We start from the raw sequence: 282,850 nt of genomic DNA, 5'->3' as shown, positions 1-282,850 counted from the left end.
CATACACATTCTCGATCTTCTCTGGAGCGATGTACTCCCCCTGAGCCAGCTTGAAGATGTTCTTTTTACGGTCAATAATCTTCAAGACTCCACTCTGTCGCAAAACCCACAAGGCAAAAGTATTATAATTTAGAGAGTTTCATAACAATTTTACAAACAAGATAAGAGGGTCTAGTTCTTTGAAAGTTTGGGGATACAGGACAATCAAAAACAACAAAAAAAACCTTTAACGTTCCAAGTGGATTTATCATACGTAAATTAGGAATCAATGTCAAAGGAAAAACTATATTTATGATACATGTGTGTATCAGTGGTGATATAAATGCGAGTTATTTTTTAACCATGATGCCTGGTGTATATCACCACTATTACACACATGCATCACATGGTTATGCATGTATGAAATAGTTTTTTTTCTTTGTGTATTAACCCAAGTAAATTGGGATTCCGTGTATACATGTGCTTTTTCACATTTGAATATTTGTATGAACCACATGTGAATTTTACATGTGGTGCAAGAATTTCACATATGATTTTTCTGTAAGGATTGTGTTGAGGTGACTGTTCAAATTTGGTTCACACATGATTGCACATTGTAACACTTTCACCTGCATCCTACACTCATGCACACACCTACATGACTGATTTCACACTTCATATTAGAAACTTACTTTAAATCATAATTTATGTTGAACAAACTTATTTTCTAAAAACCTTTTATAGGATGTCTTTTTTTGTTGTGGCCTTTGAGCCAGGCCATAACAGCCATGCGCATTTTTCTTTCCATACGATTACGCTTCATTTTTTGTTGGTCCATCACATAAAATGTCACTATAATACACAAAAGTTTGTGATTTTAAGAGGACAGTATTTGGAAAGCCGCATTCAGTTTGTGGGGAACGTCAAGCCAATTATATCCATTTTTTTCACAATGCAGGGAAACGAGTGAAAAGAATGAGTGAATCTTACCGGAAGCCATTTACCAATATCACCAGTGTGAAGCCAGCCATCCTTGTCCAAGACCTCCTCAGTCTTTTCTGGGTCTTTCAAGTAGCCCTTAAATACATTTGTGCCCTTAATGCACACCTGTAAAAAAATAAAATAAAAATCACAAGAAAAATAAAATGCTGGTAATGTTTAAGCAATTTGCTGCGTTTTTACATTTTGAATTCAAGACTGTCACCATCACTAAAACATAAGCCTTTAGGTAATACTAATTTTCCATTAGTCTTGTGTGAACCAGATTTTTATTTTTTATTTTTTCCTTTTGGGCATGTTTGAACAGAAAGGAACACATCAGGCCTCAAAGTGGCAGCTGATTATATTAAAGTGAAACTGTGAGAGTTACAACTTTCATTTTTGGTCCAAAGAACTGTTCTGACTCCTACACAAGAATCTCTCCAAACTGATTTAATTCAGACTCCTTCTGGTGCAAGACTTTAATATCCCCAGATATAAACATTTTAACCAACCTCTCCTTCACCGTTTGAAGCAAAGTAGTTCATCTCTTCCACATCAACCAACTTCACAAAATTGCAAGGCAGAGGCACACCGACATGACCTGAAGTTAATAAATAAATTGTGAATAGGCTTGTTTTTCCTTTTGGATCCCACTTCACATTTCTCCCCCTGATCAAATGTGTAGCATTTGTTAACTTTACAAGTAAAATGTTTTATGCTTAAACAAATCTTTGCTGAAGATTTTCTTAAACCCAAAGAGGTGGTGGTGCTGCTGTTGTTACAGTTTGCTTAGCTACGTACCAGCAGTGGCATCTCCTGGTAAGGTGAAGGTGCAGGCAGCTGCACACTCTGTCTGACCGTATCCTTCAAAGATCTGAGGGAACCAGAGAGCAGCATAAACATGTCAACAGGAGCCGGCATCAGTGTTGTGCAATTGTTCCTCCTAAACACCAACATTACTGCATCTGTGTCCATTTACGGCAAGCTCCTTTGAGATTAGAAAACTTCAAACCCTCAGTATTTATTTACAAATGTTTTAAAGTGAATCTACAGAGGAGCCAACTCCGAGAGGGTGGCATATTTTGATGTAAAATGTTTGATTTTCTGTAACATTGTTTATTTATGCTTCTATAGTAAATTCATGCAGCATGTTGACAGTCAATTCAAATGTAAAAGAAACTTGCATGTGTATCGTAAACACGTCGTGAGACCAAACAAATATGACTGATTTGTTGCAGATCTCTTTTCTCATACATTTAGTAAAACAAACTTTGTGGTTATTGGTCACAAAAAAGTGTGGTTCCTTAAGAGGACCAACAAAATAACAGAATGTTTCAGAGTAGTCCAAAAAGAAAAGGAGCAGTCTCATTTAACAGAGAATGAGACATTTACATTTGCAGGGAAAACCTAAATCTAATCAAGATTCTGTTTACAGAGGATTAAAGGTTTATTACCTGGCAGCCTAGAGCAGCCCTGAGGAAGCTGAGAACAGATGGTGATATGGGTGCAGCGCCAGTCACCATCATCCTCACACGGCCCCCCAGAGACTCCTGGGTTAGGGATGAGAACATTTAGAACCACCATAAAATGTATTTTTAAAAGCACATAAAAAACTGCTAGTAAGCAAATCTTCTTACATAAAAGGATGATGCAAAATTAAAATAGGAAAAAATATATTAAGTGAATAACCAATCAACTGTTTGTCAGTATTGACAGTTTAACATCTAAAAAGTATTTTCTGTACTTTTATAGAGTACAGAAAGTTGCAGAAAAACTGACAGGTACACCAGGCACAGCTCTATAGTGCCCAATTATTTCAGGTAAAGTTATAGGATTATACTGCAAAATGTATAACTTGTGACAAAGTTCAACAATGGAGAAACGTAGCTGTCACAACATTTTGAACTAACTGAAGCCATCAAGAAAAAAAAGTTTGGTCAATGCCAACATAAAAACAAAAAAGAGATTTACAATAATCCAGTTGGGATAGAATAAATGCTTTGATACCTCTTTAAAAATCTCTGGTAGAGAAAAGTTTTAGATAAAAGCCTCAACAGAAAAAACAGTATAAGGACTCCCCTCATGAATTTAGCACAATGCTGATGGATCGGGGCCTCAACTGATGTAATGCAGCCAATATTACAAAATTTTATGGTCAAGAAAGGAGCAAAAACAAAGCCTAAAACACAAGAACAAGATTTTGGAAAAGCAGTTGATGTACAGTAAAGCTACTGTTCTTCTACATCAGAAGTAGTAAGTCACTTAAAGTGGTTTGGCTCAGGATGCCTCCTGGACCCCTTCCTTTAATAGTTTTCCAAGCAAGTCCCACTGGGTGAGACCCCAGAGCAGATCCTTGCAAACCAAGATTCAGTTGATTCAAGCAAATACACAGTAAAAAAAATAAAATGAAAAAAAAAAACAAACAAAAAAAAAAAAAAAAACAGGTGTGCAAAACACTCCAGGTGTTACTGCCATTTCCAAGTGTCAGACCCGATACCCTTAACTTCCTGCAGAAAATGTTCTTTATTACATCAGAACTACAAAAGGTTACAAATGATTAGGCAAAAACGAAGTACCTGGACTTTGTGGAAAATGAGTTTGTCCCATATGCTGTTTTTCCTGACGATGCCATCCTTCACCTCAGCGTACTTGCTCTCTGCTGCAAATTTCAGCAGCCATTTCTTAAAGGGAGATGTGGCTCCACTCTGAATCTGGTTATAAAAAGATTTTAAAAATTAAAAAAAATACCAAACTACTGTAGCAAAAGTTTAATATCTTTAAGAAAAAAAAATCTAATTTGCCCACTTTGTCATAGAGTCGATTGAGGAGTCTAGGCACCACCGGGAAAACTGTGGGCTGCAGAGTTTTCATGTCGTCCGGCAGCAGCCGAATGTCCCCCTGGAAGAACCCCACCCTGGCCCCAGCACCGTATATCACCGTCTGAAACGTTTCAGAAAACAGATGCAAGACACCCTCAGATGTTCTGAGCAAACAGTGGATCTCAGTAAGACCTTTTTTCTTACCTGTACAATCCTCTCAAACATGTGTGCTAAGGGAAGAAAGGAAATGCTGACATCCTCCGGAGTTGGAACTAAGGAAGACTGAATAAAATGTATGCTTTACTGGATGAAAAAGGCATTAAAACAAAATTTTTTTAGTAAAGGTCCAGTTTTATTCTCATGTACCTCAAAGGTTTTGAGGACAGCTGCAGCATCAGCAACCACATTCTCATGCGTCAACATAGCCCCTTTTGGGTTTCCTTTTGAAAGGAAAAAATAATAATTTAGCACTGCAACAGTTATATTTTAAATAAGTCTTAACATGGAAATCAGGCCAGAGTAACTGCCATGTGTCCTGCTAATCTGACTATCCTGAAAACCACAGATGATCACCTGTAGTGCCGCTGGTGAAGCAGACAATGCTGAGGTCCTCTGGCTTCGGCAGCTGTTGGAACATAAAATCAGCACCTCAGGATCAGCAGCTTATTATTGCATTAAAAAAAATAAATCTAGAAGCATTCATAACTTACTACTGGCTTTTGAAGGTTATTTTTTCCCAGTGTCTGGAGTTGCCAGAAAACAAAAAATTTTTACTTACTGATTTTTTTTTTTTAAAGTTTACATTTAACTTGGTTCGGTGTTTAGAGAGCATTATTACCTCCATGTCCTCCATGGATACGATGTCCACCCCACACTTCTTTCCTCGCTCGATCAACTCAGGGCTGAATGAGTCCATGAGCGCAACAGTTTTGAGAACTGGAGTTTGGCCTTTTTCGTGGTTCAGAAGCAGAGTTTCCGCTTTCTTCTGGTTGTCACAGAGCACTGTAGAGATCCCAGCTTATAGGAAATAAAAAAAATCCATGTATATCTTTTTAGAAATGGGTTGTATGATCCACTTTTTTTTTAAAACTCCAAGGCAGAATATACTCAATTTGCCCTTATAATCAAACTTTCCATCAGCAAATTTACACAAACTCATTGAAAAAAAGTAGATGAGATTAAAAGTCACTTGACAGACTCCTATGGGAACAGAGTTACTGGATGTCTTGTTGTTTCTACAATTAGCAGCATTAGCGAGAGAAGTAAAGCTCCAATTACCTTGGTTGATAATGAAGACGAGAGCCTCAGGACCCAGAGTGTCGTACAGGGGAACTGCTACCATGGAGTACGTGTAACACGCCATCTCACCAATAATCCACTGCAAGTTGATTTAATGAAGAGACAGCAGAAGTTAATAGATACTCACACAAAAGAACAACAACAACAAAAAAAATCTGTTAAGACTCCATTTACCTCAGGTCTGTTCTGAGCAAAGATGCCGATGAATGTTTCAGAATTGGGCTTCAAACCTTTGTGAAGGAGTCCTGACCCCAGATACTGTGCCCTGTCAGACACCTTCAGAGAAAAGGGGAAGTCAGGTTGGAGAGGTTGGAGAGAAAACAATATCACTATCAATTTTTCAAATACTTGTTAAAAACAATTCTGAGGAAAACGGCATTGAAAAGAATCAGATGCTTTTTTACCCAGAAAGGTCCAGAATAGTGATTTCGCACGATATTAGCCGTACCATTTAACCATAATGTTTCTAAATCATTGCCACTCTGTGCTGTACCTGTTTGTACTTCAGCCACTGGTAAGGCTTCCCAGGCTTTCTGTAGCCCAAACACGGTCCGTTACCTAGAAAATAAAATGGTTCTGATGTCATGTCCTGCACAGTGGTTTGACTGAACTTTAACTATACAGCAGCTTTTGTTTTTGCCAGATCATTTGACGACAAGAGGCATCATTTGGTTTGTCTTTATTAGTTCCAGTTTAAACTAGCACCATGCAACATAACTTTTCTAGCTGCTAAGGTTCACAGTCACCTCAAGTGTATTTGAAATTCAGTCTGATTTTTAAACAAGCAAGTGTACTCATTTTAAAACTCATTTTGGCTTATGATACAAAATCTAAGCTAATTTTACATAGTTTTAAACAATTTAAATACCTGAAACTCTAAGGCCCCTTTGAAAGACCTCATATAGGGTTTTTGCATCATTGTAGCGATATGACATCAGGTTGTTGTTGTCTTCCAACAAGGCTGTTTTTCTTGCACCGTCCTGGAAAAAAAAGTTAACAAAAAAAAAGACTACAGTTACCTAAGGGAAGTGTCAGGTCATTACCATGCCTCCCCAGACTATTAATTTATCAAACTTGAGCAACATTTCTGCAGCTCTCACCTTGACCCCCAGAGTCTGGCGGTTGAGGTCGGGTAGGCTGCGGACCGGACTGGGCCGAGCGTTGAGGTAAAACAGTGTCGCAACACCGACCGCGATCAGGGAGATAACCACTGGGGTCGGAAGAGGTGAGAACAGCAACTGGAAGATGACGTCCATGATGCTGGGTCAGCTGGGATGGGAAATCAGAACAAATGGTGAGTTTATCAAAATGTCAAGACTTGGATGTGTGAGATCAGAAACAACATATCTAACCTGGGAACGCAAAATATATACATTGCAAGTACATTGCCAGGTTTTCTTTTTAATCCCAAACACCGTTTCTGAAAAATTAATAGCTACCTGATGGCATAGGTATAATCACTCTTCCCCTTAATTACTTTATTGATTTAATGATCAAATTTTTATGCCTCCCAAATCTCAACTTCTCCATTGTGCCTCGCCTAAGTTCTTCAAATCAGATGCAAAACATCTGTTGTCCACAAACCTCTTCAGGTGAGCCCACAAGATTTACTGTCAGATTCAGCTCTAAATTGCAAAACTCTAATATTCTTCTACTGTATTGTTTTTGGATGCATGCTTGCACATACACATATCTAGTCCCCAATTCACAGCCGCTGACACTGTACCATGATATAAAGAACCTAGCAAGAGAATTTTATTTCACTGTAAAAATCCGTCTCACAAAAAGTGATTGAAAGAATTAGGGGGGAAAAAAAGCCCCACCAACAGAAATGATCAAGTTTTTTTCTTGAATTCCAACTATTCAGCCGAATTTCTAAGGATTCATGTCACACTATACCAAGGAGAAGTATTGAAATTAACAGGGGCATATATACTTTTTGAACCAACCATCCACCAAAGATAGTTTCTGCAATTTACTGTTGGCATAGTTTCTTCAATAACTCCAGGTCGAAGTTAGCATAAATTGTGCAACAATTTTTCTTAAACCCTTAGACTCTAAGGGTTTGAGATAAGATGCACCGTACATTACGGTGCATGTAGGATAGTTTGACTAGGCATGGTTTGCCTGCATTTCTAATGAGGAAAGGAAATAGGAAAATTTATAAAGGCTAATGTCAATTGTTGGATGAGGCTTTTACTTTGCACGTTTGGTGACACTTCCTGACTGTTGTTTTGTGTCCATTTGATCAAAGTTATTCTCTCCCTTTACTGTTCTTGAGTTGGAGAAACAGCGTTTCCAATGTGTTTATACTATACTCCATCAGTGCATTTAGTAATTAATTCTATTCTAAAGGCATAATGTTCCAAACTCAGCATTTTCTTGTGATCCGATAGATCAGAGTGACTGTGCCCTAGTCACGCGACAGTCGGTTTTATACTGAACAAATTAAATAAACATAAAACAAAACACACACAAAAACGTTTGACAAATGCAATGAGCTCAGACATATGGAAAAATAAAACAATCTTAGACATAATGCCTACCTGCTGCTAGCTGTCTCAGGCGTGTGGCGAGTGTACAGATCCTGTTCCTGTGCTCTAGGAAGGAAACACATCAAGGAGAAGAGCTGATAAAACAGTTGATGGACCGACTAAGAATCTTTGAACTTTGGCCAGCATATTACTTGCACTGATAAAAGACAACACAGCCATCAAAATATTCTTGGTTTGTAGGTCACAGTATTAAAGTTGTGCAAAAGATTAAGATACTTCAAAGGGTTCTTGCCACCCAACTCTTCTGATTTTAATCCAGAAAGATAAAACATGTTATCAGTGGCAATGACAGAGAGGGGAAAAAAAGATCAAGATGTTGCACCTGATGAAAGGTCAGTGTACTTATCTGCAAGTTAGCATGTTCAAAGAACAAATATTTAAAATACTCAAAAGACAAAATAAAATATTTAGGAACAAATCCATGTCATTTATGATTCACAAACATGAGGGAACATGCAACCACATTTACTGAAATGCATAGCTTTATAATGACTCCTATTAATGTTCGAGCTCACTTAAGCAAACCATTCTCTGCAGATATCAATCAGACGATTATCTGAAAGGTGAAAGAGCACATCTGCAGTTAGACTAGAGCAGCAGAGTCCAAAGTTAAGCCTCAAGGTCCGATATCCTGCACAGTTTAGTTTTGTCCCTGGTTCAACACACCTGAATCAAATGATGGTTCATTACCCACCTGCAGATGAGGTAGTTGTACCTTTGAGTAAGTTGTGTTGAAGCAGAGACACCAGTTGAAGACTATAACTGGACAGCCATGAGTTAAAGTTAAAATAAATACCATCCAAAATTTACTGGACTGAAGCCACATAGCAAACATGGGGTAAAAAAATCTGAGGAAGTTCAAATTAGTCAGTACTAAAATTCAATATTATAACAGCAAAAAAAGCTAGGGGATAAATTAATAAACATCTGACCTGTGTACTAATTTAGCAAAACAGGTGCACAGTGCTGATCCTCTGTGTGTATGTGTGTGTGTGTTTTTTTTAAGTTGGTTTCTCTTGAGAGTCAGATGACACGAGAATCTTGATTAAGGGACATTACCTGGTGGAATAAGCATTAGCAACAGCAGGTTGGGATCAGGCTGAGCAGGGATCTCCTGAGGAACAAACAGCCAAAGACAGCAACACCACAGATGTACAGTCTGCTTGCCTGAAGTCATTAGCGCCTCAAACTGCACACAGGTGTGACACTCCTCAGCACCGGTCAAGGCTCAACCTGCCACATCTGCTCTCTGCAGATAACATACCCAGGAGACCTGCAACAACTCTCACCTTGTTTGCTGTATTTACTTATTAGGAGGGGGGGTTGTTGTTGTTTTTTTTTAATCTATTCACAGTCCTTCATAAATATGTCCCTTTTAGCTTTTATTCATTTTTGTGTATCTTTTAGCTTTTAATTGAAGTTTGTCCCTTAAGACAATCATGGCCTCTCCAATTTGATTTATGGGAGTCAGGGATAGCTAAAGATAAAATCCCAGCACCTTTCCAGTGACCTCCGGTTGTTAAGCCATAATCTGAACATTTACTCATTTAAATGTCTGTCAGTGATATCTGAAGAAGTAAAGTTAAATCATCCTGTAACAAAACTGATTTTGGATGCTAGGAATGAGGCAGGGTAACTAATAAAAATGGGACAATCTGTGCAAAGATAAAAATGAAAATGACATTCAAAGAAAAAAGACATGGTTTCAAATAAACCTACAGTACGTCATACACTCAATTTGCATAACGAAAGACGAAAGGTTTCCATTAAAGAAACACCACTCTTACTTTAGGGATGCAGGGATGACTATTTCCACTATGTAGTCCTTCTTTGTATAAAATATAACAGACAATTTGCCTAAGTTCATAGGGCATGCATGTTAGTTGTTTAGTAGAAAGTGTGCAAAAACAATACTTCTAAGGACATCTCTATTTTCTGACTCATTTAAGTAATGTTTTCTGTGTAGAAGACTATTAACATTATAAAAAGCTGCAAAGTACAGCAGCTGTTTATGGATTTCCAAATGGATTTTATGTGGAGTTTCCCTGATCTCCCACTGCATGCATGGATTTCCCCTCTGTACTCCATCAGTCCAGAAACAGAAACGTTAGACTAATTGCTCTTGCTAAACATGGGGAAGAACAGGATTTGTTTGAGTCACGCTAACATCCAACTTAATCCTTCTGCACCTCCTGGTTCTATTTATCTCAAGAGTTTCTGTCTTTATCACATTTCTTCTTTCAAATATAATTCCTTTCGATGCAAATGTGTGGCTCAGTAAAAGACTATTATTCAAAAGTGAAATAATCTCAGAAAAGTTGGTTTAAAAAGTGAAACTCAGACATCACCTAGATTCTTTGCACACAGAATAATATATTTCATGTCTATTTTTGTACATTGTCACAATTATGGCTTACAGCAACTGAAAACCTAAAATTCAGAAAATCATAAAATTATGTACAATAAATAAAGAAGAAAGGACCAAAGGTTATTACTGCTGCTAAAGTGCATTTTTAAAAATGCACTGCTAAAGTGCATTTAGCAGTGCACTGCTAAATGCACTGCTAAAAATGCTAAAGTGCATTTTTAAAAATGCACTTTATCCTTCCACTTGACTTTCCATTAATACACTATTCTGCAAGGAATACTGGGCCATCCCTTTAAATCAAAGGTCAAAGGTTAAAATAACATTTTAGATGGAGTTACTGAAATGATTTAATTTAAAATTATATTCTAATTTACTGAGATGCTGTATTTACTGTATTTCATCCATCTCCTCATTGCTCCTTTCAGATTTTCACACATTTCCATCTCCGTACTGTATCCATCAAACCTTTCTACAGCAACCTCTCTTTCTGACCAATCAGCGCAAGTCTTTTTCTCAACAAAAAATACTGTCCTGGGTTCTGTACCTCCTACTCTCCTCCACCTATTTACATTTTCTCCTCCCTACCCAACTGTCCAGCATCAGCAAGGTAGTTGAGTATTTAAGCCTTGTTCATCCAGAAACTGACAGGATGAGAGCAGGTACTCGTTTTCTCCAGCATGAGCCACGTATTGTTGCTCCACCTCACACTTTGTACAACCGCTGCCGCCATGATCATCCATAACAGCAGCAGCAATGGTACTCCAAATCACAAGCTGCTCATTGCCTTCCAGGCTCCCTGGAACGTGTCCTTCCCCTTCAGTGCTCTCCGGCTGGGCTCGGCCATACAGATAGCCGTGGAGAAGGTGAACAACAACCCCTCCTTCCTGGGCAACTACAGTCTGGATTTTGTGTACAAGGACACCGACTGCAATCCCAAAGAGTCTCTGGGAGAATTCATCCACCAAGTGTGGAGAGAAAACGTGACGGCTCTGTTTGGTCCAGCGTGTCCTGAGGAAGCAGAGGTACGGTTCGGATCACATTTACGCTCATTTTCTTTGTAGGTTGACAAGGAATTGATTCATGTTAGGTTTGTAGTGTGAAATATTTTCTGAAAAGTGGATGAAATATGTTTAAGTTGTTTAAACATATTTAGGTCTCAAAAACAATGTTTTGCATTCTGTTTTTAGATTGCAGATTAATCTAAAAACAAAGCTTCTGTTTATTGATTTCAGCTTATTTTTAGATATTTTCTTTAATATTTTTTCACGCATTCTTGTTAAGTTAGATAGGAAGAAAAACAAACTATATGTGGGTCATTCTGCAGGTGTGACCTTATTTTTTTCCCCCTAATGTTACCTATAAAATCAAACCCCGGTAGATGTTTCTAAAAATATATTTTTATATGCTAAGGTGTTTATTGGGTTAAGGAAATTGCACAGGAATGATAATGATGTCTTATTATTTCTATTTTATCAATTTGAATGGATATAAAACTTGCTAAATCTAGTAATGTGATTTGCACCAATAAATACAGGATGTTTAAATGTAAAATATCCATAATAATACTCTAAAATACCAATTATTAATTGCATTATCCTCAAACGACCAAAAAAATCCATATAGTAAAAAAAATCTTTAATTGATCAATTGTTTGAATCCTATTTATTGGTGGGATCACTTTTTCCTGGACTGGCGACCTGTCCAGAGTGTTCCCTGCCTCTTGCCCGTTGACAGCTGGAGATAGGCACCAGCACCCCTCTGGACCCCAATGGGATAAAGGTGTAAGAAAATGAATGGATGGTTGGTTGGATTCCTTTTTCCTGTTAAGGAACGATTAGCTTTGTCCATAAAATATTAAGAAATATTAATTGAAAAATGCAAATCATCTTCCAGCCAATGCTTGGACACAGAGAGGAACAGAGATACTGTAAGTGAGAATAAAAATAAAAAATGGCTTCTCTGTTTACTCAGTCAGGTTATATATCAAATGCAACAACATTAATACTGGACTTCAAAAAAGGTCATGTAAGAAATAATTGGATACAATTTTTATTTTGATTGACATCCTTCAACCTAAGGAAAGATTTAGCACAAAAATAGAAAATAATTAATCATAATTGTATATTAATTGGATAATTTCTTGACTTGCTGCGATAAATTAATTAAACTTTGAACGTTTCAGGTCACCGGTCTCATAGCATCAACGTGGCACATCCCCATGTTCGGCTACGTGGGCCAGTCTTCCAAACTGGAAGATGGTGAAATGTATGATTCGTATATAAAAATCATGCCTCCTTTGAAACGGACCTCAGAGGTTCTGGTGAAGACCCTGGAGTTCTTCGGGTGGAGTCACGTGGCGATGATTGGAGGGGGGTTGAAGACGAACACCTGGGACAAAGTGGACGCTTTGTGGAAAACGGTGGAGAATCCTCTCAGAACACATTTCAAATTGACTGCAGAACTGAAGTTTGACACCAGTAATCCTGATCTCCTTTATCAGAACATCAAGTACATCTCGACAGTCGCCAGAGGTAAGGGATGTGTTCACTGAAACATGCACAACCATAATCGCATGTGGATTTTCACAGACTTAAACTGACACACAGGGCATACAACCATGCATGCACACACTTTTCACTAAAGGCAATTTAATCAACCTATTAATTATGTTTTTGGACCGTGGAAGGAAACCAAAGTACCCGAAGAAAGTCCATTCATGCATTTAGAGAACATGCAAACTCTATGCAGAAAGATGTACTTTGGATCCCAGGCCGGGATTCAAACCCAGGTCCTTCTTGCTGCAAGGCCACAGTGCTGCCAAATGTGCCACCATGAGCCCTCTCAATTGCCTAGAAACTAGTTTCTCTCTGAACAGTGATCCTCCAGCAGTTTCCAGTTAATGGCAAACCTGACTCCATGCTTAAAAGCCGGCAGGAAACCAACCACCTAAATCAACTCTGCCATTTCTGATAGGAAGACGAAACCAAAACTCTTCCAGAAGTTTGCTTATGGCAACCATTAAATATACATCTGCTAGAGACATTTGTCCAAATACAAACATGGTTGTATTAACATACTTGAGCCTGCATGAATAATTGCTAGTGTTTCAGTTAGAAAAAAAAAATAGACAACATATTCAAACTTGTGCTCCTACATTCATTGACATGAACACCTGGGACATACAGTATGTTGGATAATTAATCCACCATGGAAAATGACAAATTCAAATTAACCTAAAATGATCACACCAGTGATGAGTGGATATAAACTTCCCACCATCATGTCGATTACATTTTAGTTTTACCCTTATTTTTTTGTTTCTTTTAAATACAGCTCTACATTTCTTGTTGGTCCTTTACAATAAAACTGTTCAAAATCTGTTCTCTAGTTATTGTGGTGCTAACAAACAGAGAGGACGCCATGGCTCTGCTGCTGGAGGCTGAGCGCCAGGGTCTGATGAATGGTGACTACGTGTTCTTCTTGATGCAGCATTTTGAGGTCAGTGAAGGAAAACAAATCAACAGTTGGCCATATATTCAACCGTACAGACAGCAGAGAAGGTTGCATAGCAAAGAGAGGCAGACTTCCCTGACCTTGTTTGAAAATATCACCGGGTAAAAGAGAAACGGTGGGAGGAATTTCTTTACCATCATACCCAGCATGCCCGTAGCATAAATTCAGAGGAGAGCTCTCCTTTAACAGGAAGAAACCTCCAGCAGAACCTGGCTCAGTGAGAGCAGCTCAGACTTAACATGTTGTCCACATTTTTTCCGAAGTTATGAAGTATTTTATTGGCACTAATAAATATTGGTGTAGTATTAATAAAAGTAAATGAGATCCCCAGTCCAACTCATGTTCTGTTTCTTACTGTTTTCTCCTGAACAGGATAACTGGTGGAAAACTGCCCTGAGCAGTAGAGTAAACCAGGATGGAATAAAAGCTTTTGACATGACATTTGTTATTGGCCAGAAGTCCTACGAAGGATATGAGTACTATGATTTCTTCGGACAGGTTTTTCAAAGACTGAAAGGACATCCTTTTTGGAGTAACCTGACATCTGAAAGTGAGGTACGCTGTAAACCGAGTTAGCAAAAATCCTAAAGGACAATGTGACCAATCAAATGTGACAATATTTTTTTTTCTTTTTTTCTTTTTAATGAATCTCAGGTTAGCCCCTACTCAGCCTATCTCCATGATGCAGTACTTCTGTATGTGATAGGACTGAAGGAAGTTCTAAAAGAAGGAAAAGATCCTCATGACGGCCGACAGCTTCTGGAGAAACTGAAAATCAGAGATAAAATTCGATTTCACGGTAACAATAAATTCTGCTCACAATCACAAACCCAGTATTTCCTTGCGCTGTCTTACCAAAGGTTTTGTTTCACAACTATTCAGCCAGCTTCTTTTGCAATAGCCTTTAGTGGATTTCCCCTCCCCATGTGGTAATAACTGTCTGCTGGATGTCTGCAGTCTTTCATAGGATTTTAATGGTCGCAAAACTCTTCAACTCTTGGGAGCAAATACTCACAATCTGTGGAAAGAAAGCAGAATAAGTAGTAGTAACATAATCTAACACAAATACCGTGGGATGTCTTTTTAATTTGCAGGAGCCTCTGGACTGGTTCACTTTGATGAAGAGGGGGAGAGATGTATGGACTATTCTATTTATGACTTGCAGATTGTAGAAGGAGGCAACATGTTTGTACCCATCCTGAATTTTGAAAGTCAAACCAAAAGTGTCAGGTAAAATAAACAAATTTAAATTATTAACACGATCTAAAGAAAACACATTGACATTAGGGGTTGTGACATGATGAAAAGTGAAAACTCTAAGGTGTTGATACATTTACGAAGTGAGAATAATCAATATAATTTCAGTCTCTGTAATAGAATCATTTCATCTCATGCAGACCGACATCTATGTTTGCTTCTGTTATTTGGCCAAAAGGAAAGCCACCATCCGACATCCCTGAATGTGGTTTTAATGACGAGCTCTGCGAGTGGCTGGCCAATGGTAAAGTGCAATTTAGAATTGAGACATATAAAAGAATAATAAATAAGTACATACAAATTTTTCAGTACACATTATTTACTGTGATCATTTTCCTGAGACACAGAAATTGCCCTGCTGGCTGTCCTGGTGACCTTCCCCCTCATCGGTGTAGTGGCAGTTTTGTGGATTGGGGTCCTCATGCTTCAAAAGTTTCAGCTCCAGACGAGGCTGGATGACTCCAACTGGTGGATAATCAACTACGGCGACATCACCATCATCAGGGAGCCCTCAGTGCGAGCGCTCAAATAGTTAAAGAATCAAAAAAGATGGAATGTCTCCTTGATTCTTGTTCAGTTTCCAGTTTGTTTGCTTTTCTACTTTTGCCCAGTTTCTGTTATTATCTCCCCCAGGGAAACCAGGGTGTATCTCAGAGCTCTACAGGTAGTCACAGCGGGAGCAGCAGCTGTCAGAGCACATTCTCCAGCCACAGTTATGACCTGAGGGACAAAACTGGCAGAGAACACATCTACACAACCATAGGCCTCTACCAGGTGAAACTTTCTTCTGTCAGAAAAATAAATGCGCATTGGAAAGTACATAATTATTTGACTACGATGAGCAAAAATCATCCACTTAAGTTGAGTAATTCCTGAACAAACTGGCTTAGCGATTGCTTCTTACAAACAAAATGACTGGAAATTTTATGAGACTTTTCTAAATTACTTAATCTCACAAAAAGGGAATATGTGTCTTTCTATTGATATAACTTCTTCATTTTAACACAGGGAAATCAAGTAGCCATCAAGTACATCAAGAACCCTATAAACTGTAATTTCCAGAAGCCTTCAGTGATTGCAGAATTCAATCTGGTAAAGTTCCTCATGTTCTTTTGGATTTTTTTAATATATTGTTCTGTGCATTAAGACTAAATAGGTGAATTGATTTGAAATAAACTAATAAACTGAGAAATTTGTAGTAAGCAATTCTTTACATATGTCACAATGTTACATTTACAAACAGGAAAGTAGTTAAGTTTACCTATCTGTCTTCTTTCAAAAATATATATGTTAGAAAACTACAAAATTACAGCTGCTGTGTGCCTAACCATCTTAAATATTTTAAGATAGATGAAGGAAATGAAACATGAAAACCTGGTCCAGTTCTTTGGCGTGTGCATTGAGCCACCAAACATCTGTCTGGTAATTCAGTACTGCAAGAAAGGCAGCCTCAAGGTAAGTAGAAAATCTCAATTTCTTCATGTCACACTAAGCTTAGAAGCAAAATAAAGAAAATCCTCCAACATTATTTTATTCTGTTTCTAAAGGATATTTTTGGGTCTTCAGATGTTGATTTGGAATGGATGTTTAAGCTTTCGTTTGCATATGACATTGTCAATGTAAGTATGTTTATTATTGAAGGTTCTAAAGTGCTGCAAGCTTTGTATTATATTGCTAATACCGAGCGGTATTTACATCTTTTTCATAAAAAAAAATCTATTTTGTTATTCAGTTATATTGTCTTTGGCTATTATTATTTTATTCCATTTTTGTTTTTACTATTGAAATGTGTTTGTAATTCAGGGAATGGACTTCATTCACAACAGCACCCTTAAATCTCATGGAAATCTGAAGCCCAGTACATGTCTGGTGGACAGCAGACTACAAATCAAGCTCTCTGGTTTTGGATTATGGGAGTTTAAATATGGAGGAAAAAACAAGCTCGGTCCAATGGAAAATCCTGCTTATGAAGGTAAAGCTGACCTGAAATCAAATTTATGATATGATGAAGGAGCATGATATTGTACCTGAGGTTATATGAGTTTGTCTCAGATCTGTACTGGACAGCCCCTGAGCTCCTGAGACAAATCGGACTTCCATGTAATGGGACACCCAAAGGAGACGTCTACAGCTTTGCAATCATTATGTGGGAGCTCATGTATAACTCTAAAGGAGGTCCATACCAAGACATTAACCTGGATCCAAAAGGTTAGTTTCTTTTTGGGTTTTTTTGTTTTGTTTTTTTACGCAATATAGCTGACACATTAAGCATCAAACATTAAAAATATACAATACATAGCAATACATAACAGAACTTACAGCTTCTTTTTACAACTTAGAGATTACTTTGCACAGCTAACTAGTTACTGTATGAAGTAACTGGTTCAGACTCAATACTGAATCAATTGACTCAGAATCAACTGAGTATTTTGAAGAACTTAAATGTTTTACTGGGTACTTTATTAGAACTGAATTTTCACAGAACGTAGTAGTTACTTCCCCACAAATTTCATAACAGACAGAGTGCCATTTAGAAGATACAGGTAACATTTTAGGGTTTACAGCCTTCTTTTCAAAACTTACAGATTTATTTTAAGATTTAATAGATAACTTTTCTAGAAATAAACTTTGTTTACACAATAAAATAAGAGTTCTGTTTTGAAACCTAGATGGTACTTTCTTGCAACACACAAGTTACTTCTAAGAACAGACTGACATGTTGAAACAAACAGGTTACAAGTGCAAAATTACAAGGCACTTTCCCATGCCAAATAAGGCTGTTTTTTTTAAGCTTACAGGTAAATCTCTTGTAATTTATAGGCCATATTTTAGAAAACACAGGTAACCTTCTGAAACATTTTGACTATTAGATCTTTAACATTTTTTTTCCATTAACTTTCAGTTACACTGATTGTCATTTGGTGAGGGTTTCTACTGTTAAGGAGCTGCCACCATTTTAAATGTAACTGTGTCTACAGTGTCCCATTGACTTGCTCAGTTAATGGGAGAGATGCTTTTAGAGAACCTTTTTTTTTCACATGTCACAATGATACTGTGAAATCAATTATAAAACATCCAAATTACAAAATGTTTCAAATATTTAAAGACATCTCATAAATAAAAGCCAAAAAAATGAGTCAAAAAAAAGTCAACTAATTTAACACGTTTACCATTCGTCCTGTCTCTGTCTAAACGTTTCTGGTAAATAAACAACAGGAACTTTATTGGGGAAAATGTTTATCCTTGTAACCCTTTGCATTTGTAAATGAAGTGGAAAGCCAAGGTAATGATGATGGCCCAAGAAAATTAAACATTTTACTGGGAAATCGTCCTGTTGTGGAAAAGCAATTCAAAGGTGAGGCATTATGAAAAATCCACTTTTCTGAGCTTATGTTATGGTGTAATTTTATTCACCTGTTTGTCCTTCAGTGAGCCCACTTTTATCATCAAATTTTGCACCTTATTTAGAAATTACTGAGATAATAAACTTGTATTTTGTAGGATATTGAAAGGTAATCTGAAACTACAAAAAAAGTGAATTATTCTTGTTTTTTTTTGTTGTTATTATTTCTTTAAATAAACGCGTTGTAAACTTGCATGTTCCAAGAAATTATAATGCAGTTGCGGACGCCTTTCCAAGGGGAACCTCTCAGACCAGTGCTATGCGAGCAGCTGTGTGATGAGAAGGTCAATGCCTTGCTCAAAGTCTGTTGGAGCGAAAACCCTGACCACCGGCCACCTTTTGGGTCTATACGCAGGAGACTGAAGGACATAAGTCCGGAGAGGTATGTTGCCACATTTTGTTTTTCAGCAAAATCCATAGTACAGTTTTGATAATAACTGATACAAACAGAGGATATAGAAAGTCTACACATCTCTGATTAAATAGCAGGTGTTTGTCATGTAAAAAAGTAATTTCAGAACTTTTTTGACATTTATGGTGACATGTTGGCTGTATAATTCAATTTGGAAATAAACAAATCTGTATAAGGAAAGAATATTTGAAAAATTTTTAAAAGGTGCTTTAACGTGGTTGCACAAGTATGACCCCTTTCAGTATCTGTTCTATTATTTATCCGTTTCCAGGATAAATAGTGTTTATCCCTTTTCAGGATAAATAGTAAAATAGGTTTTAAAGTTGAAAATCTGTTTGCCATCATAAGGATTCAAATCAACCATATGTAAATACAGAACTTGACGGAAAAAGAAAACATCATTATCTGACTAAAACCTCCTAAACATTGTAAAAGAATGCACACCATTTGGACACCATTCACAAAGAATACATAGCAGCATCATACTCGGGAGTTAGATTTCTGATTGAATTACTTTAAGTTATTAAAGTACTAAATACCAGTCAGTTTTGATGCAAACCCTTTAAAATGCTAGAGATGCATTTAAACTTTTAGCATCTTCATGTCTAAATATAGGCAAGAGCCACATTAACATAAGAATTACCTTCCAAAAAAAAACCAAAAAACGTTTTGTAATGAGAAAGCAGATCATCATCATTTTATCTTTTGTAGTCATGTGAATATCCTCGATAACATGGTGGACAAGTTGGAGAAATATGCAAATCACCTTGAGGAAGTAGTGGAGGAGCGGACCAACCAACTAACAGCAGAGAAAGCCAGAGCAGACAAGCTTCTCTCCAGCATGTTACCAAAGTATCACATACACACACATCTAATCCTTTTATATTAACTTTTTTTCTAATCAGGACTCTTAGCCTTACCATGTCTCTTTGCCTTTAGATACATTGCAGACCAGCTGATGGCAGGGAAGTCAGTGGAGCCACAAAGCTACGATATGGTGACCATCTTCTTCTCAGATATTGTGGGCTTCACCTCCATGTGTTCCTCCAGCTCGGCAATGGAGGTGGTGACTTTCCTCAACGAGCTCTACAGCCTGTTTGATGGCATCATCAAGATGTACGATGTCTACAAAGTAAGAACCATTCGCTATCCGACGAAAGAGCTGAATAGTTGCTTAGCATAGCATCCAGTTTCTAGACCATGAAACTAGTAAGTTTTTGCTGGTTCTGCTTTGCTGGTAGCATTCACTTAGCTTAAGTTCGTGCTACATATTTGATGACATAATATGTACTGTAAAACTACAAAACAGGATTTCATTTCCAGTAATAAAACTGATTGGGTATTGGTTGATATTGATGTTAGGTTTAGTATAACAGAAATCAAGGGTATAATAAAACAAACAAACAAACAAAATGATGGAGAGTTGACATCTGTAATGGGTGGAAGAAATGAAAGGTGGTTTATAAAATCCAAAGGAAAATTGGAGAATGAGAAGAACAGAAAGGAGCAGGAGAGAAGAGACAATTATTTCATGACTCAGAATTGGGCACATTAAACTGAATATCACATTATTTTTAATAGGGAAACATCAGACAGGGAAATGTGAATGTGGAAAAGGTGAGGCAATCTGAGCTGTTATTTTGCATTGCAGGAATTACCAGATTCAGACAAACAAGTTAGTTAAGAATCATAATAACATAGCTATATTAAGATATTTTTTAAGCAGCGTAATTTGCATAATATAATCAAATTAATTAATTTATTTATTCATTTATTTATGTGGTCCACACACCTTAGCGGTTGGTGGGGGTAGTCAGTTGTTTTCCAACTGCCAATAAAAATCAAGAAGAAGAAGAAGTAAATTTGGAACAAACATTTAGCTTAGCTAAGCATGTGTTTCAGAATCTTTGTTGCAACAACTATCATCTGTGCGATTTTATCAGGTGGAAACCATTGGCGATGCTTACATGGTCGCAAGTGGCCTTCCTATCAGCAACGACACCAAGCATGCTTTGGAGATATCCATGATGGCTCTGCACTTCCTGGGTGCCATTCAGGTCTTCAGAATCCCTCACAAGCCAGATGAGATCCTTGCAATTCGGATTGGCATACACTCTGGTAACAGACTGCATCAACAGAAACACCTCCATTTAGCTTTTGTGTTTTTTTAGTTTTGTCACTTGTCAAATCATTTTTATGTTACCATCACAAACTGCAACATGTTTTATGTGAAAATGACACATAGTTTTTAACAATATTTGCAAATAAAAATATATGTGTGTTGTGCATTTACATTCAGCCTGATTAATACTCTACTTGCCCGATTAATGAGTTTAGTAGGTCAGAAGTTGTGCTATACTCTTTCAGGACAATGTATTGAACAATGGTCTCTACAATAACAAAAGCTTTGCGTGTTATATAACCCTGCTTTGAGCTTCCCCACAACTAATGATCTCTAACAAATCTCAGAGGCCTTCACTAAACATTTTGACTCGCACTCGGATTAAATTAAATACAGCTGGACACTGTTTACTTATTAAATGACTTCTGAAGAAATCTGGTTGCTCTGGATCTTAATTAGGGGTATCAGACCAAATGAGAGAGATACATGTAAGCAATCCTTACATTCTGATCTTTATTTGTAAAAACTCATAAAAAGAAAATGAGACTTTTTGCAATACATCTATTAGGGTTTGTATGCATTGTTAAATGACAGTGCAGCAACTGTTGCAACTGTTTGACATCTGTAAATGTAAACTGAATATTTAGGAAGAATCCCAACACAAAAAAAAAATGACTGGTTTGAGTTCATTATTGCAAATGTTTGACTAAGGTTTTGAACTACTGGGAAATAACATGAGTAATTTCCGCACAAACATTTGTTGAACTGTCCAGCTGTACTTGTCTGGTTCATGTAGGTCCAGTGGTTGCTGGAGTGGTGGGAACCACTATGCCTCGCTACTGCCTCTTTGGTGATACAGTAAACACAGCCTCACGCATGGAGAGTAACAGCCTGCGTAAGTTAAGTCTTCTGCAAAGGTTACACACAATCCTTTTCCACAGATGAGGGAACTGTAAATTATTGTAATACTTTTTGTAATGGAGATGCTCTAGCAGTCTCTGAGAGGGAGCGAAATCAAACCTGACAAAAATGGAAGAATTTGAGTTAGCTGCAATTTGGTACATGTGCTAACAAACTGTCTATGTAAATTTCATTTACAAGATGGTTATTTAAAAGAAAGGGAAATGTTTCCCCTAAGGTGGCAAAAAAAACCACTAGTAAAACTCTTAAACCACCAGATAAAATGCTTTAACCACACAGATAATTTTAGGACTGACATTGCATTGTTTAAAGAGAAGTCATCCAATGTCAACCAGGGTCCTTATTTTACATTACCCAACTCAAACTAAAATACTGCCAATGGTTTGTGTTTTATTTTGTGCAAACATAATGTTGTAATTTTCAAAATATTAAGGGCATCCAAAGGTTGCAGTAACCCCTGACGGTCAGAAACACAAGCTCACTTTATTTTTCCTTTTTATCCTTTATTATACCTAAAATAATGGTGGTACAGATGGAAAAGGCAGAACAAAGACAGCTGTGGATTGATCACCTTTTTTTTGACAGAGCCTGCTTGTGCCGCCTTATCTTTAAAATAATCGAACAGTATAAACAAAAATGTTAGTGCACAAATGTTTGACAGCAGATTTGTTGGATTTTAAGAATGTACGAAAAGTAAGGTCTTTAGTGTCTACATAGTAAACTTCATAATATCTTCTAGGCTTATCAGCTTAAATCCTTATAGAAATTCATTTATTGTATTTTCCAGACTATGAGCCGCACCCACAAAGTAAAAAACAAACAAACTGGAAACGTCCATATATAAGCCGCACCGGGTTATAAGCCGCTGGTATCTCCACCGCTCATAGGGCTGCATCCTAAATTTGCTATTAAGGACGTAGCCCTGCGTCTCTAACGCCGAACCAAGGATTCGTTCACGCTGAGTTTATGTGCAGCGGCTATCGATCTGTACTGCCAGATCGATAGCCTTCAATTTAAAAGCTGCATCATATGAACTTTTTGTGTGGTTTCCATGATGAGGGGGTATGAGTTTGAAAACATTTCTACCATGTGCTTGTTCGAAATAAAAATCAGCATTTTCTTCTTTGATTTCCAACTTTGACTTCCAATGATTCACTTCCTGCTAAAGAGCCCCCTGGTGGTTGAAGAAAAAAATCACAGAAAATCCCCACCTGGCTACAAGCTGCATGGTTCAAAACGTGGGAAAAAAGTAGCGGCTGATGGTCCGAAAAATACGGTACTCTATTTTGTCTGAGAGGTTGATCTCTTTCCATTTGCTTGCTCTATAATCTTCCAAGCACATAGATGCTGAATAGACTTTTAATAAGCTAACATTTACATCTCGGTTACCAGACAATAATAAAATTCAAAGGACCTGATGAAACTAGACAAAAAGTTATTGATTTGATATTACAGATATTTATTCTTTAATGTGTATAAATTCTAATTTGATGACATTCAGATGCATTCCTGTTACTATTTCATTGAGTGATGGTTTAGTAACCCAAGCCATTTTTTTATTGCATACAGCACTAAGGATTCACATATCTCAGTCCACAGCTGACATTCTTGTTCAAGCTGGATCCTTTGAGTTGAAAGAAAGAGGGGACATTGAAATGAAGGTGACTTGTCAACATTTTTGTGTGTGTGTTTTTTAAGGCATGCATTGCTTGCTTTATGAACAGAATACAATTTTCTGTCAGGGTAAGGGAGTCCAGAAGACCTACTGGCTGCTGAACAAAGCTGGATTTAATCCTACTCTGAATTCCCTCAGCTCACTACAGAGTGACAGTCTCAAGGTGCAAATGGAGGTAGGTTGAAAGAAAAATGTTGAGTATTAATCAGTTCCTTATTTAAAAAAAGAAAATTATTCAATTTACAACACATATTCAACTTAAATTGTTAAAAACAGTGTTTAAATAGAATCAGCGTTTACAGCACTTTTTAATCATCCACTTCTTGTGCTGTAGGATCTATCACTTGCTGCACTACTTTTAAATGCCGACACATTTTAACAGCAATTGGTCAAAATAAGAGCTTATTTTCTAACTTATTCCCACCTCTAACATGCAAAGACATGAGGACATATCCACAACTCTGCACAATTCCAAACAATCCTTTTTATGTAAAAAGGAAAACTTATTCCAAGCATTTTATGCAATAGTATTACAGACAAGTTAAGAGGGAAAATGCAACATCAGAACATTATAACAATATTATAATGTTTCTAAATGTATTTTAAATAATAAAAGAGACTTGATAATGATTTTGCAATTTATTTCTATTCTATTCCATCAGATCCATTTTAGTCACAATTTTCTATTCCACATTCAGAGTTAAGGAATTGTCTTTGGAAACTGTTCAGTTAAAAAAAAGGTTTTGAATTATTTTTTCTCATTTGTCTCAAAATGTTTCCTTAATATTGTATGAAAGTCTGTCAGTGGTGCCATGCACAAGTTTTCACACTCTTGACCACTTCCACGTATTATCATATTGCAACCAGAAACTTCAACGTATTTTCTGGGATTTTATGTGATAAGCAAACATAAATTATCACATAACCGTAAAGTGGAAAGAAAGAATAGACAGTTTAATTTATTTATTTTTTTTTATAAAATAAAAATCTGCAAGGGGTTTTGTGCGTTTGTATTCAACCCACTTTAGTTTGATACCCTTGAGAAGTTACTGTTTTAGAAAATAGAGTCGACATGTGGGTAATGTAGTCGTAGCATAAATCCAGCTGTTCTGTGAAGGCCTCAGACGTCTGTTAGAAAACAATATATAATCAGCATCACAAAGACCAGCGAACACAGCAGACAGGTAAGAGATAAGGTTGTGGAGAAATTTAACACAGAGATAGCTTAAAAAGTGCTTTACAAATATGCATTGCACATGTCTGGTTTATCTCATGAGATCCTAGAGCATGTCAGAGTACAATCACAAATTTCAGTGTATTTCCATAAGCACTGAAATCTGTGGCGGTACTCCGAAATTTTTCAATTTCCTGAGGGAGTCTTCCCAAAGGATCAATAAAGTACAAGTCTAAGTCTAAATACTGGAAAAAGTTGAACTGGAAAAAAATCTTTTGCATGGCAACATCTGCCCAGTATGCATAGTCTCCTGAATGCTTTGCTCTTTTGTCTTTTTGTTATTTCTCCCTTCCAAAGAAACAAGAAGTGATGAGATCTGCAGTTGCAAGGTCCCAATTAATCCAGCCCAAATCATCGATGACCACAGTGCACGTTTAGGTGTTGTAAGAAGAAGCAGGATGGTGTTCTCTGTCTCACACGCTATTTCACGAAGTGATTTTATTCCATGTATTTGTTGCAAGCATAACGATATAGTTGATGACATCTTCAACAGTAGAAAGAGACGAGGCTCTTGTCGACAGATATTTACTTTTTCTTTTACAGGGGAAGCACAATGTATCACCAACAACATAGCTATAGGTGCTGATGTAAGACATTTCTTTTTTACATATTGGTCTGATAAGTAAAAGTATTCCTATCTTGTTGCTGTTTCAGTTTTGGGAGGGGATTAGCCAGCTGGTATTTTTTGGACATGTGGCATTAATAGTGATGCAGTGCAGGATTGTGGGATTTTAACTAAAACTAAGAAGTATCATCCAAGGTCTGGTCATTTATCATAATTTCGACAGGCTAGTGAAATTAAGTAACTATTGTAAATTGGCCGTAGCAGCAACCGGATATCGATACAGACTCAAATTGTCATATGGGTATATACCTAATTTTAACTCATATGATATTGATTCTTATAATTCTATAAGAAACAGGCAGATATTTTTGAGTCGACAGCAAAAATCAACTCTTAAAATTAACGCTCACTGTGACAAAAAGAAAGCCTCTCTCTATTCTCAACTAAAAGTACAGATAATGAAGCGATCGTCTCATAAATGACAGAAAATTCTGTCCTGACCTGAACATTTGTGAAGTTTTGACAGTTTGGTTTCATGTTGCAGAAATAAAAAGCAAGAAAACATACCTCAGAAAGATATAATATTGTGAAATACATGCGTAATAAAACATTTATCTCCTCTAGATTAAAACTTTTTATGACTAAAATGAATTATGTTTATTTTGTTTTTCTCTAATGCGTCAGCACTTCTGTTTATCTACCTCATTTATGTTCTTGATTTGGTTGTATGCTGGTGCCTGAAATGCAATTATTTACCTGTAACAAGGAAATACCAACAATAAAGTTTTTTGCCTTCAAGAAAACAGAACAACATTTTCAATTATCTTTATTGGAAATAAAAGTACACTTATGTTTTTTTAAGCCTTTCTAGATATACTAAATGCAAATCAGTCCTTTAACTGGGGAATGTATTCATACGCTCCCTGAGTCTTGGGGTGACACTTCGCTTTGTGATTGAACATATGTTGGTGGTTTGTATACTCAACAGATATTTATTGTTTTATATTTTCGATGCATTTACTAAATCGAAGAAAATGTTCACCGTGACCATAAGTGGGATGAGAAAAGAGGTCCCTGAAGAGACAAAAAGAAAACTATTATAGACAAAGTAAGAAACGATGAACAGTTTTCACAACATGTTTGCCAGTACATTTCTTCCCCTTTCAACAAAGTTTTATAATAAAATATTTAAACATAATGCAGAACAGAAAAATAAAATACATCAATTAATCTTTGTTGAAATTCAAAGGTTTCACTCTAAAAAAAAAAGAAAAAAAGAGGGAAAAAATAGACCAGAATGTCACTGTTCAAACACATTTCAGTAAGGTATTGTTACTCCTGTGTTTACCTGTTGTGTGCCCATTATTAGAAGACTCGCTGGCTGTTAAGAAATCAAGACAGTAGTGTGTAAAATATTAGCTATTTTATTTTATTTCAGTTTTATTTCAGTTTTAGTTTGGTTATTCTATTATATAGATATATAATAGAATAACCCAACTTACTGAAATATCAGATAAAAAGATAAAATGATTTACAGTACCTTTAACCTGAAACTCAGTGGTGAGGATCCCTCCACTCGGTTCTATTTCTGATGACAGGGACCTCTTAGAGCATGGACTCTTCAGAGAAAAGCAACAATATTAACTTTTGACAATGTTAACAATGAGTTCCATTTAATCTACACGGTGACTAAAAACCCACCTGGTTACAGTTTCTTTTATACCATAATAAATCAAACACTAACTTGAAAAAAATGCAATATTTCAATTGTTGAATTCTGTGTTTTTATGATGTAGATCACTTTGATCGGCCTTGTTGCTGAAATGTGCTATGCAAATAAACTTGCTAATTAAGAAATGTTTGTATTCTGACTATAAAAGGGGAAGAAGATTATTAAAGTCCTTTTATGTTTGTGATTACATATTTCTAATGTACTCACAGGCTGACAGACCAGCCTCTCTGCATCACAGATGTGGACCTCACAGTGAAGCCACACAGTGGACACCTTCTCCAGTCGCTGGAAGCGGAAAGAGTTGAACTTAAACGTGGAGCGGCTGTCTTTGGCATTATCGAAAATGGTCACCGTGTAGTCAGCAGGACAGCTGGTAGAAAACAAAAATGTAGAGGTTATTACACAAACAAATATCTTCAAGGAATGTATCCTTATCAAGAGACACTAAATGTGGAGGCACCTGTTGATAATAAGACTCCACCTCTTTCTGTCTGTTGAGTAAGGAGTTGGAGTCGCCCAGCAGTTGTTGATAACAACTTTGAACCTGATGGTTTAAATACAATTGGATTCAGCATTTGGCATTGCGGATATGTATTATTTCAAGTTTAATCATTAAAGAAAATGCTTGTATACCTATTACTTAGACCTTTTGCTTCAATACCGATAAAAACTTCAGAGCCAATCTCAGAGGTGTCAATCACGTAGGGAGCATCCTTAGCATACAGGAACTTAGAGTTCTATGAAATACAGGATTTTTGGTGTCCTTTTCATCATGCAGTCATTTTAAATGAAAGAAAATAAAAACCCATGCCCACAAAAAAGGTGTTTCTAGAAAGAAATTTTTGCATTGAATTTCAGAAGTGTCGTCCAGGAGAGAAACTGAAGCTATAATGCAGCAACTCACCGTGAACACGTTCATAGACAACTGTGATCTAAACGTTCCTAAACTCCCATTGTTGACATAAACTGTAGCAACTCTAAAAAAAGCAGAGGGTTTAGTAAAAACACTACAAGTCATTGTGTCAGCATGCACAGATGCTTCAGAGAGTACTTTTGGTTGAATGGTGTCTTGAGCTGGTGCTTACCTCTGACTGAAGACTGCATTATTTACCAGGTAGGCTGCTCGGTACACACAGCTGAAGGTGTAGTTGACTGGCTGGTTTCTGACTGTCAGCGAAGTATCGTTGGATACGATGGAGTTGTAGAAGACGTACTTGGCATCTTTGCCTGGCATATACTGAATTAAAAGAACACCAGGAAAAGTGTGGAATGAGCTTATCATCAGCATTGCTTTTCTTCTTCTGCGTGTGCCTTACCTCAGATTGTGTGCCACAGTACGAATGGTTTCTCGGTGTTAGATCTGGTATAATGAAGCGGTAGTACCCTGGGCTGTGTATTCCAGTGTAACACACTCCACCCAGGGACAGCTGGTCTATCTCCCAGCCATAAGGACACTCTGGCACATTGGCGATGATGGCGTTAGGAAAACAGGAGACTACAACATAGTCTGGAATACAAATCAGACAGACTTAAAATGCACCAGGTATTTGGTAACAACTTTTGTAACGGCCTAATTTTCCACTTAAAAATGCATCTATCAAAACATAACTTTTTTTTTTTTAAAACATGGCTTTTTCTCAGTTTCTTGACAAGAGTTTTATTTCTTTAATTTACTTTAGGCTGACTTCAACACTAAGCTACAAAAGAAAGACAAAAAAAAATATGTTCTCACTTTTAAAATCAAGCCTGAATTATTTCATATTTTGGATTGAAATGACATAACATGCAAAAAAAAATATCAGAATCATTTTCAATTTTAGGAATTTGCAGCAGTTCTAGATGAGTCTCAGAAGAACGTGAAAGCATATTTTAGCCTCTTGACAAATCTGTTCTTTACCTGCTTTTTGTGGCGCGCATGTCAGTGCAACAGGTAAACTCAGTAACAGTGCAACAAATGAAGCCATGGTGAGATGCTGCAAAAGAAAATTGAGAAGTTGTTAAGAAAAAGAAACATATTTTGGGATAAGATAAAATCTGTAAAAAAGAAATTGTGTCTCACCTTACGAAGCTAACACCTTTAGCCCGCCGAATGTCAGAGGATCACCATATCTCTTTTGCAGGTTGTCTGTAAACTAGTTCTGAGTCAACTCAAGGAGGCATTTTATACCGTGGTAGATAAGGGTAAATGGCTTTCAATCATTCTCCTGTCTCCAATTTTCCCACTGGCATGACTGGTTTAAGAGGTCCATTGTGAAGCTTTTCACAAAAGCCCTCTGTGCTCCTTAGACTGAAGACTCTTAAATGACCATTAGTGTTCTATTCTGCAGATTGGTGAAAAGAAACGTCCAAGGTTTATAGAGTGGTTACTGAAAGGTTTTGAATTAAAGGACGACAATAAAGGATGGGATGAAAAAGACTCAAAGTGTGACATTTTAGAAGGGAAGTCACACATTTTGTAAAAACTTAATATTATATCAATATTCACACTACAAAAAAGATAAACTTTTATTAACGGGATAAAAGTTATTTCAACATCTGTAGCTTTCCTAATGCTTTAGCGGTTTATTTTCAATGTTTTATAAAAAATTCTCTTTTTTATACAACTTCTTTTTTAACACACAACTTTACATGCAAACTTCACATTTTGGTGTTTTATAGGTCATTGCATAAGGCACAACTGTCTTATCTGTATATTACAGAGAACTGAAAATGGTTTTGCCCCCTAAATTTATTCTGTTTTTACTTCGTTGTTACAAATGATGTTTCCTGTCAAACAATTTCAATATCAGACAATGTTAACCCATGTAAAAACAAAAGAGTGGTTTAGTTTATAACAGAAAATTAGCCCCGCGTAAATCTATTAACTGGCTGTGCCACCATGTCAAATTGATAAATTGTCGAAAATGGAACTTTTCTGATAACAAGACAAGATCTCAAAAAGCAGCACATCATAGCCTAGCCTAAAGAAACTGAAAGACAGGAAATATTGACATCTATCAGTTTCGGGAGTCTTGGGAAGCCATCTCTTAGTGTCGGAATGCCATCAAGCAGTGATAGCCAACATCCACAGATGAAGTTAACATGAAACTCAAGCAAAATTTTGCAGGAGTAACTAGCCTACCCAAACAACCCCAAGAGCAAATTCAGGAATAATCCACAAAAGAATAACATCTAAAGCCCTGCAGGTAATGATAGTGTGGGCCTGTTTTGCTGCTTCAGGACCTGGACAACTGCATCATAATTGATGGAACCATTAATTTTGAGGGAGAATATCCAGTCTTCAATTCATGACTTCAAACTTAAACTAACTTGGGATACACAGCAAAATAATAATAAAGATCCAAAGTACAGCAGCAGGTCATTGGAGGGGCTCAAAAACAGAAATACAGTATAAAAAAGTTTTAAATTATAACCTGGAATCAGCACTTTGCATGTGCTTAAACTAGTTTTGTCTGCCATTTATTTCGATGAAACATGGAAGAAACTAGAAAAATAGTCAAATAAATCTGTTTTCATGACCTGTATGTGTCCAAACAGAACTAGTGCTTAATCAAGGACGATACCATTCAATTCTAAATACACAGTGATTTTTTTTTTTTACTACACACTTAAACCCTTAACAGTCTATTTAATTTCACCAGTACCTCTTTATGAGATTGTTAAAAAGAGAAACATGCAGAGAGGGTTCTACATCTGGGTCCTTTTGGCCTCCATCACATGAGAACCCTTAAAGTTGCAAATTGAATAGTGTAGTCTCTTATTAATCCCACAGTGGATCAAACAGACATGTAAAGATACTCTAAAATGTGATGGTAGCTCAGATACGATGAGGCATACACAGAGAGTGGTGTTTTAAAGTTCAGGTGATAGGCCTCTGGTTTTGTAGCACTGACTAATATCAGGTTCCTCACAGTCTTGTGCTATTAGATATCACTTTTGTTTGACCTGGCTTTCTTGGGCGTGTGATATCTGTTTCCTTGTTGGCTTGTTTTTAAGCTACGGTATATACTAGCTGTCTTATGGTTTTCTTGTCGGTCATTCCAGCTAGTAATTTGTAATATTGGCTCATGTCTTAGAATGGATCTGTTGCATTGTTTCTCAATTATATTTGTTAAGACAGTAGATATCTGCTATTTGCACCAGACTTTCACTTCTAAGCTTTAGTGCATTTTCTTGCCTCAATATCAAAACCTACAATATCATTTTTTTATAAACTCTGAACAATGAGAAGAAAAGACACTAGACACTAAGGTTGTTCACAGAAAAACTGCACTCAGTAACCTTTTATCTGAAAGAGTCGAGCTACAGTCAATTAGCATCTAAATGGAGCAACTGGGGGAATGGTAAAGGTTTGAGTGAAGAAGATACGGATCTATGAGAGCATAATGTTTCAAGCTAGTGTTTCAAGCACCTGATGATGCTAACAATTGAGAGTTGCTGGATTCCTCCGGGTTATGCAACTGAACCATGGGATCCAAAAACGTGCTTCAAGAAATGTGCTTAGAAAGGAGACACAGTAACTGTTCATATCTTTTCTTGCAGAGAACAGTGGGCAACATTTTGAGTCTGTAGATGTGTCAGGCTGGTAGAGACAGACCCAAATAACAGTTGTATCTGTCATGAAAAGTGTTTCCACAAAATATTTAATCAGGGGTCTGATTACAAATACATACCACACTTTTATTTTTCAATGAAAACATCACTAAATACACAAAGAAGGTATTTTATGAGACAGAAGCCTTGTCCAGCTACGTGGAGCAGAGTAGTGCTTTTGTAAATATTCACTACATTAATCTAACAGAATCGTTCAAAACAGCATATGGAAATACAAACACTTATTCTGTACATGATATTTACATAATAAATAGATTTAATCTTGAGGTCTTATGTTAAGGTTTGGACCCTTGGCAGGTCCATCTTGTCCGTTCTGGTTGGTAAGTAAAGTCCCTCCTGAAAGATGAGGAATAATACGTTATGTTTTGATTACCCAATATTTTTCCTCCAAAATAAATTAAATAAAATCTAAAGAACATAGTAAGAAGAGTAAAGACAGTACTTTTTACAACATAAACATTTCTCAATAAATTGCAAAGTATGTTAACCAGAGGTGCTGCTTCTAAAATTATCCAACTGAAAAAGAAAAAATTATTTCTGTCATTTTAGACATATATTTTGTGTTATTGTATCAAATGAAAACTTAGCAAATATGTCTGCTAATGTTTAAGTGGATTTTTAAATATGGATAAATAAAACCTTAAGCTTTGGGAAAAATTTTTTTATTTTATGGCTTTTCATATGATTCATTGTCTGTTGAGGGAACCACTTCAGTTTAAATGGGCTACTCACTCTCTGCGGTTCTGCCTGCTGTTTTCCCGACACAGAAGACCTTCCTCGCATGGGCAGATCTGGTTGATGCTGAATGCCAGGCCACCATCAGGAACATAACAACTCTCATCGCGAGCCAGGCGCTTTTTGCACACCATCTCGCCATGATGTCGAGCGCAACACATCAAAGGCCCACAGTCTCTGTCAGCTTTACACCTGGAGCCTGAATCAGAAAACAAAAGGAATTAGACAGCAGGTTAACTAAGCTTTTGTCAAAATGTTTTGAGATTAAATTTTGCAGGGTTTATAGGACTTTATGTTCTTTTCCAAATTTAAAATACCAAAGTTCACTATGAAAATACATAGACATTTCTACTGCTTTAAATATGAAGCTTGACTGAAAAAACTTCAAAGAAGGGAGCATGTAAAGAAGATAAGAAAAAAGGACATACAGAAGGAAAGAAATATAGAAGGAAATGTGGAAAATATAGAAGAAAGGAAGGAAGGAAGGAAAGGAGAAAATGCTGCATGGAAGGAAAAGAGGAAACAAAGAATGAAAGAAAAAGGACGCAATGAAGGAAAGAACAAAGAAAAAGAGTGATGGAAAGACATAAGGAAAGGGAAAAGGAAGACAGAAGAAGACACAAATCTACTTATCCAGACCTGGAAAATATTGAAATCAAACCCCATACTTTCCTTGAAAAGGTTTTAAGATTTGATTTTATGTTCATATCCTTACCCTCTTGTCCATTGGGAATGCTGCGATGACACATCCCAAACATGCAGAGGAGTCCACGGACACACTGAGTATCCCTCCTACAGTACTGACCCTCTCCACGTAAAGGCACGCAAAGACCAAAGTGACGATCACATGAGAAACCGCGTCCACAAGTTCTGTCGCTGTCGCACGCAGTCTGCAGACAAAATAAAATAAACTTTTTAAAAATTCCTGTTCAAAATGTGTAACCGAGTACTTTTTCACTATAACGCATTAAAATAAAGGTTAGAAATTCTTACTGTGAGTGCTTTGGCCACAGGAGAGTTCTCTCCGAGAGGTTTAGCTCCGTCTTTGGGAGGGCCGTGAGGCATGTTGAGCATCCAGGCCCAAATACGAGCGTCAGTACCGGAGAAACACACAAACAGGAGAACCAGATTCATTTCCCCCAACATCCCAAAGATGCAAAAAGATAAGTTATACAGACTGCCTCAGAATTAGGAAAAGAGAAACTTCAAGAAGGCCCCAGTTTTTTTTCTCAGAAACAACTGAGGAGATCCATGCAGTGACACTTGCCAGCTCCTCTACCCGTACGACCTTTATAGGCCAACTAAGCTCAACTTCCCCCTCACTACCCTGTTTGTCCAAGCAACAGGGTAGGAGGAGACAATTAGTTTTTAATAGATTAACTTATTGCCTGAGCTACCCCCTGCAGGCAGAAAATACTGGCCAAATGACAAGTGGCAAAGCAGCAAATGAGGGGAGATGGGGCATTGACAAGAGTTTTGACAATGCTGCCAAGACAAGCACCACCTCTGTGTGGTTATCTCAGTTAGACAAACAAACAAGGAGGACAAAAGAAGACAAATGCATGACATGTTTCACTGCTCACTGAGTGACAAGTGCTGCCACTAAAGGTCCTGGCCCCGAAACGCTAAGCAAACAGCTCTGGGCCCCTACCTTTGCCCCCCAACCCTATCCTGCTTCAGACCCCTCGCTGGGAGCAATTTGGAGAAACACACCCAGCAGACAACCCCGTGATCTCATTAAGAGTAATTACCATCAGCCATTAGTTCTCACAGGCAGGAAAGCTGTGAGTGCTAATGAAAACCAATATTTATTCCTACACATTTTTCTCCAAGAAGAGCAGAGCCACAGACACAAACTGTAATCTTTCAGGAAACACTCAATGTCAATACGAGTAATGATCACTGCAAAAGACAAGTGAAAACCTTTCTCCAATCCCACTTTGCAGAAAGTCTCTGACAAAATAGCTTTTTTTAACAGATGATTTTGTGTTACAAAATATCATCCACATATTTTTTTTTTATTTCTCCCCCAATTTTCTAAAACATTAACAGTTAAGTCCACTCAGTTAACCTCAGCAACAGTAACATCAAATATTTTCTGGTGTTGAATTTTGTGCCTGTTTGGAGATCTTGATAAATAAGAACCTAGGTCTTAAATATGGACGTAGATGAACCCATTTCTAACAGCTGCACGACAATGTAAATTGAATGTTACTATTTTCATTTCACATGTAAATTCTGCTACAGCAGAACAGGCTTCATTTGGAGTTTGTCCCATTTGGCATCTGAAAGGACAGCCCTTTAAAATTGGGGTGAGCAAAATGGAAGTTCCAAGCATTTTATGCATTTCTTTTTAGAGAATCCCTTCAATCCCTGTGCTGTTTTAACACACAGGGCCCCTGGCTTATCATCAAACTGTGATTTCATAACTTTACATAATATTTACAATTGATTCTGGGCCTACCATCAACAGCTAGCATGTCATTGTAAATCCAGAGCTGCAAACAATGGCGGCAGGGTCTGTTCAGCCAACATAATCCTTTACTCTGCATGGGGTTAACGCTTTACAAAAGGATCTGAAAATGAAAAAAATAAATAAATAATCACCAAAAGCTTTTATATTCCTAAAACCCTGACTATGAGTCAGAGCAACAGTGGATAATATTTTATTTCATCGAGCCCATTTTGGACCAGTTACAGAAATTTTAAGACCTGCTTATTGAATTGACCATGGAGACAGTATACCACATCCATCATGCATAATAAATAATCTTCCAAGTACAATCAGTCAAAGAAATACTTGCTCTCTTTATATTTTTGTTGCAGTATCACAATTTGTTGAGAGCTTTGTATGTAATATTCTATGTTGGACGACATAGGATGTTACATGTTTTACTTCCTATACCACTGATGACAAGTTTACTCTGCCATCAGTGGTTCGTTTCCAGCATACGTGTGAAAGTAAATATATGTTTGCTGTTGCTAAAAAACTGCATTTTTATTGTCTTTCATATAGATTCAGCAGGGTGAAAGAAACATTGGTCTAAAACTTTTCTCCATACTGAAATGACAGCGTCACATATTTGCTGCAGATTTATCTTATTTACATCCATAATACAAATTTCACATTTCACTACATGTCAAAAGTGCGCACCTGATTGAGATGGTGAATGTGGAGGATTTGGAGTGCACTAAACTCATTGTGAGGTTCAACAAACCAGTTTGAGTTTTTTTGAGCATTATCTTGCTGTAAGTAGCCATTAGAATATGCTTCTGTGCTGTTTACTGCAACTTCTGACCATCTGAATGGTGCAGTTGAAACTGAGACTTGTATGACCAGGCAGCAATTTTCCATACGGTCACTGCTAAATGTTTGACACCGTGTGAATTTTAGACTTAGTTTTCTGTTCTCACTAGACAAGAGTCGCGACCGGTGTGGTCTTCTTGCTGCTGTAGACCATCAGCTTCAAGATTAGACATGTGTTAAGAGATGATATTCTGTGCCAATATGGAACTTGTTTATTGTAGTTTTTGTGTATTTCAATCAAGTGTGAGTCATAGGAACAAGACTGGTTATAATTTAACTAATTCTCTAACTAAATAATTAGTATTCAATGTTTTCATCCATTGTAGTTTTGAATTTACATGGTCTGAGTGTCAGACGGGACATAGAAACATTTCGTATCTCACCTTCGGTTCTTAAACTAATGCCTCAGCTGGCTGCCCATTCTTTTATTATGTGTACAACAGCAATGATTGCTGTATGCAAATCTGTGTGGGGCAAGATAACACACTTATCTAAAGTACATTGTTGTATTTACTTAAATTGTAAAGAAAGTGGGAGTATAAGCCCAATGTTTTGCTGGATAAGAACCACAATGTAATTAACATTATCTATACTTATGTTCTTACAAACTTACAATGTTGTTGAAAGTCACTAATTACAAGAAGAAATCCAGTTTTATTACTGGATTCCAAGAACGGATAAGGGTCTCCAATCAGTGGTCAATATTTCCTCCCAGTGTTAATGACTCTGCTAATGACGCTTGTAATGAATGTAAAAACTGTCGGAATCAACATTGCTGTCAGTGTCGCATTTAGGACTAAAAGAAACAATGGCTAAGCTGACGTCTCTTCATTGTAATGGACCTTTGCCCCCTGTGGACAGCTCTCAACAACTTACAATTACCATTAAGAGGCTATGAGACTGGGAAAGAAATGAGGCCCAGTGTCATTCCATTTTACTCTTAACCTTAACAAATACCTCACAAATGTTTTGTCCACTCCAATTTTCTTCACATAAACTGCATTTTATAAGTAGCAAAACTCCAAAAAGGAAGACTAAAACCAGACAAACCAATGGACCTTATAACTGTTTTCCCTCGGGACATACACATTAGCTGTAACTTGTATGTTTGTGAAAAGGAGCTCCAACTGGATAACATTATACCACCCTAGTTATAATATTTTTATGTCCTCAGGGGGGGAAAATGACACATTTCCTCTGAATAATCTTCTGTGAACATTCATCTCAACATGACATTTTTATATTCAGTTCTCTGATTTTTTTTTTTTTTAAATGATTTTCACTTCCCACATATTCCTTGTTTCCCGTTTGTAGTGCGTTTCTTTAGCCAGCCAGTGGGAAACCAAAGAAGGCAGACGGCATTTATGACATCACACTGCTATGGGTCTGTTGCTGCTACTAGAAGAAAAAAGAAAGTGTACTACATCCTGGTAATGTAGTATACTCTGGCAGAGTGGTCATTTATGTTAAGTATTGCGACAAAGAGTTGATTCAAAGACTTTTAAAGCCCGTGCATAATCCACAAGAACAGAGAAATTAGTTCTTTTGCTCAAGGCTGCAAGAACAACAACAAAGGAAATTTCACTCTAAACAAGCACCAAAATGCAGACTTCCCAGGAAATCTTTACGGGTTTCTCACACTGCAGCACACCCACTTACTTTCTCAGACACCACACAAGAAAAATGCTCTGCCCAGAATATGAATCAATAACAAGCTACAAGAACTCCCAAACCATGGCTGCAAGAAATGACGCAAATTTCTTGTTACCCTGGAGAAGAGAACACATTTCTCTGTTGCTATGAAGTATATGCTGGGATTTAGTCACTTTGCCACGTCGTGCTTCAGAATATTCCCCCCAGACAGAAGCTTCTGGGACTCGCCAACAGCAGCAGCTGAAGCAGAAGATGACATTGTTCATGTTTAATCTTTGCGAACTTAAAGAAAAGGGTGACTCTCTCGTAGTATACAGAAAAAAAAAAAAACACAGAAAGTAAAGACGTGTTTGTTATCCTTTAAAATGTCCTCAATATTTTGGCACTTAAATAGATTATTCTCATAAAACAGTTGGCTTTTATAGTTTGCTAATGCATCAATTTTAGCTCCAGGAAGAGCTCAACACAATGCTACATTAAAGAGCTGCAAAACACTCCAAAATTAGACAAATAATTTGCTCAGTAAAAATACTTAAGAGACAAAACCACCCTAAAATAAATTAGGGTTCCATATTATTTTGGTGTCAGCTGTTTAAAATGAGTTTCTTGTAAAGCTTAAATCATCTTTTCTAACCTGTTTCAAAATGGAGAATCACTGAAAAGTTGGAGTTCATCAATAATGAGAAACAGATCTGTTTCTTGACGGGTCGAACAAAGAAGAAGCTATTAGCTGAACTGGAGTCAAGGGTCCCGGGGAATGAGTCATCAAATCTATCACTGTAACTGTTTCCCCAAGAACTTTCCTGTAAGCTCTGCTGACTTCAAAAACAGCATGAGTTTAGAATTAGAGGGGATTCTTTCCTAAGACTCAAAGTAGCCAGGGAATCCCAACATTAATGTTCAATCAACTCTTATGATCACATTTTTTATAATCATCATTAAATCCCAGTGCCAGATTCCACACACTGATGGCAAATTTGTTGTTTTTCCCCAACGATCAAGTGAAATTCTCTGAGCTCTTGCCTTCCTTTGAGCGGTGCTATCATCTCAATCCAAATAAGTGCAAAACAACAGTGTTTTTTTTGCCGTTATGAAGTGTATGTTATATTTTCCAAATAAATTTACACTTCAAACCAATTCCGCAAGGGTTGATTTCCAAATTTGGATTGAACAAACAGATCCGTGGTATAAACACACCTTAGGGCCAATTTTCCATGATGTAAACATGTTTCCCAAACACACTTTGCTTAAAATGTAGTAAGTCGATTTAGCAAAATGTGTTTAAATAAATCTCTCAGGGTTTATAATAATGGGGGTGGAGGGAACAACACCTTGTCATTCAACAGCTTGTAGAACAGCTCATCTCGGAGTTTACGATCCTGTTTATAAGCCCTGTTTACATGGAGCCGCTCTTCATTAAAACCACAACATTTTTGCTGCGATCCACATGTCCAGAAAGCTTTACAAGTCTCCAGGGATCGGAGTGTCTCACATCGGAACATTTGAAAGAAAGACTCAGAGTGAAACGTTTCAGGAACAGAATACTTCACACCCCCACAGAGGTGTGAAGTATTCTGCCGGTGTGAATGCACACATGTGCTGAACACACAGCTGCAGGGTTTCGTCTATGCATGCACAGCAGATAACAAGGCAGAGCTTTGGATAAGTACGCAGTGCATTGTACGAGCAAGCACTTACTCTTCCCCCCGAATGGCTGCCACAGGAGATTTATGAAATCCTCAAGCATGCGTGAAAGAATCAAAGCAACACTACAAGTATGTTTTTGAGAGAATACCATAATAACATGAAATGATCAATTTTACATATTATCCCCCAATTACAGTGATTTTCTACATTATGCTCATTGTCCTCTATAGGGGAATGAGGATATATGATTCCAGTAGATAATACCTTGCAGCATTAGGTCAATTAAGAGGTTAAATTGGATTAGGGGTTCTAATTAGTCCTATTTTATACAAACCAAATGGAAAAATAAGTTTTAATGCAGTACAAAACTTAAACCTCCAGAGCAAAATATATCAAAGTATAACCCCCCAGGGAACAAACGCTCTAACTGTCTGGATCATGAATTGGTGGTCTCAGCCCAAATGTTACAGCCACAGAACCAATGCTGAAACTCAATCAGATGGGTGCCATTTTTAAAAAATTCAAAATAAAGAATAAACTGCTAATTATTTGGGCATGTGTAAAAATCTGTCATTTTGCACAGGTAAAAAAATGGAAGTAGAAAATAGCTAAATGGCAATGCAAGCATATGGAAAAGTGGGTATTAAATTGGCAGATGGCTTAATTAAGCTGGAGTTCCCTGAATAATAAATGAAAAAAAAATAATTTAAACTGCTTCTTGCAACAAAAACACATACATTTATGTAAACCCAATTAGGCATGTAACAAAAACACCTAAATTGAGAAACCAAGGTTTTTAACAAGACGACTGCATTCAAATAAAAACACACCGTAGATTTTTTTTGTGTGCGTTTTATAGGGTCACATCCAGCAACGTTTCTCTGTTCTGACATGCTGTCAGGACCAAGATTATTGACTAATGTTGGACACAATTGTGCATTTACTTCATGTCTTAAGTTTCATGTAAAAAAAAAAAAAAAAAAAAAAAATCCACTAGATTAACCGATTTCAACTTGGAAAGTCAGATGTTTCTTGCTAATCCTGTGGTGAGTTGCAGGAATAAATCTTTTTTTTTTTTTTGCACTTTTGTCAGTTACACATGGCTCTGATATACCTTGCATCTTGGAAACTGTGTGCAAACACAGCTGAAATACTGGTCATTAAATTCAAAGCCAAGGTCAAAGTTTATGGAACAGACAGAACCTTTCCTGCATATTGTGTCATTAAATTCAAAGCACAGTGCAAAGTTTACGGAACAGACAGAACCTTTCCCAAATATTTTATCTCAATTAACTGGAACCACATTGAAATGTTTTGAGCAAAGTTACCAATGAGTCATATTAAAACAGAGCAAACATTAATCTAGCATTTCAACAACATTATTTTGGTAAAAATAGTAAAGCGTCAGCAAGTGCAAGGCTCAAGACAAATTCAGCCTGTTTAGAAACAAATGTTGAATCTAGATGAACTTGTCTTAATTGATTTGAAAAACTGTTTGTCCCTTTCCTATGCTTCAAATGTTTGGCAGTCACACTTTAGTGATTTAGAAAAACAAACCAATTTAAATATTAGTTTAAAAAAAACACCACAAGTATTCAGAGAAAAAAAAAAATAAAAAATCAAACCTACATTGCACCTGTGTAAAAAATAAATAACTCATCCAAAACAAACCAGCAATCTACTTCTAACTGGCTGAAGAAGAACAAAATGAAGACTTTGGCGTGGCCCTGACCATAGTCTTATTGAGATGCTGTAGCATGACCCTAAAAAGGTCGTTCATGCTCAAAAATCCCAAAATATTTTTTTTTTACAGCTGCAAAAAATTCATTGCAAATTATTACAAATGCTTGATTGCAGTTGTCAATGCTACGAGTGGCCCAACATTAGGTTTAGGGGACAATTACTTTTTCACACATTGTAGGTTTGGATTTTATTTCTTCCTTAATAAAAACATATTCATTTAAAACCTGTATTCTGTGTTTACTAATATTTAAATAGGTTTGATGTTCTGAAACACTTAAATGTGACAAATATGCAAAAAAAAAAAAAGAAATTAAAGCTGCAAGCAGCCTCGGGCGGCCCTCGCAGCAAGCGCCGCTCCGGCCTATTGGCCACCGCGGGGGTTCCGGCCACCGCAGAAGGTCTCGCACAATTTCCAGAGCCGCAGCCAACTCCCCACCGCAGAAGCTCCGCCGCAGTTTTCAGCACCGCCGCCCGCCAGCCACCGCAGAAGCTGTCGCGCATTTTCCCCGCCCGTCCACCAGGCGACACGCGTGAATGCGTTCGGCAGCGCTCCCCGACGACTGTCAAAAAATCTGGCGCAGATCGGTCGATGCGTCGAGGAGATACAACCCATGTATTAACTTAGGGGGCGCAGTGGAGCCAAATTACATTTCAAACCCGTTGGGCTCTTTAGAGGTGAACAAAGGTCATACAGATCCAGTTTGGCGCCAATCGGATGATCTATGCCTGAATAAGAGCCAAACGTATGCATATGGCGAGGGAATGATATTCGCCATTTGGCCACGCCCACACGGTTCAGCCAGCAGCGAGCATTGACAGAGTTTATCATCCGAATCATCTTGATTAGGTCAAGAGAGCCATAAACGGAGCTTTCCAAGTAAACAAACGGCACTTCCTGTTCTGAGGGGGCGGGGCTTATATGACGTCATAATATGATGACATAGGGTCGTCAAGGATCCCACCAGGGTCACTCGTGCAAAGTTTGGTGCAGAAGCTATCGACCGTTCACAGTAAAATACAAGACTTCCTGTTGTCAGAGGGCGTGGCCTACGTGATGTCATCATTTGACCATTGGATATTATTGGACACAAGATAATGATCAATAACTCAAACTTTGGTGTCTCTGTGAGTTTTTGTGTTAGAATTACAAATTATTTAATTTTTTCCTTTTCAATTCAACATTGAACTGTCATTCCGTAGGGCAATGCTGCCCTCTGGTGTCGAATTACTGAAATTACTGAAATAGTTTCATTATTTCAGTAATTCGACACCAGAGGGCAGCATTGCCTTACACATGACAAAATAATCCCCTTTGTAATTGACTGTGTAACATATTACACAGTCAATCACAGGGGATCTTTGAGCCCTGCTAATCCCCCTTCAACATGCTCCAAAACTCACCAATTTGATAACTTTAAATCAAACATGCCTTATGATCAGACTGACCGAGTTTGAAGCCGATCAATCGAAATCCCTAGGAGGAGTTCGATCAAATACGAAGGCTGTAAACGTCAAAATCGAGGTCAAATGAACTTCAATCTAAAATGGCCGACTTCCTGTTGGGTTTAGAGCATGGCTCTAAGAGACTTTTTTGTACGTCCCGACAAGATACACATGTGTACCAAGTTTCGTAATTCTAGGTTTCAGCATGGCTTGGGGCTGTTCATTTAAAATACTCTAGGGGTCGCTATAGAGAAATTAGGCCACGCCCACCAAATTTTGTTATGAATTCCTGTCGGTGGGTGGATAATGATCCATCCTAGTGAGTTTGGAGCAGCTGGGCCCGAAATTGTGGAATTCAGAGCCAAACGTATGGCAACGGCATCACAGGTCACTTCGCCACGCCGCCACACCCACCTGCTATGTCAAAGCCGGTCAGGGCTTGAATCCACAACACACCAACATGTCTTCTGTCTCTGGACACAGTTTCATGTTGATTAGGTCAAAGGGCTAAGATAGTGACCGTTCACAGTAAAACATGACACTTCCTGTTCTCAGGGGGCGTGGCCTACTTAAAAAAATAATTTCACCACAGGGTATTTTAGAACACCTGATGACAATCAATCCCTGAACATTTGGTCCCTCTATGTGTTTTTATATAGGAAATATAAGAGTTTCGTGTTTCATGGCGAGTAGGTGAACTTTGACCCCTGCTAACCCCCCTTCAATATACTCCAAAACTCACCAATTTGATAACTTTAAATCAAACATGCCTTATGATCAGACTGACCAAGTTTGAAGCCGATCAATCGAAATCCCTAGGAGGAGTTCGATCAAATACGAAGGCTGTAAACGTCAAACTCGAGGTCCAAAATGGACCTTCAAGACAAAATGGCCGACTTCCTGTTGGGTTTCGACCATGGCTCTAAGAGACTTTTTTGTACGTCCTGACAAGATACACATGTGTACCAAGTTTCGTAATTCTAGGTTAAAGCATGGCTTAGGGCTGTTCATTTAAAATACTCTAGGGGTCGCTATAGAGAAATTAGGCCACGCCCACCAAATTTTGTTATGAATTCCTGTCGGTGGGTGGATAAGGATCCATCCTAGTGAGTTTGGAGCAGCTGGGCCCGAAATTGTGGAATTCAGAGCCAAACGTATGGCAACGGCGTTACAGGTCACTTCGCCACGCCGCCACGCCCACCTGCTATGTCAAAGCCGGTCGGGGTTGGAATCCACAACACACCAACATGTCTTCTGTCTCTGGACACAGTTTCATGTTGATTAGGTCAAAGGGCTAAGATAGCGACCGTTCACAGTAAAACATGACACTTCCTGTTCTCAGGGGGCGTGGCCTAAGTGATATCATCATTTCACCACAGGGTATTTTAGGACACCCGATGACGATCAATCACTGAAAGTTTGATACCTCTATGTGTTTTTGTATAGGAAATATAAGAGTTTCGTGTTTCATGGCGAGTAGGTGAACTTTGACCCCTGCTAACCCCCCTTCAACATGCTCCAAAACTCACCAATTTGATAACTTTAAATCAAACATGCCTTATGATCAGACTGACCGAGTTTGAAGTCGATCAATCGAAATCCCTAGGAGGAGTTCGATCAAATACGAAGGCTGTAAACGTCAAAATCGAGGTAAAAAATGGAGGTTCAATACAAAATGGCCGACTTCCTGTGATAGTTGGCTTATAACATTAAATGTAAGTTCTGAGTCTTTTGGTGAGCTCTACAAGTGTACCAAATTTCATGTCTCTACGATGAAGTACGTTCATACCATTGTGTCAACAGAAAATTGCTAGTTGCCGCCGTTCAGCAATTTTTTTTGCGATTTTTGCGACAACCTTAAAATTCAAAATTTTTAAATTTTCTAGTCACCACCGCCAAGTTTGGTGAGTTTTTGAATATGATAAAGCCCCCAAAAAGGCTCCTCTTTAGGGGGGCAGAATCGTAATAATAAGAAACAGTACAGATACAATAGGCCTTCGCAGCGCTTTGCTGCTCGGGCCTAATTAGCAAAGGGCCCAACACATAATTGTTAATCAGCCAGACACAAAAATCCATCAGGCCAAGAAAGAAATTTATTTTTTTGTGTTTGTTACCAGTGGTGGTTGACCTGATCTTAACACTGAATTACATTTGGTTCTCAAACTTGTAATCACAAAAATGCCTTATATTTAATGCTGCATATAACTTTATTGTTATTAAACATATCTTAATAACAATTACAGATGTTCTAAAATCCATCCATCATTTATACCTGCATTTTGTGCAGGGCTGCAGGGGGAAAGATTTCTCTCTCCAGTGGTCATTGGGCTGCATCCTGGACTGGTTGCCAGACCACCAAAGGGCAATACAGAAACACCATGCACATGCAGTCATGCCAAAGTGCAGTTAAAATCGGACTAAATGCTCTGACTGTGGGAGAAAGCCGGCGTGCCCAGAGAGAACCCACACATGTGGAGGGAAAAAATGCCAAGATCTCAGTCAGGGATTCAAACACAGAACCTTTGCTGCAAGGCAACAGTGCTAACCACTGGCTGTGCAGCCCACACACATCAGAACAGTGTAGACATGTTGCAGAACTGTTAATATTTCCTGTTATTTTCATCTGTATACATTTCATTGATGATTTCTGCCAAATGTCAAAGATTTCTCCATTTCAGGGGTGAAGGGCAGTGAAGTCATCTCATTCTTTGTACCATTGTTAAAGGAGACATGTTTATAGACTTGCCACATCATTACTGACTCAGCAGGGCATTTTAAACTTTGGCGAGACTGTTAACAGATAAATTCAGCAAATATGTTTTTAATTTACTTTTTACAGTAAAGGACATAGGCTAAGTATTCAGCTGGAATAAATTTATTTGGTTTCTTAGCCAGTAAAATCTCCTATGTGTTTGTGTTGAAAGAAAGAAAAATCATCATGCAGGAAAACAAGACAAAAGTATTTTAGAGAATCAATAAATGTTACGTGTGGGGGTGTGTTCGACTGTGATCAGCTAGCTGAATAAACATCCCACAATTTATCCCAGTCACTATTCTTAAACTCGGTAAATACAATTTAAATTTGCTTTATTTGACTTTTCATCAACTTTCATTTACCTTTTCTGTAGAACCTTGGCATTATAATGTCAATTCCTGACTGAGCTCCAGGGAACATAGAGGGCAAACAAACTCAAGCATACTGAGGGATAGTACTGTAGTACATAGGGATAGTACATCTAATAGTCACAGTAAAAACCCATAACAACCTTGACATTAAGGAGACCATACTCCAAACATCCAAACACTGGTTGCACTTGTTCAAAGCCCATCTGTTCATGTGCAAATACAAGCTTCAGTTGTTGCCAGACATAAAAAAAAACTATATAGAGTAGTACACTACAAATTATTTGTAAACAGTAATGTTTACCTTGTTTAAAAATATATTTTCATCAAAACTGGATCCACCTACATTCCAGCCCACAGAATAATTCATAACAGAGAGCGAGAGAGATGGTGCTGCTGGGGTTTTAAAAAGAAAAACAGGAAATCCTTTGAAAAGACCAACAAAAACAATGGAATTACATTAGCAAGTTGGCAGAGAAGGGACATTTCTATTCTATGAGCAACAGAGCAGTAGTGCTAAAAATTTAAGTAAAGCAATGATTAAAATTAGAAGATGAGTCACACTGTTGCAATGAGAGACATGCTGAATTATCACAAACACACTGAAGTTCCCTGTGCTTAATTTTCTTGCTCTAATTCTCACCACCAGGTGTGAAATAATCTGTACTTGGAAATAGTTCACAAGAAATCCTAATTATCTTAGTACTACAGTGAAATAAAACACTTTCACCACCATTGCAAACATAAAGTGACTAAGCAGTTTTTAAAAATGCCATAATTAAGGGTTATATCTCTTACACATTATGTTGAAGACCAATCCAAGTAGGTAGGTGAATTGCAAAAACAAAACTTTCAAGACTTAAAAAAAATGTGAAAATATGGAGTCTGACAACAGTGCATGAAGTCAGAGAAACACAGAAACAATGCATGCCTAAAATAAAGAAATTCATAGCAGGAGTTTAAATATTGCGGAGGGTGATGCATGAATGGGGAACAGCTGGGCCAATTAACTGATGAAATACAGCTGTGAGAGCAACAAGAGACTGGCAGAACAGTCATTCATCTGTCATCATGTCCATCCATCCATCCACTTGGCCAATTTTGTGAATGTTTGCACTCATTTTTTAAATATTGGACAAATAAATCAATGGAGAACTCCTTAGATTTGATCCCGTACAAATGTCCAACATATTGGAATTAAAATGTGTAGAAAGACACAATTTAACCTTAGTATAGACTTTATTTTCCGTCTATAGTGACGAAAGCATAAATAAAATGTTCTTAAGAATTTGTCTAACCATTAAAAAACTTTTTTTTAAACCCACAGGGGAAGTACTTTTCAAGACGTGAGCTACGGTTTCAGCGTGTAACGGTTTCAGCATGCTTCCACGTGGGGGAGACATGCACCTTCCACCTAACACTCTTTAAATTAGAGCAAAATAAAACTGAATAAATGTCTGAATATGTCCTTATTAGAAAAGTGTTGCTCAAATCTGGAACACTTTCTCTGAAATGGTCAGGAATTCAAGCAGAGCGAGAAAAAACGACAGCCTTAAGAGAGAGTGGGAGTGGAGAGAAGAGTAGAGGAGAGGAGAGACTTCACACTGAAGCTTCCAGCTGTTTATCATCTCCTTTGCAACCATGGATTCATCACCACAAGATTTGCTCTGAGGGCCTGAAGAGGACGCAGGCTAGAGAAGGGAGATAGACAGAGGAGGGAGAAAAGCAGGAACCCCTGGGTGAAGTAAGGAGAAAGCAGCTGTGAGAAGGAGGAGAACAAACAGCAAGGAAAGGTAGGGGACAGCAGGAGCGAGGCGTCCGTTTTTCCACGCAACGCAGGAAGACAAACAGAAAAAGAAGGAGAGGGGCGATAAAAGTAAGGGACGGAGGGAGAAGAGCTGTCCTGACATGGGGCTTTGTGCTGTTCTTCTCATCTGTCTATCCCAGGCTGAGCTCGGGAGAGTCTGGGCCCAAGAGTGGAAAGGTAAGCCAAATAACTTAATATTTTAACTGACTTCCTGTGAAAACAGACAGTCCGCTGCTGCAGAGGACAGCTTTAAAAATCTCTGGAAGCAGAAATAATAAAAAAAAACAAGTACCTGATTTCAAACTGCCACAACTTCGGAAATCAGGGCTATTTTAAAACATCCTTTGGGACTTTTTGTTGATTTGCATATATATTGCATATAGAATTTGCCAAGTGTTAACAGGTCCCATATATTTCCTTCAAATTGCCAAGATAAGCTGTTTGTAAGGCTATGCTTAACGTCAAGATTTTGCTCCAGAAACAGAAAAAAAGTGTTGTGTTGTGTGAAATATTCTCTGAGGTTAACAAGTAATTTTAGGAATTGAGGCTCACTGCAAAGGAAGGGAACTTTGAAGGAGCAGCAGCCGAGCTGATCATTATTATATCTGCAGAGTTTGTTACTGTTTTGTTTTGCTGAATTTCATAATAAAATTCTCACCTGTTCTGTGCATTATGCTTTATACTCCTCTCTCATCCTGTCAGCGAGTGTCAGTAAGTGTGTACATGTGCATGCATGTATTTCTGTTCTCCTTAGAGGTACATTATTTTTAGCCAGCCCCCGTTCCTCTGCTGCTGTTCCTACGCTGACAATCAGCGGTGCTCCAGTTTTTCTGGCCTCTCCTGTGGTCCCAGTTTCTCTGATCCAGGGCCCAGCTCTGCAGAGGACGACCCAATGCACAGAGACCACAGAGACAACCCCTCCATATATACAGAACCTCGGAAAAGTTTATAACTCTTAAACTAGCTCACTGGGATTTGATGTGGTGGGACAACACAAAGAAGTGTGCAATTCTGATAAAGAAAGATGACACATAGTTTTCAACATATTTTACAACTAAAAATTTCAGTGCATCATGCATTGTTTGTTGATACTTTGTAGAACAACCTTTTGCTGGAGTTCCAGGTGGAAGTCATTTGAGGTATGTCTCTGCCAGGTATGCATATTTTGAGACTAAAATTTGTGCCCATTCTTTTTTACTTAACCGAAGTCAAATTGGATGATGTGCATCTTTGAAGAGCAGCTTTCAAGTATAATCAGAAGTTTCAAACTAGATATAGACCTGGACTTTGAATTGATAATTTTAACATTTGAACACACTTTGATTGTTATTTCTGGCTGCATGCTTAGAGTTGCTATTCTGCCTGAAGTCTCAAGTATTTTGCCACCTCCACCATAATTTCGCCCAGGATTTTTCTGTATTTAGCTCCATCCGTCTTTTCATCAGCTCTGACCAGCTCTCTGAAGCTGCTAAAGAAACGCATCCCATCAGCACAATATAATCACTCACCATGTTTCACTATGGGGATTGTGTGTTCAAGTTGATTCAGAGAGCTGTTGTTCACATCAGGTGTGGATGATGACTCTCAAATTTAGGAACTAGTATATAAAGATTAAATTGCACTTCCTATGGTTTTACATCAACACTGACTTTCTTCAGGAACTCCAGATTTGAGGATTGCACAACTATTGGGGAGTGCATGACTAATAACCAGTTAACAGATTTTCCCACCACAGTTGGGGATTTCTCCAGGTCCTCCAGAGTTACCATGTGCCTCTTGGCTGCTTTTCAGATAAATGTTCTTCTGGCCTTGGCAGATTTGCAGCGGTGCCATGTTGCTCCTGAATTTTGGATAATGGATTGAACAGTGCTCTGTGAGACGCTGAATCCTGCTTTAGACATCTCTTTCTTTAATCTTTAAACTTTAATCCTAACCTGTCTGCTGTGTTCCTTGGTCTTCTTGATGCCATTAGTTCACTTATGTTCTCTAGCAAACATTTGAGGCCTACATATAATGTTATTTAAGTCCCCAAAGGTCTGTATTATTATTATTATTGTTGTTGTTGTTGTTTGACAACAACAACATGAATGAGGTGTGCTCATTCTGAGATTAATTTATTAATTAATTTATATACTAGTTGCTCTTGATTTTTTTTTATGGGTATCAGAGCAAATGGCATTGAATACGTGAGCCTCACTTTTGAGATTTTGTATTTGTTACATTAAGAAAATCATACATATTTTGTTTCTGGTTCACAGTAATTCACTACTTTGTCACATGGAATCTTGAGAAAAATAAACTTAAGTTTGGTGTGACATGAAAACTTTAAGCCAGTATAAGTAATTTTAAAGACACAGTGAGACAAACTGAAATCTATTGTGCTTTCTAAACTAATGTTATTGCCAGCTAAATCTGTGTGGTTTTTACAAATGTTTGTCTCTTAGTTTGATAAATATATATATATATATCTATATATATATATCTATATATATATATATATATATATATATATATATATATATATATATATATATATATATATATATAGATATATAGATATATAGATATATATTTGTGTCTGCTACCGACATTGCTAATAATAGGTAATCAGCTGAAATCCCACTAGTCAGTAATTGATTTCTGACCCCTCACAAATGACTACAGTTTAAGGTAGATGTCTTTTACAAATCATTTAATTCTCCAGCTGGGTAACAGAAAAGCGATAGCAGAACTGGACTGAACCATTAAGACAGGCTGCACATCTGCAATCGATCAGCAGTAAAAAATGCAACAGTGAAAGGTTCACAAGAGGGCAATTCTCTATGCACCAGTTCAGGCAGATTGTCTCGTTTTACTGATACAGGTAGGCCTTCTGATCATTGTGATTCAGCTGAAACCATCTGATTCTGCTGTCATGCTTGGTTTTTCAAGAATGTTCCATCATGCCCACTAGTAAATTCCCTGTCTACACATGCAAGTCATGTGTGTTCAAACTGATATCCTACTTGTGAGTTAAAATTTGAACTTTATTTGAAAAAGCTGAGAATGGCAAGAAGATGGAAAATGTAGTGCTGCACTGCTTTCAGCTAACTGCTAACATGTGCACCGCAGTATGCAGTAGTAGTCTCATAGCAATAATAGTTTATTACAGTAAGCACATACTTTTAGCGTGTTGCTATTTGCACATCAGCAATAATCATTATGAACCTCCTGGGCTGCCAGGAGTGCCATCTGATCTGCAGACTTTTGGCCTCACACCAAAGTGTGAAACAAATCAGAGAAAAGAAACAAAGCAACAGGCTAAGGTTTTCCATCACTGGAGGTCTTTCTTTCCAAATTAGCCTAAATGTATCGCTCTCTATGGATAATCTGTTGGGACTTTTGGGTTAGAAAGACACTAAATATAAAAACACAAGTCTTGCCCTAAATTAAAGAGCAGTATTCAAGTAAATTGCTTCTTTCTACTGTTACACAAATGTGCAGCTGCCCACCTTGATTTATCTGCCAGTAATAGCATACTAGTTTTCCAACTTGTGTTTATGCAATCAAGACCTCAGTGGTTTGGCAGGTAGGATTGTTATTGCTTGCAGTGCCTTCCACCTTTATGGGCACTCCTGGTAAGGATGTGTAAAAAGAAAAAGCAAATTTACAAAAATCCAACTGTGAGTGCATTCATTCATTGTTAGGATTATTACAGTGTCACCTGTTATTTCATGGAAGGTATTAAACAACATTGATCAATGAGTTGTCGGGTAAAGGTGAACCTCTCCTTTGAGGTCAGATGTTTAGCCATTGCCTGCATAATTTGTGGGGTTTTTTTCACAAGTGACAACAATTTGAGATGAATAGATTGGTTGGGGCCTTGTTTGTCGTTAACATATTAACCACTAATGTGCAGCAACTGCTAAAGCAGTTAGCAGTCAGTATGTATCTTTTATAAGGAATGTTTTTTTTTTTACAGATTTGTTAAAACTGCCATCATGGTGTGACAGTATGTTATGAGACAGATGGTCTGAAAAGATCGTTCTCCTCCTTCAGCTTCTTCTTCTTTGTGATTTTTATTGGCGGGTGACATCTAACGTTAAGATGTATTATCGCCATCTACTGTGCTGGAGTGTGGACCAGAGCATCTCCCCCAATCTAAATTCTTACATATAATGCTGTTACCTTCAAAAATTTAATAACCGCTTTATTTATTTTATGTCCTCCTTCAGCTATTATCACTGTCTGAATAAATGCACCGCTTCCAATCAAAAACAACCAATCAGAGCCAGGAGGAGGGTTTTAGCGCTGTCACTTAACGTTAAACGTCACATACTCGCTGCTCGATGTGCTAATCGGTGTTAGGATCTGGGGAAGGCTGGTTGGGGGGTCTCTAGTTTCTCCACCAGGGGGCATCCTGGGACCTTCCGGAGGGCGTGAACCTGGAGCGGCACACCTGCTGCCACTTACCATTGTTTGGAGGGGTTTATCAGGATGGAGCCGCCGACACTCCAGTGCCAGAGTGTTAGCCTGTGATGGTACTATCATTGTTGCTCACCTCCGACCACCTATTCTCCAAGTAACCTCCTCTTGTGCTGCCTTTCCTAGATTGTTTCCGTGAAGCCCTGAGTATCTCCGAACTTCTACGAACCGGATCCCTTCCGGCACCTGTCAGAGATCTCCCTCCATCCACCTGTCCGCCCTCTAGAGAAACTCACGCCCTCGTTCCAGCTTGCAGCTCCGGATCCTAGCGGTTCACCTCTCCGTGCTCTGACGAGCTCACCGGCAAGTAGGTCTCTGGCTGGACTGCATTCCCACGATCTCTGAAACCCCTCTTACCTGTCTTATTTCCACCCAGAAATCCAGAACCACACAGACGAGCACCAGTTCCGGATCACCTTTGTACATTCCTGTTTGCACAGTATTTAATAAATCACCTTTACCGTTACCCGTCTCCAGAGTGTGTTCTGCGCATGTGGGTTCGAAAGATTGACCTCAACATGACAGAACACTCTGGCCAACAACAGACCCCAGCAGATGCACTCCGAAGAAGCTTAGCGGAACAACATTCCCTAATTCAAAGCCACGATGCTGCTTTACGAGAACTAAATAAACGCCAGATCGAGGCAAATAACCGTCTTGATGAAATCGCAGGTTTTTTACAGTCATCCCGTCAGCAGTCTCCAGAACCTGTACCAGTTCCCCCACCCAGTCCCAGTACCGCAGCAGCCGTAGTCCATTCCACGTCTTCAGAGTGTCGGCCACCTAACCCGGAAAGATTCTCAGGTGACGGGAGTAAGTTCAGAGGATTTCTTTTCCAGTGCACTATATTATTTAATCACTCCCCGCACTGTTTCTCCCATGACGGAGCCAAGATCTCATTCATAATTTCCCACTTATCAGGCCAGGCGTTAGACTGGGCAGAGTCGAGGTTTTCTTCATCCACAACTTATGATTGCACCTTTGAGGAGTTCTTGAAAGAATTTAAACAAGCGTTTAACCAAGACTCAGACAAGACTTTAAGTTCCCGAGATCTGCTAGAAATTAAACAGGGTCAGCGAACCGTAGCTGAGTTTGCCATTGACTTCCGCATTAAAGCGGCGGCGTCTGGGTGGAACCCTCCGGCACTTAAAAGTGCTTTCTACAACGCCCTCCAAGATAACATAAAGGACTTACTAGCAACTTTAGACGAGCCCAAGACCCTGGAGGAGTTGATTAGTTTGGCTATCCGTTTGGATAACAGAACCCGCGCTCGGGCTAGAGGTAAAAGAAATCCATCTGTGAGAGTGGCTGTGGAGGGCTTGTCACCAAACCTTTCTACTGCAGTCGTTCCGCCGGCAGCAGAAGCAGAGCCCATGCAGATAGGGCACACTCGCCTCTCCCCCGAAGAAAGGCAGAGACGAATGAATGCCAAACTCTGTTTGTATTGCGGCGCAGCGGGCCATTTCATCGCTTCCTGTCCAACAAAGGTAAAAGCCAGGGTCCGCTGGTAGATGCGAGGAGGCTGGCGGACTATCAAATTAAAGAAAAATCTCCTCGTTTACTATTACCCATCACTCTTTCTGTTCACGATCAATCTATAACGCTTTCAGCCCTGGTTGATTCCGGTTGTGAGCGCAATTTAATGGATTCCAGCCTCGCGCAACAACTGTCCATTGAAACTGTTCCTTTAAAGGTCCCCTTGAAGGTTTCAGCTCTGGACGGCAGAGCACTCCATCAGATAACCCACCAAACTGTTCCGCTGAATCTTCTGATCTCTGGTAATCACCATGAAAAGATTTCATTTTTTATTTTTCCCGCAGCCAGTTCCGCTATCATCCTGGGCTTCGACTGGTTAGAATGTCATAATCCCCACATCGACTGGTCTGAACGACACATAATTTCCTGGTCCATTAACTGTCACTCGTCTTGTCTCCGCTCAGCCTTGCCGCCAGGTCCGTCACCGGAGGGCCAGCAGGAGGCAGACCCACCTGATCTCTCAGCTGTTCCGGTGGAGTATTACGATTTAGCCGCGGTTTTCAGCAAGGTAAAAGCACTGTCACTCCCTCCGCACCGGCCGTACGATTGTGTGATAGATCTGTTACCCGGAGCTCCCCTGCCTAACAGTCGCTTGTACAATATTTCCCGGACAGAGAGAGAAACCATGGAAAAATACATTAAGGAGTCCCTTGATGCAGGAATAATCCGCACCTCGTCTTCCCCGTTAGGGGCGGGGTTTTTCTTTGTTGAAAAGAAAGATGGGTCTCTCAGACCATGCATTGATTACCGAGGTCTCAATCAAATCACAGTTAAAAATAAATATCCATTACCCCTCCTCTCATCTGCGTTCGAGCCTGTTCAAGGAGCCACCATCTTTACTAAGCTGGATTTAAGAAATGCTTATCACCTCCTACGCATACGGGATGGGGATGAGTGGAAAACTGCATTTAAGACCCCATTAGGCCATTTCGAGTATTTAGTCATGCCTTTTGGTTTATCTAATGCCCCAGCCTGTTTTCAAGCCCTGATAAACGATGTCCTGAGGGATTTTCTGAACGTTTTCGTGTTTGTCTACCTTGACGACATTCTGATTTATTCTAAAAGTCTTCCAGAACACCAGAAACATGTCCGTCTTGTTCTCCAGCGGTTACTGGAGAACCGGCTGTTCGTCAAAGCTGAGAAATGTGAGTTTCATCAACCATCTGTTACATTTCTCGGTTATGTCTTAGAGGGTGGACAGGTCAGACCATCAGAGGACAAGATCAGAGCAGTTCTAGAGTGGCCGGTTCCGGAAACCAGGAAACAGCTCCAAAGGTTCCTCGGGTTTGCAAATTTCTATAGGCGGTTTATTAGAAATTACAGTCAAACCGCCCTGCCGTTAACTGCTCTAACTTCACTCAAGACCACCTTCTCCTGGACTCCCGAAGCAGACGCCGCCTTTTCGAAGCTAAAATCGTTATTTGCTAATGCACCCATACTCGTCCAACCTGATCCCACCAAACAGTTTGTCCTTGAGGTGGACGCCTCAGATTCTGGTGTAGGAGCCGTCCTTTCACAGTTTTCAGACTCTGACCATAAGACTCATCCCTGTGCCTTTTACTCCCGCAGATTGTCTCCAGCTGAAAGAAACTATGATGTGGGAGACCGTGAGCTGCTCGCCATCAAACTGGCTCTTGAAGAGTGGAGACATTGGCTGGAGGGCACAACGCACCCTGTACTGGTTTGGACCGATCACAAAAATCTTGCCTATTTGAAAACTGCTAGGCGCCTTAACCCCCGACAGTCACGATGGTCGTTATTTTTCTCCCGGTTTAACCTATCCATTTCTTATCGCCCTGGCTCTAGAAATACTAAACCAGACGTGCTTTCCCGGTTGTACTCCCCTGACGATTCTGACAGGTCTCCGGCCCCCATCCTGCCCCCCAATTGTTCCATCGCGTCAGTCACTTGGGAGGTTGAAGATCTGATAAAACAAGCCCAATTATCTGAACCCGATCCTGGTACCGGTCCTCCCAACAAGGTTTATGTACCCGCTTCTGTCAGACCGAGACTCATCAATTGGATGCACTCCACCAAGTTCTCTGCCCACCCAGGGGTCAGTAGAACCATTTCGCTCATATCCCGTCGATTCTGGTGGCCGTCGAGCTACAAGGACATTAAGGAGTATGTGTTAGCCTGCTCCGTCTGTGCTCGTAATAAACCGTCCCATCAACTTCCGGCTGGTCAGCTCCAACCGCTTCCTACCCCTAAACGACCCTGGTCTCACGTTGCTCTGGATTTTGTTACAGGACTACCCGTCTCGGGGGGTATGTCCACCATCCTCACAGTTATTGACCGGTTCTCCAAGGCTTGCCACCTGATCTCTTTAAAGAAACTCCCCTCTGCCTTTCAGACGGCTCAGCTCCTGGTCAGGCACGTTTTTCGACTACATGGCATCCCGCAGGAGATACTGTCTGACCGGGGACCTCAATTCGTAGCGCGGGTATGGAAACATTTTTGTGCAGCTTTGGGGGCTAAGGTTTCCTTGTCCTCTGGTTATCATCCACAGAGTAATGGCCAAACTAAACGCATGAACCAGGAGCTGGAAGCTATGCTCAGATGCCTCACATCGACCAACCCCACCGACTGGAACAAGTACCTTTCGTGGGTCGAGTATGCTCACAATTCTCACGTCTCCTCCGCTACTGGTCTCTCCCCTTTTGAAATCTCATTAGGTTACCAACCTCCGTTGTTTCCTTCAGATGAGAAGGTCATTGCTGTCACCTCAGTGCAACACCACATCCGCCGCTGCAGGGCCATCTGGAAGACTGCGGTGTCCGCCCTTAATCGCACCCTGGAACAGAACCGCCGGTTTGCTGACCGCAGACGGAAACCTGCACCTGTCTATACTCCCGGTCAACAGGTTTGGCTCTCGACCAAGGATATACCGCTAAAATCTATGTCTAAGAAGCTGTCCCCCCGCTTTATTGGGCCGTACAAAGTCGAATCGGTTATCAGTCCATCAGCGGTCCGTCTGCAGCTACCCTCTTCACTCAGAGTTCATCCTACCTTTCATGTTTCCCAAATCAAGCCCGTTGTTTCCAGTTCCTTGCACCCGCCACCAGAACCCCCTCCGCCTGCCCGAGAGTTTGAAGGGGGCCCCGTTTACTCTGTCCGCCAGATTGTCGATTCCCGTAGGCGGGGTAGGGGTTGGCAATATTTAGTGGACTGGGAGGGTTATGGCCCTGAGCACCGTCAATGGGTTCCCTCCTCTTATATTGTTGACCCGTCTCTGATTTCGGACTACCGTTCCTCTCTCCCTTCTGGGTCTGCTGGACCGCCGGGTGGCGGTCATTGAGGGGGGGGTACTGTTAGGATCTGGGGAAGGCTGGTTGGGGGGTCTCTAGTTTCTCCACCAGGGGGCATCCTGGGACCTTCCGGAGGGCGTGAACCTGGAGCGGCACACCTGCTGCCACTTACCATTGTTTGGAGGGGTTTATCAGGATGGAGCCGCCGACACTCCAGTGCCAGAGTGTTAGCCTGTGATGGTACTATCATTGTTGCTCACCTCCGACCACCTATTCTCCAAGTAACCTCCTCTTGTGCTGCCTTTCCTAGATTGTTTCCGTGAAGCCCTGAGTATCTCCGAACTTCTACGAACCGGATCCCTTCTGGCACCTGTCAGAGATCTCCCTCCATCCACCTGTCCGCCCTCTAGAGAAACTCACGCCCTCGTTCCAGCTTGCAGCTCCGGATCCTAGCGGTTCACCTCTCCGTGCTCTGACGAGCTCACCGGCAAGTAGGTCTCTGGCTGGACTGCATTCCCACGATCTCTGAAACCCCTCTTACCTGTCTTATTTCCACCCAGAAATCCAGAACCACACAGACGAGCACCAGTTCCGGATCACCTTTGTACATTCCTGTTTGCACAGTATTTAATAAATCACCTTTACCGTTACCCGTCTCCAGAGTGTGTTCTGCGCATGTGGGTTCGAAAGATTGACCTCAACATGACAATCGGGGAGAAACAACTTAGGCCTACCATTACAGGAAAATCATATATCCACCATCATCGGTGGCCATGCTGGCTAGCATGAGTATTCACAACAGGATCTGCTGACGGGACAAAGCTGTAGCAGAGAGCGAGGAGGAAAACGGGAAGAGGATGAGCGGCGCCACAAAAGACCCGCCTCCGGGCTCTGATAGGTTATTTCTAGCTAGAATTGGGAGCACTGGGAGAAGCCAGAGGAGCTTGATTGTTTTTCACAGAATATTTGTCTGACGGTATAGTGACAGTTTGAACAAAATGTATTTATTTTTTTATTAAAGTTACATATTGCAGCTTTAAGTCTCGTTGCACTCACATACATGCGCAATGAAGGCTTTTTGAAGTTGGAAATGTCGTGGCTAATCCTCTTGTCTATAAGCCTGACATGAGTGGAGTTTCATGCTGAAAAAATTACAAAGCTTTTCTGAAAGATTCTCTTGATTGATCCTACTGAAACATAATTCTGAAATTTCACAGGGAAAAAAGGACTTCAGTTCTGCTTTAAGGATTAAAACAGTTGCCAAATCTGAAAGTAAATAGCAGTTATCAAAATACCATTTATTTGATGATTTAACATCTGTGGTTTAAATTTATAGTTGTTTTAAACGGCACATTCTGATCTATTACTGCTGTGCACCCATTTGCATATTGGAATCCCATCCTTAGCATTAAAAAAATGATGATCATCTCCAAATCAGAATAGAAAACAGTTCAGGGTACTACAGTTCATCATTTAAATCAGATGGCTTCTAAACTCTGAGTGTGATTGATTTACACATTTGTGGACGTCATTTTTCCATCTTTTCATTTTGGTTCCTTATCATTCCAGCTGCTCGTGTTTGTGATAGTGTGTTGTGGATACTGCTGCTTCTGAGCACACAGTGCCAAATGGATTCCTCCTACACTATAAGCTCCAATCTGATTTCAACACTTATCATCATTTTGAAATCTAAACCAATACATATAATCACCCTTTTAGACACTAATTAAACAGGAGTACTGTGTTCTGCAATGTCAAACTTGTAGGTAACTGGTATATGATTCCTAAGAGTAAAAGTTACTGAAAGGAGATTACTGCCACAGGAATCCAGATTGTGTTTATATTTTCAGATTGGCTAATATCTCCACTTCAAAATGTGAACAGTGTGCAATGGCTTTTTGTCTCTAGAGCAAAAATACAGGCCCTTTTGTTTTCGTTTGATAGTTCTGCAGATAATTCCCATTTCCCTTCCAAGTGCATTCCTTTATTCCCTGTTTTCTCACTTAAATGTGTTGTGAATTTACTGATAAAAGATTACTTTCAGAAGGAATATGTTTGGATAAAGGATCTTGTCCAGTTGACCAGACTGAAAGGCCATCAGCTTTTGTGTTAGTTTAGGAACATAAAAATCCAGTTTTTGTTTAGTCTTCACCAGCTGGGGTCTGATTTTCACATATTGCTTTCAAGTTAAACTCACTAGCCAGTCTATTAGGTACATCTTGCACACACCAGATTGGGCACATTTACCTTCAAAATTGCCTTAATTCTTTGGATTCAATAAGGTGTCAGAAATATTTCTTCAGAGATTTTGCTCCACACTCACATGATAGCATCACAGTTTTGTAAGCTACACATCCATGATGTGTACCTCCTGTTTTATCACACTCTAAATGTGCTCCATTGGACTTAGATCAGATGTCTGTTGAGGTCATTGGAGTACAGTGAACTCATCCTCATTTTCAAGAAATCAATTTGAGATTATTTCTGATAGTTTCGCAGCATTGTGTTTTATCTCGCACCTATCATAAGATACTGTAGGTAAGCTGTAGTTAAAAAAGGATGGACATGTTCAGCAACCAAATTGGCACCAAGGGTCAATGTTTGCCAAGAAAATATTTCCTAGGCCTTTAATTAATGACCACTGGCCTGAATTGTTTATACAAGAATGGATACATGCTTTCATTTTTAACCAGATGCTGACCCTACCATCCAAATGAAATAAATCGTTTTTCTATTTTTCTATTTACTTAATGTCCATTTTAGTGATCCTGTATGAACTCTACCCTCAGTTTTCTGTTTTTAGTTGTCAGGAGTAGCACTTATTATGGTCTTTTACCATAATAAGTGGTAAAAGCTGTAGCTCAGCTGCTTCGAGGTTCGACGTGTTGTACATCCAGATATTCTGCAAACCCTGGTGTTAACAGCAGGTAATGTGAGCTGCTGTTATCTTCCTATCATCTAAAACTAGCCTCCCATTTTGTCATCTGACCACTGACATCAACAAGGCATTTTTGTCCACTTACTAGAATTCTTTTCTTTAGCCATCCAGTGCCACTGCCCTGCAGCATTTGGATGCATCCCTGCTCCAACACATCTAGATCGGTTTGCAAAACTTGCTGACATCCTTAATTATGTAATTTAGCTTTATGATTTAGGTGTGTTGGAGCAGGGATGCATCCAAAAGTTATAGGACAGTGGCATTGAAAGACAGAAGTTGCAGACCTGCGCTATAAACCCACAAGATGGCTGTGTGTCAAAGTCTTAGATGATTATTAGATTTTGAAATACTTCAGTTTTTTCTGGCACCAACAAACATGCCATGCTGAAAGTCACTTAAAACACCTTTCTTCCAATTCTAATGCTCAGATGGAACTTCAGCAAGTCATTTTGACCTCTTCTAGATTCCTAAATGCACTGAGTTGAGACCGTGGGACTGGCTCATTTGCCACTTAATAAAGTGGACAGTGATTGTCGGGCATGTAAAGTTGATTAGATGTTTATTAAATAAACAATCTGAAAAAGAAACATTAAACAGAGATTTTGAAAAAAGCCAGAGCATAAGGTCTGGAGTGAATAACCAGAATCTGTACATTTATAGCTGCTGTATATGGCTGAACATGCCGTGTCCCACTTTGATGCGAGTCCCAACACCCACTAGATTTGTAAGTCGGTTGCTGCATTGCAGACACATCTGAGGAGGCCGATAAAATGGACACCGCTGCCACGCAGGTGACTCAAAATAGCTAATGCACATTTGTAATGACACCATATAAGCCTGCAGGATTAGAGCTTTGATTCCCAGTTAGGTCAGCACTCCTGGCACACAGAGATATGTTGGAAATAAAAAAGGGGAAAATCCGGCATTGTGCTGCTGTAAAAGCATATATCTTAACCACATTGCCAGTTATGAGTGCTCTGAATTTAGAGAGAAAAAAAATCATGCATTTAGTAGCAGCAACAACACAGAGTGCATATTTACAGTGCAGATACAGTATTTGCAACTTACCAGCAGGATTGTTCCATCTGTCATTTGAATTATTAGGCTTCTGGGACTTGATTCCGCTGCACCAGGATGTTTTTATATTTTCAACAGTTTGCACATTCTTCATGCAGCGTCCATATGCACATGTGTCTGCCAGACCTCAAGCTACAAAAGTCTTATCAAGTCAAGTCAAAGCAGGGCTCGTTCTTGGTCTTTCCGTAGATGTGTTTTTGATAGAAGTTTCCCCAAGCAATAAGATGGATTTGGGTATATTTCAAAGCAAAAATGAAGTTCAGTCTCCACAAAGTTTAGAAAACCACTTAAAGAGACCGATTAAATGAAAGCATTACTATGTGAGGGGCATTAGAATATAGTCAAAAGGAGTCCTTTGAGAGAAAGTGGCATCTATCCTGTAAGAAGTAATTTATTGTGAATGATCTGCCACTTTTAGTGTCCGATCTTCTTAAAAGTCCACTTCATCTTTTTTCTGTGTTGTTTGACATCTTCAAAGTTCTTCAGTGACGGTGAAGTGTGTCAATCTGACCCAATTAGGAAACTTCATGCTCTGAAGCTGGGAAAAAAAAGCTTCCACTGTATCGTGATCATACAAGACTTTTCATTAAAGTCTTCTCCCCTGAGTCTATGACAGCCTCTCTACATTTCATTTTCTTGTCCCATTTTGTCTCTTGGAGAGCCCTCATTATACTAATTTACTGGTTTATTTTATTTTATTTTTGAGTGTCCCCTTGTTCCTTTTAAATGTGGAAATTAAGTGGCAGGAACACGGTGGAACAAAGAGTCATGCTGTAATATTATTTTCAGATAATAGTTTTTTTTCCTAACACTCCTTCCAAATAGGACATGCTTGTTCAATCTGTTTTCAATTGTCACTTGTGAATTATCTTTCATACTTTTGAATTTTTAACTTTAATCTGAATCTGATCTGAATCAAGTGCGACACATATATTTGTTATACATAGGACAGACACTATTTTCGTGAATGAAAAATACCTTCATTATATACCTTCTTCAGGCCCAAAATACCCCCCTCGCCTGGAATTGGGAGAATGCGACACCTTTCTGGATCAAGAAGAAGCGGGGTTTTGTCTTCAGGCCAGGAACTGTGTGAAAAGGCAACAAAATACCATCTTCACAACACCTGCAAGAAGAAGCGTAGAAGAAGAGAGATTGGATAGTGTGAGCCTAGTGGCAAGTGAGGGCACAATCCTAGGCATGCTGATTCTGAGCTTCATAATTCCATGTGTTTGGACAAAGTATCTGAATATGATGTAAAAAGGTAGTTCAGTCATTTGACTCAGGTGTATTGGAGCAAGGATGTATCTAAAGGTTGCAGGACAGTAGCTCTTGACGACTGGAGTTGGAGACCCTTTCTAGGTTGTTGGAAAGGAGGTGTTAACTGATTGTTGAACCTCAGATCCAGGAGAAGCAGTAAGGCTTTAATCCTGGTTGTTAAACCAGGCATTTGCCGATGTTCATAAGACGTAGATCATGACTGAAAGGACAATATTCTGGACACCAATGGCCAAAATAAGCTTCCTCCGTTGGATGGCTGGGTTAAGGTTTAGTGATATGGAGAGAATCTCCGTTATTCAAGGGGGAGCTCGTAATAGAGTCATTAATACTTTATATCGAAAGGTGTCAAATAAGATTGCTCCAGTAACTGATCAGTATGTCACCTGGGTGCTTCCTTCTGGGGGATTTCTGAGTACATATGTTGAACTAGTGAACACCCCAGGGCTGGTCTGGGGTGTCCACTGCACTATGCCTGCATACCAGGCATAGTGCACACTCTGCCTGGTCTGCAGGCACTATATTTCCCTTTAGAGCTGGAAATGATCTGAATGTATACTGGTTTTTAATTTTTTTTTCCTGCCCTCTGTCAGTACAAAATATCTGCAAATTACTTGAAGTTGATAACTGCTCTCTCAAAAGAAAGGATTCTCCAGCATATCTGGCTACAATGTTAGCGTCAGTTTATTTATTTATTTTTTCTCTCCTTGTTGGAATCAATCAAAGCAAAGAGTGTTTGACTGTAGCTGCAATTTGACTGTATATTTTGCATCGCCCTTCATTTACCATATGTGTAGCATTAGACTTAAGTGATAGTTTAGGGCTACACCTTATGTTGAGAAAAATCTCACTAAAGATAAACCTACAGAGTTTAAGTAAAGCAAGACACATCTTCTAAATTACGCTTTGGCAGACACTTTACTGTGGTGCAGTTAAACCCTCTCATCTTCTGATTATGCAGCCACCAAGTGACTGCTCTACAACATTTCTCCAGACTTCTTCTCCTCAATGAATAAAGCATCACATAAATCTTTTCTTTTTATTTCTCAATTTATGCCATGAAATTCAATAAAAACTTAAAAGAGTTACAAGCATGAGCATAACTGAGTGCCTTGAACTATTGAGTGCCGTCAACAATTTGTTGTATGTTCCAACCGGTAAAACCGCAAGAGTAAGGTTGATGTGGGAAAACGTTTCCTTTTGGAGAAAACCTTGTATATTTGCTTACATTAATATTATTCAAGAGACACAACAAAGCTGTGGCTTTTTACAAACATACAATCTTGTTAAGACTGGAAAGACCAAAGTCCAGAGTATCACCAAATAATATAGTAAGCACATTTTAAGTGGTATACACGGGCACCAACGGCTCTATTAGTGTAACTAACTTTGAGAGGCATCTCAGCTCCACCTCTACTAAACCAAATGGCTGGATTACTTTCACAGCATGTCATCTAGTTTTACAGAGGCTTGGTAATTATCAAATAATTAGCTTCAGGTGTGTTGGAAAAGCCATGTCTCTAAAAGTTTCAGGATAGATGCTCTCAGGGATCAGAGTTGGGTACCCTAACCAAAGGAGATTGAACTTTAGACTCAGTCTTGTCATAACCACCTCTCTCAAAATTCATTCAGCTAATTTATCAATAAACAAGCAGCACAAAAAAGTGAGTAAACTAAATGTAATCCCTAAGCCTTTCAGTGAACACTAAAGAGATATTCACCCAGTTGGACAAGTGGTTGAATCTACTAGTCTTGAACCATGAGTCATGGATCTGCTGGAAATAAATCTAAGCTTCCAGCTGCAATCTGTTGAGCAGATGTCGTGAAAACACAAACTACTGTTGGTGGTCAGCAAAAATTTAAATCCATACACTGACAAAATACTTTTTAGAATGTGTTTGGTGCATGAAAGCCTTGTTTCGACAAAACTAAACACAATAAATAACTGAGGCTTGAACGAAGTCAATACTACGTTGTTAGGTAAGATGTATTAGTTAAAAATGAATCATGACCCATTATGCTTGACAGATGGAAAAATATGTCACTGGGTTTTCTTTTTTTGTTTTTTCTTCTTTTGCTCCATTTGTGCAGTTTGTTGCTGGAAGATCTCTAAACGTCGATTTTATTTTTCCTGGGAAAGTTGGCCCATAAGTGATCCATATCATGGTAACTAATAAAGTGCAGATGTGAGCGCAGGATGTGAAAGCCAAACTTGTTTAACGTGAATCACTCTGTGTTGATACAGTTCAGTCACTGTAATTCACGTCTTCTTCTAGATGCATATAGAGGGACTGCTCTGAGGACGGATGGAGACACAGCCAGTTTTCTACGAACCAGGGGAGACCGGCAGAACCAACAAAAACACAGAGAAGCCCGCAATGCACAGGCTGAAGGAGGAGGAGGAGTTGATATCAGTCCCCTTCCAGACAACATGACCCGTATAGTGGTGAGATGCTCCTGGCCCTGCATTTTGAACATCCAATTTCTCATAAATTATCTAGGAATTGGGTGCATAATCTCTTTAGGTTTTTCATTATGGGGACATTCCTCAGAAGGCTGAGAAAAACACTGCGGAAAATTACTAAAAATACTGACCAGTGATCCACCAATCAGTTGGCCAGAGAAGTGAGAAGTTTTCTCAGGTCAGATAGGTCATTTGATCAGCAGCTCAAAAGCTGAAAAGTCAACAAATGCATCAAATAACATACATTAATTTCTGTCGTTAAATACGGTACATCAATAAACATCATATAAGTCAGATAAAGATCAGGTTACTTCGGAAATAAATTGGTCCATTTTCTGTTTAAGCTTAATCCTGTATAGAGTAAAATAAATCATTGTGCATCACAAAATCAAAACAAAAGAAAAACAAGATAATCTGTAAACAACATCTATTAATTTATTTAAAGAACACAATAGTAAAAGTGTGGTGTATTCACACAATTTTCTGTTATGATAGTGCATTAAATTCTACGACTATTGCAACAAATAAGACAGGGTGAATTTAGAATCCTACGTTAGCTCTGCTGCCAACTTATGGTTAAATATATAACTTTATGGAAACTTTACAAAAAAGATTCACATTTCAACAGCTTAAATTGAAAATGTAATCACAGGTGTCACCTTATGTGATGCCTAATTGAAGTATATCTGAATGGTAAATGGGGATTATACATATCAATCTTTGAAAATGTGATAGTGTGATGAAAAGTGAGGTGGCCCTCACTTTTCATCACTGATATTTATATGGTTTTTAAATATCAAAATCATTGATATTTAAAAAAAAACATTCTGCTATTAACAATAAAAGGTGGACAATATTGACAACTAAAAATTCAAGAAGGAAAGATTTTCTCTTAATTTGAAAAAATAACTAACTAACATTCTTTTCTAATTGACAAATTAAATGAAAAATGAATGGATAGATCTTAATTTTAATGGAGATACCAAAGATAAAAACGAGATGGTGTTAGGGATATCACACATTTCTTCAGTTATCAGCAGATAAGTACCCTCTTTACTTGGAAAGCTAAGACTTCAGTTAAGCTAATCTTGAAGCAGTTAATAAATGCCTGCTTCATTCAATCTGTGCAAACCTGATTTGGTTTAATTTGTGTCTGATGTGCTAAACTCATCTTTCATCCCAGTCGGCCTGAGTAAAATTCAATCCAAATGAAATACACTGTTCGTTCCTCCCTTTCTTTTCATTTCAAATTGAAAACAGACAAACTCCTCAACCTGCCAACTCGCACTGTTTATTTTATGCCTGGTCGTCCACGAGAATCTGTAGCCGTGCAAATGCGTGGTCGTAAATGGCTCACTTGGACAAGTTCACAAGAGCTCCTGCTGTTCTGTTGCTGTTTGTGGTTCTAGAGACATATTGGACCTTAATTACCTAGAACCACCATCAGGTGTGGGCCTCCATAAAAAAAAAAAATCTGATGTGATATTATGTTGTTAAAAATACAATAGTTTTTAAGTATTTATTGAAAAGCATAAATCAAAAAAAGTAAATAATTATTAAAGAACAAACAAATATATCTCCTACTGCTAACGTATTATTTAAGATATGCCAATTTAATCTAAAATAATACGTAAATGGGGCGTGCTGTGGTGGCGCAGGGGGTTAGCACGCCCCACGTTTGGAGGCCTGAGTCCCGACGACCTTTGCCGCATGTCTTCCCCCCTCTCCTCACCCTCTTTCCTGTCTGCCTACTATCTGCGCCGCAAAAACTCTTCGGAGAAAAATAAAAAAATAATACGTAAATTATTATTCTGAATACACAAACTTAGAAATTAAAAATCCAATACACATTTAATAACAGTAATTGGTTATTGCTCTTCTGTTTTGTAGTGTACTACAAGTATGACAAGCTTAAAATAGCTACCTAATTAATTGGGCTATCTAGTCAAGTTACCAGTTGGCCTCCAGCTACTTAACAGAGATGCCACTCATAGTTTCAGAAAGCATTACCTTAATAACAGTGAGCAGTGGTACCCATTTAGTTTTCACAACATAATGTATATTTCCAAGCAAACAAATTGCCTTCTTTCATCCAGCTGACTAGCAGTGTTTAGCAAAAGATGAGTGATGGTCAGTTATATTACTGCATTTTCCACTCAAAACTTCCAAGGACTTTCTCTGGAATTTCTTTAGAAGCGGTACAAACCCTAGAAACCGTCTGATGGGAAATTCTAGTGCTACTTCAAAAATGGAACTTTTTAAAACCAGGGTCCTGCTAACTGGCCCATACCACCACGAGTCCAAACCAGGGTTATTTAAGAAATCCGTCAGCTGTGTATATTATTCATTTCCCCACCTAGAAAACACAAACACCACCCAGAAAAAAGAAAAAAAAAAAACAGGCCGGTGTCAGGCAGTGAAGATGAAAGCTAAAAGTGGGTCGCTTGCTGTATGTGGAGCAGCCGGAGAGGTTGGGAGAGCTCTGCATTTAACTGCTCCACTTTCTGAGCCAAGACTAAACCCCAGAACCATTGCTCTCTGTCACCTTGAAGTGCACCATACATTAATAATGCCATCAGTGTGGAGACATGAGGTATGTTGACATAGCTATTTGTGTAAAGTGTACACAGCTCCCCCATGTGGAAACGTATGGGGGAGATTATGAATCAGAAGGCTAAGAGAGGTTTTTCAGAAATGTCTTGTAGCTCAAAATAGGTTTAATGTTCAAAATGTTTGTTATAAGTTTTCAATATTAAGTATCATATTCCATAAATATGAACAGAACCCCAGAGAAATGAGGACATACTTTTAAGCTAACAATAGGATCACTTGGCCAGATGATAAACTTTGACTTGCTTTGGCTTGTCCTCTTACTTTATAGGCTTAAACATAGCCTATAAAGCCTTAAACAACACCTGTTTTTCTGTCATGAATGTCTTGAAATTGTACAGTGATAATGAAAACATTGTATTATTTTTGAAAGGTCTACTGCTGTGCATAGAACAAATGTAGCCTTTAAGATAAAGTGGTAATAAGTATGTCTGTAAAAAAAAAAGGCACAAGAAGTCACATTTGCAATTTACAACAAGAAATTAAAATTTTTCCCAACATACAATGTTAGTGGAAAAAAACTAATATTGCACATTGTCCTGAATAGACCATCCCATGGTGGTAAAACACAGCGGTGGCAGCCTCACTCAGTGGGGTGCTTTTCTTAAGCAGGGACACGGAAGCTGGTCATCATTGCTGGGAAGATAATGAAGCTAAATAAATGGTAAGACTGGAAGAAAACCAGTAAGACTTTGCAAAAGATTTTAAACTTGGGTTCACCTTTCAGTAGAACAACAACACTAAACGTCCTGCCAGAGCTACAAAGGCATATGTATGTGTTGGAATATCTCAGTCAAAGTCCAGACCTAAATTCCCTAAAACATGTAGACTGACGTTCTCCATCAAATCTAATTGAGCTTAAACCATTTAGTAAAGAATAACAGGCACCAATGTCAGTTAGATGTCCAAAGCTAGTAGGGGCAGCCGGTTCTACAAAGTGTGGACACTGGGGGGACTCGAGACAAATTTCCACCTTACATTTTAGATCTTTATTAGTAGAAATTCTATAAAACAAGAGATCATCTTGTTGTGCACTAAATATTGTTGGTCTTTCACAGAAAACCCATCTAAGAAAAAGAACTTTGCTTTGCAAGAATTGCAAAATTCATAAGACAAACAACAATAAGTCATAATTAGTTTACAACAAAATTCATACAGAAGTTAATTTCCAAAAATAATTCAGCCTAAACCTGCTTTAAGTAACTTCAAAGAAAGCAACCTTTTCCCTTAACTTCAAATGTTAGTTTGTTGGTTTGTTTTCTTTCAGGAGGACTCTCAAAAATACTACATTTGGGAGAGTTTTGGTCCAACAGACAGAAAAACTGAACTGTTGTGGGTTGACCTGAACAATCTGCATCAAAGTCAAGTCAGAATCCACGGCATCCTGTCCAACACACACCGACAGGCTGCGGTGAGATGACCAGATCCTCATGTAAATAATTTACTCCCGTGAGTTCAACCGGAACTGAGATTTTTTTTTTTCCATTTTCACAGAGAGTGGCACTCTCCTTTGATTTCCCTTTCTATGGACACAACATCAGACAAATTATTGTAGCAACGGGGGGTAAGTATGATGTTGCTGTAACGCCAAATGTCAACAAATGCATGGTCATAACTGTGATAAATGTTTGTTTGGTGATTCATCCAACAACACTTAGTAGTAACACATTTCGGTGCTTAATGTGAGACTTGCTTCTTTCTATCTGTTCTCGTCATAAGGGTTCATCTTCATGGGCGAGATAACTCATCGGATGCTGACTGCAACACAGTACGTAGCACCCCTTATGGCCAACTTTGACCCCAGCTTCTCTAAAAACTCCACAGTGAGGTATATGGACAACGGTAGGTAGGAGTTTTTCAAGGAGACATATGATGCTCAAGAGCTTTTTCAGATCCTCTAATGGCTGGACTTGTTATTTGGATGTGGTCAGGTACTCTGTTTGTGGTGCAGTGGGACAAGGTGCGACTAAAGGACAGAGAAAATGAAGGACCCTTTACTTTTCAGGCAGCCCTCCACAGTAATGGGAGTATTATTTTCAACTACAGAGAGGTAACTTCAGGACTTCAACTCGTTAGATTTCATTTTCTTACTTAATGCTTATGCCAAGCTTCAGATATATTGAAGCTAAAACAAGCCATGGCTGTTTCTTTGAAGGTTCCTTTACCAGTGGAGAAGATTAATTCCACAGAGCATCCAGTTAAAGTCGGACTGTCTGATGCTTTCATGGCAATCCTCCCTGCTTCACAGCTCTCAGGTACTTTCCTAATCATGAGCATTCATAAGCTTACTGTTTTCACAAAAGCATATAGAGCAACTCTGCTTATCTTTTAAAGTTATTTTCTGGTACCAGGGTTTTTCAGGCAGACATCAAAACTGATTAAGAGGGTCACCAAACCAATAAAAGCAGCTACCTTAAACAAGCTCCAACATTAGCACCAGGGCTGCACAATATAAGAAAAGCAAGAAATTGTAATAATATTTTTAAATGTAGCTATTCACAAATGCTTTCCATCCAGTCTGACTGAGCTTGAGGTATTTTTGCAAATAAGAACAAGCAGAAACATCAGTCTTGAGATGTGCAAAGGTGACACCCTAGAAGACGTGAAGCTTTGATTGGAGAAAAATATGGATCAAGAAAGGATAACTATTTGACATGAGAATTGTTAACATTCATCTTGCAGATGCAAAGCAGCGTACCATCTATGAGTATCATCGTGTTGAGATTGACACCACAAAGATAGTCAGTGGGTCTGCCTTTGAATTCACCCCTCTGCCGAGTAAGAACCGTCTTAAATCTGACTCTGTGTAATGGCACAGCATCATTATTCTATGTTCTAACTGTGGACTCCTGTGTCTGATTCCCCTAGCTTGTCTACAGCACACATCCTGTGAACTCTGCCTAACATCCAACTTGACAACTGATTGTGGATGGTGCAACACACTCCAACGGTGAGTTAAAGCACAATTTATTGATATTTGTTGCCACAGAGATCCAATTTGTTCTAATTTGGTTGTTTCTGAATTTCAGATGTTCTGATGGCATTGACCGGCATAGACAAGAGTGGCTGGATTACAACTGCCCTGAGGAGGTGAGATTCCCAGAGTCATTACATCCCAGAGGTGAGTAGGGCGTCTATCGGTTTATTTCACTCCTGTGTGTGTTAATACAGTCTAAAGGTAAATGTGAAGACTACAACCCTATGCTGCCTGAGGCAACTATGAGCTCGTTCAATAACTTGTCCCCCGAACCAACAACTTCCTTAGCAGACCTCGAAGAGCAGCCAGTCACTAGAGGTGAGTATTTGCAAACGTTTTGCAAATTTTAAGTATATGGCATGAGGTGCAAAGTGTGGAGAAAGCTAAACCACTGCTCAAGACTGTTTTGATTTGCACCTCATCTTAGTCTGGTCAGTCCAAACTGACCACATGACGGCATTAGAAATCCGACAGAATGTGAAGGGTCTCCTAAAATACATCTGTAAGACTGCAAAAGAAAATACTTGTACTTAATGATGAGGAAGACAGTGGAAAGGGAGGAAGGGAAAAAAACACATTTAAACCCTATGAATATATTTAAAACCAATGAGAAGCACAACTGTTCAAAAACAACTCCATACTTCAGATCATTGTGGTGATGAGCTCATAGTGATTGGTTAAAAAATACATACCGAATTTTGTATGAGTGATTCCTTAACCGCACTCGCTAAGCTCTCAAAACACAGGGGCAGGTTAAAATTACTGCTTAGACTGGCCCACTTTACAGTGGAGAGGACTTTGTCCAGAAACCTTGCTACATTTAAAAGGGAAGTTTCTATAACATCAATGGCTGAGGGAGTCAGGAACTAAGTACTGGGTAGCTGAGTACTGGAATACAAGTCAGTAAATCAGAGGGTCATAAAAATTGACCCAGCTTAGTACTTCAGGTAAAAAAAAAAGTGAAACTCATATATAGCTTAATTACAAACAGAAATAAATTTCAATTATTTGCACCCATATGTACATATCAGTAATGTTTCTCTCAATCTAATTTATTCCACAGACATATTTTTAGAAAAAAAATGTTTTTTTTCCCCCCATATTCTCAGATATAGAGCCCAGTTCTCCTAACCATAGAGGGATAACAGAGAATACAGCCATCATAGCAGGGGTGGTGGCCGCATTAGTTTTGCTGGTAACGCTGACATTACTGGCAGTTTACTACATCAACACACACCCCACAGTTGCTCCACCATTCTACCTCATGCAGGTGAGAGGAAAAAAAATCCAACAGATTATTAAGAACAAAATTATTGTTTACTGACCATTAAGGCAATGGTCAGTAACCATTACAATTGTCTTTTTTTTTCTTTCTTTTTTTTTAGCGACGCACAAATAACTACTGGCCCTCCATGAAGTTTCGTAACCAGAGCTGTCACTCCACCTACGCCGAAGTCGAACTTGGCGTTCATGAGAAGGAAGGTTTCATCGAAGCAGAGCACTGCTGCTAAATGTCTGGAACTTTTAAAGGGAGCGTGCCATCTGGAGCATAGAAGTGGTACAAAATAAGGAATAAAAAAACAACAGACTTTCAGGCAGATTACTGACACGAGATGTCCTTACTCCAGTCGTTGTGGCTGGACAGTGTTTACTGTACCTGCTCTTGTAGCTCTTCCCAGCTTTCTTTATCTGTTTTTGCTGTCTTGCCATCACACAGCCATGTGATCCAATGGTTGGGAGGTTTAACAAGATGAAGATGATCTTCTAGACCTATTGATGGAAATGACCGTCAGGGAATGAATCGAACAAGCCTTTATACTGCAAACCAATGTACAGCTCATCTTAATCTATGTTTTTCATCATCCATTTTATGGAGTGTTTTTGTTTGATGAAACTTCTACGCAAGATTTGACTGGTTCATACTGATGCTATGTGGACTTCTCTATGACAGATATCTAGCTATTCAAGTGATAGTGAATTTATTGAACATCTGAGATTTTTCTTGACAACTATTGTATGAATGGATTTTAGAGTAACCAATGTATGAGAGTTTTCTCTAAAACTTTCTGTTTAAGTGTCTTCTAATAAACGCTGCGGGACAATGTGGATCCTGATTGCAGGTTTAATGAAAACAAGGTCAACACATTTATTATTCAGACATGCTGGAGCAATACCAACAGGTGAGTATTGAAGATAAATGTGTTTCAAGATAGACAAGCCTGTAGGATAAATGTGAGCCTTTATAAAATCTAAGCTTGGATAGCTAAAGGTTTAGTAATGCACATAATAAAATCATGTAGGCTAGTGTGAAATTCACACAACCTTCCCTCGGATATAATTTGACAGACATACTGTAAATTACAAATCGGTAAAATTACATCTACGTAATTGTTTGAATAACAGGGAATAACAATATAACATGATATAAAACACAAAAAAGCTGATTTTACATATTACCCCCCCTTTAATAGATTTTTAAATGCTTGGCTGTATTTTACTCAAAAACAAGACTGATTTGGCTCCATCTTGTTCCGCCACAAGATGGAGCCAAATAAGCACAATCTAAAAAAACCCAGAAACAATAATTGTAATGTATTTAACTAAAGAACAAATATATTCTTCATGATTACCGAGCAGTTTTTCATAGTCCTGCTTCTTTACTACAGCTCCTAAAAATTGGAAGCCATATTAAAAAAAAACTACACATTTTTTAATTTGTTTCCTTATACAAAAATGCAGCCTATCCTGTATTATTTGGATATCACAATAAGATATGAAACTACTTTAATGCTGCTTTCAGATGCGTTTAGAAAAGGCAAAAACGCATCTGATCTGAAAGCACACATTATTTGATTTTTATAACAGAAATACACCTGGCATAAATATTTATTGGTATAAAAAGTTAAAAAAAATTAATTGGATTCTTTGTAAAATGCTACAATAAATTAAATATGAGTTGTTTATGTACAAATAAGAACAAACACTGTAAGTGTATATTTAGTCAAGCATTTCCCGAAGAAGATTTAGAACTCATGTTTATTTATAAAAACAGGGGGCACCCGGATTTGAACCGGGGACCTCTTGATCTGCAGTCAAATGCTCTACCACTGAGCTATACCCCCGCGCTCCTAGCTTGTCAACCCACATGTTTAAGATGCTATGACAACAAATGGTAGTCATTCCTATAATGTGGTACGATACTTTCCATATATGTGTATTCCTTACGTAATTTTATATTTTACCTCGTGCTCAACATAGAAATCATTTTGACTACATTGCTGATAAGACACGTCGCGTCAGCGTTTCCTTCATATTGTGAGTGGCAACTTTGCCTCAGAAGACAACACTATATTATCGAACAATATGCACTCCAAATAAAGAAAAACATTGCATTTCACATTTAACTCATTTTGCTGATTACGTTTTACACACTATAATCATGCTAATTATAGCGTCTATAATTATTACCACTGAAACAAAAAAAGTAAATCTTTCTGCAAATCGAAATAAGTTTTGAACGATAACATGCTTAATTAACCTACCTTAATCGAGCTCTGTCAATGCATCAAACAATATATCTTTCATGTAATTAAATTATAATAGTCAATCCGTGTTTATGTTGCATGTTTCATCTTTTTGCCGCCGTTTCACCAAAACTGCCACTTACAATATGGCGCTAACATGGCGTGTTGGTGACGTTCGGTGTGAGAACAACATGGCGGACTCACTTGTTATTTTTGTTGTTTTCCAGCAGATGGAGCCATTTAGACATTATAGAGGATTAGCTTTTCAATGCTACGACCCAACCTATCTACCTTTCGAATACATATTTTAATATTACGTTCTAAGATGCTGTATCTGCATACAAAACTGTCTTTACTTACTGTAATAACTCAGTAATAGTTAGCTATGATAAATATCTCAAACACGTGATTGATTGAAATTCGTTTACAAAATAAATCGTTTCAATAACACTCTTAAAATTTATTTTTCTATCATTTCTAATCTAATATTTAGAATATTAGATTTTCCTACACTTAAGTATGTATATATTTTTTCATCTGGGATCTTATCGTCACATTGTGTTGTGTGACGCCAAGGCAGCTAGTTTTGTGTCATTTATGTGCATAAAATACGTACATAAAATATTCTTTAAAATACGATGTATGTATATTGGATATATATCATCCAGTACAAATTTGACTACTCTTTTAACTGCATCATGGAGATGATGTTGCATTCAGGTGCAGGGGGAAAAAACAATTCGAATTATTTGTTGTAATGGATCAATAAATTAGCACACAATAATCCACAATATGAGTAATTGAACATAATAAAATATAGACATTAAGTTCAAATCCAACCAGCGTTTGTATTTGATTATGAAAAATATAATAATTGAATAAAAAAAATCCTATTAATAAGAACTCTGAAACTAGTCCTGGTATTAAGTTATGCTTTTAATGGTCATGCAATTTTAATCATATCTTATAGTCCTCCTGCTTGTTTTATATTCTCATAAAATGCGGTAAAATTCCGTCTTACGAGGATAAGTGAACGCTCCAGGCAGATTTAACTCCTCCTTGACTTCGGGTGTAGTATATTACCAGAAATGTGTTCATACAAAACGCAGGAATAGTAACTGTTTTTGCTGCCCATCAATGACTCATTAAAAGGTTTTGCATTATTATTTTTTGATCAGAGATTTTGTTGTTTAAGTGTGAAGAATCGCTGTGCTGCCATGAATCCGCCGTGTGGGAGATGCAATAAGCCAGTTTATCCAACAGAAAAAATAAACTGCCTTGATAAGGTAAGATGGAAGTCTAACCTTATTCTCTTATCACTCTGTTGTTCAGAGCTGACATTTGTTGACCCAATCTTTGGTGATATTCTGAATTTGATACTTTTATGCCAATCTGTGCTTCTCCAACTAACTGCTTGAATAAATCAAATAACTCTAACATACAACTTTACTGTAGGGATCACGTCTTCCTTTAGCTGTTTTTGGGAACATTCAGTTTTGTTTGTTATTAAACATTTTAAATCCAGAGAAAAGTTCTTGCGGGATTTGAGTTTGATCCAGATGGCTCTCTATATTTGTCACAAACAAAGCACCCTGAGGGAGTACAGCAACCATCTCCCGTTTCTCAAAAGCCTCTAAAAATTAGTAAAGTGAAAGGGATCCTATAGCAGGTACAAGGAGGCAATATCATAATGAAAAAAAAGAACTTTATTGTAACTGAAGGAAGTGTTTTAATTTTCAATGTGATGATGATGATGATGTTGAACGTGTTGTTTTTCTAGAGTTTTGCAAACCTTTTTATTTTGCTTTGCTTCTCCTCCCAGTATTGGCACAAAGGTTGTTTCAGCTGTGAAGTCTGCAAGATGGCTCTGAGTATGAACAACTACAAAGGCTTTGAGAAGAAACCCTACTGTACTATGTGAGTATATTCATAGTGAACAATAAAAGTTGAAGACTATAAGCAATTAATTTAAGTTCTTGAATAATTTCACAATACCTAAAGGGAGCAGAGATTGAATACTCAAGAATTGAAAGCTTGAGTTGTCGTACTCGTTCTTAGACTTCACTCACGTTCTCTTTTATTTATAGTTTACCAGAGAGAAAACTGATATTTTAGTAAAAACTTGGCATATAAGTGAACATCGGTTGAAGGAGAATACATCTTTCAGGCCTTGTGTTGGTCTTTTATGGGATTTATTTTCCTTGTTACTAGTTGTTTTGAGAAAAACAAAAAACAGTCTCAATACAAAAAAATATTGTATACTTTTTCTTTGACTTTATAATTATGCACTAATTATTTGTTGGTCTATAACTTCCTTTGAACGTCTTTTTTAAAATGAAGCAGTTTCATATTTATAATAAAATTTATATGAAGGATGAATTATCCTAGTCAGAAAGCTAAGAAAACACAAACGTGAATAATGACACTTAGTATATCTACTGGAAATAAAATTTATTCACCAAAACATTCTACCTGCAATCACAGATAACATTTGTTACTAATCAAACTGCCTTCTATTTCCCAGTTATCTATATCTGCCCATATATCTGTTTAGTGCAAAATAACAAATATGAAGAAATCTAAAGAGAAATGTGTAAAGGCTTCAATTAACAATTCCAAGATTATTAACTAAGTTTATTTGATGAATAACATTTATTTACGTTTCTGGTCTCTCTCTTGAGTTTAAAGAAAGGGGCTGATAGATTCCGTTTCAGCTAACCTAACATTATTCAAGGATTTAAAAGTTTGGAAGAAGAAAATGAAATTTAAAGGAGGACAACCAGAAGTTCTGCAAATGTCAATGCAATTCCCATTTCTCAGCATGACAGCTGTTCTAATGGTTCTGCCCATTGGATGTTCATGTGATTTCTCACGTTGGATTCAGAACAAATTATTCAAACTGGAGTTATCTCCCCTTGGTTAAAGAAAAGCCATAGGGGAATATTGCACGAAGTACCAAAAGTCTTTAGAATCAAACTGATCAGGCTCAGTTGTGATTTTTCGGGCAGATGTTCTGAATCTTTTTTAGATTGCCGTCATTCACACACCTACAGTTATGACGCATCATGACTTAATATTGATAATTTTAGAAGATTTTTCAAAATTCTAAACAAGAACAATTGTGTAATTCCCTTCAATGTAGCATGTTGAAAGACTCTGTGGGACAACATATTAATTTGACTTATATTAAGTCATGGTGAAGGTGTTTTGAAAAGCCTTGGTGGTAGTAAGTGTGTGTGACAGGTCAGATATTATGTGTTTACTTGCACTTCATTATAGATAAACTAAATTGAATCTTCTAACCCCAAAAAACAAGGTTATGTATTTCTTCTGAACTTTTTCTGTGACTTTAAATTGATTTATACAGAAAATGTGTGTGAATTTACTTAATTTATTCAACACCTTTAATGTTTTGATTTTATGTACTCACTTATTAGGCATTATCCCAAAACCTCCTTCACCATTGTGACCGACACCCCTGAGAATCTACGTCTGAAACAACAGAGCCTGCTCAACAGCCAGGTGAGATCAGGCCTCTTTCTCTGCCTTCTCACTTTTCTCCTGCCGACAGAGAAGCTCTACATTTTCTCATCTCATTTCATTAGCGAGGCTTGCTGTAACTTTCTCTTTTTAATCGTCTCACTCGTTCAGCTCCATGTTTGCTCCAGCGGGTAAAAGCAGATCTTTCAGTTAATCTCTGTTATTGGATTATTTGCGGAATAGAAGCTTTAACTTGCCTTCTTTTACAGGCCAACTAAATCCTAGAGTTTTGTGTCTTAGCTGCTGCCAACATTGACAGATTTTCTTCCAAAAACCAGTGAACTGCTGTTTAAACGAGAGTCCCTCTGTACCTTCCCTGTTCTTAAGCTCTGATCTAATCACACTGTTCCTGCCAGCTAATTAACCTGAGCTCAGGGATAAGACCTTCAAGTCACGCAAATTCAAAGAGATTCCCTTGCAGCGTAACTTTGGAGACTGTCCTGTCTGCAACATGATTAAAAACGCTATATCCATGCAAGGTTGCAATTTCATAAGACTGAAAACCGCTTGTGCTTCTTAGTCACAGTCTTTAAGTTGACACAGAGGATAGTTGGATGAATACCCATACACTGATCAGGCAGTGTAACATTATGCCTAAAGATGTGTTGGTCCGCCCTTTACCTCCAAAATAGACCTGACCAAACCTTTCAAGTTGATCATAACACCGTAAAACTCACTTCCACCAACATAAAAGCCTAACATGAACTGATGCAGTGGTGGAAGAGGCTAATCTGAAGGTCATCTGAGGGTACTGTATTGACTGTCAAATGGATAAATGAGTTGGCAGTACAGGCACACAGCTGGTCCCAGTTCAGCATGGTGTGGCACTCCACTGGTCCTGAACACAAGGAGAGCCAAACAGCTGTCAGATCCTCTCCAGCAGCTGTCCGTCTGGCAATGCCTGTTGATGTCTGAGACGAAGCAGACTTAACGTGGGAAGGATAAGAGAAAACTTGAGTTTAACATTATGCATGTAGGGTAGAGAAGGTCTCTAACCATAAATCTCAGTTTGTTTTATTGGCATTTTGTGCCACCCTGTGATCAGGGTTATATGGAGTGTTTGTTTTTCCCCTCAAATAGTGTTTTTTTGTAGTCCTAAAAACTCTCCACCTGTTTGTTTTTGGCCCCTAAGTGCCTTTTTTGAAATGACTTGTTGCTGTCCTTCAACAATAGCTTCCTTCCTTCTACTCTTTCATTAAGGCCAACCAATAATTGTCCTGTCAACAGATTCTCCCACCAGAGACATCATCTTTCCTTTGTCAGATGATGGATTGAAGCTCTGTGCTCGGTGAGACTTTGAAAGCCATAGATTTTGCTTCGTAACCTAACTCTAAGATCAGATTACACACAAGTAAACACTGTTTACACATTAGGAGACTCTTGTAGTGAATTTTATTTGATGGTACCAGAGTAAAAGGGGCTGAAGACAAATGAACACCACAGGTTTCAGTTTTCTGTTGGTGAAACATTCTAAAAACCTTGCATCCTCGTCCTTTCACTAAAATGTGTTTCATTATGATTTTATGTGTTATTTGTCAAGTTGTAGCCTGAAAGAAAATGTATAAAAAAAAAAGCTCAAGGGGTGTGAACAATTTTCATTTTACCCAATTCCATCTCAGCTTTATTTTACCAGAAAACACTCTGCCAAGTTTTTAAAAGCTCTTTAACAAGAGGATCAAGGACCGAGCCACAGGAATGGCTTTAGATTAAATTGCAAACAGAGGCATAGAATAAACAGAGAACTGTGGCATCTAGTGTTTTAGAACTATACACATGATAAGTATTTCTGACCCACACTGAGGTTTACTCATGACTGCTTTTTGGGAAGAGCCGACAAACCACCAAAGCTTGTTCAAACGATTATTATTTTCACACCAGCTGCAACAACACGAAGAATCCCAGAAGGAGATCTATTTTGGTAACAGATGATTCCTAACAGCCAAGTAAAGTAATTGTTTTTATACTACAAAGCTGTAAAGATCAAATGTAAAGCCGAAGAGTTGTCCTTCTCTGTTTCTCTGGACGAAGCGGTTCGTGTCTTTGTTTATAACCATAAAAGTCTCTGCAGTTGAACTCACTCGCAGCGGCATATTCCTCATAGCAAGAACATGACTCATTTGTGTTTGTGCCTTTGCGGATGTGCGCGTGTGCAGAGTGCAGGGATCTCAGATTTAGTTTCAAATAAACATTTTGACTTTGTTTAATGTGAAATGTTCCCCACAGTGACCTGCAGCAAATTGGCATTTAAATCACAGCTCAACTGTGTTTTTTCTGCATTTATCATCTACTTCAATTATGAAATATTTGATTTAGTTATGCTTTTGTTGGCATTCCGATGAATATGTTCATTTTCACCACTAAAGGTTAAGCTTAGTTGTTTTAATAAACCCTTCTATGGAGTTACAGATCAAGTTTTGTAAATGACAGGTGAATTGCTTACAGTTCATTCTTTAAGGAGATAAACCATCATTGCTTTTTTTTTGCGTGTGCTTTTACTTATTCAGAAATATGTGAAAAAATAAATAAAATTTACATGACAATATATCTGGTGAGGAAGTCTGGAGAACTATTTCTTCAACAAATTCAGTTGAAAAGCTCCTTATGTCCCACACAATAACAATTTACATGAGCAAAAATGCTTGATTTTTAATCAATTTTTCAATCACTAAATGTCACAGTCAACCAAAGTTCTTTAAGAAATCAGAAAAACATACAGCAGACCAATGGTATCGTAGAGGTTAGTGACCACAGCTGCTGGCAATTAGCTGAAATCCATAAATACTTAAGAGCCCCTCTAAAAGTGCTTAATTGTCTATTTCAATGGTTCAAACACCAAATATGCATTAATATAGTTAGTGTAATATGCATGCACCATGGAAACAGCATTATCACTACTGGAGAAGTTAGCATAGTCTTTTTCCATTCTTGGGGCTACAGTCGATTCATGCCTGGGAAAATAAATGGTGCTCCTGGATTTATATACACCAGCCAATCATGTGTCAACATTGTGGCTATGTATTTTAGCTTCCCAAGTTCCATTTGCTTTCAAATATTTTCAGATATTTGTTATGAAAATAGGTGAATCTGCAAATGCTGAACTGCGAACCTAACCTGAACTTAAACCTAACTGCGGGTGTGCAGCCTGTGTATTCAGTATGTTAGACAATAACTGCTTGTATCTACTCCACACAACTTTGTGTCAAAGAAACCAACTGTCCTGCTTGATGTTAGCTGGAAATAAATTTCAACAAGATGAAAATAATACTTTAAATGTTCTAGTTTAAAGGAGAAAGTATTTTGTAGTAAAGGTAAATGTAATTTTATTTATATAGCACATTTTCAGCAACAAGGCAATACAAAGTGCGGATACTGAAGAGCTTTGTGACATTTGGCAACAAATAAAGCAGCTTTTGATCTGAAAGACGATTGGTGTTTGCAGGCCCTTTACAAGGAGGACTTTGAGAAGAACAAGGGGAAAGGCTTTAGCGTGGTGGTCGACACACCAGAGATGCAGAGACTGAAGAAGACTCAAGACCAGATTAGCAACGTGAGTGCAGTTTTTACTTTAACACCAGATTTTCTAATCCACAAACACATAGTCAAGCCAAATACCACCCAGCACGGTCGATTTAGGAAGCAGAGCTGAAAAATAAAGTAGAGTTTAAGTTTGACCTTCTTTCCAGGTCTAGCTATATGTACTTCCAGACTTTGTTTCTTGTCTTATTCTCTGGAATTGTGTCCTTCCGTCCATCAGTCCATTCATCACCTCCTTGCAGTATACGGTGTTAGTAGATTTAATTTTCATAGAGAGCTTTTGTGTTAAAACTTTAAAATGGCTCATACAGATCAGGGGCTTTGGAAATCTGTGCGTGGAAAAGTGGAACCTTGACATGTAAAAAGTGCAGGAACCCTGCAGATGGCAGCGAAAGGAAGTCAGAGTCCAATCCTGCAGAATCACAAAGGCACATTTCTGACATTTCTCCTTGTCCGCTGTGGAGCAGCTGCCCTATATGGTCAAAATCTCTCAGCGGTGGACAAAAACTAAACTGCTCTACACACACACACATGGACACACACACTTCCCTTTTCTCTCATGAGAGCATTTGTTACAGATAGGAATGATGGGTACTAAGCTGCATGTCAAAAGGCCGTAATCTTTTTTTCCTTCTTCTTCTCCTTTTTTCCCCACATTGTTCTGCACTTTCTCCTGCAGAACTTTACTATGGCATTAGCTCCCTCTTCCTAATTCTCCTTACGCTCTCTGCGGGCTGAAGTTGTCGCACCTGCGTTACAGTGCAAATATTTTTGCTCTTGTTGCCATTTCCTAAAATGGTGAACTGTTCACATTAAAGCAAAACCTGCCGAGAGGGAAACGGTTCAGTGTAAGCATTTACTGCCCTCTTGTGGATTAAATGTGCATTTGTTTTGTGCAGATTAAGTACCATGAAGAGTTTGAGAAAAGTAAGACTCGAAGTGATGCGCCTCCTCCTGAAAATAGACAAGGTGAGATGTTTCTGCGTTTGTTATGACTTCATTAGAAAAAAAAACAAACATGGTCATTTAATGTCTGTGTCTGTACAGAACAAGAATTGCAAGCATCAAACTCTGAAAGATTCAACCAGCCTGCTGGACAGATGCGCCCTGCTGTTGTGTCGCCACCTAGTGGAGGGGTAAGGCAATAACATCAGTGTGTGCTTAAATCAGAGTGGGAGGCTATCAGCTGATCTTAAGCAATCAAATAACAGGTTAGATTGTGAGAATGTTTTTGTACATTTGATAGTAGAAGTATTTATCCTACTATGAATCTCTCATTTCATCACAATGTTCAATATAATTTCTTTGTATTTTTGGGAGACGCCCCCAAAAAGTTGTGCATATGGTGTTAACAAAATGGTACGTGGTTTTCACTTTAGCAATAAAATCTGAAAGGTGTGGCATACAATTCACCTGCATCTGGCACAGCTTCAATATTATGCCATGGTTACTCAAAAAGGATTAAAAAGAGAAGGAGCCGTGGTAACTCTGGAGGAGCTGCAGAGATCCACAACTCTGGGAGAATTTGCTGATTGCCATTTGTAGCGCCTTTTAGAAATATGGCCTTTATGGAAGATTAGGAAGAAGAAAGCCACTGCTGAAACCAGGCCATAGGACTTCCACTTTGTAGTTTGCTGTAAGCCATGAAGGGGTTTAAGTAAATATCTGGAAGATGATCAAATGAGACGAGGGACATTTATGGGCCTATATGCAAAGCAATTATGTGGCAAAAATAAACATACACATCATTCTGAGCTCACCATCATCCACAGTAAAATATGACAGCACTGTGGCATGTGGATGCTTTTCTTCAGGATGGACAGGGAAGCTTGCCACGAGTTGGAAGGAAGAGCACACTTGGTAGAAAACCTTTTTGAGGACAAAACATTTAGAAATCCATCCCAGAAATGTCAAGCAAAACTGTCTTTGCTTATTTGAACATCTGTGGGTGTGCACACCTGAATGAACATTGTTGCACCAGTCTATTTTTCTCCGGTAGGGAAATCAAATGCAAATCAATCCATTTCAACTCAGGTTTGATGTTGCATATCATGTATATTCCTCCCAATCTCACTTCCTTCTCTCTTTCAGAAGCGTTACCAGGCCTTGTACAGCTATGTGGCAGCAGAGGCAGATGAAGTTTCTCTCCAGGAAGGTGATCTGGTCTCGGATGTCGAGCCAATTGACGAGGGCTGGATGTTCGGATGCAACCAGCGCACCGGGAAGAGGGGAATGCTGCCGGCCAATTATGTCCGACCTATTTGAGAAACGATTAATATACATGTAAACCAGGCAAAGCACACAGTAGGAGGACAAACTCCTGTAATGTGGATTTAGACTGACTGCTGTATGTTAAAGAGTTTGTTTTTTTAGGCAATTTGACTTTTGGTATTTTTCAGTAAAGTGGAACTGCCCTCTACCCACAATAAAAAAAAAAAGTAAATTTCAATATAAAATTCAATTTAACTACAGCTGCAGGCTATAGCTTCATGATGCATTAATTTCTGAAATATGTTTTTCTTTTTTGTTGCTGCTTAAAACTTCAATTTTGCTCATCTGCCAATCTGTGCTTTCTAAGGTTGGAAAAGAAAATATGAAATAAAAGCAGCTTTATTCAAAAAAATGTAACATGTTACAGTAAAATTTTACCCAAACATTTTAAAACAAAGACTTTTTTTTTTTACAAATCATGTTAAAGTTAAAAAAAACAACAAAACCAAAGCACCATCTTAAAGTCATCAAAAAATAAAATAAAAAATGTAGAATGGACAAAAATGATCGTCAGGGATGGAGGTAGTGTTGCTGTATAAACAGTCCTTCACGCTGTAGGCGTCAGCTTCGTGGCGGACAAACATGCAGCCCTTCTGCTGATTTTTTTATGTAGCTTTGACGGCAACAAGTCGAGCCTGAAGAGCTCAGAGTTTCCGCTGATGAAATCTTCACACAACCTGGAACAAAAGAAAGTCTGTCAATTAAATGCTACATATGCTCAGAATAGTCTACTTCGCTTAAGCTGCGAAACAAACGCCAATTGTGAGAAAAAGAAATTAAAAAGTTATTTTTAAAAAGCAACTTTTTTTAAAAAGAAATTTGAAGACAAAGGCAAACAAGAGCTCAATTCCTGGGGTATATAGCCTGACGATAAAGATTAATCTCAACTTAACATTCATTATAAACAATAAATATGTGAAGGAACTGATCTGCAAGCAAACATGTTTTAATATATTTTTCTTAGAAAATGCCATATATACTTGAACTGTTATAAACTAATTTCACTCAGATTTTATCCATTAAATGAGAAGTACTTTTCATTAAATAAATACCCATGTAACCTGAAAAGTTCTGAAAACTAAAGTTTTTGACAGCAACTTCAGAGACGAGGTCAGGTTCTCTCCGCTCATCTCTGGATTAAATGATTTCATGACACGTTGGCACAGGAAGCCTGAAATAAATTATGATTCTACATATAAAAGGACATAGAATTCCATTTTATGATGAATATTTTACATTTCCCTCTTTACAGAAAAAGAATGTTCCCTTCATTCGACTCGAGTTAATTATGCATTTCTTAAATTTACAAAATTAAAACATGAATGTATTCAGATTAGACTTGCATAAATTGTTTCAGATAGTTTTTAACCAAATGCCTTTTTTGGGATGTAAAGTTTTGACCAGATCGACTTCAGGCTTAAGAAAAACAGTCTTTATATAGGTTTTGATCAATTTATATTTCAGATATACTTTTTTTTTTGCCATTTTATATTTTACCTTTTGTTTAATGCATGCTGGTCAATTTTAGACATTCATTTGATTTATATTATGTAAACACTGACCACATGCTGGATAATTTCAACACTGACAGAAGTAACTTTCATCATTCAGGGCATAAAAAGTTTAAAAATAAATCTTTAATCTGACTTGCACACAAACGCAGCATAGCATGGTTCCATTATTAACCAACAATAAGCTCATTAGCTTTACTCCAACTCCTCAGGCGCAAATGGACCAACACAGGCTGAGGGTGAAAGCAGTAAAGACTCAGTTTCCCCTCAAATTTACTGTACACAACATGCAGGGGTGACAACATGCAGAGAATTACAGGACAGACTGGGATTTTATAACTGGGTTTTTAAGTATGGGTTTGCGATACCTGCAGAGAGAGTACGGCTGCGTCTGGAAGATTAAAACGTCCCTGCAGTGATGTTGCTTTGGAGCCCTCATAACAGACACCTGGAAAAGGTAGAAGCATTAACGCCTCATTAGACATTAAGCATTTAAAAACGTAAACTGTCTGAGCAGCAAGGGTTAAAAAAAAATAAATAAATAAAAATCACATCCTACATGTGAGGCACAACTCAAAAGAGAATGTATACAAAGCTCAGCAGATCAAACTATGGTTATGTTTTTCACTTTAGAACATGTATGTCGCTTAACTGAGACTGCCTAGTTTATTAAAAATGTAAAAATCAAACATGGTTCATAACCTGAAGCATTAAACCACTTAAAGTGAAATATGCAACTGCTTTGATCTCTGGCTCCTACATTGGCAGATATTAGGTTTAAAAGGTACATCAGCCATTTGCTGCGGCCTGTTGATGCTGTGTGCAAAGGGTAAGATATAGTTTTCATGTAAACATGTTGTGAAACAGGAGAAATAAGGTTGGGAGTTGGATTGATATCTTTTCACATACAGAGTCCACAAGGACGCAGAAGTCACTGTTTCCCCCAAAGACGACAACATCACCGTCACTTCCCAGGCAAGCAGAGTGACAAACCCTGAAAAAAGAAAGAAAAAACAGAATCTTTAGCTGAAAGTCTTTAGAAAAAGGTTGATATAAAGTGAAAGAACCTGACAACCAGTTTTTGGTAGATGAACTATTTTGTACCTTTTCAGCCATTAGCTCATTGGCAGTATCCCTAGTAATTTGTTTCTTATAGATTCAAACTGAAAGACTCGGAAAAATTGTGGACAGATATCTGGCAAAAGAAAATAAAAATTTAATTTAATGTTAGTTATAGCTCAGCTAAATTTTGGATTCTGGAATTTGGGAGCATTTTCCCTCCCAACTGATTAAGAGATCACAATCCCAAGTGATAATTCTACAGTTCACAACTGTCCAAGAAATCCTTCAGAGCAAACAGATCAGTTACCTGGGCTTATCTTTGTGTGGGTGCTTCACCTTTGTCCACTCTCTCTTCTGTGTGTTAAACAACCAGGCATCATCTGGAAGTGATCATATAAACAGTATTTTGCAGTTAACATGAAACCCAATCAGAAGGAAACAAACTTTACAGTCCTCAAGTTAGTCAGACTTACTCAGGGTTTTCCCATCTATGCCGAGGCCACCGTATACGAACAGAGTTTGGTCCGACACAGAGTTCATGGTGTGCATGAAGCGCCCCGGGGGTGAACCACAAGGCAAGTTGTCACTGAGTAAATCAGAACAAAAAAAGCAGTGAAATTATAAGCTGGGCATTTCATAAAGAGGTCAAATCCATATGAGCAAGAAGATATTTACAATCTACTCCAAGTCCAGGTATCAAGGTCCAAGCAGAAAATGTCCAACTCCCCCGTTTCCTGCAAACAAAATGACGGTACATCATTTTTGTGGGCCATTAAACACTTCCTTTTAGCATCGAGCAGAAATGATGCTCGATGCATCTTTTTTGTTCTGTTAGCAAAAAAGATACATTTTTTGTTAACCGGAACTTTAGTGGGGTCTAGCTTTGGTTAAAGGTGACTGAGTCAAGTTCTAATTTGTCTCAAAGTTTCTAGAGGTGACGGGGCAAGACATGGGCTCAAAGAAGAACCATTTATCACAGGATCTGCATTTGTGGATGGGGCCCACTGTCCCATCACAACAGGAAAGAACTACTGAAGCAGGAAAGGGCTTTACCCAAACTGTCACTACCAAGAGGGAAGTCTTATCCCATACAAAGCTATCTGGAACATCACAACATGTTGTAGCATGAAAGTTTTTCCTAGAAGGACTAGCTAAAGAATGTCTGCTGCAATGAGAAGATTGCTTCAATTGAGTTTTTCAGTTGCTTGAAAAACTCACCACGCCACCAGTGATGTAACCTTTGTGTCCTTGTATGGAGCTGGCATGGCAGCCTCTGGGAGAAGGAGCAGGACCCTGGATGAGATTTTTTTTTAAAAATAAAACAAATCTTCATGTTAACATTCAGACACCAGACAGGCAGAACATGTGCATAATTTTGTCAGACATTGACTGGCAGCAAAACCCTTGAAAGTACTGGAATCATGACAAATCAATATTCAGATAAAGCCATGTTGTTACAGCGTACACAGCCTGTTTGCCTTCTTTACATCTAACATGGAGACTTCCAGCTGTTCATGTTCAAAACAAAACAGTAAGACCTTTGTTGCAGCATTTCATCTGAATGGTTGTGTAGCTAATGAAAACACAAGATGTAATTTATCAAAAAAAATTGAGTATCACATTAGACACACCCTTCTTTCCTTTCCGCACAAAAATTAAAAATCTAACAAAACAAAAAAACATTATGACAGATTGTCTGTCCCCCGTTTGCAGTCGGCTAACACACAACCTAATCAGGGTGAATCGATTTTAAAGGTAGGGAATGGGTCATAAATTCAGTCAGCAGAGGGGAGAAGAAAATATTTTCAATAAGGGATCCACACAGAGTCCTTATCACTGAAGGGTAAAGTAAAAAAATCAGTTTTTATTTTAGCTTTTATCTCTTTATAAGTTTATTCTCCTCTGTTGACAGGACTGTGCAAAGTTCAAATTTGTTCCACAAAAAAAATAAATCCCAAGTTCTCCACAAAAAAAATGAACGTGATCCTCCATACACCACACACACATACAAACACAAAAGACGACTTTAAGAACCAGATTTAAATTTCATCTTCTGGTACGTCATTACTAAGAGCCTGATGCCGTCTTAGCAATACTTACAGACAAAATAAACATTTTTTAAACCATCCACCATATTCCACCTCACCCGAGTCGCGGGTGCGCTCCAGGTAGAGGACTGCGTGTCAAAGACGCAGACCTCATTGTTCCATCCCCAGCACCGAAACAAAGTGTTTCCGATCATTGCCTAGAAGAAAGAGAAATGGGAATCTTGTTTAAGAAAAATAATCCAAAGCAACACAATGTTGAACTTTGCCAGGCTCTGTGTTTACCCAGGACATCTCTTCTACAATGAAGCTTGATGATGATGTGTTCTGTGCCTCTGCTATGGTCTTACAGCCATATCCCCCAAAGTAGATCAGTCTGCAAGAACAATAAGCTGCAATCAATATGGAACACTGAAAGAAACCCAACTGAAAAACAGCCTTTAAGCAGTCCAATTCATCCCTTAATGGAATGTAAAAATAGTAAAAAATAAAAAAAAATAAATGGTGGAGTCTGAGGGACTGGTGGCGCTCATGTCACCAACGGCAGGTTCCCCTGAGTAAGTTGATATATAGAAAAATAGGATGGTTCAAAATGTGCACAGGTTCACTGCACACAAAGCAATACATTTTTTTAGATGTTATTTTTGAGGAGTATGGCTTATAGCTATTGAAGATCCAAAATTTTGCCTCAGAAAAAAAATAGAATACTGCATAAGACCGATGAAGGTTTTTAATACATCAGTTTTACACACACTTGTCCAGATGACATTTATTGACAACTCGGAAAGGTGAGTGGAAGGAAAAAAATTAATGAAAAACCTGAAAGTGCACAAGCAGAGATGACCTCAAATTTGAGGACTGAAGCCAATTCTCCAAATCAAGAGTAGAATCCACAAATTTGAGGAAATTAATAGTTAGTACTGCAAAATAAAATACAAAATTTATAATTAGTCATTTTGTGGAGACTTTGTCTTTTCACCACTCTCCATGAGGTCCAATATCTTAGCCAGCCAAAATATAAAAAATGCTTTTATTGTGGGCATTGAGAAAAGGTTAGAGTACATTTAAACAGCCCGGTTATATTATTCATATGCTGAGAAATACCAAAATACTGTAATTCATTGCAGTGAACATATCACCCACACTGAAATTGCTGTGACAGTTGAGATCTAACATAATGTCCAGCTTTAGTAAAGAGGCACAGAATTCAATTTATTTAGGCAGCCATATCATCTGCTGCATCTGAGGTCAAAAGTCAATGCAACTATCTAGCAGGAAATTTTTGTAGCACTTTATGCTTTCTTCTGGTGACGAGCTTTATGGAGGTGGAACCAGCCCACATTGCTTAGCATATAAACATATAAAAACCATATCACTATGTTGGAAGAATTGTAAAGAGAAACAGACGACAGTAGAGCAAACAAGCAGATGGGCTGATGGCAGCAACCTGGGCTTCCTGAACATTTCATCAGCAATACAAGCTGATCACTTCCATTCCACTCTGATGTAATTCATGGCCCCATTAAGTACCAAGTTCATTTACTATAAGGAGACGTTCATAGGTTGGGTGACATTTTCTTGCCTTTATTAGCTGCAAGCTGCCACAGGAGGAGGAGTTGCTACAGGCTGAACTGACCTGCCTCTGTGCGCCCAGCAGGAGTGATTGTCACGGGGTGAGGGCGTCACTCCCTTTGTGTCGGTGACTCTCGTCCAGGAGAAGCACGGCTGAGCAACGTCCACGCTGAACATCTGCAAACAGAAACGGCCCGCATTGCTCTCAGTCAAATATTTGGCACTAAATTTTACAACTACGGTAATTGAATCTTTTATTATCAGTTCAGTGCCTCAAGTCCATTTGAACAAAAGCTCTGGTCCCAGTCAGCGCTTAATCTCCACTGTCAGCACAGTCCAGTATGAGATTGAAATGACTGCATTTCTTAACCAAAGACAAAGAACTTGTAAAAACCCACAAGACAAACTTCATCCAAGAAAAACATCATTATGAAACTTTACCAACTGGAAATAGAAGCTACAGTTAGTCAGGCACCATTTCTAGCAATCAGAAACTTCTCTGGATTTCTGTGACTTCTATGGATTTTTTTTTTTTAACCTGCAAATAGGAGACATTCACAGTTAGATGTCCAAGCGCCTCACCTGGTTGGAGTATCCGTCAGAATCGCATCCTCCAAAGATGTAGAGAGTGCTGCTAATATTGGAGCCACAGAACCCAGATAAGCCTGTGGGACTCTCTCCAGTGATCTCCTTGCACTCCCTATTTCACCAGAAAGAAAAGGGTTAAAGTAGTCATTTCCAAGGGCTGGTTACAGTTTTAGCAAAACTGACTGCAGTTTTCTAAACTGCAAAGGCAACATTTTTACTGATTCTACACACAACGTTTTCAGTCTCTGAAGCCACCGTTTCTATCAAAATGAAACCTCCCAGTTTGCATTCCTAACTTTAAGGTCAAAACGACACAGCTTTAATGTTGGCTGCTGCATGGCCTTGAATCTCACCACTTCCCACTGTCCAGATCACAGAGGCATATCTCACTACTGGGCAACACAACATCCTGTCCAGCAACTACCTGCAAGGAAACAAAGCAAAGCCAGTCAGACAGACTCAATGTTTCTTTTATCTTCTGCGAAAGGTTACAAAGATGACACAAGACTTAAGACTTATATCAATGGTTCCGATATAGTTTTAAGGATATTTTGACACTATTAATAGTGTGCAAGATATGCATGATTCATCCAGTCTCACACTTTTCACTAGTTTCAGTCAATAAAGGATCACAAGTTCCATGTAAATTTCAGCTTTCAACTTACACTAGTTTCAACTATGATTTCTGTGTCATTTAGAGATACTTTTAATCTTCTTTCAGATCAACTCCTTTTCACATGCAAATCTTATGTCAAATATACTTTCTAATAGTCTCATGGACCACAATGTGAAATACTTACAAAACACGTGTAAATACTCAACATACGTACAAAAAAGAATTAAAATCTGCCAAGTTTTAGTTAAAGTATGCTTTTACTTTTACCATGACTCCAAAAGTGTTGTGTGAATGTTAAGCATTTTAAAACTCCTAATTTCTGACCTAAATGGTCACCTTAATGTGATTTCATTAATTTAATCTTCTGAAACTGTTGGACTCCAATAAATTTCAATAGTGCATAAAGTAACATAATATACTGCTACAAAATGTACAGTTAAAAGAGACCACCATAGACTAAAAGAAGATTCTGTACATCTGGGATGCTCAAGTCTAGACCTGCTATAGAGCAACTTTTAAACGCATCTCTACAGCACTGCTGAATCAAATGGTTGAATTTCCTCGGCAGCATTTCATTCAGCTCTTTAGGGGCCTGGTAACAAGTCAGTCATTTGATTCAGGTGTGTTGGAGAAGAGTTGCTTCTAGGAGTTGCAACATCCCTGCTCCATAAATACAGTAATATGTCATCAGCATATTGGAGAGTGTATATTTTGTAATGACGATTTATTCATATGCTGAGAAAAAGAGAATTTGTCCAAGGACAAAACCCTGGGGAACACACTTAAAAATAATATAAAACATCAAGTTGGGGCCAGGTGTGAAAACATACATTGGAAACGGGGAAGCATGAAGTCAAAAAATTGCATATCAATTAAAAAAAAAAAGTTAATCTGTTTCTTCCAGATCTATTCATCTCTCTTGACTGCGCTGGGGCAGCCTTGGTGTGGTGAACAGAGGGGACATAAAGGATGGGGGTCGGGAAGGTGTTCACAGCACAACTGCGCCTCTACTGATGCTATAATATTTATTCCACTGAAACTTATCATAGAGACAGGTGCGCAGCACAGATATGATACTACAGGACACTTCTTACTTAATCCCCCCAAAATATGCAACATTTAAATTCAAAGTATTCCCTAAACACCCGACGTTGCACACTCCTGAATACTCGGCAAAAAATAATACCGAGACACATTTATAGTTCCTTCTTCCTACCTGCACAGGTAACTAACATCCGCCTTTTCTCACCTGGTGACCTCCCCAAACATACAGCGTGTTGCTGTGTATGAACGCCGTGTGGCTGCTCCTCTCCAGCCGCGTCACAGAAGCCTCCCTCCGGGCTGAATCCATCCCCAGGCGCGGACTCGGCGCTGTTTCACCGCTCAATGCGCTCAGTTAAAAACAAGTAAAAACTGCCGTCAGTGGAGAGGATTTAAAGCTGAAATTAAAGGCTTAGAGAGACACCGACAGGCTGGTGGCCGCCTGCGGCTGAGAGAGAACAGCTGACCGTGTTAAAGAATTTGGCTAAACATGTTTTTCAGGCTTGCGCTCCTGTTTTATACTCCTCCCATTAGGGAGATATTTAATGCAAGCTCACCTCTGCAGGCGAAACCACGCTGCGCGCAGGGGGAGTAGAGCTGAACTAACTTAGAAAGAATCCCTTATTTCAATGCTCTTTATTGTATTGCTGAAGACTACCAGTTAGCTCTCAGGTTCATCTTCTTAAATAATAATAATGCTATCCGAAATTAGAAAAACTTTGCAAACAACAGTATGGATGTAAATACTTGTTGCGTTTGAGTTAATTACAAAGTTGCTGAGATCAAGGATAGGAGAATGTTAAATTAACTCTTCAATAATACATTTTGTGTAATTTTACAAAATGTAGTGGTGGAATTTATGTTTTCGTATATATATATATAAAAAAAAATGCATTTATGTAATTAAAAAAAAACAAAAAACATATTCCTAAAGAGATAAAACCGTATCAGTATGTATCTGTCTCTTGGCCACGCCCAGGGCCTGTAGAACATTAAAAAACTCATTTAATACGTCAGCTTTGCCAAGCAGAAAGCTTCAGTTAACCAAAGTCAGCTTTTATTTGACACCCAACAATTAACAATTTTATTCATGGTGCTTTCTAACATAGAAACAATTGCCTACATGATAAAGACAAAGTATTATATGCCTTTACCAAACGAGTTAAATTTTTAATTGCTTAATTTTATACATTTTCTAAATTAAGACATTTAGCAAATGTGGATACATTTGTTTGTTAATATTGATTATATTTAATTATGTAATAAATAATGTAATTTTGGCCCTTTGATGGACTGGTAATCTGTCCAGGGTGTAGCTCCTAGTGACAGCTGGAGATAGGCACCAGCCCCCCTGCAAGGACAAATGGGTATAGATAATGAATTAATAAAGGCAAAAATAAATACTGAAATTATTTTATTTTTGCAAATAAATAAAACTATTCACTGAGATTGCATTTAATTAGTTAATGCAAATTATTTTAGTATTTACCAATAATTTAAATCATCACATTTAAAATATTAACATTTAGTCAGCACCTTCAGATCTCCATAGCAATAGACACGCCATTGTTATACCGACTCAAATTAATGAGCACATAATGAACACAAGCTTTCCCAAATTCTCATTGCAATAGCCTTTTATTTCAGTATGGCCATTTATACATAACACATAAGATAAAATAAGTACAATCTGTCAAAAACAGTACTGCTGTATTTTCCATGCTCCTCTTAAATGCGATATGTTATGCATATATCAAAATTATGTTTTGTTCTTGGCAGTTTTGAGTCATTTACTGGTATTTCAGCACACTGAAGACATTGAAACAAAGTAGCAAAAATTGAGAATATATGAAAAATCTAAACAAAAAAAAGTCTGCACAGTAAGATATAACTAAAGATATTGCAGCTACATTCTGGAGGAATATCCAACTTTGATAAAGTGCAAGTATGCTAAATATCGTAAATCAAAATGTATGCAAATCAAGATCTTTTGTATATTTATTTACTTTTTTTAATCTAATCCGCAGTCCAAGAACCAAATCAAACAATTAATAAATTTAAGTAACGTATGATAAGGAAGAGTTCTGTGTCCTAAATTAAAGACATTTAGCTAAATGATATCATTGCAATAAATTTAATGCTTGCTGTTCAATATAAACAGCTTTGTTCTGCATTTTGGCCCTGGTATGGCTTTAAATCAACAGGAAATGATTGAGTCATTAGAGCGGCAAGCTTGAAAATAAACACAAGGCACAACTAAAATCATTAGATCATTTCAAGTCCTGCTTTTTAATGGTTTCGAATATTTCATCCTCACTACTGAGCATCATATAAGGACAAACACTGAATGGAGAGTAGCATGTTAAATAACAGTTAAGAAAAGTGAATTTGACTCAGTAACGGTGTACAAATGTGTTGGATATTCTTTGTGGCAGGTGCCATCACCTCTGTCCTAAATTTCTTTTGATGCCGTGGCTGAATCAGTGTTTGTAGAAGTAACAAATTCACTGGTCATTATTATTTGGTTGCATCCATTCTGTATGTTGGCCTCTAAATAGTGCAAAGTTTTAGTCACTGTAACATGGTGACCCCTTCATTTCATCTCTTGTCAGTGTTTAGTCTGTTGGAAAAGGCTCATTGTTCTCGTAATTGCACTTTAGGTTACTCCTTATAAAAGATCAACTTCTCTTTTCCGTTGGCAATTAAATAGTTCAATGGGAGTCCTGTAGATCTCTCTCCAGGTATTTCTTCATTCGCTCACAGCGAGGACAAGAGTTCTTTTCAGTCTTGCAGAAAAGGTGAAACACTGCTTTACAATCTTTACATCTGCATCAAAAAAACAAAAAGCATTGAAAACAATTTGAGTTAAAAAGGGCATTTACACTCCCTGAGGAAAACAGGTGAGCTTGATCTGAAAACCTGAAATCATGCAAGCTTCAATTTAACTCAGAGCACAGATAAGTTAAGGAGAATATACCTGGTGGTGCTGTTGAACTGGAAGGGGAAGAGGATGTCATTAGAGTGGCATATCTGACAAATGAAACCTCGCTGTGTGCACAGGTCGCAGTTCAGCACGTGATTAGAGGCCTGCTGCACCAGGGAGGTCAGGAAGTTTCCATACTGGCCATCTGCTATCTGAAACACAGAGCAAATACACGCCTTCAGGTCTGCTGGAGCTACAGATGGGTGGAGAAACATTAGAAGATAAAGAGATAAAATAAAACGATACCTGTCTTAAATCCAGAACACTGTACAGGTGCCTTGACTCCAACAGATAAGTTCGCTGTCCCATTCTGGAAACAAGACGAAGACAAAGTAAATATTAAAATAAAATGCAAAAAAATAATCATATGTCTGAATTAACCCCAAGTTACATTTTACTGGACTGAAAACCATTAAATAAATGCCAAAATCAGGTCAGAGTGAAAGTAGGCCCTGATCAATTCGCAAACACACCTGGCATGGAGTTTCTTGCAGGCTCCGCTGCGGCAGGTCAACAGGTAGTCGCCCAGCAGGCGCAGCCTCTCTCGCAGGCTGTGGGCCTGAGTCATGGATTCTGCATGGCTCATCAAATCAGGATTCAGCAGCTCCAGGTTCATCAGAGGCTCCTTCTCTATCTGAGCCAACAGACGCAGAGCTTTCTTTGACACCTGAACAGAGAAAAACCGTAAATAACACACTCTAAGGAAGGAACAGATTTTATACATCACGGCAGGCTATGCAGTAAAGCCCTCAAAGTATCAGAGGGAGCTTAGCACAAAAGGTTTTTGAAATTATTGACCTCTCCACTACAGAGACGTTTAAAATTCTGCCTGACTCTTAACTTTTCTAATTGACATTTAATTTAAAATTTTATTTTAACGTTTTCCATCTCTTCCTTTTCAACGCAGTTCAGGCTGATAGCTAACAATAGTTCTATTCAATAGAAATATGTATAAAAAAAAACAAAAGAAAAGCTCAATGCAGAAGTAGTTAGGAGAACTAACAAACCAGCACCCCACTCAAAAAAACGACCACAGTAGCCGACGACCACTTGACACAAAAATGTGTAAAAAAATTATTTAAAAAAAACACCCCCCCCCTCAAGTTAAGTCAGATAACGTGAGATAATTCATTGTTTTGTTTTGTTTTTTCTTTTTACAACTTATAAAATCTAACAGTACAATTTACAAACAAATGTTTAATTTAGTAAAAGTCAAATTGATCAGATTTATGATGGGACCATTCCTTGTATAAAAAGTGATCTGAATGACTTTCTTCTACCTCTCTTTGGGTGAGATCCCAGTTGTGCACCATGCGCGACGGGATGATGGTGGTGTCCCCCTTGTGGCAGGCCTCACAGTAGTACTGGCCTGAAAACTCACACAGCCGGGCTCTTCCTCGGGACGGGCCAATCTGCTGATGGCAGCCTGTGAAGGATGCAGTCACAACATGTTCAATTGATTACCATTGTCCAATCAAACACACAAAGGTTCATCAATAATGCTCAGTAGTTTACATTTGTTTTTGTTAAACACAGAGCCTAGTTCACATCACATTGGATCATGTCAAATCTTTTACTTTTTAGGAAAAAAACGTAAGATTTTTCCTTGTAGCCAGCTGAGAAACAATGCACAGCAACATGAGCAAAACATGCAAACGTAAAAACAAACCTGAGCATTTAAAGCTCTGAGCGTCCAGTCCCTTTTCTGATGGAACTGTGTAGAGGTGTCCCAGAAGCTGTCCATTTTCTTTCAGTCTATGTTGCACCAGTCTATGCAGATTACCATTCACTCCAGTGCTCCAGACTGGAGGAGGTTCCTCAGAAATTACATCATCTCCACTCTCCAAATACGAGTCCAAAGCTCCACGGATCAAAACCCTCCAAGACCGAGCTTCCTCAGGATTCTCTGCTCTGAATCTTAGCGTCTCTCTCACTGTCAGGACTTTAAAAAATGCTGGTCCTCCCAAGGAGACATCTGGAACAATATCCCTGATTTCAGCAATGGGGTTGTTTAGCCACAACACCTTCCTTTCCTCCTGTATGCGAAAGCCTTTCAGGGCCTCCAGAGAAAGGGAAACAACCAGAGGGGCCCAAGTCCTGGCTTCAGAATCTGTGGAGAGATACAGAACAGCTTCTTTGAGAGCATCCGTTTCCAAGTCAGTAGTTCGAGTCCAGTCAAACTCCTGGACAGGAGGAGCCGTCTCGCTCAAGTCAGAGGGTGACAAGCGTCGCTCGGGGCTTGAGAGAGCAGAGGAAGCAGATGAAACTGAACGCTCATCCACTCCATTTTCACCAGATCCCTGCAACACTTCCCAGTGCTCATCATCGTGCGGCGTTGGTCGGCATTTGTTTACAGCCTCAAATATACGGTCCACCCAATCCTCTGCTTCATCCTGATTGGCTGCTCGGAGGTAAAGCCGTTTCCCCGGAAAGGACAAATCGAATCGGCCCTCCGACGATGTGATACGAATGTCTTCGCATCGCAGAAGGGAGCAGTTGTCGAAACATTCACGATCTTCCGCATTCAGATACATCCGGAACTCAAAGGGTGAGAGTTCGCAGTAGTAGTCGCGCCATATTCCCATTCCGCCTCGTCGCTCCAAGTGGCCGAGCTTCAGCAGGCCTCGAAAGGGGTTGGAAAGCCCTACGACAAAAAACAGAAAGAAGAGAGGCTCAACACTTACTCCTGAAACCACTGTATAAAAAAATTAAAACATGTACCTTTTTTCTTGATGCTTGACATTAAATCAGACAATTTTTGTTCTTGTTTTAAAATTACTGTCCTTAAAGAATTCTGGAAAGCCTAAATGGTCTCATGGCTTTGTAAGTCTCCTATAGCTTCACATATGATTTTAAATAGTAGACAAACACACTGTTTCCACGTATGACAACATGAGAAAGTCCAAAGGTATCAACAACTCTTGGTCAACCTTGGATGCAATTTCCAGATTCCTGAAAGTCTCCGGTCCACCTGTTCAATCGCATGCAAACATAAACACCGTGGGAATGCCCAGCCATCTAAGCAGGTGGGTTCTGTTTCCCTGAGAGTTTTGAAGTGTGTGCATGAACACAAGTGCAAAAAACAAAAATCTTGAATACATGCTGGGTGAAGCAAATAAGAAGGGGTTGTCATCAGTAAACCAAATCCTGCACATGTCCTGTAATCTGATGAAAGCAAAACGGAACTTTTTCACCATAATAGTTGTTGGTATATTTGGAGGAAAAAGACAGAAGTACAGGGACGGTGGTACCATGTTGTTGGGGTGTTATGTTACAGAAGGGACTGGTAGACTTCACTAAAAAGATGACGGAGCAGTAAAAACATTTTGTGGAAACACAGCAGCAAAATTTCTAGACATCAGCCACCTCTGTTAACCTCACTGAGAATGACTAGAAAAGACTTGCAACTAATTCCTCGTATTTCATTTTTTCAACTGAATGTTCAGCCGACTCACACAGGTGACGTCTCGCAACAAAAACTCTCATCAAATTGTATTGTAATGTGTCCGTTCCCTGTAATTACGAAACGAAGGTTGATTTACGGCATAAGGCCAGAAGGAATTTACATGTTGGACTACCGGTATTTTAGTTCAGGGTTTGGCTGTAATGTCATTCCACAGATTCCATTGCTGTCGACTTTCTTCACCCTTTTGTTGGAGTGACAAAAAATAGAACAGCTCCATTCACATGTAGTAGTACAATTGGTAAAGATGTGTTAAAAATGTATCTCTCTTTTGTTATAATTAAGTAATTTCACACTGATTAAAAAAAATTTTTCTAAGCTTTAATATACTGTATGTACATTTATTTGGCTATTTGTCAGTGCCATAATTACAAACACCCCTAATAATTTCCAAAAGACAAAAGCAACTGAAGTTTGTTATGTAACAATAAATACTTTTGACGATGAAAAGATTTTTTAATCTTTTATTTATAGTTGATGACATCCCGTTTCTCTTAGCCACACTTAATTTGGAAAAGACATGAACATGGCATTTGAGTCAGGTAGGTGTGACTTAACACACAGGTAGGTGTGTGTTGATCAGAAAGTGGCCAAGATTAAACAGATCCTTACGTAAGCTTGTTAAACTGGACTTTTGTTTTTTAAATCTATAAGAATGCTGTACTACATTCCTGAGCCATACCAAAATTTTCAAGCTTGTTTCAGACATCTACATATGACCAGTGGTTTTTCAGGCTTATGGAAGCTATTTCGAAATGCTTTGTATTTTCATAGTTAGATTTTTCCCTTTAAGTAAAGTCCCACTGACTCCAAAACCTGTCACAACCTGCCACAAAAAATATAATAGTTTTAAGGAAACATTAACCAGTTTCTTTTGATAAATCTGGATGCCTATGTTTCACTTCTGACAAGAAAGTTAAAAAATACAGAAGTTCTGTAATTCAGGACCTGTATGTAGAATCCCTACCTGCTAGAATTTCTTATGCATATTTGTCAGTCCTGTCCTCAAATGTATGTTATCAAGGTACACAAATTGTTTTTATTGGGATTCTATGTAACAGACCAACAAAAAGTAGTTCTTAATTGGGAACTGAAAGGAACGTATGGTTTTAAAACTGTTTTATGAAATAAAACCAAGTAAAGTGTTGTCTGCATTTGTATTCTGCCCCCTGAGTAAATACTTTATAGATTGATCCATTTCACCACATTTAGAGCAGCAAGTATTTTGGGGTATGTCTCTACCAGATTGCAATCTAGACACCAACAGTTCACATCACCAGTTTTAGCAACATGTAACATGAAAATACATTTCAAAAGTTGAAGGTTTAGGAAGACTTCTTCAAGTCTTCCTATGTTCTGTAAGTCTATGTTTTCCAATGGGAAAAGTGGATGATACACAGTATATCTAGTAGCTTAGTAATCAATTGGTGTTTTGGTAAAAATGGGTCCTGAATGTAGATGTGCTGATATGTTTGTGACCTTTGGGGTTTCAGTTACTAAAACTGTGGAAAATACCTATTTGTCTACGATGGACGACACTGGGAGGAGACTGGGAAGCCTTCAGGTCAGCTGTGGGAGACACCTCCTCATTATCGGGCACCTCTACCAGGTCAGGCTTGTAGATGTCATCCTCAGAAATCCAAGAACGCGAATTCTGCAAAACAAAATATTTTTATTCTGAGTTATAAAACTGTATAAAACTGCAACGTCCCACAGCTATTTGAAAAACAATCATCCACTCAGGATCATGTGAAGAAAACATCAGGACTGACATCTGAGCAAACCGCTGTGAAATTTGTTCCTGTTAAATCATGTGTCTGAGGTTTGTGTATGAAACTTTGACAAAGTGCATGCATATTTGTCAGTCCTGACTTTGGCAGAACTGCCTAGGTGGAGCAACAAAAGCACAACTTCTCTGTTTCGTTACAAGCGTTACAACACGTCCTGCAGTCGTCTCTGTTTGGAAATCGCAAGTTAACATAAAATAAAGAGTTTAGACTTTTACAGCAGTTATTCTAGAGTGCAACAGAGTAAGTTTCTGTCCTGCCACAGAAGCAGTTTCATTTCTGATCAGCATGGCGATGGCACGCCGACTGAGACTTTCATGGTCTTATCAGCGACATTAGGGTTTTTTGGGGGATTTTTTTTTGTCTAACAGACTAAGACTAGTGAGACTATTCATAATCTTCTAGAGCCAGAACCAACATTTTCCATGTTTTTTCAGAAGCTATTTTGATTTTTGTCACCATGACACACTGACATTCCAGAAATTACAGTCAAACATCCTGTTTGACATTTCCTCATAAACCAACCGTGAGCAAACCTTATTTTCAATTAGTTTTAATTCATTAAAGCTGTGACACTTGGATATGGATCCATCTGAATTGATAGTTCGTAACATGAAACAACTCTTGGTAGAATTTCTAGCAAGACCAGCTAGAATTTCTTATATAGTCAAAATAAACAGTTGAATTTTTTTTGTTTTTAAAGTACTAAGAGTATTAATGTTAGCCTCTGAAAATAGCGGTGTGTGAGAAAACAGTTCTCACATTCTGAACTGTTTATTCATATTTCTGTTCATATAAAAACACCTGCAGCTATCAAGAATAAAACATGATTATTAAGCTTCATCGCTTTATTCCTTTAAAATAAAATAATCCATTATTAATCATAATAATGTCCAATGCTAAATATGTATGTCAAAATTATGTTTGTGGCACTGCTTTCATCTTGTGAAATAATTATGTTAAAATATGTTTATCGTGAAAAGCAACTCAAAATAACAATAAATGTATGTATGTGTAGATACAGTATATGCATTTATATAAAATACACATGATTTAGCTGGAACAAATGTTATGTGCATATTTTAAAGAGAGACTTGATGTTTGTAGCTTTACTTTATCTGTGATTCTCATCTGAGACTAATTTTTGCTTTTTTCAGTTACTTACTGAGAATGAATCTGTAGACAGTTTCCTGCTGATGATGCTTGTTGAGCGTTGTGAGCCTTTGCTTGTTTGTGACTCAGAGCTTCTCTTCTCTGAAGCACCCTTTAGCTTTATTTCCTGGACTGGCTCTGCGCTCTTCGGAACAACAGCCACATGTTCTTCCTCCACAGGCTTAGAAGGTTTGATAACAGAAGAGATCACAGCTGTGTCGGAGCATAATTCAGAAGAGGAACTACTGCACATTTCCTGTGCTGCTTGGACATCAAGTTGTTCATCACAGGATGGGATCTGGTCAGAGGGTGGAGGTGGCTCTGGGTCAGGATTTTGGAGTTGTTTTTCAGGGTCTTGTGCTGACATATCCTGACCCTGGTTCTCGCTGTCTGAGCCGCTGAATGTTGTGTTCTCCGAGAAAAGTTCGCCTCCTGTGCTGGAGACGAATGAGTCTTCACGCATCGAGTCCTGACTGCACTGTCCACTCTCTCGGAAATCAGACTGCACACTGAAAAAATATACAAGTCAGGGCAGATTCAGTTAACATTTAAGATATAATCATGTATGTACACTGTCACAAGTTTGAATATATTGAATGAAATTTAGAATGACTAGCCTGGGAATAGTGAATAAAAGTCAATCTGATACAATCAAGTAGGTGTGTCATTTTGATAGAAATTAGGACAGGCTCTGGCACTGGAAAATAGTATATTATATAGAACTTTTAACCAAAAATTAGTGTAGGTTTCAAAAATATTTTATTTCATACTTAAATAATATTTTTTATTTGTTTAGAATTTGAGTTTTCATGTATATAAAACTGCTGAATTATGTTGTGATATTTTGAATTGAAGTGCAATAAAGTTTTTCAGAAAATAACTGCAGTGTTGTAAGTCAACATGACTCTTTAAAGTTTATGAAGACAATCCAATCCAAACTTTCCCTATAACAGTGTATGTAAATGAATTTTTACATAGATTCAGTCCTCTATGTACTCAAACCAGGTTTTACAGAAAACTTTAAACATTTATTTGTAATACTGTGGTTGAACCGATTCAAATTTTTGTGGACAGACAAGATTGAAGTCATCAATGTCAATGTTTCCGTGCATTTTTTAGGGAACTTTTCATACATGTTGTATTAAATTCCAGTATTTATCATATTTCTTTATTTGATTGAGGAAGTTACATATAAAAATAATTATTGTCGAATATTCAGACAATCTAAAAAAAGAGGTTGGTTAAGTTCCACCACACCCGCAAGTTTTCCTCTAATCAGCTTCCACATCTCAATAAAGTTTCATAACATTTAGCTTGGTAGTTTTGTTGCTTAAAATATTACTTAAAAATTGCAACCACCAACCATGACAAAAAACAGAAGTATTAGTGTCTGCTCTAACATTTAACCTGATGTTTGAGTTGATGGCTTATTAAAGAAAATGTTTAGTACCTTTAAATATGTATATAAACAGGCTCTTTCATCTCCATTTTACATGTGATGGTTGGTTGATTTTCTTTGCTGCTATAACAGTGAGTCCAAGTCCAGTTGAGATTCTGAATTTGACAATATGTGGAGCTGACTGAAGGGATCTGTGATCAAGATCTTACAATTTTGCAACAGAGTGGTCCATAAATTGTCAACTACACATGTGGAGAGCTGGAACACTTCTAACAAAAAAAGAGAATGTAATGGAATCAAAAGATGTTTCAACAGAGTATTAATTTAATGTTGTGCCACTTTACACAATCAGGCTACTGCACTATTATTAATTTCACCCCTTTGAGTCTATTTGATCTTATCATATTAAAGGTGGGCTTTTTTTTAAAAATGGCCTCACATCTTTGCAGAAAAATATTTTTTTGTAAACAGAGGTGTGTAAACACTACAAATGTTTGATTGATTTAGATCATTGCTGCTCCTTTTGGTTTTGCCATTCCAAAAAATGTTATCAAAATAGGTAAAACTTCCACTCTTCCAGTTAAATGCCTCCCTAAACCTCATTCTTCCACATAACCAAAGAATAGCAAACCAAACATACTCTTTCTGGTGCCTTTTGGTGTAGTTTCTGACAATAATGGGGGCGTCCAGGTCACCTGAAGACCACTGCTCTCCATTCAGGCTGCGGGGGTCCTGTCCCTGCAGGTAACTGTCGGAGCTCAAGCTGGAGGAGAGCTGGGAGGACCCTGTGGTGTCCAGACTCAAATTAGATGAGTACAGCACCGCCTTTTCTCCTTGTAAAACCTCTCCGCCAGGAGGAGACATAGGGTAGACTCTCTGCACATCCATTGCATCTGATGAGCCTGATGACTGAGACGCAGTGTCCCACGATTCCTTGCGGGGGGGCTTCGAGGCAAGTTGGCTTGCACCATTGAGCGGGTCCGACTGGGACAGTGGGCAGAGACCCGCCAGAGCCAGAGGCGTGGTGGTCCATTCGTTAAGGACAGCGGACTTGTAGGACAGGTTGAATGTGAGTGAGGCCAGACCTTGGAGGTAGCTGAGCAGAACTTCTCGCTCCTCTGCATTCAGGAGCAAGGCACTGGGTTGATAGTGAGCATGCAGCTTGGAGCCCTCCCGAAACAGAGACGCGAGGTAGCACTCTAGAAGGCCGTGGTTCAGGGCCAGTCGCAGCCACGCTCTGCAGCGGCCCACGTCTGTGCCAAGGTAACTGATCTTCTCCAGCTCCGTGATCACGTCACTGCAATTTTTATTTTTTATTTTTACAAACAAGTTTTGAAAATCAAGTTTTGCTAACTTTTTTTCAATAAATGAATCTGTTTAGTATTTTCACATTCAGTTATGAATGATTTACTTCTCCATTTCTGCTTACCGGTGGGTGACCGTCTTGAGGAGGCTCCAGAAATAAGGCTGAGGGAGGACTCCCCGGTCACCCTTCCTATTTCGGCCTCCAGCTTCGGAGCGGATATACTTGCTCTTGATCCCATGAATGAAAATGGCCTCCAGAGCGGAGCAAAGGAGGTTAGCATTCTCGTCTTCGCTGGTGACCACGGCATCTGATGTCACGTATCGTTTCTGGAGGGCTTTAAGAGACTGGGCCAACTTGTCTTTGATCTGGGTGAGAACATAGAACAGACAAAAACATCAACTTTTTTTCCCCCCACAGATAAAATCAAAATAACAATGTTGATGAGAGGCAAGTTTCTTTACAACCTTTGCACAGAACTGTACTCTGGATTAGAGTTTGTCTACAAAGCTGTATTCTTATGAAACCCAGGCCACAGGTTATCTAACACCATATGTCTCAGCTGACATAGACGGAAGGAGATCATAACAATATAAAATTCAAAGCAATGTTGCGCAACACTTTGTGGAAAAAGCTGATTCTTTTAAACAACACTGAAATTGGTGACAGCTTTTCACTTTGAGCACTGCAGAGGCTTCCTGCTGCTCCTAAAAGAACACTTTATTTCTGTTTGTTATTTCAAAACATACATCTTGCAAAAGTATTCATACGGCTTAAACATTTTAGTCATTTAGCTGCAGGTATTTTATTGGATTTAATGTGGTAGACCATCAGAAAGTAGATCAAAATATTGAAAAAGAGAAAGAGAATACCTCTCTGATTAATGCTCCATTAGTTTAGTTGGATACTTTGAAGTCAGTGACTGTCACGTAGCAAAATGTGGAAAGTCATACCAATATAATACATTACTCTTTTTGTATGCTTCGTAAAGAAGTAAACAAAAAAACAGTACCCTATGCTATTTTGAAGAACCTAATAAAGAAAAATGAAAACTGATGCATCTGCACAACTGCATAAGACACTAATGGATTGAAGCTGCTTTAAAGATAATATCACAACTTTCTTCTTTAGCAGATCATTAACATGTTTTTAATCCAAAAAGTGAAATATCTGCATATATTCCACTGCTACATATGACATGTAGCAAGAGCAAAATTATAAAATTTTTACATTTATGTTGAAATAATATCATTGTACTGAAGCCGATTTACAGAAATACAATTGAGTTATTCCTGCATAAATAGCAAATGCTCATCACAATAAATTCTGCTGAACAACGTCTTTAATAAGTGAGAACTGTCACTTTTACTCAGTTCCCTTCTGACCTCTAAAATTAACCCATTTTCTTTCTCACAAGAGAAGATCACCGTGACCCTGTTGGACAATCAAAACTTCATGCCAGGAAAACATGGAATTGGGAAGTTCAACACGGATTGTACAGGTAAAGACAATAAATATTTCTGACAAAAATGTGGAGCATTACAAAAGCATTAATCCAAAAAAAGGTCAAATATTTACAAATCAATAAATATGCAGAAATTTGCCAAATACAAACATTTTAGAAAAATGCTGTTGAAGTGAATGTTTCATGAAGCACTGCGTAAACGACTACCGGTAAGTAGAAGAAATACTAAAAACCAGCTTAACCACACAGTTATGTATGCTTCCTGCTATCTCACACGAACGTCTCTTCTGATCTTCATAAAAAATAATTACCGACAGCATGCCAATTTAAGGTTCCTATAAAGTAACAGCAAATAAATGGCTTAACAAACTAACACAATCATAGATTTTACTTATGCTGGACAGCTTTGGAAAAAAAAAGAAAAGAAAACATTTTAGTTGGGTTTCATAAGTACAGAAACCTCTGTTCTAGGACCTGGAGGGTTTCACTGTATCAATACATATCAGAGACAAGCTCTGTAATTTGTGACTATTTTTGAGAAATCCTTATTTTACTTCACCATAATACCTGTAATGCAAAGACAGCTCATTCCTTCATTTATCACAAAAACAGCAAAAAATGTTACATTTTTGGTATTATATGTTCTTATAGAGAAATCAAGATAACCTAGCAGTTGTATTAGGAAGTCAAATCGATGCATTTCTGCTAAAACAAAATGCAAAGCGGCTCAGTTAGATAAGCAGTTCTGGGAAAGCTATAAGCAGGAAGCACATGGTGCTACTAGTGGATAAAAAGTGAACCATCTGTATGTTATAATGGTCATACACTGTAACGAGAATATGGGTTCATTCTAAGAATTATTGACTAATCAAAGTCTGTTCTTACATCTCTTATAATGTACTTTTGCAGCATTCATTAGTTATTAACTTTGCACCCAATAATGTTTGTTTAACAGTGTTTCTGCAAGTCTCAGATAACATTTAAATCTTTTAAAAATATTCCTAGGGCCATCATGATTTAAATTTAAGACCAACATGAATTCTCAAAAATAAGTCAATTGTATAACTTAATAACTTGTATTGTATACAGTAGGGATGCTTTGATCAGGTTTTTGCTGTCGATTCCTATACCGATCACCCATGAGGCCAATCTCTGCCGATCGGCTGGATTGACTGTTTATTTTTCACGTTAGTTATAAATGATACTGTGATCTGGCAAAATTAAAAAATGATCTGGTAATAAATTCACCTTATTAACGTAAACATGCAACATACTTGCAGGCACAATACAGCAGCTACTCAGTCAAAACAACTGAAAAACCTGAAACCAGTTAAACAACATTTAACAGTAAGGTTCTCTGTACCCTAAATTATATGAGTCAAACAAGTCTCACGACGCTGCCTATATCAAATAATGTCTAGTAAAAGAGGGAAACATCCATTCAAAGTCAAATGCAGGTTGCATCAAAATAAACAATCCTAAGTTACTGAATCAAAACTTCCTAAGAGCACGGCTAGCTGATTAATGCTGGTTCTGATTGGCTGTTTCTGACTGAGTGGAGTAATTCTGCAAAACACAGGAGGAGGGAGAGGAGATCAATTATTATTTATTTATTTTTTCACCTGTTATTTGGCCGCTCCAGATGTCATTTTTTCCTGTATTGAGCCTCGATCTAGCCAAACTCCGTCAAGTGCTTGTTTTTTAAGTGTCATATTAAATTCGTTGTGGTGATGCATTGTGACGTGCTTCACCTCCGAGGTAATTTTCTGTCGCAACACGCAAACTTCCCCATTCACTTTCAGAGTGTTATAGTTCCACACGACAGGATTTGTTGCTGCGCGTTTGCGCCATGTGAAGGAAAGAGGAGATCAGTTGCACACGCAGCCTGAGAAGTGAGATACAAGTGATCGTTTTGGTGATCGGCAACAAGAGACAGTGATCGGCGATCACCAATCATACACTTTTTCACGGAAATCGGCCAATTATGATTGGTGGCCGATGATCAGCACATCTCTAGTCAGGGATGAAAGTAGTTTTAAATTCTTGGGGTACTATGACAAAAGTGTCATAACTGCACAATTGCTTCTTTGTGTGCTTTGAAGTTTCTGTGCTGATGAATTTTTTTGCAAAGCAATAAAAGCTGGTAAATAAAAACTCTTGAATTGCTACAAAATGGAGCTGTATTTCCCTCAGCCCACTGGCTGCAATGTTGACATCGCAAGATGCCATGAGACCTAAAGTCTGAACATCATGGCATGGAGTGCATCCCAGTTTTCCATGTCTGGCATATAACCATTCATTTTAGCTTTAAAATTGGTAATATTGACCCTGTGTCCAGACAGAGGGATAATCAGTAGGCCAATAGAATCATGACCTGTTTGTTCTGAAGATCCTGCAGCTTCCACTTCGTCTTCCTAACATGGCACCTTCTCACCCTGACTTTCATACTGATAGGAGAAACCACAGCGCACTGTTAAGATAAAAACACATTTTCTGAAGTTGGGATATTTTTCCTCCAATAGGTTCCAGAGGAGTCACCTCAAACCAGATGTTGGACTGGATTTTATTTAAATATCATTTGTGAATGTTAGAACCTCATTTTCAACAGTGGAGCTATAAAGTATTGAAAAAGATTATAATTTTGGAGAAAGTCTCATCAACATCAATATTTCCACTAAATAAGAAACAAAAAAAATTGTTTGATAGAGAAAAAGCCTCTCAGAATCTGAGCTCAAAGCGAGATGCCCAAACAATGTTTTTTTTATATTAGACAATTAAATTTCACATAATTATCACGGTAGAAGCCATTTGTTTGTTAAATACTAAATAAACCATATTTACCTGTTTGTTGTGAATGACGTATACTCACACGAACGTGATAATTAGTCCAGGTTTGTCGTTTAATGAACGTTCAGAAACTACAGCGGTTGTAATGTGCCACAGCAAAGGTAAACAAAGGTAAAACAACCCGAACAAGTGATCAACTCAAAACCACTCCTACCTTTTTACTCTCTCTTTGTCATTTAAGCACACCTGTTGCCGTGGCAATCGCCTGCTCTCCGCAAGCCAAGCAGAGATTACGTTGAAAACATAACATTCAGTCCTTTACTATATTAGGTTTTCAGGCTTGATATTTATTTTGCGATTATTAATAAGCGCTCCCCTGAACACAGTGGTGGCTGATTAGTTCATTTTAAACTCCTGCTCTGCTAGTTATTTTGGTAATGGAACCGAAACATAAAAAATTGCGTAACCCCTTTTTGAAACAATAATTACCGAGATTATTATTATTTTTGTTGGGTCATTAACTTGAACATGTTTTGTTGAATTTTTTGTTGTTGTTGTTGTTCTTTAATAAAGTTACAAACGTTTTGATAAGTGAGTCAGAAGAGGACGTGCTGGTCTCAGCGTCCAGGCGGCATTCAGTTTGTCACCTACCGCCGAGATCAACTCAAAACCTTCCGCGATCGACCTATTGCATCCCTGCTCTAACAAAGCACGAACAGTTCAGAAACAATATGAAATGGGTGTTGGAGCTATTTATTCTTTATCCATTTGAATTTTGTTAGTTTATTGTTAAATTTCTATTTTTTTATTATTTACAGAGTTTATTTGCAGGTTAATAATTGTTGATTTTATTTCTTTTTTGTTTTATTATTTTTCTTATTTATTTTCTAAGTAAGACAAGAAGAAATGCGGGTCGCTCCACTTTCTATAAGTGTAGGGGCCTGGTAAAGGACCAGCATGCATTTGCGTTTGGGGCCTTTTTTACCAGAGCAAGAGAGGTAGCAGAAAGAATGTAATTGCTTGCTGAAATGGGAAAATAAATCATCCAGAACAATCAACAAGTTTGGACATTTAACCTTCTTTTGCCTTCATACAGAAACTTGCCCCCAGTACCTTAGTAGTGGCTTGATGGAACTTTTATTGGATGTTTGGCTTGGCAAACAATCACCACTACAATGGGACAAAATCTATTTATTAAGTGACTAAATCGTGTTTTAGATTGTTCTTGAAAAACTAATCAGTCATAACTGATTAATGGGTGCACTCACAGCTGCACAGTGCACCCATTGATTTTTTACAGCAGACAGCCGCTCCCCTCTCTTGCAGGAACTGCGTATCCCCGCTAAATCTTTTAGGGGTACGCAGTACCCAACCGTACCTGCCTACTTTCACCCCTGCCTCTAGTATACTGCTAGTTTTTGCAGACGATTTATTTAGTAGGTTTGTAAGAAAGGCTGAGGATCGGATGATAAATTCTTTCTGACAGGTTTGGTTGTTGCCCTGATTTAGGGGTGCACGATATCTTTGTCCTGAATCATTATAGTTTTATCAGAGCGTGAGAGCACCCATATTAATTCATCAGAGGAACGAACGTACTGAGCAAATGACTGTTGCAAGTACATTTCAAAAGCAAACAAAAAAAGAAAAAGCAAAGATATACCAACTTTAAACGTAACAGATCAGTTGAAATAGGAACTGAAAATCTGGACAGTTAAAGGTGTACAATTGAGAAGTTTAAATTTGAGACTTTGCAAGACATTCAAGACATTCCAATGATAACACAGCAAATAAGTCATACTGAGAGAGAAGTCCTCTTAAGGCTTCCCAAATGTTCTCCAGCATAATTAGAGCAACAAAATTTACAACAGGCTTTCCTGAGTGTCACAATCACTTCACAAGAAGCAGCTTTAAAAGAAGTGAGGGAACACTGACATTAACTTAAGACAAACCTTCAACTGCATAAGAAAATAATTAGATTTTTACCTGTTTGACATATTTGGCCTCTGGTAGAGTTTCTGGCATCTGGGTGGCAAGCATGGCACGTCAGGGGAAGGTTTATTCTCACATAGCACCTTAAAAACACACAAAAACTAAGTCTAAACACTCACTTACAGTAACTGTGGTTCTCAAACTGTCTCAAGTACATCTGATATCCAAATTTACTAAAGAAGAAGAGCCGGTTTCTTTTTTATATACATCACTTGTTCCTGGCAGAAGACTATATTTGTGTTTCCTTATCATGGGACTCTGCTCTCTTACATTGCTGCAGTTTCACGGTCTTTGTGAGTAACCGCTTTGTAACTGAGTCATGTGAGGCACTGATTAGCGATGCTGTCTGTCTGCAGGGAAGTAGCTACAGAAGCTTCAAAAATAACTTCCTCAATCAAATAATAAGCTTCGCGAAATAAAAATAATTAGATTTAATACAGCAAGCGAGTTAAATTTCCAGGCTGGATTAATCGTCTGACCTACACTGCAATCACAAAAAAGTGTAATTCAATTAAACTATTGTTTATTAATCCCAAAGGGCAACTAATGAGACAACAACAGAACAGGAAAGTGACCTAAAAGGTCTTGCATCGTTTTTCAAATAAATAATATAAAAGCTTGTTTACACTGGTACCACACATCAGTGTTCAGCTATGTGACTTTATGCATATCAACAAGACATATATAATCGCTTACTAAATCTAGAGAACACTAAAATACTCTGACTAGTCTGTGGCCAACATACTAAGGACGTTAGGCGATAAAAACTTTGTCCTTGCTGTAACCTACAAGCGACTTTATAGCTGCAAACCAACGTTAAATTAGCACATCGGTTGGCTAACTTACCGAAGCAGTTTGGCTAACCTCTCTCCAGACTCCCCAAAACACGTCGGTATTCTTCGGGAACTTGATGTAAACTCACTGAAAGTACATCATGTAACTAAACGAATCTCAGTCCGTACAGTTGTTTTCCACAGTTTTCTGTTAAAGCGCTGTAACGCAGAAAAACACACACCCGTAAACCTGAAACACAACCGACTCCTCCTCCTGTTGCAGTCTAACTGAAAACCGATGCATCATGGGAAGTCAAACGATCTGTGATGCCTTCAATGAACTTCCTTAAAGGAGTAAACCAGAGTGCTCAGAACGAGAGCAACATTTACATTTTAAAAACATTTTAAACGTGTCTGCTATCTTCTATGGTCAAATACACTAATATTTCTTTTACGGAATTCTGTGGTGGAAATAGAATTTTATGTCTTTATTATCACATTATTATATTTTTCTCAAATATCGGCTTCTCTGACTCCAGGAGGAGCAGGATGTTCTCTGCCTTGTTGCACTCCTTCAGCAGGTCTTTGAAAATGGCCTTGCCCTGTCGTGCAATCGTTTCTGGGCTCATTCTGAGGACTCTGAGTTCAGTTTCAATCCAGAGTTTCTCAAACAGACGATCAATGATGGCACTAAAATTTTCTGGAGGGTGACAGCTCTGTCCCGATTTCTCGATAATTATCTGGATCAGATCGCTGACTAGGCTTCTCATGCCCATTTTCCTGATCTTTGTCTCCTTAGTCTCGCTCTGGTTTTCTGATGGACTCAGGTTCCAATTCCTGCACCTGAGAATCTTTAGTTAACCGGATCTCTGGTGCACAGTTTTCCAGATCTGTGATGTCTGATGGATCTTCAGGAGGACTGAGGGGCTCAGCAGGTGAGACTTCGTCAACCTTTGGTTCTGGTTCTAATTCCTCCTCCTGCAGATCTCCAGTTAACAGAACCTCTGGAGGAATCAAACCCGCCATGGCCACAGTTTCCTTGGTGACTAAGGCGGGCTGAGCTACACATCCTTCTTCCTCACCTTCATATTTTCGCTCCAGTGTATTGCCAGTAGAACCTTCTCCTGCAGATTTTTTCCCATCTTCAACCTGGACGCTCAGCTTTGGCTTCTCTTTACTGTTCACTGGAGCAACCTTAGAAGAATGCTTGCCTCTTGATCGTCCCTGTCAGACCTTTGAGCTTCAATTTCGACTCAGCAGTTTTGTTCTGCATCTCTTTTTCACCATCTGCAAGCTCTTAAGAATGAACTGGGTTGTCGACATCTACTTTTTTGGATTCCTCATTGGATGCACGCAATCCAACCACGAGGTCCTTTATGATCAAGTTTGTTTCCTCAACCATATACCTGATTATTATGGATTTACAAGGTGACTGGTTGACATGATTTCTTGGAGGATCATCCGAGTCCAAGCTCAGATAAATTCTATCCAACAGATATTTCACAATGAGCTGGTTTAAATTCTCGGTGTGCTCGGTACGGTAGTCTCCGTCGACGTCCATTATTTCAGTGAAGGTTTCGGGAACTTTGTTGCCCACGGCCGCCTCAAAGGACTCAATAGTGAATTTTTGCTTGTGGAGATTTTCCAGAACGTTGGATGAAAATAGTTCCAAGATGTCTCCAAAAATCTCCCCCAGAGTGCAGGTGGTGCTGGCTTCACAACGTAATAGTCTGTCTAAAAGAAATCCTAACATAATGCTTTTAAGTTTGGCGTTGGAATACAAAAAATGTCACAAGATGTGTAAGAATTGAGTTTGGAAGTCACTGCACATTCCGAAAAAGTTTCATGGTAAATGAGGACTGAGGACACATTTCCTTGACTATGAGATCATTTTATTCTTTAAAATATGTTTTAAACAGTGTACTATGATTATTTTAATTGTTTTACAATGATTTGAAAACAAATGGAAATACATAAAATGCCAACATAGATAATAAATAAATAAATAAATAAATAAATGTTATTATGAAAGGTAATAATGCAAAGTAATCAAAAGATGGGAGAAATGAAATAAAAATAAAGAAACTGCACAAATAATGATAAATATCAGTGTCTTCACAGTCATAAAACACTGGATAATTGTGAAATAAATAAATAAATAAATAAATAATTTATGTGATATCTCAACCCATGTTCAATATTTTAGTTGGGGGGGAGCAGAGAGGAAACCAGGTGGTCTGCTTTCATTAGACAGTCTTTGACTTCCCTCCTGATCAGCTCCCAGGCGTCAGCACTGTGGCCCTGAAGACACAACAATGTTATTATTACATTATGCAGTTTTGAAACACGGCATGCATAGTAGCAGACAGAGAATGTAAACTGACCATTTTCGCCAGGATTTCATTGGATAATCTCTTGAAATACAAGTGCAGCTTGGTGTTCCTCTTCTTCATGTGGCTATGGCCTTTAATCTGAAACAATTAGAGAGAAAAGTCAGGTGTATAGATTATGTTTTGTACATTTATTGTGAGATGTGTTTAGATTAAACTGTTATGAAACGTATCCAGTCTGAATGGAGGTGAACTTACACAGGAGTGAAGTTCATCAGCCTGTTTGTTGACAACATTGAGAAAGTTCTCCACTGTGACCTCCTGCCATGATGAAGAGTTTTGATCTTCCTCAAACAGGGCAGAAACCTCCTGCAGGATGTGGACTGCGAAGGAAAGTTTACCTTCAGCCTGGAACAAGAGGAAGAAGAGGAAAACTATGAGATGACTGAAAGAATCGTTGCTGGCTCATCCACAATAGATCATAAGCAGCAGCTGTAGAGGACTTACTGATGCTTTGGATGCCTGGCTGTACAGATGATCAGGGAAGGCCACAGTGTTCTCTTCATCCTCAGTGCTGTTAGTAATGTTATTCGCCTGCAGCACAAACAGACGCACACGTCAGACCTTAAATACATTTTCATAGATTAGACGAACTTTAAAAAGTCTTCAAATCTGGTCTCTTACCATCATATCCAGCAGATTCAAAGCGTTTCCGCTGTACTGTCTGAATTTATGCTCCATCCACCTGCAGCTCAGCGCGGAGCCTGAGCAGAACAGACCGAGAAACACACAAGCGAAGAAAATCCTGTTCAGCATCTTGACTTTGTCCTTTAACTAAACAATAAAACTTCTTTGTACACGAACTCCGATGTCTCCTGGTGTTGTTGTGTGGAAGCAGAGCCGCAGCGGAGCATTTAAGCCAGAGCCTGCATTTCGCTTTCCAGACACACCTTGGGAAAAGCCAGCGGAGGAGAGAGCGGCTTTCATTCAGGTAGAAAACGAACCATTGTTTGGCTCGTGAGCCTGTAAATGTACACCATGTAAATCCGTGTGAACGAGTGAAATAATCATGAAAAATAGGCCGTGGACTGAAATAGTTGAGGCCACAAAAGCTGCAGTGAACGTTTCAAAACAAGATGAACGTGCTGACTTTAATTGAAATGCATTTATCCTCATGGGCCATCATGGGATGAGGCACGTTTATACGTCAATTAGCCTGATAATAAACCAAACTTTGTTCTTGAATTTACTCAATATCCACTAGAAACAACTATTTAGATACTAATTTCTAAGGTACGGAATGAGGTTACCTAAGATAAAAGTTAGCTGATCCAAACTCGGGGTCAGGTAAGAAACAGAGAAACAAAATTCACAGCCGTGGGAAGTAACGAGCTGGTACGTTTAGTTCGTTTCGAACCCGTATTTTGTTCAGGTGCTGCAGGACATTTCGTACCGTGTCAATTCCTTACCACCTCATTAGCACACGCAGTAAAAATGTCTGAACTTTCTTTGATTATGTCAGTAACGTTTTTTTTTTCAGTGGAAATATTTTTAAAAAAATAGTTGTTTTGTTTTCTTTGTTGTTGAGTCTTCTTTTTTACATCTAAAAGAAATCTTTATCTACCTCACCAGAATGGGCACGCTGGAGAAAATGAAGTTAGATAAGTAAATGTGTGAAAACACGATAAATGTCCATTTCAAACATAGAATAGAATAGAATATAATATAATAGAATAGAATAGAATAGAATTACTTTATTCATCCCAGCAGGGAAATTATTTCGCAGTTACAGCATAGAGACAAGACACACAACAACCACCACTGAGTAGCAATTGTAGACAAAATAAAAATAAAAATAAAAACGTGCTGTCAATATAAAAAGCAACTTGAAAAAAGAAAAGCAAACATGAACTGAATTAGTTTAAATCAAGGCTGAAAACCCATGATTAGAGCTGCCTTTGATTATTGGAATGTTGGTCAACATATTAGATTTGTATTTGCTTGATGATTTTGACGATGACATTTGAGAAAATGTGACGTACTGTATATTGCTCGTTGCCTAATTTGTTGCTGCGTTATGTTTTTATGATGCAACGCACTTTGAACTGCCTTGTTGCTGAAATGTGCTGTAGGCTACAAATAAACTTGACTTGAGTTAGATAACTGATTTCGAAATGAATGACAACACACCTGGAAGGTGTGTCGGAGTTGTTTGAATTGCATCAATTCATTGCGGTGGCCGCCATCAATGTGAATGAACTGACAGCAGCGAAACAGGGAAAGTTGGAGAGAAACTGAAAGCGGCTCTGACGCTCACTATGATATTTCATCTTTGTTTTAGCTGGAACACGCGGCTGCGGGCGTGTTATTCACAATTATTCATAATTAAATTTAAACTTGTCCATCTCGCACTAATACCATTATTTAGCATAAGCTCCTTAGTATAGTCAAACGGTTAAATCTGCTAACATTAACCAAGAAAACAAATAATAGACTTTACCCAACAGATATCATTCAACAAAAGCATGCTATAGGGCACACGACTTTGTAGGATCAAAAAACTAAAGACTTCGTTTGTTCATTGTTCAATTAGTACTTCCCCCTGTCTATTGTAGAATATATGTACATGCTGTGACTATTTATTCTAATTTCCTCTATGTGCGTCTGAAAGCGCGGTCGAGAAAAATTAAAAATATTTCATTCAATAATAATAATAATGATAACTATTATTATTATTATTATTATTATTATTATTATTATTATTATTATTATTATTATTTACATTCTTCAAACCTGAAATCGGCCAAATTGATCTGAAAACCGCAGGATGACGGTTTGATGAAACATTAGGAAAATGAAATTCTTCGCTCGGGCTTAAATGCTCCGCTGCGGCTCTGCGTCCACACAACAACACCAGGAGACATCAGCGTTCATACAGAAAATATTTACAATTCGTTTAAAAGACAAAGTCAAGATGCTGAACAGGATTTTCTTCGCTTGTGTGTTTCTCGGTCTGTTCTGCTCAGGCTCCGCGCTGAGCTGCAGGTGGATGGAGCATAAATTCAGACAGTACAGCGGAAACGCTTTGGATCTACTGGATATGATGGTAAGAGACCAGATTTGAAGACTTTTTAAAGTTCGTCTAATCTATGAAAATGTATTTAAGGTCTGACGTGTGCGTCTGTTTGTGCTGCAGGCGAATAACATTACTAACAGCACTGAGGATGAAGAGAACACTGTGGCCTTCCCTGATCATCTGTACAGCCAGGCATCCAAAGCATCAGTAAGTCCTCTACAGCTGCTGCTTATGATCTATTGTGGATGAGCCAGCAATGATTAATCAGTCATCTCATAGTTTTCCTCTTCTTCCTCTTGTTCCAGGCTGAAGGTAAACTTTCCTTCGCAGTCCACATCCTGCAGGAGGTTTCTGCCCTGTTTGAGGAAGATCAAAACTCTTCATCATGGCAGGAGGTCACAGTGGAGAACTTTCTCAATGTTGTCAACAAACAGGCTGATGAACTTCACTCCTGTGTAAGTTCACCTCCATTCAGACTGGATACGTTTCATAACAGTTTAATCTAAACACATCTCACAACAAATGTACAAAACATAATCTATACACCTGACTTTTCTCTCTAATTGTTTCAGATTAAAGGCCATAGCCACATGAAGAAGAGGAACACCAAGCTGCACTTGTATTTCAAGAGATTATCCAATGAAATCCTGGCGAAAATGGTCAGTTTACATTCTCTGTCTGCTACTATGCATGCCGTGTTTCAAAACTGCATAATGTAATAATAACATTGTTGTGTCTTCAGGGCCACAGTGCTGACGCCTGGGAGCTGATCAGGAGGGAAGTCAAAGACTGTCTAATGAAAGCAGACCACCTGGTTTCCTCTCTGCTCCCCCCCAACTAAAACTCATGAACATGGCCGAACCTTTAATTTATTATTTAAGTATTTATTTACCTATATATTCCTAATTTTAGTGCTTCTGCTGTTACCCAAACGTGTATTTCCTTCTGTTTCTTTTTGTGGAAATAAAGATGATTTAAAAAAATAAAACTACAAAAATGACTGAGTTTTATTCTATCATTTTACTTCAGTAGTATTGAAGCACCCGAACAAAATTGCAAAGAAATGTGCAACTAGAATATTTCATAAAAGAAAATTTGAATGCAACTGACTAAGTCACTCCAAAAGCTTAATTTGTTTATTGTTGACTGATTTAGAGGTGGAATTTCTGGTGTGCTGAGGATTACTGTCATACCTGGGGTTTGCTTGAGGTTGAAGTGATGGCATCAGGATTTTCTAGATGAATTTATGATTCCCACTTTCAGCAACTCATTCAAGTCCTGAAGCAGCAAACCACAATGTTTGAACGTCAATATGAAGTTCCACTTTTGCCTCAAGAGTCCACAGGATATTTTAATCAAAAGTCTATGGGCCTTTCTGTTCTTTTTAATCAACAGTGGTTTTGCCATTGCAACTGTCCCTTGGATGCCCTTTTTGCCCAGTCTTCTTGTTGAATCATATGCAGTCTGTAGTGCTTTAGATGTCACTATGGGTTCTTTTAAAGTCTCCTGGATAAGTTGTTGATCTGCCCTTGGAGAGATTTTGGTAGAGGTGACTCCTGGGAAGTTCCACCCCTGTTCCATAATCTCTCCATTTGTGCATAATGTGTGGCTTTTTGAGATCTTTCAGCCTAATTCACTTTTTGAGACAAGTTGTTTTTTTTAAAATAAGTAGATACGCTAAATTAGTCATAAAGCTTGGACTCATTTCCTGTTCTACCAAAATGATTAAATGTCCGTGTCCCTGTAAGACTCATGATGAATCCAACCCATTTGGATTTGTTTCTCAATCCAAATGGGTTGAGAAACAAAAACAAAGAAGTATATATATGTGGTTCTGAGATAAGCTAAAAAAATACTTTTTACCAAGTAAGTAAATGGTAAAAATACACTTTAATAGTGTTTATCTGTTTGCTTTGATCAGGAAATATAGTTTTTCAAATGTATATAATCTTTCACAGCTTAAGCAAATTACAACTGTATCCAGAGATTTGTTAATTAGGCCTAATGTAAATTATTAGGAATAGATTAAGAATTTTATTTTGTTTTACATTTTTCATTGATCAAAATCCGTTTATTAATTTTAAACTATGTTGTGAAAAAATACTGGTGCCTGACTTTCAAGTATTACGTCTTTGCTCTGTTTTCACAGCAGCTTGACACATCTTAAAATTTGGCTCATTTTTAATGTCAATGTTTCAAATTTCAAACTTTGTTAGTCTGGATGCGGTGTCGAATCAGTCCAATTACTGTTTTTCATCACCAGAGGGCGCATGAACAAATGTATTTTTTTTATTTGAAGCCCACTTAAAATGCTAGATTGATTTCTTTAAAAATATGCTCTCTTATATTTGCATTTCTACTGTAAAATGTGTTTTTAAATCATCTTTCATTTACATCTTCACACTTCGCACACACGGCAATAAAAGTAAAACAAACAAAAAGTTGTTCATAAATTGAATGAATGACGTTGAAATTAATGCGCCGAGTACGACAATGTCGTGTAATTTGGGTTAATATCAATAAACATATTATATTTATTCTAAAAAAAAACCCCAAAAAAACTTTTATAGAGTCTGATGACTTCATTTTAACTAACCAGAAACAAATGTAGTTCGCCAAATCTGGAATTCAAATGTAAGTAATATGGTCTCTAATCTGATCATGAAAGGTTGAGTGGTGAACTATTCGTCTGAAAGAATTATAGTTTTTTGTTTTCACACAGCGGGTTTCAGATGGGACAACGCGAAATATCGCTGAACGATTCCAAGGAAGGAGCGTCGACTCGCGTCACAGGCCGCAGACGCTTTCATTTCTCAGCAGGAACTTCCCGTTTATGGCACCTATGGGATTATAAACACACCTTGTTGCTTATGAGCCACACCATTTTTCCTAACTCTAAAAAAAAAGCTTTTTTTTGTTTTTCCTTTCACAAAACATTTTATTGACATGTTATGTTTACTCAGGTTGGCAGTTCCACATATAACATGAAATAAGACATTGCTTAAAAATATTAATCGTAATATTTTCCATACTTATAAGTGAAAAAAGTAAATAAAACACTTATTTATGAAGCTATTTATTTATTTTTCATGATGTCATAATTTGGACTCCAAGCCTCTTTGAGTGCGTGCTGTAGTTTCTTCTAGCCTATAAATATTCAAATTAATCATCAATTAATTTGATGACTAATTTTGCTAATTGAATGCGAAATGTTTTAGTGCTGAGGTGAGAAATTGACGTTCCGAGTAAAGCTGCACGTATTTCGAAAATGAAATCTGTGCGCCCAATTTAAAGGGGCCGCTGCAGGTCAGATCCACCAGAACAGCCGGAGACATCTGGAATTCATTCATATTGAAAGGAAATTTGTCTTTACATAAAAATAAATAGATACATAAATAAAAATAAAAAATCAAGATGCTGAGCAGAATTTTCTTCGCCTGTATTTTTCTCTGTGTGTTCTGCGCATGCTCTCCGCTGAGCTGCAGGTGGATGGAGCATAAATTCAGACAGTACAGCACGAACTCATTAACTCTGCTGGATTTGATGGTAAGAGACCAGATTCAATTTTTTTATATTTAATATTTGATAAGTTCAGAGTATTTGCTGATATTTATGTCTTATACGATGCAGGCTTACCATTACGTAAATCAGGACCCTGAGGTGAACATTGCGGCATTCCCTTATCCTCTCTACCACCAGGCTTCAGGAGCATCTGTAAGGCATCTACAAAATCAAAAATTAATATTTATTTTTGATTATTTGCATGTAACAACCTGTGAATGGTCTCCTCCTTGTTCCAGGCGGAGGCTAAACTTGCCTTCACTGTCCAGGTTCTGAAGGAGGTTTCTGCCCTGTTTGAGGAAGATGACAGCTCTTCATCATGGCAGGAGGTCACAATGGAGCACTTTCTGAATGTTGTCAACAAACAGGCTGATGAACTACAGCTCTGTGTAAGTACAATTCATTTGTAAACCTCTGATTTATCTTGCAGCAGTATTCACACCCGTTTTCGACTAACGTTTTGTCACGATATAACCACCTGATTGTACAATAATGTGGTTTACAAGATAGACAAAAACAAAATAGCACCTAATTGTCTCGTTGAAGGAAAAGGTTACAAAATGACAAATTAGCCAACAAGTTTTGATGCGGTTCCCTGACTACAATGTTTGCAGATCCATAGACTGAGATCTATTCCAATTACTTTTTATAAGACAACTTTAACTCAGTCAAATTAGATAGAGGGTCACTGCAAACAAGTTTAACATCTTGCATGCCTTATTTGAAAAATTAGAACATTACTGAAAAATGTATTTATTTCACTAACTCCATTCACAAAATAAAACAGTTTATATGGCTTACTTTCACACAAGCTGCCTTTTACAAGCATTTATTTCTGTTAATTATGATTTCTTACAATTACAGTTAATAAAAATACCACATTTAGCAAGCATATTCTAATTTTGTCATCCAAAGATCAAATATTCAGAGCAGGATGTGCATTGTTAGTTTTCTCACTCAAGTATCATTTATCCATATTTGGCTAGCGGTAAATTACAAATAAGACTTCTTATGGCTTCCTTCTTTCAGCAATGGCTTTCTTCTCACAACTCCTTATAAGCCCAGGTTTTTCAATGACACAACACATAGCTGTGAGGTTGTGTCAGTTGTGTTGTTCAAAGATTGTCCAATCTCAGCTGTGGATCTCTGCTGCTCCTCCAGAGTTACCACGGGTTTACTTTATTTGCTAAATCGTGGATTTCTGAAGGCGGTTGGTTGCACTGGATTTTACTTCAGAGTAGAGAGGCTCAATATAAATGCATAACACACTTCACACTTTCAGATCTTTATGTGTGGGAACATTTAAAAACCATATATCATTTCACTTTTCACTTCACATTTTAGTGCTCCTTTGTGTTGATCTATCACATAAAGGTCCAGTAAAAACGCACAGAAATTTGAGAATGTCATGAGGTAAAATACATATGAATACTGGAGCTGTTAACCCCACATAAACAGAAAGGTTAACCTTAAACCTTTTAACGAATAAATATTAATTTTATTATTTTCTTTTTTTTAAGGCTGGGAACCCAAAAAGGCCAAACAGGAGGCTGCACATATACTTTAAGAGACTCTCAAACAGCGTGTTTGGACAGATGGTGAGTCTCCCTTTCTAATTAGGTGGCTAAACTTGTGTTTTATTAATTTTTTTCTTTGAACATAATCAACAGTTTTGATGTATTACTTATTCCACAGGGCCACAGTGCTGAAGCCTGGGAGTTGATCAGGAGGGAAATCAAACTCCATCTAATCAGAGCGGACCATTTGGTTTCTTCTCTGTTCATCTCTAACTGAAACCTCAGCTTTTCCAACAACGATCTGTTTATTTATTTGCTTATTTATTATTTTTGTATTAAAGAAAATGGAATTGACTATCAAATATATTCTGAGACACGAATTTTTTTATATATATATATACAGTATTTTATTTAAAAACAATATTTGATTTAAAAACAATAAAAATCACCCTATGAAGCAACCTGAAATCTGTTTTTTCTTAAACACAGATGTTTTACATGAAGTCAGCCTCGCTAAATTCCTAATGGAGAGCAGTTCTATGCTGCTATCATGTGACAAAATGGTAACAAAATGAGATACAACAAAGTTGATCAAATAATTATATAAAGCACCCAAAAAAAATTTAAATAAAATCTGCAGAAATTTCAGATGTTAGAGCAAACAATTTCTTTCACAAACACTAAAACGTATAAAATTATCAATGCAAAAATCAGCCAAAAGCATGCTACCTGAGATTACAGTGTCATTAATTAAAAGACTGTATTACTGTTTTGTAAAGAATCATTTGGTCATTCCTAATCCAGAATCTAAAATGATAAGACGGATCAAACTTGAAGATAATGACTTTAAAAAAAGCCCCATAACATTTACAAACCCACCCTGAGACACAATTCATGGATTCATACAACTACCACCAATGAAGGTTCTTTGTTGTTGTTTGAATTGTGTTGATGTCCTTTAAATTTAGTTAGCAGTGATATTTCTGTCCTGCTGGGTCACAACTGTCAGCTGCTGTTATTTTGTTGGGCAAATGCTGGAAAATGTAGAAGTAAACTGTTTAAGCATATGACAAAAACTGCACCTTTCTCTGTAAAACACAGATATATTCACACCCGACAGGAGGCTTGTCTGTCTGCTACAACTGAAAATTATGAATATGTACTCCATATCAATGGGGCAGCAGGAAATGTCGGTTTCACTCCCATGGGGCCTCGGCTCCTTCAGCCCGAGCGTACGCCGTGAGATCTTCATACAGACCTCCTCCACATGCCTCAATGGCCAAGCCCTGAAATTGGGGATTAGATTAAATTAATCCACTTGCATATATGTGTCTGAATCCAATGTTTATTCAAAAGAGCCAACCAATATCTAAGAAAGATTTTTCTTTATCTTTCAGTACACTTTTATTTGCATGAATGACTCAGACACAAGAAATGCAGCTGCTAGATGTCAAAAAAAAAAAAAAAAAACGAAAAAAGAAATGCTGACATTAACAACAAATATTTGCATCAACTTTGATGACCTTTCTACAAAAGGTCATTGTGGGTAGTACCACTTTGTTTTTTCCAAGAAAGTAACAGAATGATAATAAAAAGTCTACTTGGGACTGACCTACCCTTCAGCAGATGTACAGTATATATTCCCAACATTAAACATTGTCAAAACATCGCAAAAGAAATAATAAATAAGTAAATAAATAAGTAAATAAATAAATAATACTGCTAACCAAAAACATTTTAAGACTAGTCTATAGTTTTGGACTAGAAATCCAGAATACAATACAATGTGATGCAATATTGTAGAATAAAATTAATAGAAAAAATGTATATATTCTTTACATTGACCAAATCTTACAAGTAAATAATCATTAGTAACAACAATAATAGAGTTAATTTAGAATTCACAGCAGTATTGAAGCAATGTGGATTATTACAGACTTAATTACTTTCACAGAAAAATTGCTGTATTCTCAGCAGTTCTGTGTCATAATGTTTTATCTTTATTTTAGCTTATGTTGCATCATATTTATGTTGCATTTTAAGAAAAATAGATAGGATAATGTAATTAACAACAGCAAAATTAATTAACCGGAGACAACAACCACTCAATCTTAAATTAAAATATTATTCTTGGCCTTAGTGGAATATTTCTGTGTTACAGTTACTGGTTCATATTTAAATGAGCAATGTGCAATAAATGTAACTAAATTTAACCATTTACAACAGAATTTTTTCTCAACAGTAAGTCTGTAGATCCCTAATGTTTTATAATTTTACTGTAAAGTCACATATATTAGATGCTTAATTGGATAACTATTGTCATTGACTTCTTTTTGCATCAACAAAAACCCGTTACAGTGTATTTCTTAATCTACAGATACTCATTTTAATGTTACTGTGAATCAATTCTGGCAACAGAGAAAGCTTAGTCCAGACAAGAAGCTGCCAGCAGCTCCAACAAAGGATGAAGAACAAACAGAGCAGTTGTGGTTAAAAGGTTAATGATGCAGGGAGACAGAGCTTCCTGTTGGCTGTCAAAATTACACTTGTACTTGTTATGTAAAAGAGACACATCTGTGAAGAGTTTTGAACGTGACATGGCTTTATTAAAAATAAATGAACAAAGGAAATGTACAACCAGATTAGACAAACCTCATAGATGTGGTCAGCTTCAGGCTCTTCATATAAGCTGTCGTTATCTTTCACCTATATGAAAGGGAAGAAAGAAACTCTGTTAGATATTTGGCATGACATTTATGACTACTTTAAATAGATATATCCATCCATGTATTTTCAAAAAAAGCTCTATTTTGTGTAATTATTATTATGAAGAAAAGAGAACCTCTGGAGCACAATCAAGGCCAGAATTCATAAACAAATGCTTATATATCCAATACTTTTTAAAATGTATTTTTATGTTACATTACAGGTGTATTTATATTATTTGCTTACTACCTTAGGTATTCATATGTTCTATCTTTTTATTTTATTTAGGATATTTAGAGACATTAATTACTCTGTTATCTTAACTCTCATACCTAGGCCCATCAAAAGTGCCACAATTTAACAAATAGTAAGTCTTTATATATTATTTAAATACATTATGAATTAATTAAAACAGAAAGCGCATGCATTTAATACATTAATTCAGTGGTTCCCAAAGATTTTCTGGGCTCCCTTATGGATTACAAAAATATCCCCCGCAAAAAAGAGAAAAAGACATCAATTGGGCACACACATCATTCAACTACACATAAACCTATACACATATTTCGTTTTTAAACTCCACCGAAGTTTATTTCACACATCAGGTTGCAACAAAACACACTACAAACCATTTTTACAGTGAAACACTTTTGTGTAACTGTTTGTTTTTTTTTTCATTCATTCATTCATACCGCTTCCTGCGCCCCCCCCTGCAATGGCACTGCGCCCCCTCTAGGGGGCGCGCCCCACACTTTGGGAACCACTGGATTAATTGGTGGACATATTCAGAGAGATTTGAATCCATCAGTAGTTGAACGCATACATAAATATTTTAATGTAATGTTTTAGAGTGGATCACTTCTGAACAGAGCTCCACTAGGTTTTATTCAGGGATATCAGAGTGAAGCGGATTGAGTAGAAATGTATGTAAACCCTGAGGCTTTTATTTTTCTTTCACAGTCTGGTGCTACTTTGTGTGCTCTATCACATGAAATTTCAGTCATATCCATCTAAGTTATAAGCCGATAAAATATGCATAAATACACAGCAGTGTGTCTATAAATGAGTCATATTTACTATATATATTTATTAAACAATTTTTAGATGAATACATGTTTGTTCATCTATGTTACAGTTTAAATAAATTTGGAAATGAAACCATAAATATTTAAATGCGCCAGTAAGCAAATAAAGTAAAATTAGAAGAGTGTGCTAAAACTATTTCAGTAGATTTTGTGCTACTGTAAAATTATTTAAACTATTACTGCGACTTGTCAAATACACCCCAGCATTTGCTTGGTTAACCTGCACATCAATTTATATTGACCACAACAACCCCATCGAGTGACCCTGACATTAGATTAAATAGTACCCCTAATTGTATCAATCTAATTTGTATTAATCTAGGTAGGGAGAAGTACCTGAGTGTTGTTGCTAAATACGTCTATCCCTTTATGACCAGATCTTCTGATGGCTACTGCCAGCAGGATAATATATAATGCCACAAAACTCAGATCATCTCTAGCTAGATTCCTGTCATAATAAAGAGTTCACTCTATGTGTGCCCTCCAAAGTCACTAGATTTCAATCTGTGATGTGTTCGGACACCAGATGATGGTTATATGAAACTGCCTAATTAAAAACAGTTTTTCTCTTTTTCTATCCTCTTTATGTCTGATTGTTGGGGGGAAAAAATCATAATTTCCCTTATAATGCATATGCTTTTGTTGAGTTAAGAACAATGTGATGAAAGCAATTCGTACCAGATTCTGTCTACGCAGCAGATAAGCGCCGATACAAACACCCAATAGCAGGCCCTGCAGGACAATAAGGCCATCCTTCATCTGGCTTCTGTACTGGGCTTTGACAGGGTCATAGGGCCCTATCATGGAGTGAAAAATGAGAAGTTAGAGGTGTGTTTTGACTGTGTATTATTTATATCTATCACACAGAGTCTTGTCCACTTACTGACTACTTGTACTTCAGTTCCAGGGCCAAAAGTGTCATTTACTGAGCAGTAATACACTCCTCTGTCCTCTACTTTGAGCTCCATGAAGTAAAGGAAAGCGTTTTGGATCATAAGTTGACTTTCAAACCGAATCCTTTCATTATGCACAATCTTATTCTTGTCTGCGCCATATTTGTCAGCTTTGTACCACTCCACTGTGCTTTTCAGATCTTTCGGTGAGACTTGGCAGTAAATAGGCACTTTCTTTTGAGGTCTTAATCCGTAGAACCTGGGTTTCTGGCTGATCTTCAGGGCGACTGAGCAGACAACAGAAAAAGTTACATGAAATTGAAAAAGATAGAGTTCGCCATTCCACTTAGCCTCAAGAGATAATAATACAGTTTACTTGGGCACAAGAAAATGATTTACTTGGGTAAATTTTGTATTTGGATATCTAATTCTTAGGACTAGTTATGGTCTGAAGTAATCCTAGGGTAAGCGCTATGAAAATGTAAAGTCCAACATTCAAAATTATTTGATTAATTCTGTTGATAAAATCCACATGAATCCTCTATCCAAGTATTGGGGGTAATTTTTTCAATTAATGTATATAAGCAAAAAATAACAAATTAATCCCATATGTATCCATGTTTTATTGTAAAATATTATCATTTCTGATATTTTAAACCTAAATATTTTACCAATGTTCAAATATTCAGTTAATAGAGCAGTTTACTATAGCAGCAAAACTTGTAAGCAACATCAATGTTCAATGCTTATTATTAAAATTATTCATTTTATTAAACAATTAAACAAACAAAAATCTTGCTGAAGTCCATTTTACCAAAATGTTAAAATCGATTAGCAAAAGCAAAAATACTAACATTTCTGAATAAAATGATTTGACTTCATAAATGATTAGTAGTTTAATGGGTTATAAAGCATGAGGACTTTCTTTTATTTGGATTTTTTGAATGGCAACTTGACACAGATATGCACGATGTCTAATGGTTCAAAGAAAATGATGTCAGTTTTATCCTGTATTTTATTTACAGAGTGAATCAAAGCTGAGAAAAACAACCACCAATTAAGTGACAATAAACACAACAGAGTTTGTAGAGAGAACAAAATGAGTTCATAGTTTCCCTTAAAGGATAAAAAATACTTTTAACAAAGTTCTTCAGTTACTGTAAAATAATTGTAAAGAAGCTCATCAACATGACAATAACATAACATTCTTTGTCTCAGACAAGAACTTCCTCTTTTCTCCTCCAGATGGCCAGGAAGTAAAGGTAAAAATAACATGCAAAATTCCTGTGTGCCTGGTAGCTGTGGTTAAACAGACCTAAAAAACTAATTATAGTTAGATTTTTAACTATAATTAGTTTAAAAAATGTGTTTTATATTGTAGCTATAAAAACACACAGCTATTACCGGAACAAGATTAAATTTGCCAACATTGATTACAGGTGCTGCAGAAAATTACAGGTCCTACATGTTTTTTTTCCGAGTTTGCTAACAAGTGAAATGAACCATGTGACAAAAGTTTATAATTACCTGATATACTTATCAACACAAATCCAAAGCATCCAGCTAGAGTCCAACGCATGATGACATGCAAAAGGAAGAACTGACTTAACAGTTGACACGGCGAGTGAGTGGAAGTCTCTCTGTAGTCTGAGAAAGAATTAAGCTGTTACTACAGTGGGTGTGGAGTCAGTCTGACAAGCTTCAGCCTCATGCAAATGAGGGAAGGAGAGCAACAAACCAAAATAACTTTGAACAATGCACTTTCAATACTACAGCCTGAAAAAATATAAGTTCCTTTAAAACTCAAAGCAAATTATTATAGCCTTCGAATCTGGGAAATCTAAAGAAAATAATATATGTTTTTGAGCCTTTTGGTGTAGATAGCAACTTAACTTTAAGTTGTTTTAACTGGCATTGAGTCGTTTACACCACTGTGGAGGGATTTTCAGCCACTCTTCTTTGCAGAATTGTTTTTAATCAGCCACACTGGAAGGCTTTCAAGCATGAGTGGCCTGTTTAAGGTCACAGCAGCTTAATCGCAATCAACGTTGGCCTCTGACTATTCGGTCTGAATGATAATTTATTTTAGCCATTTGGAGCTGGACATGCTGGCGTGCCTTGGATCATTGGCCTGCTACAAAGGTCAGGCATGAAGTAGTTTTTGTTTTTCCTTTTGACCTGTACAATCTATCACTGTTAAAGTATTCTTTAAAAAAATAACCACATTGCAACAAACATTTTGAGTTTCATAAATATTCACTAAATATTTTATGGTTTAAAGCTCACTATTCCAGTGAGAAAGTTGGTGCGGTTTGCCATTTATTGCAGTGGAACACGTTTAAGGAGGTAAGGTGTTCTGGTAAAGTCATTAGGGAACTACAGCAAGCAGCAGATGTTATCAGATGCAATAATTTTAAAAGCTATGTTGATGTAATTTAAATAATTAGTTCAATTTATTAAAGCTAAATAAGTAGTAATATGTAGAAACAACAGAAAAATACTAGGAGACTAACATTGTGGTCTTGAACAACATGATTCTATTCCTTTTGGCATCTAACTAAGCTTCGCCCTACAGAGGGCATTCCCCTGTGAACTCATTTCCTTCACATAACAGGTGAATGTGTATGTGTGTGCATGCAAGCATGCAAGCAGATAAAAGAGATAGAAGAAAGACACAGAATCATATATCCATATCAATATATATAGACTACTTATTATCTGCAATCATTTGCAGTTTATCCAAAGCAGAAAGACATGTTCTACCTAAATATTTAGTTGCTTATTGGAATTCATAGTCATATTCAACGGCATTCATCAACTTCACCTGCCATATATCACATTGCACATTTTATTGATATTGTGCGCTCCTGTTTTCTTTCAGCATTTCCTGACAGAGAGCAGATTCTGGTCAGCCAAATAATGATCTGAACCAGTTTAGCACAGTTCTGGACAATCCCACCCTCTTCTCTATCCGTTACCAGCAGCATGAGGTATCCAGGCACCACGTCCTCCATGGATACCTCCTCTTCTTCCTCCCCCAAAAAGTTTTTAAAATTAAAACAAAGTATTGTTGCCAGGGTCCTGAACAAGAACACCAACCCCTGACGTGCGGTCAGTCCAAATATCACATGTAAGCAATTGAGAATCCCATAATCATCAGAGAACTATTTACTAAGGAACTAAGCAAGGGAAGGCAGCATCTATTATTTATGCTTAAAAGTTGGGAGCTATTATCAGTTTTTTAAATCAGCTATTTTTGTGTTACATTATCATTTTACTGCTTCTTTCGAGCCATGCTTGGATTATTTGTATATAAGTTTGCCTTGTGTATGAATGCTAGCATAGAAACAGGCTTGCCTGAAAACTGGTAGGCTTGTTATGCAAGAGCCATAACCAGTCAAGAGTGAAGTTTTCAAATCAGTCAAGCTGATCACATTTCCCTAATTCTGTGCTCTGTGTAGCACCAGTCCAGTATTTATCCACTGCATTAGCTTTATCAGTTTTTACAATATGGCAACACCAGATAAATCAATTTAAATGCTGCACCCTCCTCAAAGATGGACTTGCATTTCAGCTTCACAGTAGCTTTACTAAATCTAATGTTGGTAAATGTAAATATGAAGTTTTACACTTATGTTTTTAGGGTGACTTTTTTGAAAAAGAGCCTTCTGTCTAATTGGGCATAAGAAATGTTAATATGCGTTGTCACTGTAAAAAACTAAATTCAAATTTCTACAAAGAAATTGGCTGCCAGCAGCTATGCTCCAGCTCATTAGACGAACGGCTGTTTGAGCAACAGATTTCTTTTAGGGGGGTATAAAATGGCTGAAACAGGAAAATGAACAATGCACCCTGATTGTAACCCAACTCTTCTGACATTACAAACTTTATCATTCTGTTTTTATCAAACTGTTTTGTGGGACTCTCCTGTATAACAGAAAACAAGGGATTATAATATTTGTTTTCCCCCTTTTTAATTCCATTAATCTTAATACATTAATTTCAATACATTATACTTTGAGGCAAAAATCTACTGTTTTCAGAGTGTCAGGGAGCCACATAGAGGCTCACTGCCTGTACCATGAGTAATAAAAAGGCACTGCTCATTTTGCTGTTTTGCCATTTCATTTGTACTCAATCAAACATCAGTTTGTTCAGTCCAGCTGGATGTTTCTGACCCACTTTAATAATTGCTAATTTGAAGCGATCATTTTATTGATCTAATGTCTGCTTTATGGAAGTTATTTTAGTGTTGTTTTGATTTGATCAGGGTTCAGAATTGAATTAACTGGCTCAAGCGTGGATTAGAAACAAATTAAATGGGTACAGAGTGAAATATAAATTTTCATATACAGTCCAGCGATTAGTTGAAAACAGAACTTTGCCCGTCTTTAAGTGCACCTTTAAACTTCCACTGCAGTTTAACAATTGACCTTTAAATGAAAACATTTCCTCTTATTCTATTATACTTAAAAAACAAACTAACTCAAAATCAGTAAGTCTGTGCCTTAACCTTAACAGCACTTCATGTAGTTGATTGATGTCTAAGCCATAATGAATAAGATCATTAATATAGCACCAAATAGAAACATTATATGAAATTATCGGATTAACTTTAATTTATCTTGAGTTCATATATATTTTTCAAGAGTTTTTCTCATATGTGTAATGCGTATATAGCCTAAATATCTATTCAAGTTGTCAAGCTTACAACCACTAGAGGGCAGCAAAGTATCGGATGGATTTCTCACAAAAAACTTAAAATAGTCCTGACAACACGAGCCCACAGCCTGGTTTAACCTAAAAGAAACTTTTTATTCTAACAGTGTAGTGACACTTTTTACAATAAGAAAATAAAAATATACAGAAGAAGAAAGAAAAGAAATTAGTAAACGCACTGATTGATTTTGGGTGTAGCTGTAAAATTTACCATGAGATTGTTTTTTATCTCTCGGTAGAAATGTAAACAGAGGCCACAGTGAATGACACCAAATCATCACGGAAGACTACGGGGTCAAGCTGCAGCAGAGTCTCAGCTTCAAAGAGCAAAGCTTGGGGTCACATTTCAAAGCTTAAATGTTGCAGATAGCGTATCACAGAAGGCCCGTCAAAGGAAAAACTATACCCTTTGCTTATTCTGATTTCCTACCAAGCCTTAATGTTAAACAAGCTAAACACTTAAACAAAATAAATAAATAAATACATAAAATAAAAATAAGAACATGTGGGGATTTGTGTGGTGTACTGTAGCAACAAAAGTTATAAACTCTGAAAGTGCATAGTTTAGTCATGTTTACACAACACTGGAGAACGTCTTAGGCACAACAGACAACTAGAGAAATAGCCACGTTTACAACACTTCGGGACATTTTGTAATATGTCTACATTTAAAAACACCTTTTACTGTTTTTTTGTTTACAATTGAATTTTTTTGTATTTTATGTGTTGAATAAAAATTATTTACAGCAGTACTTTACACACAGTGCCTAAGATTTCTACACAGAGACAAATGTTTGCAGTAAGACATTTGAAACTCAGTTAAGACTTACACAAGTGACATTTTCACATTAGGACAGACATGAGGACAGATCCTTTAAAGACACAGATAAGTACATAAAATTTTAGATTTGGGCTTAGTAAGCCAAAAAGGTCTGGAAAACTATTTATTGAGATCACTTTTTCAAAAATTATAAGAAAGTTTGTCCTTTTCATTTGAAGAAAAAACAAAGAACCAATAAAGGGAAGCTGAAGACCTTTGCTCAGATCTTAATTTTAGTGTTTCTAATATTTACATATATTTCTCCGTGGCTGTAATTTTTAACCAATGTATTCTTTTAATTTTAGAGTCAAAATTTGACTAAGCCAAACATTGACTGCATGTTTTGCATAAAAGGTTTCATAACTCTAAAAATATCAAGTTTTATAGACAAAGTCTGCAGCTGAGGGTATTTACAAATGTACAACAGATACTAAAGTATCTTCATAAAAGTATTGCTCATAAACACTGAATGGGTTTAAATGAATAGCAGTTTAAACACTGTGTAAACATAGCTAGCATCACAATTACAGACAGTTTCTAAACCTTTATCCTGCCATAAGTTCAATTGCTTTTTGGATAAGGACAGATCAAACAAAAGCAATACAGCATTTTATAAGACAGATGCATATGTCTGAAGAATTTAAGAAAACATTTTTCTTTTTAGTTTAAGACAACTGTAATAAGTTCAACATGTAAAGAATTTAAATAGTGCATAGCTTTTTTTCTTACATACTAATTTACAAATATACAAAAGAATTTGAGATTTTTTCTTGCAGATTTTGATGACCAGAAGCTTGTAAAATTAAAACTTCCAATCTGAAACAATGCAATAATCCCCTTTATTCTAAGCAGGAAAAATATGGATCTGTCAACTATTGGACATTAGCAGTTCTCACACTGAAGTTGTCTTGTGTTGTTTTAAGGCAAGAGTATGAACCTTAATAGTTGCTGAATAGAAACTTAGAAAGTCTAAGGTCTCTAAAAGTTGAAAGTGGTGGGAATAAACATTAAGATTTAGGGGACCTAACTATTTCTGGGTATGCAAGTATTGCAAAGAAGATAGCTAAAGAGGGACATAAAGAAAAGCAAAACAGCCTTAATAACGATTGAATCATTTCATCCATTCACGACGGCAGTTTTAAACTTTCTGTGAAAGCATAATTTTAACAATCTTAGAGTTAAATTTGATATGGAAAACAATTGAGACCACACCATGGTGCACAATCCTGGTCATTTAGACAACAGCTTTTTAAAATTTTAAATTATTTAGTATAATTAAATATGAGATTTATGGTCCAGACTGGTGTCACAGAGATAATTAAAAATATTTGAAGTCTAAAGGTAAAGATACATTTAATAAACTTGTTGATTTCCTTTAGAAGTTCAGAACTTAATTTTGAATGACTTTATTTTTCTCCTTCACTGATTATTGTCACAAGAAACTTCAGTTGTGTTTTTAACCTGAATAAGTCTTTAATAAACCGGAACCAGTATTTAAGTGCTAGGTAGCAGGAAGGTCTAAGCTGTTATAAGTATTTATAAAGTGGGAAATTTGTGAACATTTGTGTCAATATTGTTGCTTTGTTCATTGATATAAAATAGGGGGAAACACCTACTTCATCAGTTTGTCATACAAGCGGCTCTCTCAGATTTGCCTGTAAGGTTAAGGGATGTTGGTAGGAGGCAGAATGCAATAACTCCTCACTGGTTATTTCAGCAGGAACCACAATCATATTCTGCACAGGAGGCTCCTGAAGACAGTCTGTATTAAAAGGTTCTTGGCTTGTCAGAGTTTCTAAAGCCTCAAGCTCCATTTCATCAGCAAGGTCTATATTACTTTTATAGAGAACTCCTAGTCTTCGTGCAAGCAGCCCCTCTTTTTCAGGTGGATCATCATCGTTGTAATTTCTACCAATTCTTTTCAATCTGTGCATGAAAGCAGCATGGCGTATGCAGCGCTTCAGAAGATGATTACGATAAGCTCGTTGAAGGACCACAGCAGCTTGTTGCTCTTCCTTGTGGCGTACTGTTGTGGTAATTGGTGCAAAGGAGTCTTTTGTGGGGTTGCTAAGAATGAACTTAGCCTCAATGCTATCCCGCATTGCTGCCATCTCCACTGTGTCTCCCAGTACCATCTGTGTAACAGCCATCAAAACATCCAAGCAGTGGATCCTATCCCCAATAACTAGGGGCAGATCCATTCCAATCAGACGAAGCCGATTGGGTTTGGCGACCCTGAGAGGCTCCTGCAAAGTGTCACAAAAATCTGAAAGTCGACTGTACTCAATAAACATTGTTCCATCCAAGTCAAACTTCTCCCAAGTTTCGTTGAACATCTCAAAGTCTTCCTCGCAAAGTGGGTCACCGCTCTCTTCTTGAGCCACATTGAAGTTCTCCAGGATGATGGCAATGTACATGTTGACCACCACTAAGAACGAAACGATAATGTAGCTGCAGAAGAACATCATACCCATCCCCGGGTTTCCACAGTTACCCTTCACATCTGTGCCTGGATTCTCAAATTCAGGGTCACAGTCTGGAGGTTCCCTGTTCAGCATTGGAAGTAGAAGCCCATCCCAACCAGCAGAGGTTGTAATCTGAAACAAGCAGATAATGCTGCCACCAAAGGTCTCAAAGTTAAAAATGTCATCAATTCCAGCTTCTTTCTTGACATAGGCAAAATTTGACATGCCAAATATGGAAAAGATGAACATAATCAGGAAAAGCAGGAGACCAATGTTGAACAGGGCAGGAAGGGACATCATTAGGGCAAAGAGAAGTGTACGAATACCCTTCGCTCCTTTAATGAGGCGCAGAATCCTGCCAATCCTGGCTAGTCTGATCACTCTGAAGAGAGTTGGGGATACAAAGTACTTCTCAATTATGTCTGAGAGCATTGTACCTGAAATCAGAAAAAAACAAATATGTAATATACTAGTACAAGTTTTTTTTTTTTTTAGTAAAACAATTGTAAGACATTGTACCCACCAGCTATTGACAAGATGACCACAATGAAATCAAAAACATTCCATCCATTGGTGAAGAAGTACTGCCGCAACGCAAAGAGCTTCAATACACACTCTCCAGAGAAGACAACAATGAAGGCCACGTTTAATTTAAAGAGAAAATCCTCTTTCTCTGGGCTTTGGTCATCTGTTTCCACCATCATGGTCACCATATTGAGGCAGATTAGAACCATAATGAAGATGTCAAAAAACTGCTGGCTGATGAAATCGAACACAATGCCCTGGACCGGATTCTGTCAGAGAGATACGGAGAAGGTCAGTGAACTTTTCCAAACCATGTAATGAAAATGTTGTTCTTTGTATACTAAGCTCCTCTGTCATAAATTAAACTCAGGCAATCTTCAAGCTAAGCTTTTAATAATCTCTAATAGCGGTTTTTGAAATCACTTTTTACTCAGGAAATGAGATTTTAAGAATGCATCGTCCTGTGAGCTGCTGTTTCCTATTATAACACAGTGACACCTACTGGACCTATTAGGGTCTTACATATCCCTACAGAAAAAAAGCCCTTTCTTGATAAATGTATTAGAATTTATTTCAACAGTTGTTTCCTGCTGACCATTAAAAACGGGTGGAATTCTCTTATGTTTGTTAAGGGTCCATGATTTTCATAAACTGCAAAATTAGTAACTTACCGTTGGTCGTGGAATTGGCTTTTGTGGCTTCTTGGAACCAAGTTTCTTCATGGCCTCATAGTATTTTTTCTGTTCATCAGTCATAAAAATGTCTTGGTCTCCAAAGTGCACACATAAGACAAGATAAGAATTATTTGGTTGCTTAAAGTGCCAAATTGCTTTTTTTCTCAAGAAAACCATAATATAAATTTTTATTTTTACAAACTGTTTTCTTGAAAGTACTTATCTTTTTCTTTTGTTGATTGAAATTGTCAATAATGACACCAATGAAGAGGTTTAGGGTGAAGAAGGAACCAAAGATGATGAAGATCACAAAATATATGTACATGTAAAGATTGATTTCGTAGGATGGTTGCTCCTCAACCTAAATTGAAAAAACAGAAAATATTGGCCTGAAACACAAACACTTTTTAAATCTAAATTCTTTCATTTAGTCTCATAGTAATGCCTTATTAAATTACCATCAATCTCTGAAATAAATCTCAGTCTACTCTCATATTTATTGAAAATACTACTATAGGAGGAATTATTTGAATCAGCCAGTTAATCCTATTAATTTAAAGAGTGATTAAAATTGATAGATTTTTCAAAAATAATTTATTTTACATAAGACTGCACATAATCTAGTATTCTATGAGCTACTATTTCCACTAAAGTCTATAATATATTATCAAATGAAGATTTTTTTGGCCCTCTTCTGAAAACCAAAATTAAGGGGCAAAATGTTCAGGGTTAAACAAACATTTTATCCCTCTACTTATAGATACTTTTTATCATATTTGAAGGTGCCATTTTCAAAAGCTTACACTGGAAGCAACTGAAAAACATCAAAACCGAGGTGCACTTCCCATGTAAACAAAAGAAAAGGAGATAAATACCTCTCTTGAGTCCACGGCAGCATACATTATGTCCATCCAACCTTTAAAAGTTGCCTGTAATCATTAAGAATATTCTCAAAATATTGGCATCCAAAGAAAAAGACAATAAATAAATAAATAAATCAACTAAATATCTCAGCATACAATAAAAGGAATCCTCACCACTTGAAGCAGAGAGAGGTAGCCTGTCCCAACATTGTCGTAGTTGATTTTGACGTTAATCCAGCGAGCCTCCTGTGTGGCTTCTTCAAGTGCCAAGCACTCGGTTCGATTGTTGACCTCAGTCATGGGGAATAGCTCCTCTGTGGTGGTGTTGATGCAACGGTAGAACTTCCCCGCAAACAAATTGACTCCCATGATGCTGAAGATGAGCCAGAAAATCAGACACACCAGCAGGACATTGAAGATGGAGGGAATCGCTCCAACAAGAGCATTCACCACCACCTGCCCAAAAGAAAGAATCCTATTTCAATTACCTAAAAATATACTGTAGATTGCTAAGACAAAAAAAAAAAAACCAACATGTTTTGTTGATAAGGTCAAGAAAAAAAATCTTTTAAATTGTTTCAAACTGACTTAAAATTACTTACTTCTACAATAGCAGACAGCCATGTTGTGAGTATGGAATCAACAAGCGAAAAGGGGCAGCCAATCAGTGCAGTCAATATAAAGTTATTTTTAGACATGCAAATAACTAAAATAGTACTGTTCAAAGGAAATGTACGTACCCTCATGCCTTCAAATCTTGATAGCGCTCGAAGAGGCCTCAGTGCTCTGAGGGTTCTCAACGACTTTATCGGACCAAGGTCAGAATAGCCCATCCAATTTGCAACTAAGCTAATCAAGGAAACCTGCCAGAAAATAACAAAATTTCCTATTCAGGGGTTAGCATAGACTTTAGCTAATGTAAGACATGTCAATCTGTCTTTTTCTGTTGCATATTGTGCAGGCCAGCTTTGGAACTTGACAGCTACACTTACATCCACAATGAAAAAGTCCAACCAACACCAAGCGTTGGTGAAGTAGGTCTTGAAACCATATGCAACCCATTTCAGGAGCATCTCAATGACAAAAATGTAGGTGAAAATCTTGTCTGCAAACTCAAGAATTATTTTGATGGTTCGTCGCCTTTCTATGTATATATCTTCAAAGGCCTGCAAAAGAAAGAGGGAAAAAAAGTCAAATGTTTAAGAAACAATTCTGAATTAGTTGTAGTAATAACTGGCCTCACCAGAGCCCCACTGCTAAGGAGGATCATGAAAATGATGAAGGTTTCAAACCAGTCGTGTTCCACTATGGTGAAGCAAGTTTTTCTAAGATTCCACCATTTTTTGCCTTTGTCACTGGTGGTATCCACCGTCAAACATGGCCATTTGGTCACACAGTCTGCGAAAAAAGAGAAGGCACCCTTGGAATAATACACTTAGGCACTTTTAAGGTATTGCATAACAGTGAGGGATCATGTTAAATATATTTTCTGCATTTTTGTTAATACCATCAGTGAAGCAGGCCTCTGGTTCTTCAGGTTCCGGTTCCTCTTCTTCCTTCTTTTCTGGTTCAGGCTCAGGAGGATGATAATCAGCTGTGCTGCATACTGAAGAATCCCCGTCATCATACTCATTTGTAATAAAATGAAATATAACCATAAAATTAGTATCGGCTTTGGGCTTCTGCTGAAAACACCAGTGAAAAGTGCTACTCATAAAGACTTACTCACTTTTACTTTCTCTGGGATACTACTTTCATCTTCAAGGTTTTTCTGGAAAAGTTTTAAAAAGTAGTTTTATGCTTGTGTAAGGGGTAATTTATCAGTTAGTGAGACTGTAATGTGTTTGTAATTGCATCACCAGCACAATATCCAATGCTGGTGGACTGATGGCAGGTCGCCAGTTTATTTTTCTCTAAATCAAGCTTGCTAGCCAGCTTATTGAGTTACCTAACAAGTATTAGGTAGATATCTACTTAGCTAATTTCTTGTGACACAGATCTTCACTTTTTTTTTTTTACCGTATTTTGTTCATCATCTCTCCGCAGTGCACTCTTTGGAAGTTCATTATCTTCTTCATCATCATCCTGCTCCCCATCATCATCATCATCAACATTATCACTCAGATTATCATAATCTGATTCTCCTTCAGCGATTGGGACTTTCAGATTGAGCTCTCCATCCACCGTGAATCCAGAGGGTTGGCTTTGCACCGGGCCATCTGAAATCCCATCTGCTACTTTAAGAGTCAGACAGGCGTCCAAATGATTCATTTCCATTTCCTCGGTTTTAGGCTTTCCATCGTCCACCATGTCCTTATCCGGCTCTTCGGGCTTTTTACCAAGTATTTGCTGGATTCGCTGTATGAGAAATGCTTTTAACCAATCGATGCCTCGTGTGATTCTCCCAATAGCAATCTGCAGATTGTTCATGTCTCCATCGTCATCCCCTGCTGATAGGTTGTCTCCGCTGAATGAGCTGAGCAACAACGCCAAGAAGAGGTTCAATACCTGAGTAAAAAGATTGACGGAGGTAATGCTTTAAATTATACTTTAAATATTTTACAGATGTGAAAAGCACGAAAATGAATACAATTTGTAGCTAATTACCGTAATTAGTTTTTATAGTCCCTGCTGCTATGCAAGTCCCTTTGAAGGGACTGAAGCAAATAGGAAACATGTCACATTAATAAACATTATGTTGACAGCCTGCTATTGCAGATGCAGCTAAATTTAGATTCTTAAGTCTAGTGATCAATTTCTCACTTCCCGTTTGCCAGGTTTGGCGGGTTATCATGGTTACATCGACTAGTTGATCTATCTCATTCTGGAACAAGAGCTGTGAATCAGTAAAGACAGCTAGCAGATAAACATAGCTACACAAAGGCAGAACCAACAATAAAGGAGTAGAAAAGAACAGGCTATGATTAGAAGGACATACAAGTGAAGCACAAATTGATTTTCAAACTCACCACACTGTTTTAGATACAAACACAATAATCAGACAACCTCATGGCAACAACTTCAAGGGGGAAAAAAGGGAGGTGTGACTTTGGCCACGGCGTGGTTTAATAGTGTCAGACGGGTTGTCTGAGTATTTCAAATGTCGGATATGAATGGGCCGACTTGTTCCAGATGCCAGGAATGCAACAGAAATTCAAATAACCATTTGTTACAAGCGACATCTGAGGAATACCATCTCTTAACGCTGCTGATGGTGTAGCGCTGGTGTGAGGGACTTGTTTTTGGGCCCACTTTCAGCGTTGTTGAAACATCATAGCACTGTACACATCTTCTGATTGCTACTTCCAGCAGGATAATGCACCACGTTGCATCATCTCAAACCAGATTGTGTCAGCTTGGATCAAGTTGTTGTTGAGTCAATGCAATGAAAATAAGGCGGTTCTGAAGACCCAAGGGTAGTCAAAACCAGCAATAGCAGAGTGTAATAAAGTGACCAATGAGTAAGAAGTAAGAATTCCACAAGCTTGTAAGAAATACTACAGGAATATTATGAAATCATTCATGTATTATTTCAATCTGATCCACTAATTTGACTCTTTTAAAGACATCAACTTACGGTAGCTCTTTTTCCTGCTCATGGGGGAGCATAATTTATCTCTGCATCAGTTACTATCACCTCTCCTATCAAATGACTTTCACTGTGCACCCGGTAAGTCTCTTTGCTACCTGAGCTTTGCTTGCTCAGCTGTCTGTGTTTCTTCTCGAAACAGTAGCTAGCTTACTAGAATCAGATCTAAGCACGTGTAGAATCAAAACCTCTGTTTGCTGGTTTCACGTGATTGGATCCACATAGAAAACCTGTATTTACCAACATTATTTGCCTTAATTTCAATTCGCATTTTGTATTAAATCACCAGCTTTACGAGATTGTAGGATATAAGCAAACTACATTTAGCGCGACGTAGTTCACACAATATTTCAGTTAGGACTTAATGATGAGTCATTTCCCTTTTATTTCTATGAATAACCTGACAGGAAACCGTTTTGGCTCTTGCAATTAAATATGATCCTGAAATAATGTCTGTCAGTGATCCTTCATCAGGCCTTGTTCCCTAATGCAAATATAAAAGGTCATGGCTAGTATTTTTATGCTGTCAACATTCACAATACCTCTCAATGAATTACAAAGAACATCTTTTTTTTACATGAATTAAATTTGAGTTTGACTGGCTGTTAGCTTACATATTTTCAATATGTTAAAATATGCAACTTAAGAACTACTTAAGAATAAGGATTTTTGTGTACAAACTGTGTGTGTGTGTGTCCTGGCTGGCTGAGGGGTTAACTATACACCATAAAGACAAGCTGTTCACAAAATCTTGATCCTGACACCAATCAATTAGATAACTTTATTAGGAAATGGATTAAATAATTTGATTAACCATTGTCTTATCCAAAGAAAGAGTCAAATTGAAGGGTGAAACACACTTAAAATCTTGTAAAATATCTGATTGATATTTTGTTCAAATTCCCCATCACTGCAGCATAAAAAGTAATTATTCCACTTGCAAATCTGAATATTTTAAACTTAAAACAGAATTAGAATTAGAATCAAGGACTTTTAAACTCACCACTAGATTTCCAATGACCATGACCATCATGAAGACGATTAAGCACATCGCAGGTCCAGCCACCTCCATGCAGTCCCACATCGTCTCGATCCACTCGCCACACAGAATGCGGAAAACGATGAGGAAGGAATGGAAGAAGTCATTCATGTGCCACCGTGGCAGCTCACAGTCTGAGGAGATCTTGCATACGCAGTCCTTGTAGTTCTTTCCAAAGAGTTGCATGCCCACTACAGCAAAAATGAAGACGATGATGGCCAGCACCAAGGTCAGGTTCCCCAAAGCTCCCACTGAGTTACCAATAATCTTAATGAGCATGTTGAGTGTGGGCCAAGACTTTGCCAGTTTGAAGACACGAAGCTATCACCATCACAAAAGAGAGATAAAGACATGCCATGAAGAAAAACAGAGGAACTTTCAGGCAAGTAATTGTTTTTAATTTGAGGGGTGCTGAATAGTTATGAGCAGTTAACATTGTATCCACAGTAAACAGCAGTCAGCAACATCTCAGTTTGAACAATAAGAGAAACGTTATCAGCATTGATTTAAAATAACGTTAAGCCAAACATGGCCCATTCAGTTAAAACTTGAACTTAAACAACGCCGCTAGCTTCTAAAGGATGAACTAAGTCAATCATAATTATTTTCTCTCTCTTACCAACTACTTTTCCTTTATCTATTGTACAGATATCCTCTTCTCTCCTCAGCATAAACATGTTCCCTTAGGTTTTGTGAAACGAGTTGAAACTAATCTGGTTCCAAAAGAGTGAACAGCAGAGATGTTGACCAAAATTAAGATGCCTTTCACCATCTGAGAGCTGATTTGGTCTAACATTACAAGCTGTCAGATTGACCTGTTGGTTCTGAAACCATTGGCTTAACTCTTTTTTGCTTCTAGTTTTCCCTTCTTGGATTTAAATAGGTTATGAAAGTCCAAATTAGACTAATTTCATACATTTTCTCTCAACATCTGAGACTGCAACGGATTCTTAATAACAGTTCATCAAGAAATAGCATGTTGCTAAAAACCACCAATTGTTTGTCTCAAGGCTCTTATTTTTTGGCTGCCTGGTTTTTACTCAATCAGCAGCAAATAGACAATGATTGATTAGTACTAGATGTGATTTTCAGTACTAATGAAAGTATTCAACACAACTTTACTTGAAAAAAACATAGCAATAATTTTTGATCAACATTGTTTCTTACCAAACGGAATGACCTTAGGACTGATAGACCCTGGACATTTGCCAGACCCAACTCCACCAGGCTGAGAGTTACAATAATGCTGTCGAAAATGTTCCATCCAACTTGGAAATAGTAATAGGGATCCATGGCGATAAGCTTGAAAAACATTTCAGCTGCAAAGATCCCAGTGAAAACCTAGAAAACATAAATAAAACTCAAAAGGTCTGAGATCTTGGCACATTTCCCTGCTAGATTGAATGTAGTAAATACATACCAGATTTCCTACTGAGAGCATGTTGTCAAACTCTGGGGTCATGGGGTAGTGCTCCATTGCCATAAAAAGGGTGTTGAGCACAATGCATATGGTAATAGCGAGGTCAACAAAGGGATCCATGACCACAAAGTGCATCCACTTTTTAAAAACAATCCAGGTGGGGCAGCAATCCCACTTCAAAAACATGTCGGCAAATTTGTACCAGCAAGGTGGACAGGGTCTCTGAGCCTCCTCCAACTCTAGACAAAAACAAACAAGAGAAGAAGACATATTGTACTTCAACAATCTTTAACATGGTTATAATGCTAATCTTTGCATGTCTGTTGCAACATCCTTTGTGTGACAGATATGTTCATGTCATTGCTGTTTCACTTTGTTTACTAGGCTAAAATAGTCCAAGCTTAACACCACAAGGGCACGACATCAAATGTTGACAGGGATTTGCAAGGGATTCAGCATGATTAGCCTCACCACGGGAAGCCAAAGAGAATGGTAATGTTCTCTTTAAATAAAATACTGGTCACTAATTGTATCTGGTTACTAATAAGGTGAGTGTAGAGATCTTAGGATGTCAAGTTAAATGTAATTGTTACAGAGGTAAAAACAGTAGTTGTAATGGATGAAATTGTGAAACTTTTAAGGCTGTTTTAATAGTCATTAAGTCCTTGTTAGTAGACTTGATTGTTAATATGTTTCAGTCAGCATTGGTTATGATTCCAAATGTCTGGGACTGTTATTTTGTGGGTCAGCTCCAAGGTTAGAAATCTCTAACTTCAAATATTCCCACAGACTTACAACAAAGTCTGTGACTAATCTCACTCAAATTATTGACAGAAATTAAATATTATATTTAGGAATTGTGTGTGGCAGTTGTTAGTGCCTCTGTACCTTCCATGGCAACTGCAGACAGCACTGTCACAGCACTAGCAGATCTCTTTTTCAAGCCAGGTTCTTCCAGATGAAGTGTGCTGTGCATCGAGCCCAGTGACTTCTCTTTGACTTCATAATCTACAGCAGACTATGGGATACGTTTAGAAATTCTTTGAATGATGTGAAATAAACAATATTTTCGCAGACCACAATATGTCTTCTCCTTTTATGGGGTAAATGTAAGAGCAACCAACCTCCTGCATAGTGGGTGCTCGAATCATCAAGCGAGGAACAACTCTTCCATTGCAGTCATTCACAGCCTCACCCTGTTTGAGACCATGTCCATTATCTTCCGTCTCAGATAATGTGTGTTGACTCACAGACTTCTTACTGGTCAGGGTGGCTTGGCTTCCATGAAATTGTGCCTGCCAATTAAAACACTGCAATGTTGACTGAAAATATGCTGTTTAAATATGGGTATCCATCCTATTCATAATAAAAAGAACTATGGTTGTGTGAAGACAGAATTAAAACAAAGACCAGTCAGTATTTTTCTTGTCATGAGGTTTTGGACTTTGGTTTTGTGTTTTGCTTTATTTTGCTGTTTGTATTTGGCTCCTTTGTTCTCTGTGTTCTATCTAATCCATTTCCTAAGTTTAACATTATATCCTTGCCTTATACTTCTATGTCAACTTGTTGCTCACACCAACATTTCCCTGTGGTTCTCTTGTGAAGTATTTATTAAGATGGGTTACCAGTGGATCTTAGCTTTTTTTTCTAGGTTTTTATTTTAAAATTTTAAGGTAAAAGTGTTCATTTTGCCTGCCTGTCTTTGCAAGTTGAAAAAAACCAAGCTGGAAGACTTTAAATTAACTATTATTATCATCATTATTATTAATTATTATTATTATTATTAATCATCTTGTGACGTTTGTCTCATTAATCAAAAAAATTACGCCATGTTTGAAATCTTGAATGAGATCAAATAAAGTGTCCAAAAGAAATTTAGAAACAGTTTACTGGGAAAAAGACATGTAATTGTATTGATCTACTTTCAATTTCATAAGAAAAGTCTTTTTAACTAAGAGTTTATAATTTATGGATGAATATGACTTGCTGTAATTACCTGCTCTTGATTTTTTAGTTGTTCTAAAAGCCGCTGGAATTCTTCCTCTTTTTCGATGGCCTCCAGTTGAGTTGCTTGATTCTGTTCATAATAAGCCATGGCTACCACAGCCAGGATGAGGTTGATGAGGTAAAAGGAGCCCAGGAAGATGACCACCACGAAGAACAGCATGTATGTCCTCCCAGCTGCTCGCAGAGTCTTTATAAGAGAAAAGAAGCTGCAAGAACTTAGGACAATTTTCTCACTATAAATGTAATCACCGAAACAGACAAATCACAAAGAAACACAGAAGAAATTAAGTTCCAACCAGCTGGAAAAGATTCTCCCAGAAGTCCTGTGTCATGAGCCTGAACAGAGCAAGGAAGGCCCATCCAAAAGAGTCATAACTGGTGTAGCCAAAGTTAGGGTTCCTTCCAGCCTTCATACATGTGTATCCTTCTGGGCACTTTCTATCAGCAGGGGGAAAAAGTTAACTAACAACTATTGGCACCTTTCTTGAAGCACATCTGTCTTTAAATCACTTTAATCAAAGATTCAATTTATTCTACAAAATATGCTGTAATTTTCGAAACAAACGGCAAGCAGCTAAATTACATTAGGAATGATTTTTGGTAAAACATACCCAGCATCAGAGCTGTTGCCACAAATCAGAGCATCTTTGCTGCCTTCTGTAAAATACTGATTTTCTGTAAGCAAAGAAGATAATGATATTAACTCTCCTGTGAAGAAATGTTGCCATGAAATAATGACTAAAGCAAACCTGGAAACATACCTGGATTTTCAATATATTCAGTAAAATCAAAAGAACTGTTGGAGTACATAGACTCATTTACAGCCATGGTAGTGTTGAAAACGTCATTCATCAGAATGGGCCATTGCACACATTTGTGACGCAGGTTTCCCATGAAAAGCTGGAGGCCAACGAGTGCAAAGACTGCAAGGGCAAAAACGGTCAGGACCATGACGTCCCCCATTTTCTTCACCGACTGGATCAAAGCCCCCACTATGGTCTTCAGGCCTATGAAACAGTCACTGGACATTAACCAACTAGAATAAAGCAACTGAAAATAAGCCGTTGTTGTTACATAAAGAACATTTAAAGACAAGTTCAATATGAAGGCGGTTACCAGGAATTACGGTAATTGTTTTCAGTGCTCGAAGTACACGAAATGTCCTGAGAGCTGACACATTGCCAAGGTCAACAAACTCAGTAATGTAGCTAGGAAAGAATGAAAAGAATAAAAATTAAACACCCAAATAAAATTACAAAAAAGCATAACATCTAGTCATGCTTTTGTTATAATATCGCTACTATAAGAAGTCTGTGAAATACAACAGAAATTGATACAGTAGACATTTTGGTGTGATTGGTTTAAAAATGACAGTAAGTCACAAAGTATGCACTGAGTAAACTGTTTAAAAACTTTAAGACATTTCTCATTTCATTCGATTTTCTTTTGAGAGCATCAGAGCTTATAATCTCTAATATGGTCTGTGGATAATGTTCTCCAGATTTTCTCCATCACTCCATCCAAAAGTAGGCAGCTTTTCAAGCCCTTGTGTATAGTGGTTTTCATGTTAAAGATTTCTTCTGAACTTGCTTTTCTGTCATATTTTTCATCAGACTTTATTGTCAGACAAAGATGACTTGAGTAAATATAAAAAACAGTTGTCAAATTATGATTTTATATATACAGACAAAAAGCCTATCTATATCAACTCTGCAATATCTAAAAAGTACTTTCCTCTTAACCAAATAACAGATTATGGCACCCTTGATAGCTACGACTTCCGTCATGCATTTGCATGAATGGTCGTTGAGTTTTGTACATCAATATGTCTTCTTTGCAGACTTACTTGAATTCAGCCATATTGAAGGGTTTTCAAGCACAATCAGCCTGTTAACGATTCCAGTGTTCTATATGAATTGGATTTAAGTCTGAAATTTGACTAGACCACTATAACATCTTTCTTCCTTCTTTCTAGAGTCATTCAGAGGTGTACGTGTTCTTTTCTTAACCTGCTGCTTAGTCCAAGTGAGCATAAGATCATCAATGGATGGGTTGACATCAGAATCTTCTAGTAGAGAACAGACTCTCTTCTCATTTAGTAAAATAAAAAGCAAAAACAAAAGGAATATGCACGAGTGCATGTTCCTGACATAAACTGCTATTGCACATGCTTTCCTCTCAAAAACAAATATTGTTTAATGGATGACATTTTACGCCATTTTTCTTATTTTGGTATTCATACACTACACAGTAGGTTGTTATGGTCCGGCACAAGAACAGGAAATAAAAAGGCTTCAGAAAGCCATAAATACTTCTACTTAAGATCACTAGAGAAGACTCCAAGAATAAAACTACTTTCAGATACTTACGCCATGCTGATCACCATGAAATCCAGCCAGTTCCATGGATCTCGAAGGAATGTAAAAGAACCAATACAGAAACCTCTTGACAACACTTTGACTGTAGCCTCAAAGGTATAAATTCCTGTAAAAACATATCTGAAAAAGACAATCTGTCATAAACGAGAAAAAGCCCAGGCACCAAAATGACCAAAAAACAGTAAAATAAAACCACTTACTCCACAGTTTTACTCCATGCTGGTGGGTTGCTCATCGTCATGAACACACAGTTCGACAGAATGGTAATCATGATGAACATGCTAAATAATTTAAGTCAGGATTAAGGAAAGATGCTTAAGATGCATACAAATCTTTTGCTTTTATTCATCAAATTGAGTAAAAAAATAAAATGAAAATGTGGATGTTACATAGACAAAAGGATATGAATGTATGAGAATTTTGATGGATCCTCTCCTGATCACACTAAAGGGGCTGAGAATGTAACAAGCCGGCTCAGCGTTGAACCTGTAAATCGTGTTCCCTTTGCTGACCACGACAAATGTCTGAAAAACAAACAAATGTACTCTGAAAACTAATTCCCGTCTAAGCAACATTGCAGCAAATCTTTAGTAATGACAAACGATAACTATTATAAAAAAAGAAAAAAATTGGCAGTTTATGCATACAAAGAGAACTTAAATGTTGGATGAAGGATGCAGTTGTCATTGCAGACATGTAGGATGAGTAATACATGCTGTCACATTTTAACGTCCTGTGATGCAGTGACAAAGTTGAACCTAAGCACTACATGTGGACAATTGTTGTGTGGCTCTGCTCAAATGGATTCAGACTGACATTCTGGGCTTTGTAGAAGGGGTCCAGGTCCTCCAGCGGCGTGTTGAGCAACTCTGGAGGAGGGTCTCCATATATTAGGGGTAGGCTCTTTCCAGCTTCCAGATCAGGGTGTGGCCCCACTGGTTCTCCCTCGCCATGGCCTTCTGCTGATTTCCTCCTTTCCTCCGCAAGCCTCTTGATTTCCGCCAGTGATTCCTGGGTAAACGGGCGGAAGACCGCAATGCCTGGGGGAGGGAGCAGGTTCGCCATCTTTGCATCGCGAAGGGAGATAACCACACCGGGTACTCCCTAGATTGAGCTGAATGAAAAATAGAAAGTAAGAACAAAATGCATACCTGTCTGATGTGTCTCAAAAAGCATTTAGCCAATGTTCTTCAGTTAAACCCAGATTGAAATTGTATGCTTTTGTGAGCATCCTTCACCAAAATAATGTGACATTATATTATTGCTGTTTTAAAAAAAAAGAAGAAAACATGAAGATGTATTCATCCAATATGCTTGGCATAACTGGTTTAAAACATTTATAAATCAGGAGATTTGATCAGTATGAAGTTACATGCTGTCATGCACACATCACCAGCCACACTTATTGAAACCAATGTTGAAGGTGTATGAAAAACCTGAAAGTAAATGTATCTTCTCTGGTAACAGCAAAATTATTGTCATTATTCCCCCCCAAAAAACTTTTTTAACACCATTAATTCAGTTATACATATATATATATGCAAAGAAAAGTTTTTTTTTTTTTTTTGTTACTACCAAAATGTCATAACTCGGTGTCTAATTATTAGTAATATCTGCCTTGGCTCTGGGATACACCACACAGGAAAAAAAGATGTGTGTTGATTTTCATAAGGAATAAAACTAGTCATCTAAGCATGAATATTATTACAAACATTTTTTGATCCTCACAAAACAATAGTCAGACACTCTGCATCAAGATATTGTAGAGAGCAGCACTAATGGATCCATCAATTACAGTAAGTCATCCAGATCGTGAAACAGCAAATCAGTCACATTCTGGCACATCATGTTTGACAGTCTGTTTTTCTTTACCTGAAAGTCTCTGTCAGATGTAACAGGACGCTCACTGTTCAAAATGTTCAACTTTGTCTCATCAGTCCACCGAATATTTTCTTCTAAGTCTTGGGGATAATCAAGATATGTGTTTTGTTTTGAGTGTTGCTAGTGAAAATGGATAACTTTGTGAAGCTTTTTTCTGTTCTTAAGTTGATCCAATGATTAGGCTTTCTGCATTTTAACAAATTGTCTTTGCTCAACATTTAACTTTTCTCAAAGATTTAAAACAGTTCAGTGTGGCATAAAAAACAAAGGCCACTAAGTTGCCATAGCAACAATTTCTTCAAAGGCCTATCTATGAATCTTTATTAGAGGTCCCAATTATTGTGAAGGGTGTTGCAATTGTGTCAACATTTCTATTCAACAAATAGAACAAATACCCCTTTGTGTGCACTGTTCAGTCCGATGGCTAGGGGTAAAATGAAGGACTAACTGGAGATTTAATCATAACCTGTCAAAAAATGTTAAGAGAAAGTTACACTAATTGCTTTAGAGTATTCCAAATGCTGCATGTGGTTAAATCTTGTTTTCTTATAACAGCTTTTAAAAACACACTTACCTATTCAACATTTAAAATCAGATCAAGTCTCCCAGAAAATACATTATAGACAAGGCATAGATCACAAAAAGTGTGCAAACAAACTAATTACACACTTTACAAAAATCAGTGAAAAATGATAAGACAAACCCATGTTCGGCTGAGTGCAGACATGAATGCATTGAAACATTTCTTTGAATCGTGCCACTTGAACACAGAATCATGCATCCTGTGCAGAGACGCACACGCTCGCAGAGATACGGTGGCTGCACAGCTGCTCCAGGCAATCAGGACGGAGCATCGTGTTTCAGAAGCCCGATGAGTCTGCTCATTCCTCCCTCGCTCTGCGTCTCACATCCCTCTGATAAACAGGACAGCATGCCAGCTTAGCTTACTGACTCTTCTCTGCTTCCTTCTAGTTTACACGGGAACCTGAACACACCAAGCCTCTGTGCCTCTGTCTCAACCCTCACAGGTGACACTAAAGGCTATCTTTCAAGCAGAAAAATTATTTTAACCCGATCCCTACTGAAAGCTGCCTCTCTTACCCAGCACACACCTGACCCTGGCCCTAGAGTTCCCCTCTTTTTTTGTAGCCTGAAATAATCAGTTACAACAGAGATTAGGATGTCCAAAACCACCTTGCTACCTGTGCATTTTTATTCCTTTCCTGGGCCCTTCACATCACTGCTTTTCAAAACTCCCATTCTGGGAGCTGTGGGCCCCACTTCTCCCAACAGTGAGCCAACCTTAAAATACACATCATGAAAGTAGATGTGTTTCTCATTGGCCTAATGGGGAACATTTCCTGATTACATTACATCAAGATGTAACTGCTGAAGCCATCAAATGTCCACTTTTAAAGATCTCAAAACTGAAAGCCTGCCAATGTCAAAAAAAAAAAGTCCTATCATTAGACTGTTGCCTTGTCCTGTACAGGGGATGAAAATGAATGTTTTCTTCATAATCTGTACCAGCCACTCAAAAATCTTTGAAGCAAAGTCTATTTTTGCATAATCTGTTTTAGTTACAAAAGAAATCTGATCCAATCTAATTGCTATTTCTGCCAAAACTCTACTCTACTTTAATTATGTTTCTGTAGTCTAATGTTAGATTTATTTCCTAATCCCCAGTGTACTCTCCCTCACCCCCTGTGCCACTTTTTCTCTTCCTCCCCTCAATTTGCTTCCTGTTCTCCCCTTACATCTGCAATCTGTTTGTTCATCAGGCTAGGTCTTTTGTCTACTTATGTTTTCTTTCAAAGTCTGTTCCCAGTTGTCTACTTTCCCCGGATTTATGGTTTGTGTTTTCCTTGTGGTTTTTATAATAGTTTTTTGTTCTTCATTTTTATATTTAAATCTTCAACTACATTCGACAACTCTAGCCTGCTGCTTTTGGGTCCATCACAAAAAACACATCATGACAACACTGGGATTAAGAATCTCCTTTTGGCAGCGTCAGTGAACCATTAATGTGCATTTGCATAGAGAAGTCGAAATCCAGACCAAAATCCAACATTTAACTGAAAATCCATCACAAAACTTAAAAAATATTGTCAAATATTTTAGTCTACAGGTGGGCAAAATCGATATTCATATGCATGGGACATATTTCAGATTTTCTTACATAAATAGGAAAAAAATCTCAATTTTGCAGAATTATTTTATTGTACTCTCTGTGGCAAAAGGGGAAAAGGTTCAAAACATATTAATTGTTTTTCCATGATAATGTCCTCCATATCTATCTAAACTGTAAAAATGCAATAATTCTGTTTTAAAAATATTGCATTGGGGTACTACTTGTTTATAATTTAAGATATACTTGTGTTAATTTACTTTGGTATAACTTGACATAACCATTCTTTTGTCTCTCTTCAGTCTTTACTCCCTACACGCTTGGTTTATGCATCATTTTTCTTTTTGTGGAAAATACCTGCAACCTCTGAACTGGTTCATGCAGATGGTCACCCATCCTTTGCCTGGCTCTGCTGGTGTACTTTTTGTCACTTTACATGTCTGTAAACCAAATTAGGAATTGCTGGAAAATTGAGAAACCATTTTTCCAGCAATTTTTCCAGCATAGTCCTTTTTTCCCTCCAAGGACTATGGAGGAAAAAAAACGTGACTTCAGAAACCTTCCCTGGTAGTAATACATATGTATCATTTTGCACGTTAGCAAAGACCAATATGACCTGTGACATTCTGGCTGAGGATATAGACGGGGTAATGTAGACACTTCTCTGTCACACTAGCCAACCATGGAATGTGAATGCCAATATTCGCCTCCGGAAACAAGCCCAACTAGCTTTTTGGCTTTTATCACAAGCCAGTGTTGGTTTGTAGGGGTGAGATAAGGGTTTCTGGGTGTTAGAGTGGGCTTACCTGACTTACGGCTAACATCCAAAGAACATCTTGTGTGACTCTATTGCAGATCTTTGGACATTTACAAATCCAAGCAAGAATTTGTAGAAACACTGTCTAAATGATGTTAGTTAACTGATAGATTTGGACATTGAGGAAACAACATACCCACATTTTTTTTCACATTATTACCACAAACACAAAATATTTTTCGTAGGTTTACATTTCATTTCAATCCAGTGACATCTTTTAGTCTTTTTAAGTATGTCTGTGCCATCATTGCACATTTGCTCATTCACACATTCATATACAAAATAGCTCAAGCTTAGAGTACCTGTGAACACTGATTCCAAAGTCTTGCCAAAGATTCCCAACTGACTGTAGATCCAAGCTTTGACTGGGCCATTCTAACATATAAATATCCTTAACTTAAACCATTCAATTGTGGCTCTGGCTGTGTGATTAGAGTTGTTGTAAGATGAACCTTCATTCCAGTCTCAAGTCTTCTGTAGCCTCTAAAAGGTTTTCTTCAAGTACTGTTCTCTATTTGCTACCAGTTACAGTCTCAGTCTCTACTCTGACAAGCTTTAGCGTAACTGATAGTTTTCTAACACAAGAACCTTTGTGTTTGTAGACCAAATGTTTGCTCTATGAATACTTTTATTTTAGATATAAAATCCCTATACACAATTTCTCCTGTCTCAAACTGACCCATTTGGCCTTTGTACTGACTGGACAGACATTTGAGATTTGGAAGTGATATGGAGAATATCCCTTCCATCTCATGATGGACTGTGGGGAGCTATTAGCTCCAAAAAACACAGAAAACCAAAAGCAAGCTGCTTGTGTCTAAGTAATAGTAGTCAGATTTGAGTATGTAACTATATATGTAAAGAAATAGGTTTATTTATTAGGAGAGAGTTGCAGTTATGCTTAACCTTACTTCACCTTTTAAATACGGAGTCCCAGCCAAGTAGTCACATGGGCTCACTTGGTGAAAGAAACTCAAAACCAACACGTTCTGAGTCCAAGTACATGTGATGCAAGATGAACAAACACTCCCAGGCAGAAGGAGACAACGGAAATGTGCACATTTACATACAATACCTGGAATAAGTGCTTAGGAAAAGCAGAAAAAAAACCTAAGCTAAATATTTATGTCAAATCTCAGGAATCAATGCACATCAAGAGCCTAAAGATGTTCTCCATCTGGGGTGAAATTTGTATCAGCCCTACCGCTGGGCCTCCATGAGCCCATCCTGTAATATAAGAGTTTCAGGTTCTCTGTTGACAGGATCAAAAATGAACCCCAGCCTCTAAATCTCCACCATGTCCAAAGATCTGCTCTAACTGTGTGCCTGGAGGCAGGTTGCCTCCAGGCTCCAACATCACTGGTATGGGTAACATGGACTAACGGCAGAGAAATGGTTACTTATGAGCACCCACGGCATCAAGGGATATTGCCAATTTGCCATGAAGACACAGGCTAAAAATAACACTTTGCCTCTGTGGGATAAGGTATTAAAGGGGTGGGGGGAGGGGCACAGAAGATTTCAAAGTCTTCCAACATTGTATTTAAGGGAAGCTGATCATCCACCTGCCAGGTGACGACAAAAACCTGAGCATAACAACCTTTTTTCTACAATATTGTGCAATAAAATTATGATCTTCACTGACAACATGCACATAAAAGCACTCCTTTAAATATTCCTGTTAGACTAAACGTTGCAGGTGTTGGAATAAAAGCACTCATACTCACAGAAACGAGACAGATTTTTGTTTTGCTCAGCTTATTAAAATTAAAAGTGAAAGACACAATGTCCTTATAGCGCTCTGCTTCTAAATAAACTCTTTCAGACAGCAAAATATTATAAAATTTGTAGAAAACTGTAACTTAATGGAGTAAAAATAGCAGCCCAACCATAATTAGAACAAAAAAAGGATCCCCCTCAGCATTCTGTTTTCTTCAGAGAAAATTAAACTTGGTAATATGTGACCAGATTTCCCAAAATTCAACTGAATTTCCAAGTCAAGGACCGTAAATCTGCAGCCTGACAACCAGCGAGTTCATGTACTATACCAGCATGAGTGTTGAGTGTTTTACCTTGCACAAATATTCCACCAAATCCTCAATCCCTGTGTATCATAAAAGTATCTCCTTAAGCCGCTTTTGAACGTTATTTCCCCCGCCTGTGGCAGCCGTGGCGGGTTACGGGCCAGCTGTTCTGACGCACTCAGGATTCCCGCAGTGAAACCGGAGGAGCTGCTCCAGGTGGGGTCAGATCAGACCTTTGACAACGTCCCGTTCCCACACAGCTGGTCGCTCAGGAACATGTTTCCCAGAACGGCCGCAAACTCAGTTCAAAGGAGGAACGCAGATGTCTTGCAGAGTGGCTCCGTTCACCTGAATGAATGGCTACTTCTGATGATGCGCATGATACCCTCTGCTGCCTTCGCAGCCTGCAGGTGCACATAAGTAGACCTTAATTCACAAAGTGAAATTCATCAATGTTAATTTTTTGCACACGGTTAAAGCGATTATTCCCCAATAACCGTGATTAACTAGGACTTACAGCCAATACGTCCCCAACATTTAATTGGACTAAATAAATAAATAAATAAATAAATAAATAAATAAATAAATAAATAAATAAATAAATAAATAAAATAATTAAAGTACAATCGTAAGTATGGATTTAAAATGTAACCACTAGATGGCAGCAGAATGCTTATAAAGTTTCTGTGCATACTCACTATATACCATTATGTAATGTAAGAGTGCTAAAATCTAAGAAAAAAGTAGAAGTATTTTCAATTTTTATATTTTTTGCCTAAACTTTTTTGACCCATATTTTTTTCATTCATTATTTAACTATTTTATAGTGCTACTTTGATATTTAAATCGCCATTTTACTTATTTGCTGCATTTACCAAGCGTGTCAGTTAAACTACCTTCACGCAAAAAAAAAAAAAAAAAAAAACAGAGCAAAGAATTTAGCTGCAACAGAAAAGGCAAGTAAGAGGTCGGAACTGTTCGAGAAAGATTAAGGGGGAATCCAAAAAATGAGGCGCCGTTACTATGGAGACATAGCGCTACATTCGACGCGCAGCAACAAGGTTTTGTCTTCTGTTCCTGCTTAGTTGGAAACTAATATTGTAGTTGTTTCAGGTAGGTACAACTAAAATATTGTGAAACATTAAAGCTATTTTTTGGTATAACTATAAAAGCGTTACGTAGTTTAAAACCTACTATGTATTTCACAGTCGCTAACTGGACTTTTAATCACTTCTCTTATGTCCGTGTTGTTCATAGGATTATTTGTGTAATTATTCGTGTGGAGAGTGATAGTATGGACTCGGAGTACATAAAGAAACACCTGGGGGAGTGCCTGGCCGAGGGGCTAGCTGAAGTAGCCGAGCTTAGACCCGTTCACCCCATCCAGTATCTTGCTCACTGGCTTTACAAATACACGTCTAATGTTCAATTCGAGAAAGAGGTAAGCAGCAGTTTCTTTTATTGGCCAGCAGGAGACACCATACCACCCATGCCCTCCCCTAAAGTGTAGGTAAATGGTTTGCTATTAATATCTTTGTTTATGCAAGTGTTTGTGAAAACGTGTTGCAGTAAAAAAAATTAGTGCGCTATCTATGTGCTCCACTGCAAGTAAGGAAGTTATAACTTTGAGGTCCATTATTGTTTGCCATCTTAAATCTTTTCTTTAAATTACAATTTTGAAAATATGTAAGTATTCATACCTTTTTTTCCCCACATTATGTCATAATTGCAAATGTCAACACATTTTATTGTGTTTGGTCATGTGATAGACCAAACACAAATTAGTGGATGATTGTACTGGGAAAAGGATGAGTAGGTTTCAATTTTCCTTTGTTAATATAAGTATGCCTGCCCACTTATATCAACAGACACATATTGTTGACCATTCTTCTTTGCAAAAAAGCTCAAACTCATATTGAAAAAGATTGTACTGATTTATTTTATAGATTCTCTGTTGGATTTAAGTCCAAGCAGGGTGATTGGGCCGCCATGCTTGGATCTAAATCTTGGATCTTAATGCCTGACCACAAGCCACATAGCTTGATGCTACCACTATGTGCTCTGCGATGAGAATGGTATTTTGGCACAAAATATGTTGGCCATAAAGAAGCCATAAAGATCAAATTAAGTATTTTTACTATATATAATTATTGTCCTCAACTTTTAGAGCTGTTTAAATGTTTTAAATAAATTCTAAATGTATTTTTATGCTTTGCTTTAAAGCTTCCAGACTATATTTGGAAAAAAAATCTTATTAATACTTGTCCAGGCTTTCTGAAAGACTTCCCAAGTTTTTTCTTTGCAGTTTTGATGCTTTTTATATAGTGGAAATGTTAGGTAAACAACATAACCAAAACCCACCACAAGGTGATTGTTTTACTTCCAGTTCTGTGTCTCCCTCATCCTAAACCTCTACTATTGTTGCCATGTTAAAGATCTGATCTTTAAACGGGTTTGAAAGCTGTTCACGGATAACAGAGGCTTAGACAGTCTAAGCTCATCAGACTAAAAGATATGGCCGCCAAATCTCAACCACCTTTTACCTAGACATGAACAGGCCCACCAACAGACCCATGCAGAACAATGGTTTGGTTCTAAGAAATACGATTATTAGAAAATCTTCTAAAAAATAAAATTATAAATACTTAACATGCAATGACATAGTATAAACAAAGTCAGAAAAAGTTAAGATGTTAGTGTATCACATTATTTTTACAGAAAAAAGAGCAATTTGCTCTGTTGGAGGAAAAGATTGCTGAATATAACATACAGAAAGCGCTGAGAGAGGAGGAGGAGAGAGCTGCTAAGGCCCTGGAAGAACTTCTAAAAGTATGATGATCATTAATTTTGTCTTTACAGTGTGTTTAATCATTTACAAGTTGTTTTTTATTGCCAGAACTTACTTCCCAATTGTATCTGCTGGTTAAAATACTGTAATTACTTGAAGCACAACAGAAAAGGCTAATTGTCAACTTTTCAACAGGCGGCTGAGAAACCCATAGAGCCTGAAGTACCCATTGAAATCACTGCTGAAGTTGAGAAGCCTGCTGAAGATCAGAAACTGGTAAACATACAGTAACCCAGCTCATAGCTCAGGTGGAAAATATGTTTTCAGGACAGTTATTAGATATCCACTCCAGAAATCTGTTATTTCTGCATGACAAGAAGAAAGTTACTGTTGGAACGAAGGCATTAGAAGTGCAGTTTGTCACAAGCAATGAGGGGAAAAAAGTAAACACATGGAAGATGGTACCTTGGACAGAAAGGATCACAGTTTTTTTCCAATGCTCAACCTTCAAACCTTTCCATGTTTTGTCACATGACAGGGACATGAAAAGGTTTGAAGGTTGAGTTGCATATGTCACAAGATCTCACTGCAACATTGCAAAAAATATTGCTTTTATCTGTCCTACAGGTGACTGGTCAATCTGAGTCTGGCAAAAATGAGAAACCAGAGCAGACTGACCAAATACAATCAACTCCCAGACAAGATGGCAGTGATTTAAAATCCAACATTACAGAGAATCAGCACAACAAACCTGAAACCTTTGACTTTCCAAATGCAGAGAAGGTGATCCAGAAAGAATGCAGTTTGCATGCTGGTGATCATGGCTTGCTGCATGTATTCATATTGAGGAGAAGATCCAGTGCATGAAAAAAATGTGTGGCCAGGTGGACAGCGTGAGCTGAAGTATAGAACACAGATGAGGAAAGAGATTCTTCAGTCAGAACAAAGACAAGAATCAGGTTGAGATACAGGAGGATGACAAGAGTAGTTTTGTCACATTCAGTTCAACTTGCTTGTATCCTTTATTTCAAGGTGGATGAAGAAGAGAAGGATAAACCTGAAGACTCTGTCCATGTGGAGACAACCTCCACTTTGCAGAATGAGGAGTTCAAAATAGAGAAAACAGTCTCATTTGAAGAACAAGAAGAAGCCATGACAGACACCAAACAGGAGACTGAAGAGCCCAGTTCTGTTCCTCTTCAAAACCAGGTGGCTCATTGATCCTGTTTTTTACTCTTTTCTGCTGCTGCAGTGAGAAGTTCGAGAAAGATCAATTTGCTCAGAAATCAGAAACAGAAGAAAGAACAGAAGAGGGTTACTGAACTTTCCTCTCATGTCAGGAGGAAGTCAAGTCATGTGTGACACCACTGATTTGTTTTGGCTACAAGTCACATAGAGCAACAGTGAAGAGTCAGAGAATTGATTTAAGAAAGATTCCTCATAGAGTTGCATAAAAATAACTTACAAAATCATAAAAAAAACTCATTTATTTCACTGATTAGATCCAAAAAGTGAAACTCATAGTGTAATCTAGTTTTGCGTGTTGGATGTAGTGAATTGCTCCACAGATTCTGTATGAAATTTAGGCCAGGCCTGTTTCCTATAACATTTCTGTATAAGATTATTTTCATTGGTGTGATTGGTCTTATATACTAATCAGATTTTGTGAAAGTCCTCATGATAGACATTAAGACTTTCTTGAAATATATTGTTTTGTATGTGTTGAATCTGTACAAGTTTCGCCTTTTGAATTTGGATGATATTTTAAACCACTGAAATGCTGCCGTAGATGATCTACACTGAAAAAAAATATAAAACAGGTCTCAAAAAAGGAAGAGAGAACTTAAAGTAAGATGTCATGATAAAGCTTTGTCCTGCTTTTCATGAATAATCAAATAATAAATCGAAGGACGACGGTCTGTTCTACAGGTGATCGATCAGTCTGAGTCTGGCGGACATGAAGAACCAGAACAAACTGACCAACAGCAATCGACTCCCAGGCCAGATGACACTGATTTAATATCCAACATTACAGAGAACCTTCGCAGCAAACAAAATCCTGCTACCTTTGACTCTCAAAATGCAGAGAAGGTGATGCAGATAAAATGCTGTATTTATGTTGGGGAATGTGGTTCACATCATATAGACAGATTGAGGAGAAGCAGAGAAGATTCCTTGCATGAAAAATATTTGCCCAGGTGGACAGAGTGAGTTGAAGTAAAGGTTTAGAAGACTGACGAGGAAAAAGAGATCCTTAAAAGAGAACAAAGACAAGAATCAGGGTGTGTTCAACTTCTTTTCTCTCTAACTTAAAGGTTGATGGAGAGAATGATAAACTTGAAGACTCTCTCCAAGTGGAGGCGACATCCACTCCTCTACAGAGTGAGGAGCTCAAAACAGAGAAAACAGATCCAACTGAAGAAGAAGTCATGACAGACACCAAAGAGGAGACTCAAGAGCCCAGTTCTCTTCCTCTTCAGAACCAGGACAAGGTGGCTCACTAATGAACATGTCCTAATTTTATACTCTTTGCTGCAGTGAGAAAGTTGAGGAAGATGAATTTGCTCAGAAAGCAGAAACAGGAGAAAGAACAGAACAGAGTTACTAAACGCTTAAGCAGGACTTTCCTCGTATGTCAGGAGGCAGTCAAGAGTGCCACCATTGATGGTTTTGGCTACAAGTCACAGAGAGTAACAATAAAAAGTCAGAGACTGGAATTAAGGAACATTCCTCATACAGTTGCATAGAAGAGACGTGGGATGTCATCAAAAAGTGCAGATTGTCTGGCCAGGTGGACAGAGTGAGAGGAAGTTTAGAAGACGGATGAGGAAAGCGATGCTTCAAAAAGGACAAAAACAAGAATATGACTGAGGTGCAGGAGGATGACAGGAATATCACTTTTTAAATTAATCCAGCAAAAATATAACATTGATTACATAAATAACAACATATGTAGCTATTTTTTAGTTTTCTTTCCCATCCTTCCACCCCTTGCTGCCAAACAACAAAAAACACTGAAATGAAACAACTGTCATCCTGAATGATTATAAGCAATTTAAACTCATGAGATCAACACAGACGAGGAGAGTTGAAAAGGTCAGCACATTTTCAGTTCTGTGTGTTATTGATTTACCCTTCCCTGGGACTCCAAATATAACCATATCAGCACTGGGTTGGATATTTCTACGAAAAGATTCAGATACATCTAGAATATCATAGACCAGAGGTTGTACGATTTGCGATTTGTTACAGGATCAGAATATATGAGTTAAATTTGCTTTATAGCTATATACTGATGGTAGAATAGCTCACTGAGAGTCTGACTAGCCTATAATGTATTTGATGAAGAATCCTGAACTGAATTAGTCCAAGTCAATAACATGAGATTATACATTGTTTGTGTAATGCATTATCCCAGGTCTCATCGGAGATATTTATTCCAAGATGCTCTGATCCCATTGAGCATCAAAGGTAGCAAAGTTCTAATATGGCTGCCAGGAAAACATGGTTATCACATATGGGACTATGAAGTTTGTCAGATTGAAGTGTTGCCTAAATTATGATAACAGGAATATCACTTTAACATATTTAGTTTAGCTTCTTCTCTATCCTTCATTTCCAGGTTGATGAAGCAGAGAAAAAACCCGAGGACTCTGTTGAAGGGGATCTGCAGAGCAAGGATCTCAGCTCTCTTCAAGACCAGGACAAGGTGGCTCACTGATAAATATGTCTTGTTTTTAGCTCTTTGCGGCAGTGAGAGGTTTTAGAAGCTGCAAACTGTTCAGGAAAAAGCGACAGGGCCTGGTTATTCAATGCTCAACCAGAACTTTCCTCTTACGTCAGCTGGCTGACAGTCATACGAGTGATACCACTGATAGCTTTGGCTCCAGGTCACAGAGAGCAGCAGTGATAAGTCATGACATTTCTTACAACCCAACCAGGACAAAGCTGAGATCATATTCATCCCCGAAACACTGAAAGATTCAAATCTCTCTTGCTGTATGTTTTTCAACTGTTGTGTCTCTGATGTTTTTGTTTTCAGTGGGGTCGGTTTTAATCTTTTATAGCCTTTTGTGTAGCATTGAGTTGTACGAGAGTGGCTAAGCAAATAAAGTTTAAACGACTGATTGATTTGCTTAAAAACAAGACCGATAGCAAGAAGATGGGACACAATTGTACGCAGAGATTTCTTCTGTTTTTGCTTTTTTTTGTCACTTAGATGTTGCTGACTATGAGATGAGTTTTACTATTGGCCTAGGCTAACCTGAGTAAATGTAAAATACATTTCTCAAATGATATCATTTATTACAGTAAAGACGTTATCCAAACCAATCTGCTCGTATGTGTAAAAAAATGATTGAGCCCCAGGCCAGAACAAAACCCAACACCCAAAACTCTTGGGAATCACCAGGATGTTGCCTTTGGTAACCACTGCACAGCTTTTTAGTTCTGTTTGGTCAGCAGAGGTTTTCACTTTGGAACTTGGTTTTTGTCCAGTTTCTTTGTTATTGTTGACTCATGATTACTGACCTTAACAAAAGTGATGCCTGCAGGGCGTTAGTTGTTATTTCAGTTGTTTTCTGTCCTCCGTATGCAGATGATCCCCCTCACTGGTTTGCTAAAATCACAGTCACTAAATCCCGTTATAATGAAATCATCAACTAGAAGCATTTGTTTTACTCAAGCTATCTTTGACTGGTAGTAACATTTCTTTGATTATCTGAAACAGTTAAGGGTGGTAATACAGCAAACATGTAAGCAAATATGTAAGGGGGCAAATACCTTTTTCATCACACTACAGAGGTTTGTGTTGCTTCACAGGCAAGACAGGGAATATTACATTTCCATAATCTAACTTTGATCTGCATACATGCTTAGGGTGAAGATGATAATAAATCTGAAGAATTCGCCCAACAAGAGGCAGATTCACCTCTACGGAGTGAAGAACTTGAACAAGAGGAGACATTTACTGATCAAGAAAACATTGCTGATTCATGTTCCCCCACTCTTGAAGACCAGTCTGATTTACCTCAAAATGTAAATTGGTTATGCTTTTTATTCACCTGTGTTTGCAGATAAACAATTACAGTGTAAATGAGAAATGTTTGTAAGGTGTTTAATGTTTATTTGTGATGTTTTTCTATGTGCAATCTTAGGGGACAGAGGGACCGCTCGGGAGTGATGACTTGACTCCCGCTGAAAGTGAATCCTCACCAGAATGATCACTGTGACTCAGCCAAGGCAGCCTGATGAATCTGTCAAAGACCGAAAACAGAGGTCATATTTCTAGAGGCTGGCTCTTAAATGGTTTAAATCGTTCCAAACTAGTGATTTACACACACACACGCACGCACACACACACAAAAAAACAACAAAAAAACTGTTACCCAATAATAAACGTTACCTGGAGTAATACTATTCAATCTGTTTGTTTTCTTTAAGTGTTTGTAAAAAAAAAAATGCTACCTAGCATTGAGAAATAAATCAAGTCAGTCAAGATCATAAATTCGAATGGAAATATGCTAAAGGTTGTGGTTTAACATTACCTAACGAAAGGCACCAAGACGTATTAATTATTTTGCAAACCATTTGGGAATTTGGTTCTGGACTTATATTCCCATGTGGTGCCCGGTAAGTAATGTCAATCATCTAACAATAATGCGCACGCCTGGGTCTATTTTGTTTTATAATATCTCTTTTTTGTTTTATAATATCAAAGCAGAAATCTGCCAGATTTCACAGCAGATTTGTGAAATCTAGCGTTTCACAAGTGTGACTCTGCATTTTCTAACAACCTTTGAACTGGAGAAGGGTCAACTGCGTAACGATGACTGTTTCTTAATATCTATTTTTTTTTTTTCCTTCATCTTTTTTTTCCGGATGCGCAGTACTCCTGTGGATCGTTACATCGGAACGCAGCTGCAACTAATCTGACACTGATCGGTTTCTGGGTCCAACAGAAAGGGGGCTGGCTTTGGGCTGCAGTGTGGAGGATCAAATCGAGCTGTACTTTAAATGCGCTCCCAGTCGTGGTCCGTTTAAAGTGGAGTAAATGCAGTGAGGGGGAAACAGGAAAATGGCTATGGGACTTATTGGAGACACAGTGGCCACCGTGGGTGGCCTCGTCACGGGAGTCTTGAACTTTTTCACGGACTTCTTTCTCACTCCACCCCTGAAAGCCACTCTGATGTTCTTGCAGGAAGCTGAGCTTAAAACCCTGAACGGAGGTAGGTCTGAACTGCGTATTAAACGTAAACAAACTTAAAAAGTTTCATCTCTTAACTTTAATGAACTATTGAAAGAAACCATTGTGCTGCTGGACCGCATGACTTTTAATCTCTTGCTCAAGTCAAGCCCTTCAACCTCTTCTTTCCTCAGACATAAAGACGTTCAAGGCCAAAAAGCTTTGGGAAAAGTCGGGAGCGGTAGTCATGGCAGTGCGGCGACCCGGGTGATTTTTGTGCAGAGAGGTAATGTTACAATCTATCCAGGCAGCATCTATAATCCACAAACTGTTCACCCTGACACACAACGCCCATTTTTTTTTAACTATTCCTCCCTTCCTGCCTCCCCTTTTCTTTCTTTTCAACCACAAATTTTCTCGGTATGTGCAGTGTGTTTAGGTGACGCTGTTTTGTCATACACTGCAATAAGTTCTTGGCCAAGAAAGTTAAAATTTTATTCAGGGCATCCTTAAACATTGTTCCCATTGTTTGTTTTCCTCTTGTGGAAAAGGAGATTAATTCAATCCCTGATCCCCAAACTGAGCCAAGGGAAATTCTAGGCTGCTTTTGCAACCTATTCCAAACTATAATCAGAGTATTTAAGAACGTTTTATAAATGTTAATTTTCTTCAAACATTTTTGAAGATTTTAAAAAAATATATATTTAAAAGATCCTGGGACACTAACTGCTTTAAAGTATAACCACTTTTTAATTTTTAAAATTTTCTCTTCACTGTTCCAACAGGAGGCTGCAGAGCTGTCCTCTCTGAAACCCCAGCTGGACAAGCTGGGGGTCCCTCTGTATGCTGTGGTGAAGGAGGACGTGGGAACCGAGGTTCAGAACTTCAGACCATACTTCAAGGGGGAGATTTTCTTGGATGAAAAGGTTGAGGCTTTTTATTTTCTTTTTTTTTTTTAAATGAATAAACTGACGCATTGTTTGGCCAGCTTGCCTTGGAGAGAAAAATGATCAGTGGAACCCTCCTTCAGACCAGACTCTCTTACCAGTGTGTTCTATAAACACTGAGCTCATTGAGTTTGTAATAAATCTTAAGTTTGCATGACTGACTGACTGAATCCTATTTTGCTTGCAGAGGAGGTTTTATGGGCCCCGTGAGCGGAAGATGGGACTTCTGGCTTTCATGCGTTTAGGAGTCTGGTTGAGTGGAGTGCGGGCCTTCAGAAAGGGCTTCATTGGAAATGTTTTAGGGGAAGGCTTTGTCCTTGGTGGGGTGTTTGTCATTGGCCGAGGCCAGCAGGTAAATCTTAATTTGATCAAGAATTGACATAAAATTTGATATAGATTTGAAATGTCAAACTTTTTTTTTCTCCTGCAGGGAATATTACTGGAGCACCGAGAGAAGGAGTTTGGGGACAAAGTCAACATTTCAGATGTCCTCCAAGCAGTCAGAAAAATACAACAGTAAAACAAAGCACAATTTTATATATGCGAGTCAAGGTTTGCCTCTGGGACATGAGGGGATTCATTGTGTATGACTGCTCTTGAAACTTTGTGTGTTCATGATGGTCTGTTTTTAAACTCAACAGAGCAAGCAGACTTGATGTTTAACACCAAGTTCCGTGTATGTTGTACTGCAGAGCAACTCTGGGACCAGAGACTGACCTTTCAGAACAATAAAGCATCTTGTCATCCTCTGGTTTGGTTTTGTCTCAATTTGTGTAAAGGTGTTCAAATAAAAAGTCCCCCTGTTTTGAGGTTGCTACTATACCATAATTACTGTTGGTGTTGAAATCTCATAATTAGAAACATTGAATCTTCAGCACGTCTTACAGCAGAAGAACCTTTGGACTGGAATGTGCTTGACCTGATTGGGTGAAGTGTGAGAGTCTGAATCCTTTGCTCTGTTCTTTGTACGTTTTGTTTCCATCCCCAAAGGTAAAGCGTAATTTTAGGTTCTTTTTCTGGCTTAATTGTTTAAGCCTCGCATCACTTTCAAAAATAAGCTGTAATAAATGTGCGGGATGGGGCTTACCTTGTGCACATTAGCATTTTTGAAATCCTTTTTTAATTGGTATTTCAATGTAATGCAGACAAACTTGTAAGGAAGTGTCAATCGCAACGCCAGTCATCCAATCAGACATCTTTGTTTGCTAATAATCCAGCCAGTGACGGTCACTTCGATGTGGCGTTTCGTGAATTCGAGGTGAATAACGCGTTTCGCACAAAAAAGCGATAGTTTTGTTTTTCTCGACCACTGTGGGATGATTTAAAGGACGTTTTTATTAATCTAGCTTATCAAATTGGATGAATACAGAACGGGAGAGACTTTTCCTGTATCGGTTTCGTTCTGCACTCGAAACGCAAATGTTTGGTAAGTTATAGTCTTCGTCTCAGAACTTTGCATACTTACCGAGTAGTTTTTTTTTAGTCATGTAGTCTACACGATATCTAGGAGATGCTTTTAAAAAAAACATGAAAACGGAATATAACCTATTTTTACAATGATGGATTAAATTTCGTTGGCGCAGCCGCAGTTTGAAGTTGCGCTGTCCAGGGTCCCGGAGTCTCTCCAGAGCTCCAGGGAACCCCAAAGTGACGAAGTGTGGACAGACTCTTACGTTTAGTGACACATAACCATGGAGACAGCATGTGACTTCCTAGCTGTAGGGGATCAAGTCTGCCTTAGATCACCCGATGAAATCCTATTTCTGAGCTCACCTGCTGCAGTTAAAACCCTCTGAGACTCAGTTTTGTAATGGGCTGTGATCTGAGGAAGCTTGAGGACAGCAGGACTGATGGGGTGTGAGGTAAATGTGTTTGTTTTGTTGTTTGAAAATTCAGACAGGTGAGGGAGATGCAACATGGAGCGGAATGGACCGAAGTGTGACTCCAGGGGGACAAAGAGTCAAATATGTCAGAGAACAACCTACACGAGTGAGTGGAGATTGGGAAATATCACAGAAAAACCTGGACAGGCATCTCAGTAGACTGAAGTGTTAGTATAAAATTAAAGTTATTCAAAAAGTGAGGCTCGTATTGTATAGTTTAGGTACCCAGAGTTGACATTCTTGCCTGCTGTGATGATTGTAGTTTACATATAAAGAACAATAAGTCTAGCAGTAAGTAAAGTAGAATACCAATCTATTTTAAAAATAGATTTTAATACAGAAGTGTTATTGTAATTCATAAAATAGCAGCCTTTAAAATAGCAAAAAACTGCCATTAAGAATTTGGCTGTTCAAAACACTGTATTCAATCATGTTAACGGAAAGTTTAGAGCAAAAACAAAACTGTTATAAAATGAGCAAAATCACCAGTGATAGACACAGCTTTCACATTATTGGCAAATGGCAAAAAGTGTCACGTTATATATACAGTAAGTACAATATGTATATGTACAGACAAATTCAGAAATATCTTGCCTAAAGGGAAAAATACAGTAAATGGTCTACTGTTTATGGGTTCTAAGTCCTCTTTTCAGATGAATGGAAATGACAATGTTAGAGTTATTGTGCTTGATTGGCCAGTAAGCTGTCCTAACCTGAATCACATAAAGAATCTATAGAGCATTGCCAAGATGATTAGGGACGCTAGAACCAACAATGTGGATGAGTTAAGACAATTATTAAAGTAATTGTGTGTTAGTACCTCGGCAAAGTCACAGGGTGATTGTGCCTCTATTTATTTAGTAATTCATGAAAAAGTACACCCAACCAAGTATTAGCTTTCTATATTGTGAAGTATATCAACATACCTTGTTTGTCTTATCTAACATTTTACTGTTCTCAGAAACAGAATTTAATCAGCAAAATTAACAGAAGTGAATCAGTTTAGGGAATCTAGAGATGAGTCTCACTTTTTTAAATTGAATTACTCTAATTGATTCCCTTTAGACTCGTTCACCTGGAGCTGACTGGCTGGGGGAGTGTGTGTGTGAAAGGAGAACCATCCAGCCCCCATGGCTTCCTCATCAGATCCGTCCCGCAGGGAAAAGGGTCCAGCCACACAAGGTTCGCACACGGCAACACGCGACCTCTTACGGAAGAAGGAACAGCGTCGCCGTGGAATCCGAGCCTCCTCGCCTATGGGTCGGGTCATCCTCATCAACTCTCCTGTAGATGGTAGGAAACAGCTGCAAGTCACAGTGAGCCATAAACGCAGTGCTGCCTGATTCATAATGTGCTTTGGTATAACATCTACAATTGTTGTTAACCTTCAAACCTAAAATCCCCATATTTGTATATCGTATTAAAATGTTCATCAAAATGCTTTAAATATAAATTGAAAATTGATGACAAATATTTTCAAGTCCCAAGTCTCCATTTATTTAGTGCCCTGCAAACTTAATTATGCCCCTCTAACTTTTCTATTTCTCATTATAATCAAAAATTTGGACAGTTTTTTTCTAAAACCTGTTACATATAAAAAATTTTAAAATATATTTAGTTCTCTCAAATAAATAATTAAGTGTGTGTCTACATCAACTGTGGACACGTGAAGACTGAAATTTCTGCTCCTTTTTCTTTGCAGAGCATCAATTTTCAAGTCTTTCCTTAATCAGACTTAGGTCTACACTTTGGACCACTCTATCACAGAAATATTCTTCATTTCTTTTTGCAGTAATGGTGTTCTTTACATTTTGAGATGAATGATTATTCTTTAGGTATCCCTTGTAGGAAGTTCACATTAATTCAAGCGAAATCAGCTAAGATTACAGATTTTGCCTTTGTATCTCAGATTCCTCCTGATGTGTTTTAGGTGGAGATGATAGTGAAGACCTCCACACAGTCACAGTGGATAAGAGTGTGGACGGGAAGCTCGGCTTCAGTGTGCGTGGCGGCTCGGAGCACGGCCTCAGTATTTTCGTCAGTAAGGTGGAGGATGACAGCACGGCGCGTGAGTGGTGGTCTTATAAATACGGCCGCTGCTGTTGTGTTTTGTTATTGATGTGCCTTAATCTTCCGTTTTTGCTTGTAGAGGAGGCGGGCCTACAGGTCGGAGATAAGCTGGTGGAGGTGAATGGCGTCAGCCTGGAGAGCATTACCATGAGCAGCGCCGTGAAGGTGCTGACGGGCAACAACAGGTTAAGGATGGTGGTGAGGCGAGTGGGGAAAGTTCCCGGCATCCGCTATTCTAAGGAGAAGACAACCTGGTGAATTTTACTATTAAAGTGAGTTTATGCTTTTCTGTTTTTCCTACTTCTGTTTTTTAAATCATTTGGGTGCAATGCTCGTCTTCTAGGGTGGACCTGGTCCACAGGCGGATGGTGGTGGAGGAGAGCGGGCGGACACCTTCAGAAGCCAGTTCTGACAGCGCTCTGCAGAGGATCGTCCACCTTTATACCACCTCTGACGACTACTGTCTCGGCTTTAACATACGAGGGGGAAAGGAGTTTGGTCTCGGCATCTACGTCTCCAAGTAGGTTCAACATTTACTACATAGGAAGGATAAAGGCTCATACATCCCTCTTTATACACAAACCTATGATAGTACATCGTTTTATGCAACATGAAATTGCATCTCAATAAATCAGAATATCATTTAAAACATTGTAATCATTAAATTACATTTAATTTGCATATGTTAACATTTGTTAACATATGCAGATTAATTTCTGGGGGTTTGTTTAATTTGGGGATTATGGTTTTTAGTAGATGAAAATTCAATTTCAATTCCAAGTAAAATGTTATCAGAAAGTATGTCAATGCACCCTGACAGTTGAGACAAATATATATTTTTTTTTCATGTTTTTGGTTCTCACTATCATAATGTCTCAGACTGGATCCAGGCGGTTTGGCCGAGCAGAATGGGATTAAGATTGGAGACCAGATTCTGGCTGCCAATGGTGTGAGCTTTCAGGACATCAGCCACAGCAGTGCTGTGGAGGTGCTGAAGAGCCACACACACATCATGCTCACTATGAAGGTAATAATTTGTCTTTCTTTGAAGTTATTATTTCTACCTTACTTTAACCTGATGCTGAGATATATCTCGCTCATATATGCAATACTTTGTGTAGGTTTTTTACATGTATTCCCAATAGAACACTACAAATGTTGTAGTTGTATTGTGACAAAATGTGGAAACATCAAAAAGGGTAGTGATACCATAGTGGTCTGCATGAGCTATTATCTTTACAAAATACATGGCTTATAATTTTAAGATGACAGTAATTCTCAGGGCTGCTACTGGCCTTTATTCATTAGTAGTTTGAGAAGAACAGAGAGAGAAGGAGAGATCTTGCAATAAATGTTCACTATGCCATCACTGTCGAACAGTTCTCTACAGAAAGCTTAAATAGACTTAAAGGAAAGTTTACACAAATCATGTTCAGCCAATCATTGGTTGATCACATGAAAAATCCTCAGACCTTAACAAAACGAGCTAAACATTTGATATTAAAGAGGAACGATGTAAAGAAAAATACATGTACTCTTCAGGGACAATTGCTGTTAAGCTGAAGAGGTTGGATTGTATTCCACCCTGAGTCTTCATTATTGGAAAGCACCCTGGCTCTTTCGTTGCCTCCACGCCTAACTGACCTGTATGCATTAACTTTCTGACCTACTGCCTGCCTCTCCTCTTTAATTCGCACACGAACAAACATGCTTCGCCTCTCCAGTGTGGTCGTTCGGGCCTGTTTTGTGGGCCAAGGTTGACAGCTGGCATGCAGTCACAATATTCCTCCCTCACTTTGCTCGTTGGAGGTTGGGTTTCGCTCTGTGAACAAAAAAAAAGCCTGGCCCCGTGCATTATTCACCAAGCAGCCAGGATCAGGTGCTAATAAAAGCTTGGCCTGTGTTTTGTGTAACTTTTGTTGCTTTGGTCTGTGGAAGCTATCTCTGTGGAATTAGAGAGCAACCCAGCTATCAGAGATTACTAGAAAGCTAGGGGAAAAAAATATATTATTTTTGTGGTTTTGTCTGATTTTTTACATTGATATCTCCACAGGAAGCAGGGAGGTACCCTGCTTATAAAGAAATGGTGGCAGAATACAGGTGGTTGAATAAATGTAGGTATTTTTTATTTTTTTGTATTTTCTTTTTGTCTTGTCTAACATACATTTGTATACCTGTATTCAAAGTATTAGCACTCACTAAAACAATATCTCACTGTTTTGGTAGTTATTTTTCTACGTAGCAAATTATTCACCAGTAGGTTTAGTAGAGTAATAGAAAACCAGCAGACCCCGACAGCAACACATGCTGCAGATGTATTTGAATCAACAATTTAAATGGCAAAGCTTAAAATCAGACAAGCCCAACTCCTGAAATGTACATGAAGAAGTCATTGTAATGCAATTTCAACAAGTCACTGACCTCCAACACACCAGCAGATGAGCAATTTCAACCAACAAAATAAAGCAGGCGTAGTGGTCAGCCTGACGTCTGGGCTTTAGCTCAATGGGAAAGATTCCAGTTATTCAAAGAAAAGCAACATTTTCAAACGTTTATCATGTTACACAGTAAATGTTTATGGACAAATTCAGATTTCTGTCTTGTGCAGTGCAAAACCTTTACCTTTGTGTTGTGATTTGGAAAAGAATGTGTCCCCAGTGCATTTGAGTGTGTGGAAATAAAAGTTATTACAACAAGGATGTGGTATAATAATTAAATAATAACACATAAATAGTTTGAACAAAATTGTATGCTAAGTCACATAAATTGGATTTTTTTTCCTTCAGTGGCCAATGGTACTCAGCCATCTTCCTCCCAGGCTTCAGACTCCAACTCTTCAACCTCCTCTCTGTCATCTGGGACCCCGGTCAGCTCCCTGAGTGGCCTGTCTCAAGTCATGTTTCCGCACAGCTTGCCGTTCGGTTCAGATATGGTGGACGTTTGCATCTCTACAGAGGACTTGAGGTCAGACTTGCCTACTTTATTTTAATATGATAGCCAAACTTTTCTTTTAAAAATTGCAAACATTCCTCTTGCTCTTAGCTATTATCAACTTTGACATTTTACATAAAAATCTAAGATGTGTGGCCTGCATTTCACTCTGATAGCTCTACTTAAAAGTCACTCTTATCAACTCGCTTCAGGTTCATCACAATTAGAGAGTAAAGCATCGTTGGTCTTCTAGGGTTTTATATCACCTAGATAAGTTTGTTTAAAGTTCAATTAGCATACCAGTGGAGTTTTAATTTTCCTGAGCAGGAGCATGTAAACAAATAAAACTGGACTCAACACAGACCCTTGTGGAAGACCTTTATGGACTCTGGTGACAGTGGAGAACATTAATGAATGTCACCTGTCAGATATTATTTATTTCTACTGTCTTTAAGTGGCCAAAGGTTTTCACTGACAAAAATGGAAGTCGTTTTGATTTCGCATGACTTCTAAAGGCATAGAGCTTAATAAAATAAGAGATGCTAATGGATATGGCCCAGTTTGTATTAGTTTTGCTTTGAGAAACTAGTAGGGAGCTATACTCAACGAAAAGGAGGGTACATGTCATGTCCATAAATGTAATTAGCAATATTAGTAACTGAAAGTATTTAAAACAATTTGAGACAAAGAGTCTCAAATTGGTAGTAATTAGTATTAAACTGAGTCTTAGAGTGTTTTAAAATGTATTTGAAAATGTTTACTTGTTTCCTTTTAGGGAAGTTTGTTTCCACAGCAGCATTTATTTATAAAGTAATTTAAAGTAGTTTATAGACAAACTAAAATAAAAGAAAAAGGAAAAATTCTAAGAAAAGGAAAAGAAGGAAAATACTTTTATTTGTAGAGTCTACCAGGGAACAAGACAAAAATAACTGAACTATGTATTTCTTTATGCCTAGGTCTGAGTCTGAACTAACAGACTCCGCCATCCAGACAGATTTTTCCGCTCAGAGAATGGAAACGGACACCACCCGCAGCCTGGGACCAACCACACTGCTCAAAGACACGGCGATCCGTGGAGAGGAGAGCAGGAGGTGGAAGGAGTCTCCCAAAACAGCTGTGCTGCTGGCGCTCAGCAGACCAAGTCGACCAATCAGCAGGTCACAGAGCCAAGTCACTGTAGCAGGTCGGTCTGCATTAAAACAAAGGTTAAAAAGTTCCTACACAGATGTAGGACTTACAGAAATTTACAAAAAGTATTTGTAACCCTCAGGATTTGTCATCTTTTGTCACTTTACAACCATGAACTTTAATGTATCTCATTGGTATTTCATGCAGTCAGCCAACACAAAGTAGTGCATAGTTTTGGAATGGAATAAAAATGATGCAAGGTTTTTTACAATTGAAAATCTTAAGTGTGGTGTGTACAGTATTTCCACTCATTTCCACTGAGTCAACACTAGAACTATGACTATCATCAAAGACTACACTTTATAAAATTATCTGTCACATATTATTCTGAAATACACCAAAGTTTTGTGTATTTTAACTCGACAAATGTGGAAAGACTTTAAGGCACTGTAACAAAATTTCTGTTTGTGCTCCAATACAGAGATCAATCAGAAGAAAGACAAGAAGAAGCAGAAAGAGAAGCAAGCAGAGGAGAAAAGCACTCTGCAGCGCTCAAAGACCTTTGTTAACCTGCTGTTCAAAGGAGGGCGCAAGAGAGACGCCTCAGGTGGGCGCTCCAAATCACCATTCAGAGAAAACAAAGGTAGCTCATCTTCCATGTATTTATATCTTTTTATTTAAACAAGAAAACTTCACCTCTGGCTCTCCCTTGAAAGATGTTGCAAGGTCACACTCTATAACATAAATAATAATAATGCATGAAATCATTAAACTTTTGGGGCAGAATAAAATGCAGTACATAAAAGCATATAAATGTACCTCCCTGAATAGAGGGTGCCAAACATCCATTGACTGCATATTAATAAAAGCAATAAAAAACATATTTAATGCAGACAAACAAAGATAAGGAATATTTTATGTCTACCTTTTCTAATGTTGCTCTGGAGAGCTCTGGGAACTAGCCATGTGGCCCATATCAAAGACAGCATTGATCACAAATTTCATAGTCAGTCAGGAACTACATCATGTTGCACTTTATTTTTCTTTGTCATGGAAAAAAAAAACCCTGAATATTTTCTGTCTTATATTCTGCTAATGTCTCAAGTTAGGACTTAATGTCAAATTTTACTGTGCTGCATTTTAGAGGGACGAAATGTCAGTGTGATGCCAAACTCAGAGATGCTTGGCGTGGTGGAGGACATGGCGCGAAGGCTGCTGACGGAGGAGGAGGTGGCTGCTGTGATGACGGCATGCCGAATGGTGTGAGAGGCACTGAAACAGAAATATGGCATGAAGGCAATTAGCTGCTGTTGCAAGTAATGGTATAGCTAGTTAACATATCACTCTGCGTACAGCCTGCTTCTCTCTTTTGTAGTTTATCATCCCTGTCGAGGCCATAACACTGATGTAATATTCAAATTTTCAGAGGCTCTGTATTGGAGGGACTTCTTTGAAGTTTTGCCACAATCTTCAGAAATGCTTAAAATATATAAACCTGTTTGTTATAAATCTGAGTCTTTTTGAACTGAATAATAAATTTTATCCTTAAATACTACAGCTTATTGATGATAGTCTTACTTACCAATTCAAACTAAATACCTCACTGGTATTGCAAAAAAAAAAAAACTAAACTAAATGTCAGATTTCGTTCACCCAGTATACAACAGAGAGGTCAGTGGAGAACTTGATACGCCACCTGCTGGTTGTGCTGGACAGACCTGAAAAGCTGCTGCTTCTGAGGGAAGTCAGGTACGGAAGAGGAATTGAGGGCATTTTTAGCCCTGGCAGCCTTGTGATTATCACATACTTCAACCAATTTATTTCTAAGTATATGAGATTTATTTGCTCAGAAAACTCTGAAATAAAATATCAATGAAGATTTATTTATGCTTAAGTCTATAAACTTAAATTCTCCTATGATACAAGTGAATAAATCTGGCAAGAGAAATTATGTAAATTGGGGACTTTCTTGACAATCTTGATGTGTATCTTACACAAAATTTAAAGATGATGTAGCCCATTACAGGAAGTGACACATTGTTTTTCCCATTTTGGTGTTCAGACTTGTGCTTTCGCCATCTGATCTGAGTGTTTTCAACAACATGGTGACCGCTGTTGAAGCTGAAGCCTACGATCTCCTCAAATATCGGTCAGGTGTGTATTTTAAATTACCAAAAGTAATTGGTTCAGTTCAGTTCAGTTCTGCATCTGAACTGCAGAGCTGTTCAGATGTTTTAGTTCACTTCAGTTTCTTTTATACCAATATCTGTTTCAAAATGATCACAATCATGTAGTAACAAAATCCCATCCCATCCCATTTTTTTAGTTTCTTATAAGACTAATTTAAATAATGAATTAGTCCAAATACGGCCTTATTTTTTGAGGTATACAGTGTCTTGCAAAAGTATTCATATCCCTTGAATTTCCTCATATATACCAGTGTAAATCCTACCATTCTCTGAAAGAGTCAAATCCTTTTTAGAGAACATCAGTGAACAAACAACATTATAAAGACCAAATACCTCAGCAGACAGGCTAAGGGTGAAATTATTAAGATGTTTATAAAGAGTTGTATTGTACTTATAGCCACACAAAAATAAAATTGTGCTGATGAGAAGTGAAGAGAAGAAAAATAGAAAAAACGTGGGTTAATCACAATATTGTAATGACAATTTTTACCACTTTGAGTTCAAGTGTTTGTCAACAGTAACAAAATTATTATAAATTTGATCCAACTGGCAAATATGTTTGTATTATTGGAAATACAGATAATGCGATGACTATAGACTATGCTATGCAGTTCTAGTTCAAAAGCAATACCCCAATCTTGGACCATCTGTTCAATCCATCATCCAAAAGTAGATTATGGCAAAAACAAGCCTACCAAGTTATGGCCGTCCACCTAAACTGACTGGCTGGGTAAAAACTCCACTATTTGGAGAAGCAGCAAGGAAGTCCATGAATACTCTGGAAGAGCCAGAGATCCATAGGCTCAAGTGGGGGAGTGAGTCTGGTAACAGGACAACTGTTAGTCATGCATTCACAAATCTGGTGTTTATAAGGACTTGACTTCAGGAAAGTGATTATTGAAAGAAGGATGAGGTAAGTCCTGTTTCCAGCTTTCTAAAGGTCATGAAGGAGACATTTAAACTTGAAGAGGAAGGTTCTCCGGTCAGACGGGCCGTCGATTGAACTTTTTGACATACATGACTCAAAACACTGCCCGCCGCCCTGCCCACACCATCCTGACCATAAAACATGGTGATGGCAGCATAACTCTTTGGGGTTGCATCTGTTCAGCAGAGATGGGGAAAGCTAATCAAAATTGATTTATTTAGCTGAAATCAGGAAAACCCTGGAAGGAAGCTAGGAAATGCTGCAAATGATTTGAGACTACGTGTGACAATGACCCTAAACATATAGCCAGAGCTACAATAAGTCTGTTATTTTCATTATGAAGAAAGGCACGATCATGTATTTTTTATTTAGAATAGCCTTGATCAACAACTTTTCAAAGATCTCTTCTTTTCTCTGCATTGTAGTCCGAACTCCTCCTCTACGCTCCCCCATTTCTGGTCGAGCCCCCAAACGGCGCCTCATCACACCCATCCCAGGTCAGTACCTGTACCTTGATATTTGTTTGTCTCTTTCTTTGCTTCTTTCTTTTATGAATAAATAAATAAATAAATACATTGTTGCCAGTTGTGGTGTTCTCTAAGAAACATCTGGTTTCAATCTCTTGCTTTTTATTTACTCTCAAGAGGCCTTAAAGTCCTTCTGTTTCTTCCATGTTATTTTTTTAAAGCTACTTCATATTGAAATATTCATATGAAATAATTACATTTTGGGATGTTTGGTAAGTATTTGTACCTATTGCAACATTTTTCTACATACTTGAATATCAGATCTGTTGGGTTTTCAAGTCTTTACACGTTGTTTTTTTTCTCTTGTTTTTTTTAAGAAAACTCTTTTACGCACAGAAGTTTTATCTCACACACTCATCATTATCCAGTATCACCAGCAATACATGTTTTTCACTCTAAGATCCTAGGTTTAAAGATGCTAGCTTTTGACATGATGGCAGAAAAATGAACATATTAGAAATATGCACTCATGCTAATTCAGTATGATCAATTTTTGCTTGTTTGTATTGTACTTTGTCTCATTCATATTTTTTTTCTTGTTACAACTTAGTTGTTGCTCTTACTAATCTGTGAAACTAACATTTTCATGCTCTCTCCAGATTATAGGGGTGGCTTTGAGCTCCACAGTGCTGAGGAGGTGGAAAAAGAGAGCCACCTGCTGGAGGAGCTGGAGAAGCTCAGCCTGACTGGCTCTCAGGGATCCAGGGGGAGAACGAAGACCTCTAGTTCTTTCTCAGCTCTTCTGGACATACCTGTGGACGGATATAAGCCAGAGTCCAGAAACATCAGGTCCCGCTCTGCTGGTCCCTTGCTTCCCAACTGGCTGCTGGCCCACAGCAGTGACTCCCCACCTCCTCTCCGTACAGACATTGGCACCGTTCGCTCCGTCCACTTTGATGAGGCTTCTCTGCGCTCATCTTCAGATAAAGTGGAGACAAACTCTGAGAGGGGAAGGACTTTCTTCAGGAACAGCCACTCTCAAGGCAGGAGGGAGAGAAGTGCAGATAGGAGTAAGAACGGTGCGTTCACCGTGCAAAGTGCGAACCGTAGGAGCCGACCCTTGCTGTCGCAGGTGTTTGGTACGAGTCAGGAGCGACAGATGAACGGTCATCGGACTTCCTCAGAGAACAGGCTCAACGGTACTGAGCCTGAACAGGAGCATCGACTGAAGACAGTCAGCATCTCCAAGACCAAACAGTCTCTGGGTAAATAACTTTCATTCTGTCTCAGTCAAAGCTTTTATGGGAGTATTTTCTTCTCGTTCAGCTTTTTATAATTGCTATATTCCTACTAATGAGGAAACGTAAAAGTGTATCTCAATAACTTGGAATATTCCACAGTCATTCATTATTATGTTTCATATCTAATGAAAACCCAAAAAGTCAGTTTTTATTACATAAAACTAAAAAAAAAAATTATACAGCCAGCTAAAAATTATATCCATGCACTGAAATATTATTGAAAATGACTTTTGCATGAATTACTGCATTAACACAACATAGCATGGAGGTGATCAGCCTGTGGGTCAGCTGAGATGTTCAGAAAGCCCATGTAGTTTTAACAGCGGCCTTTGGCTCGTCTGCATTGTTGGTTTTATTGTGTTTTTATTTCAGCTTTCCATTAATAAGCTTTAGCAATATTTTGTGGAAAATGTAAGTGAGGTATGCATGAAAATTAAAATTTTCTTAGAAACTAAACTTGGGTTTTTAAATTAACTACGAGCCATAATTGTCGCATTTAAGAGCTTGCTCTGCATTTAGCAAATCTACATTATAGGTTTCATCTTTTGCATTTTAATTAATGAAATAAACTACCTTCTAATTTATCACACAATGTGTGCACCTGTGTACACACATTATGAAGCAACGCTATCATATGGTGTTTGCATGCCTGTCAGTGAGCTAAGCGTTGAGCTTTTGTTTTCCTATTTAAATCAGTTGCTGTAAAAACACATCACTACAGCCACTAACTCCTACAGGCATCAGCATTTCTGGTGGGATCGAGTCAAAGGTACAGCCAACCGTGAAGATCGAGAAGATCTTTCCTGGAGGAGCCGCCTCCATGTGCGAGGTGCTTAAGGTAAAGAGACAAGAATTTTAGGATCGTCAGATCCTGTCACGGGCTGCACAGTGGCGCAATTGGTAGCACTGTTGCCTTGCAACAAGAAGGTCCTGGGTTCGATTCCCGACCCGGGGTCTTTCTGCATGGAGTTTGCATGTTCTCCCTGTGCATGCGTGGGTTCTCTCCAGGTACTCCGGCTTCCTCCCACAGTCCAAAACCTTGACTGTCAAGTTAATTGGTTTCTCTAAATTCTCCCTAGGTGAGAGTGTATGTCTCTATGTTGCCCTGCAACAGACTGGCAACCTGTCCAGGGTGTACCCCGCCTCTCGCCCGGAACGTTAGCTGGAGATAGACACCAGCACCTCCTGACCACACTAGGGACAAGGGTGTTAGAAAATGAATGGATGGAGGTCCTGTCCCCTTGATCATATTGTTTATAGTTTCAGTACTTTGCGGCAGAATACAAACATAAGTACTGATGCACTCAAATTTTTTTTTTCTTCCCAAATCTGCTTTTGCCAGTTATCTCATGGCTTGTGAACGCTTCACTGGTTGCTAAGTTAATGAGTAGTCACCAAGTAGTCTTGTAATGAGGGATGCAAAATAAATCGAGCAGTTGATGCAGATGTGCCTGATCTCTTTTCATCACATTCTAAAAGTTATCTATTGGGTTGAGACATGAAGAAACCAGACTATTAGAGCTTTGTAATAAGGCGTTTTATCCTTATTACAACTATAAAGTTGACTATAAAGGGATGCACACAGTCAGCAATAATACCTGGATGTACCTCATTTATGCTGGGATGCTTACATGACAGTTGATTGGTACTGAGGGGCCCAAAGTGTTCTAAGAAAATATCCTCCACACCATTTTATCTTCACCAGCCTGAATGATTAATACAGGGTCAGATGGAGTCGTGCTTTGATGCGAGTTCTACCACATTCTGGCCCTACAATCTGATCAGACTAGGCAATGTTTTTTCAGTCTGTAAATTGTAGGCTCGGGTTCCTGTTCTCGACAGGAGCAGCATCTGTTGTGATCTACTGCTAGGTCACCTGCTTCATAACTTGACATTCTGTGCATCTAGAGATTACATTCCAAGCATTTTGAGTATAATTTGGCAAGGGTTGCCTTGCTATCATCTCATACCAGCCTGCTTATTCTCCTCTGATAACGAGGTACTTTTATCCAAACAACTGCTGCTCACTGGATTTTTTTTGACTATTTTCTATGAACCAGAGAGATTTGCATGTGAAAATCCTAGTAGATCAGCGGTTTCTAATAAACACTGAATGTGGCATATTTTTGGGGGGGTTTTTTGTGCCAGGCAGGTAGATCTCACTTACCCAAATACAGCATACCGTTTGCATGACTGACTGACCTGGAGAAACTCACTTTGTTCCAGGCTGGAATGGAGTTGGTGTCTGTGGATGGAGTTTCCCTCCAAGGAGTGACCCACCAGCATGCCGTTGACATCATCCGCAAAGCCTTCAGCAACAAGGCCAAAGACCCCATGGTGTTTGTGGTCAAAGTTCACAAAAACCTCTAAAAAGACAAGTTTGAGCTTAATTAGTGAGAATTAAAGAAACACTGACTTGCAGAGCTGTAGGAACAGAGGTCAGGTATGTCATTTCACCATTAATTTCAAAGAGAGCAACATGCTGCGTATGATAAAACAAACAACCTGGATGATCATAGGAATTAAGGATTATGAAAAAACCATTGTAAAAAGTTTTGTTCTGATTTTGCAGCTACATTCATCCATTCAAAGAGTCATTTTGAAAAGTGGTGAAGAACATATCTGTATTTGTACAGTAAAGTCATTTGAGTGCCTTTTAAACTTTTATGACAGTTTATGCCTTTTTCAACCTGCAGAGGGCAGATATGAGCCATTTAAACAAAATCAAATGTTACAGAAAAACTTTAAATGTCAACCAAAGTAGATCCTACACACCAGGCTGGAGATGGTTTCCCTGTCAAAACTTTTAAACATGCAGAATCTGAATAAAAAAACATTAAACACTGGAAACTTGATTTTAAATCACATTTTAATTAAAACCACATTGGTTTTGTTCAAGAAATGTACAGCATGAAAATATACATTTAATGTCTTCATACAAATATTGAAGGTTATAAAATTTGTAGTGAGGAAACGAACAAAAAAATTCACACACGGTTAAACCAAGCTTTGCATCTGTTGGAGGAAAATAGACATGTTGGACATTGCTTTGGTCTATTCACAGTGGTTATGTTTTTATTTATGGGGACAGGCAGATAGATGCCTGTGGGAGCAAAAAGACAATATATAAACCCTATTTGCAGAAGATCTGATAAAATAAAAAAAAACATTTGGGTTTCTGGTTTATTGGAACTAAAATGTTAAAGATCCGTGGAGGCAAGTAGTCCAAATACATTCTTCAGTGCAAGAACTCTCCGCTTCAGGGATGTAATAAACAAATCTAATACGTCACAGCAAAAAGAGGAAATGACAACTTTTTCCTGATTAAAAGCTGAGGCTATCACTAATGTGGCTTAGTGCTGTAACATGCTTCTCTTTACTCTTGCTAGAGAACAATGAACCCTTCGCATTGCCAAGCAGAAGATTTACTGAACTCTGCTTACATTTTATCCCGTGCTTTACTGAAGACTTGACACCTCTACAACTTTTTCACATTTTGTCACGTTTCAACCACAAACTTTTATCCATTTTATTAGGATTTTTGGTGGTAGACGAGCACAATGTTGTGCATAAGTGGAAGGCATATGACACATGGTTTTAAACATGTTTTACACAATTATTTACGGACAGCTTTACTCTGATACCCCTAAAAATAATCCAGCGCAACAAATTGCCTTCAGATATCGCCTTAGTTGATGAATGCTGTTCAATCTGAGTTTGGTCTACAAGCCAAGTGCCATTCATGGTGGAGCACAAATGCCACACATCACCCAGAATACACAATCTCAATACCTAAAACTAGCTGGGAGCCTATAGCAAGACTTTAAAATGGAAGCTCTCCAACCAATCTGACTATGCTTGGGTTACTTTATAAAAAAATAAAAAATAGGCAAAAGTTTAAGTCACTATGTGCAAAGGTAGTAAATAGACCCCAAAAGGATTTGCAGCTGCAACTAAAGGGAATTTTGAAATCTATGCATCCTTTTCCATCTTTATGTTCGTCATTCACACAAAATCCCAATGAAGTCCAATGATGTCTGTGGTGATGACATGGTAAAATATGGAAGAGTGAACACTTTTGCAAAGCACTGCATCTGATGATGTATGATGTCCACTATAATTTCTGCTTGACTCTTTATCTTAACTGGTATTCACTCATATTTTCTCATCAGGAAGCATTTTAGCTTAGCTTGCATATTGGCTCTAAAGATCAAAACAAGCCTGAACAGATTAAACTCACGCTGACAGCTGCATATCTCGAGGCCACAACGGTAAATAGGGAGATTAAACAGGAACATGCATTGAAACTTGCTGCCAGGCTCGTCTACTGTAAAGCAGAGGTCTTATTTAGAACAGTGTAATTTATGCTGCGAAAAAGCCAAAAGAACTTTTGACCATTACCCAGAGGTAACTGGGTAATCTGTGGTTGAGATTATTTTTAAGTTGGTATGTAAAGGTGGAAAAGGGAAGCCAGTGCGTCTTTAATGGAAGGTGTCAATATCACTTACTGTAGGTTTTGTTTCATAATATAGTTCAGAACCTCAATACTAATTTGTTGCTACAGGGATAGTATAGACTCTTTTAGGGGATTTATGGCTGTCCATGATGTAGTTTAAGTAAAAGCAAAAATGATCTGAACTCTGCCATCATCCAGTTTCTCAAAGACATTAACACCTAAATCTTACCATGACACAATGAATCTGTGGTTGACACATCGACTGTATCAGTGAAACTGTGGACAGAGTGGGAGTGTAACGATAAACCCAGCAGGGATACTGCGGTCAGAACCAGGACAGGAGGAGGATGGTGGTGAACGTTGACCAAAGTTACTCACAAACTCCTAAAGGTGTGAAATATCACCAGGACTCGGCCGACTCATCAGTGCAATGGCAGCTTCTATAGTAGGAGCAGAGAGTTAGTGTGGTTAATGACATTTAAGGGTCAACAACTCTCAAGAGCGACAGTAGTCACAGCTGAAGTGTGGAGACACTTGTCTGGTTGTTAGTCACATAAAGAACACAAGATATTGCTACAGGGGAAGGGAGGTGGGGCGTTAAATGTAGTGCAAATAAAATAAAAAAGGACATCCATGAGGATCAGATTTCTGTTGCAGCAATCTCATCAAAATTGATCTCGTTGCCGCTGCCCTCGTCCTCCTCTCTGCTCTCCAGTTCCAGGCTGAGCTCCTGCAGGAGCTGCTCCAGCTCTCTGTTCCTGCGATACATCTGCACATAGTTCTCCTGCAGCTGTTTTTGGTAGCGGATCACTTTGTCCTTCTCCTCCTGCCATATCCGCCTCTCCTCCTCAAAACCTCCTGCTTGCTGTTCGACCTTCTTGCGTTCGAAGGCCAAATCCGATTTCAACCCTTCCATCTGCGTCTTCATGCCCTGCAGCGCCTCAGCGCTGCTCTGCCGCTGGGCCTTCGCCTCGTCGCTTTCGTAGGCGAGCAGGTGCTCCTCGGCTTCCTGGAACACCTGACATTGTCTGTTTCCTGGCCCCTGATTGGCCAGGGTGTCCTTGAGGTGAGAAAGCTCTCCTTCCAAGCGCCCCACCTTTTCTCTGAGTAGTTCCGCCTCGCTCTTTCGACGTTGAAGCTCGTTCTCGCACACCTCCAGCTCCATGGTCCGTGTGCGCGTCGTGCCATGGGCCTCCTGAAGCAGCACCTGAGTGTTGGTGAGCTCGCCACGAGTCTCTCTGAGCTGACCTCGCAGAGAGACGATCTCGCCCACGCGCTGAGCCAACTCACTCTGCACCTCCTTCAGCTGCTGCTTCAGCAGGGAGATCTCCCCCGACTTCTGACATACCTGAGAGACGAAAATACAGTAATCTTGTGCAATCTTGTTTAAAGAAAACCTCAGTATCTCAGGAGTTAGAGATATTTTTCATTAAACGGTCAGATGAAAACTAACAATTTAGGGTGTTTTCACACCCAGCAGTCCAGTAGACTTCAATTGGGGACCAAAATTCCAACATTTGTTACATGGCAGTTAGCCAGTGCAGTTCGCTTTCACACTGCACTGGACAGTCTGACTAATTGAAAAACCTGTTTTGCCTTCCTCCCACCTGTGCTGGTGCTGCACCAAAGGAAGTGACACAAAAACCTCAGAGGAAGACATGGGCGCAACTTAATCATTCACAAATTGTAAACAAACATGGAGTGGCATCAAGTTATCGAGGTTGTAGGATTTCTTTTTTGTCTGTGGTAAAAGACCACAAGCCATTTCTCCCTTTAGTGCTCAAACATGTCAGTTTTTGTTGTATTTACCCAAAATGCCTAGAGTTACAGTCTGCTTCCCACTTTTGGAGCGGTATTTGATCTGCTTGGCAGTTTCAACCGAACAGAGACCGAGGTTTTTAGACAAGCTAGAGTTTTGCAAAGGTCAGCTGCACATTCACACCTCCCCAAACAAACCAGACTCTCTAAGCAAACAAACTAGAGTTTGATCAAACAGGCCTGGTGTGAAATGTGAAGACATTTTCAGCTTTAATACAATCAAAAGAAAACAAAAGTGATCATTGGTGCTTTGAATAAAAACAGCTTAGTTGCATTCATTTGATGGAAATGATTAGGGGTGTCAATAATTGTAGAATTAGTTACTTCTTTAATACGCAATTACTGATTTTTACCCTGCTCAATTAGCCTGCTATTTTTAACTTAGATGATGCTGCAGCTGCAATAACAAATTTATTTTCAGGTTTTCGATGCACCTTCACCCAGAATGGCAATAAATCTGAAGGGAGCGCCCTATAAAAGAGTGACGTGTGCCCGGAAATCCACTCTTCATCTCCATTTCTTCATCATGTTTATTGAGCTCACCATGCGGTTGCATACCGACATGCTTTAATGAGCCTCATCTGCTCACCTCCCACTTGGTCTCCTCCAGCCGAGGCCCCAGCTGGATCTTCTCGTGTTCATAGGAGGTGCAGCGCTCCTCCAGCTGCTCCCTCTCCTTTAAGAGTTGAGCAAAGTCCTCCTGCAGCTTCTTCTTCTCCTGCTGGAGCTGATAAACCTAAATAGCATAAAATACACTTTTGAGTTTATATTTTGGAAAGAAAGATACAATATTAAAGAGTTCGTTTAGGGGGATTTTAGTAGTTTAATCGTACAGTCTCCCACTTTTAAACCTCACCTTTGTCATCCTATTAGGATGCTAAAGTTTTACTTTTTATAGCTAACATCAATGTTTATAGTCAAAACATTTGTATTTATCTGTTTTGGTTTCTCAAAGTAGATACTCTGCACTGCAGACATTCAGTCCACATTCAATCCTTCCTGTACTTCTCCAGGGCTTCTTTTTAATACTGTGTTTTTATAGACAGAGACACTAACATTTGGGATGATTTGAAGTTTGGTGATGATAAATTGAGGGTTTCGATGCTCTGCAAGGTTTATTGGTTTAACTCTGAAGCACAGGTGTTTGTTCTAACCTGCAGTTGTAGCACCTGTTGAGCACGCTGGGCCTTCTGAGACGCCACCTGCATCCTGGTGGCACAGCTCTGTCTCAGCTCCTCCAGCTCCAACTCGAAGCGCTTCTGCTTCTCCTCATAAACCTAAAGCGCGACAAAGGATTGCACTGAAATCTGTTATCGGGACAAGGCCTCCTAGAAGAAGAGTTTTGATTCGAACAAACCTGACAAATAGCAGCTTCATTATCGTCCAGGTTGTCTTTGAGTTGCTGCAGCTCCAGATCCCTCTCCCTCAGTTTGTCCTCCAGGTCCCTCACCACGCCTTCGTAGCCCTCCACGGGGCCGGGGGAGCGTCCGCCGGACCCGCTGTCGGACTGATGCTGCCCCCGGCCACTTACGGAGCCAGAGCCCGTGCTCTTACTGGAGGATGAGCGGCCGCTGTCTGAGTTGGTGTGTCCGTGTGTGCCGACCGATGGGACGCTCCTTATGGGCTCCAGGTGACCTGCAGGGACCTCGGCTGAAGCAAGACTGTAGGTGGCACCGTTGAAAGGTGGCAGGCTAGAGAGGGAGTTGCGGCCCGAGTCGGACAACGAGCACGACTGGCTGCTGCCGCTGCTGGCGTTGCGTCCGCCGCTGTAGGAGCTGCGTTTCTCAGAGCAGGACGGGGACACCTCCCTGTGGGCGGGGCTGAGCAGGTTCAGGTTGTTTTGGCCTTCAGGGGCACTGGCACCGTGGCGAGGGGAGAGATACTGCATGGCGGAGCGGCTCTTGGGAATGACAGGTTTGAAGGCAGTGGGCCGCAACACTGTTTTCTCCATGTTCTGATAGAATACAAAACAGCAAAAAGTGAAGAATCAAAGAGTGACAATTTAATGAATTTAAATTTAAGTAACAGAGCAAACAATATTAGACATGATCCGGATATTTGTACTTTTGAAACAATACCCAGCAAAGTTTAAACAATACTGCCCCTGTTTCAGGGATCAAAAAAGTACATGATGGCTATGAAGTACATGAATGCATGTCACTTTAAATGACTTATCCTACCAAGTATTGCAGCAGTCAGTTGCCACAGAGACATTACACACTGATATTGCAATCACAAATGTAATTCGATATGTTGTGCAGTTCCAATCCAAGTCTTAATGCTGCAAAAAATATTTAAAAAAATCTACCATTAATTATTGTTTCAAGAATAACGCAGTCAAAAATATCTGTTAATGTATATTAGTGGTGTTCATGTGAACCTGCTTATCTAGCAAATTATTCAGAACAGTCTAAATGTTAACAGCACCTGCCTCATGGCAATAGGCTGAATCACCTTTAACACCTTGAGCACCTTGTGCAGAAACAACTACTGGGCTTCAGCTGATAGTTGACTGCTGACCACATGCCAGAGGTGTGGGATCTTTATTTTTTACTGCATGTCTCTTTACAGTGATGGGTGGCACTTCAGGCCAAAACTTGATTTTTCACAATTTTTCAGACAGCTAAATTAGCCTTTTTTTGTAAATGAGGTAAAAATCTTTCAGCCAGCTGACTGGCGGTGTCAGATGGGGAACTCTATATGTTAGAAACTTATCACTCAGAGGTTTAATGTTAGCATCTTGTTAGAGATCTTTAAATTTCTCATTACTACCTGTTACTTCCTGACTGTTGTGTTTCTACCAGTAAACTCTTACCTTTTCCAGTTTTCCTGACACTGGGATGAGCCTCGGAGGAGGTCCCCCCACATTCCCATTCAACCTGAGACCCTCTTTAGTCTCTTCCAGCTCGCTTTCCAGGCTCGGAGGTCTAATAAGGTTGTCGTTCCAGTCCCCCACATAGTCCTCATTTATATAAGTATAGTTCCCGTTCCGACACTCCTTCTCCAGTCCTCTGCCGGATGTTGTGGAGTTCTGTTTCTTCGGAGGTGGGACAGTTTGCAGCAGTGGGTCTCTGGGTGACTCGGAGCCTAAGCAGGAAGCCCCTGGCGTTGGCCGCCGACCTCTGCCCCCCAGCTCTGCAGCAGAGCGATGGTCCTGGTAGGGATTCTGACGTGTGGTGATGAGGCTACTGCCTGAGCCCATTGGATCCAGAGTGGGTGGTGGCAGGTTGATGGGGGGTGAAGGGCCAGACTGGTGTCGTCGGCGAGCTCCTCCACTGTGGATGGGGGCGTGGGGCTCAGCAGATATGGGCAGAGCCTGAACCAGGGCCATGGTGGCAGCTCGGAGGGGTCACTTGCACTAAGAGAAGAAAGAAAGTTGGAGATTGAGACAAAAAAAAACAACAACATAAGACCTATAGACTCTTGTAGCTTCAGCATCAGTATGTTTGTCCTACTTTTCCTGAAGTAATATTCTGAAGTAACTAACTGACCTCAGAAGACATGCTGTGGATTCTGGTACCAAAAGGTTAGCAGCCAATCCTTTAAGTCATGTACATTGTTAGGTGTGTCCATTGATTGGACCCGTTTGTCCAGCGTATCCCTCATGATTGGATTGAGATGTAGGGAATTTGGAAAACCACAGCCATTCCAGAACCATTTCTGTGCTTGTGTAAGGGTGCATTATCTAGTTCAGGGGTCTGCTAATGCTAATGACCTCATTATTTGACTCAGGTGTGTTGCAGGACACCAGTCCTCGAGGTGTGGATTTGAAGATCTAGTTGAAAGAGGTCATCAAGGAGTCGCTTTTGCATGTAAAGTAAATAGTCAGCAAGAATGCTTAGGTAGGTGCTACCTACCAAAACAATTCACAAAAATGGTAGGACTCAAGGTGTCCCAGTACAGCATTGTCTAAATCAACACACCGCCTTCATTTGGAAAATGTCTTGATATTTTCCAAATGTCCTACTTTTATCTAGGAAATAAAATTCATACACTTTCTGTTTCTCAGTCGTCAACACTGTTTTTAGTTTACTGCAAACATTATGTAGTAAAGTAGAGCCTTAAAAAAATCCACACACAGAGAACCAGGACGGGCCATTCAGTAAATTCAGCCAAGCAGCACAAACTTGGCTGCAGCCACAAGGCTTCTGACTCAACACAGGGAAGGGTTCGCCTGGTCCGAGATGTAAAACTTTGACCCACATGCTGGCAATTTTCGTTATAGCAGCAAACGCGACTGTCTCCAAACATCCAGTCAGTCGTGGTAGTAACTGAAAATTCACAGCTGTGGATTGTCCTCCAACGGTGCAGCACAGGAGAGAGGAGACAGGTTAAACCTGCCGGGATACTTTGACGGCCAAAATTCCTGAGCAAATCCATCTACATGCGCTTGCGGGAATAATGTGGGGGAAAAGTCAAACTCGCATGTTTATTCCTTCACCCTCACAAGGCTGAAGGTAAATACTGACATCATAAGGCTGACGACAGCAGATTTTTTTTTTTATGGGTGGCTGCTAAATTTTTGTTTGGAGAACAATGGTCAACGGGATACTTGGTAATGAAGTCATGCTGCGTTTAAAAACAATGATGGAGCCTGTTATGTTTAAAAACATAAACAAGGTGAGTCAGAATATGAGGATATCCGACATGCGGGTGTGTCTTGTTCTAACGTTTCAGAAAGATGATGGAATTACCTTTTTTTGTCATTTTACTTCCTCTGTAACGCTCTCATCCTGAGAAACCCTTTATGAATAAAGACCTGAAGTAATATTACAAACTAGCAAAGATGGTAAACAAGGTAGAAGAAAAGCTGACAGCTGGAATGCTGAACAGACGCATTTCTGGAGCAGAGCAGCAAAACAAGAGGCCAGACCAGGTACTTTTCCAATGTGCCAACTTTACAACACGCCTATAAGGCCACTTGTATGACTTGACTGATTAGCAAACGTTAATCAGCACCCTTTAAGCCTGGCTGATCCCTACTTCAACTCTGAAGTGACTGGGACAATTGTGGTTCCACAGTGTGTTATGATGCATGGAAAAAAACAGGATTAAATTATGTGATTGCATTCTTGGCTTGTTTTTCTGTTTTGATAAAATGATAAAGTAGTCTTAATCAATGGAAGTATTATTAGCTGGGACATGTGGAGCTGTTAAGAGTTTCAAACAAATGTGCTTCAGAGATTAACCTGTGAAGACCAGCTAAAGGCATGTGTTCAGTGGAGACAACAGGTTGAAAGAGGGGTTTTCAAAATGTCTCGGTGTCTCTTTAACCATTTGACATCTGGCCCTATTTTTCTATGCCTCCATAAGACCTTCAACATATATCCATATTTGATCTTGTTTTTCCAGCTCAACTTTCCCTACGTCTTATAAGTTGTCTTTTACTTTAACATGCTGAGCCCAAAAATACACAATTAAATTTATGGTACTGTAGGCTAGCAGTAGAGAAGGTGCTCCACAAAGCGTTCAGCTTGGAAGCGTTACTGTACATATTCCTCACTTTTCTTTATGCCCAGTTCCTGTTTAGACACCAGTGCTACACAGTCCCCAAAAAGCTTTAAAATCCAGCTTTCCAATAATATATTTGGGTGAACGTTTACTGTCCTTTACGCCCATACCCGATATAGATCTTAGTGACCCAGATCAGAAAGCTCGAGGAGTTTAACAAATACATCATTTTGCAGTTGTTTATTTTGGATCATTCTTTCTGATCAAGAAGAGTCCATTGCTGTTCAGAGAGAAATGAATGAGCTCTAATCCCTGAGGAAACTACGCAGGGCCCCTTATAAGCAAAGCAAAAGGGTCTCGACTGTTTTTAAAGCCTCAGCCATGATCATGGTTTCCCTTTTGTTGTCATAGAGACGAGGGCCTCAAACATTAACGGAGGGAAAGTAAAGGGAAGGGGGGAGCGGTCAGAGGGCTGACAGGGAGGCCAGGACCCTCCTTAGCATCTTAAAAACTTTAATCATTTTATGGCTCTCGCAGTCGTCCAAATGAGGCTTAATGGAAAATAAATGGGCATTTACAGCTAATGACTAAAAGATGGATGTTTGCTCTCTATTACAGAGAGGGCAAAACTCTAAACTTCAAGCAGAGCTCTAAGTTTACAATATGACAAAAAATATGGTTGTAAAATTAAGTAGGCAATTTATACCCATTGTTTTAAACAGTCAAAACCTACTGAAGCAATTACTGCAAATAGACCACATCTGACAGTAACAACAATAAACACGGTACAGCATGTAGGCGACATTTCAGCTACCCACATAAAGTCTACACTGTCAGCTGATTCTGACTGAGCAGACTGTTTTTGTCTGGGGAAAGCCTTTAAGGGGTTTTAATGCCTTTCAGTCACTCCTCTGACTGGAGGAATGTGTGCTGCTCCAGCTGAGGAGAGCAAACAATTAACCTGAAATGTTTTCTTGTAATTATCACAACTAAAAGAAATGCAAAGAACCTCTACTGAATTTGTTGTAAGATTGATTAATGTGAGCAGAACAAGGAACAACAACATGAACAGGAAGGAAAGACCATCCTGTTGACATCCAGTGGAACATTAACCATTATTAATGTCCTGCTAAGCCCGCTTCCCTGGTTAACTAGAACACTTCACAGGATGTCACACAAAATCCACTAGAGAAATAAATTTGAATAACACTGTTCCCTTTTAAAATGGACAGAGAAGGTCCAGATCCACTGGATGATGTGACTGGAAATATTCACAAACAGTTGAATTTGTAAGATCTTAAATGTAGTAGCCTTCTTTTAGCCAGCTGACCAGCAGTGTCACCAGCAACAGGAATTACAGCTAAAAAAAAAATTCTGGTTACAGATTCACTTTTTCAGGCTTCCAATTAAAAATGACTGAACTGTAACTTCAACTGTCTGTTGAAAAAATATTAGTGCTTCTTCACTTATGTTTAGTTTAACCTGACGCCAGTGACCAGGCTGTGCTTAGGTCTGAACATCTCTCATTTTTATCTAAAAGCAGATTTGAACTGGATTAGATAATTAGCAATTAGAAAAAAAAGAAAACATTCACAAGGTATATCTAACTCATCTTATTCCTCGTGTTGAAATGGTGCCTCAAAGCACAACATTGAGAAGTTTTTGCTGGGATTTCACTTAGCAAATTCATACATTCACACCTAAAAATGTGAAACAGTCTGCAGTCTGCTCTAAAATAACTACAGTGTCTTACTACAGTCTGCCAGCTAGGTAACACCAATCCACATACAGTAGGCCTTTATAAATGTATGCTATTTACTGGCAAGTAGAGTCACTTCCTGTCTGGCTACGGCTGAGACTGGTCATTACAGGCGTTACAAATATAAAAAATGGATTACAGGAGCAGTTTAAATGAGCACAGTGTATACCTCAACTCCAACATCACACAAACCTGCATTGACCCAAACTGAAGGAGCTTAAGCTAAATCCCTCTTTATTTGTGCCACACCATAAACACATATCCTCAGAAGCTAAAAATATACCTCACACCAGGTAAAATATTCAATGTGTCCTAATTGAAAATGTCAGCCCTCAACTAGAGCTTCACCTTTTGAGAGCCTCAAGAGGGACATTTTCTGGAAGAGTGAGCATCTTAAGTTTTCTGCAGGGAACGTCTGCATGCCTGGAGATCCCCTCCTCCACTCTCCTACCACTGAAACTTCTGAATCTCACTCTGTACCCCCCTCTCCCACCTCTTTATCCTTCTCCCTCTCTTCAGAAAGTGGAACAGAGGGCAAAAGTGTGACAATGCTATTTTGGTTCCAACGACAACCCAGCTTTCCGCAGCCAGACACCTCACAGACCTGACAAAAACTGCAGCCACAATGAAAAATGTAAATATTCCCAAGTACGGCTGCTAACGATGCTGATGTGAACGCTAATTAGCTGCTGACAGGATGTCAAAACCATGATTACTGCCATTTGTTGCATAATAATTATGCGGAAAGTTGCAACAGTTAATATATCATTTTATAGTTCTGTATCCAATAGAACTATCTTCTTTGTATTTTCAATGTCATTTATTTTTCAGGCATATTCACCACACTTAACATGAATAAATGTGAATTTTTTCTTGCATCACCTTAAATACTACAGGAATTGCCAGTAAAGTAGCTTTGCATGCAAGCTGAAGTCTCTGACTACTCAGATGGTATTTTTCTTGCACTTCTTCCCTCCATTGCTGATTGGAATGATGGTCATGGGTTTAGTGATAATGCAGGTGTATGCAGTGTTGGGATGACAGGCTTCTGTGGTCCATTTCTTTTCTCTCCAAAATCCAGGATTTTTTCTCACATGGACCTTAAATATTTTGCAGCAGCTGCACAAGAAATAACTAAACCATTGAAAGATGATCTTAAAAACGATGAATAAAGAAAAACAAGAAAACAGAAGTAAAAATGCTTCAAAAGAGTTCTGACCAGCTGCCTTACGTGATGTCAGATGTGCACGTGACAGTTTGGTTTTTCAGGAAGTTGAGAAAGTTTGTTAACTAAAAAAAAAAAAATAGTTCTTAGTTTTAGTATCAAAACGGTTTCCATATGAATGTGACATATAAAATAGATATTTTTGTTTCTAAGGAGCTGAAACTGAATTTTAAAAAGCTCATTTGTAAAAGTAGCTTGTATTTTACACCAATCAATACAAAATCTGAGCTTTTTTTTCTCCACAACTTTAAAAAGCCATTTTTAATGCAATAAACCAGAATGATTCCCAAGAACCAACTACACAAGTATAAAAATGAACCAGCCGTACAAACATCCTGTCTCTCTTGCTACAAAAGTAAATAAAGGCAACGTTCCATTTCTCCAACAGTCCAACCCTCAGAGTTTCTTACCCCAGTTTGTTCCTTGCATGGCTGCTTTGGTGTCAGACCAGCTCCTCCTGATAACCCAGCCTACACTACAACGTTTCTAAGACATAAGCTCGCTCCCTTGCTATGTTCTGTTTCTAAAACCCACCCTCCCTCAAAAAAAAAAAAAGAAAACTCCAAATCCCCCTCCAAAAAATAAAAGAAACAGCTCATTCTCAAGACAAATGCCACCAATGTGAATAAGAGCTCAGTCCCCTCCCCTTCCTCAGCTTTCATACGTTCCCTCCTCCTCTTCCTCACAAACAGCCCAGCCTCTCTCCGATACAGATACACCTCCTTCTCCCTGCTTCAGTCCTCTGCCATTTCCTCTAACCAAAGAAACATCAGCAAAGCCCTGAGCTCCCTTTGTTGGACAAGAGAATGAAGAGAAAGGAAAGAAATCAATAGCTGTGGAAAAAGCAGCTTTGAGTTAAAACCTATTTAGCTCTTTCCACTACTTTCAGTTCTTTAAAAAAACAACAAAAAAACATACAGGCACCAAGTATAAAGCCATCAAGCTGATGCAAGACAATTTCTCTTTCAGAACCAGATTATGAGAGTGTTCAAAATATTTCTTCCTAGGCTTTTTGTGTTGAGAGTGGTGAATGAAATATCTCTTTAAATACCCTTTTGCATCTCAGTGCTTTATTTGACTTTATTCTTACACACCTCACTGGAAATAGCTCATTTTCAGTCTTTTGATTTTATCAATCGTGGCTGAAACTTTATTGTAGTAACAGACTGTTTGGCTGGGAAGAACTGCAAGAATACTATCAATTAGAAACTGATAAAAATGTAAATTTTTTATGAACTTGAAAAACTGACAAAGTTTATTATTTGAACCATTTATTTCCTATTGGCTTTATGAGACATTCAGTAATTATCAATTTAAAATGACTAAATGGTTCATTAATTATAAATTCATGGGGCTCTGACTGTAAATACTGTCAGATGTACAGCCAGAAATACTTAATTGTAACTTTTGTTATTGTGACATCAATAAAAAAAATCGTTATAAAAGTTGAACTATCCATATTAAGAATTTCTTTTGAAAACTGCAGCAAATAATGCCCACAAATACAGTGGTATCTCACAAATGTAAACATTTTCAAATTCAGTTGCTAAAATCTGAACAGCTGTATGCCTTAAATATACACCACTCAAAATACTTTTATTTTGTAAGCCAGCATCTTCTCCAAATTTAGCAAAGAGATGGTGTAATCTGTGTAACTCTGATCAGCTCCAACAACAAGACTGGGGATAAAGTAGGGTAGAAGAAGTAGGCTAGGTCCTGCTACAGACTTGCACACAAATCTGTCCCTCATATCTGCTCCCTCTCCCTGCTCCTAGAAATGGGTCACATTGGAGGAACAAAGTTTGTCCTTGAGCCCTGTGCAGGAGATGGAGTTCACGGTCATTCTTGGCGGCGACGTCTCAATGGGAGGTCTGCGTAGAACTGAATGTGCCACAAGCAAAGCCCCCATGGAGCTGCAGCTAAAGCAATATAAACCAGAGTTCAATACAGAACAACAAACATCAATCAGCCAGCCCAAGGCCACCAGTGCTGGCACAAAGAGGCAGGCTAGAAATCACCTCTGTGAATGCTACCATTAACATCACTTCTTTTTAGGCCCGAGGGAGGGGTATATGTGAGGGGGAGGAGGGGTTAACGTGACTCAGCCCCCTTTGAGGGAGCGGATTTACATACCAGGGCAGAAAAGGAAAATAAATATTGCGTGGAAATGCAGAAAATCCACGTTAACGTTGCAATAACAGAACAAAAAAAAACACCGTAGGTTTACACTACAGTAATGTTTTTCTCTTTAGTGGCCTTAAGGTCACATAAAATTTCCAGTATTCAGGAAAAACAGAAATTTTGAGGATTTAGAAGAATGATGATAATAATACTATGGAAGAGCATTAGGGCTACTGAAAAAAATAAAGAAAAAATTATTCTGGATTTAATCAGAAATTCTGACTTTGAAAAGCAAATGGGCACCTCAGTGGAATCCTTTTGCTCTTTCATTAATGAAATGACAGTTTTGGGAACTCCTCGACTATGGAGAAACTGGCTTAAATCCAACATCTTCCTCCAGAAAGTTTGTTGTCCTCTTCCACAACTTGAACTTGGTCATTGAAGGTTCCTCTCAGGTGCCCATCTGACATAAAGTCAGAGTTCTGAGATTAAAGCCAGAATTCTTCTCCCCCCCCCCAGATGCCCTAATTCTCTTCTGTACAATATAAAGCAAACCAAAAAAAATTAAATATTTGAATCCACTTTCATACTGTACATATTAGTGTTTATAGTCAAAGTTTCACCACCATCTATCTAAACAAAAATCTCTGGTCTTATTAAGAAGTATAAGCCCTGTCTATGAGGCAAATGTCACCAAATTTTACTGTGTGTGGTGTTCCTTAAGAAATACTCCAGTTTGTTTTGTGACAACTGTTCATTTTGGAAATGTGGCCTAAATGTCTAAGCTTGGTTTTATCAAGACATCACACATTCTAAAACAAAGTTTGATGGGATCTTAACAGGTGATTTATATTTTGTTTTCACAAATAAAAAAAGGATTCCATCCTAAAACCCTACTCTACACACGGTGAATACAGAAGATTGCATATTTCACCTGTTGAAAAAATGAAACCTTGTAAGAAATCCCTGAGGCACCGTTAATGTATACCTGCATCTTGCTGGCCTTCTTCTCCAGCTTCAATCTATAACTTTTCATGTAATCTGTTACGGTATACTGTATATTGTAATGGATTTATTTTGAATCTTTTCCTGATACATTTGCACAATGATATACTTTTTATCTACTTTAACCTATTTTTAACCTGGATTATGTACAGATGTGGAAGAGCAAATGTCAGCAATTCATGTTAGATGTGAACTGAAGACTAAGTGAGGTAACTAAATCAAAAACTGATTAGACAGCGGGGGGGGTTTCACTCCAATCCAGTCAAATTGCGACGTCTTTTCTGTATTTTTCTTTTCATAATACATTACTTTATTTTTCTGATTCATACAGATTGTGCATGGTGTCAGGGATTTGCATACTTTTGAGTCAGGCACAATCCAAATGGATGCTGAGAGGGGCTAAATCTCTAAGAACGCAGGCCACAATTCTGCTTCATCTCCATCTCTTGTGGATGCAATGCAGGTGATCATCCATCACAGGAGCAGATGTCATCTCTCTGCGGCCCATCAGCCTGCTTCCATCCATATTTTCATAACAAGGGCTCCAACGTGGGACTAGAAACTGGCAGAAAGCTAGGCCATCCATCAGTGTCTGCCCTGTCTCGGCATGGGGACATCATTCCCATTGGATGCTGCAGCTAAAACTGGCGCCGACCGGCTATCTCTCTTGGACCGCTTGTTTCCATAATAACCCACCAAGGCCCAAAGCATTACATGGACACCTCAAGATTAAAACAAATGAAAAATCTGAGCCAGTGTCATGGAGTGGTTCATCAGACTCAGACCCAAATAAAGAGATTGAAATAAGCTCCCATAGTAAGTCCAGTCATAAATCCACACTGTAGCTGTTCCGAGTTGGCAGGCACTCGACTTAACCACAGTTCTGATTTACTGTATAATGTGCCAAAGAGATTAGATTTGCGCCTGGAGCTCTGGACTTACAGCAATACCCCATGCTTGATTAAGATCCGTTCTGCTGCACACTCACGCAGCAGAAATCTGTTAACGGTCACAAAGGATGAGCACTGCATGCCAAAACTATGCTAGTAAAATGTCCTGAAGTGCTGTTTTGGAATCAGCTGTTCAGAGCGAAGTCAGATTTTAACTAGAAGTCAGCGCTTACCTTTTAAAAACGACCTGTCTTCAGCTTCTGATGGCCTTAGACGGACACGTACACATCTGGTGAGCGTTGTGGTAACTCACACTGGTGAGAAACTTCATTTTTTATTCCCCCACTTTGCCTTGATGTTCTCTCAGACTGAGGGGAGACGAAAAAGAATAAGCATATTATTCAACAGAAGCAAAGCAGTGAGGTAAACAGCGCTGTGGAGTGCTGGAAAACCTGAAATGTGACAACTGTGTTTATAGAAGTCAGCAAGAAAGAGGAAAATCTGAGTCAGAGTTGTAAAAAAAAAAAAAATAAGACGCTTCATATGCAGGAAGGTTAAGACTGAGGGGGAAATTCCATGTCCGCACGAGTGAAGACCAACACTAACACTGTAAAACCCTGTTCGCAAAACAAATGCCTGTTGTGTAAAGTCTAAATGTTAACAGCTGGAGGCAGCTTTTCAGTGTTTCGACACCGCTTTGTCACACTTTTGAATACATTTTTTTATAGTTTCATTTCATTAAAAGAGATGAGGCCAATCGGTTCCAATATACATATGGCTTCTATTAAAAAGAGCCATGCCAAGATAGCACTGGTATAGATGATTACAAAAAACACACACACTACAGGCTCCCCACCCGCATTCAACATGTACAGATCTGTGTTGTGTTTCCCATATCAGAGTGGACCTTTTGACGGCTGGAGAAGTTAATTAGCCTCCCAAAGCTACTTAGCTACCAATATGATGATGTTTTAACTTTCAGGGGTTTGGCCTGATTTGGGGGTATTTTTCAGTCCTTCTAATTTTGCCTTTATAGAGTACACAAAAAACTTGATTGAAAAAAATTCAAACGCTTTCTCAGTTCGGGGGCATCTTGGTTCATATGCCAATTTGAGTCAATTTGCCCCTTTGCCTATTCCTATACTCGATTTGATACCTCGTTATAAAGTCATATTTTGAAAAAAAAAACAGTGTTTATTCTTTTTAACATATTTTTATTATCGTTTTCAATTTAAAAAAATATGTTCTTTAACTTTTTTTTGCAATGTTGTCATAAGTGCCATTATAAGAATTGCTTTCTTGACATACCTTGATATACTTCTGAGGCCATACGGTGCATCCAATTAATGAGAAAATTTGTTTCTGTTTGGGGTTTTTTTTTGTAAATGTGAGTAAGAAATTAAAATAAGTCTGACCAATACGTTGGCATATTTTGCCCCAACTCCAGGTTGATTAATCAAATTTTACAATTGAGATATCAGTAAAACTCATCAGATAAAAGCAGACAGCATAGTATAGTTTGCTATAAACCAAAAATAAAACCTTACATTGCTGTAATACCACTCAAAAAGCATAAATGTGTTTTAATCCCTATTCCGTTGTTTTGGATTAAAAAAGGAAACTGTTGTCAGAGGTGTGAAACAGAATGAGGAAGGTAGCATCTGGTCAGTGTGTATTCTGTTTATCAGCAGGATCAGGGGATGTTTGCTAAAACTAACGTTACCAACTGCCAACAGGGTTAGTGTAACTTAAGACCATCAGCTCCTCCATCTGTGGCTGACGCACTACAAATGTACGTTAAGAGGCAGATGGAAGTGCTGAGGACAGCGTGGCTGCCCACATGTAATGTGGTTCTACAGAAAGAAAGGCTTTAGGGCGTCTTTCTAAATGTTGCCTAAGAGGGCTGAGCGGCAGAATGAATTCGGCACCCTGAAAAGTAATGCCCTGAAGCGTTTGTTTTAAATGTTGACAAACTGCTTTACATAGGAGAAACAGGTGTTTCCTCTAAGAGGGTCACACCCCTCACCTGCTTTTCTGAACAGACTGGGATAATCCTTATTCAAATGAAAGGCCTAACAGCAGAGATAGAGGGACTTGTGGCAGAAAGTTTACTTGAAACGGGAGCTTTAAAAATTGTTTAACATCATAAACCTGAAGTTTTAATCAAAAAGGAGATTCAACTTTAGCTAGGAACATAATTTAAAAGTGAGGACATGCTGTACTTTAGTAGATAAACGCATCTCAACACTTCTCACTACATTGCCCTTCAATTTCATTGAGCACAGCTTCTAACTTCTGTTATGAACGGAGGCTCATCTTATTGAGAATCAGTGTCCTGCTCAAGTAAAAAAAAAAAAGTCAAGTTGCCACCAAATGAATGAAAAACAGCAGTTTACCACTGTGGCAAGAAGACTTTCAACAATTAAGCCCTAAATCAAAAGCTTGTAAGAGATCAGGATAAAGGACAGAATTTGGTCTAAAACCTGTCTCTGCTCATCCAAAGAGGGCAGACCGAGGGAAATGGGACACAGATTAGAACTTAATCTGGAGGCAAAAGGTTTACCAGTGCTCCAGCATGCGCACTCTACCAAAGAACTGTAAATGACAAAACAAAAAAGCAGAAAACATGAATACTAATTTCTGGCCTAAAAGTGTTGTAAAAATTATTTGCTCCAACAAACATTTCTGTTTTTTGCCTTTCTGGTTCATTTTGGTGTTGAACATAACCTGAATAAATACTTCATGCCTTTTTCAAGTAAGAATTTTCATTTATGAAACGTAAAAGTGATATCTCCAGATACTGTAGTGCAGATGGACCCTCGAGTGAAACACAATGGTTACGTGGCGAGAAGAAAGACTTTCAGCTGCTTCCATTCACTACTTAATGTTTCTAGATAAAGAGTGCTATTCTGGACATTTGGGAGAAACATGTGCCCATGCCCATCAGAGTAACAGCGTTGGAAAGAACAAAAGAAGCAAGTTGCATCATCTAACTCAATGCCGAGAGGATTTTATGTAAACTGCAATTTGTCACAAATTGTCATTTACCACTGTGGAGAATTACAAGCAGACTAGGCTGGTCACAGAACTCTTAAATCCCTGAATAGGGTGTTTGGCTTGCTAGGTCTCCAAGTCACTACTCAGACAATTTTTCTACCAACTTCCTTCTAATCACTGAGACTTTACAATCATGATTTTCATCTTGGGCAACAAGTGTAATATTTATCGATGCCAAAGTTCAGCTGTCTGCACAAAACAGCCTTGGTAAAATATTGTGAATAATGGTCTGAAAAAACAATGGGGGGGGGGGGGGGGAAAGAGGAAATAAAAAAGTTAAAAATGAGGACATATGCCCTCTGGAATAGGGCGATTTCTGACTTCATCTCCTATCCAAGCTTGGAGCACTAAAGTTTATTGCTCTTCTACAGTTCAACCAAGTGACAATGGTTCCAGTCAAGTTAGCAAACTCAGTGTGAATACATGGGACCATCACATCTGGATAGAGGCCAGGAAGGGGAAGTGGCGGAGCAAGAAGGACGGCATTGACAGCATGCTTGATATTTACATACTAGCTTGGGTTTAATAAGTGTAATAAGCACTCAGAAATCCTGCTACAACACAAATATTTATTTGAAAGAGGATAAACTGGGCAGAGGGTGGGAAGTCAGTCCACAGGGAAAACCAGCATGCCTGACAGCCCACATGGAAAACATTACATTCCATCTTAAACGGCTCAAAATCCTTGTATTTTCCGCAGACATCCTCATTTAGAATCACTCAAGCCAAACCTCAAACATCCTCCGACATCTCAGAAAACCAATGAGGGAAAACCGCTCCTATAGTTCAGGCTGACCATTAGGTGGTGCTTTTTTTTTCTCACCATACCTTTATAATAAGGTATAATAATACGGTAAAACGGAGATTAAATTTCCCATTCAGCTTTTTATTATACATAAAAAATGTAATCACTATTGCTAATCACTCTAACGCACCAACTACATTCTGGAAAACAGCCATCGAAGCAACTTTGATTAGCCTGCTAGGAACACATGGATGGACTGCTGACAGCTCGAACAATAACCATCTCTCATTCCACCAGTGCTCCCAGATAGGACCAACGGCTCCCCACGCTCATTACTTCAGATCCACATCCCCTCTGCCTACGTAGGTTCTTATATAACACCGTGACGCAGCTAACTGTGCTTCCCACCACCCACGTGGCTTATGATTCGCACCTCCAAACCACCCCTTCACCTTTCACTCGCTCATCCACCCACCTACTGGCCAGCCTCTCCATTCAAAAAAAAACAAATAAAATACATTCACTTACAGTACAGTGGAGGTGTGAATCTGTTGATATTTGCCGATATATTGTTATGTTTAATTTTCTTCCCCCTCCACCATGTTTTGAAGTAGCAGTACACGTGTTAAATGAAGTGGAGCTGGATGTTGTCATCATGTGTTCTCTCAGCTGGAGAATAATCAGGCCAGAAATCATAGTGACACGGAGGAGAAATGTATTTAAAAATATCCAAAACAACCAACCTCAGGGAGGACTCGTCCCACTTATATAATGAAAGTCCAGTTGAACACCCCGTTTCGCCCAGTTACTAGAAAACTACATTAACAAGATGTTGGTACATAACACATGAACAGAATTTTTGAAGCGTTTAATTTTTAAGCAACATAAAGCCAGCTGAAAAACACAGTGAAGATGGGTGATAGATTAAGAATACAACTTTGCTGAGTGTGAAAAAATTCAAACAAGTAGAAGTGAATCCCACAGAAATGACAATAAGCAAAGGCCGTATTACCAGTATCAAAATACATCAAGGTTTTAAAATGCTACTGAAATTGCTAATAATTCCTAGAAAACGAACAGTGAATGGTTAAAGGGAACAGAGCAGCGATCCTGCATGAAACAGCCTCCCTCCCACCTGTTGCTGCACTGCTGGCCAGCTGGCCTAAGGAAGGTTTCTTTTCCCTCACCAACAAGAAATTTGAGAGTTTGGGAAGATTTTTACTGAAGATCCTGGTGAGAATGTAAAAATCTAAATATAACCCTTTAATTAAAATAAAGGTGTTTAAAAAGTAAAAAATAGCCATTCTCTGTTAAGCAACTGAAGACAAGTTGTGTCCCAGCAGATTAATATTTTACACTAAGCAAATTGTCTTGAAATTTACTAATAAATTGACTAGATTTTGATATTTTTTGCTCAACTCTACATATATTAAACACTATAAACATTTAATATTTATACGTTTAGCAGCAACATATTTTTTTAATTAAAAGATTAATTTGCTCACGTTTAACTTTTTTGTGTTTAAATACCACTTTGTTGTAATTTTACCAGCCCACGTCAAGTCGAAAGAGACCCTGGAACCATAATGAAATGCACAACGGTTCTGTACTCAGTCAGGTTCTAGCAAAACAAGTAATATTTTTACAGTGATGAGCCAGAACATTAAACAATACTAACATTGTAATACAACTTGGGAATTAATTAGGTCTGCGAGTTGTGGAGTGGGCTTCCCACTGCAACAACAACAACAAAAAAAACCTGGAGATGAACTGATAGGATCTTTATTTTTATTTATTTTTTTGTCAACTCCAATATTAATTTGTTTTATTGGTATACATTTACTTCAATTTATGTAATGTTACAATAAAAATGATCACTATAAAAGAACTAAACGCAGTAAGAAAAACTAAAATTTCCTTTCATTTTTAAATTGGCGATTTGTTTTGTTTGCCAATTCTCATGTTCCTGGCCTTAATGAGAAACATTGTGGGCTTTGTTGTAGTCAGAGGTTACAGATGGATTACAGAAGGATGCCAAGCAGCTGACACATCTGAAGAGCAAATAAGCGATGACACTGACGGCAAGGATTGATGAGCAAAAATGTGAGAAAAAAAAAAAAAACAGGATAAACAACACAGAACTGGAAGTGAGATATTGTACCGCACAAGAGCACATATGGGCCTCTCCCTGCAGCAGCTGTGAAAGTCATGGTCACACTAACTACACCTCTAATCACAGCTGCTCCTGGGAAAAGGTCTTGTTGTTTATGCTTTTCTTTTTCCTTTCTTTTTTTTTCAGAGCACATAATCATCCACGATTAAAAACAGATGATGCAACAAACTGAGTGGAATATCTTCCTGACGATTCTAACAGATCGGTGTAATCTCAAATGCGGGCACAGTTCCAAGTGTAACAATACTGGGACTAAATCTTCTTACAAACCCCTTAGACTGAGCTAATTAAATTCAACCAACTGAAAAACCGGTTGGGCTTTAAGAAAATGAAAAAAAAATCAAATAAATAGACATCTACAGGAAGCAATGACACGAAAGCTAATGTCACTATGATAAAAACACAACTATTACAATAAAAATCTGTGAAACTAGAGTACGAGCCTACATCTGCTTGAAAAAAAAAATATTCATAACTCTTGAAATTCCCCAAATATTACACCATAATATTTGGTGTAGCAGGGAAATAATTTCCCTGCTGGGATGAATAAAGTAATTCTATTCTATTCTATTCTAATAAGAAACATCATTGTGATTTAAAGGTTTTTAGGATCGAACAGCACAAAACTGTACAAGTAAAAATCTAAAACTCACTGCAAGCAATTGTGTTCAGAGTCAGAGGTAATCTAATTAGTAAAGAGTGTCCCACAATTTTGCAGTTCGCAAAAAACAAACAAGAACAACAACAAAAAAAAAAGAAAAACAAACAAATATATGAACACCGTTTATTCCTTCCTACCACTTCAAAACTACTTTCCACTTTGCTTAGGTCTATAACAAAATCCCCCCCCAAAAATGTTGAAGTTTGTGGTTAAAATGAAAACGAGGGGGTTTGGATATTTTTCCAAAACACTATATATTATATTTTAAGTATGTAACTGAAACAGAAGCCACTGATCTAGGTTTAAGGTAAATGACAAGGTTATCTCGCGTATAAGATACATTTTTGACAACATTACATCAAAGTTAGCTTCCTCCAAGGACACTTTGTCCAAACTATAGCTGATTTCTGTCACGCTTACTTCGCTGTGACCACAGCAGCCGGGCGTCTCATCTGAGCTGTTTACAAAACTGTAATCTAATCATGACTGCAGCAGCTCTGTGAGACTCATTCACAAAGTGACTGCAGGAAAAGACGCACTGGGAGGAAGGGTCGAGTCAGAGGGAGAAGGGGAGGAAACATTTGGGAGTCATTAAGAAAATGAATGGGGCTATAGAGGTGGAGCAGTGATTGAGTATGGAGTGGCGGCACAGGTACACCCGCTTATAATTACTCTCAATGATCTATCTTTATAAGTATTTTTTCTTTTAAAGCCATAATATCGCACAGTATTTTTAAGGTTCTGGAGAAGTTTTCTATTATTTGAAATGATGACATGTTTGTGTAACATAAGTGAGTATTTCTATAGCTCAGCAGATTTTTTTTTTGCGTGCATGTGTGTGTAAGTTCGTTTATTTATTTAGCACCAAGTCACAAAGCTCATCCCAAGGGCACTTTACAAAAAAAAAAAAAAAACATGTCAGATTAATGACGTGTTGCAAGAAGGCCCAAACAGAACCAGCCTCAGTGATTTTGGGGGTGGGAGGGGTTGAGGTGAAAAACATGATGATTTCTTAATCTTGTTTAGAGTGAGAAATTATGAAAAACAAAAATAAAAAATTAAGCTGAAACTCAAAAGCGCCTGAATAAAATGGCTGAATTAACTCCACAGCAAGCACGTACAGTAAGTTTTAAAGTCTTAATAATATGTCATTATTTACGGTAATATTTCTGAAGCATAGCAGTACAATGCAATTGCAATTAAGGTGTTCTCCTTAAAAAAAAGCACTGGGAAAAGATGTGAAATATACAATGGTTTCTATGCTGGTCACCTGAAGCAAATGAAAATAAATTAAAACACGTGTTCCTTAACCTGTAGGGAAATTACTGAAGTACTCTGAAACCAAAACATGCAACTTGTTCCTAGACTCAGGATTTTAAGGCCATGAAATATTCTGTAACATGGCACAAACAGCTGTGCAGTCCAGCTGTGGATATATATATATAAAAAAAAAAAGAAATTCAGAGCCGGATAAGAATGCCAACCCAAATGTGGAGAGGTCACAACCTTTATGCCTCGATAAAGAGGAAAACCTTTTAAATCTTGACTGCCAATGGATGAAAGATATATTCTTAAACCTGAGTGAGCGGTCACTATAAATTGGCATCTTTTATCATTACAAGAATATTAAAATAGTTTTTTCTGAGGGCTAAAATTAACTGTTAAAGCTTTTATAAAACTTTACATACAAGTTAGCTAAAACGTCTGGGTATCAGAAACTGTGATACAAGACAAAAAGTTCAGAGTCTTAGATTTCACATAAATTCAGGGACATATCAGCTGGTAGGCTGAGCTACTTTCAAGATGTAAAGGTTCAGGTTCCCCTTTTCACTTTTTTAAAATCTCATAATCCATCATTACAAGACTTACATAAATGCAGAGACAAAGTTATGCAAACACCGACTCCAGTCTCTCGAACGGCTTTGATTCACTGTTGTGAGGGCGACAAGAAGTGTGGCATCATTCCAGCACACAAAGGGTGTTTGCCTGGATAAAACTGGAATGTCAAGAATACTGATTTCAGAGTGGTCCTTTATGTTTTATTAAACCTGCAATAGAATACAAGTTAAACATTCACAGTAAAGTTAATGTTTGTCTTACCAAGAAGGGAGCGTATTTAAACAGTACATAGTTACTGACACTATTCATAAAAAAAAAAAAAAAAAACTTTTATTTTCTCAAGATCAACTCAATGTTTCTCAGAAGGCTGATCTATGCGATTTATGTTTATGTTCTGAGCTTTCTACACTTGTAGTCAATTCAGATTTCTTTGTGGCTGAAATGGACTGACATGAGAAGAGGAACAATTTTTGCCCCTCTAATTACAGCCACATTTAAAAAGAAAGGCTTGCTGCCTTCCTGAAGTACTCTAGCATTACTCTAGATTACATACAGGAAAGAGAATTTTATTACTGACAATTTCAATAAATCATTGCTTCATTCATTCTTAAATCAGACTCTTAAGACAAATTAAAAACTAGAAGTAGCAGCATTTCAGCCACCTTGGTTGACTCGGTTAAGCTGACAGAGTGCAATGCGGATTTTATCAAAAAGTGCTTTCTTTTAATAAATGTCAAGGTTATGGACACAGTCAAAAAGTAAGATAGGGCCTACTTCCAGGATAAAACTAATGTAGAGCATCACGGTGACACAATTGTTGGGAGAAAAGAAATGAGAGGGCTGACACCTGGGAGAATCAGAGTGAAAATGCTGGTCAGAACCGGAGCAGAAACTTCTAACTTCCTACCAAGTATTAACAGAAATGTTCACGTTATGGCAGATCCCAGTGTTTGAAATCTTAGCTATCACTCCTTTGCAACTTCCTACTCTGCTCTTAGCTGCCTTGTGCTCAATCATTTTCTGCAATTTTTTTTCGATTTTGAACATGGAATAAATATGAGCAATCACAACCTCTGAACCTAAACACTGCTGTTAATGAGATGCAAGATGATGAAATACCCTTTAGGAATACAAAACATGTAAGCTTGAAACTTGTCCTACATTTTCTTATTTGGGAAAACCAAAATGAGTCAGTGTTGCAGTCGAAACTACCGTGGTGTGGGAAATCACCAATTACAGCTACCAGCCATCTACAGCAGAGTAATTTCCACACAATGAAGGACAGCCTAAACAAAGGAAGCCTGTAAATCCTCAAACAGCACTGCTCTTGATGTGATGGTCCCTCAGGAAAACTAAAACACAGCTTTCAAGTCGCCTGACAGCTCTCGCTGTGTTCCTATTGTTGACTTGTCTCCTGAAGTTTAGCTCTTTTTATTTGTTCAAGAGAAAAATTTGTGCAGCATAACATAAAGGACAGGGGAACTTGACCCTCAGTTTAAGTTTAAGTTTAAGTCAAGGACAAAATTCAGAGCAGCAGAACAGAAGAAGGAGACTCCATAACTTGAGGTGAAGTGTTTTAAACTTAAAAGAAAGAAACGACATAACTTGGATCTAAAATCAGTCAGCTGTTTTCAAAAAAAAAGAGGAGAAAGCCACGCAACAAGTCAAAATGTCTAACTTAAAAGAAAAGCTACAACAGATTAAAGTACAATTTTACAGCAAACAGAGAGCACATCTTGACTTGTATAGAGTTTTGAGACTGATATGCTAACTAAAACGACAGAAAGGGGGGAAGAGAAAAAAAGCAGAAAGAAATGATGAACGCATAAACACAAACATCCCACCTCCTTAAGGAAAACAGTTCACCTAAGGATCTGGCCTTGTTCTGTGCTTAAGGTGCAGAAATGGAAATCCAACATCCTACAGTGTAGGAGTGTCGAGCTCTCCTTGCTCACTTTGTTTGTTCGTCTTTCGGATGTTCTTATCTTGTTCCAACTATTTGGCAATAGTTTACAGATGAGGCAGCTGCTTACAAAAATAGCATAGATGCTTTTTTTAATCTCATTACTTACAGCAAATGAGCACCCCTGGGATTTTTTTCTCTTGTAAACACTCCACTAGTGCTGCTGTGCACTTGTGCATGACAAACGCTGTTATCAAGTTCAGATTTTGGAAAACCCAGAGCTGTGTTTGTGTTTCCTGGATTTCTCTCTCCAGGCTTGTCATAGTAATAATGCTGCTCATCTGTATCATGTAAGGAGTGGCTATACACTGCATTATTTTAGGAATTCTCAGGCTATTGTTGTACCTAGAGGGCAAGTTAGTCCGAATAAGCAAAATAGTATTGGGCAACCTCTGCTTTGATGTAATAGAGAGTGTTTTAAGTTTTCATACGGTCAATGCTTATCTTGGCAAAAGTTGTTTTTTTAAAAAGGATCTATGCAGCTAATAGCTGAAATTCTACAAAGTTGTTTACTCCTCTGAGGCTCTATGGATCTGGAGGTGGAGACATTTCAGGTGAGTCATATATACATTATGTTTGCAGATCTGGTAGAGAGGAGAGATTTTCCTCACTCAGATGGTTGAAACTCGTCACTCACTACACTACGTCAGATTTTCTGCCCTATGAAATATGGTCAATTTTGTCTAAATTAAGTTTCTCCACACTCTGCTTTTACTTTTCTGAAATTGACGCTTCGCAAAACACTATAAAATCAATGTATTATGTGTATTTCATGTGTGTTACATGACTTTAAACAAGGCTTACTTAGAAATCATGAATGGAGATATTAGTTAATTATCCAATGACAACAGTAGTGCCAATTCCACAATCTCCTCCTGATTGCTTTCTTGATAGTTTGTCCTACTTTTTTTAAGCTTTACTTCACATTTGCACTAAGATTTTATGTGAATCGAATAAAGTGGTATTTGCTATTCATGTATACTTAACGTATTTAAGGCTTTTTTGCAGTTTCAGGTAGTGGCTATAACAACAACCACAAAAATGGAAAAAGATGCTCAGGTCAAATGAAATCAAAATAAAATGTTCTGAATACAAATGCACTCTGCACTTCCAGATTTTTACATTTTGAGAACTATCCTGTTTTCCCCACAGGTACTAGTTCTACTTTGCAGTGATCCATCACATAAAATCTCAATAAAATGCACCAAAGAATGTTGTAATGTAACAAAATATTTTAAAAAAAAAACATTTAAAGGGTAAATATACTGCACAAGACACTGTATGTGCCTTCAATGCACAAACTAAATGCATTGTACAATCTAAGTTTTGTAGGCATCCACTAGAGTGTGACTCAGCAGAAACTGTCTAGGTCTATTTGTTTCTGAAGATATAAGATAAATAAAATTAGATTTATTGGAGATGATAAAGGTTACTGTTGGACGTTCCTGATAAGGATCATTGTTGAAGCAGAGTCCTGGACTGAAACTATAATCTGAGCAGGAAACTAGTGCGATTACTCGACAGGAGCTTCTTTGTTTTGTCTGCATCCACCCAACCTGTCATGCCTGATTCATACATAGATTTTTTTTTTTTTTTAAATACTAAAAAGCAAAAAGAACAACTATCTGTAACACGTCAGAAAAGTGGTGTTGGCTTTAAGCAGGACTTTAAAAACAATAAGTTCTTATTGGACTATTTCATGTCCGATTAATCAAACAAACTGCACCATGTGGAGCTAACCTTTACACCTGTCCACAGGTAATTAAAAACTACAGTGCAGTAAACCCCTCCGAACAACAATTCAGTCGTTTACAACTTACACAAACAAAGCTTTTACATATTTACAGCATAATCCTTTGCAAACAGTTAAAGATAAAATAAAATAAAACTCGATGAAAACATACCAACAGACAGTGTTTCCGATCGTCCAAAACTGTTTTGAGGAAAACCTGCATGCGACGTTGATTTTCTTCCTTTCTAAGCGCCTCATCCACAAACACGGAACAAAGTTAAGGCAAGTGTTGATCAAACAAAATGTTAAATGTCCTCCCTGCAGCTCGGAGGTGTCTCCTTCTTTCGCGTGAAGCGCGTTTGCTGGGTTGGACAGAAACCACACGAGTTTTAGACAGCGGGAGTAAGCTAGCTCGAAAAACTAGCAGCTACAGCCGGTTGAAACTTTCAAAATAAAAGTCCCTGTAAATTGTGTTCTGATTATTAAGTTACCACGTTGCAAGGATTTACAGCAAATTTTAATGTATTTCAGCATCATTTTACGTAATAGATCAATACAAATTAGTACGAGATCATTCTATGTGGTTTGAATTAATTCTGTCCAATAGGCCAATGATTACATGCAAATGAATGCCATAGTATATTGTTTGAAATGCAAATACAAAACAGAGTAAAAACTAAATTGATACGCTAATGTTGGTCTCGCCTGACCAAAGATCGTTCTTCAACAAGTTTGTTGTGTGTCCAACAAGTCTGTTTAGGCAAAGGGCTATGTCATATTACAAATGATCAGGAGGTGGATTTGACAGTACTCTTGGAGCTGTTTAAAGCTGCAGATACTGATCTAACCGGGATTTCAACTTCACCTAAAAATGTTGAAAGTATGTATTATTTTCCTATCATTTCAGTTATTCACTTGGTTTATTAGTACATATCACAATTGAATATTGAAATTTGCAGGATTAATGGCTTACGGCGTAAGAGTTCAATACGCTGATGTTGTATGAAAAAATTAGATGCACATTTCGTGTTCAACATTTTACGTACAGTTCAGCAATGAATCTTGGATAATTCAAACTATTTTCTAACCTTAAAGTCTAAACCTTTTTTGATCATCAATGCTGTCTGGAATATGATTGAAACTGATGCTCAGTTTTGAACATTTGGGCTGTTGTGATGCACATAAGGGTTTAAAGGGCCTTTATTTTTACTCTGATTATGCATATTAATTTCAAGGAATAGCTGGTCGAATAACATAAGGAAACGTTGTGAAATAAATATTGCCTTTCACAGTATTGGCAGAGAAAAATTGTACTTTCTAATCAAGCATATTATAGCTACATCTGTTTCAGTCTGTAGTCTAGAAACAAGAGAAATAAAATATGTGTGCTTTTGTTTTGAAGAGCAAATGACAGTTTCCGATGTTTACTTTCTGAGAAGAGTAGATTTATATGTCCCTCTTACACACGCAGGCATACCAGCACACGCACGCAGGCTGTTTTACTTTTCACATTACGCGTTGCCCCAAAGGCTAACCCCGTCCGAGCCGTTCCTTACACCAAATGGCCTTTTGGGTTTGAAGGAAAACATTTGTCCCCACAGGCACACAAACCTAAGGCTTTGTGTGGAATGAGTTCAAAATCCCATGATGCTTGCATAAAAGATGTCTAGCTGAATTGTTGTTGTGTTAAGTAAATAAATCAAACTGCAAAATGACCGAGAAAATGATGCCTATAAGGAAGGCCGATTTGTTACCAGAAAAAATGGTTTATGAAGAAGATACCGTAGATTTAAAGTCTGTTTCTGAATAACCTGTCCTTTGCTCTAAAAATGTAAAATGAGGCCATATCAAAGAAAGCTCAGAAAAGTTTCCACAGCAGAGCAAAACGTCACATTAAAAAGTATGAATTCTGGAGAGATAGTTTATGATTTCTAAATCCACCACCACAACTCTGCGTCATTTTGCACCCTGTCTAGACAACCCATGATTTCTTCTTATACTTTGAATGTTTTTTTTTTGTTTGTTTGTTTGTTTTTTTACCTAGACATACATTTTCAACTAATTCCTCTCTGTATTGGACTTTAGCCAACAATTCTTGAAAATGAAGTATCACTACTCTTACTTGTGCAAAATGTCTTGCTACTCTACCCACTGCAGTCTGTGAGTAGTTTTACAAAAGAACAATTTAACCAAAGTTCATCAGGCACAGAAACAAACTTACAGTTTATGTAAAAATGAGATCTCTTGTTTAGTAACAAGCATTGTTCATTGTTGTAGTTGTATCTGATGAGCCTGCTGTGATATTCAGTGGAGAAAAAATCTACAGTGAACTTTAATTTATATATTTTTTAAAAAGGCTGTGGAACACTGTGAGTTGTTCGAAGACATTCATTTGGATCTTTACCAAAAGCTTTGATTTAAATAGTGAACTGTCAAAGCAATTCTAATTTTCATACTACATGTTATTGCATGGAAAATCACGATTTCATTCAGTGCAAACCAAGCAAATATGTGCATTTTGAACATTCTCTCCTGAATGTCAGAGCCCTGCATTTCATTTAGTTTAATGTTTTATCCTCAGAGTTCTTTTCAGCTTCGGTCCCGTCACGCAGGAATGCAGATTCAGACTGTCCAGCTTTTCTCTGACCACGAGAGAAAGCAGTTACAGTAATGGATAATTGTGTGTGGGCTGAACGCTGCATGCCTGTCGACTCCCAAAATCAAAACTCTGAATCTGCTCTCTACCATGCAAGCATAAGGACTTTAGTTACTCCCTACTCCCAGCTGGGCCGGGTTGCATACATGCTGAGGATGCCTATCACCAAACAAATTACTCCCCTTCCTCCTGGTGGAACAGGAGGAAGTGGGGCCAGGAGGCCAGGAGGCCACTGCCAGTTAATTTCAATCAGACATGCGACGTAGACACCAGTTGTGAAGAGTAACTGATAAGTGACGCTGCAGCTCACGACGAGGCGCCCAGATCTCTGGTGTTTGAGAGCCGACTTCCTGAATGTGAAACAGCAGAACTTTCCATTGTGATGCATTAGGCACGTGCAAGAGGGGAAGTCTGGAAAAGACATTTCGTGTTCTCCCCAGGCACAGCATAAAAGCTTTTATGCACATTTATTATTCCCATTTGAGTTGTTTGGATTCGCTTTAGACAATGTGATATTTACAGTCGCGCACTTCTCTCATCATCGATAGTGCATGTTTGCATTTAAAAGATGGGAAGAAAAATAAAACATGGTTCGATCAGCTAAAGCAAAGAAAGAGTTGAAGCTAATGGATAAGTGTGACTCAAATCTCCAATAAGTAGTTGGATTCTAAGAGTCAAAACAGATACTCACCAAGGAGGACAGCAGTTAAAATTTACAGCTACTGGAATGATGACCTGTCACCCTGATTTATATTGATCTTGTTACAAGGTTGGGAGTACAAGTGAAGAACAATAAAAACCTTGTACAACAAGTTGTCGTCCTTGTTTTCATTTCTTTAATTGGCTGGTCAATCAGAAGATTTTTAATAGGGAGCGGCAGTTGTTAATTAGGAGAAAAATGGGAAAAAAGTTAAAGTAGATAATAACCAAAGACAGGCAGGCTTTTGTACTGAATGCATGCTCTCTATTCATGGGAATAAGATTAAAGGATAAACTGGGCAATACTAGGACTACAAAGACTATGAGGGGTGAGGAAATAGTCTTGATAATTTAAAGCACTTTAAGATGAACACCAGCACCAAAGCTTTAATGTTTAATCCCTCTTCATCTTTTTCTGTTTTATAATTCTCTTCTAAAAGTATCTGCAGCAAAGCTTTAAGGATAAGAAAAAGTCTACTTCTGTTGTACAACTCTGCACTTTGTATTGATTCACAAACTCACGTTTTAGTATAAAACCATAGACATTTTGTCACTTATAACATAAATACTTAATTGCAAAGTGTATTTGAGCAGTAAATAGAAAAGGAAAAAATAACAGTACAAAAAGATAAAAGCGGTGTATTTGCAGTTTGTGCTGTTTGTGTCATTCCTAAATAGAAATGCTTTCATACTCAACCTACAGATGGGGCCATGAGTTTATTTTCATTGTGATGAATTTCAAATCTCTTAACTTGGAAACAATAACATTAGAAGAAAGACATAGGAAAACTCTTGAACTCTTGTTCTGTATAAAAGAAAACAAAAAAAACAAGTGGAGTTTAAGAGATAAAATTAGTGGATTAAACTTCAGGGGACTGTCAGTTTTTACTGTGCTGTTGTGAGTCAGAAGCTGTAAAGTTGGTGAACCGCTAACTAAGACCATTTCTAAAGGACATTGGGCTTAACTATTAAGAGTGCACAACAAGATTTTCTTTATTCCTCTAAACTATGTAATTTAGAATCAGCAAATGAAAAAAAAACTGACATATATATTAATTAACTTTCCATGTTATGAACTGCAAAATTATTTTTTTTTGGTTTGGCAAGTCCAACTAATATTAAAGAAAACTTCTTTTGAAGTTGAAGTGAGGTCAGTTTTGATCATATCAAAAGTTAAATCCATTTGGATATTTCCATCCCAGATGTTCCGCATCTGTTTTAAAATTAGACTGATGTAATTGCTAAAAAGTTCAGTTTCTCGTCAGCAAGAGTATCCAGGAACTCTTCATGTTTAGATCCTCGCAAAAATATAAACGCTTCTCTGGGTTTTTTCTTACAAATGAAAATCTGAAAAGTGTAGAATCTATTTCTTAAAAATGGTGGCAGCATCAATATGTGTAAGGGATGTTTGTTGCAGCAGTGACAGGGAAGCCAGTCTGTGTTGGTGAAAAGATGGACGAAGCTAAATGCTTTACAATCCAAAGAGGAGAACATTTCAGAGGCTGCAAAACACTGGGAGTAGAGATAAGTTTTTCAGATTTGTTTCGTTGTTTAGAAAACTTTTAAAGCCAAATATCATTTCCTTATCATCCTTGCGCTATTTGTGTTTGATTGCCCTATAAACCCCAATATATTTTTATTTTTGGACATTAAAGTCACTTAAATTCAAAGTTTTGTTTCACCCCCTTACAGTATGGAAGTGACACAAAACAAGCTGCTTATAAAATTCACTAGGTTCTGCAGTTCCAGCTGAAGCGTTTGATAAAAGAAAACACACACACACACCCACACACTATGTGACATTTAGCAAACAGAAGTTAAAGAACAGGAACATCCGCAGACAGCAAAGTTCAGTTTTCCAAACCAGCGTTGTTATTCTGCTTTTGTTGAGTGACTGGAAAGATTCCAACAGTACATCCATTGTTCTCTCTCTGCGCATATTTTGAGAGCAGAGGAATTTTACCACACACAGCACTGTTTACAAAAATGTTAGGAAAGACAAAAACAAAATGCAACGCAAGTTTACACAAAGATAGAAAGTAAAAAAGTTTGAATACAGAGATTTAGTTAAAACTTTTTAAATGGTGTCTTTGTCACAGCCGTCTAACTTTACGTAGCATTTGTTATTTCCTCACAAGTTTAATTGGCTGACAGGTGTGAACTGCCAACTGGCTAGTTGAGTCTATTATTTTGCAGTCTGTGAACTACATGATTTGATATTTTCATCTGTGTGGCTCCAACACAACAATCAAAGTCAAATGAAGTGTAATTGTTTAGAACCACTTAAAGCAAAACACTTGACAGAATGCGAGAACTACGAAAGTGAAAAAAAATGAATGGAAATACAAATCAACACAATAAATCAGCCCAACATACTCTAATAAGTGTAACAATGGAATCAACAATCATCACTGAGTCTGAAAAACGAGTTTCCAGGCTGTTTTGGAAGGATGGTGAATAACGCTAAAGTTAGGTACAGTAATAGCTTTAATCTGCACCAGACCAGATATCACTTCCTGCAGCCAGGAAGTAATATCATGCACAATGCCTTGAATATGAATTTATATGCCTTCACATTACAGCCTCAAACAGTTTACTTTATTAATATTTAATTTTATAGAAATAGTGCAGATATGTGAAATGAAAGGAAAGGAACAATATTTTTTTCATGTTTTTCTAAAAAGAAAATCAGAAAAGAGTGGTTTACATTCCTGTTCAGCCCATTGTACTCTGTCAACCTTAAATAAAACTTGCTCTACATGCAAAATGCCACCATGTGCGGCACAAAACAGGCTTTGCAGTTCACACACCGGCCCTTTCAGAAAACATGGTGGTGGCTGCATCATGCTAATGGGTTTGCTGTTCTTCTTCAGGGATTGGGAAGCTGCTCTGAATTGGTGGAGAATCTTGTTAAAATCTTGTTAAAAAAAGACTGTGCTGTTGAGTTAATGACTTCTGACACAGGGCCAGGAGAACCTTCCATTGAAAAGAAAATCAAATATAAAGGCAGCAAAGTTTTGCCCTTAGCTCCAGGACAAAATGATTTGTTTCTTGTTTTCAAACAGTAAAAATAAACAGAGGTTTAGTGCAAAGAAGGCAAGAAAAGCACAAGATGTGCTCTCACTTGCTTGTGTCTGTCAGGAGTCAAGTTGCAATGTTATGGAAAAGCCGAGTAGAGCAGGTGTCAGTGTCCCATTGTTCTGTTCTTTTCAACGTAATTACACAGTGTTGTTTCACAACAAACTCCATCTCAAGCCACTTTGACAAGCAGGTTCAATTCATACTCAACTACACTGAATCCAGCTCAATCTAATACTGTCCAATCATAACAGCTTAATCCCAAAGGTACAGACCTGTACCAACTAAAACATCTCAGTTGATCACAGAAAGTAACTTTTCTGCCACTTGTCTTTGGAAAGTCACTTATTTTACAGAGGTTTAAACATATTCTGTGCTTTTTTCCCCAACTGAATATCTTTATTCCAAGTAAAATACTCAACCAGAAAGGAAGTAAATAATTTGCTAAAATGACAACAGATGGACAAATTATACTGCTATGAAAGCTGCAGAGTCAGACAATAAAGAGTTTTACATCGTCTGAAAGAGAACATATGGTTTTTTATGCGTCTAGGAATGGACCACAAGTTTTATATGGATCCCCTTCCACATATGCTCCAATGATCCAGTCAGTAACGATCTGCAGGTGGCCCCTTTCTTTTGTTTTCTTTCATCTTTTATTTTGAAATTTATGATTAACTAACTCCATCTGAAATGTAATAATCAGCATCTGCCACTTGATATTTATGTCGATACATTAGGCCGGCGTTCTTTTCTGGCTCCTGTCTGACGTTTTTTTAAAGCAATAATTCAGCTGCTGCTGTTGTCTAAAGCTTTGAGAAGCCAAAGGGTGATCTCAGCTGTCCAATACTGGACCGTGCACTAATTTTAGTTCTCACAACTAAACAATCTCCTTTTGTAATTCACAGCCTCGGCAAAATGTGCGTTGATCATATGCATTTCTTAGCTGATTGAAAAAGAATCATTTTTATGTAGATGATGGCTACAAACGGAACTCCTACATGGCCTGGGCCTGGCTTGATGGACGATGGCAAACTGATAATCAGCTTAACTAACTGTGCTTGCGCTGATAATTCTTCAATTAACTGCTGTGGTTTTCTGCGCCCAGGAGCTTGTGAAGCAGACAGTTGTTGTGTGCACGCAGTTTGAGCAGATTAGACAGAGAGGGGCCTCGTTTGAAGGTGGCCGCGGAGACGGCTAATGTGAGAGTGAATAGCAGTTTTCTTTGGCCCGGGTTTGAAGTGTACGCCTGGTTAGCTGTCCCTGTCTCGTGTTTTTCTTTTCTTTTCTCGCCTTCAGAGTGAATTAAAAGAGGCTCGATGTGAGGAGCTGGAGTCCTGCCAGGTGCTTCCCTTGTGCCCAGAAGTATGGGACACCAATTCTAACCACTCGCTCAAAAGCAGTGGTTAGGCCGACCACTCGAGTAAAGTTTTCCCTATCAAAAACCCAACATTCACATCTCTTTCCCCTATAATTAAGCTTTGATTATCAACCCACCTGCCCTCTTATTTCAACCTTTAAAGCATTCCAGCTTATGAAGGACTCCCATATGATCCTTTCCAATTTCTTTAGGGCTTCCTTTAGTGCCAGAGGAGATTAAGCATCTCGGCTCTCTAGTTGGCCAAATTTCAGTTGTATAAACCTTGGAAATGATAATGTCCCTCAAAACCTTTTCCAGGCAGGACACGGTTAGCTGAGCAAACGGAGATGGCAGGTGTTTGCGGCACAGCTGTGTGGCTGAGGCGAATCAGGGTCCATGTCTAATGCAACATGACAGTTTAGCATATGAGCACATGGTGTCCACAGGGGTGGCTGAACAGACAGAGGAGAATAATAAGGAGTTTTAAACAGGACAGCAATGGGAACTATATAATTGTCAATTGTAGCACTGGTGAGACTCAAAATCACTTACACATTAGCTCCCATTAGCAGAGTTATTTTATACTTCGGTCTTCGTTTTGCAGCAGTGCAGAACAAGGAATACTTTTAGTGAAACAAGGGAATTACACATGGCAAATGGAAAACAGACTCTTCACTGACTCTATTCAGGAAATCGAAACAGCTTGACATAAAAACACTGAGCCCAGCGTACTTTCTGTGTGAAAGTACACTGCAGCATGAACAAAAGTTTAAGAAAACAATAATCCCATTAATGGCTACGTCCACGTAGGAGACAGGTGTTTGCAGCACAGCTGTGTGGCTGGAGGAGCTCATGGTCATTGTGTAACACAGCATGACAGATTAGCATATGAGCCATGAAGACATGGCGTCCTCAGAGTGGTTGCAGGGACACACAGTTGGTTGGGGAGGGCTTCCAAACTGGAAAGGGACTGCCACCACAAAAAAAAAAAGAATAAATCAGTTGCAGCATAAGTTTATATTCTGTAACTTGATTTCTATTTTGATTCCAGTTCTTTTTTTCAGTGACTGTCAAAAATGAAATCATTCCTTCAGTCCTATCTTTTTGTTGTGTTCAATTCCTTTTTTTTACATAAAAGAACTCAATAACTGGGGGCTTGATAGAAATAGTCTCCAATTCTTCAGCGATGTATTTTAACTATTGCTTCAAATTTAGAACCAACAATTCTCATGGGCATCTTTTTGTTGCTATTTCACTTTTGTTTTTCAATCTCACTATTTTGAGAAGCCCCCTTTTAATATAGTTATGAACTTCTTCATACTGATTGCTTTTAATTTTTCCCTTTTGTTTGAATGGAAGGTGTAGTCTACAGAAACACAGATTTGATCTTTCTCATATTTTATCTACTTTACTCCAGGACCACCACCCACCCCCCTGAAATTGCATTGTCCATAAGCATTTTCTCCTGGAATTTTTACAGCCCATAAATGTTCGAATCAAAGGAGTTAATGTTCAAACGCTTGTCATCGTATTTTATAGTTGTTTTACATTCATTTTATTTTATGTGCTTGGCATTGCAGACAATAAAGCTGTTTAGCACAATAGACTGCTTGTAACAAAGTTCCCCCATTTCTCCTAATTTAGATGATTTATTTTTAATTTGCCAGGTGTTCAAATGAACACTTTAAATGATCTTCGGAAAGTCTGGGGATTTATAGCTCATGATCAATTTAGAAGATTACAAGAACTTATGGAATGGGAAAATTAGGAGTGGTTCGAGACTTTTCCATGGTGCTGCATCACAGAGCATCACATCAGCAGCCAAAAATTAGAATTAGATGATTAATTCTAATTTCACAGAAAGCTTTAGATCAGGACATCCAGTAGCAGAACAAACTTGTGGTATATCTTCTTGCGCATTTTTTTATTTACCAACATTAGCGTACTAGCTTCACATAATGAGCTGAAACCTGAGCTGTGTCCTGGCCGAAGAGCACACAGAGGAGTATGCGGTTATTAATACACGCAGCAGAAGGCATAATGTGGGTCAAACGTGCCAGATGCCACGTGAGAGAGACAGAGCAAAAACCCACCTCCCTCATGTCCTGACATGTGGAGGGGCAATAGGGCTACTTCCATCAGCTGTGAGTCTGAAAAAGGGCCTCTGGAAAGTCTCCAGCGCAATGGGGCTGCTGCAGCGCCACACAGAAATGAACCTCAAAATTCATGTGGTCATGATGGGAATGAGGTTTTCTGAGGATTTTAGATTTACAATTTGTTAAACTAGTGTATTTCGTCAGCATGAATACTGCTGAATTATGTGATGTTGGTGTTTTTCCACATTTTCTACCTTATCATCAGGTTTCTTAAATCATTTTTTTTATTTGTCTGTGGGCTTGAATTAAGGCTCATCACTTGTTATAGCACCGCAGAGGGGAGTACACGTAATGAATGGCCAGGTGTCATGTCATTTATGTCATATTTTATCACATTGGATGAGTTATGTTTTCTCCCGAGGAAGGCATCGAAAGCATGGAGGGAGCTGCAGCTTTAATTTGAAGGAGGTGGTGATATCTTTTGCAAATCTGCTGCATAATAATGCCTTCAAGACTTTTGACGAAAAGATATGTTGTGACAAAGAAAATAACATTCCGTGTAAATATTGACTGACATTTAAGTAGATTTTACAGAGTTGCATTTTTGTTTAAGGACTGCCTCATGTGTACATGTAACATCTTGAATTTAATATTTCTTTATACAAGAACACAATCAAATGCCTGGCTATCAGGCAGGTCCTTCATTTTTATAAAGTACTTAATCATATCATATATAATATTTTATGTCATATCATATCACAAGACTGTCAGTAGCGCTGCAACTTTTTTCCATACTGACAAGAAAATACACTGTTTTGTTTTGACTGCTCAGTACTAATGCAAAAGGACTGATTCAGGATTACAGTGGGTTTATGTGTATGTAATTATTGAAAATTACATATCCATAGTTTTAAATTTAATATGAAGATACAAGAATGTTTTTTTATGCAACTCTTAGCTGGAAAACATTTATTATTCTCCAAAAAAAAAAATCTACTTGCTCTGATTAAAAAGTTAATGGACTGAATTCATATGGTGCTTTTGTATAAATGCTTCCATAGATTGGTTGGCAAATTTGTACCTTCATACTTTGTACTGTAGCTCCAGTGCTTTCTATTTTTACCCTTACAAGAAATACCATCTGTCAGTACATAAAAGAGGAGATCATGTCTTTGTCTGAACTCTGTATTAAAGTCCAGAGTCGACTGACGGATTGCAAATCCCTAAATTACCTCCAGACTTTGTTAAATATAGCTGTCTAAATGAAGGGTAGCTAATGAAGCGAAAAGCTATGCATGTATGTATCCATGCGTCCCACCATCAACACAGTTCAAAGCAGCCCTCATCTCCATCTTTTGTTCTTCGTCTAATACCATATAAGGCTTACATTTGTGTGCAAGCAGCTTACAAAAAAAACACAACAACCTAATTTGCTAGACACTATTTGTGTGTTTTGACATGATTTTTAGCTGATTTATGAGCAGATGAAACATTTTTTCTCTTTTTGTTGTACCACATCCTGCAGGATTTGATAAAGTGGGATTCTTTTGGTCTCCGCGCTATTTGTTTCCTCCGTGATTAAGAGCTGCGTTACTCAAATTGTTTCATCTGCTTTTCTCGCCAGATGGGATCTATTTGGATAGGCATGCAAAGCACAGATTAAACCAAACTTATCCAGAGCTCTAATTTGACAAAGGCATTTTATGATGGAACATTTAGGAAACATTTCTTTCATGCTATGAGTAATGACTAACAGGGCATGGCTATTTGGTAGCGTTTGTACTGATTTCCGTGGGTTTTTGCCTCTAGAAGAGCACTCAGGCGACAGTGCTGCCATCAACTCGATGCAGTAATGCCTGAAAACACAAAGAAGCCCATTCAGAAGCCCATGAATCCATATCCCACACCCACAAAGTCAAGAGGACACACAGACCCATCCAGCACACAGCCTGGAGTCAGTACAAAAGGCAGTGTGTGCTTACGCAGTAGTTAACAAAAAAGTATCTAGGAATCACTATACCCATCCACAGTCATATACAAAGATTTATGTGTGTAAAACATAGAGAGATATTTCTCATGGTTTACGTTACATTGAATGTTTTAGTGATCCAGTGCGCTTAGAGTTCCACGTCGTCTGTGTTGGCTGAGTTTGGAGCCACGGGCTTCTCTGGACTGGTCTGGGACGGACAGAGCCAGAAAAGAAATTAAAAGCAGACAGAGAGGCCCCAACATCGGCTGGTCCACACCAAGGCAAACAACGCTGCAGAAACATTCAGGGTGGCTTGCAACAAGTTGTTTGACAAGCCTGCAGAACTGCTCAAGCTCGTGCATGACAGGAAAAGTCTGAATCCAGCCTCTGCTTGTTCACATTATCCCAAATATTAAAGAGTCATGTTGATTGTTGACAGGACTTCATTCAGTTATACTTGGACATCTTTCACACAACAGAGCAAAATAAGGATAAATACGATCAAAACGAGACAGAAATCAGAATTCAAACAAGCAATTCAGTTTGATTTAAATTTGGATCATTTTACTGTTTTGTACCGTATAAGCTCATCTACTCGTAGTCCACACCTCAAATTCTTGAAAGGTCTCTTCTTCCTAATCATTTGAATTTTGTGAGACTGGGTGAGTTACAGTAGGGGCACAGTTGTGAAGAGAAGGGATAATGATCTATGTTTCTCAGGATTTTTGTTACAAATTAAAAACCTACAAAGTGTCACAGTCATTCGTATTCGGCCCTCTCTATAGGTAAACATTACAAACCTTCAGAGGATACCTCCGAAGTTTGTTTGAGAGAATTAAGGAACAAAAAGCATCATGAAAACTGAACATATCATTAACACATTGAAGCTTCTCTGCACTTTTATCAGCAAATACAGAGAATCTAGTGTGAGGGAGGGAGCTAAATAGTGTGATAAGGGAGCTAAATACAGGGCAAGTGCACTGCCACAGTCTTCAGATTTCAATTTGAAAAACTTCTTTCCACTTCACAATTATGCACTACTTTTTGTTGGTCTTTATCATAATCCCCCGCCCCCCCAAAAAAATACTCTTGAATTTGTAGCAGTAATTTAACAAAAATATTAGCGTTCAAGGTGCGTAATAACTTGCAAAGCACTGCACAATGATGCATATTGAATGTTGAATAAACAGCTTCCAGGTTGAAGGGAACCATGGAGAAGGTTAAAGGATGAAGTGATGAAGGACATGTAAAGGGTGTGACTGAAGAGAATAATTGGGTGAGATGAAAGCAGAGGATTATACAACATCTGAATAAACCAAATATAATTTCCTTTGTTTTGACTGTGAAGCCACAATAAAAACACAATTCTATGCTGCCAGTAGTTGAGTTGCAGTTTGGGTTACAGGATGCTGAAGGAACCCAAGTAGAAATTTTTTTAAAGTTGAAAAATAATCAGATTAGATGGTTTTGATCAATATTTCATACTATTGCAGGTGTATGAATTTCTTAATCAAATTCCTGCAGGATTAACATCTTCCATATTCCACACTCATCACAGACGCCAAGATTGTAAATAATAAAAACCTTGATATACAACATGCAATTAATTTTTTTGCCTTCACATCATCACTGTGGAATGCATTTGATTTGATGCGATTGTGATGAGACCTAATCAATTCCACCTACAACCAAAAAAAGCTGAGCCAAGGTAGGACAGTTAATTTGACCTATTAAATATTCATGTGACGACGATTTGAAACGCGGTGCATTTATTAAGAGTCATACTAAATAATAGATTGTGTAACATGATGCAGGAAGGGTTTAATGCTACACAGTGACAGGTAGGTGTGCTTAACCCTGTAGATGTGCATCTTTACGCATGCATAATCTGTAACTTTATCAAAGTTGCCAATATTTAAATGTTCGAGGGCAAGCAGTGGAAGCAGAATCTAATAATTAGATGTGGTATATCTTCTTGCGCATTTTGAAACCACAAATGTGGATATTAATTAGGATCTAATTAATTAGATTAGGATCTAATTAATATCCACATTTGTGCTTTGTCATGCTGTAGTTATCTATAAAGCATCTATCTATTTTAGGGAAATTCCTCCTTCTTTATGAAAACTATTGCTGCTGCTACTTTAGGCACAAGGAGTCTATTTATTGTCTTTTCCTTATCCCACACTGCCCCCTGCTGACCATGGTTAAAAGCACGTCAACAATAAGATCTTATGTAGAAAAAAAAGCTTTATTAATAAATCATGATACAAAGTATATGAAAAAGATAAGTAGAGTGAGAACACATTATGGTAATGAAAACATTGATAGTGTCAAACAAAATACAGTGGACCTTAGTTTCACAGTAAATTAAATACTTCTATGAAAAGCTTTAAACACTGCAACAAAATTCAAATTTTGACTAACATCATTCCTTGAACTTATGACTGACTAGACAGGCGCAACACTGTTGCATTATCTTCTGTAACTTTAGAGAATGATAATGTTTAAGTAGCTGATCACTCGTAATGTGATCCTCCAGTTAAAATAAAGAGTGTCACACATTTTCTGGGCCATTCCAAGTCTTACAGCAGCCTCGAAACATACAGGTAAAATGTCTACTACACATTTGCAGTGAACACTTGCAAGAAGTGTACGCAAGTGCAAAAAAAAAAAAAAAATCCCTCCAATGGCCTGAAAACAATAATGACTTTGAATTGTTCTCAATGGGTGGAATTTCTGGAATCCAAAACGGGAAATTGGATTTAAATGAGTCCCAGAAATCTGACAACCAAACTTTACAACCAGCAGTGAAACTCATCATATATAAATTCATTATACAAGAGTGACCTACATAAGATGCATTTATTTCTGTTAAACGTGGTGATGAGACTTTGTGAGAGACTCGATTTTAGGTGTTTTAGACACATGCCATAATCATCAAAATTAAATTTATTACACTGTAATAAATCTATATGTGTGTTTCTCCTTTAGAGTCGGATTACTAAACTAAATTAACTTTTCAATTAAATTCTAACTGATTGTGATGTACTGTAACTGTGTGGTGTGGGTTTGTAAATAACATATGCATGACATACATAGAAAAACGTGCTTAGTCACACTTCTGACAGCTTGCATCTTATTAAACCAGAAAAAGTCCGATTGTATTGGTCATCTTTTCCAGAGTTTCAACACATAGAATGTAGAGACCTTGTAGGACAGATCAGGGAATCAGATCATGTTTTAGCTCCATTACAAGCAGTATGTAAAATATTGTGCGATGACTCAAAACTTTTGCACAGTGCTGTAAATATTTTCAGCTTAGTCAAGTTTTGAGAGCTAACAATCTAGGGCTCACTTCATTCTCTAAACACTTTTTCGCATCACTACTTTGCTTTCTCGTTTCCGTTAGCAGGGCGTTTAACCGCTTGTGATGCCTTCGCAGTTTTTGCCGCTTTTTCCTTCTTCCCTTCATCCTTCTTTACAGTTACCTCGTTCTCCTGGACCTCCTCCTCGTTTTCCAGCTTGGCGGCAACCTTCCTCAGCTTGTGCTTGCCCTTGATGGGCGTTGAAAAGGTGAGCGAAGACTTGATGAAGTCCAGGGGGAAGAGGCCCACGTCTCCATCGAACCGGTTTTTGGTGACCTGCAGGGATCTGCGGCCGGGACAAGTCACCAGCTTCTTCTCCTGCAGAATGAGGACGTTGTCGGCCTCTTGGCTTGCCTGGGGAGAGGTTAAAGGTCAGGACTCGTGCACTGGATGCGTCTTTTCTTTTTAACATCACAAGTATGTGTTCTTCTCTACTTGTTGTTCTTCCTATTCATTGGGTAAACCATGGTTTCTGCATGTTTCAATAAATTAAATTTACAGCACTTTAAACAAAATTAGTCCAATAGTGCATTAAAAACAAATATTTGTACCCTCGTAAATTTCTTCTTTGACACACTTAAAAGTTTTATTTCATTAAACTAGTGGAGAAAATGTTAAGATGTGAGTGAATTTAATTTGGGATATAGTAATAAATTATTCGGCCTTATTCAACTTAAGACCCTGCAGAACCCCCACTAGACCTTTTATGGGAGAGATTGGACAAAATATAGAAATTAAATACCTTAGCAGAACCGAAGATGGATGCAGTCTGCAATTCCTTGTCGTCCTCCTCTTTCCTGGGATGAATGATCAGAGTGACGTGGCAGCTGCTGTTGGTGGCAAACTTCCTGAACACCCCGATGATGTGGTCCTGGACGGCAAATCTGGATCATAAATTCATTTACATATTTTAATTCAAATGTGCTAATGATTACAGCCTAACTAGACAGCTATTTTCAAATCTACTTTGTAAGAAATAGGTGTTCAAAGAACATTGTTAACACCTGCCAAGCATGGTGGTGGGGTTACTTGCCAGTTGGTCTACCTTAAGATGGACGGCTCAGGTAAGTGTTTTGTCTACCATCAGTAGGACTTTCAGTTGCCTTACTGATGTGACTATTAGCTGAAATGTTGTGGTTTTGTGTGTTTCAGTAAATCTGTTGCAGATGAATCTACAGGTATTCATAAATTTACAGTTCTTGTACATTTGCCTGCTTACATTCTGGAACATTGAGCTCTGCCTGACACTGAATAAAAGTCTATGTTTCTACTCACTTATCTACTGAGAGGTTTTCTTGACCCATCATGAACTGCAGGTTATCAATGATGACATGGTTGATGTCATAGAGGTAGACGGCGTGTTGCATGGTGTCCAGTACTGTCCTGAAAACAGGTTCACAGAAGAGTTCCCAATTAAAAATGGTGGTCGCATCAGCAAAACGTAAATAAATGCAAAGAGAAGGTAAAGGTAAAGTAAAAACCGACAGCCCTGATCGAACCCACTTGATGTTCTGCTGTCCGTGGAACGTCATAAAGTAAAGCGGCAGCTCCTCAAATCTGTCAGCCCAGAAGTCGTACTGCTCCAGGTTCTCCTCCAGCCTCTGCATGGCGAACTGCGTCAGCATGATCTTAGCTAGACGCACGTTGTTTATCTCAAAGCTGCCCCACAGCGTGTTGACACCCTGCATGCAGAGGTCCAGGGCGAGCTCGCTGATGAAGGTGGTCTTCCCGCTTCCAGTTGGACCTGTATAGGAAACACATTGATAGAAAACTGGACAGAAATTGGGTTATGAACTTTATTAGTTCATAACCCCATTTCACCCTTTCCTACTTCTATTTCACACCTTTAAACAAAGCATTTTATGCAAGCATAATAAAGTAGCAGTTCGGTTTTCTGTAAAGAAAAATGCACAGATCTGTAACATAATTACATTTAAATACGTACAATTCTTTCAAAAATGTTTCACTACATCGTCTTTCCGTTTATTTTGGGCCTGATTCCAGTTTGGGCCAGTTTGTAAAGATTTCGATTTTTATCCACTATTTCTGAACCAGTTTTAAATAAAATAAGTAGACAAATGTCATAATACATAATAAACACAGATGAAACAGTATTATACCTTTAATCATGGAAGGATGACAGATTAGTACCTGTGAAAACAGTGAGCTCTCCCTTTCTGTGTCCCTTTAAGATCCGGTTGAGCTCTGGAAATCTGGTCCACTTAACTCCAGCCACCTGATCTGTGTTCATCAGCTCTCCGTAAACATCCTCTCTGAGCTGCTTGAAAGAGACAATGGACTTATGCGCCGCTGGGATGGAGGCTTTGACAATGCGGGACAAGTTTTTCCCTTGGGAGAGCGCCTCCAGTGGACAGGGCTGGAACTCCCCCGGTCGCACTAGGGTGCACCGCCGCATGCCCAGCTTACGCGAAAAGATCTTTGATGCCTCCCAGGAGCGAATGTCGCCCCCCAGCCACAGCGTCACCCTCTTGAACTGCTCCAGGTAGGGCAGCAGGGCCGGTGGAAGGCAGCTGACCCCGCGGGGCAGAGCCACGCTGGGGAGCCCTGTGCCTTGGCAAACGGCCATAGTGTCCAACTCAGAGCCTGTCACCACCACCTCCGAGTCCATACGGTTCACTAGGGTGAGGCCGAACAAGTTAAAGTAGGAGGTGCACTTTGGAACTGTGGCTTCATTATAGGTGACTTTCTCTCCGTCTATCCCTTGGGCGGAGAGGAGTTTGATCCCCTTCAAGGAGGAGTCAGGACCACCAAACCAGGGGAAAACCAGACTCTTGGTGGGCTTAAAGAGCCTCACTCCAAACTTTTTCAAGGTTGCATTGGAGATCTTTGTGATCTGAAAATGTAGAGCAGTGATAAGCTTGTGAGGTAGTCCTCCTTTAATTAATTCATACACATTGTAAATCAGAACAAGCGCTTTAACAATCAGTACGGATAACAGTTAATAAAGGTCTGCATTACGCAGAAGATTATTAACTCTAGCGTGTTGCTAGAGATGCAGATTTTCTTTTTATTGTAACATACACTTTAAAATCTTTGTTTAAATTCACCAACAATGATGTTGTGCAAAAGTATTCATACTTTTTGAACATTTTCACATTTGTCATATTAGACCCAGAAACTTCAGGCGTTTTACTGGGATTTGATGAGATAGATCAAGCGCATATTTGTGAAACGGAATGGAAAAAATTCATGGTTTTCTGAGTCTTATACAAATACCAATCAGAAAGGTGTGGTGTACACTTGTATTGAGCGCCAGCACAACAATAACCCTAAATTAAATCAAAGGAAAACGACTTCCTTAAGAAATCACCTTGCTACTAAATAAATGACACCTGACAATTTGACTTTTCTGCAAATAAAATTGTTGAAGTTTGGCAAATAGTAAATTAAAAAAATCCTATCTGCTGACTAAATAAAGCCCTATGTAAATCCAATATAAACATAATTCATAACTTTAACGCTTCAGTGTTTGACTGTAAACAGGAATACGTTTTTTAAAGATTCTGGAACAACTTTTTAGAATCTTGCAGTATGCGGATTTCGTTGTAGCATTTCAGAAAACAGCGTGAAGATAACATAAACACAGGATGAAGTTCTTCTTAATCCTACCTGGAACATGGTTTTAACCAGCTGAGCTTCCTCGTCGTGGAGATCTGTGAAGGGCAACGAGCTGGACCAGATTTCCCGCACTTCCCTCAGCTCCCTCTCCCTCTCCTCCTGCTCCTCCAGGCTCTCCGGATACCCCAGCAGCACATGAGGGCTGAGGGAGTCCTGCTCGTCCTTCTGCATCACCTCCAGACAGTCCTGGAGGTCCTCCCAGCTGCCCTCCACCAGCGTGTCCTTGCACAAAAACTGTCCCGTGGTTTTGTCAATGAACAGGGAGAAGCTGTCCTTCCTCGTGAACACGTCGATGAAGATGCTTGGGATGTGGAGGCAACTGTAGCCATCGTGGAAGGGAATGTCTTTGGAGCGTAAGTACTGCTTGATGTCTGTAACTGTGATGGGACTCAGAGGGAACTCTACAGTGGACTTGGCATCCTTTTTATAATTCCTGATCAGGTTGTGGGATTGGAAGAAGTCTGTACTTCTAAGCCTCGGGATGCATGAGGTCTCTCGAAGTTTGTGGAGGAACCTATGGGTGAGAAGTCTGAAACACTGGGAGGAAGCATGTCTTTGATGCAGAAAGCTTTGGGCCGACGCCTGCAGGAGACAGGTGGTGCCCTTTAGCAGCAGGCCTCTCCACATTGGCTATCTGCTTAGCTCAGTCAACCTACAAAAACACACAACGAAGAAAAACGCATGCAAAACATTAGTTAGATGCATTAAAGCTACACAACTAACTTTATGAAATGATACAAAAATGTACTAAGGCAGAGAGTCTTCTTTTTCACTCGAACTAACACAATTTACAGATTGGAAGTAGACAATGAAGCACCTTATAAAATCGGCTAAAAAGTGCGCTACGTTAATAAAAAACCATGATCTCCATAAAGACATTTTACCTGCTAAACGTCTGACCTCGTCCTGAACCATGCTCCATGCAGCCCGGGTTTTATTGGTACGCTTTCAAAACAAGTCCGTCTGAAACACACTTCGAAATCATAGAAGAAGAAACATCTCTTGCGCCTTCAGGTCCTTACGTCAATGTCGTTGCCATATTGTAAGTGGCATTTTGTTGCAAAGCATGCAAAAAAAAAAAAAAAAAAAGTTTTGGTCGAGCTGGGGGATTGCGCCGTAAATGGAGATTCGGTCCAGAAAGGATCTGGAATTTTAAATGCTGCAAGCCATTGACTCGATGAAATCTGCAGGGTTTTCTTGGAAACTACTTAAACTACTTTGAATAATTGTGATTGGAGTTATTATTTCTACGTAAAGTGCCACGAGACGACATTTGTGGTGAATTTGCACTATATATATTAACTGAATTGAGTTAAATTGAACTACGGAGCTCCTGAAGGAACACAGAGGATTTCCCCCGTGGCAGTAAGTTTGCATTCCTTCGCACACTGTGGTAATGTTATTTTAAAACAGGAGCTGAAACAAACTGCACATGAAAACTATTCCAGTCTAACTACCAACACGAAAAAGCTTGCGTTGGTTTCCAAGGAGAACCCGACAACCTGCCACACACAATATGGCAGACGGCGCTCTGTTGTAGCAACCACGCGAGGAAGCTATGAAACTTCAGTTCCGTGTATGTTTCACATCGGACCTTTCAAGCGACGGGCTGCCTTGTGTAGCTAGCGGTGAGGTTGTCCTCTACGAGTTTAGGAATCGCAGTTTTTATAAATTACCACATGTTAGCAGTGGTTTGTCTTTACTGAGTTGAAGATAAAGTTGAAGGTCAAAGGATGACCTCCAGAGGGACGCCCAGCCGCTTCCTGAAGAGCGTTCTTCAGAACGGTGTGGGCCGATACGTGTGTCAACTGAAACGGGTCTCCATCATCTTCTCCAAGAGGTCTCCGAGCGCATTGGGAGTCAGGTAATGTATATTAAATATATATATATATACTACATTGGTATTGTACTCCTTTGCACATTTACATTTCGTCTCTGTACAACCGCAGACTTTAACGATTTATTAGAATTTTACGTGATAGATTGATAAAGTGGCCTCATAAAAGGACACTCTGTCCTTCAGACGTCCCCTATTTAGTAAGTAGATTCCACCTGTGTGTAATTTAATCTCTATAAATCCAGAGGTTTGTTTACATGACAATGTATTTAAAGTTCCAGCTGGAACTGTCAAAGCCAGTGACCTTTTGCATTGTAAGAATTATTGTCAAATATCTACTGAAATGTTGCATGTTTACTTTATGTCTTAAAACATGCCTTATTTGTAGAACTGTCTACAAACTAATTCATCTTCTCCTCCTGCAGGGATTTCATTGAGGAGGGAGTGGTGGATTATGCCAATAAGAACCCTGGGACTGTTGTTTATATTTCTCCTCAGACCAGTAGTATCCCTAAAGTAGTTGCAGAGTACTGTAAGTACCCACAATGTTGACGAAATATTGAATTGGTCTTCTCATGATGGTTTTATTTTATTGTTACTGTAGTTATGTAATCAATCATTGGTAAAAAAAAAATGTCTCTATTGTTCCAAAGATCATCACAAAAATGAATAAGTGCAAAGCATTGTGTTCTCTTGAAAGCATTTTAAATTCTTACACATGGGGCTCCGGTAATTAATGTTTAGATAAAATATTTGAAAAAAGTACAATTTCAGACTCAGTTTTACACACCAAAACTTGAGTTAAGTTGAGTAAAATGTTGTCGATACATCTCCTAAAGTACCGGGTCTTGCTGTCTGTGTAAACATCATGTGGTCAGGCTTTCTCTTACCATGAAGGTCTCTTCAAAAGTTTACATGCTCTCATAAATTGTTTGATTGCCATGTAATTCGGAAGCTTTTAAAATGATTTGACTAGCCAATTAAGGAGTTTGTTCATTGTTTTTATTTTAAATAAGATCTGAGTTTTATTACAAAATCGATCTGTTTGTGATTTCAGATAGACTGCGGTGTTGCATTCCCATTACAAATTCAGACTTTTTCTGTTCTTTCATAGATGTGCAACAAAGAGTAACTTCCATGTAAATTTTGCACATTAAGATACAGCACCGAATAACATAGCAGGAACCAGAACAAAATAAATCAAAAAAGCAGTCATAAAGCAAAATGCAAATACCATCACTGTGTAATAAATTAGTTTATTATAAGAAAGAATGAACTGTGACGTAACACTCCTAATGTACTGTAGGGGGCAATATGTTACCCCTTTTCTAAGATTCTTTCTCAGGAATAAGACATGGACGATGATCATGACATAGTTTCTGTCAGACTTGCATGTTTATCTTGTTCCCATTCGGTTTCTCACCACATGACACATTTATTCTCCCACCTTGCAGTAAATGGTAACACAAAGGAGGAGCTGCTCACCAACAAAACGTCGCAGCAGGTCTTAGAGGTTCTCACCAAACTGACCGACCAATCTGGCCAGGACATCATCCGCATCCGCAAGCCGTTTCACACCGACAGTCCAAGCATCCAGGGCCAGTGGCACCCGTTCACACACCGCCCCCCATCTGTCGGCCTCATCAGACCACAGAACCAACATGGAGAATAAAGACTTCCTAATGTTATTGTTGGGACAGTTTCCAGAAACTAATGAGGCTTGTCTTCAGGTTATAGCCTGAGGGTCCTGCAGAGAAAACACAGTTCTGACATGTGCTGTTATTATGTCCGCCATCCTCTTAGCTGGAAGCAAATGCAGTCTTCAGATACATTTGAAGCTAGCACGTTTAATGTTAATGTTTTTTAAAAAAGCAAAATGTGTATATAATGCATTGTATTGAAATAAAAAACAATTAAAATTAATTATATAGAGGCATTTCATATTTCATGGACTGAGCAGCTTTTTCTCAAAATGAGCTGAACAGAGCAAAATTCTTGAACTTCTGGTTGATAACGGGGCTTAATAGCTTTGTGAACACATACGGTGCCTTGGCATATTTTTCATAGCCTTTAAATCTTTTGTCACATTATGCTAAAATATTTCCAATGTGTGTTATGTGAACTTTATTTAATAGACCAATACAAAAGTGTTCCATCATTATGAATTGGAAGGCTAAAGATACATGGTTTTTAAAATTTATTTTACAAATAATCAGAAGCGGCGGGCCTTCAGTGGAATTCATACGAACTTTGCACATCTGTAGACACATTTTTTTATACAACATGGCTTCGTCTGTCACATAAAATCCCAAGAAAATTTTATCAATAAATTCCAGTTCTAAGTTTATAAAAAGTTAGAAGAAAGATGAATGTTGCGAGGTACATCACATGGAATGATTTTGCTGCTTAAGATTTGAAGGTGTTCCTTTTGCACATCCTTAAATGCCCCAAAGCTTAATGAAGATGACAGATGGCTGTTTGATAGCTGGAGGGGCAACAGTCTTTTATCATCAGATCCTACTGTCCTCTATATAATGACCTTTAACAGTAACCAGATACTTACTGCTGTAGCATGAGTTTTTTTTTTTTTATATCAAACCTAACCAGCTGTATATACAGGCTACTGATCCAGCTTTTTTTGCAAACCCCAACCCCTAATTCATCATTTCTGACAGGAAAAGCTGGCGATGACCTCAGTGATGTAAGCAGAGAATTAGAAGTCGATGGTTCCTCTTATACAAATACGAGGATAATCTCGGAACGATCAGAGCCATCTCAGGAGTGAGTTACACCAATTTAACATTTTATTGAAAATGTACAAAACAGCGCAACGGTTTCAAACCACCCTTGTGTCTTTGTGTTTACCTTTAGAGCAGGCAAACGTTCTTGTATTTTTTTAACCTTGCAACAGTTCTCCATGATTTCTGAAAAGTTTTTTTCTGTCAGCCGCTGGTCATTAGCCTGGATGAGGACCCATGTTGGTATCTAGAATGTGAAGAGAAAACCAAACTGCAGAAAGGTGCATCAACTTGGAGTCTGCATACAACAGTCATTAGATATTATCTGCAGGTGCATCTCAATTAATCACAATGTTGCTAAAATGTTAATTTAGTAATTCAAATAAAAATGTCATACCAATTTATTGGGACCTGAACTCTGTCCCTGAATGCACATTCACTTTCTCCCTCAGATCTGCATTCTTACATCATCACAATTGCATGTAAGTGAAAATCCGAGCTGTTCATTTAGGAAAAGAAAAAAAAAAGACAGAGCAAATGCTCTCAGCTGTTTTAGCTCTTTAAGAAAAGAAAAGACTTGGGAATTGAAAAGGTGAAAATTCTTCTGATTCATTTTCGCCTCCTTCCCTTTAATCTAACTGTTGCACCAATTAAAGGCATCACATCCGCTGCTCTCCCTGAGGCGAGCTGGCACAGCTTGACCCAAGCAAGGACATTAAAGGCTCTAAATAAAGTTGCTGTTGCTAAGCTACTGCTTTGAAAAATGGTAATTTTACCCTACCCCCCACCCCCCTTCTTCGTCTTCTCTGGGCTTATGTTTTACCTCTGCCCTGACATTTTCATGCAGAAATGTAAATGACTCTGGGACTCATTGTCCCACCGGAAAACGCTGGCCTCTCCTCTTGCCACGAGCTGAAAACAAACAAGCCGTCTTGAGAGTAAGATTCAGTTTGAACATGTCTTACATGTAATTTCATGATTTCCCCCTTCAGGCTGTTGACACTCATTTCCTGTTTTTTTTTTCTTCTCCAAGCTAAACATAACCCAAGTTATTGTTTTTATTATTCTCAGAAAAACCAGCGGCTGTTTAATGAGGTGAAATAAATATGACATGAGACTCAAAAAAACATATATATATATATGTCAACACATTAGGGTAATTTACTATTTTACAATAAGAGTGGACATAAGTTCAGACTGAAAGGAAATACAGATTTATGTCAAATAGAAGAAAAACGGATGGAACGGGTCACTGTTTACAGGAGATTTTACATCATTTTTGAAATATACATTATTAAACAACGCAGATCATGGAACCCATTAAATAAATCAAGTAACATTGCACTTCCACATATATCACAAAGTATAAATAAATGACAGTGACTTAAGCCAAAGATATAAGTTTGCATTGTAGTTTTCCACACAGTACCATGTGCATATTTTAGTAACTGAATGTCCTAGTGAGAAACCAGTAACAAAAAAAAAAACTGTAGGTGTTAAGTTTTCATTTGAAATGACAAAATATTCTATTAAAAAATGTTAAATGTTAATGAAAACCTCGGTGTATTTCAATTTAATATTTTGCTCTTTAAACAGAAAATCCAGTGACCAAAAAATGTACGTATTGACTTCTTCACTCAAACTTCAAATAAACAAAACAAAGCAGCAGATGCTTAAGATTCAGTATGGACATGCATGAGTTGTACATAAGAAAAACTGAGCACAATAATTTACTGTTTATCTAACACCAGAGGAAGCAGCGTTGTATCACTTTACATGTGCTACAAAATACAACTTTTTACAACTTTGATTTAAATAAAACTGTACCCTATAAATATATAGCATTATAGATTATAGAATATAAAAATATCCTTAATTATGTGCTAAGCATGAACATAGAAACGCGTTACCTCTTTCCTGCATCTGCAAAAACACAAACATGAGTGTTCTTGGAAATCTGGCTCAAATTGATTAGCAATCATTCATAAACTCAACAGGGTCCTTGAGAGAGCGAATGGAGGGACTGATGGATAAAAGTTTTATGTGGCAGTAATGGGATGATGAAATTGCAGGTGCAGCAGTGATTTAATAAGAGTAAAAGTTTTTTTTTTTTAAGAAGTGTCTTGACAGAAAACAAGGATTAAAGCATGAAATACATCTGCTCTGGAAAAGGGTTTTTTCTGCAGAATCAAAAGCATCCTAAAGGCAAAGAAAGGGAAAAAACAACATTTTTGCAACTTCTTTTTTAAGTATTATTAAAAATAGTATATACTGATATACTGTTTGATTTTACGTGGGAATCAGATGTCACAGTTGACTTGAGCGCATTTTATTTGTTACTCAGTAAAAAACCAGCAGGATTTGCTAAATGCTGAGGCGTTAAGTACACTGAAGCATACTTAGCCCCTCAGTACTTAGCGATTCAAATCACAAGGAAACTTGTTTACAAATGGACATTTTACAGTGCTGTGTGTGCTGTTGGTTTAATGGGATGCAAACCGTCAGAAATAAAAATAAACAGTTTATACTTCCAACTCCCACTAGTCTCACATGTGCAGCATCTGTTTGCATCTTGATAAACTGATAACAAGCAATGTACTGTGCAATCTTTTGAGTGTCTGAACCAAAAAAATAAATAAATAAATAAACCCACTGGTTTTCCAGTCTGCAAATCAAACGCACTCAACACTGATATGATGACATTCCCAGTATGATTGATTCATGAGACTCTGTACAATGTGAATCAGTTAGAAGTTGGTTGAGCAGTGGGATTTTCTGATGGTCAGGTTGTCCAAGTTTTAAATTGGAACAATAAAATGCTTTTGTTGAAAGTCAAAATCTGAAATGAATTTAGGGTTGGCTGTGAAAAACAAAAGATGTACTGTGAAAACCAGGATGAAACCCTTAATTTGTACTTCTGGTGGTTTATATCTCACTAAGTCAGTGGTAAATACTGTATTTTGCAATTCTTACATCTGACCATGTTCCTTAAATGTTTGTACAAAAGGGAAAATAATATGTTGTCGTTGGTTTGTATTGGTTATAATAATTAGCAATTCGACAAGTAGCTATCCCAAATAGTTTCCTGACTTGCAGCTGGTTCAAGCCAAACTGGGTTGAGACCTCATTTCCAGATCTGATTTCTGTGGCAAATCAAACATAGCATAACTGTACCCAGTCCAAACTAACTTCTACATTCAATACAGTTCAATAATAGTACATTTTTTAGAATTTTATGTGCTCAAACTTTAAAAGAACATGAAGAACATGTTTGTACAGCGGACCATCAATTAGTGAGATACAAATTTTTAGAATTCAAATTACACAGTTTTGCTATATTTAGATCACTGTAAAGAATTGCTCAACGAATTTACTCAGATTTTGTAGATAACGTTAAGAAATGCTCCAATGTTGTACAAAGCAACTGAGAGAGGCTTGAATTGACAAGCAAAGGAAATAAAATCTGTGCGCAAAGACCAAATGGTCTTGTACCCTGCAAGGCTGCATCAGCCTGCAGAGATGGCAGGAACACAGGAAGCCTAAATGCTCCTGCCCTCTCTTTGTGAAGGTGAGCCACGCTGAGCTGCTCTGACTTATGCACTGCAAGCCACGAGAGAGGCCTGCTGCTGCTGAGCTACAAGAGCTGACTCGACACCTTTCTGGGAAGACAGACATTTGTTCACAAACGACCGTGACATGTTTACAAAGTGCTCACAGATTCATTTCAGTCATCATATATTATACAGTCTCTATTTAATCACAGGGATGCTCACCTTGCCATGGAAATACTATGAGCTCTGCAGCTTTTGGTTGTTTTTTTGGCATCACATTGCATGTCCAGTCTAAAATTTGCCACCTGCAGATTTTTTCTCTCTCTTTTTACCGCAGAGGACAAACTTACGTGCTAATACTCTATTTGTACTGATTTCAGGATAAAACAGACATTCTTTAATTCTGAAACAGCCAAATAACTGTTTTCTTCTGTGATATCATTACATTTTACCTAAAAGACAAAGATGTCAGAGACATGGAGGACAAAAATTAAAGGGGTGGAGGTAATTGTAGAAATGATTACAATAGTGATAAACAGAACAAGACAAAAAGAAAAAAAATAGTAACTAAATTATAATTAAATATAAATTATCAAAATTAACATGTAAAATTATTTCTCAGCTGACGATGCTCTTTGTGTATATATGTAATTGTGAGATTTCACCTGCTGCCTTGTGAATATTATGCTCTGTCTATTTATGAATGCTGGTATGTAAATGTGCAGAGAAATGGAGGCAAAAGTTGCCTGCAGTTTAAATGTGGGAGGAGTCATAGTCATGTATAAGAAACTTATTTACGGTGTTTTATCTATTTTTCTTCAGGGTGCGCTGTGCTTTTTAAAAGCCACAAAGTCCGTCTGCAGTATTTAGATAAATCAGTTAATCCAGCTGAATTCTGACTCCTCTTGTCACACACGGCACATTTTCTTAAATGTAGTATTTTTTTCCCCCACATAAATAGCAGAAAGCAGAAACAAGCAATAGCCCAGCTGCAGCTGTTTTTACAGACACAATATATTGAGCCTGTAAAAGGAAGCAAGTATTTAAACAAGAGAAAAAACAAAATAGTGATTAAATGAACACACAGAAATATATGTTTCATACAAAGTTTCTCAAGTGATACTTCAAGCAAAATGCTAATTTCACAAAAACGTACTGTCCATTGTGGTTGTGTCACAGATTCGTCTTTGACTCCAAGCTTCCTTTCTTCCTCCATTCAGAGTGGGAAAACAAAGGTTCAATTCTTCCTAACAATAACTAAGAAGTAGTGTGAACTGACATCTACAGCAGGAAATATACTGGAAGACAATCACTTAAACTTTAGCGCTCCGCAAAAGCTTTTATGCTTTCCACCTGTAATTTGAATTCAATTGCATATTTCTAAAATAACGGTGGTTTTGAAAAATATGTACCGTTTTTGCTTCAAATACTTTTTCGGTGGTAAATTATTGCAGCTTAACAAAATGTGGAAGTTCTAAAGTCTGAAAGAAACATATTAGTGACGATATCTGAACAAAATATAGTTTTTAAGAAATAAAGAGGGATTTTTTTTAGCAGTTTTTATGTAGGGTGTACATGAAAAGAAAGTCCAGAGAGAAGAGAAAAGGTTAGTAAAAGCAGGACTGATGCAACAGTGATCAGTGGAGGCACACAAGGCCGATGAGTTTAACCAACCAGGGACAATCATTTAAAGTAATTTGTGTGTGCTGTTCACTATGGGGTGAAGTAGAAACGGTTGTGATCTGTGTCAAGTGTGGCAGAAGTGTGGAAACCAGAGTCTCTGTAAGGATAGTTAGCAAATGTATTCCCTCCTCTTTACTCTGATACTGCTAGAATCCAGTGCTCTTGCATCAAAGTTCAGACAAAACTGATCTTTTTGGCCCGGTATTGTGGTGGCAGCATCATACTGTAGGAATGCTTTTATTTAGCAGGGAGAAAGAGGCATTTTCAGACTTTAAATGGGAAGATCGGATGGAGCTAAATACAGGGCAAGAGAAGAAAACATGTTAAAGGCTGCAAAACACTTGACACAGGAGCAAAGGTTCACTTTTCAGCTGGAAAGAAGAATAGTCAGTAGTTTCAATCTCTAGATATGCAAACCTGGTAGAGGCAGACCTCTAAAGAATTGCAACTGTAGCTATATGAAATGTAGTATTGACTCATAAGAACTGAATACAAATGTACGGCACACTTCTCAGATTGTATTTCTAAAACACTTTGGATGGAAAACCTGTCATTTTCCTTCTAATTCACAATGACTTCAGTCTATATTGTGTAGGTTCTAGCTATTGTGTTGGTAAATAACAAAGATAATTGTTTGTGGTTGTACTGTAACAAATGAGTTTCAAAAACATCTTTTACCAAATTTCAGCCAAAAAGAAATACTGTTATCCCAAATCAGGAAAATTGAAACCTCTACTTTTACAAACAACCTCACTTCCTGCCATCCAGGCAGCCGAGACAGAAAAAACAACAAAAACATATTGTACAACGGTCTCAGTTCTCAGGATTCAAACTTATTAATTCTAGCAAAGACATTATTTTTCTAAACATCCATACGAAGAAGAATATCTCTTTGTGCTACTCATAATAAATAATGCACAATGTTTAAACTTCTCAAAAACCTCAAATGTTTAAAAAAAAAAGTCCAGTGATTCATTGCAATGCAACTCCCATCGTCCCTAAACCTCCACAGAGTTTAATGAGGTGACATTGTCCCGCTCCTATTTGCTTTATTTTAGTGCAAATTCTTCACAGCTGCTAAGCTTGTTTCAGTCACTCTGGTTCTTTTGGTCCATCATAAAGAGAACTCATGGAAGCCCTCCAGATGCAGGAGTTTTCATGTTTGAATCAAGCTGCAACAAGTCCTACACCCTGGAGAGCAATGGCTAAATTTCAGCTTTTCCCACAACCGAACATCTCCGTTGGATTAAAAATAAATAAGTTGGACAAAAATATTGACCGGAGCATCCTAGATGGAGCTCTCATCGGGATGCATGTCCAGCTGTGTGTGTTTCCTCTGCTCCAGGATCCGATTGAGCTCCTCCGTGAATGAGTGATAGAGCGGTGACATGCCCTCGGGGTCGGCCTGCCTCAGCAGCACGTAGCTATTTCCGTTCATCTTCCTCAGCACGCTGGGCAGCGTGGCCGACAGCCCATTGGCGTAGTCCATGTTCGGAAGCGGAGGCGGATTGGGAAGAGGGGGAGCTGGCGGCGGCGTTTTGGCCGGAGACATCTGGTCGTCGCAGGGAATTATCTGCAGGAAGCTGTCGTTAAAGTCCCCGAAGGTCGGCACCGAGATGGAGCGCCGACCCTGGCGTCCGTTGCAGTGGCTGGAGATGGTTTTGAGCTCCAGGTGGGAGCTCCTCTTTCTATCCGAGGCCCCAAGAACATGGAGGTTCTGATGGGAGAACTTCCGACTCCGACTTGCCCGTCTGGTGCAGAAGCTTACGTAAAGTAGCACCACAGTTAGCACTAAGCAAAGCCCTCCCAGAACCGCCACCAAAGATATGTAGATGGCCTCCATGTGTCTGTAGGTCTGGAAATTGGCTCCTGGCGGCAGCGGTGCTGGTGGTGAGGGCAGAGGCTGCTCAGTGGGGCTGGCGGTGGAGAAAACCACCGGGCTGGAGACAGTAGTGGGTTCTGTGGAGTCGGTGGGCTCCACTGGGAAGTATGGATCTGTGTGAACCTTCACTGTGTAAAGATAAACCAGCACTGAGACTCCATTCTCCACTGCAAAGCAGCGATACGAGCCACCTTGCTGGGTGCGAGCACCTATTATAAGGAGCCCGTCCGTCCCAACGCGGTAACCTGTGTTCAACCCGTATCCCTGGAGCTCCTTGCCATTTAGCGTCCAGCGTGGAGTTGCCAGGTTGGAGTGAAGCTCACACTGGAGCAACACATCGTCCCCCGACATCACAGCCCGTCTCCGATGGATCACTGAGTAAAAGAAAAGGACAGCAACGGGGACGGAGACGAACATCGGACAAGATGTCAGGTCACAGAGGTTGCACGTTTTAAAAGCGCAAGTGGAGTTAAGGCATCACTTTCTATCACATCTCACATGCTTCTTTAAATGTAGCGAGCCCCGCAGTGCAGCAGCAGGACCGCCTGACCTCCAGCAAGAGAGGAGCTGATTAAAATGTGTATGCTGGGACCTGGGGGATGGGTGAGGAACATGCACCTAATGAAATCCCTCCACAAATGCTAACAGCTTGGGCTTTTTCAGGCAGAATAAGAAGGACTCTTTTAACCCCTTAATCTGAGTGTGAAAAAATTTAGGGAAACTCATCAAAGAAGGGCGGGAGGCAAATTAAGTATTGAACTTTTTAAAACTTAAAGGAGTCAGGGCTGTTGAATAATGGATTTATAATAATTGCAAGGGTGTGTGTGTGTGTGTGTGTGTGTGTGTGTGTGTGTGTGTGTGTGTTGTAAGACATACCATTTCCTGGATTCTCTTTACAGCCTCTGGTTCCTCTAGAGATGTCCTGCGTTAAGTTTGACCTAAAAAGAAAAGGTTTTAGAAAAATATGCATTTAGCCATATTAGAATGGAATAGACTTAATGAGATTTTAAGAAATGTTCCCAAATAGGTTTCTTGGTAGAAATAAGCAACGATAGGAAGTTAAAAACAGTATTTCCCATTCGCACTGATTCACTACTTTAAGTTGGTCCATGAAATAAAATCCCAAGAAAAATATTTAGAAGTTTGTGCTTGGGACTTGATAAAATTTGAGAACCTTCTCAGGAGGTTCTTTATAAATTACAAGAGTACATCAATTTTATAGCATTCTACTGTAAAGAGTAGCTAGCTAAACCTGTTGTACCAGAGGAAAATAAGAATGTCTTTTCTTGTAAAAAAAAAAAGGAAAAAAAAACCCCAAAAAACTCACATTTTAGAAAATTGTTTCCAATTAGTTAATACGTAATTTTTTTAAAGCAGTGATAGTTTGCAACATACAAAATACACTGCTACCAGTCAGTCACTATTAAACTTTTGTCCATGATGAAGATCCTACATAGCAGATGATTTCTTAAAATTCAGACTTATCTAAACCACATGTCCAACAGCAATATTTTGCAAGTATTTTCATGCTGCAGAACATTTTGCATTGCTTGAGCTCACTGCAATCTACGTACTGGCAGAGGGAGCCTCCGCACTTGGACGCTTTACTTGCTTTAATGAATAGTGGGTGAGCAAATCTCTTCCAGCACTATATCTGCTCTCCAACACCAAAGAACAGTCTGTTCCATACTCTTAGTCAAAGATTGGTTTTATATATCAGATGTGTACATTATGATTTGTGAGATGTTTCATTATTATTCTGCTCTTTGTGTTGCATTTTTCCCCCAGCAGCCATCATGAGTATAACAAATTCACAGAAGTGGCAGAAGTGTTTGCTGCAGTAATAGAGATTAAGATGTCTGCTGCTCACTGATGCAGAGTGAACGAGGAGAGACAGTCCCAAATGGAGGACTGAGCACACTGTATGTGTTTGTTTTGGACGGCTTTACACTTTGTGATTCTGCTGGTTTATGGCTGGCTGCACGGTGGAACAGCGGTTTACACGTTCTCCCCCTGCATGCATGGGTTCTCTCTGGATACTCTGGCTACTTCTCACAGTCGAAAAACCTGGCTGTTGGGTTAATTGGTTCCACCAAACTGCCCTGCTCTAAATTGTGCATCTGCATGTTTGCTTGTCTTCGTCTAATGGTTGTTGGAGGTAGGCACCAGCCCCCACATGGCACTCACCCCTCACACCTCTGCATGGATAAGTGGCTATTGATGATGGAAGGAAGGTATATGTGGCTGATCCACAGGTATTTGATACTGTAACATCAAAACAACTGAGGTTACACTTACAGAGATCCCCATAAACACAGTGTGACAAATGGCCGTGTCTGCCTTCAACAAGCTCCCTATACTAAGGCCCACATGGAAATATTATTTTGAAACATAAATGTAAAAAAAAAACAAAAATAAACAAGTGATATACAACATCAAACAGATTTGAACTAATTACTGTTCAAGTTTTGAATTTCTAAAACTAATTATATATTATTCCTAATTACATGCTCCGCCTACTACATTCAGGCTCATAATCCATCCAAACTGTCAAAACTTTTTTCTGCTGAAGCTCCTGCTGAGTTTCACAGAAGTGATAAAAAACATAATCCAGGCCAGCCACAGTGTCTTAGACCTGTTTTCACAGAAACTGCTTTGGACGAGAAGAGGCTGTATAAATGATTAATCATGCTTTGATATTGCTGTTGGGACAGAGGGAGGACATACGGTGACATCCAGACCAAAGCACTGTAAATGTTGGAAATCTGTTAATAAGCTCAGTGAATATGATTTAACCATATATTGATGCTTTTTCAGTTTATATTGAAAACTAAAAAGAGTTGGTGGAAATGTAAATGGTGTATAGAAAATAAAGGCGGTAGATTTATAATCTGTTTTCTTTTTCATGAGTGTGATCTCTGTTTTCCGTATCCACCTCTATGAAAAAACACTGCGCATCTGTAGGTGCTTGCCTCACCTCTGTGAACGTGACGATATTTCCACGCACACTCTCCCATCCCAGCCGCAGAATGGGTCTCTGGCAAATACGCAGTCATAACAGGAAGTGTATCTTGTACAGGTGGACATTGGTACCTGGATCACGCCAGAGTGGGAGCTGATGTAGATGCTTCTCTGTCAAACCAAAAAAAAAAAAACAGATGATGAACTAAATTGCTTCAACTTTGGCTTGACTTGACAGCTTTTGTGCCTATACAATGACAACAGTGCAATGCACAGTTAGAAGATCTTTAAAAAGATCCTCAGAAAGCCTTATGCAACAGCAGATCATAATTGCTTTTAAATGCCAAAATAAATTTTGACAACCTGAGAGAAAAACAAGAGGGATGACTCATGGCACTGAATCTGTAAATACCTGTACTGCAGATATCACCATGCTCTCTATTGGCTGTGGTTTGGCAAATATCTGCAGCTCCTCTATGATATGCATCTGTCCATCGACTTCCACAGCTCTGTGCAACCACCCATCATCTACAAGACAAGACACACACGTATTACACTAAGATGATGAAGATTAGAAACAGTCACTGTTGGGAGTTGACTGAACTTCACCTGTTCCCAGAAACAAGACAGTGTAAAGGTTTTCATCCAGCGCCGGCTCCTTGTGCACGGCGATCTTGACGTAGTTGACGCTCCTCTTGAACATAAGTGGCCGCAGGTCTACTGGGTGAACCTGCTTAGCCATCAGCGGGTGCCTCCTGGCGAATGTGAGCACGCTGTCTGGGAGGTCTCGAGAGGAGTTTATGCCCTGGGACCTGTGTACGTCTGTTATACACTGTAGGGAAAAACATAATCCAAGTGTTTTACCTATTAAAGGTTGATAAAAAATCTTTCAGAGTTCAGAGAAGTAAGAGATGAAACTTACTGAACCAGGTCTTGGCTCCGGAACCTTTCCTGTATATTCCCTCCACTTCGAATCCTGCACCTCCATGTATGGTCCTTCAAACACTCTGCGCACATCTGAGAAAGTGTATTGGCAGATGGCGGATGCTTTGATATTCTTCCTGAAATATAATCCAACACCCCAAAGACATGTCCAGAAGACACCCGTTAGGATTGATGATGCAGACAGATCTAAGAAGAAGCTGCCGCCGAGATCCATTTTCAGACAGAGTACAGATCATCAGTGACAAGTCAAAGATCAGTAGGAAGTAGGAATTTATCCAGAAACTTGCAGACAGGATGAAAGGCCTAATCTTTTAAGAAAATAGACAGCAGATGCAGGTTTCCCAGTTTATCAGTATCTAGTCCCATCATCCACACCAAGAATAACCATTGGTTCTCTTCACCAAATTTGCAAAACTAAAATAACTCCCTCCCTCTGAGTCATAAGCAGAACTGATCTGTTTTTTTGTCCCAAACCTGTTAAAAGACAAGATCAGAAACTGGTAATCACAAACCAGGTGGCTCCTACTCTGGTGCCCTAAAGGTGAGATTAGTAAACTGAGGGGGTAAGAGAGGGAAATAAAGGGTGTGCGTCAGATTCTTAAATCCATTGTGTCCCCACGTCAGTCATCAAAGCATTCACCTGAGAAAAATGAGAACCAAGTGAAACCTGAGTCTTCAAGCTTCACAACTGGTGACCAGTATGGCTCAGGGGCTTAGTCATTCTTCCACGCTTGAGCTGATGTACATTGTAGGAAGAAGGAAAAGTAAGAAAGAGTAGAAATAAAGAATTTCCACAGCCATTTCATTGTAAATAATGTTGGGCTGTTTTTCAGTTCATAACTCCTTTTTTTAAAATTTGCACCATTTATTGCTTTTATCCAAAACTAATTTGGAAACTAATTATATCATATTAATGTATGGGGTACCTTTTCATATTCAGCTCTTATTGATTTGACAAGTGAAACATTTCCCAACAGACAAAATAAACTATTCCAGTTCCTTCTTTATTCAAACAGTAGGACTGTCCCACTTTCAATTATTTGAACTTACACACACACACACACACACACACACACACACACACACACACACACACACACACACACACACACACACACACACACACACACATATATGTATATATATATATATACTCTTACCATTCCAAGCCAAAAACGCCATAAAAGATGCTGCTTTGCACGTCTCTCCCCGGCAGGACAAACACATCACGCAGGATATTGAGGTGAAGCTCATACTCTGGGACTGAACACACCATTCTGGCCTTAAGGAAGGTGGTCCACTTCCGCTGCAGAGTCCTCTGGCCACCCCAGTCATTCTGCAGGCAGAGGAAGCAATGGATACATAGATTGAGTGGATATATTTTTGACTGTACAGTAACTACACAAACCCCACTTCAGATTAAGCTCAAGCAGAATATTTAATTAAGAAGTTAAACTCAAATATGTGGATTCTTTATAGACAGAATTATACATTTTGAGCTTTTTTCTGTTTTATTTGATACTAGTTTACAGTTTACAAAATGTGATTCTCAGAAAACATTACATGAGACAAATTTTTAAAATATTCATTTAAAAAAAATAGGTATGTTACCTTTACACTCATGTGGTATTCACAATCTGTTTGTTGTGGATCTGTATGACTTTAGTTTAGGGTTTTCCTCTATTTGTGGACTTATGTATGTTAGTATTTTCCCTTGTTCTACATTTCCGGTTATTTTTAGTGTCTACTCTTGTTCTGCTAGTACCTTCTTCTCAGAGCATCAGTTATCTGTACTCCTGCAGCTGTCTCTCACTTGTGTTATACTTCAGTAATCATCAGCCTCCCCAGCAGAAATAGCTCTGAGTTTTATCATCAGCATGAGATCATCTGTTGCCCCAGTCTCCTGTTGCATTCAGCCTGGTTTCTAAATCTGTTATTAAATCTTTATAGCACCACGATCCCGTCTACGTCGTCTCTGCATTTGAGATCCATTACAACCAGAAGCCCTGGAAGCGGAAGACTGCTGACTTGACAGTTGTCCTCCATATGGTTCATTACACCCTCCGCAAGGCAGGTACCCGACAAAACACTATTGCAAGAGAAGCTGGTTGTTCAGAGGGCTAAATCCAAGTCTATTAACAGAAATCTGAGGGGAAGGAAAAAATGTGGTAGAGAAATAGGCGCATAACTGTAGCTTTGAGAGGGTGGTGAAACAACACCCATTCAAGACAAGAATTTGGGGGAGATTCACATGGCACAGCCTGTGCCTAGATTCAGAGTTTCAAGAGTCTCCATATGTAGACATATCCTGGACATGGACCATAACGATTATATTCCTTGGTTTAAGCCACTTCTGACCCAGAGACTTCATCAAAAGCATCTTAACCAGGCCGAGGATTGAATGACCAGAACTACTGCTCCATGGTCCAAAAATAACTTTTCAGATGAAAGATGATTTTGCATTCTACCAGGGGAAAAAAGTCCCAGAGCTTAGAGAAAAAAAAATTGTGACAAACAGAATCTAATATGCTGTAACAGTCAGTGATGATTTGAGACATCATGTCATCTGCTGGTGTTAGTCCGATGTGTTTTATCAATGGCAGACTGGCTAGAGCCGTAGTCTGGCAAGAAATGTTAGACTACTTCATGCCTTCACAGATTCAATGGATTATTATCAACATGCGTCAATGTCTGTTAGCCATAATTATCAAAATCACCAGAAATATACTATTGAAATTTATAAATCTATCGTATGTGCAGTTAATGTAGATAATGAGTGGGTCTCATTTTCACTAAAATGAACTAATTTTGAATAATTTTCATATTTATTGAGATGCACCTATGCACACTATGGGAGATATATACATCTTGTAGATCAGACTGAAACAGCTGCATTTTCCCTAATTACATTTCATCCACAGTGTTAAAGGGTACTGCAGCAAAATTGTCCTTTAGTGTTGTTTGTTCAGAGGTAAATAAAGAGATAGACACTCATTTTTTGTGTGTCTGGAGATTTCAGCCTCATCTTTCCGTATTTGAGTTGTTGGGGGACGTCTGTCATACATCAGTCCGCACTGCCTGCCTCATCCTCCCACACCAAATGGCAAAGTGTTGAAAATCAACATACGACACACACACACACACACACACACACACACACACACACACACACACACACACATACACCTTACATATTAAGACGCTTCCATCAACGCTAATAATGTTTCTTTGTAATAAAAAAGGGAAAAGATGAAGACAGTTTTTCACAAAATAAAATGTCACATGAGTTCCTAACAAAGCGTGGTCCTGGATAATCATGAGAAAATAAGCATTTTATCCAAAGATGATTCGAGGTTATTGTTGTGTACGGAGCTTAAGGGATGTACTGGCAGATTACAATTTCTGTCAATCAAAGCACAAGAAGGGAGGAATAGTCAAAAATTGCAGCAGAGCAATGTAATATATGCCTGTGGGAAAGATGATGTGCTCTGCACTGAACAGAAAAGACACTGAAAAAAAGATTTTTAGCTGCTGCTGAATATATATGGAACATCCAAATGATCAGGGCATCATGATGACTTTGTTATGGCAGCAATTTCTGCTTTTGGATCAGTATATGAACCCAAAATGTATGTATTGCACTCCAATTTTTTGTGAAAACAGGCGATGACTGGTAAGGAACTCGATGACAATAAGGAACACTGGTTAGACTCAGAAAAACAACTCCTCAGTGGTTACAGGCCAGAGGCAAATGTCTGTCTCCTCTATCTGTAGGTCTTCCTGCAACCAGCGTGTTGCCTGACTGGGGACTGGCTCGACATCTGCATGTGCTGCTGTGGCCTACTTCAGACTGAGTTATTACTTTCTCGACTGTTCTGACAACTACGCAGCTCTGATGAAGTGAGATGCAAAGGCCTTATTATGAAAAAAGACTCCTTTTGGACCCAGAACTGACCGCTAAATAAATATTTAATTTTTTTTTAGAAATCCTGTAAAAAAATAAAAATAACTTTAAAAATATGCCAGCAGTTGTGTAATCAGTTTTACCCTAAAGATAAAGCTTATGTTTTGCAAGTTTGGATTGCTTGGAGGGGCTGTCTCCGCCTCTCTGAGCAAGACTTTGCAAAGCTGCGCCTGAACGAAGCCAAAGGTTTTCAGAATAACATCATCGGGAGAAAGGAGACCAGTTGAGAGATGTTTAGCCTTACAACTATATTATGTAACATTTATATGTGTGTGTGTTTTTTACACACTTGTTAAAACTGTAACTATTTCGTGTCAGTGTGGTATGTGACCAATAAACTGCTGAAAAATCAAGCTCTTCCACCTCCTCCCAGTCCTATATGTATTTAATAAATTAAATCATTTGATAACTTTATATTTGCTCAAGTTATCTCTTTTTCTGTTAACTGATAAACAAAATGAGCAAAGTACAAAGAGTTGAAAGATGGTAGGTTATCTGTCCATGGGGCATGAATCACTTTAAAACTCAGAACCTATCTGTCTTGCAGTAGCTGCAAAGTTCATAATTGCAACTTTTACACTTGACAAGAAACCAAAGGAAATAAATTAACATATTCTAAGTTTTCTAGTTCTCCCCCAACTGGGTTCAGTTTGGTACTGATACAAAAATCTTTTGAATACTCTCCTGCTCTGAATGATTTGTGTCTTTTACTATAATTTGACGCTCCAAAGTCGCTATTTTTCCTGTTCAGTTCTGTTGCAAATTGTCCTTTCTACAGGTTTTAACAATAAGAAATCAAGCTCCATCACCAGCTGAGTCTCTAAGTCACTTCTTTGATCAACGAAGCATCAATTTTAACATAAAAATACTCTAACTACACTCACACCAGCATGCAGAGCGAAAAAAAAAACCCAAGAAAAATGTGGTGTTATGATGTCCCACTGCTGAGCACAAGTCAAATGAAGTGAGAGGAGGACATGTAGAGACAGGGATTTTGGGGAGGGGAAAGGAAAGGGTTTGCTTTTGAAGGTACAAGTTTGTAGGCTCGTGGGTGGCCTAGAAACAGCAGCACAAAAAGAGCTGCGGCAATTAGAGACGTCCAACTGCTACTTTATTCAGTGAGGACTTGACTGTCAGCAAAGAGTGGCAGCTCATTTCACCCTGAGTCACTGGTGTAACTGGGGAAATAATCCTGTGATTTTTGCTCTTTGATGGCTGGTGTTTTTCCTCTTCCTTTATGTCTCCCTGTGGCCCTACTAGTAAATAATGTTTTCTAGGGAGAGCATTAATATAAACATTTTCACCCAAGCTGTGCCCGGTGTGCTCGCTGACCTTGCAGACTCGAGCGACCCGAGACACCTTGGTCTGACTGGGATAAGCGATCTGCTCCTGGCTTCTCTCCGTGAAGAAGAAGTAGATCTTGTCATCGTCGCCTATGGAGCTGTTGATGCTCTCCTTCAGCAGCACAGAGCCCACGAAGTCTGCCTCTGTACACACAGATCCACATGTCCAAACACAAACCTATTAGCAGCCAGAAAGGGTCTCCTTGGAAACTGAAGACGGAGCGCTTTAGATATGATTGAATCACAACAAGAACATTTCAGCTGCCGTTCATCTTTTATGTATATTGTTTTCAGGTCAAGTATTCTGGTTAACACTGAATGAATGAAGTACTGTACTTTGCAAAAGTATTCACACTCTTTTTTTTTACATGGCAACCACATTTGTTTTAGTTTTTTTGTTAATGTAGTTTTGTAAACTGGAAGAAAATATATGGATGTCTTTTCATACACAAAACCCTGATATGTTTGTTGTGCATTAATAATTACCCCCCGTAAGTCAATACTTTGTAAAAACCAGTTTTTGCTTAGTCGTTTGGATTGCCAGTTTTGCACATATATTGACTGAAATATCTCTCCATTGTTTGTTACAGAACAGATCAATCTCAGTCAGGTTAGATGGAAAGTGTTAGTGAACATCTATTTTCAAGTCTTGCCACAGAATTTCAGTTTGATTTAGTTCTGAAGTTTCACTAGGTCGTTCTAACACATGAATATACTTTGATCTAAACTTCCATTGTAGCTCTGGTTGAATGTCTAAGGTGACTGTGCTGCTGGATAGTGAACCATCCACTTATGCTCAGTTATTTGCAGCGACTATTTTTTTTTTCAGGTTTACCTCACTGCATGATACTGCCACTACCCCATATTTTATTTAAGGCTTTCGGGGTAATGGGGTGTAAATATACATATCTATTAAAAAAAAAACTATATTATTGGCAATTTACTTAATTATGATGCATAAGTTCAAGGAGTGTGATTATTTTTGAAAGGGACTTAATAGAAATTATTATCTTACCACAGATTTTCAGCATACAAAAATAACATGTTGCATATTTATGGATTATTGTATATTCACCCAGAAGCCAGCGGGTTGGAGCCTCCTCTGTCCTGAGAGTGGGGAAGGGGAAATTCCTGCGGATGTCTGGTGAGCTCCGAAACTCATACTGGGAGGCTGTGAACATCTCACCATCTGAGTGACCCATCAAAAAAATTATTTGTAGGAAGATAATAAATATTAATGATATGCAAGTGAAAATAGTGGACAGACTTACTTGTTGCCCCCAATAAAGCAACTACTGTATATTAGCAATGATAAACATTAAAATAGTCTCTCTACTTATCAGGATTTCTCCTAGCTGCTTTGAATCCCATCCCACATCTGATTGCAAGCTGCAGAGACGTACCAATAAGGAGGCCAGTGAATCCCTTTGCTGGGTCATATGGACATCTGTCTCTTCCCTCCTCAAAACCAGACGAGAAGTTAAACCTTTCTGTATCCTGTAAAAGAGATGAGACAAAAAATATATATATAATTTCTCTTTTAAACTCAAATCTAAACTTTTCTTTTGCTTCCAAAGAGTCATATGTTCCAGTAATCCTTTAGACGTTCTTTCAGTTTGGGGTCCAGAAAAACATTTTTGTTTATTCAACAGATGGCAGATAAGAATTCTGGTCTGCTAAATCTTTTTTTTTTCTGATTTCTGAAATATATTTCAGATACTAGTTATTTAGGTCTGAAGAACTATGTGTACATCTCCGTACACATAGAATAGCAATAAATCAGAATAGCAATTACTTCAGTAATTCATTTCAGAAATAGAAACTCATGTACATCCGGTGATTTATTTTGAGCATTTATTTGAGTAGATTTTGATATGAGTTTATAGCTAACAAAAACCAAAAATTCAATTTCTCAGAATATCAAGATATTATAAAGAGAAAAAAAATAATATTTTCCACAAAATGTTGTCGTACAGAGCTAAAGGTAACTAAAGGAGACGTCTAATGAAGCTGTTTTTAGCAGAACGCTACATGCACGAATATTAATGGAAAATTAAGTGCAAGGAAAACATTGAAAAACTTTTCCTAGATTTAAACATTTTTGGGAATGCATTAATATTGATCCAGATCATTTGATTCTCAGTATACTGTAGACTGATTGGAAGCAAACTACAAAGAAATAAATGGTAGTTTAAAACTTGTACAGCATTGAACACTGCAGTTAAAGTGCAGTAAGTCTTACTATGTAAGCACAGAGAGGTCTGAAGGCATTTGTTCCACAGACATACAGGTGAGTTTCATTGAATCGCTGCAGGAAGCGGATGTGGTTGTAACATTCTGTCTGCAGAGAACAGAGAATAACTGGTTATTCATGCTTTCCAATACACAGACCACTTTATCAGGGTTTTCAGCAGAAAATAACGCTGACATAAGTTAATAGTAAAAGGCCAGGCTGCCGCTAAGTGCATGCAGATTGTAGAGAAAGAAAACTACAAAGCAGTTGGTGTCTAAAACATAAAAACCATATGAACGAACAGACCTCTTTGGAAAGAAAATGAAAGGAGTGTATGTATCGATGTAAGCATGTACCTGATTGTTTCTGCCTTTATTTAAACACTGCTTCTTCTGTTCGGGGCTGGCATTCCAATCAATCTGGAAACAATGGGGTGTAATAAGGATGACTCTGTTAAACCAGTAAATAAAAGGCATGGGAATTGATTATTAGGCTCTATAGACAGACAGAAACGTCACCGAAATAAATAATGGAAAACAAGGGTGTGAATGTGTCAGATAAACAGGAAGAAAAGCACAATAGACATTATTTTCTGACTGCTTCACTAAGTTCTAAATCCAGTAAAGCCTTAAATAAAGTCTTGGTGCATTTTAGCCAATGAACATAAAATCCGGAGAAACACAACAGGATTTACTCAGACTGTTTGCTTAAGGCTATTATTAGTTGTTTTTTTTTTTCTTCTCTCATTAAATTAGTTTTGCTTTTTTTTTTTTCAAACAAAGGAAATAAGTGGGCTTTATTTTGGCTTGCAGTACACACTTACAGTGAGGTTTGCAGATGTGGAGATGTTGGGGGTGTTCAGCGCATATAAAGCTCCTCTGCCTCCCACATAGAGACGCCCAGTCTCCTCCTCTAGCAGCAGGGTACTGTAGTTCTGGGATGAGCCTGTGAAGCCATTGCTGCTCAGCATTCCTGGAGGTATAACACACAGGTTGTGACAAGATTTACTTGCAACTTCAGAAGTCTAAGATATATAAACAGGTCAGTATGTAATTTTTTCATTTACCAAGACTTAAACCTTGTTACGTTGATAAAACATTTAGAGCATATATTTCTATCAGCAGTTATTGGGTTTCAATTAAGGCAAGGTAATATTATTTCTAGAGCACATTTTCAGCAACAAGGTAATTCAAAGTGCTTTACATGATTAGATGGAAAATGAAATAACAAGCAAGCAAAAAATATATATTGTTTAGAAATTAGAATTAGAAATGAATATTGTGTGGGTTAAGGGTTCCAGGTTGTGTTAAAATAAATTACTCCAAATTGTCAAATGGCAAAATCCATTCAATAAGTATCCATGAGTACAGTATATGCATATTACTATGGCAACTTTTCACAAGACTGAAGCTTTCAAAGAAACTGTCATTCATAGATGATTTTTAGATTTTGAATCAAATTAGAGGCGTTTTATTATGATTTTGCTTTGATGCATCTGCATGAATATAACTCAAAACACTATACCTTCATTTATGATTTATGATGATTATATTTAGCTATTCCCCTCAAACATTTTAGTCTCATGTAGTTTTGAAAACATTGACAAACACTGGTAGAGGATCACAACAACATAAAAAACAGCAGACGCAGAGCTGACTCAGCTACCAACCAATTATGTCCCCTGCCTCTGATAAAAATCACACGCTGGTGTTTAAAAATGATAGTTCTTTTGTGTTTTTAATCATTTTATTAGAGCAGTTGTTTTTAAATCAGTTTGCTCTGTGAGGAACAGATCTAAAATAAGTTATAGTTGAAAGAGGAACATCCCATGTCACAGGGACCTCAATCCATCCAGCCAGCCAATCATTGTCTTCCTCTTATCCAGGACCAGGTTAACAGATCCAGGAGGGAAACCCAGGCATCATCCCTCTCCCCAGCAAAACTCGCTGGCTCATTCTAGGGATCCCGAGGCGTACCAAGCCCAGAAAAGATTTACAGTGCGGTCACTTCTGGGCATGTCCTGGATCGACGGCAGCGCCTCCCAGCATCCGTGTCTGGAAAACTTCCAAAGAGAGGCGCACCGGGATACATTTTTATCTACTTTTAATGTGGTGGAAGATCAGGTCTAATCCAATATCCTCTGGCCCTATAAATATGGACGACATAAGTGGACTCCCATAACCTCTTCAGCAACTCCACAAGGGCAAAAATCTGGTCCGCTGTTCCATAGCCAGGACAAATTCACTCTGATCCTCGTGAGCCTGAAGTATCTTTAAATCCATTTGCTTCTATTTCTTTAAAGTAAATTTCGGTATTTATAAATGAAATTGTGGGCGGTTTGGCCTCCACATTTCTTTGCAAGTATTTCTATCGTAAACACTTAAATGAACATGCTTGGTGAGATGGTGGTAGTGGGGTGTTGACTGCGGGGAGAGGACACAGAGTGGGAATGGGGTGGCTCAGGGAAAACAACATTTCAGGGCATTCAGCAGGAATCATGCCCCAATACTGCCAAATCACATCAGCAGTGCTGCCAAGCCCATCATGACTTCTGTGCTCGAGGATGTGTGCGAGTGAATGAGGGTGAGGGGAATGATTCAAATAGTAAGTAGGACAAATAAGGGTTACTGTGCAGCCATGGAGCATTACTGTCTTACTGAAGCTGTGCTGCTGGATGCTCTTTTTCCCAGACAAACCAATTTTTCATCCATTGCAAAATAAGTTGGCAGGGTGCACAAAGCTAAATATTTGAACACGCCCCAGTGCCGCACCCGAGAAATGGGGGCAGGTTGCGACTACCGCTGCGAGACAGAGAAAAGGAGGACATTGTTTTTTCTCCTCTGGGTGCAGAAGATCTCCATCTGTGCAAAAATAGGTTTACAGAGCTTTGATTTGCACTCAGAGTTGGCGATTAATGTCTGACTGAGTAAATCTGACATTCAGGAGGATAAATCTCCACACGCAGAAAGAGCAGCAGTCTTTAGAAAACAAGAGAATGAAGGTATCAACCATGTTACGCTGAGGGATCCAAGTCAGCAGGGTGCAGATGGGAATATTAATCTCCACGGGTCCTCTCTATCGTCTCCCCCTCTTCTCTTTCTGTTAGGAAATTATGGTAATGTATCCAGCCTGTACTGTATAAGCCAATCGATTTATTCCTGTCACAATTAATCACCTACTGTTTTACTTTGCTTCAAGGGGTAAGCAATATACAGGAGGATCCTTCTTTAACTGAAGAAAACAGTGTAACCGCAGCGAAAGCTGATTTATATCCTTATATTTTACCGCCTTCTTTTTTTAATATTATTAGGGTCATTGTCCTGCTGGAAGGCAAATCTCTTTTGCAACCTCTAACAAGTATTCTTGAGAATTTTCATGTCTAAGCTCCATCCATCTTCCCTTCAACTCAGTCCAGATTCTCTGTCCCACCTGAAAATAATTATCCATACACTATGATTCTGCCAGCATTTGTTTTTTTTTTTGTTGTTTTTTTTTTTTTTTGCATTTGTGTGTCTACCTGATGTATAAAGTTAGTTTTCTACTACATGTGTATATTGTATTTAAGCCAAAATGTTCACTTTTGGTCCCATCTGACCAAAACATGTTCTACCACATATTTACTATGTCTTCTACATTGCTTGTGGCAAAATTTTTTTTTCTTCCAGTATTTGGATTTTTTCATGCCAGTATTCCTTAAAGGTCAGAGTTATTGAGTCCATAAATAATAATAATAGTTTTCATGCCTACAGATTATCCCATCTGAACTCTGAATCTCTGCAGTTCCCCCAGGAGCCTCTTGGCTAATTTTCAGACTAATACTCTCCTTTTCCCGCCAGTCAGTTTAGTTAGACAGGCACATAGGTATAAAGTTGAGCTACACTCTGATTTTAAAGATGGAGTTTTATAACAACAAAATTTTGATTATTCTGAGATTAAATTGTCTCTATTTATTAATTAGTCGATGTCTGACAGGAGAATGTTGCTTTAAGTTTAGGGGTAGCAGAATAAAGAGAGCTTAATACAAATACACACCTCACTTTTTAGATTTTACTTCATTTTCCTTCATAATTATACCTTACTTTGTGTTGGTCTATTGCATAAAATGACATCTATTGCATAAACCACACTAACAATTGTTGTACCTTGATAAATGTAAAAAAGTACAATGGGTGTGAATACTTTTACAGAGGGTGTGAACACTGTTACCTGTCGACTGCCTAACCAAGCCAAAAAATGGATGAAGTCAACCAAATAAACATTAAAACCAGTCATCGACTTCCTCCATCTCAGCTGCACTGTTACTGACGCCTCAGCGGCTTTGATTGGAAACAGCGGTGATGATAATGTTGAACGACAAGCTGATTTGATCTGAGATAATAAAACTCAACGAACACAATGAAAACGGTTTGGGGTTTCCACAGCGTCACATGGAGGGAGTTTTTTGGGTCACATGACTGTCAGCTCGTCTTACTGTCACATGGAGACCGAGGGAGATGACAGTAGCAATTCAGAGTGAGTCAGATTGCCCATTCCTTGGCCAATAACCACAGCCTCTTCATATTAGATCAGATATTGAGAGACACCCACAGGAACAGCCTCACTGGTCAATATGTGGGTTATCATACTGGGCTCAGCCTACATAACAGAGTCAGGAATGAGTCTACAAATTTACAGTAGGTGAGGTTTCTCGTATAGCTCGTTTAAAATCCTTCCCAAGGCTTTTGCTTCATTCAAGGACTTTTTATTTCATATTGTCATATTGCAGGGGGAAGTTCTGCTTCAGGTGTATTTCCTTTCACAGATAGCCTTACATATTCCTGACGCAACCTCTGAAAGCAGGCAAAATTTATTGTGCCATTATAATCCTGGGTCTTTGGTTCTACTGTGTTTATGTTCCTTATTATTTCCCAAATATACTGATTGGATGAACTTGCTTGGACGCTACTTGAAAAGTCCTCCAACTTGAAATTATTCCCAATTCTTTCCTTTATAAATCCCTTTCCAGACTCACGAATTGCTTCAATGTTTTTTCTGAAGCCCTCAGGTGACTCGTTTGATCTCAACTTGGTGTTCACTCTAAGGGTCAAAAGCACAACAAACTAGATGTCTGAGGTATAAAAAGGGCAAAGTTTCCAAATGCTTCATATTCATATACTGTGGGATCTGCCTTTATTGAATTTTAGCAATTTTGGGGGAGAATATATGTGAGACTGTCAAAATTAATTTTTACCCAGAAATGTTTTAAATTAGATTTTACAGAAAATGTTCAAATGTATTTTCTTAGTTTTATTGTTTACAGCTAATAAGATCCAAATTTCTTATTATTGTTACAGGTCATATTAACTATTCATACATAAATATCCAAATATAAAAAATGTCACATAGTACACCTTTTTTTCACACCCAGCATAAATGATCACATCAACTCTTAAGAATGGCCAACTTTACCATATAATTTCTGAGACCTTCATCCCAGACTTCAGAGAACTAAGAACAGCTCCTAAACACAAAGGTCAATAAACACCAGGAGGGAATTCATCTGAAGGGTGGGTGGTAGCTCTTTTATGATGGGTTGGCGAGGGTGACTAATGCAGCAAAGTGTCCTCTCCACTATCCATCCATCCATCCATTTTCTAACACCCTTGTCCCTAGTGGGGTTGAGAGGGGTGCTGGTGCCTATCTCCAGCTAACGTTCCGGGCGAGAGGCGGGGTACACTTTGGACAGGTCGCCAGTCTGTCGCAGATCCTCTCCACTATAAAGTATTCATTCACTGCACAATGTATAGTTTTAGGGAACTGAATGTGTGTCATTCTCATTACAACAGTGAAAATTTCCAGCTAAGATCATGTTCAGGAGATAGAGTTGTGCAACTCGTACGAAAGAGTTCTGCAACCCAAGGCAATGGAAAGAACACGTGGATTGTGCGTCATCCATGAGTGAGCAAAAGCCTTGGTTTCTGTCTTGTAAAAATAGTGGCAGTATGAAATAACAAGCTCAGCACTGAAGAGAAGGGCTTCACTGACACAAAGTGTGGCTGGCCTCAAGGCAGCAGAGGCACAGCGTCCTTGGTCTCGGATCTTGGCACAACTATGTGTTGTCTTATACTTTCTAAGCTTCAATGACAGGACAACCAGATGCGCAATGGGAAAAAAAGGGACAAACTAATATACGTTTTTCAGTGCCTCAGTCTCAGTTGAATTAATGGGCTGTAATTAGAGTTTCTTTTAAACTGCCTCTCTGCTAGATGTGAACATTAAAAAGAGATTTTTCTGCCTGATTTGACTTTTAAAGTTTCACCTCAGTGACGAGAAAACAAACTTTCAAAAAGTGGAGCTACAGAATGTATTATGAAAATAATTATCATATATGTGACTTTATTAGAAATTTCATGTACCCTTTTCTTCTAAATAACAATCTTCCCATGATTGCAACATTTTTGTATTATGGTAATCCTTTTTTATTGCTCTTATTTAATATTCAAATTAATTTGGAAAATTCATTTTGTTTTTCCATGTAGCTTACATTGATTAAATGTAAGCTACATTCATCAAAGTTAACTGAGGCAAATCATTAAAACCAGTCTGTGTGTATACTATATGTCATCATTTATATACTATATGATTTTAGTTTACTTGAGTTTACTTGTTCATTTGAATGTCTGAAATAAATTAAGTTTTTGATGATATTCTAATTTAATGAAGTACAATTGTACCTGTTTATTTTGGGTCATTTGCACCACATTATTAAACCTAAGATTCTGGGTTTCAAATGTTCACATTTTCGCTCATTTATATTTATTATGCAGCAGCCTTGGCCCTGGATAAGGTTAGATTTTTTTTTTGTTGCTTGTTTTTAGCATTGCAAACACTGAGCAAGTGCCACAGTGACTCACACCAAGTATTCATATTTTCGTGTTGCATAGAAAAAGCAGACATGCACTTGAGAAGGACTCGAGGTCAGTTCACCCCTTTGCAAATTCATACACTCATTTCTTGCCACTGTATTTGGTTATTGTTTCATTTTGTACCCCTAAGCAAACCATGTCTCATGTACTTAATGTATTGGTTATCAATACAAATAAAGAACCTGCTCATGGATGGTGTGATTATGCCCCTATGTAGTGTTCTGAATTTCCTCACTATAGGAAAACAATAGATATTTCTAATTAAATAACAGACCCTCGCAGATGTTGGTCCTCTGGTCCCCGAAGCTAAGGTTTAATAAATACAACAGACACACATTGTACTTTGGGCTTTACCACAAAATCAATGTGAAAAGTCAACAGACCACTGAGGTGTGCCTGGAGCCATTTAGTTTTCAGGTTGCTTTCTGTTACTGTTGTCCTCTCATAGTATGTGTGTATGCTCTTGTGACTGGTGTTTGTGAATCTGAATGGGTCAAAACAGCTGCCCTGCATGAACATCTGTCAAGGTTCTTTTCTCTCGCACATACATGCTTCCATGACTCAGAAGATCTGAGGAGTGCTTAATGGTGTTTTCTGCTCTGAGCTGTAACAGGTGGTGAAGCCAGAATGTGAAAACTCAGGCTCAGACACATTTGAAATCCTCCATGTGGGGTCCTGGATGATAGTAAATCCACTGTATGTTTGTACATGTGCCACAATCACTGAGACTGTGTGACTTCCTGTGTGACTCACTGCTCACAGGACGCACAGTGGTGAGCATGTGATGCAAACACAACCACACACGTGCTCAGACATTTGAGGACAAAATGCTTTAAGGGAATATTAATTTGATTTCATTGGACACTGTCAGAACTGTCAGCTGTTGTCAAATTTATCCACATTACATAAGGATCTTCTTATTTCTTAACCAAGCTCAAGAGTTGGTGGACATAACTTTGGGTTGTGTTATGTAAAGAAATATACACAACTCTCTAAGAAAAGCACGAGTCCTTTAGGATGACAGAGAAGATTATTTTTGAATTTGCTCCAAGTTTAAAATTGAAATGTATCCTTTAGGTTTACACATAACATGGAGTGAGTTCCAATTTGATTACTTAACACAAGTATATTGTGTTTATTCTTGTTAAACTCTGTGTATATAGCTTAAAAAGCATAAATCAGGAGATAAATAATCTGAAAAGCAGCCAAGATGTCCATGGTAACACTGGAGGAACTGCAGAGATCGACCACTCAGGTGTAAGTTATGTCCTTCACAATTCATTGCTTTATTCAGGAGGGGCAGGAAGAAAGGTGAGAAGTCTAGCTTAAAGTTAGCTGTACAATGTCAGACTAAAACCAAACATTTTGGCCTACACGGAAAACAATATATATCACCTCAAGCCCTTCATCCCTGCTGTGACATCATGCTATGTGAAGCGTTTCTTCAAAGTTGATGGAGCTAAATGCAAAGGAAATCTGTTAAAAGCTGTAAAAGACTTCAAACTGAGGAGGACAAAAACCTACTTAAAGTTCACATCTAAATCCTAGAGAAAATCTGTGGAAATACTTGAAATTTGCCATTGGCAAATGCTCCCTAATTAACTTGATCTTGATGGAGTGCATCCTTATTTGACAAAGAAAAACAGACATTAGGTCTAAAAAAGCAAATCTGGTAGGCATACGTGTATATGCTGCTATTCAGTTTTGTATTTGGTAAAAACAGCTAAAAACTTACATATGAATGGATAAATCTATTTGTTGTTTAGCTCTCCAGACAGCCTGTTCTGATAAAGTAAAATTATTCTAGTCTAGGGAATATTATTTATAACAAATATGAAATGAAAACCGCTGTCAGGTTGATATTATTCTGTGTCATGTCAGAGTTTACAACCCAGTTAAAAATGAAAGAAACACAAAATCTTTATTTTTAGCGCTTGTGTGAGAGCCAAGTCTTTTCCAGTACTTCTTCAGCCTGGGAGACTGCAGAATGAGATGAAAGACAGCCAAGTCTTTCATCTCAAATACCAAAAGTCAAACATAACCCATTTGTACAAGACACGGATAGTTTTGGTGTTGTTTCAGGTCTTCCAACATGCTATCACTGAATCATCAATAAGTTCCAGCTAAAATCAAAGATCAGTGCTAGCAGGAAATCAAAACACGATAGATCTCTCAGTGGAGGTAAAAGACCAAAGCATAAAAGCTTAACAGACATAAGAGCTCAATGGGGAAAACGAAAGGTAAAGCAAACTTGACAAAAATGCTGATGAGAGTAAAACATCATTAGTATTTCAATAGCAGTGGGTGCAGCTAACACTGCACTTCTGTGAATATTAAATGTGTTCATCATCAGCGATCTGCTGCCACAATAATCATGCTGGAGCTGTGAACACACCACAATAATAATATGAGTAAACCATATGGGAAGTTAGGACCTCTTCAGCATGCTACAGAACAACAATAGAGAAGGAAAGCGACAACATTACAAACAGGTCCTTGCAAACAGGTCAGCTAGGAGCACTAGAGTTAAAAACACTGCAATTCTGTTCATTTAATTTGGACATACAGATATTTCATATAAATTTTGATAACTGATATACATGAACAATAGAAGTTAAAGAAAAAAACATATTCTCAACAGAAGATGCATTATTCTCACATACTCCCATTTAAAATGGAAAAACATAAAAGCATCACATCAATTGAACATGATTAAAACACTGTTACACAGCATGTTCAAGCAGATTTCCCTGTGAAACCTCAAATATTGAGTTCTTTGCGCTCCTGACTGTTTCTGAGGACATTTCGAGTCCAGTAAATCCACCAGACTAGTTGTAGACTATGAAATACAAAGTTTTGTGGCAAATCAAAGTCCAGATCTTATCCTTTTGAAATACTGTCAAGCGATATGAAACATACAAAACCCTCATTTTACTCAGCTAGCAAAGACTTATTTGTTGATATATTTTGCTTATTGGGCAAGAGACAGTAAATACTTGTTGTTTAATTGCAATTAAATCACTGTCTTATCCAGAGGGACTTTTTATCGGTTGGACAGACATTTTTCTTTTATTTCTTTTTAAATCACTGAATATTTGTCTTTAGTTCAAAAGTGTTTTTGAATCCAATGAGAGAGAACCGGACAAAGAGAAAATGCCAGTAGGAAACCAACACAATAAAGTCTGCCTAAAACTGCAGAGTCATCAGTGATTACGCTCATTTGAGTTTGGAGTAACCGTTTAAAAATATATTTAATTTCACTTTTAATGCTGCTTTCTGCACAGAAATATTATATGATCTGTTTCCTCACTTACATGGGTTTGCTAATGCATTCATTTCTCAGAATTTTATGTCCCATAAAGTCATCTTCTGAGATGTCGCAATACATATAATACATACAGTACAGACCAAAAGTTTGGACACACCTTTTAATTCAGTGAGTTTCCTTTATTTTCATGACTATTGACATTGTAGATTCACACTGAAGGCATCAAAACTATGAATAACACATGTGGAAATATGCACTAAACAAAAAAGTGTAAAACAACTGAAAATACCCCTTATATTCTAGTTTCTTCAAAGTAGCAACCTTTTGCTGTGATTACTGCTTTGCACACACTCTGCATTTTCTTGATGAGCTTCAAGAGGTAGTCACCTGAAATGGTTTTCACTTCATAGGTGTTGCCCTGTCAGGTTAATAAGTGGGATTTCTTGCCTTATAAATAGTCATGAAAATAAAGAAAACCCACTGAATTAGAAGGTGTGTCCAAACTTTTGGTCTGTACTGTATATATCTGAGTTTCCACTGATACAGCAAGTTTTTGTCCTCCCACTGATCCAGGCCACCAGTAAAGAACACTGTAAATTAACGAGTGACCCCTCATAGCAGCTCAAAATTATAGCAAATGTCCTTCCACAGATTTTCCTATCCATATTGATGCCAACATATCACATATAGAAAAGTTGTCTCTCATCACCTATAATGTCATATGTCTCAGGAGACGCACACAGTCGGAGATGCACACACAGTAGACGCACACAGTCGGATTTTACAAAATGTTTTTCCCGGGAGCATCACAGAAACAACACAGACCCTCAGATGGCATACACTGACAAGGATGACAGACATGCTGACACATATGCCCAGCCTGCACTACTGCGCGCCTTCCCTAACGATGAAAAAGTGGGTCAAGGGCAATTTTTTTATAAGCGCCAAGAGAAAAATAAGATTTGTAATGACTGACAGGCTTGAGCTGCAGAACAGAAAAGAGCCCACAGAAAATAGAGCGAGTATGGTCCATAATCCAAAGGAGCAGCAGAAATATGAAAGTGAAGACATGATAGTTTGGAGGGGATAGAATGAAACAACAGCCTTTTTTTATCTTGGATGAAGGAACAAACGTTCTCAGAGAGACTCAAGGAGTCTAATCTGATGAAGTTCTCCAAGTCCATGAAATTTTAATTTGTTTCATAATTCAATAATTCTATAGGGGTTCATTGCAACATAGAGTTTTGCAAAACAATTTCACAACAATAAATTGTAAATGTTGAGTCACTTCCTATGCGTTTTGGTAAGCCTTGTTTTGGTTGTGAATCACATTGTATTTGAATTATCAATCAGAATGATCAGATGAATGTTAATTGACTGCTAAAAGCTTCAGCAGCTGAAAACGTTTGTTGTGGAAGCGAATCGCATTTCCACTGTATTTTTGTCCTGGCTCAAAATCATCAGCATGATGATTACAAAAGCATTCACACCTTGTTAAATTATGAATTTCAAGCCACAGAGATCTGATTTCTGCCAGACTAGTAGAGTTAAAAAAATAATAATCTGAAAAAGCAAACATCATGCTCCAAATTCTGCAAAACCATTTCAAATGAAGCTCCCTAAGTGACATTATACACAAAAAGAGAAGGCGTGAAACAATGATCCTTCCTAGGAGTGTGTGGCCTACCAAAATTGCTCTAAAAGCTCAGCAAAAATTCATGCAGGAGGTCACAAAAGAACCCCCAAGAACATCAAATGCACTGCAGGCACCACGTGCCTCACTTAATGTCAGTGTTCATGATTTTGTAGACTGATGAGGCAAAAGTGGAATGTTTTAGAAGGTTCCTATTACATCTGGCATAAATTTACCACAGCATTTCATAACAAGGACATCACACTGACAAAGTCCAAAGGAAAGGGTCTGGGATATTCCCAAACAGGTCATTCATCCTTGGAAAAAAAAATTGTGGGAATAAAGAGGGCTAAAAGTCTTCTATAATACTTCGAAAATACTTATTGCAAGTTATTGCAAATCCTTGATGGCAGTTGTTACAAAATATAGTGGTAGAACCAGTTACTAGGTGTGCAGAGGTTTGGGGGTTGTTTTTTTTACAGCAGACCAGGTTGGTTTGGACAAATCTTTCCCCTTAAATCACAGTTTGAAAACAACATTTTGTATTTACTCACTTTATATATGTGTGATTTTCAAACTTGTTTGATGGTATGAAACACTAAAATGTGACAAGAAAAAAAAAGCGAAACTCAGTAGTACTTCTAAAAACACGTCAGAGACCTGCAGATAAGAATGAGGAAAGGTGGAGTGGTACTTCAGTTTAAGTGCGCTGAAGTTCCCACCTTTCAGCAGCAGCAATATTGGCCTCTTCCACAGTGATAGGAAGCCGGAAACACTAAAGCAGAGGATGAGGGGGTGGGCAGTAAGAGGGGTTGAACTAGAGATGCTGATGGTCTTCATAAATACCAACTCATCAACCAAGATCCCCTTATTCAGCAGCATTTTCTGCACAAACTCTAATCAGGTCCATGGAGCTCAGGTCCTCTTTTATGGAGGCCTCCTGTCTATTGTTTCATTAGAAGTGTTTGCTGAGCCGTGTGATCTAGGACAGGGCTTGAGAGAGGCGATTAATAACTCTGAGCATGAAGGAACCGTCTTCAGGGCCAACTTTAAAAACTGTGCCACTTTACACGGAGGGGAGGAGGCAGCAGCAGCAGCAGAAGCAGCAACAAATAAGGACAGTCAGGTTGTTATTTAGTTGCTCTGTGCATTTGTGTTGTGATACCACAATATGTCTGTGGTTTATTAATATCAACAAGCAGTGTTCATAAAAACTAGTCACTAGCCAGGTGTTGTATTTCTTGGGACAAAGTTAAGTCAGAGAAAAAATGTCCAAACTGCAAGTGGGGCTTTTATATCTGTGGTTGTGGGGATGAAAAATGCACTTTGCTGAATAATTTGTGTCTATTTATGGGAACTGTTAAGGAGAAAAGTTATTATGTTAGCTTAAATTTTGGAAAAAGTATGGCTCTCCTTTTCCTCCTGTTAGCCGGGTCGCGAGCGGATGTCATCACGGCTGCAAAAGTACGGCGAAACAGAATGACGTCACAGATCACAGAGTTTAATTCATACAGAGCAATCGACAACAAAGCTGCAGAGATACAGAGATATGCATTATATCACAAAATAAGACACACAAGGGAAGACAAACGAACACAGAGACAGACAAAGGCGCCCACGTGGAGAAAAGATGAAAAAAAACTCTCTCTCCGTTTGCTGGCCTGGAATTTTTAAACAGAAGAGGAGTTTCCCTATTTAATATATGCAAAAAAGGCGTTCCGTTCTTTGACCAATTAGAGACCTTGTTCGGCCCCCCAAAGAACCCCGGAAACTCCCCTGATTACCGCTCCGATGTCTGTTTTTTATCTAAGCAAAGGCGGACCACTTCGTGCCCATCTCCATCCGACGCGGGCCGAGAGGCGCCAAGAAGTCTCTGACCCCTTTCGGACTGTAAATTTTATTGCTCTGTGTGTCAGCGGGGGAGGAAAAGGGCCCTGCTTTGTTTGAATGTCTGCTATTGTGAGCTCCCCCATGCTCCACAGAAAACTGTTCCAAATAAAGTGTTGGCTATCCCTTTACACATGTCGTAAGATTAAGTGTATTTTTAGCATTAAATAATCATTTTCCTTAGCAGAACCATTCCTAAGACAGTAATTTAGATCCAAATGCCATACATAATATTGTCATTTTATAGGAACTCTAAACTAATTACAACATAATTTGTTTTTCAAGCTTTTGCACACTTGGTCTCATATACTCCAGAGTAATTGATTGGGATTGAAAGTGACAGACCAGCACAAAGCAGGGCATAATTGTCAAATGGAAAGAAGATTATACATTGTTTTGTATGGATTTGTATTCAGAATCCCATGAGACAATTCATTATAGAACCACCAATTAAGTCTTCTGGATATGTATCTATCAGCTTTGCTCATCTGGGGCTGAGATTGTTGCCCATTGTTTTATGCAATATGACTCAAGCTAGTCAAATTTGACAGAGAGCATATGTTTACACTGATTTTCAAGTCTTCCCACAGTTTTTCAGCTGGATTCAAGTCTGGACTTTAACTGGACACCACACTGAGTGCTTCTGGATGTTAAACCTCTGTCCTAGTCTCAAGTCTTTTTCTGGCTCCAATAGGTTTTCCTTCCATGATTTTCATTTTATTTAGCTCCATCTGTATTCCCATAAACTTTGACCAGTTTCCATGTTTCTGCATGCTGCTGCCAAAAGGTTCAAATTTTTCTCATCAGACCACAGCACTGTTTTCATATACAAGCAGAGTTCTTACATTCTCTCCTCTCTTAAAGGCTAGAATTGTGGAGGGCAGACTTGTCTTACCTGAGCTGTGGATTTCTGCCACAATCTGGAAATCTTGGTGGCTACTCTGATTAATTCACTCCTTGCCCAGCCTGTCAGTTCAGTCTGAGAGCCAAGTCTTGGAAGATTTGCAGTGGTGCTATATACTCTTTCTATTTTCAGATGACGGATTGAACAGAGCTCTGCAAGATGTTCGGATATTATTTCATAGCCTAACCTTGCTGAGCATTTTCCACAGCTTTCTTTTCACTTATTAGGTGACTTCTGAGGGCAACTTATTGCACTGTATTTTACTTAGAGTTTCCAAATGAAAGAGGGCTAATGCTAATGTACATCAAGCATTATGCTTGCTTGTACAAAAGCAAGAAGGTTCAGACTTACGCACTGCTTTGTCTGTCTATCACATAAAATACAAAGAAAAAACATTACATTTTGGGGGTTTTAAGTGACAGAATGTGAGTATTTTTAATGATCACTCTATAAACCGAATTCAACCCTATACGCCTCTCTAAAAAATAAGACGGAAACCAACATTTGACTCCCACCTTTGTGGAAAATAGTCGTCCTGGGAGTGACGTCCAGGTCCAGCGATGGGCTGAAGGGAAATGCCCACAGCTGAGACAGCCTGTTGAGGAGCATCAGCAGCAGGAGCAGGAAGGGCTGAATTGATTTCTGGTCCCCCATGTTTAACACACTGACCCGGGTCCAATGCAGCGCTCAATTTGTTGGATCCAAAAAAATGCAAGTGTCTGCAAAGTGTGTATCTTCTTATTCCAGCCTCAGACACACACTTTCATTATCCTCCAGTCAGTCCGTCTGTGCAGGGATAGAAAAGATGAATATGAATACTTAAATTGTGAATTCATGTAGCATCGTTAATTAGTTTTATTACAGAGCATTTAGGAAATAAATTATCATTTGCTGAGCAAAGAGTTTACCATCTGAGGGAAAATGCTGAGATGTATTCACTAATAACCCCTAAATATGCTTTTGTTTTTTTTTTCAAGCATCATTATTTAATTAAAATGTGGAATTTTAAATATTGTAGTGCATTTAAGAGTGCATACAGTTAAAGTTAAAATGATACATATAAAACCTATAAAAATGAATCTTAAAGAGCTCACACTTATTTTTAAATGTTGCCCTGTCTTGTTTTTGTCAACTTTCTCAGTAAAAAAAGTAAGTTTTAATCAACACTGGCAATGTGTATGAATACTTTACATAATACAGAATCAACACTTTAAACCATCTTTCATTTCTTTGCATGTTGTTCCTAAGCAGCAAAGACTGTGATCTTCTCAAGGTTTTTCCAAGTGTTTCATTCACTTTCAGTCCAGTACTTGTACCTGACCATGAAAACATGTTGTGTCATATACACTTAAAAAATAGGACAATAAACAAGTGGGTGATAAAAAGGAAGTGTCACAGTGTCTAGAGATTTACAAGTTTTGAATGTTATTATTTTATGTACAGTAGCAGTAAGAAATGTACACATTCATCATTACTAGTGTTTAATTAGTTTGAGACTTTTAATGAGTCATATCAACTATTTTTTATTAGGGTAAATTATACAGCAAACGACTTCAATGAGCTTTGAAAAGCAGAATTTCTGTCAGAATATTTAATTTTATTAGGGATGTCTCTCCTTTATCACTTATCAAAAAACATTTGTATAATTTGGACTACATGTTGAATTTAATTATCACTTTTTTCATCTTTGTTTCATCAGTAATGAGAATGTGAAATCTCTGATATGGATTACTGTAAACTTATGGTTAGGCTAATATAATTTTCAAACTTGTCACTTACAAACATAAATATTAACAAGAGTGCAGTTTATTTAGGCAAATTGGGGAAAGTCAAGTATGTGAGAAACAGGTAAAAATACATGAACTGAGATATACATCATCCCTACTGTGGTGAGTCCTAAGCTAATAGTCTGTGAGAATCACCTTGTTGGTGCTAAAATATATTTTTGTCAAACTGTGCTGTCTTTGGTATTTTTCATAAATTGAAATAAAAGAAAAATGCCTAAATTTTCTCTTTCTGACTATAGTAACATCCCAATGGACACACCAAAAAATGTTCTGTGCACAAAATAATTCATATTTTACTGTCAAGTTGCTTCACAAACAAAACATTTAACATTCATCTGAAAATTATCAGATGCTGGACTGAAAAAGGTTGATGAAAAAGCAAGAAAAAGTTCAGAACAACTTTCAAGCACTGCAAAAAAAAAAAAACTGATCAAGATTTGAAAAGGTCACAGAAAAGCCTGACTCATTGAAACAAAAGAAGAAGAAAAAACTGAAATGACTGAATACTTGCTCACAGTGCTGACTGCCATAAAATCAAGCTGGAAGAAGCTGAAAATACACCTGAAATTATGTATCTTGCTTATTGTGTTGCTGTGTGGTAAAGTCACCATGAAATAATCGACAGGATTTCCAACCTGTAGAATTAAATCTAATGAAAAAATATTATGCATTAACATTCTTTCCTTAATGACAGCACAAACTGCCAATTCCTTGCCGAGATGCATCATCACCCTGAGTACAGCCAATTATCCAACAGTGCTGTTATTATTCAAAACTAGTCGATAATTAAATAATGCTCTCCTGGAAATGTGATGCTGCAAATGCTGCAAAACAAAACTTCATCTTTTAATTAGCTGTGTTTGCGGTGGAGCAGCATGACGGTTAATCTGAAGATTAGGCCACGAGCCATCAGCAAAATCACCGCCTGGCTGGATGTTCTCTGCTTCTGATCAAAGGGTCAACCATGTGAATCTTGTTCTGCCCAGGAGTGACACTGGCAACTGCCCAGATCAGTCTATCATGGCCTCTGCCATGCTGCTAATCGCACACAGCGTGGGTACAATGAGGCTGGTGACCTTTCTGTTAGCAGCCTGGGTGCTAAGCTCTGAGACTAACAGGGGCAAGGACAGTCGACAGATGAGAAAGTGACGGGTTCTGATGAAAAGGATCAATTGCGCCAAGGATTTAACTAAACTCAGTGAGCTGTGACAAATTCAAGGAAAATGTGTCTATGCAAAGAGTTTAAGTCATGACATGTCTTCAGAGTAACTTCATTACACCTTGTTCCTCAATCTCCAAATTGTATGAACTCTGCTAAGTGCATACAGCATCAGGGAGATGCTTCCAAAAGGGTTGCCAATGGTTAGTTTAAACACTGACAGTGCCACTTTCTGGGAAGAGTACCTAAATGTTGCATACTGTAGAACCTGAATATTTCTGAAGGATACAGAATTTCTAACTTCTAGAAAACAGTCAGAGATCATTTCCTAAAGATTTCTTGAGGGTTATTTTTAACTGAACTGTGCAAACGTTATCGAACATTCCCTAAAAGTACCACAGCAGAGTACATATTTTGTAAGCTTCAGGGAATGTTACCTAAATGTCTTCTTAAAGTTACAGATTGTCTGACTTTTAAAGAAACTTTAGGGAACATTCTGTTCTAAAGTATTTTAAATTGGCAATGCAAAGTGTAGGAAATATTAAGAGAAAAGGTCTCAAAGTCTTCACAGCTAGTAGCTTTTGTACCAAAATGTTCCCTAAAGGTCCCCAAAAAATTTATTCATTCGGTGCAAACGTCTGGTAATTAGCAAGAAGTGTTCTATAAAGATTCCCTATACATTATTTACAACTTGTACAATGTAAATTTCAGAGAACCTTCACAAGACACAACAACACCGAAGGGAAGATTTTCTCAAACTCAGAATAGTTTTATTTTACACACTGTTCATATCGAGAAAGAGACTGAATTAAAATATTTAGCTATCAGTTCATCATGCAGATACGGGATTTGTGTGAGAATTCAAGCAGGAAAATGTTACTTTACTACATTACTACACTGAAGACAGAAGACGTAAAGATTTTAGCAGGATATTTTTCCTAGTAGAGGACTCTGGGTAAATGGGAAACTGCTGTGCGATATGAAAGGAATGAGGGAACATTTGGGAGACATTTGCTCAATCTTAATGCAAAGTTTGTTGAACCCTTTGTTGGAGAGAAAAACAATCCTAGTAAAACATCTATGCCACATCCATCAAACAAACTTTGGTTCAATGTTGGGTGAAGATTTCATAACAACCAGGAAAAGACATTTGCTGAAGATTTTTCTTTATTTTCATTTTTCCATCTAGAAGCTGCTAGATCTGACATTTCGGACATCTATCTGCACGAGCTCATGTTATTTAATTATACACACGCTAGATTTCTTTGCATCTTAAAATGGCTACTTCAAATCCAACTGGGAATATTTTTGTCTTTTATCTCCTTCATACACCTCCTTGTATGGCCAAAACCTTTTTCACACATGTGCATTACAGCTCTTCAAGACCTGTAAACACACTTTGATATGTAAAAGTCAAAGTTGCATCCCTTTGACACTGCATGCAAAATGAAACCAATGTGACTTTGATTTGATGACAAGGCCAAACGTTGAACCAGAGTCAGGAAAACCTGTGGTAACTAAACACTGATAGCAAGCTGTTTTCCTGTGGTTTTTCCAATCAGCTGCTCCAGCACACAACAAAATACACCAATTTCTCAACACTTCTGCATTGTGTGTTCTGTTGGCAAAGCGCTTGACAGCAGTGTGTTGCATGATAAAGCCACAAGGTAAAATGTAAACACATCTGCCTTAATGAAAATCACGCAAACAATGTGACGCGTATGGCGGCAGGCAAGAGTAATCAAACAAAAGCAGCGCAGGATGGCTCGAATGCATTCTACACAGTTTCTTCCTGTTTGCTAATTTTCAGCGCTGAACAGATCTACAGGGACTCTTTGACCTAATTTCAGTGATAGTTGGTCCCTTCTGTCTTATTTCCAGCAAATGCTCTAAAATAAATTGTCTTCAGAGCATGAGGAGTTGACAACGCTTTGGTGAAACCTCACTTCAAAAGCCACAGCAAGATGTTCTTCAGAACACATGACGTTCCCATTGGAGATCAACAAAACAAGGGAGCTTATCTTGCACAAATGAAAAGCTCACCTGCAGACTTTTGTGCTTTTATTCAGCTATGTAGCGTGCAGTGTGGTAAATCCCACAAATGCGATTACTTCCACATATGACAGCAGAAAAAGTGGGTTCACTCTGTGGGCCACCAGCACTGTATTAAAGTTATAAACATAAACAGTTTGCTTTGCACAACTCAGTAACAAATAACATTATCAAAAAGCTATTTTAGGAGTTATATTAAAAAAGTGCAGTTTCTCAGAAAATTACAACATGTTCACAGTATATGCATAGGATCAATTAAAATCATGTGAACCAACTGAAAAGTATGTCCAGGCACTCAATAAATGGGATCACTTTGAATTACTGCATCAATGCAGCATATAAGTCCATGGCACTGCTAAAGTGTAAATGAAGCTCAGGCTGTTTTAGTGTGTTTGTTAAATTGAAAAATCCAGTTCCTCATGAATCCCGAGTTTTAACCGATCATTTATATCTGATGACACATCTTTCTCAGCAGTAAAGATTAAGGACCTTTTTCCTCTTGCGTCAACAATATTGTAATCAATATTTTTGGTTGGTTATTGTTAAAAATCTATTATTAGTATGAATATGTGACACTTTTTAGAGCTTACAGTAACTCTAACCAAATGTTTCGACATGAATCAGCACAAGTCAATCTCTTATATGGAAGGATTTTAAATTTACAAAAGTTGAAAAGTTTAGACATCCTCCTGTTAAGAGTACAGAGTCGATTCCGTAGGATTTGCTTTCATCTTCTACTTATTTGCAAATTATACTAAGTTGAAAAACCCATCCTGCAATTTCGGAAAAAAATAAAACGTATATAGCCTACTCCCATTGCACACACTTCTCTCTTTGTGATGTCCCAAAAATAAATTTTATTTGAATAAAGTTATTCAAATTTTCAAATTTAATTATTCAAATCCCTTTAGATTACTATGTATCACTGTTATTAAGTACTTCTGCTTACTTTAGTAAGCAGAAGTACTTCTGTAAGCTGACTTACTGAATTACTGCTTTCATTTTGTCACGTTACAGCCACATACTTCTGCATTGGGATTTCATGTGATTGAGCAACATCAACTACAACATAACTGTAAAGTGGAGTGGAATGATGAACAATTTTCAAAGTATTTTAGTAAAATACATCTGAACTTTGATGTGTGCATTTTAATCAGGGCCCCCTTGAGTTAGCATTAATTAACCACCGTTTGCTGCATTTTCAGCCGCAGGTCTTCTTGGGTATATATCAACCAGCTTTGGGTTGAGATGGGTTGAGATTTGTACATATTCTTCTTTGCAACATGACTCAAGTTTCATCAAATCTGATAAAGTGCGTATGGTTACATCAGTTCTAAAGTATTCCCAAAGACTTCCTGTTGGCTTTAGGTCTAAACTTTGACTGAGCCTTCCTAACACAAATTCGTTTTGATCTAAACCACTCTTCTGTAGCTTTGGCTCCTACTTGTTATGTTTAGGGTCATTGTCCTTCTGGAAGGTGAAACTGTCCCTCAGTTTTAACCCTCTAGTAGCTCCTACTAGATTTCTTTCAAGGGCCTACCTAAAATCAACCCCATCAATTTCCTCATGAGCTCTGACAAACTTCCATGCTAAAGAAAAATATCTATCACCACATCATGATGCTGCCACCACCATGTTTCCTGACTGGAATGGAGTGTGCAAGGTGATTTGCTTTATTTTAACTTTATTTTGAGGGTTTTAGAGCAAAAGAGGTTGAATAAAATATGTCATGCTTAAGAATTTTATTAGCCATAAAAATAGCTAGAGACTGTATCCCACTTCACACTTATGAGTTAGTCTATATTTTGGTCATTCACACATAATAGGTACAGACCTTTATAGTTGTAACTTTAGGGCATTTTTGAACTAATGCAAGAGGTTGCTTTATGCTGATTAAAATGGCTGTTGTTCAACGTATGTCTGCTGTTTTCTGCATAAATTTACCAAAGAATACTGTATTATATATATATATATATATATATATATATATATATATATATATATATATATAGCAGTATTTCAAAATTTCAAAATCATATATATATATATATATATATATATATATATATATATATATATGATCCAACTTATTTTAAAGTCATTCTTCTTTGTCTCCAATAACAACACCAAATTATTAACACATTCTATAGCTACTTAATAAATTTATATTACATGTTTGCCAATTAATTTAAATAGACGGTTGGCACGTTTTTCCAGCTGAACGTGTAGGCTGCACCAGAGTAGAAGCAGTTGTAAATATTAATTTACCTGTACGGGGGTGTTTTGCGCCACCTTTGACTGAACTTGTTAGTAGTTTTTGTTTTTTTGGACCGTCCAATCGCCTCGTTCTAACAAATCTGCTCCTAGATAACCGCTACATCTTATTTTGGAGCCACTCCGCTCCCGTCCGATCTGAACTGCGGCACCAAGAGAGGAGAGACGGGGCACCGCGCACAGTTCATTCACCTTCACCTGAGCGAGCCTGTATAACAGAGATGTCAGGAAACTACCGCATGGAGCTCAATGAGACGCTGCTGCCTGACACAAGGACGCAAGTTAGGATGCACTCACCTGCCTTTGGTCCTTGTTTCGGTCTCAAACAAACAGAATCCTGATTTGTCCTCTTTGCGGTGAAACATCGAACTGCTGCTGCTGCTGCAGTCATCAACTGCTCACATATTACCACATGCTCTCTCTCTCTCTCCCCCTCTCTCTCTTTAACACACACTCTCTCACCCCCACACGCCGTCTGAAACTCACACAAACAGCTCTATTCACTTGCTATCAGTGTCGGGTTCTGATATGGGCTACACGGGCAGTTGCCCAGGGCGTGTATTAAAATGAGGGCGTACCAACAGCAGAATAATAATAATAATAAAAATCTTATCAGTTATATAACTTGCCCCTTATATAGCTTGAATGCATGTGCAGTCCATGGGGAGTTGGTGCCTCTTGCTTGCTGAGGAGAATAAGAAATTTATTTCACATGTTCTGATGAGACTGGATCTCTGTGCTGAAGTTTTACACGCTTTCACAGTCAAAACAGTCAAATGTTTGCTCAATCTAAATAGCATATAGGTAGGCTTCCAGTCCCTTCTCCAACACTCACCTATTTCTTACATTCTGAACTTTTTTCACGTTTATGCCACATTAAGAAACATCACTATATTTTATTGGGATTTTATGCGATACACAAACATAAAGGAGTGTATAAGATGACATGGAAGGAGAGTGATCATAAGAATTAAAGTAAAAAGAAAAAAAAGGAAAGTGCATTTGTATTTAGCCCCTGTTACACTGATACCTTAAATAAAATCCATTTAAGAGGATGGTTTGGACTGAATAACATTAGACCCAACTAAACCATGTTCCGACTTTTAAAAAATGGATCTAACAATTATTGAGCAACCAGCTTTATGTACAATGCATTTTCGTTGTTGTTGTTGTACAATCAAACACTGCAGCAACATGTTCACTCAAAGCACAATTGTAAAGGATTGAATTACATACAAATCATCAAATGCATAGATAAACAGTTTATTAGTTTTTTTGTTTTGTTTTGTTTTTATTTGGCTAAGTCATTGGATTTGAGGTTGGGGTTGCTAAGAAGTAGTCCTTTCTCACTCAAAATTACAACTTTTGGGAAACTTTCTGTTCGTTGTCTCAAGCTTATTCTTGTAAAATTCAGCCATTCTTCTGTGTGCCTTAAAAAGTAATAGTTAATTAGATATTTTTTCCCAAAGTCATAATGTGCAGAAATATTTACAACCTGGTCTGAACCTCACAGATAATTTATGGAGTGTTATCAAGAAGAAAATCAAAGACACCAGAGCCAATAATTCAGACAGGCTTAAAGAAGACAACCTGGGCTTAATGAACACCTCAACAGAACCACAGGCTCCTCTTCACTGATGTAATTATTAAGTACTGAGTGCATACACTGAGCAGTGCATGAACTTGCTTCTCAACTGGTTGATTAAAAACCCCTGTTTACTAGTTTAACATTATATCCTTATTTTCTTATTTTGATTTTTTATTATCATTAACTGTAGGTGGTAATCATCAAATTTATCAGAAAAAACCCACTTGAAATATTTTACTCGGCTCTCTATATACATGTGTTTGGAGATGAATACCGAATACAGTACTTACTTTATTGTTTGTCGGGGGTTTTGTGGTTGGGTTGTTTTTTTTTTTTTTATCGAGTTGTGCCTGCAAATAAAGACAAGACTTGTGAAACAGCACCATCTTGAGGATCGTTGACGTATTACATACAATACAGTTTTTATCTATTGTTATAATTAGTGCTTGCCAGCTGGGGGCGCTGCGGATCCCTCCTGTTCGTCACTTAGGAAACCCCTTCAGTAATCCACTACAGTCGTCACTGGCGTGAGTAACCCACCCATCTGAGTGAGTAGTCAGTGACGTGGACTGTCTGGTTCTGCTTCCCCCGGTGTCGATACGAACTCAGTGTGTTCGGTCTGGATACCTGACAGCTTCTTTAGTCGGTACGCAACACGTATTTTCCTAATTTTTAGCACTGTTGGAGGCGGTGGTTGTGTTTACTTGCAGATAAGCTGCCTGGGTGATGTTAACTAGGTAGCTAATGCTAGCAGCTACTAATACAACTAGCTAGTGCTATCGATTAGCAGGACCGCCGACAAACTGATTATCGATAGCCTTACGGAACGAGTCAGCTGTTACTAACTTTTGAAGTGATGTGGTGGTTTCAGTATTAATCAGTTTAGTGTGAGAAGAACAGTGGAGTTAGTTAGTGAACCAGACAGCTTGTTACTGTGTAATGTGTAGCTTTTCGAGAACAAAAGTGTTATAAGTGAATCAGGTTTCCTCTTTCAATGTAAGCGTTATTTTAGGCTACCTATAATGCTTTGTTTCCTTAAAATGTGGTTCCTTGCCTAATAATCTAGCATTGAACACAAAGGCAATTGTCGAAATGTTACAAAGAAAATCAAGTGTGTTAATGTAGCAGAGATATGGCGTTAAATAATATCTCCCTAATCTAGCACAAAAATAAGAAAATTATACATCAGAACGTGTCGCTTTTTATAACCAACTTTAAAGTACCAAGTACTGACGACACTACATGTGCAGTCTTGAAAGGTTTGATTTTACTTGTATGTATTTAAAATTTTTCAACAGTATTATTTTTATGTTGTAAATTTCCATTTACTGACGGTCTCATTTTTATTGTTCTGTTTTTATTTTTTTTGACCTCAGTTTGAATATTCATGCTTCAATTTGCTTTGTTACTGTTTCCCACAGTGGGAGGACAAATGATATTAATGTTCTATTAAAGATCTGCGGTTACTGCCAGACAGCCCAGTCTTTACTTAGCAGTCCAAGAGTTATAGATTTTTTTTTAATGGAGCTGGTATAATTTAGTTCAGATGCCAAACAAGCAGTAAAGTAAAAGCAAAAGTTTGAAGCCAGTTTCAGAATTGCTTCTTTTTTTCATGGTTTGAGAAATCAGGATTCAGACCCGAATGTTCTTCAGGCAGTTACATACAGCTCAATGTTATTTTTACAACTTGTATTTATAAAACTTCAGAGCTTTCTAAAAGCAGAAAATGTGAGTTTGGAACGGTTTGGAAAGTGCAACATTACGTCTGGATTTTTTTTTTTTCCACAACGTTACAAATTAAATTCTTCTTGTTTAGTTGAAGAATGCAGTTTAAGATGCAATCCGATTTTCTCTTTACTACCAGATGTTCCTTAACTAAAACAAAAAAAAAAGATTTTTTTTTACTGAGGGATTTGAAACGCACACAGTTTTTAAAAATCCCACAAAAAATACCCCGGCTAATTTAGCTTTGTGTTTATTTGGAGTGATGACATTATAGGAGGCACAAAAATCAGACAGATTGGCTGAGGGTGTTATGCAACATAAGTAACCGCTTGTGAAGGAGGAATGTGAATATCAGTTCTCCCACTGGGTTGACGTATTTCCCATCCAACAATTTGCCCATCCAATATATTCATCAAACCGTCAGTAAATCCTTCTGTCCCTCCTTACAGTCTGGGATTTAAAAAAAAAAGAAGCAAATATTTAAAGCCTGAGTTCAGATATTGGCTGTAAGTTGTAATTTGAAAAAGTCTGATGTTTGAAAATGTGGAGAACCTGTAGTTCAGAGATCAGGTCTCATCAGCTCCTGCTTCTTGGCGTTCAGAGTGAGCAGCAGGTGTATCTTTGCCGTCAAAATAAAGAGACCTGCACGCAGGTTAAAACATCTCCTACTTTGTTGCACTTCAGTGGGATGTTTGTAGATGTTGTCTCGTTTTGTGGTTTTTCTGCAGACCGATTTGATACGATGCAGCCATGTTTTAGACGTGATACGACCTAGCCGAGATCTGATAGGGCTAGGTTGTATCACGATAGGGGGAGTTTCTTCGTTCCCCTTGCAAAGTGTGTTATCGCCTCACTGTGATCTGAATCTAACGTTTCAGGGCCGTGCTTCAACACCATTCTGCTGCCTACCTAGACAGAATAAGCCACATCGCACATTGAAACACGGTTGCTTTCAGCCGTCGAAGGGGTTTTGTGCTCGAGATTTGACGAGAGGTTTTCAGATGCAGACATGTTTGCGCTTAAATGTGGGGTTAGAAGTAAACCTGCTGGTATTTATGTGAATTTTTTCTCTAAGAGTGAGAGAGCACCTTGAGTTGGCAAAGGGGAAGTGAAAAAGGTTCAGAAATAAACACAGCTGGACAGAACTTGCATTCATAATTTGGAATAAGGTTTCTCTTGCTTTCAGTGAAAGAAAGCGGTGACAAAAGTTGAGATGTAGCCCTTAACTTTTGCTGTAGCTGTTTTTTTTATATTGTGTTAAACGTTCATAGTTCAGTGTTAAATATGCGGCCTTCCTTGTCTGACAACAGTCATATGACTTCACTTTTATTTCTTCACCGGGAAGACGGCAGCTTTTTATAGAGCCTGTGGTTCAAAAATGAACTCAAGTGAAACACAGTGGGACGTGGATCTGCCTGGTGAGAAAGGAAAAGCTGTTCACTGCTAAACAAACTTTAATGAGTACTTGCAGTCCTGTTGCTTTGCCAACAGCGTTCCTGTAGTCTGAGCTTTTTGGGAAGACAGAGCCAGTAATATTATTGTTCATTTTATAATTTTATATGTAGCTGCTCTGAGGGGCTTTACGTTTTGTTTTTTGTTTTTGGAGGGATTGTATGTAGTGGTATGAGATTAAAAAGGGGAATGAATAGATATCACTTTATTTTCTACTTTTGAAACCTATAGGAAAGCATTAATAAAATCAGTTTTCACTTCACATGAACATGCTCCTGTTACTGTGTTTACAGACCAAAAATGATGGGATGTTTTTTGTTTGTTTAATTAATGCATTATTTAAAAAAAGCAATTTAGAGATTTCATTGCTTCTCCTGCTGATTACAGAACTGCAACAATAAATGCAAAAAAAAATCTTAAATGTATTCCCTTCACACTGGATTTGTTCTTGTTTTTGTTGTTTGTGTTTGTTTTTGTTTTGTCAGGATATGTTTCTGTGAACGTGGGTCGTCCAGGCAATGATGATCACAGCTTACCTCAGAGAAAGGACCTGAGAGAAAAGCATGGGCAGGAGCATCTGGGGCTTCTGGCAGAGTGTCTTCTCCACTGCAGTGCTCTATGGCTCACTGGCCCTTTTTACGTCCATTCTCCACAATGTGTTCCTGCTTTATTACGTGGAAACGTTTGTGTCCATCTACAAGATCGATAAAATCTCCTTCTGGGTGGGAGAGGTGAGTAAATGGACAAACCAGAGTCTGTTTGTGATTGAAAGTGAAGTTGACAGGAAATTGTTCAATTCAGGGTTTTTTTTAAGCAGCACCAGCACATAGCAAATGTTGTCACAAAGAACTTTACAAAAGAAAAGTTCATTAAATGCAATTATGCAGAAAGATTCAAAGTCAAGCGCACGGATTCCACTAGATTTATTCTTCTTATTGACTTATGTAGTAAAGTTCAGTTTATTATACAAATTGCTTAAAAGGTTTTCTATCTGAGGTTGTTTTGATCTGATGTCCATTTACTTTATGTCTTATTATCCTCTTGCTATTCTGCTCCACAGACTGTATTCCTTCTCTGGAACAGTTTGAATGACCCTCTCTTCGGCTGGCTGAGTGACCGCGCCTTCCTCAGCTCTCCTCAGTAAGCCTCTCCGTCTCTTTTTAAACATTCTTCCCCTGCAGAATATTTACCTTCCTATCTTCTTGTGACTCAACAGATCACAGCGAAAAAGAAATCCGACATAATTGTGTGCGTCTCTTTGTGATTTTTCATTTAAAGCAAAGTTTAAGCATTACTAATAGATTATTCTATCAGTTATTCTGATGATTAATCAGATAAAATAATTGGCACAGATTTTTTATTTACTCCCGTACGCATTTTTATACAATATTTGAAGTACATTAAGAGGAAAATAAAAGAATAACTCAATTCCCTTTTTAAACAAGGATTTCTTTTATGCCTAAAGTGCAACAATGTTGATAATTTGTAGCAAATAATATATTTGCAAACTACTTCTAAAATCAACATATGAAAAGTTCAGTCTTTTTCTGCTAGACTTGACATCAATTACGTGCAGCGCCAATCTGTTGATTGTTTTTGGATTAACTGAATAATAATCTGATAGCAAAATGTGCTTGATGTGAGGTTTTGATTTTTTTTTTTTTTTCAGAATTTGCACCAGATAAAGCTAAAACGTTGCTTCTTGAGGAGTTCTGAGTTAAACATTTTCACAATGTTTTTTTTCTGTCTTATGTTAGTCTACTGAGAACAGAACTGCTGGTAAAAGTTTAGGAAACATTGTTGCAAATCTGTGAAAGATCCTGAGATATTTGGAACAGACTGATTAGCAGTCAGCTACACTGGAGTCTGTGTATCAAAAGTGAGGTTACACATTTAATGATAGCTTCACAAAACCATAAAGTTACTTTAAAGAACACCCATAAACTAGATTTATTTATTTTTGACAAATGTGGAAAGAAAAGGAGCATCACCCTAAAAAGTAAAATAAAATTAAATAATTTACATGAACAAAAGTAAATAAATAAAGCAGAATTAGCATTTTTCTGCTGTCTTGCCTGCATTGCTGGCGATTAACTAGCTTAAACATTAGTTTTCATTCTATATGTTTGACAACAAAACAGTTGGAAACCCCAGGAAAATGATCACATTTTCTTTGAAAAATACTTAGATCTGAACTTGACTTTGTGTAAAATGATCACAAAATGTAGCAAGTCATCTTCTTCCTATATTTCCTGGTTTTCCTGAATTTCCAGTTTACCCAAAAATGTCACCACTTCCCACGCAGCCGAAGCCAACATCTGACTGTCAGATATGTAGCCTTGTCCGCTCTAATCCGCTGCCCACGGTGACAGGGAAACCAGTTGATCACGTCAAACAGTCTGCCACCTGTGTTTGTATTTCTGTCATACTGCAAACCAGTTATGTTTATTCAGTGAGTGGTGGAAAAAAAAAGTTTAAACAAGAGCGTGTACATTCTCTAGGATGTTCCGTATTTATTCTAGCTTTTATAAATATGTTATGTGTGCTGTTGGTGACAGACTTTATCTTATTCAAATCTTAAATGTTTTTGTAGGAAGGAGAGCGAGAATAGATCACAGCCCTTGTTTCTGCAGATTTCTCACACACCGTGTGTTTTCCACCCAGGTCAGGCTCTCAGATCACATCGCCAGAGGTGGTGCTGAAGCGCCTGAAGGCCCTTTCTACAAATGGCCCTCTCTTCGCCCTGTCCTTCCTGGCCTTCTGGGTGGCGTGGGCCAGGCCAGGCCTGCAGTTCCTGCTGTGCCTGTGTCTGTACGACGGCTTCCTCACCATGGTGGACCTCCACCACAGCGCCCTGCTGGCCGACCTCGCCGTGTCCGCCGCCGACCGCACGCGCCTCAACTTCCACTGCTCCGTGTTCAGCGCGTTGGGCTCCATCTCTGTTTTCCTCTCCTACTCTGTCTGGGATAAGGAGGACTTCTACTCCTTCCGTCTGTTCTGCTTGACTCTGGCGGCTTTTTCCATTGTGGGCTTTTTCGTCGTGTCTCGGCTGCTGCAGCAGCGTTTCAACAAGGAAATCCGCTCAAAGCTAGATGAGGCGTCAACACTGAAGGAGTACGACATTTAAAGTGTCTTAAGTTTTGAACAATATTTTTGTTTTGTTTTGTCTTTTACAATAATATGTGTTCATGTGTCTGGATCTAGGCTGAGTGTCGGTTTTACTCAAATAGAGAAACCTATCACTATTGGCCAGTATCTGAAGCAGCTCTCCAAGCACAGAAACTTCATGTGGTTTGTGTCCATGAATCTTATCCAGGTAAGGTGATAATAAAGGTAAAATTGTCAAAATAATATATACTTAACATTAGTTTTGTATGAAGGTGTAAATATATATATTTTTTGACTATTTAATCTATCAGCATAATAAATGAAATTCTGCAGGAAAAAATACTGATTTTATTTTTTTTTTATTGAATCACAAATTATTGTAAGGACTTTGTTCAAAATCATGTTAAATGTTTCTACATATTTTCAGTTCTACAGTATAAATGGAAAATTATGTTTACTTTCAAATCATATATATTTGATCTTTTTGTCTGTGTTTTTTCTGCAGGTGTTTCACTGCCACTTCAACAACAACTTCTTTCCTCTTTTCCTGGAACATCTCTTGTCTGATAACATTTCTGCCTCTACAGGTTCAATCCTGCTGGGTAGGATTTCACAGAAAAATCTTCCACACCGAGAGCATAAACAAAAATCAGAAAACAGTAAACATGAATTCTCTTAAGGACATGACAAAAAATTAATGGACTCATCATGTCTATTTTTGTTATTTCGTACTGTGTATTGCAAATGTATTGGACACCCCCTGAACTATTTTTTATTTATTTTATTTTTTTTTACATGCAACAAACATAAAATGCATCGGTAGGTTTTATGTGTTAATCAACACAAAGTGGTTTATAAATGTGAAGAAGAAGGAAAATTCTGTTTTAAAAACTTTTTCATCTATACAGCTCTGGAAAAATATTAAGAAACCACTGCACTGAACCCCATTGAAAACCTCATAGTTATTCCACCAAATATTGATTTCTGAACTCTTCCTGAGTTAAAACATTAGCATTATTGTTTCTAAATGAATATGAACTTATTTTCTTTGCATTATTTGAGGTCTGAAATCACTGCTGACGGGAAAATGGTCACATTTAATGGGAAGATGGCTGAATAGAGATAAATACAGTTAAGAGCAGTTATTTAAGAAAACTTGTTTAAGACTGAAGATTTAAGACTAGGATGGAGGTTCATCTTCCAGCAGGACAGCCACCCTAAACATACTGCCAGAGCTAGTTTAGATATAAAGCATATGCGTGTAGGCCTGTCACAATAAACAATAAGTCAATTAATCACATGATAAATTAAAAGGAACTCAATCATTTTCATTTGCTTGATTTATCGTTTTTCTCTTTTCTCTCTCTTTTTACCAAAAACTGAATGATAAAAGCTTTCAGTCTGATGCTTTGGTTTCAACTGGCCCTTTTTTGAAAGACAATTTGTGTTTACAGAGACTTCATAATTCATTTTATTTGCTGATTTTGTTGTTTTCTTTATTTATTTTGGATATTTAAAATGTCTTCCAGGTCCAGTGCTTAAATGCTTATTAGAATTTAAAGTTTATTGATCATTCAGAATGTGTTATTGTTCTTGCCATTATTACTATTATATTAGTTGAAAATTGTTTCAAAAAAACAATACAATCATTTATCGCAATAATTTCTGGGACAATTTATTGTCTAGCAAAATTTGTTATCGTGACAGGCCTATATGTGTGTGCTAGGATCTTCAGTGAAAGACCAAACCTAAAACCATCTGAGTTAAATCAAACTAAGGTCAGGTATTTTGCAAAAAAAAGAAAAGCTGGTGGAGACATGCCTCAAAGTACATCCAGCTGCAGCAGTGGATGGTTCCAAGTATTTGCCCAGGTGCTGCTCAATATAAATGCACACTCTTGATTTTTATTTGTAAATTTCAGAGGAAAATCTTTCCCTCTTTTGATTATGAGCCACTTTGTGTTGGTCTGTCATATTAAAACCTATTAAAAATGTTGCATTTTTATTTCTCACTCGGCATGCCTATTTTAGTTGGTGCTGTTAGCTTTTACCTTCGCTGCGGTTGAAACCAAGCACATTATCATTTTTCTATTTCTTTGCACAGTTTGTATTTTTCTTTGATGCAGTTCTGCTTCTGCTCCCTCACAGGGATCTCTTACGTTGCCCCCCACCTCAACAACTTGTATTTCCTGACACTGTGCCAGCGTTACGGCGTTTACCAGGTTATCCGCTGGCTGTTTATGCTCAAACTGGGACTTAGTGTGGTTATGCTGCTTGCAGGGGCTGACCACATTTATCTGCTGTGCATCTTCATTGCTAGGTATGGCCGACAGTTGATCGTTGACAGTTTCTGCTTTTTCTTTGCCCTGCTTGTTTTTGGTTTTAATACTTTTAAAGCTGCACACGCAAGGAAAGATTGACTTGTAGTGTTCGCACCTAAAGGATTCCTGCCAGGTTACTAACTGTTCGCCTCTTTGTTTCAGTAACCGGGTGTTCACAGAGGGCACCTGCAAGCTGCTGAAGCTGGTCATTTCTGATCTGGTCGATGAGGACTATGTGGTGAACAGACGTCAGCAGGCCGCCTCGGCTCTCCTCTTTGGGATGGTCAACCTGTTGACCAAACCGGGCCAGACATTCGCCCCACTCATCGGCACCTGGCTGCTCTGCGTTTACACGGGTACACACGCTTCCTCGAAAGCATTTTACATGCAGCTTTGGGGAGAACCAGATTCATTTGGGACTTTTTATTTGATTACATTTTATTTTTTATTTGAACCATTCTTTTTTCAAGGTGGAATATTTACTCAACAACTTAAAAAAATAAAGTCATAAAATTTGCAGAGGATAAAATAAAAAAAATGTATACATCCTGGCCAGATAATTACCATTTATTCTTGTTTTAGCAATTAGTAAGGTCAAATTGATCTGTAATCTTTTAATTGCTTTCTAAAATCCTGAATACAAGTAGCAATGATGCAATAAAGAAGATGAATGTCATTAACTCTCTGATATTATTGAGCACATACTTACAAATGTTTAGAACTTTAGCAAGTCAGCTTTGTTAAAGTAAAACAAATATTTTCATTAAATACTTCTTACTTAAACCAGGATTCCAGTTAAACTATAATGCATCCATTTTGTTTGTTTTTCTTTCTTGTATTTTAAAAGATCTTTCCAGAATTTCTGAACATTCTCAGATTGAAATGTGCATTTTGTTGACAACAAAGGAATTGTTTTCTTCACTCTGGGTTTCTCCTCACCAGGTTATGATATTTTCCAGAGGACACCCATGAAGGATTCTGTGTCTGCATCCGACTCAGGGACTCCGCCTCTCCGTCTGGGCTGTTTCTACATGTTGGTGTTTGTGCCTATCACCTGTGCCCTGATCCAGCTGGCCACCTGGTCTCGCTTCACTCTTCACGGCCGAAAGCTACAGGGAATCAAGACTCTGCGTCAGGGGACCCAGCATGGTAGTCTCATCGATGTCAAGGCTATTTAAACTAGAAAAAAGAAAGCACAAAGACACTTTTTAAATAACCGTTTTTCATGTTTCTGTGATGTCTTAAGAAGCAAAACGCTGCCGCGTCCGCGTCTTCACTCTGCAGCCTTCATTGTGAAATTCTGAACATTTACAGAATTTTTTTTTTTTTTTTTGTACAGTAAAAAATTACATAAGGGAAGCATTTTTTACTGAAATATGCCTTATTTTTTATATTGGAATTCAGATTATATTTGTATTTAAATGGAAGACCAAATGCTAACATTAAGCCAATCAATCCTTCTGGGGTTTGTGGACCAAGATGAAGGTAATTTCCTATCCTCGCTGCTCAGTAATAATCCATAATATCAGCTTGTTAATCCAAATCAGGAGAACCTGTTTTACACTGGCTCTACAAGTGAAGTGTTGAAAAAACAGAGACTGGACTATAACTAGACTGAATTCAGAGTGCCATTGATACAGCATACAACTAGCAATCCAACACAGCTAATTTAAAATGTTTACTACACAGAGTGTCCTGCCAGAAACTTGTTCTGTAAATTTTACTAGCACTGAATATGTTTAGCTTTGTCATCTGTGTAATGTAATGTTCAGTAGGTTATATTTAATTGTCTTTTTCATTTGTCACAAAACTGAAAATTAACCACACTTGTTTAGTTTCAGTCAGGGCTCCATGATATAGTGACACTTTGACTAGGCAAAGTAATAAAAAATGTTCTACACAAGAAGCTTTTTTTTGGGCTGTTTGTACAGTATTTTGTCCATATAAATAATGTTCAGAGGCCCATTCTGTTTATCCAATATTACATCTGGTTAAAGGATTTACTCAGTTTAAGTAGTTTTATTTTTGTTCATTGTGTATTTTGCATTAAAGAGCAATGTTAGGGGTATTTAATTTCGCAACTGTTAAATGATTTATACAGTAGATGGGGAAAAGGTTATCCATTCTGTTATTCTCACACATCTTGTTAAACAAACTACATGTTAATTATAGGTTTCTGTTTCACAGTTTTTTTTCCCAAATGAAACTAGTAAAAAAATGGAAATGCAGAGATATGGGTGAAAATCCCCTCAAAAAGCTTAAGTAAACCCAAAAAAGACCTCCATAAAATCAGAAGCAGATGGCTGAAATTCTGGGAGAACGGGATTCTTGCAGGGAGTGAAGTACAAGAAAGACAAAGGATAAATGAAGTTGCTCCTTAATGCATTTATTCTCTTTTATACCCTTATTCACTGACCATCCTAGATTTAGTTGAAATAACAGCGCAGAATCGTTTTTAAATCTTGAGTGAACATTTTTCTGCTGATGCTTCATCAGTATCAGAATATAGGTGTCAATCGAACGGGAAAAAAAATTAACTTAAGAAGTATTAGAATTATAGTACATTGATATACTAGAATTTGAACTTCGTAGCTTGGCATTATTTTTCACACTTTTTTCATACATGCACGATTCAAGGATTTCTTTCGTTTTTA

At 38.2% G+C, this 282,850-nt stretch overlaps 21 protein-coding genes and 1 non-coding gene across 34 annotated transcripts in view; 10 read left to right on the top strand and 12 right to left on the bottom strand.

Annotated features, from left to right (window-relative positions):
• The window catches only part of acsl5 (acyl-CoA synthetase long chain family member 5), a 9,638-nt gene extending 881 nt beyond the window's left edge, over positions 1-8,757 (bottom strand). Inside the window, exons 1-19 of the mRNA XM_005794720.2 lie at positions 8,693-8,757; positions 7,625-7,678; positions 6,179-6,347; positions 5,947-6,058; positions 5,572-5,636; positions 5,253-5,354; positions 5,058-5,157; positions 4,618-4,796; positions 4,490-4,522; positions 4,353-4,404; positions 4,146-4,219; positions 3,984-4,061; positions 3,766-3,900; positions 3,537-3,671; positions 2,415-2,510; positions 1,762-1,834; positions 1,473-1,561; positions 970-1,086; positions 1-94 (exon numbers count right to left, since the gene is read on the bottom strand). The exon at positions 1-94 is cut by the window's left edge and continues 50 nt beyond it. Coding sequence (XP_005794777.1) covers positions 1-94; positions 970-1,086; positions 1,473-1,561; positions 1,762-1,834; positions 2,415-2,510; positions 3,537-3,671; positions 3,766-3,900; positions 3,984-4,061; positions 4,146-4,219; positions 4,353-4,404; positions 4,490-4,522; positions 4,618-4,796; positions 5,058-5,157; positions 5,253-5,354; positions 5,572-5,636; positions 5,947-6,058; positions 6,179-6,334 — 1,690 coding nt within the window. The 5' untranslated portion in view covers positions 6,335-6,347; positions 7,625-7,678; positions 8,693-8,757. The remainder of the gene's footprint in view (positions 95-969; positions 1,087-1,472; positions 1,562-1,761; positions 1,835-2,414; positions 2,511-3,536; positions 3,672-3,765; positions 3,901-3,983; positions 4,062-4,145; positions 4,220-4,352; positions 4,405-4,489; positions 4,523-4,617; positions 4,797-5,057; positions 5,158-5,252; positions 5,355-5,571; positions 5,637-5,946; positions 6,059-6,178; positions 6,348-7,624; positions 7,679-8,692) is intronic.
• Positions 8,758-10,500: 1,743 nt separating this feature from the next.
• LOC102235007 (guanylate cyclase 2G-like) lies at positions 10,501-25,931 on the top strand. Of its 2 annotated transcripts, none has more exons than XM_023341459.1 (22): positions 10,501-11,023; positions 12,184-12,532; positions 13,390-13,499; positions 13,887-14,069; positions 14,169-14,313; positions 14,609-14,744; positions 14,912-15,015; positions 15,119-15,285; positions 15,405-15,545; positions 15,780-15,863; positions 16,122-16,226; positions 16,319-16,390; positions 16,575-16,743; positions 16,839-16,979; positions 18,379-18,556; positions 19,298-19,438; positions 19,526-19,718; positions 20,530-20,704; positions 21,505-21,603; positions 23,199-23,290; positions 23,372-23,479; positions 24,836-25,931. In XM_023341459.1, the coding sequence occupies exons 1-22, from the start codon at positions 10,679-10,681 to the stop codon at positions 24,914-24,916; spliced, it is 3,318 nt and encodes a 1,105-aa protein (XP_023197227.1). In that variant the 5' UTR covers positions 10,501-10,678; the 3' UTR covers positions 24,917-25,931. The 2 variants fall into 2 exon arrangements, with proteins under 2 accessions (XP_023197227.1, XP_005794776.1); XM_005794719.2 differs by having other exon boundaries at positions 16,824-16,979; positions 24,836-25,930.
• Positions 25,932-25,939: 8 nt separating this feature from the next.
• On the bottom strand, positions 25,940-28,959 carry LOC102234745 (beta-tectorin-like). 2 transcript variants are annotated; one of them, XM_023341461.1, is made up of 11 exons: positions 28,895-28,959; positions 28,733-28,808; positions 28,152-28,342; positions 27,921-28,072; positions 27,740-27,842; positions 27,469-27,572; positions 27,296-27,379; positions 27,043-27,205; positions 26,644-26,722; positions 26,452-26,484; positions 25,940-26,177 (listed from the first exon to the last, which is right to left on the bottom strand). In XM_023341461.1, exons 2-11 carry the CDS (start codon positions 28,797-28,799, stop codon positions 26,104-26,106), a joined length of 1,050 nt encoding a protein of 349 aa, XP_023197229.1. In that variant the 5' UTR covers positions 28,800-28,808; positions 28,895-28,959; the 3' UTR covers positions 25,940-26,103. The 2 variants fall into 2 exon arrangements, with proteins under 2 accessions (XP_023197229.1, XP_023197230.1); XM_023341462.1 differs by having other exon boundaries at positions 27,740-27,812.
• A 2,544-nt stretch (positions 28,960-31,503) lies between these two features.
• LOC102234487 (dickkopf-related protein 3-like) lies at positions 31,504-63,716 on the bottom strand. 4 transcript variants are annotated; one of them, XM_023340974.1, is made up of 6 exons: positions 61,149-63,716; positions 34,649-34,760; positions 33,178-33,227; positions 32,900-33,074; positions 32,182-32,383; positions 31,504-31,785 (listed from the first exon to the last, which is right to left on the bottom strand). In XM_023340974.1, exons 2-6 carry the CDS (start codon positions 34,734-34,736, stop codon positions 31,725-31,727), a joined length of 576 nt encoding a protein of 191 aa, XP_023196742.1. In that variant the 5' UTR covers positions 34,737-34,760; positions 61,149-63,716; the 3' UTR covers positions 31,504-31,724. The 4 variants fall into 4 exon arrangements, with proteins under 4 accessions (XP_023196742.1, XP_023196743.1, XP_023196740.1 ...); XM_023340975.1 differs by lacking the exon at positions 61,149-63,716 and having other exon boundaries at positions 34,649-35,072; XM_023340972.1 differs by lacking the exons at positions 34,649-34,760; positions 61,149-63,716 and having other exon boundaries at positions 33,178-34,637.
• Positions 46,558-71,607, top strand: LOC102234234 (plexin domain-containing protein 1-like). 2 transcript variants are annotated; one of them, XM_023340971.1, is made up of 13 exons: positions 46,558-47,084; positions 63,725-63,894; positions 67,793-67,933; positions 68,017-68,086; positions 68,242-68,364; positions 68,454-68,572; positions 68,678-68,777; positions 69,205-69,300; positions 69,391-69,472; positions 69,552-69,612; positions 69,694-69,817; positions 70,609-70,769; positions 70,885-71,607. In XM_023340971.1, the coding sequence occupies exons 1-13, from the start codon at positions 47,009-47,011 to the stop codon at positions 71,008-71,010; spliced, it is 1,449 nt and encodes a 482-aa protein (XP_023196739.1). In that variant the 5' UTR covers positions 46,558-47,008; the 3' UTR covers positions 71,011-71,607. The 2 variants fall into 2 exon arrangements, with proteins under 2 accessions (XP_023196739.1, XP_005794773.1); XM_005794716.2 differs by having other exon boundaries at positions 46,560-47,084; positions 67,790-67,933.
• A 942-nt stretch (positions 71,608-72,549) lies between these two features.
• On the bottom strand, positions 72,550-72,621 carry trnac-gca. The gene has a single exon. It is a non-coding gene; the product is annotated as a tRNA-Cys (tRNA).
• Positions 72,622-74,103: 1,482 nt separating this feature from the next.
• On the top strand, positions 74,104-82,474 carry LOC102233973 (LIM and SH3 domain protein 1-like). 2 transcript variants are annotated; one of them, XM_005794715.2, is made up of 7 exons: positions 74,104-74,309; positions 74,846-74,940; positions 76,461-76,545; positions 80,003-80,110; positions 80,997-81,066; positions 81,145-81,233; positions 82,189-82,474. In XM_005794715.2, the coding sequence occupies exons 1-7, from the start codon at positions 74,241-74,243 to the stop codon at positions 82,360-82,362; spliced, it is 690 nt and encodes a 229-aa protein (XP_005794772.1). In that variant the 5' UTR covers positions 74,104-74,240; the 3' UTR covers positions 82,363-82,474. The 2 variants fall into 2 exon arrangements, with proteins under 2 accessions (XP_005794772.1, XP_023196064.1); XM_023340296.1 differs by lacking the exon at positions 80,003-80,110.
• A 217-nt stretch (positions 82,475-82,691) lies between these two features.
• On the bottom strand, positions 82,692-91,303 carry LOC102233718 (kelch domain-containing protein 1-like). Its single transcript, XM_005794714.2, has 13 exons — positions 91,012-91,303; positions 89,500-89,570; positions 89,141-89,258; positions 88,623-88,735; positions 87,272-87,362; positions 87,088-87,186; positions 86,160-86,234; positions 85,617-85,675; positions 85,415-85,527; positions 85,249-85,321; positions 84,789-84,873; positions 84,248-84,327; positions 82,692-83,045 (listed from the first exon to the last, which is right to left on the bottom strand). Exons 1-13 carry the CDS (start codon positions 91,111-91,113, stop codon positions 82,916-82,918), a joined length of 1,209 nt encoding a protein of 402 aa, XP_005794771.1. The 5' UTR covers positions 91,114-91,303; the 3' UTR covers positions 82,692-82,915.
• A 1,119-nt stretch (positions 91,304-92,422) lies between these two features.
• On the bottom strand, positions 92,423-110,173 carry plekhm1 (pleckstrin homology and RUN domain containing M1). The gene is made up of 12 exons (XM_005794830.3): positions 109,978-110,173; positions 109,126-109,214; positions 103,017-103,258; positions 102,228-102,884; positions 100,202-100,697; positions 98,765-98,903; positions 95,456-96,430; positions 95,067-95,212; positions 94,260-94,453; positions 94,033-94,096; positions 93,781-93,938; positions 92,423-93,629 (listed from the first exon to the last, which is right to left on the bottom strand). The coding sequence occupies exons 2-12, from the start codon at positions 109,177-109,179 to the stop codon at positions 93,515-93,517; spliced, it is 3,240 nt and encodes a 1,079-aa protein (XP_005794887.1). The 5' UTR covers positions 109,180-109,214; positions 109,978-110,173; the 3' UTR covers positions 92,423-93,514.
• Positions 110,174-112,106: 1,933 nt separating this feature from the next.
• Positions 112,107-113,050, bottom strand: LOC106700431 (interferon a3-like). Its single transcript, XM_023341498.1, has 5 exons — positions 112,919-113,050; positions 112,742-112,828; positions 112,493-112,642; positions 112,289-112,375; positions 112,107-112,205 (listed from the first exon to the last, which is right to left on the bottom strand). Exons 1-5 carry the CDS (start codon positions 113,048-113,050, stop codon positions 112,107-112,109), a joined length of 555 nt encoding a protein of 184 aa, XP_023197266.1.
• Positions 113,051-115,208: 2,158 nt separating this feature from the next.
• LOC111609837 (interferon a3-like) lies at positions 115,209-116,151 on the top strand. The gene is made up of 5 exons (XM_023340494.1): positions 115,209-115,340; positions 115,431-115,517; positions 115,616-115,765; positions 115,883-115,969; positions 116,053-116,151. The coding sequence occupies exons 1-5, from the start codon at positions 115,209-115,211 to the stop codon at positions 116,149-116,151; spliced, it is 555 nt and encodes a 184-aa protein (XP_023196262.1).
• A 2,573-nt stretch (positions 116,152-118,724) lies between these two features.
• On the top strand, positions 118,725-120,706 carry LOC106699651 (interferon a3-like). Its single transcript, XM_014469098.2, has 5 exons — positions 118,725-118,856; positions 118,941-119,024; positions 119,111-119,260; positions 120,392-120,469; positions 120,567-120,706. The coding sequence occupies exons 1-5, from the start codon at positions 118,725-118,727 to the stop codon at positions 120,663-120,665; spliced, it is 543 nt and encodes a 180-aa protein (XP_014324584.1). The 3' UTR covers positions 120,666-120,706.
• Positions 120,707-120,831: 125 nt separating this feature from the next.
• LOC102219366 lies at positions 120,832-126,904 on the bottom strand. Its single transcript, XM_014475086.2, has 5 exons — positions 126,600-126,904; positions 125,063-125,359; positions 124,858-124,976; positions 123,041-123,094; positions 120,832-121,674 (listed from the first exon to the last, which is right to left on the bottom strand). Exons 1-5 carry the CDS (start codon positions 126,649-126,651, stop codon positions 121,585-121,587), a joined length of 612 nt encoding a protein of 203 aa, XP_014330572.1. The 5' UTR covers positions 126,652-126,904; the 3' UTR covers positions 120,832-121,584.
• A 2,973-nt stretch (positions 126,905-129,877) lies between these two features.
• Positions 129,878-152,702, bottom strand: LOC102233459 (sodium channel protein type 4 subunit alpha A-like). 2 transcript variants are annotated; one of them, XM_014469253.2, is made up of 27 exons: positions 152,470-152,702; positions 146,388-146,685; positions 145,977-146,095; positions 145,772-145,861; positions 145,563-145,691; positions 144,310-144,401; positions 143,955-144,200; positions 143,805-143,868; positions 143,490-143,631; positions 143,183-143,380; positions 142,311-142,481; positions 142,075-142,204; positions 141,187-141,425; positions 140,934-141,107; positions 139,731-140,087; positions 137,158-137,646; positions 136,868-136,909; positions 136,646-136,766; positions 136,382-136,536; positions 136,131-136,304; positions 135,879-136,001; positions 135,313-135,594; positions 135,151-135,204; positions 134,499-134,636; positions 134,273-134,377; positions 133,600-133,870; positions 129,878-133,513 (listed from the first exon to the last, which is right to left on the bottom strand). In XM_014469253.2, the coding sequence occupies exons 2-27, from the start codon at positions 146,634-146,636 to the stop codon at positions 132,240-132,242; spliced, it is 5,628 nt and encodes a 1,875-aa protein (XP_014324739.1). In that variant the 5' UTR covers positions 146,637-146,685; positions 152,470-152,702; the 3' UTR covers positions 129,878-132,239. The 2 variants fall into 2 exon arrangements, with proteins under 2 accessions (XP_014324739.1, XP_023197287.1); XM_023341519.1 differs by lacking the exons at positions 143,955-144,200; positions 144,310-144,401; positions 145,563-145,691; ... (2 more) ...; positions 146,388-146,685; positions 152,470-152,702 and having other exon boundaries at positions 143,490-143,627; positions 143,805-143,853.
• Positions 152,703-153,443: 741 nt separating this feature from the next.
• Positions 153,444-160,624, top strand: LOC111609836 (DNA ligase 1-like). Of its 3 annotated transcripts, XM_023340491.1 has the most exons (11): positions 153,444-153,534; positions 153,679-153,862; positions 155,140-155,250; positions 155,405-155,485; positions 155,837-155,992; positions 156,242-156,418; positions 157,139-157,300; positions 157,525-157,701; positions 158,832-158,918; positions 160,088-160,246; positions 160,366-160,624. In XM_023340491.1, the coding sequence occupies exons 2-11, from the start codon at positions 153,716-153,718 to the stop codon at positions 160,429-160,431; spliced, it is 1,323 nt and encodes a 440-aa protein (XP_023196259.1). In that variant the 5' UTR covers positions 153,444-153,534; positions 153,679-153,715; the 3' UTR covers positions 160,432-160,624. The 3 variants fall into 3 exon arrangements, with proteins under 3 accessions (XP_023196259.1, XP_023196260.1, XP_023196261.1); XM_023340492.1 differs by lacking the exon at positions 155,837-155,992; XM_023340493.1 differs by lacking the exon at positions 157,139-157,300.
• Positions 160,625-161,143: 519 nt separating this feature from the next.
• Positions 161,144-163,091, top strand: LOC102233033 (redox-regulatory protein FAM213A-like). The gene is made up of 5 exons (XM_014469063.2): positions 161,144-161,436; positions 161,588-161,679; positions 162,179-162,319; positions 162,528-162,692; positions 162,771-163,091. The coding sequence occupies exons 1-5, from the start codon at positions 161,286-161,288 to the stop codon at positions 162,858-162,860; spliced, it is 639 nt and encodes a 212-aa protein (XP_014324549.1). The 5' UTR covers positions 161,144-161,285; the 3' UTR covers positions 162,861-163,091.
• Positions 163,092-165,353: 2,262 nt separating this feature from the next.
• pdzd7 (PDZ domain containing 7) lies at positions 165,354-178,002 on the top strand. Its single transcript, XM_023341222.1, has 16 exons — positions 165,354-165,516; positions 166,154-166,291; positions 166,373-166,547; positions 166,637-166,813; positions 167,173-167,320; positions 168,347-168,407; positions 169,080-169,257; positions 170,181-170,407; positions 170,834-170,995; positions 171,497-171,612; positions 172,010-172,101; positions 172,415-172,506; positions 173,895-173,966; positions 174,596-175,201; positions 175,975-176,075; positions 177,464-178,002. Exons 1-16 carry the CDS (start codon positions 165,354-165,356, stop codon positions 177,605-177,607), a joined length of 2,652 nt encoding a protein of 883 aa, XP_023196990.1. The 3' UTR covers positions 177,608-178,002.
• A 92-nt stretch (positions 178,003-178,094) lies between these two features.
• Positions 178,095-206,504, bottom strand: lzts2 (leucine zipper tumor suppressor 2). Of its 2 annotated transcripts, XM_023341295.1 has the most exons (7): positions 206,305-206,504; positions 194,196-194,330; positions 184,327-184,869; positions 182,869-183,465; positions 182,666-182,788; positions 182,101-182,247; positions 178,095-181,041 (listed from the first exon to the last, which is right to left on the bottom strand). In XM_023341295.1, the coding sequence occupies exons 3-7, from the start codon at positions 184,840-184,842 to the stop codon at positions 180,334-180,336; spliced, it is 2,091 nt and encodes a 696-aa protein (XP_023197063.1). In that variant the 5' UTR covers positions 184,843-184,869; positions 194,196-194,330; positions 206,305-206,504; the 3' UTR covers positions 178,095-180,333. The 2 variants fall into 2 exon arrangements, with proteins under 2 accessions (XP_023197063.1, XP_005794885.2); XM_005794828.3 differs by lacking the exons at positions 194,196-194,330; positions 206,305-206,504 and adding an exon at positions 190,357-190,456.
• A 13,726-nt stretch (positions 206,505-220,230) lies between these two features.
• Positions 220,231-225,959, bottom strand: twnk (twinkle mtDNA helicase). The gene is made up of 7 exons (XM_005794827.2): positions 225,882-225,959; positions 224,989-225,649; positions 223,510-224,212; positions 222,862-223,102; positions 222,634-222,741; positions 222,101-222,242; positions 220,231-221,712 (listed from the first exon to the last, which is right to left on the bottom strand). The coding sequence occupies exons 2-7, from the start codon at positions 225,622-225,624 to the stop codon at positions 221,377-221,379; spliced, it is 2,166 nt and encodes a 721-aa protein (XP_005794884.1). The 5' UTR covers positions 225,625-225,649; positions 225,882-225,959; the 3' UTR covers positions 220,231-221,376.
• Positions 225,960-226,588: 629 nt separating this feature from the next.
• On the top strand, positions 226,589-228,744 carry mrpl43 (mitochondrial ribosomal protein L43). The gene is made up of 3 exons (XM_005794712.3): positions 226,589-226,861; positions 227,260-227,366; positions 228,289-228,744. The coding sequence occupies exons 1-3, from the start codon at positions 226,731-226,733 to the stop codon at positions 228,504-228,506; spliced, it is 456 nt and encodes a 151-aa protein (XP_005794769.1). The 5' UTR covers positions 226,589-226,730; the 3' UTR covers positions 228,507-228,744.
• A 2,360-nt stretch (positions 228,745-231,104) lies between these two features.
• On the bottom strand, positions 231,105-270,423 carry sema4g (semaphorin 4G). Of its 2 annotated transcripts, none has more exons than XM_014470650.2 (15): positions 270,301-270,423; positions 263,247-263,517; positions 248,958-249,106; positions 248,491-248,553; positions 248,144-248,242; positions 247,305-247,398; positions 246,977-247,090; positions 245,891-246,045; positions 241,755-241,930; positions 240,572-240,710; positions 240,259-240,481; positions 240,062-240,177; positions 239,666-239,820; positions 237,565-237,626; positions 231,105-237,062 (listed from the first exon to the last, which is right to left on the bottom strand). In XM_014470650.2, the coding sequence occupies exons 2-15, from the start codon at positions 263,383-263,385 to the stop codon at positions 236,095-236,097; spliced, it is 2,652 nt and encodes an 883-aa protein (XP_014326136.1). In that variant the 5' UTR covers positions 263,386-263,517; positions 270,301-270,423; the 3' UTR covers positions 231,105-236,094. The 2 variants fall into 2 exon arrangements, with proteins under 2 accessions (XP_014326136.1, XP_023196875.1); XM_023341107.1 differs by lacking the exon at positions 270,301-270,423 and adding an exon at positions 269,998-270,038.
• A 1,687-nt stretch (positions 270,424-272,110) lies between these two features.
• Positions 272,111-282,102, top strand: mfsd13a (major facilitator superfamily domain containing 13A). The gene is made up of 9 exons (XM_005794711.3): positions 272,111-272,237; positions 275,254-275,499; positions 275,829-275,908; positions 277,433-277,882; positions 277,973-278,084; positions 278,382-278,478; positions 280,024-280,195; positions 280,359-280,552; positions 281,139-282,102. Exons 2-9 carry the CDS (start codon positions 275,332-275,334, stop codon positions 281,372-281,374), a joined length of 1,509 nt encoding a protein of 502 aa, XP_005794768.1. The 5' UTR covers positions 272,111-272,237; positions 275,254-275,331; the 3' UTR covers positions 281,375-282,102.
• Positions 282,103-282,850: the final 748 nt, after the last annotated feature.

This window comes from Xiphophorus maculatus, chromosome 10, assembly GCF_002775205.1.
Source record: "Xiphophorus maculatus strain JP 163 A chromosome 10, X_maculatus-5.0-male, whole genome shotgun sequence".
Classification (NCBI taxonomy): Eukaryota; Metazoa; Chordata; class Actinopteri; order Cyprinodontiformes; family Poeciliidae; genus Xiphophorus; species Xiphophorus maculatus.
This window is presented reverse-complemented; position numbering and strand designations above follow the sequence as displayed.

Coding starts and splice junctions, on each gene's coding strand:
- LOC102234745 (XM_023341461.1), bottom strand. CDS start 28,799: ATGGCTTCATTTGTTGCACTGTTACTGAGTTTACCTGTTGCACTGACA. Junction 27,380..27,468: donor GCAAAAGGTCTAAGTAATAG/GTATACAAGCAT, acceptor TTAAACCATCAG/GTTCAAAGTTGTTATCAACA. Junction 26,178..26,451: donor TAATAATGGGCACACAACAG/GTAAACACAGGA, acceptor TTGTCTCTTCAG/GGACCTCTTTTCTCATCCCA.
- pdzd7 (XM_023341222.1), top strand. CDS start 165,354: ATGGCTTCCTCATCAGATCCGTCCCGCAGGGAAAAGGGTCCAGCCACA. Junction 167,321..168,346: donor ACATCATGCTCACTATGAAG/GTAATAATTTGT, acceptor ATATCTCCACAG/GAAGCAGGGAGGTACCCTGC. Junction 176,076..177,463: donor CCATGTGCGAGGTGCTTAAG/GTAAAGAGACAA, acceptor ACTTTGTTCCAG/GCTGGAATGGAGTTGGTGTC.
- LOC102233973 (XM_005794715.2), top strand. CDS start 74,241: ATGAATCCGCCGTGTGGGAGATGCAATAAGCCAGTTTATCCAACAGAA. Junction 74,941..76,460: donor AAGAAACCCTACTGTACTAT/GTGAGTATATTC, acceptor CTCACTTATTAG/GCATTATCCCAAAACCTCCT. Junction 81,067..81,144: donor TCCTCCTGAAAATAGACAAG/GTGAGATGTTTC, acceptor GTGTCTGTACAG/AACAAGAATTGCAAGCATCA.
- mfsd13a (XM_005794711.3), top strand. CDS start 275,332: ATGGGCAGGAGCATCTGGGGCTTCTGGCAGAGTGTCTTCTCCACTGCA. Junction 275,500..275,828: donor TCTCCTTCTGGGTGGGAGAG/GTGAGTAAATGG, acceptor TCTGCTCCACAG/ACTGTATTCCTTCTCTGGAA. Junction 278,085..278,381: donor TGTCCATGAATCTTATCCAG/GTAAGGTGATAA, acceptor TTTTTTCTGCAG/GTGTTTCACTGCCACTTCAA.
- LOC102233718 (XM_005794714.2), bottom strand. CDS start 91,113: ATGGATTCAGCCCGGAGGGAGGCTTCTGTGACGCGGCTGGAGAGGAGC. Junction 87,187..87,271: donor TTGTAGAAGAGATGTCCTGG/GTAAACACAGAG, acceptor TCTTTCTTCTAG/GCAATGATCGGAAACACTTT. Junction 86,235..87,087: donor GGAGCGCACCCGCGACTCGG/GTGAGGTGGAAT, acceptor AATCTCATCCAG/GGTCCTGCTCCTTCTCCCAG.
- twnk (XM_005794827.2), bottom strand. CDS start 225,624: ATGTGGAGAGGCCTGCTGCTAAAGGGCACCACCTGTCTCCTGCAGGCG. Junction 224,213..224,988: donor TGGTTAAAACCATGTTCCAG/GTAGGATTAAGA, acceptor CTACATTTTCAG/ATCACAAAGATCTCCAATGC. Junction 223,103..223,509: donor AGAGCTCACTGTTTTCACAG/GTACTAATCTGT, acceptor TTTCCTATACAG/GTCCAACTGGAAGCGGGAAG.
- LOC111609836 (XM_023340491.1), top strand. CDS start 153,716: ATGGACTCGGAGTACATAAAGAAACACCTGGGGGAGTGCCTGGCCGAG. Junction 155,486..155,836: donor CTGCTGAAGATCAGAAACTG/GTAAACATACAG, acceptor TCTGTCCTACAG/GTGACTGGTCAATCTGAGTC. Junction 157,301..157,524: donor ACTCTCAAAATGCAGAGAAG/GTGATGCAGATA, acceptor TCTAACTTAAAG/GTTGATGGAGAGAATGATAA.
- lzts2 (XM_023341295.1), bottom strand. CDS start 184,842: ATGGCCCTGGTTCAGGCTCTGCCCATATCTGCTGAGCCCCACGCCCCC. Junction 182,248..182,665: donor AACAGGTGCTACAACTGCAG/GTTAGAACAAAC, acceptor TATGCTATTTAG/GTTTATCAGCTCCAGCAGGA. Junction 181,042..182,100: donor TGGAGGAGACCAAGTGGGAG/GTGAGCAGATGA, acceptor TTCGTCTCTCAG/GTATGTCAGAAGTCGGGGGA.
- LOC102233459 (XM_014469253.2), bottom strand. CDS start 146,636: ATGGCGAACCTGCTCCCTCCCCCAGGCATTGCGGTCTTCCGCCCGTTT. Junction 142,482..143,182: donor AACTAAAAAATCAAGAGCAG/GTAATTACAGCA, acceptor TTTAATTGGCAG/GCACAATTTCATGGAAGCCA. Junction 137,647..139,730: donor TGGTCATTGGAAATCTAGTG/GTGAGTTTAAAA, acceptor CTTTTTACTCAG/GTATTGAACCTCTTCTTGGC.
- sema4g (XM_014470650.2), bottom strand. CDS start 263,385: ATGGGGGACCAGAAATCAATTCAGCCCTTCCTGCTCCTGCTGCTGATG. Junction 240,711..241,754: donor GGCGTTTTTGGCTTGGAATG/GTAAGAGTATAT, acceptor ATTATATTTCAG/GAAGAATATCAAAGCATCCG. Junction 239,821..240,061: donor TGGTGATATCTGCAGTACAG/GTATTTACAGAT, acceptor TTGGTTTGACAG/AGAAGCATCTACATCAGCTC.
- mrpl43 (XM_005794712.3), top strand. CDS start 226,731: ATGACCTCCAGAGGGACGCCCAGCCGCTTCCTGAAGAGCGTTCTTCAG. Junction 226,862..227,259: donor CCGAGCGCATTGGGAGTCAG/GTAATGTATATT, acceptor CTCCTCCTGCAG/GGATTTCATTGAGGAGGGAG. Junction 227,367..228,288: donor TAAAGTAGTTGCAGAGTACT/GTAAGTACCCAC, acceptor CCCACCTTGCAG/TAAATGGTAACACAAAGGAG.
- plekhm1 (XM_005794830.3), bottom strand. CDS start 109,179: ATGCTTGCCACCCAGATGCCAGAAACTCTACCAGAGGCCAAATATGTC. Junction 103,259..109,125: donor AGGCCAAATATGTCAAACAG/GTAAAAATCTAA, acceptor GTTCTCACCCAG/ATCAAAGACAAGTTGGCCCA. Junction 93,630..93,780: donor CAGTTCAACAGCACCACCAG/GTATATTCTCCT, acceptor TTTTTGATGCAG/ATGTAAAGATTGTAAAGCAG.
- LOC106699651 (XM_014469098.2), top strand. CDS start 118,725: ATGCTGAGCAGAATTTTCTTCGCCTGTATTTTTCTCTGTGTGTTCTGC. Junction 118,857..118,940: donor TAACTCTGCTGGATTTGATG/GTAAGAGACCAG, acceptor TATACGATGCAG/GCTTACCATTACGTAAATCA. Junction 120,470..120,566: donor ACAGCGTGTTTGGACAGATG/GTGAGTCTCCCT, acceptor CTTATTCCACAG/GGCCACAGTGCTGAAGCCTG.
- LOC102235007 (XM_005794719.2), top strand. CDS start 10,679: ATGAGCCACGTATTGTTGCTCCACCTCACACTTTGTACAACCGCTGCC. Junction 15,864..16,121: donor TGATTGCAGAATTCAATCTG/GTAAAGTTCCTC, acceptor ATTTTAAGATAG/ATGAAGGAAATGAAACATGA. Junction 23,480..24,835: donor GTCTCAAGGTGCAAATGGAG/GTAGGTTGAAAG, acceptor TCCCTTCCAAAG/AAACAAGAAGTGATGAGATC.
- LOC111609837 (XM_023340494.1), top strand. CDS start 115,209: ATGCTGAACAGGATTTTCTTCGCTTGTGTGTTTCTCGGTCTGTTCTGC. Junction 115,341..115,430: donor TGGATCTACTGGATATGATG/GTAAGAGACCAG, acceptor TTTGTGCTGCAG/GCGAATAACATTACTAACAG. Junction 115,766..115,882: donor CTGATGAACTTCACTCCTGT/GTAAGTTCACCT, acceptor TAATTGTTTCAG/ATTAAAGGCCATAGCCACAT.
- LOC102219366 (XM_014475086.2), bottom strand. CDS start 126,651: ATGCGTTGGACTCTAGCTGGATGCTTTGGATTTGTGTTGATAAGTATA. Junction 123,095..124,857: donor TGCTGCGTAGACAGAATCTG/GTACGAATTGCT, acceptor CCTTTCATATAG/GTGAAAGATAACGACAGCTT. Junction 121,675..123,040: donor AAGCTGACCACATCTATGAG/GTTTGTCTAATC, acceptor CCCCAATTTCAG/GGCTTGGCCATTGAGGCATG.
- LOC102234487 (XM_023340972.1), bottom strand. CDS start 33,330: ATGTTGGGGGAAATGAATCTGGTTCTCCTGTTTGTGTGTTTCTCCGGT. Junction 33,075..33,177: donor CTGTGGCCAAAGCACTCACA/GTAAGAATTTCT, acceptor TTTTGTCTGCAG/ACTGCGTGCGACAGCGACAG. Junction 31,786..32,181: donor AGCAGGCAGAACCGCAGAGA/GTGAGTAGCCCA, acceptor CTCATCTTTCAG/GAGGGACTTTACTTACCAAC.
- LOC106700431 (XM_023341498.1), bottom strand. CDS start 113,050: ATGCTGAACAGGATTTTCTTCGCTTGTGTGTTTCTCGGTCTGTTCTGC. Junction 112,643..112,741: donor GCCAGGCATCCAAAGCATCA/GTAAGTCCTCTA, acceptor CTCTTGTTCCAG/GCTGAAGGTAAACTTTCCTT. Junction 112,376..112,492: donor CTGATGAACTTCACTCCTGT/GTAAGTTCACCT, acceptor TAATTGTTTCAG/ATTAAAGGCCATAGCCACAT.
- LOC102234234 (XM_005794716.2), top strand. CDS start 47,009: ATGGGGCTTTGTGCTGTTCTTCTCATCTGTCTATCCCAGGCTGAGCTC. Junction 63,895..67,789: donor ACAACATGACCCGTATAGTG/GTGAGATGCTCC, acceptor GTTTTCTTTCAG/GAGGACTCTCAAAAATACTA. Junction 68,573..68,677: donor TTATTTTCAACTACAGAGAG/GTAACTTCAGGA, acceptor GTTTCTTTGAAG/GTTCCTTTACCAGTGGAGAA.